At 37.7% G+C, this 279,873-nt stretch overlaps 24 protein-coding genes across 46 annotated transcripts in view; 9 read left to right on the plus strand and 15 right to left on the minus strand.

Annotated features, from left to right (window-relative positions):
- The first annotated feature begins 375 nt into the window (after positions 1-375).
- LOC114134914 (voltage-dependent calcium channel subunit alpha-2/delta-3-like) lies at positions 376-39,280 on the plus strand. The gene is made up of 38 exons (XM_028001780.1): positions 376-613; positions 1,792-1,873; positions 4,519-4,740; positions 6,049-6,165; positions 8,913-8,972; positions 15,434-15,596; positions 16,097-16,228; positions 17,584-17,638; positions 17,763-17,913; positions 18,155-18,229; positions 18,314-18,403; positions 21,478-21,591; positions 22,455-22,533; positions 24,277-24,410; positions 26,175-26,246; positions 26,889-26,969; positions 27,048-27,122; positions 27,935-28,018; positions 28,274-28,345; positions 28,433-28,494; positions 29,065-29,132; positions 29,317-29,362; positions 29,462-29,559; positions 29,624-29,717; positions 32,030-32,113; positions 32,233-32,354; positions 33,846-33,917; positions 33,992-34,053; positions 34,129-34,173; positions 34,257-34,319; positions 35,740-35,810; positions 35,901-35,976; positions 36,170-36,210; positions 36,294-36,349; positions 36,461-36,578; positions 36,660-36,772; positions 36,913-36,995; positions 38,268-39,280. Exons 1-38 carry the CDS (start codon positions 501-503, stop codon positions 38,358-38,360), a joined length of 3,438 nt encoding a protein of 1,145 aa, XP_027857581.1. The 5' UTR covers positions 376-500; the 3' UTR covers positions 38,361-39,280.
- A 5,075-nt stretch (positions 39,281-44,355) lies between these two features.
- Positions 44,356-58,410, minus strand: LOC114136276 (uncharacterized). Of its 4 annotated transcripts, none has more exons than XM_028004174.1 (16): positions 57,418-58,410; positions 57,250-57,276; positions 56,830-57,120; positions 56,407-56,688; positions 56,046-56,330; positions 55,781-55,840; positions 55,609-55,695; positions 55,455-55,520; positions 49,001-49,048; positions 47,951-48,064; positions 46,376-46,394; positions 46,064-46,083; positions 45,931-45,971; positions 45,764-45,830; positions 45,424-45,464; positions 44,356-45,326 (listed from the first exon to the last, which is right to left on the minus strand). In XM_028004174.1, exons 4-16 carry the CDS (start codon positions 56,528-56,530, stop codon positions 45,234-45,236), a joined length of 1,065 nt encoding a protein of 354 aa, XP_027859975.1. In that variant the 5' UTR covers positions 56,531-56,688; positions 56,830-57,120; positions 57,250-57,276; positions 57,418-58,410; the 3' UTR covers positions 44,356-45,233. The 4 variants fall into 4 exon arrangements, with proteins under 4 accessions (XP_027859975.1, XP_027859974.1, XP_027859977.1 ...); XM_028004173.1 differs by having other exon boundaries at positions 47,951-48,067; XM_028004176.1 differs by lacking the exons at positions 55,781-55,840; positions 56,046-56,330 and having other exon boundaries at positions 47,951-48,067.
- A 108-nt stretch (positions 58,411-58,518) lies between these two features.
- On the minus strand, positions 58,519-64,180 carry LOC114136277 (uncharacterized). Its single transcript, XM_028004177.1, has 13 exons — positions 64,112-64,180; positions 63,843-63,872; positions 63,368-63,651; positions 62,901-63,212; positions 62,024-62,104; positions 61,189-61,272; positions 60,686-60,781; positions 60,305-60,323; positions 59,901-59,920; positions 59,765-59,799; positions 59,598-59,658; positions 59,383-59,423; positions 58,519-59,287 (listed from the first exon to the last, which is right to left on the minus strand). Exons 3-13 carry the CDS (start codon positions 63,477-63,479, stop codon positions 59,216-59,218), a joined length of 933 nt encoding a protein of 310 aa, XP_027859978.1. The 5' UTR covers positions 63,480-63,651; positions 63,843-63,872; positions 64,112-64,180; the 3' UTR covers positions 58,519-59,215.
- A 3,305-nt stretch (positions 64,181-67,485) lies between these two features.
- On the minus strand, positions 67,486-85,817 carry LOC114135688 (uncharacterized). Of its 3 annotated transcripts, XM_028003189.1 has the most exons (17): positions 78,126-78,253; positions 77,850-77,876; positions 77,220-77,510; positions 76,768-77,082; positions 75,962-76,054; positions 75,006-75,059; positions 74,425-74,487; positions 74,112-74,150; positions 71,786-71,827; positions 70,599-70,658; positions 70,086-70,184; positions 69,751-69,769; positions 68,754-68,773; positions 68,633-68,673; positions 68,477-68,543; positions 68,070-68,110; positions 67,486-67,974 (listed from the first exon to the last, which is right to left on the minus strand). In XM_028003189.1, the coding sequence occupies exons 1-17, from the start codon at positions 78,157-78,159 to the stop codon at positions 67,882-67,884; spliced, it is 1,398 nt and encodes a 465-aa protein (XP_027858990.1). In that variant the 5' UTR covers positions 78,160-78,253; the 3' UTR covers positions 67,486-67,881. The 3 variants fall into 3 exon arrangements, with proteins under 3 accessions (XP_027858990.1, XP_027858992.1, XP_027858991.1); XM_028003191.1 differs by lacking the exons at positions 74,112-74,150; positions 74,425-74,487; positions 75,006-75,059; ... (3 more) ...; positions 77,850-77,876; positions 78,126-78,253 and adding exons at positions 72,079-72,117; positions 82,495-82,587; positions 83,106-83,159; ... (2 more) ...; positions 84,488-84,802; positions 85,508-85,817; XM_028003190.1 differs by lacking the exons at positions 74,425-74,487; positions 75,006-75,059 and having other exon boundaries at positions 78,126-78,248.
- Positions 85,818-88,712: 2,895 nt separating this feature from the next.
- On the plus strand, positions 88,713-90,035 carry h1m (linker histone H1M). Its single transcript, XM_028003192.1, has 5 exons — positions 88,713-88,927; positions 89,022-89,281; positions 89,358-89,454; positions 89,525-89,571; positions 89,712-90,035. Exons 1-5 carry the CDS (start codon positions 88,843-88,845, stop codon positions 89,961-89,963), a joined length of 741 nt encoding a protein of 246 aa, XP_027858993.1. The 5' UTR covers positions 88,713-88,842; the 3' UTR covers positions 89,964-90,035.
- A 410-nt stretch (positions 90,036-90,445) lies between these two features.
- Positions 90,446-93,410, minus strand: LOC114135691 (transmembrane and coiled-coil domains protein 1-like). Its single transcript, XM_028003194.1, has 4 exons — positions 93,256-93,410; positions 91,442-91,777; positions 91,235-91,370; positions 90,446-90,715 (listed from the first exon to the last, which is right to left on the minus strand). Exons 1-4 carry the CDS (start codon positions 93,285-93,287, stop codon positions 90,545-90,547), a joined length of 675 nt encoding a protein of 224 aa, XP_027858995.1. The 5' UTR covers positions 93,288-93,410; the 3' UTR covers positions 90,446-90,544.
- Positions 93,411-94,166: 756 nt separating this feature from the next.
- Positions 94,167-113,072, minus strand: tmcc1b (transmembrane and coiled-coil domain family 1b). Of its 2 annotated transcripts, none has more exons than XM_028003188.1 (8): positions 112,988-113,072; positions 109,222-109,392; positions 105,545-105,588; positions 102,966-103,228; positions 97,838-98,257; positions 96,573-97,057; positions 95,549-95,684; positions 94,167-95,471 (listed from the first exon to the last, which is right to left on the minus strand). In XM_028003188.1, the coding sequence occupies exons 4-8, from the start codon at positions 103,185-103,187 to the stop codon at positions 95,157-95,159; spliced, it is 1,578 nt and encodes a 525-aa protein (XP_027858989.1). In that variant the 5' UTR covers positions 103,188-103,228; positions 105,545-105,588; positions 109,222-109,392; positions 112,988-113,072; the 3' UTR covers positions 94,167-95,156. The 2 variants fall into 2 exon arrangements, with proteins under 2 accessions (XP_027858989.1, XP_027858988.1); XM_028003187.1 differs by having other exon boundaries at positions 102,966-103,740.
- A 3,080-nt stretch (positions 113,073-116,152) lies between these two features.
- LOC114135036 (uncharacterized) lies at positions 116,153-120,508 on the minus strand. The gene is made up of 6 exons (XM_028001943.1): positions 120,210-120,508; positions 118,867-118,977; positions 118,661-118,779; positions 118,414-118,564; positions 117,409-117,530; positions 116,153-117,332 (listed from the first exon to the last, which is right to left on the minus strand). The coding sequence occupies exons 1-6, from the start codon at positions 120,421-120,423 to the stop codon at positions 116,349-116,351; spliced, it is 1,701 nt and encodes a 566-aa protein (XP_027857744.1). The 5' UTR covers positions 120,424-120,508; the 3' UTR covers positions 116,153-116,348.
- Positions 120,509-122,015: 1,507 nt separating this feature from the next.
- On the minus strand, positions 122,016-126,091 carry LOC114135034 (proline-rich transmembrane protein 3). Its single transcript, XM_028001942.1, has 2 exons — positions 125,623-126,091; positions 122,016-124,131 (listed from the first exon to the last, which is right to left on the minus strand). The coding sequence occupies exons 1-2, from the start codon at positions 126,074-126,076 to the stop codon at positions 122,489-122,491; spliced, it is 2,097 nt and encodes a 698-aa protein (XP_027857743.1). The 5' UTR covers positions 126,077-126,091; the 3' UTR covers positions 122,016-122,488.
- A 2,545-nt stretch (positions 126,092-128,636) lies between these two features.
- Positions 128,637-137,073, plus strand: qrich1 (glutamine-rich 1). Of its 3 annotated transcripts, none has more exons than XM_028002978.1 (12): positions 128,637-128,986; positions 129,671-129,942; positions 131,224-131,298; positions 132,035-132,172; positions 132,257-133,060; positions 133,228-133,387; positions 134,642-134,796; positions 134,874-134,988; positions 135,073-135,181; positions 135,254-135,405; positions 136,041-136,131; positions 136,222-137,073. In XM_028002978.1, the coding sequence occupies exons 2-12, from the start codon at positions 129,682-129,684 to the stop codon at positions 136,409-136,411; spliced, it is 2,250 nt and encodes a 749-aa protein (XP_027858779.1). In that variant the 5' UTR covers positions 128,637-128,986; positions 129,671-129,681; the 3' UTR covers positions 136,412-137,073. The 3 variants fall into 3 exon arrangements, with proteins under 3 accessions (XP_027858779.1, XP_027858781.1, XP_027858782.1); XM_028002980.1 differs by lacking the exon at positions 128,637-128,986 and adding an exon at positions 128,993-129,298; XM_028002981.1 differs by lacking the exons at positions 128,637-128,986; positions 129,671-129,942 and adding an exon at positions 130,474-130,582.
- rpusd4 (RNA pseudouridine synthase D4) lies at positions 136,931-140,857 on the minus strand. Its single transcript, XM_028002982.1, has 6 exons — positions 140,440-140,857; positions 139,434-139,641; positions 139,249-139,342; positions 138,039-138,189; positions 137,852-137,949; positions 136,931-137,565 (listed from the first exon to the last, which is right to left on the minus strand). Exons 1-6 carry the CDS (start codon positions 140,855-140,857, stop codon positions 137,362-137,364), a joined length of 1,173 nt encoding a protein of 390 aa, XP_027858783.1. The 3' UTR covers positions 136,931-137,361.
- Positions 140,858-141,709: 852 nt separating this feature from the next.
- twf2b (twinfilin actin-binding protein 2b) lies at positions 141,710-157,371 on the plus strand. 4 transcript variants are annotated; one of them, XM_028003236.1, is made up of 17 exons: positions 141,710-142,115; positions 142,191-142,291; positions 142,399-142,465; positions 143,152-143,251; positions 143,377-143,493; positions 143,583-143,738; positions 143,817-143,886; positions 144,745-144,887; positions 148,999-149,172; positions 150,014-150,109; positions 150,193-150,297; positions 151,060-151,074; positions 151,163-151,204; positions 151,297-151,422; positions 151,553-151,703; positions 154,064-154,185; positions 154,281-154,948. In XM_028003236.1, exons 1-17 carry the CDS (start codon positions 141,955-141,957, stop codon positions 154,446-154,448), a joined length of 1,914 nt encoding a protein of 637 aa, XP_027859037.1. In that variant the 5' UTR covers positions 141,710-141,954; the 3' UTR covers positions 154,449-154,948. The 4 variants fall into 4 exon arrangements, with proteins under 4 accessions (XP_027859037.1, XP_027859035.1, XP_027859033.1 ...); XM_028003232.1 differs by lacking the exons at positions 141,710-142,115; positions 142,191-142,291; positions 142,399-142,465; ... (3 more) ...; positions 143,817-143,886; positions 144,745-144,887 and adding exons at positions 145,095-148,225; positions 148,826-148,903 and having other exon boundaries at positions 148,994-149,172; positions 154,281-157,371; XM_028003233.1 differs by lacking the exons at positions 141,710-142,115; positions 142,191-142,291; positions 142,399-142,465; ... (4 more) ...; positions 144,745-144,887; positions 151,060-151,074 and adding exons at positions 145,095-148,225; positions 148,826-148,903 and having other exon boundaries at positions 148,994-149,172; positions 154,281-157,371.
- Positions 157,372-159,017: 1,646 nt separating this feature from the next.
- On the plus strand, positions 159,018-163,341 carry cishb (cytokine inducible SH2-containing protein b). Of its 2 annotated transcripts, XM_028003237.1 has the most exons (3): positions 159,018-159,273; positions 160,785-160,935; positions 162,489-163,341. In XM_028003237.1, exons 2-3 carry the CDS (start codon positions 160,797-160,799, stop codon positions 162,989-162,991), a joined length of 642 nt encoding a protein of 213 aa, XP_027859038.1. In that variant the 5' UTR covers positions 159,018-159,273; positions 160,785-160,796; the 3' UTR covers positions 162,992-163,341. The 2 variants fall into 2 exon arrangements, with proteins under 2 accessions (XP_027859038.1, XP_027859039.1); XM_028003238.1 differs by lacking the exon at positions 159,018-159,273 and having other exon boundaries at positions 160,744-160,935.
- A 3,755-nt stretch (positions 163,342-167,096) lies between these two features.
- Positions 167,097-172,968, plus strand: LOC114135208 (transforming protein RhoA). Its single transcript, XM_028002276.1, has 5 exons — positions 167,097-167,230; positions 168,150-168,307; positions 169,659-169,779; positions 170,570-170,700; positions 172,235-172,968. Exons 2-5 carry the CDS (start codon positions 168,152-168,154, stop codon positions 172,406-172,408), a joined length of 582 nt encoding a protein of 193 aa, XP_027858077.1. The 5' UTR covers positions 167,097-167,230; positions 168,150-168,151; the 3' UTR covers positions 172,409-172,968.
- Positions 172,969-173,488: 520 nt separating this feature from the next.
- Positions 173,489-180,974, minus strand: tmem43 (transmembrane protein 43). Its single transcript, XM_028002268.1, has 12 exons — positions 180,819-180,974; positions 179,575-179,721; positions 179,315-179,449; positions 178,382-178,476; positions 178,250-178,299; positions 178,077-178,146; positions 177,937-178,007; positions 177,129-177,256; positions 176,949-177,023; positions 175,937-176,038; positions 175,710-175,827; positions 173,489-174,900 (listed from the first exon to the last, which is right to left on the minus strand). Exons 1-12 carry the CDS (start codon positions 180,834-180,836, stop codon positions 174,698-174,700), a joined length of 1,212 nt encoding a protein of 403 aa, XP_027858069.1. The 5' UTR covers positions 180,837-180,974; the 3' UTR covers positions 173,489-174,697.
- On the plus strand, positions 180,137-191,707 carry LOC114135204 (rab GDP dissociation inhibitor beta). The gene is made up of 12 exons (XM_028002267.1): positions 180,137-180,434; positions 182,815-182,913; positions 183,502-183,609; positions 185,929-186,025; positions 186,108-186,242; positions 186,315-186,513; positions 186,592-186,723; positions 188,625-188,724; positions 188,813-188,984; positions 189,094-189,238; positions 189,318-189,372; positions 191,182-191,707. Exons 2-12 carry the CDS (start codon positions 182,872-182,874, stop codon positions 191,323-191,325), a joined length of 1,329 nt encoding a protein of 442 aa, XP_027858068.1. The 5' UTR covers positions 180,137-180,434; positions 182,815-182,871; the 3' UTR covers positions 191,326-191,707.
- Positions 191,708-192,620: 913 nt separating this feature from the next.
- Positions 192,621-195,319, minus strand: ndufaf3 (NADH:ubiquinone oxidoreductase complex assembly factor). Its single transcript, XM_028002277.1, has 5 exons — positions 195,182-195,319; positions 194,259-194,454; positions 194,099-194,165; positions 193,212-193,312; positions 192,621-193,082 (listed from the first exon to the last, which is right to left on the minus strand). Exons 1-5 carry the CDS (start codon positions 195,256-195,258, stop codon positions 192,957-192,959), a joined length of 567 nt encoding a protein of 188 aa, XP_027858078.1. The 5' UTR covers positions 195,259-195,319; the 3' UTR covers positions 192,621-192,956.
- Positions 195,320-196,296: 977 nt separating this feature from the next.
- On the plus strand, positions 196,297-208,079 carry nckipsd (NCK interacting protein with SH3 domain). The gene is made up of 13 exons (XM_028002266.1): positions 196,297-196,766; positions 198,851-198,963; positions 199,047-199,251; positions 200,930-201,005; positions 201,147-201,709; positions 202,670-202,840; positions 203,359-203,445; positions 203,630-203,768; positions 205,104-205,184; positions 205,273-205,401; positions 205,525-205,614; positions 205,697-205,869; positions 206,687-208,079. Exons 1-13 carry the CDS (start codon positions 196,596-196,598, stop codon positions 206,909-206,911), a joined length of 2,223 nt encoding a protein of 740 aa, XP_027858067.1. The 5' UTR covers positions 196,297-196,595; the 3' UTR covers positions 206,912-208,079.
- A 661-nt stretch (positions 208,080-208,740) lies between these two features.
- Positions 208,741-228,175, plus strand: slc25a20 (solute carrier family 25 member 20). 6 transcript variants are annotated; one of them, XM_028002274.1, is made up of 18 exons: positions 208,741-208,891; positions 209,003-209,121; positions 210,055-210,147; positions 210,740-210,867; positions 210,952-211,042; positions 211,132-211,249; positions 212,652-212,724; positions 220,365-220,367; positions 220,563-220,810; positions 220,897-220,929; positions 222,418-222,557; positions 223,121-223,227; positions 224,231-224,384; positions 224,463-224,564; positions 224,649-224,723; positions 225,172-225,237; positions 225,322-225,460; positions 227,962-228,175. In XM_028002274.1, exons 2-18 carry the CDS (start codon positions 209,017-209,019, stop codon positions 228,084-228,086), a joined length of 1,800 nt encoding a protein of 599 aa, XP_027858075.1. In that variant the 5' UTR covers positions 208,741-208,891; positions 209,003-209,016; the 3' UTR covers positions 228,087-228,175. The 6 variants fall into 6 exon arrangements, with proteins under 6 accessions (XP_027858075.1, XP_027858073.1, XP_027858074.1 ...); XM_028002271.1 differs by lacking the exons at positions 208,741-208,891; positions 209,003-209,121; positions 210,055-210,147; ... (3 more) ...; positions 212,652-212,724; positions 220,365-220,367 and adding an exon at positions 217,233-217,320 and having other exon boundaries at positions 220,519-220,810; XM_028002269.1 differs by lacking the exons at positions 208,741-208,891; positions 209,003-209,121; positions 210,055-210,147; ... (3 more) ...; positions 212,652-212,724; positions 220,365-220,367 and adding an exon at positions 217,267-217,394 and having other exon boundaries at positions 220,519-220,810.
- Positions 228,176-229,350: 1,175 nt separating this feature from the next.
- LOC114135202 (msx2-interacting protein) lies at positions 229,351-248,660 on the minus strand. 4 transcript variants are annotated; one of them, XM_028002263.1, is made up of 15 exons: positions 248,372-248,660; positions 246,984-247,298; positions 243,481-243,954; positions 243,242-243,387; positions 242,273-242,473; positions 241,057-241,208; positions 240,847-240,972; positions 240,633-240,746; positions 240,434-240,547; positions 240,241-240,341; positions 233,067-240,096; positions 232,264-232,332; positions 231,973-232,167; positions 231,278-231,436; positions 229,351-230,398 (listed from the first exon to the last, which is right to left on the minus strand). In XM_028002263.1, the coding sequence occupies exons 1-15, from the start codon at positions 248,452-248,454 to the stop codon at positions 230,267-230,269; spliced, it is 9,411 nt and encodes a 3,136-aa protein (XP_027858064.1). In that variant the 5' UTR covers positions 248,455-248,660; the 3' UTR covers positions 229,351-230,266. The 4 variants fall into 4 exon arrangements, with proteins under 4 accessions (XP_027858064.1, XP_027858063.1, XP_027858066.1 ...); XM_028002262.1 differs by having other exon boundaries at positions 243,481-243,957; XM_028002265.1 differs by lacking the exon at positions 248,372-248,660 and having other exon boundaries at positions 245,409-246,984.
- Positions 248,661-249,209: 549 nt separating this feature from the next.
- On the minus strand, positions 249,210-257,691 carry fblim1 (filamin binding LIM protein 1). The gene is made up of 9 exons (XM_028003066.1): positions 257,600-257,691; positions 257,076-257,344; positions 256,534-256,901; positions 255,058-255,197; positions 253,204-253,297; positions 252,954-253,123; positions 252,004-252,182; positions 251,400-251,520; positions 249,210-251,290 (listed from the first exon to the last, which is right to left on the minus strand). Exons 3-9 carry the CDS (start codon positions 256,871-256,873, stop codon positions 251,180-251,182), a joined length of 1,155 nt encoding a protein of 384 aa, XP_027858867.1. The 5' UTR covers positions 256,874-256,901; positions 257,076-257,344; positions 257,600-257,691; the 3' UTR covers positions 249,210-251,179.
- A 704-nt stretch (positions 257,692-258,395) lies between these two features.
- On the minus strand, positions 258,396-263,569 carry LOC114135625 (transmembrane protein 82-like). Its single transcript, XM_028003067.1, has 6 exons — positions 263,193-263,569; positions 263,054-263,126; positions 262,789-262,981; positions 261,372-261,789; positions 260,568-260,752; positions 258,396-260,483 (listed from the first exon to the last, which is right to left on the minus strand). The coding sequence occupies exons 1-6, from the start codon at positions 263,278-263,280 to the stop codon at positions 260,418-260,420; spliced, it is 1,023 nt and encodes a 340-aa protein (XP_027858868.1). The 5' UTR covers positions 263,281-263,569; the 3' UTR covers positions 258,396-260,417.
- A 1,041-nt stretch (positions 263,570-264,610) lies between these two features.
- Positions 264,611-271,870, minus strand: slc25a34 (solute carrier family 25 member 34). The gene is made up of 6 exons (XM_028003068.1): positions 271,723-271,870; positions 270,480-271,259; positions 267,765-267,830; positions 266,875-267,027; positions 265,523-265,657; positions 264,611-265,423 (listed from the first exon to the last, which is right to left on the minus strand). The coding sequence occupies exons 2-6, from the start codon at positions 270,951-270,953 to the stop codon at positions 265,253-265,255; spliced, it is 999 nt and encodes a 332-aa protein (XP_027858869.1). The 5' UTR covers positions 270,954-271,259; positions 271,723-271,870; the 3' UTR covers positions 264,611-265,252.
- Positions 271,871-274,178: 2,308 nt separating this feature from the next.
- Positions 274,179-279,873, minus strand: part of fbxo42 (F-box protein 42) — an 11,180-nt gene continuing 5,485 nt past the window's right edge. For all 3 annotated transcript variants that reach the window (XM_028002693.1, XM_028002692.1, XM_028002695.1), the window contains exons 5-11: positions 279,155-279,289; positions 278,846-278,999; positions 278,625-278,735; positions 277,477-277,573; positions 277,306-277,362; positions 276,316-276,432; positions 274,179-275,763 (exon numbers count right to left, since the gene is read on the minus strand). In XM_028002693.1, the coding sequence (XP_027858494.1) occupies positions 274,720-275,763; positions 276,316-276,432; positions 277,306-277,362; positions 277,477-277,573; positions 278,625-278,735; positions 278,846-278,999; positions 279,155-279,289 (1,715 nt within the window). In that variant the 3' untranslated portion in view covers positions 274,179-274,719. The remainder of the gene's footprint in view (positions 275,764-276,315; positions 276,433-277,305; positions 277,363-277,476; positions 277,574-278,624; positions 278,736-278,845; positions 279,000-279,154; positions 279,290-279,873) is intronic.

Raw genomic sequence — 279,873 nt, forward strand, 5'->3', positions numbered from 1 at the left:
GTTTTTTTCGCAGTTATGGACATAAATCTAGGAGTGTTAGGGGAATCATATGCATCAACTTTAGGACAGAGATGTTTTGTCTAAGTGAGACTGCAAACATTTAACCAATTATATTTTTCTTCAACTTAGTCCATACATGTTTTTCTGTTTATGTTAGAAAAGGAATAAAGCCACGCATTGTCTCCAAAAAGCGATAATCTGCTTCTCAGAGCTATTGAGCTGCAAACAAAGAGAGGCGCTCTGTAATTCCTGCACCATGAGCCGAGAGGATTTTCAGAGAGGGGGGAGGAAAAGATGGAGAGACACGCTGGAGGAGGATGCTCTCTCTCTCTCCTTCTCTCTCTTTCAAGCCCACTCAGATACAGTAGTGGGGCTGAGGACGTGTTGGCAGTGGAAGCAGAAGGTGAAGAAGTTGCACCGGAGGAGGGGATTGAGCTGCACTGAGGTCGGACTGGATTTTTACTCTGCAGAAATTGTCCAGAGGAAACACAGAGCTTGAAATGGAGGGAATCTGCAGGATCCAAGTCTTGCACACGTTTCTTCTTCTCTGGATCTTCATCGGCTGGAACGTAGCGACGGTGGCAGGATCTCAGCAAGGAATCCCTCTGTCAGTGTGAGTGGATGCTCAGTTTTTTTTCTACTTATCTAATCAGTTTGTTACATTTTGTAAAGACTTTGTAAAATCAGCGCCAAATGTGTTTCACACTCAGAACATTCAAAATTTGCTTTTTGAATCTCTGAAGAACAGAACCTTAGTTAGATTTGAATCAGACCCTGTACCACTTCAGAAAATTTGCAAAGTAAAGAAAATGTGATGTAACAGCTAAGCTTTGAAATGTGACTGAAAGAACAAATTGATTTTTTGTTGTAATGCTTGTAAAGTTACTCAACTAAGTTTTAGGTTTGCTAAAATTTAAGAAGTAATGTGTAAATGTCTCACCTTTAATCCATCTGTATGGATTTGTTTAATAAAGAACAAGCAACAAAAAGTGTAATATTCTATTTAAAAAGAAGTTAGCGTTACCCAAGTTTTATTATCACTTATTATCCAAAACATACAGAAGAAGCATGATTAATATATATTTTTTAAACTCTGATTTTCTGACCATTGTATAACGTTTCACTGATCACTTTGTTTCAGAGTTGCTCTTAATCACCAGCAGATATAATTAAACTGAAGGTTTATTAAAAAACAAACACATCCAGCATTTCTTTAGGGCACTGTGCATCTTTTACAACACTGAACATAGCAAATCAATAAAACTTCAAATATTCCACGTTACATTTCAGTTTTAATTCCTGACAAATGGAAAAAAAAAAGAAATCTAGATGAAACTTTTATTTTTTCTTCGTCTTTTTATGAAAACCAGGTAACTGTTTGCATGATTTAAAGCTTTCAGGAAAACCTTTTGTGTTAATTAAAAGAAAATCTTAATTCTTTAAAGCCATAAATAAACAATGTTTTATAGGTGTTTTTTTACATATTTGTATGTAAAACAACATCTTGGAACATTACAGATTATTGTTCCGCAGAAAAGTGATTTAAATTTAGTGAAAGTTTCTATGAGTGCACAGCAGGTGAATAAGATCAACTTATCAGGAGAAGCTATCAGGTGCCTAAAAGTTAAAGATAGAAGTTCAACAGCTGCAGATGACAGGAGGAAGCCATTGATTAAGTTACCCAAAACATATGTATGTTTGACCTACTTAGCAATCTTTTCTCTCTTCTTTCTCAAGGTAACTCTGTGATTCTTTGTCAATTCATCAGTTTTTCTTTCTTTTCTTTGGCAGTGTAAAGCTTTGGGCCTCTGCATTTGGCGGAGAAATCAAATCAATTTCTGCGAAGTACTCTGGCTCCCAGCTATTACAAAAGGTATGTTTGTAACTTCTCAGTGTTTTCTTTCAGTCCAAGTGACTTCTTTATTTGTCTGATAGTTTTGTGTGGTAACTTTCACTTCTGCTGTAATGCATTTGACCTCTGATGGCTGCAGGAGTATTTGAGTGTCTCAGCTGAATGCTGAGGCCTTGTTTCAGAGGAGACTCAGGTGTGTTTGGAGTGCCATGCGAGTGTGTGTCATTGTGTTTTTGAGTTCATGTGTGTTTGTGCTCGACGCGGCCCATTAACCACAGCTCTGTTTCTCCCACTTATCTCCTCTCTCCTGTGAACTCTCCTGAGTGGAGAGCTTCCAGCCTCGGATGTAAACACAGGGAGCTGAAGGCGTGTGTGTGAGTGGAGGGGATGAAAGGGGTGAATAAGTGAATGGAGTGTGTGGGGAGCACGAGATGCAGATTATCTTTGTGGCCACTTGATGGCAGAGGTGGGTTCGGGTTTAAAAAGGCAATCATAGTGAAGTCAGGTTGATAAATGGAGGCCTGTCCTGTTCACTTCACTGGGATTAGACTGGAGGAGGTGCAGTAAACAGCTGGAGGAGCTTCTCCTTATGAATGCTGAATAACTGCAATGTTGGAGGGTGTGTGGCTACTTTTACACCAAAAACATCAGCCGAAAAGCCCAAGACCATGACAGGCACTGCAGGCACTTCCTCCTAAGCTCATTACCCACCAGAACCTCTGGACAAAGTTTCAGTAGAAATGTGTTGTGGTAAGAAAAGTCCAGTTTTAATTGGTTTTGCTCAATCCAAAAACTGGCAAATGTCTATTAAATGTATTTGCAAACATTCAATGAGAAAAACGTTAATGTCAGTAATGTGTGGCAATGTTCTCATAACAACAAATGTGAACATTTTCCTCTTTGAGTTTTCACTTTGGTGGTTTGTACACTCAAACATATCCTTTTGTAAAGGGAAGAAATTTTTACCTTTCTTTGAGAAATATGTGACTCATTTTTCTCATAGAAAGATTTTAAAAGTCCAAGCTGTGTTTTAATATGTCTAGAAACGGTGTTGAATAATTCAGTCCAGTTGTTGTGGTGGTAATCTCAATCTCAATCTGGACTGATGTAATGAAAAGCACAGGCAATATTCTTATATTAATCAAATAAAAATATGTTTGACCATCAAATTTCCAACCACAGCTGATCAAATATAATTCTGATTATTTATAAGGGGCACTGTGCTTAGTAAAAAGGAGTATATATATATATATTATATATATATATATATATATATATATATATATATATATATATACATTTTTATATATACTCCTTTTTACTAAGCTCAGCTCCCAATCATCATTTCCTGGACATGGCAGTAACTAAAAGAAAATCTATTTTGGGAGGAACAGAAGATTAACTTTTAACTTTTTTGTTTTGTTGTTTTGGCGGGCGGGATGGTTTGTGCCACCCACTGTAATAGTTGTGCCCTGAGCAAAAAGCCTCTATCAAATCCCTCTGCTCTCCACAAACAAAAAATGTTGAGACTTTTGTAAGATTTCAAACTTTCTTGGCCTCAATCCGTTGGGGAACTAAACAAGTATGAATATGCGAATGTTATGTGTTACATGTATGTGAAATACATTTAGTCCTTTACCTTGTTGTTGGTTGTCACATAAACCTTGTGATATTTTAGCTTACACTTTTATCCACTTAGTTACAAAAGCAGTAGCTCATTCTGACACTATTTCCTCTTAAGGAGTGAAAAGTTTTATTTGGTGATATAAAAAAAACAAATGGAGAAGACAGAAGAGTGACAAGGTGAAAAATAGGAAAGCCAGCAGTGGCAGCAATAACATGCACAACGTCGTTATTATGTATGACTTCACAAAAACATGTTTCACATTTGTGTCTCCAACCTTTTCAGCTGACTTATCATTTGAAAAATCTTCAGATTCTGTATTAATTTGCAAATATATTAATACATTCATGCTTGTATAATATATTAATACAAGCAAATAGTGTAACATGTATGTGTTAAACTATATGCTTTAGTGTAACACATAAAACAATAAACTGGCACTTTGGGTTGGAAGGTTTTTCTTCCAGAAGGTAAAGCTTGTGTGTTTTGACTCCAAAATCCAACTGAGATCTTTATATTTATTCACTGATTTTTGGCATCTGACAGCAAGACCATGAAAAAATAGACTTTTCTATAGCACTATGCAGTTTTTACAGTAGTTTCTACTAGTTTGAGTTTGAAGATATACAGACCTGAGAAAGTGATTAAACTAGATGACACAATCACTCTTCAGAAAGAAAGAAACACATAAAAAATATTGCTTGTTGTTTTATGAACACCTTGCTACTTATGTTTCCATAGTTGTTCTGTAGCACCAAGTCTGCAAGGTGAAAGTGTGACGTAATGCAGAGCTTTAGATTTATCACTTGCTTTTGTGAGCAGCTGTATTACAGTTGATTTTGTCTGAATAGCAATCTAAGCAGAGCATGCTGGGGGATGCTCTGTGTTGCACAAGAGTACAATGTATATTTTAATAAAAATACATCAAGAATTAGCTTACATCCTATTAAAAAATTGATGACAAGCCATATTTTTATACAGAATGATTCAGAGACTGCTTCGTTCATTAAATCTCAGCTTTGAACCATTTTGTTGTTTTTAGGAGCTGTGGTCCATTACGGCGCCACGTCCGGGGGCCAACTCCACTTCTGAGGCCAGTCCCCCCATCAGGGCCACCAGCAGGCTGAACCCTAAGATCACAGCTGCCTGTCTTTGGGAAGAAAGTGGAGGGCAGCGAGGAAGTCCTCGAAAATACGGAGAAAGTGTCCAAACGGCGTTTAGGAAGCGTCTCCAAGCCCAAAACCCAGGACTCTCCTGCCCAGAGGTAACCGCTCCTTTACCGGGGCCTGAATGGTGTGAGCTGAAGCATCACGCTGCATGTAAGGGAACATGCATTTCATCTGTGTACAAACACTTTCCTGCCATCTAGCCCGCACATTTGCTTCTTCTCATGTGCCTGTAAGCACCTCACAAATGTTCCTGCGCATGCCGGCGTGACCGGAGCTGAGCCAGTCAGCACCAAGCATTGAGCTGTGAGCCAGCTGACAGGTCGTTAGACAGCTGATCATTACCTGCTTTTTACTCTGATTTCCCTGATTTCATTATGGTTCCTGTGAACCCGAAGACGCTCCTAGCCTCCTCTGCCTCCCGGAGTTCCTCCATCGGTCATTAGTCTAATCAATAATTATGATCAGGGGATTTGATGGATGGATCTTCACCTCCACTTGACGACTGGAGGGCTTGAGAGGAGGTGAGGCTGGGAGTTTCTGTGCAGGGGCTTGAGGTGCTGGGGCGAGGAGGACAGGCGTGAAATGAACTGTTCTGCTCCACTGCAAATTCACACTCTTCTTTTCAGTAGGTAATTTGTCGCCTCATGTACCGGCGTGTGTGTGTGTGTGTGTGTGTGTGTTTTGTCCACACACTCTGTGTTTCTTTTGTATGTGGGAGCCTATTGTGCTCTTTTTAGGATAATGTTATAGGAAGCAGCTGATAGCCTGAAAATGTGGAGTTTTTTTGGTATTATTATTTGGCGTGTGTTACCGTTTTACAAAGTGTATGTGTGTGCCGGTCAGATGTTGGGTTATATAACGCTGGATTCCTCTGAGCTGTTGCAGGCTTTTATTCTATCACAGGAGGTCCTGTACATCCAGCAGAATCAGCATTATTTGAGGTGTAGTTCATTACACGGAGTTGCCCGAGCTTGACGTGTTATTATCTTTCTCCTGTGCTTTGACTCCATTTCAATTACCCTCTTACCATGCATAGCCTTCACTCCCATCCACACACCCTCCTCCTCGTGACCACCCAACATGGCCACCTCCAGCCTATCGCAAAGAGAAAGACATCCTGCACGTGCAGCCAATCACTGAGACCAGATAAAGACAGCGAGGCGTTTGGAGCTGCAGGTTTTATCAGCTCTGTGCATCATGTCAGCAAACACATGAACGTTTATAATCCTTGTTTAACAGCCCGTGAGTGAAGCGGAACAACGCATGAAACATCTCACCCTTTCCCTCATTTCATCACATGATGTGAATAACAGCGTCAACCTTGATGGCTCCTCACCTGTGTTTGAAGATCCCCTCCCTCCACTCGTCCCGGCTGTCACGTTTGTTTATGATTATTTTCTCAGAAATATAAAGAGCCCGAAAAGTCGGTCAGAGTGGAGGAGATTGACGGCGTGAAGCTGGTTAAAGATCTGGCTGTGAAGATGGAGGAGATGTTCCAGAGAAAAGCAGAGGCCACCAGGGTATGTAAAAAAATAAAATGTTGAGGAAAAAACAAATCAGCTTTGGGTGTATTCACTGCAGAGCAGAAAATAGGAGTCTGTGGAACAGCAAAGGTGGAGTCAGGGTGTCTCCAGAAAGCGAGAGGGAGGCTCTGAGGTGTTTGTGCTTTTCAGACAGGAAGTAACTCAATGAGCACAAAATAATCTTGTATTTTGATGAGGCTATTTATCTTCAGGAAACTCCTATTTACACATGTCTCCCTCCATACTTATTTGCATCCCTGGTAATGATTTGTACAAAAGCCAGTGGTTGTTAAGGAGACTTTTATGCTGCACCTTTCCTACAGGGAGCTTTCCTTCCTTTCTCTCTGACATTGCTCACTTTGCGTGGTGCAAGACAGACTTGGGTTGTCAACCAGCCTTGGTTGCTACTGCTTCAAAACTCTTTCTCTGTTGATCTGACTGTAGATATACATGACTGTTTTATCACAGCCATTTATGGACTTGTGAGGTTTAGCATGTAGCATGTTTGATAAATAACCTGCAGCCTTGTCTTTTCCATTTTGTCTTTATATGACGAAAAATGGTTTTGGTCAATTTTTTGTCCGTTATGGCATCATTTTTGGTACTTTCAGTTTTTTATGCATTTTGGGTCAATCTCCCGATTGTCTTACATCCATCAAGCTTTATTTCTAGTAAATATGTATCTGTATTCTGCTGGATTCTCCTGATGTTTCCCATGTTGCTCTGTGTCCGTCTCATGCTCCTTACTTTGAATTTCTTTTCTTACTTATAAGAAGGGGGATCTTCAAAAAGAATATCTTATTCCATTTTCTTATAAGTTTGGACTTTATGTTATGAAATATCTCTTTTTAAATGTTATATTTTGCCTCCTGCATGTGGATGGGTCCTTTATCACCTCTATTTTTACAAACAAACAATATGTGTTTAATTATTGTCAATAATTGTGCAACCAGTAATTTTAACATACATTTTTATTTCTCAATTTGGGAATATTATTTGGGAATATTTAAGCTTGTATTTTCCCCCCATTATTATTATTATTATTATTATTATTATTATTATTATTGGCATTATGTTGCTATTTAAACGCATCTTTATCAGAGGCACCAATACATATTGTGCTGCAGCACTAATCAACTATTATTGACATCTTGAGTTCAGTGGTGTCCTGGGAATCAGTGTTTAAATAATGCGTTCAGTTCTTGGAGAATCTTTAGTTTGAACAAATCTTTTTAAAGTAACGTATTATGAATTGAGAAAGTTTTCTTCTGTGCTCCGACAGAGAAAATAAACTGACAAATTTTCTTTTCTTCCTTTCTTTTTTTGGACGGGTTTATGTTATAAAAATAAACATGCAAGAATATAGTCAGTTTCTCAATTAATCTATTACATTTCATTTTACCGCTGGATTTGCTGTTTGGCACAAATAGCGAAAAGAAAAAGCTCTGAAGCTTTTAAAGCTTTATGATTTGCATTTATTTCGTCCTTCTGTGAGCCGATGTGAGCGATAATAAGGCCAATCAGTTTGTTTAAGTCATTAACTGAAGTAATTACCGAACAGAAAATTGTGCTTTTTGATATTTGATTCTCAGTTTGGAGAACAGATAATACGTTTCAAGGGTTTCGTCATCGCTCGCAGATTTCCTTCTTCATTTTATTTATTTATTTTTTTTGTAGCCGCTAATTTTTACTTTGTTTTTTTCTTTTTTACAAAGCAAACTCTTAGTGAATGTTTAGTTTCATGATATGTTCAGGAGCAGCGTCAGCTTATCTAAGCCTTGGGAGCTCGGAAGCATTTCCTCTGCAGGGGGAATGATGAGGATTTTACGCAGGATCCCCAGAGTGCGATATGTCGTGACAATTAGGGTTTGAATTACGGCCTTAATTTAATAAGAGATTCTGTGAGATAAGATGTTGCATGTTATATACCAGTGTGTGGCTGCAATAAACGTAGATTAAATGCCAGTTAGATTTGACTCATTTTGCCCCCCATCACAGGTTACAAAACATGTTTTGGCTTCAGAAGAAGGACGACAGAGAGCTTTAAACGGGGTACATTTCATTAGCACAAAAATATGCGTTCTCCGTCAAACATTAAATTCAATCCACGATGCTTTTCTCCCCTCTCTCTGCTGACGAAACAAGATTTCACCGTGAGGTCAAATGAATTTGGCTCAGCAGCCTCAGTTGTGTTTATGTTGCAGTTATTTTTGACACATGTGACAGATGTTAATTACCTGCGTGGCTCCTAAGGCAAGAGTGATTTCAGTGCTGGTTTTCCCCCGGAAACACCCCAGCTAAGCACATTTTTATTTTTCATTTATTTTTTTTATTATTTTTTTTACATCTAACCGAGCTGTTACAGCTGTAAGTTATCGCGCTTTTAGTGAGCGCCACGAAAATCGTTCTCCTCCCAGCCTCCATCCATCATCCCGCCTCTATGTGGACCTTAAGGTTCGTGTGGATTGCAATTTATGCATAAATGCCTAAATGCATCTTACTATACATTACAAAAATGAAAAATATCATATAGCGGCATTTTCATCGAGAGGAAGCCTATAACTGAACCGTAAAGACGCAAAACGCATCTCGGAGGGAAAAGCTGTATAAACTCGGGGATTTTGTGCATTATCCGCATTAGAATCGACTGAAATAATTCCTCCAAGTTTTATATCTACTAAATGCTTCATGTTTTCAGCAAGAAACACGTGTGCACGTCTAACGGGCCTCTTTCCTTCCCTCAGCGGCTGGTGGAGGCTGCGGAAGAAGCGCACCATCAGCACGAAGACAACCCAGACCTGCAGGTGAGTTTCTGTCAAGAACAGAAAAAAGTATATATTATATATGAAAAAAGTCAGCTAGCAAAAACTTTAACATGTGAAGTGAAATATGAATGATTATTATTGGACCTGTGAGGAGCACCTGCAAGGGTAGAGAAGGTTAATAGGCCCTTAAAGTTTTAAATAGTGCAGGCGCCATCCTTCTTCTGCTCTGATGTCCTGTCAGCGGGTTGATACATGGCGTTCCTGGGATGAACAATGTCACACAGATCCAAGGCTATAGGACACGCTGAGCTGATGGTTTCACAGAGCAACAACACGTCTATGCATTAAACTCTGATTCAGCTGCAATAACTGTAACCAGAAAACATTGTACAAGAGGTTTGTGCGTTACCAAATGATGTCCTCCCAGATTAACACGTCACGGGGAAAGTTTTGAGAAATGTATGCCTTTTTTACGAACTAAAGTGTTTTATTATTATTATTATTATTATGTTATATTGTTTTGAAGAAAACTATTTGTGTTTGTTTTGAAACCATGTTTTAAACAAACTAGCTATCCAGAGTTATCTTGAAGAAAACAACAAGGGGACCTATAGAGATTTCGTAAAATCTCAAACTGTATTTTCAGGAACCAATATAACATAATTTAGTTCAAGTTTAACCAATATTTTAGATCTTGAACTTGAATTAATTGATGCGCTCCGGATTCCTTAAAAACACAGAAACAAGCCTTTTAATTTAGCCTTTATTAGGAAATAAAATCAGAGGCCAACTTCAGGTCAAGTTGGTATCTGATTAGTCTATAAGTTAATGTTTTATCACAGTTCTGATCCCTTTAGATATTATGTTTCTATTTTATTAGCTGATTAACAGAAGATATGTTCAGGGCGGAATAGACAGTTTCTTTTTTTTAACACTTTTTGCAAACCTCTGACACAATTGGGTCCTGGCTGTGCCATATCAATTTTAGAAAACCGCTCACGCATTTAGCATGTGAACGTCTGCGTCAGTGGGTCAATGACTGCGTGTGGAGCGAGGCGCTTTGGGGTCTTCAGGACTTGATAAAAGCGCTGTGCAAGGACAGGCCGTCTACCATTTACCGTAGGATTTTGCTTGGCCGTATTGAAATACTAAATATCAATGAAAATGTGTTTAAAGGAAAGTACTTTTTCTCTGAGTGTGCAGCACTAGCACTGTTGGGTTCAAGGTGGGATGCCACATTGTTCACATTTTATGAAATAAAAAACTGGGCCTACTGGACATGCAGCGTTATTCTTTTGCCACATCCAAAAACGGACAAAGAGCTACTAAGAAGCGGAATTTTTGTTGAGATATTATTTTTCAGTGTAGTGCCGCACCTGTTCGGGACTTTGTTCCGCGGTTCTCATTGCGGGTTTGCAGGGCGCTGTGTCTGAGCCTCCTCCGTCTCTGCAGTGGAAATGCAGCATTTCTGCGCTCTCCCTCTTCTCTCTCGCCTGTCTCTCTCACTGCACCGCGGACAAAGATAAATGAAACTCTTTTTTCTCTCTCTCTTTCTGCGCGACGCATTGTTTCAGCTCCGTGGCTGTAGATTGGAAAGCGCGCTGGAGCAACAAAACACAGAAATAACGGCATCAGTTTGCGTTTAATAGAAGCATTTACATCGTCTGAATACATTCAGCGCTCTTGTTCCTCCCCGCTTGTTTCCACTGTTTATACCCGCAGAACCAGATGGGAAGATTGGAAATTCAAATAAGAATGCAGTTTGTTTTTTTAAATACTTTAAATATGCCCAACGCTTTTATGATGCTTTTAAAAATATAAAACCCAAAGGTTACATTTTTCCTCCAATACTTCCAAGTCTGAATTAGTTTTCTTAAAGCAGTAATGTCAAAAATATATAAATCAAATTATTTACAATGAGAAAAGAAAATATATTTTTAAAAAAATAGATTTACAGAACTTTATTTTCATTTCGATCAAAGCAAATGCGTCTTGTGACTGTAAGCTACAACACAGGCTTTTTACATGTCATTCCATCTGAATTGCCATATAAAAAATAATGAGGAAAATGCAATATCCACTTGTGGTAGTAATGATCTGATGTCCTGATGTCGCTCCCTCTGGCATCATTTAGTGAACCGCCGCCTCTTCTGACACAACACATTTTTCACGCGTCATTTCACCGACCACAGCGAGATAAGCCGGCTGCTCTTATCTCAGCTGCTTCCCGTCAGGACCGTCACATCTGACCCGAGTCCAGCCTGCGGTGCAGCAGGCAGATCAGGTCGGATCAGGTCTGATGGTGCAGCTCAGACTCATTATTATTCACCATAGATTCAATTGGAACAATTCATTTAGTTCGTTTTGAAATATAAGGTCATGTTCTCTTTTCAGTTTAAGTCACGTGGGTTTTGCAAAATGTAAAAAAAAAAAAAATGAGAGAGAAAGAGAAGGTATAGAATATCGTTTCTCTGATGATAATGTAACTTTATTTCATTTTGTCTTATGAAGTGCACATCAAGAATATTCAGTTTATCGCATTTTGTGTTGCAGCCACAAACTGGCAGGTATTTATTTGTATAGTTTCATTTTTTTACCAAAAATTAAATAAATAAAAAAATCTGAAAAGTGCAATAGTGGTATTCAAACATTTTCTCTGATACTCCTGAAATAAAACTCTTAGAAGTTACCAAGTTAGTAAATGGTGTCCATCTGTGTGTAACTTAATTTTAACATAAATACAGCTGCTGTATGAATGCGTTACAGGTTTATTAGAGAACATTAGTGGACAAACACCATCAGGAAGTTCAATAGACAGATCAGAGATAAAGTTGTGGAGAGGTTTGTCATGTTTTGGTCATAAGTCACCATTCCAAACTTTGAGCACCACATGGAGAAATGTTCAATCTGTCATTCAGTACTGGACAGAAAATGACACCAGAGTTTGGCAGGAAGCAGGTTAATCAGAAAAGCAGCCAAGATGCTGTGGAGGAACTGCAGAGATTTCCATCTCAGGATTCCTGTAAAAAGGTGTGATAAAATAAGCATCCAGAATATAACTTTAAAGGCTACATGCAAAATGTTGTGTGGCAGTTGAAGCTAACATAACTCATAACCCTAAATACCTTTGAGATTTATTTCAAAAGACAGTAACTGGAGTGAAAGTTTTTTGAGTGTTTGTGTTTCGCTCAAGCAGATTGGATACAATACACTCTTGAAGCTTAAATATGCAAAAAAAAAAAAAAAAAAATCTCTCAACAAGTATGCACCACTTTGTGTTGGTTTGTCACATAAAATCCAGATAAGACAATCTGATTCACAGCACAGGAAGGTTTCTGCACAGATTGTAAAGCTGATAGTGGTAAGAAGAGTTGTTCGTGTTACACACAACAAAGCTCAGTGAGCGTCCTGCCCTGTCACCATAAGCCTGGTTGTACAGTGGGGCCCCTGCAGTCTGTAATGGAGGGCACATCTCTGCAGTATGGCCTCCAGCTAACTGTAAGAGTCAGTGGGCCGTCTCGGAGAACTGCAGTGTCCCACGGCCTGCTCTACAGTAATAACCCTGGTGGTTAACGCGCCTCCCTACAGAACTGAATTTCTGCTGAGTGTGCACGTCCCCCCTCTTCCTCCCGCCCCACACTCCTCAGAGGCTCCTCCTCCTCCTCCCCCTGCACTGCCGCAGCTCGTCAGAGAGCTGCTCAGGCGTGGTATGAGCTGTCAGAGGCTGCTTGATGGTGATGCCCGCTCAGTCTCCCCCGAGAGTGATGCCGTGGAGTCCATCAGCCATCTCTCTCTCCCTCCCTTCCTCCGCATATCTCCCATCTTCCTCCTTCCCTCTCGGTGCGTACAATAGAGGCCATGGAGAGGCCGCTCAGACAGGATGAGTTATTCTTTCACTGCAGCAGCAGGCAGCGAAGGACAGGTCATGCAAACTGTAAGCACAGACTTTTTTCACTTTACACAAAGTCCTCCTGCAGCACATTCAGTACATCCTTACATTCAATTACAGATGAATAATCTTTGCATACTTTTTGATAAATACAGAAGCTGATGCAGGTATTTCCTAACGTTTCTTACTGACAAATCCTCCATGTGTAAAAAATGCTTCAGAGCAATTTACTCCTAACTCATTTACTGAGAGAACTGCATTGTTTTTGGACATTTTGTTACCGGACATTATTATTTCAGTGATTTAAATTTGCTTAGCTGAGAGCACAAATATTGATTTTATACCTTTGTTGGACTGAACTGCCTCACATAATCCAGCTCAGAAAGTGGAGTCCCTCAGGGCCAACATGAACACAAGTTTACAAACTTCTATCTTACACAATATGCCTTGCAAAAGTATTCATACCTTCAACGTTTTGATTAATTTACACAATTTGTTATATCACAACCACACATTTTCTTTCAATATTAAATGACTAACATGGAGTAGAGATGCTTGTAAAGTGGAAAGATTTAAACTTTTTTGAAAATGCAAATCTTAGTCAGTTTTTAAAAACAAATTCCTGGAGCATTTCTTTCAAGATGGATTTCCTTTATGTTGTGTCTCTTTATACCATTCAGATTTCTGGATGACTGCTGTCTCTTTTTGAGACATTTTGAAGGTTTGTGTCAGGTTTTGGATTATCTTGTTGGATAAAAGCGTTCCCAGTAAAATAAAGTGCTGTCTACAGGGTTCAGTGTGACAGTCCATAACTTTGTGATAGCTCTCCTTCATCAAGGTGCAACCCACAGTGGCAATTTCCTCCTATAAAAACTCCCTGAGACCAAAACGCACCTGCATTATGCTTGACTGGCAGTGTGGCACTATCAATAGTACTGGCAGTACTATTTTGTTTGTTCTGCCTCTCAAAAATGCTCATCTGACAAAAGTATCTGTTCAGTAGTTATTTTTCTTACAGTTTTCAAAGTCTAAGATGTGTTTTTGTCTGGACAATTCTGACATTCTTGATTATGACACTGTTTTGCAACTTTCTGTGGTGATTTACTGCAGGTGGTAACGTCTCAAGTTTATTCATGCTTTTTTGGTGCATTTATTTAAATTGGCACAAAGATAAATAGGAAAGGTCAGTCAGCTCATAGGTATGAGAATGAAGATCCATCCATTTTCTATGCCTGCCTAATCTGGCTCAGGGTCTTGAGGTTGCTGGTGCCTTTCTCTGGCACTCAATGGATCGCTACGGCGCGGACAGGTCGCCAATCCATCACAAAGACAATAACGCAGAGATAAGAGTCAAGCAACTAGCCATGCATTAATGTCTCAGGGTCATTTGGAAACTCCAGTTTACTAAACATGCCTGTTTGTAGATGGTGGTGGTGAACTGGATTAAGCCGGATTAATTTGCAAGTTCACATTTAATCTTTTAAAAGCTGGCAAAGTATGCAGTTTCATGACTTATTGTAAAATGACTTTTTGTAATTCTACTACGTGACTAAAGCAATTTTATTATGATAAAAATGTGATGAAATCACAGAAACCATGTTATATAATTACTGGTATTACTGCCTATTTTAAAGAAATTACAGTAACACTAATCAAATTAGAGTAAGATAGTAATAAAAATTACAGTAAAACTGCAATAAAATTACAGTAAAACTGTAATAAAATTACAGTAAGACTACTGTAAAAAAAATTACAGTAAAGTTACTGTAATTTCCTTATTGTAAAAATTACAGTAACTGGCTGGCAACCCAGCTACCAGTAAATGACTGTTAATTCTACAGTGACTTTTTTTTACAGTGTATGGGATAAATATATTCAAGTCTTGTCATTCTTTTCACTACTTTTTTCTTTTCTGTTATTTTCTTTTGTGCATTAAAGAGATAAAAAGTAGAAAGATTTGTATCAGGTTCTAAATTCCTGCACAAAGTACACAGATCCGACTGCCTCTAGTCGAGTCTTTATGTCTTAAATATATAAAACTCGAGGCCTGAGGGCCAAATCTGGCCCGCCATCGCTTCTTGTGTGGAACCTCACGACTCCAGATGCCAAATTATGTCAACCAGTCCTCCCAGTTTCCTGTGATTGTGGAAATTCATGGCAAAATCAACAGATTCCCAAATTTTTTCTCACCAATGCATAACTGCAAATTTTCAGCAAAAGTGGTCAAAAACATTGGGTTTAACTGACAATTTGATGTCAAGTTATTGGTCTATGATCGATGTGATCATTAACAAAGTCACAATTCACGTCACACACAGACATAAATAAATATTTATTTTATTGCCTCCCTCTCCCCCCTCCCCACCCCCCACCCCAAAAAAAGAATCACACAATTCAGGAGGGACTGAACGATGTGAAATGATGTTTAATTTTAGGAACTACTTCAACTGCAAAGACAGCTATTTGTTAATATGTTAGAAGTTTAACAGGTTTTATCAATCGTTCTGGCTCGACTGGCCCTTTAAGAACATTCAAGATCTTGATTTGGCCCAAAACGAAAATGAGTTTGACACCCATCTTACATCACGCGTATTCCCTTTTTCTATTTTAGTTTGAGTACTTCAATGCTGTGCTGATCAACGAGGTGGGCGAAGACGAGAAACCCGTGGAGCTGGGGGGAGAGTTCCTCCTGGAGCCCAATGACCATTTCAACAACCTTTCAGTCAACCTGAGCCTCAGTGTGGTGCAGGTGCCCACCAACATGTACAATAAAGGTGAGGACTCCTGGAGCGTGCCACAAATACAGGACTGAGAGTTATTTACCTACAATACAGGAGGCTGATGAAGAGGGAGGAGAGATGGAGCGGGATAAGTGAGTGATGAAAGTGAGGAATGGTAGCCAGAGCTAAATCAGTGTCACAAGCTGTGGGAAGTGAAGTTGGGCGATTGATAACAGCCCAGACATAAAAGGCAGAGTCTGCTGTTAAGATGTTGTTCATACGGATAGCTGCTCGGCTGCTTCTTGTTGTCACATCGCCTGGGTGGCTTTTGTTTTGCTCAAATAGACTCCCAATAACTCTCTGCTCTCCGCACAAAGAGAGGCTCGTCCAGCAGCAGGAGGGGAGGGGATGATTCAGATGCAGCCATTGTGTCGGCTTCAGAGGGAGTCAATAAGGGACAAAGGTCAATCATGCAGGCACTAATGGCGACCAAGATGGCAACCGTTATCTCCATTTAACTCACTTGTCCGTTTCTTTGCCTCTGTCGTTTCCAGATCCAGATATCATGAATGGGGTCTACTGGTCGGAGGCCTTGAACAAGGTGTTTGTAGAAAACTTTGAAAGAGATCCAACACTTATCTGGCAGTACTTTGGAAGTGCCAAAGGTTTCTTCAGACAGTACCCCGGTGAGAGCTGTCACTCCTGTTCTTCTCATTCAAGTTCAGGCTGTGGTTCTGAACCAAGTTTTGTAACAATTGCTACTAGAGTCAATCTTATCAGAACACTTTCAAATTGTGCATCTTTCCTTTTTTTTTTAAAGTTTTAGTAAATCTTTTCATCAAGAAATGATAAATTAATAAAAAAAAGTATTCCTGGGAATACATCTGTCAAATCCTCCGAGGTGTAAAGTGAACTTTTTCTGAACTAAAAGGCTACTTATCAATTTTATTTCTAAGGCATAAAGGGGATTTTATGTTGTGATAATAATCCTTATATGAAGTCTGAACCTAAGAGAGAAAATCTTAATTGTTTGGTTTTTAGTTTGACTTTAAAACTTTGGAGTTACTGATTAAGTAATCCTTTTGTCCAGAATAAACTCTGTGCATAATCCTTATAAAGATTAGCCTTTTGTGTTTGTGTGTGGGATTGAGAAAGAGAATGAAAAGAAAGCTTTGTCTCATGGGAGCTGTCACTGCATTAAAAAGGAAAAAAAACTGATCAGAACAAATGATTTAGGCTTTCTAAAGGGGTAATTTGGCTAATGTTGTAATTTTACACACCATCAGAGAGGATGCATTTAAACAGAATGCCATTAATCAGAATTTGCCAGTGTTAGTCTACAGCCACTGAAGGAACAACCCTCTGTTTCCTAATCCACAAAATGTCTGATGTGATTCCAGAGAAAAAAGATTTAGGCAATGTTAGACATGTGCATTATATAAATAAAAATGAATCAAAGAAAGAAGTCTTTGCTTTGCACTCATTTTTTTTCAAGTATTAAAACAGTTGTCATATTGTTTTCAATTTGAATTAAAAAAAGTTTATTGTGCCACAATTTCTGGAGATCAGTAATCAGTTTCATGCAGGTGAAGACAATAAGTTCAACCAACATTTCTATACGTTTAGGTAAATCTGATACAAAATTTTAATAAGCAACATAAAACACCAAAAGTAGACATGGACTGATCAGAATTATGCAGCTGAATTTTAATCTAACTAATATCAGTGTTGGTCACTTCTGATCTCCCTGGAATATAAAGAAATAACACATTTACCAATCTGTTACAAGCTGTTTGCTTTAAAGTAAACACAGGATGACTATTGTTGTTATGCTCATATTTTCTTAGGTGTTTAGCAAATACAGTCACTTTATGATTTAAAGTTCAAATATAAACCTCATCATGTAATTTGACAACTTGTTAAACCTTAAAGAGATTATTCTCTGATCTCGCAGAGATCTCAGCATTTGTTTTCCTCATTGTAAAACAATATCCACTTTTTTTTAAATTCCTTTAAATTTAATCCATAATTTATCCCCCAGGAGTAAAGTGGAATCCAGACCAGTCAATCAGCTTCGACTGCAGAAATCGGAAGTGGTAAGTGTTCGTGTGTTAAAATGTTCCATTTCCAACTAAATGGGGGAGAAATAATGTAAATTTGACTTGTTCTCTTGTTGCTGTGATGTTGTGTTGAAGTATTTAATTTAACTTTATGCTGCAGGTACATCCAGGCAGCCACGTCTCCTAAGGATGTGGTGATCCTAGTGGATGTTAGCGGGAGCATGAAGGGTCTGAGGCTCACGATCGCCAGACAAACAGTTTCCTCCATTTTAGACACACTGGGAGATAATGACTTCTTCAACATTATTGCTGTATGTTTACTTATTCATACTCTTTTTCTCTATTTGTTTGTAATGGGGAACAAAAGGTTTTTGTACAGATATTCTCACACTTAACTTTTTTACACTGTCAAATTACTATCACATCAAAACTAAGTGAAGTAGTTTATAGTGTGAGGATATAATGGGAGAAAATTGGCAAAAGTTAGATGCTTTTGCAAAAAAGCAAAGTATAACCGTATGTGACTGCTTGTTTGCTCTTTTTCATCCACAGTATAATCAGGAGATCCACTATGTGGAGCCTTGTTTGAATGGTACGTTGGTCCGAGCCGACACAACCAATAAAGACGTGAGTTCCTAAATGATCAAACTCCTTCCATTGGGAAAGTTTTATGGGATTATAATGTTTAAAATGATTTATTTTATCTGTCAGCATTTCCGTGAACATCTGGATAAGCTGTTTGCCAAAGGGATTGGGCTGCTGGGCGAAGCTCTGACTGAGGCCTTCACAATCCTGAATGATGTGAGTTTCGCTGCATTAACCTCTGACCGTCAGTTTAATGCAGATGCTGTTCAAACATTTATCCGTCCTGTTGAAACTGTGCTTACACAGTGCATGACAAACAGATGTATTTGTTTTTGTTGACTGATTTTGTGGGATTATTTTCACACTAATTTGACATAAAAACAAGGACTGAGTGACTGCAACAAATGGATTCAGTTTCTTTTTGATTAAAGGACTCCCATGGCTAAAACGGCTGCAAAACTTTAACATTTGCATTTGTCTCCAGTGACAGAAAGCTTTGACTTCTGAATTATAAATAGCAACACTTCCCAGTGAAATATATTCAAGCATTTGGGAGGTGTGTCTCCCGTTGAAACGCTCCATTTCAATCTCCCGTTCCACTCTGCAAACACGGACACATCTATTCTGAAGAGTGATTAATGGCTCTAATTAATGTCAATGATTAATATTGCAGCTGATTAGAACACGGAGGAGATAAAGCCAGGAGCCAGACTGCATTTCGTTTATCTCCCTGTTTTCAGACGAGCTGTGGCCGGGGCCGCCGGAGCTGAGGGAGCACAGCTTTTACCTCTGCGTTTGTCAGATTAATTAAAGCTCTGCAGTGAATATGGTAATCGGCTACTCTGTAGCTTGCTGCTAAAACTCACAGCTGCACTGATTCCCGTTGTATTAACTCTGAAGAGCTTATCGCAGACTAAATCGAACAAAAATGTGTTGAATGAAGGAGCATTTATATAGTTTGGTGAGAGTATCACAGCAATGCAGATTACAAACTTTCTTTATAGACTGTTCATATCAACAAAAAGTCTCAAGTTCATGATAAAAACCTTTTGCCACCACATTTGGTTATTGGGATTTTTGATAACAAATCAAAAACAGAAGCCTTGTTTTGGGATGATCAGATTTTAATAATAATATCTGATCAATACCAGGAAAATGATGGCCTGCAAAAGTATTCATAGCCCTTAAATTAGTGTGTAAATGTGAAATGTCACACTCCATATCAACAGAATTACTAATTCTTAGTAGATATTTATATATAGATACTGTGGTTTAATCCAGCTGTTTGAGCTTGATTTTATTTAGGCGTATCACTGTCTAAATAAATCAAAGGCCTGCCACACTTCTCAGAATTGAATTTGTTGACAGATGACTTTAAAAAATTACATGTATTCTTGTTAGTCTAGAGTTGACAAATGAACTATAAACTAAATACTCAGATAAAAGACCATAGAGTGTCTTCATTTGAGCAGCTGCTGTCACTTTGTTGTCGGCCAATTATCTCCTGAGCAGCATGAGAGTCATTCAGTCCGTGGTCCCTCATTTTCATCCATCTTTATCTCAGGCACCTAATCATGTCAAATCTTAGAGTAAATCAAATTACTGAGCTGCTTCAGTTCCTTGAGATGCTTAATTTGATCCACTGTCACACTGCTAGGGTTCATTTGTGACACATCCAGAGCATAAAAAAAGCACAATATGAGTCAAATGTGTGTTTACTTTAGTTACTCTTAACTGGACTTGATGTTTCTATAAAGTGCAGATTTCACTTATAATGGTTTAATTTCTCTGCAGAGGAAAATTGATGCTTTCTGCCTTTAAAATGTTTAATATGAAAGCTTTACTTACTGTGGCAGAGGTACAATCTGCTCATATTGTCATGTTCCTTTGCTGGTTTGTCTGAAGTTACAACTTTCAGCTTTTGCTGTTAAGAAGCTTTCAGGGAATTCACAATAAAAAGTCAGAAATCAATGTATTTACACATATATATTAGATTTGCCAGATACACAGAACTATAACAGATATCAAGACACTCAGTTTACAAGAAAAACAATAAGTTGTGTGCATTTAGCTTGTTTTTTTTAAGTTAATAGGTGACATATATAAAAGTTCTTACTGTTTTGTGTTTTTACTTTTTCTGGAAGTCCTAAAGTCTCAGAAAAAGACAATGTCACTCTTTTTATGAGGGTGTAGCCGCCTTCAGACTGGCAATGTGAGAAAGAGACAGGGAAACAATCTGTTGACATGGACTTAGTTAAACAGAGGAAGATTTTATTTCAATCAAGTCCAAATCAAAATTTACGGATCTGTGAAGTGATACAGAGGAATGTTTAGCAAAATTTAGAAGAATTGCCAAATTATCTTGAACATTCATTTTTATAAGCACACACACAGTTTGCCATGTTTGGTTTCATTAACTATAAGCACTGTCAGTGGTTCACATCTTGCCGTTTTGGTCACTTTTAGCATTTGGCTTTGACTTTGAAGTGTGCTCCAATGTGTCATCAGACACTGCGTCGCTTTTTCAGTCTTAAAAATGTGAAAACTATTATTTCTCCTTGTGTTCTTACGTTTCTCTAGACCAGTAAATGAATGCTTCATGTTGACAGACAAGTTCTGTTTAAATGAGTCCCTGATGCTACAGATCAGGAAGTATTCAGTGAAACTGAACCAAAGAAATGTTAATTACAGTTTATTCATGATTTACTCGAGTTACTTTTGTCTGACAGCAAAATCTGTCTGATGAAATGAAGCATTTCAATGTGACAAACAGATCAAAACTGTTTGTGTAAATACTTTGGAGTTGTACAGTAGTTGCACAATCAGGAAATTTTGTAATAGTTGTGACAAGCATTATGTGAAACTGTTATGCCTGTCTGTCCAGGTTAAATATGTAATGGACGACTGTCATGAAAATAACCAGCTGCATTAAGCTGTAAGTGTGCAGATCTTGTATTGCGTGTTTACTTTTCGTTTATGTGCATGAAGGATTTGAATCTGATCTCAAACCTGATTTAGGAGCAGATGAGCTCAGCAGGATTTGCCCTGTGATTGTGTCACTGTGGATCTCTTTGTCTCCATATTCACATCACTGCAGGTCAATAAACCAGTTAATTACGGCACTGCATCTTCTGGGATCAGAATGAAAAACGCCGCATTACTCAGGATTACTTAAACACAAAGTCTCCCCTACTGACTGACATCTGCAGACGTCATAGACATGTTTGTCCATAAGCAAAAATAAATATGTGATATGTCTGTTTCCTGTTTGTTTTTTCCTGCGTCTGCAGTTTAATCAGACTGGACATGGCAGCGTGTGCAGCCAGGCCATCATGCTTGTGACGGACGGAGCTACGAAAATGTATGATGATGTTTTTGAGAAGTACAACTGGCCAGACAGAAAAGTAAGTCCTGACCTCGCTTTTTTTTCTTTCCGTTTGAAACTCTCCTCTCCTCAGATGCTTTTTTCTGACCTTTCTGCTTGTTCTGCAGTTCTCTTGCATCAGTAATAAATGTACATTTTAATACTTTACGCCAGCCCCAGCTCCTGTCTGATGTAGTGAGGAATTGGATTCTTACTTCATTACAACTCAGTAATGTAAAATCCATGTCAGTGTGATTTTTTTTCTTTCCAATATGTTGATTCATTACAACTCATTTTCCCCTCACGAGGAATAAAACATGGCAAATTAACAACTTTCAAGGGCAGTGCGTGCATAAGTGCTCAATCAGGAGCTCTGTACTCCACCACAGAGCTGCTGCTGCACCTCTTCCTGGACTCAGCTCTGGTTTCGAAGTTCTTTGTCCGGTTATGTTTGTATAATCTAGAGGCAATTGAAATTAAATCACAAAACAACAATAGCAACAGCTCGGGGCCTTTGTTCAGGCCTTTCAAGCGTATGTGTGTTGGCAGGGTTTGGCACCCCATCCCCCACCTGGTCCATGCGCCCTCAGGGCTCCTGCATGGCAGCGAGTGTTTTCTATGCTTTATGCTTAGCAAAGCATCTGGAGCCGATGAGCCGTGCAGGCCTGGCAGCGTGTCACACAGTGTTCTCCAAAGGGACGGTCGCTCCTGCCCTCAACCCAAAGACCCCAGCAAAAGGAAAATTAATTGATTTAACTGCAGCAGAGATTGAAAACAAAAGGACAAGAAACACAAAGTGACTTGCAAAAAGAAACTTTAAAAGCAGCTAAATCGCAAAATAAGACCATATATTTTCTATCTTGTAATCTCTGATGTGTTATCGTGTCTGTGTTCTTTGCACAGGTGCGCATATTCCCCTACCTGATTGGGCGAGAGTCTGCATTTGCAGATAACCTGAAATGGATGGCTTGTGCCAACAAAGGTTGGAGACTTTTTGATGAACACTTTTAAAGTGCTGTTTGCTTTGTCTGCATGAATATGATAGCCTGAAGATATGTGGAAAACGGAGCGCTTTAGCGTTTTATATCTATCACGTGTATGTGTGCGCCTGCATGGTCTGGCTCAGATACCGTCTGCCAAGAGGCAATGAAGTGTCACTTGAAGTGGGGGGCGGGGGTCAGAGTTCAATCTGCTCTAATCCCTCTTCCTGTCACTGTCTACCTCTTGGCTGCTCTCTGCTGATGGCTGCCACGTGTCAGCGCTTCGGATGAGTGCTCCCTGAATGGGAGAGTCGCAGGCAGGAAAGCGGATCACTGAGGAATTGTAGAATGACAAGCATCAAACCCCCTCTCCTCTGACGGACCCCCCTCTGTGAAATAACCTCACATGTCCGATGTGAAACATTGTCAGGAGCTGCTGCTCTAATCTGAAATGCTGGGAACCTGCAACAGCTGCAGTGATAGGGGTCTGGACAGCAACAACGTACAAGACGACCCCACAGATCTGAGGAAAACTGCATTTCCATTCAGCTCTCTGCTACAGTGGCAGTTTATGATAAAACCATTATGGCTCTCTACCCAGGGCGCCGTCTGATAGAGGGTGGTAGAAACATTCTTACTTGTAAAAGTTCTCAATAGCTTTCAATGTAACAGGTCTTCTATTGCTTGTTTGCATGAAGAGGGCAAAGGATTCCTGCTAAAAAAAAAAAAAAATGGAGAAAACAGCAGCTGGTTAATTACTATAAAGTTCTGATTTGGAGCAAATCTCCAGGACATTTTCAACATTATTTCCAGGAATCTTGAACTATTTGACCATCTTTAGTTCAAAATCTGAAACTGATTAACTGCATTGTTCTACACACAACACTATTTGAGATTAATGAAGCATTTCTTCTATCTGTATACGCAAAAAATACTTATACTTATATTTTATGTGATAATGGCAAAATACAAACTTATCAACCCTGAACTGAATCATCCCACAGCGATTAAAATCGTGTAAAAGATTTGTCAAATTAAAAAATGGCATTCTTAGGTTCATTAAGGTAGAATTTTGTTTCATCTTTTTCTTGTGAATTCAAAATTGGCTGCATGTAAAAAACTACATTCACATTTTTCAACTTCAGACTCTGAGGGTTCTGCACATCTTTGCGTTTGTTTTGTTTTTTATTTGGCTTGGTCCATCTGTAGTTTATTATAACCATCGCCTGTTCATCAGTGTGCATCAGGAAGTCTTATTAGCTCAGTCATTCTCAACCTCTCCTAATGTTTCCCATCAGACTGATTTAGGGGAACATTTCCATCTCAGATCCTGTTTTATGCAGTAAACCTTGGCTGCCATTCCTGTTATGTCTGATGTGTTAAAAACCATGTTGATGTTGAGCAGTTCCACTTTGTTTTCTGGTATATTGGTATGTCTTTATTCATATGCAAAAAATATTAAGGTTGTCTTACATAATCTTTGAACTAATGCTATGATATGCACCTAATTCCCAATGACTGTTATGCATTTTAAGCTTTGCTCTTTAGCTCTTTGACTCAAGAGAAGGCTGAATCCACTGATCATAAGACAACTTCTCTCTGGAACCAACGTCTGTTAATCTTAGAAATATATATTTTTTATTTTAGACTGGACAGTCTTAGTACATTTTGTGCAGCTGTACCAGAGGAGGTGCTGCTCTCGTCAAAATGAATCTTTTTTTACTTTAGTTTCCGTTTTATTTCAGGGTATTTTAGTCAGATCTCCACTCTAGCCGATGTCCAGGAGAATGTGATGAGGTATCTTCACGTCATGAGCCGTCCAAAGGTTATCGATCATGAACACGATACGGTGTGGACTGAAGCGTACGCGGACAGTGCTGTAAGTATGTCACACTGCATTAACTACCGTCCCATCTGCCTTGTCAGGATATATCTTTTATTTACGTTGGTAATCTAGTGTCACTGCAGGCATGAAAAACGTCCAGGAATTTACATTTTTCCCGATAAGCTTTAGATCATGTTTTGTAGTGATGTTATCTTGGTTGCATGCTATTCTGAGGGGTTGTACAGTGAGGAGAGCCCATGTGTGGATCTGTTCTCTCATCATTATTCATTACGCTTCTGTAATGATTCCTAATTATGAGCTCCATTAATCTGCATGGATTCCCCCTTCCTTTTACGTCTGCATCTACACATTCAATGCACAGACATACTGTATCTACTTTACTTTAACTCACTAACAATTCAGTCTTTGGGTCTTTTTTTCTCCGTCAGCTTTCTCATGCTATAGAGGAAAAGATCTTAATGGCAATTTTAAATTTCTGTTAAAAAACCCTAAACTGACAAATGGATACATGGAGGAGAACAATGTTTTCCTCTCAGCTTCAGCAAATATAACTTTAGAGGTTAAATATAATCTTCTTGCTTTGATATTTCCCACAAAATTTAAAGTGTGGAGATACGCTTTCAGCACAGAGGCATTTATTGTTCTTCCTTCCAGTTAGGAGACAATGTACCCAGTAAAACACACATGAAAAAACCCACACACACACGTGCACACAAATGGTTGGGAGATTGTCCTCTGGAGTGTGTGCTCCTGTATCTCAACCTCAGACACACCATTCATCATTCTGTGGATCATTGCACTTTATCTCCTAAAGCCCATAATAAAACTGACATTGGAGGAGAGACCGAGAGGAGGAAGAGGAGGGGAGGAAGGGAGGGATGGTGTGCAGATTGTTTGGCATCCATAGGTTTATCCGTGAGCATGTTTGTGTGGACACAGTTTAGGGAGACTAAGCAGCTGGGATTTGTCCACCATTGTCTGCAGTGATGAGTTTAAGGACCCTCCATTCTTCATTTTGTCAACTTGTAGCAGCTTGCAGAGGTTTTGTTTCATGTTTATGCACATACAGTCTGCAGCGCACACACACACACACACACACACACACATATATATATATAAACATGAAGCTACTTGTCTTGACTAACACGGGGGCAGACACAACAGACCTCCTCCAACTGTGAACATTTGCTTAATTATTTTAATCTTCATGTAGGTTGACGATTTGAAGGTGCAATGATTTGATGCTAGAAATAAATTAACATTTTTTTTTTTATTTATTGCTGGTTTTGCTACCAAACGAAGTCTAGTTTTAAAGCCAGTGTTTGGCTTTTCAAATTTGAGTTTACAATGTTGCAGTGAATGACATTTTCTGAATTTTGACACTTGTTTGTATTAAAATATGTTGCTCTAGCATTCTGAATTTATTTTTAAAAATATGTTTGTTTTTTTGAGCAAATTTACGCAAAGTAAAAAGAATAGAAACTCTGTTGTACCACTTGTACAAAAGAGTAAGCATCACTTTTGCACAGGTGATCTGCACTTTGAGTTCCTCTTTGTGTTTATATTTATTTATTAATTAACTTACTTGGATTGATTGTGCTTATTGTAAATGTATCATACGTTTGCTTAAGATTAACAAGTCAGACAACACATTTAAACCAGCTTTTCATTGTTAAATGGCTGAATAAATAATTACCCTTAATTGAACAGGTACATTTTTAAAAATGATTTAATTTCTAACACATTTTATTTATTAAAATTACTAGCTAATTAATTTTTGCTCGTTATTTGTTTCAGCTTCGCGGTAAATCAGGTCCAGCTCTGACGACGACAGTAGCAATGCCAGTGTTCAGCACAAAGAATGAAACGGTGAGTAAATATTTCTCATAGAGGTTCAAACCAGAGGTCAGATGAATAGACTTAACCACATGGGATGTTCTCCAAGCTCAGTATTTCCCTACATAAAAAAGGCTTTATTCAGACTTTGTTGCTTTCTCAGATGCCAGACCATTCATATTTACTCTTGAAATTGACTGAAAAACTTATTATTGTGACAAAGTATTTTTTCTATTGTTCTTTGCTTAAATGTGAAGCTCCAGTAAAGTATCTCACAACAGAAAAGAAGTAAAAAAGAAGACCACTCTGAAGAAAAGTTTAAACTGACTCATGCCTATGTAGAATAATTTTACTCTACCTACTTAATAAACAATGATATTGGTGAATTTTTTTTTACACTTTTTATTTATCGTTTTTGCGCTTCAAGTAATGCCCATTTTTATTGACGAAAAAAAATCGATTTATGTTGAAGCTTTTGGTTTTGTTGTGCCACTTAGCATAATAAGTGGTCCCCATCCGACTACTACTAAAAAAATAATTTTAGAACCTCATAAAAACATAATCACTGATACGTCGGAGAAAGCAATAGAAGGTCTGCCTTCATTTTACTCTGACGTGTTTCCCAGTTTTTGTTGTGTGACACACCTTAATGGTGTGTTGCAACTTCTCATGCAGAAGAACCAGGGTATTCTGCTGGGAGTCGCTGGCACAGACATCCCTCTGCAGGAGCTGATGAAGCTCATCCCAAAACATATGGTACAATCAGTTTCCTCTGCTAGATCACTGTTTTTATGTCTTCTTTTACCCTGTCTGACACTCCTCTTCTCCCTGCAGTTAGGGATCCATGGATATGCTTTTGCAATCACAAATAATGGCTACATCCTGACGCATCCGGACCTCAGGCCTTTGGTAACTGAGTTTCTCTGCGTTTTGACTGCCTCAGTCTTGCAGCATTCCTTTACTTTACCCTCTCTTTTCCTTTGGTTTTGTGCACATCATCAAAATTATCCTTAAGGGCACACAGAGTCTAATGTGATATCTGGCTGTGAGGCTACATTAGCTTGTATAGTCTGTAATCCCACCTTTTCCTTTGATGTATGCATGCAGGGATAAAGGCCACTCATAAGGCTGGCTGGCCTGAGATTTCCCAGAGGTAACTTAACACTTGCTGGCAGAAACCACGGCCCCTCGCTCTGGGACCTCTGGTTCCTCAAGGAGCTTTGGCTGTGCTGGTGGATCTGTGTACGCCAGTGTTAGTGCTACAGCTCTCTGTGCAACTGTGTGTGTCAGTCTGTGCCGGTTCTTTGTGTCTCTTTGTGGCTGTCGTTGTAGTCGTTGACGTTTCGTGTGAATCGGGGCGGTGGCAGAGCTTGACGTGTTCTTGTTTGAGCGTGGAGTTTCTATCAATCATATTAATTAATTTTAATTCACCTGACAGTGTTAATTTCACAGATGATTTGTTAAATTATTACTCTGCAAAAGCGCCTTATCAGTGCTTGATAAATAAGGATGAGGATGAGGATTCATTACATGACAAAAAGACAGACTTAAGTGAAAAAGCTTTGAATTTATGTTTTCTACATCCGTGATATGTATTATGAAAACATGGAGCAGATTATTTCAGACTAGATTAGCTTCTGTGTGTGAGCTTTGTCAGTAAAATAAAGCAGGATTGCAGAGATGAGATTATTAATCTGTGCTTCTTGTTTTACTTTGTGCAGTATCAGGAGGGACAGAGGAGGAGGAAGCCTTATTACAGCAGCGTGGATCTCTCTGAGGTGGAGTGGGAAGACAAGGACGACATCGTACGTACAAAACCTTATTACAAAAGGAGCAAAGTTGACTTTCTCCTAACCAAACGCAATTCAGACTAAATCTATTCGGATGTGCAACATTACTTTTCAATATTTTTTCTCCCAATCTTACGAGAACTTCCATCAGACTAAATGATCCTGAGAACAGTCTGGTTATTTCCAAGCACAGTTTTCACAGCAAATTTGCACAGAAATCTTGAGCAGACAAAATGCCAGATCACTGACCGAGCTTGTCTTCTCGCTCAGCTACGTAACGCCATGGTAAACAGGAGGACGGGGACTTTCTCTATGGACGTGAAGAGGACCGTGGACCGAGGGGTGAGGCTGCAGATAGAACTGTTTAGTGTAAATCAGAAGACGGCCGTCGTCTTTAATCTCTTAGGAATAAACGAACTTTATTTTCAGAGGCGTGTTCTCAAGATGCACAACGACTATTACTACACCGATATCAAAGGAACTCCATTCAGGTAATTTAAAACCTTTAATTCACTCTAGAGATCAAACCTCAGAATTTATAATTAAAAAAAATAATTCTTAATTTTGATTAATTTAACAAATTAGAAATAAAAATTCTGTTTTTCTTTGCATTTAGCTTGTAGATTAGGGTGATAGTTACATCTTGTTTGCTACATTCAAAAATAAATTGACTTTTGTTGCACAAAAAGACACATGTCTTTTTTTCCTCACCTTTCTGACAAAAACTCTGATTAAACATTTCCTGTTTTAGGTCCATTGGTATCAGAAAAAATGTTTGTATTTGCTAAATGTCAGAAGAAATGGAGAGATTTGTTGTTTTAGATGACTGTCTTTTTTTAAATGCTTGAAGTGGCTCAAATATTTTGGGTGACCTTCCACTTCTTGTAAATAGTGATAATTATGGCAATTCTAACTGACCCACAACAGGAAAAGTTACTTTTATTTAATTCCAGAAGCTGAGAAAAAAATATTTCTGTACCTTTATACCCTCTTCTTTAAAGTCTGCAGTCCACTAAAGGAATAACTTAACTTTTTACACTCCTTTGCGTTTGTGCTTCCAGTGTCGGAGTTGCTCTCTCAAGAGGCCACGGAAAGTATTTCTTCAGAGGAAATGTATCGATGGATGCAGGTACTTTAATCCAAGTTCATCTCACACAATATGACGTCAACAAAGACGGACGAGCAATATGCTTACATGGCGCAGAACTCAGATTTCTGTGTCACCGGAAAACCTTTTGCTCATGTAAACTCAATCAGTGCCTGAGTCAATGTGGAGCGGCATTGCTGGAGCGTTACTGACTGTCGTTTTTCAGGGCTCCGTGATCTGGAACAGCCAGATGTCGCCCTGGCAGATGAATGGTGAGGCAAGGCTTGTAAAGGTGGTCGTTCATGCGTTATTTAGGTTACATCATTTGGCATTATGTGGACTGGGTTCTGATTTGTTTGGGCTGGACACAGGACCTACTGCAACACGGAGGAGAAGCACGAGCACCGCCACCTGACCCAGATTCAAGCCATAAAGCTCTTCATGACTGGCCGCAGAACACACCTCAAATGTAAGAGAGTTGCACCTAAACTGGTTGTTGTGGTTGGTAAGGTAACTTGTGTTGCATCATTCAGGTGACAGAGAGTTGATACAGGAAGTGTTGTTCGACGCTGTCGTCACGGCTCCACTGAAGAGCTACTGGAACAGCCTGGCTCTCAACAAATCAGAGTAAGAACATTAGAAAACATTTATACTTCTCCCCCAACTGCAGTCAGAATATGTCAAGTTTTGTTTCTTGTGTTTCTCATTTCATTAACAGCTCATTCAACATGATCAGAGTTCAAATCGTATCTGACTCTGACTTTTTGTGTTCGTTTTAACAATTTTAACCCCTTCATACATTAATTATGATCCTTTATGTCAGGATTATTTTCCAAAATGTTTTTGATTTTCTTAAGGCATAAAAAAAAGGTAGGGAAAAAAATGTAAAAAAAAAAAAAAGGATTTTTTCCAGGTGATCAATTGTAATTTTCTCCAAATGCAAAGTTATTTGGAAAATACATTAGTAATATTGTTCTTTAGGGGTTACTTGATGTCACAATATATTTTTTACCTGCAAGAATCCTCAGTAGCAGAAGGAAGGACTGGGTTGGTCAGCATGCTTTTTCATTTGTCATATTGAATTCAACAAAAATTTTCTTCCACTTGCAGTGCAAGTAGTTTGTAGTGTACTGTATGAAGCACTAGTGCCCACTTCAGTGGTCTGTGTGCATTGATAACATAGAAATATACAAGAAACACAAGAAAATGGCTTTTAAATGGCTTCCGCTGAAGTACGGACCCTCCACAAGGGTTAATTTTCCTTGTGGAGTCCTGCAGGGCTCAATACTTGAATTCCTGCTATTTTCTCTGTAAACCTGCTGCCTCTCAGTTTGTCAGAAAGTACAAACTTGGGGGCGGGGGGTTTTGTTGTTGTTGTTACAAAAATGATCAGTTTTATGTTTCCCTGAAATGGAGATGGGGTCTTCCATACAAACACTAAAAGGTTGTTATGATCAGATGTGACACTATTTGAACTTTTTGGCCTTCATTGTGCCAAAAAGTGATAATAAATTAACACTGCAGATCACCCTTACATCTTATTCTCATGGTGAAACCATGGCGATGCAGCATCGTGCTGAGGGAATAGTTTCCATCAGCTTCAAACAGGGAAGCAGGTGACTAAAAACATAAAATTCTAGATAAATGCACCACTTGAAGTTTTTACTGATACAGGTATAAGTGTAAAATTTTTATTTTATATAGGTTAAAGTAGTTTATCAATTCAAGTGTCATAATTATCCTGCAAAGGATTTTGTCTTATTTTCTGAACATTTAACATTGATGAAAAACAAAGATATTTTTACAAGATGTTGTATAAAGATTTCTTACAATATAACAGAAAGAAAATCAGTCCCGGCTTAATTTTCTGTTCATTAGCACATAACATACAAAAAATGCACAATTTTATCTAAACTTCTATGCATGCGTTGTTTATTTGGACATGAGGGTCCAGGAGGATATGAGAAAAATAATCACTCAAGCACATTTTAGAAGGATACAAATTTCCATCAGTAAAATTATATATTTCCAGTTGGAGAGATGAAAGAAGAAAACAGATTAATAACACAAAAGTGTTTCAAGATATTTTAATAATAAGTTGATATCTTAAAACCTTTAATGCAGAAGTTTTTCTTCTTTTCCCTCCAATTTCCTTTGTGAGCTCTGTATTTTATAGTTTTATGTATTATATAGATTGTATAGTCTTTTGTTAGGCTGCTCTTCAAAATGAGACATCAAAATATGTGAGATTTATCTTTATAAATAAGGTGAAATTTAAAAATGGCCCTTTGTGTCCTCACTGCATTGTTTTTAATAGCTTGACACTTTCTTTTAACTGTGTGTTTTTCTGTGCTGTATTTGTTGCTCCATTTTGGCCAAAAACTTTCTTGAAAAAGAGGTTTTCAAACTCAGTGAGTTTAAATAATAATGAATAAATAAAATAATGCAACATTTTCTCTACCAGTAAAAGTGTAAACTTAACGTACAGTTATTGTTTTTGCTCATCATATGTGTGACTGATTATGTTGAATTTTCTGGTCTTTTTTATGATGAAACAGATTATTCTTTTTGGGAAAAAAAAGAACAATCTTAAAGACCTAATCAAAGTCTTCAGTATTTATTCAATTTTGCCCAATAATCTGGGTGCGATATTTATAATTATATTTCAAAACTCTGCTCCAACTCAGCTGCATTGGGAAACTTCGGTAATGACATGACGTCTGTCTCAAAGAAATTTGACGTGCATAATTTTCTTTCTCCTTCCCAATTAAATGCCACTTTGTATTGGTCTTTTAAATTAATTTCCAATGAAATATATCCATCTTTCTGGCTGTAAAGTCCAACGGGTACGAATACTTTTGCAAGCCTCTGTGTGTGTTGCATAGCTGAAACAAAGAGAAGTTTATTTGGTTATCATCTCCTTTGCATCCCCCCTACAGGAACCCAGACAAAGGGGTGGAGATTGCATTCCTGGGCACACGGACTGGTCTGTCCAGAACAAACCTGTTTGTACCAACTGCTCAGTGAGTGCTGCAGCTCAACATCTCTCTAATCATTACTTACAGCATGAAGCGAGGAGGTGAATCTAATCATTGTCTTCTCACCTCTGTTTCTTTCTTTGTGTGTCTCTGTGGCTGCACAGAAATTTCCTGACAGCGGAGGACGAGGAGGGTGTGTTTAATGCTGATCACTTCCCCCTGTGGTACAGGAGAGCGGCAGAGCAGGTCCCAGGCACATTTGTCTACTCCATCCCCTTCAGCACAGGTACTCTGCACTGACGCTGTGATTACAGAAGTCACTGTGAGCTCTAAGAAAAGTCAATTGTCAGCTCTCCGAGTCCCTGGAAAACTACACCTAATATGAGCTTTATTTTCTATATTATTTTTATTTTGCTGCTGAATTTTCAGGTGTATCTCAGCAGATTGGAATGCCACCATTTTTTTCAGTAAATTTTCAAATAGTTTGGAAATGAAGGCCCCAGTGTCTGCTGCTTGTCTTCCAGTCTCCAAAGTCAGTACTGATATGTGTTTCTGTTGGTCCACTGCACTTTTAAGTCTTCCTTAACTCTGTTGGAAAGCTTTATTGAGAAACTGATTTAAATTTTTACCAGAACTTGGCACCAGGTAACACCGACAAAAGTTAAAGCAATTTCAGCAGAGCCACAGGCTGACCTCCTCAGTCCTGCGCTAAATAGATTGTTTTTTGTATTATAACATAGCTTCATTTGATAAATTTGGTGTTTTATCAGCATGGCCATTGTCTTCATATGCAATTTTGCTCAACTATCATCTCCCTTCACTGCTCTGTTTGGGATTTCTCCCATTGAGTTTGATTGCCCAAGATGAATTTCATCCTGGCCAGTCAGTGAACAGAAGGAGAATTTGTGAACAATAACTTATATTTTCTGCGCTGATTTTGGAATCGTCATTCAGTCTGTGTTGTTTGCAAGAGGAAAGCTTCAGACATTTTAATGCTGGCAAACATGTCATTCAGTTTGGCACTTTGCATTGGGGGATTGTTGTTTACGGCAGACACAATTTCTGGTCATTTTCATAGCAGAGCTTTGTTCACAATTTAGTTGGCGCATTACATACGTCATGACCAAACGTTAGCAATTGGGTAAACTTCAACAGAGTCCACACTTCCAGCAAGCAATTGCTTCTCAACAGCCACTTGTCCAGTCCTCTGTATGAAGCAAAGCATAAAACAAAAGTCCTATTTTTGTGCTGTGCATGGGACAAGGCGGCATCAGCAGAGAACTCACACATGCATGTGGAAAACACACCAACTCCATGCAGAAAGAGCCCAGGCTGAGTCTAAATTATGCATCAATTTTTCTCTTTGAATTACTGAGTAAAGCAACTTTCCACTTGTGTTCTAACTCATTGAGATACAAAAAATGAATCAGAGTTTTAATAGGAAAATCCTTATTTAGACTGTCAGTTTTACTAGCAAGATGTGCAGCTCATCTTATCTGCCTCATAACCTATGAGCCATTTTAATGGACCTGGATCGGTCCACAGTTCGGGGAATATGAAGGACTTTCTGTGCAAAACTTTTACATCCTCCATCCTATTTTAAATGACTGAATGCATAACCTGAAATCTTCAGTCACGACGCTCATTTCAGGAACAGTAAAGTTGGATCCGAGGAAACTCCAACTGGACTTCACCGTCACCCAGCAGCTGCTGGGCAAAGGGTGCCACCTAGTGAGCATAAAAGGTAACATGAATAAATTTCACTGCTCTTTTCTAGCTTCTGAGAGTGTGGTGTTGGCCAGCACAGCAATTCAGCTCCTCGATGACAGAAAATCTCCCATTGTTGCTGGTAATAGTTGTCCGCATCACATTTACCTCCAGCTCTGTTTATCAAGTCAGAGCTCAGTGTTATGCTGTTTTCAGCCGTGGGGATCCAAATGAAGCTCGAGTATTTTCAGAGAAAGTTCTGGACTGCCTGCAGACAGGTAATCCGAAACCTCTGTGAAATAATAAAATTTCTAATCATGAATGAAAATAAACTCTTATTGTGTTTTACTCAGTGCACAGCTCTGGATGGAAATTGTATCATTAGCTGTGATAGTGAGGTAAGAAAACGTCCACATCACTGGTTTTATTCCTGTTTGAGGGTTTATTTTTTATTTAACCTTCTTGTTTTCTGTCCTTACAGGACATTAACTGCTACCTCATTGACAACAACGGCTTCATTCTTGTTACAGAGGAAAAATCTCAGGTAAAGTCCATATTTCTGCATTCAGACATTGACAGTCAAGTTACTGAACAATTTAGATGACTAAAATCCTAAGCAGTGTTTATCTAGATACAATGAACTTTTCTGGAGATTTCTGATAGATAAATCTGAAAAGATGGTGTTAGAATGTTTTATGGGATCAGATTTCCGTGTTTAGAAAGTAATTAAAGACGTGCAGCTGCATGAGTCCCAAAATCTAAAAAATATGTATATATCTGTAATAAAATCCTGAGAGATAAATCCAAATGAGCGTTTAGCTGCAAGGTTACTCTGTTCTTCAGGGATTAAAACTTTTATCTCTTTAACAATTCAATTCAATTGAATTCAGTTTATTTAATATCACCAATTCACAACGAAAGTAATCTCAAGGCAATTTACAAAAACATTTCAATTCAATCAAAAGTTAATTCCAATTAATCCTATTGTCAAACAGTACAGTATGCTCACTTAGTTATACAAAGTAGTTTCAACAAGATGTTAAATTTTACATTTTGAAAAATCTCTCACTGGAATATTTTCAAACTTTGCCAGGTTACAATCTTAAGCACCAATCTACTACTTTGGGATTTAATTACATAAGTCAAAGAAGAATTATTTATTTAAAGTCAAAATAAATTTTTTTTTATTAAGAATTTGCACCATTTTTATTTGACATCCCCAAATAAAATAAACTAATTGGTAGATGGAGTCCATCTGTGTGTCATTTAATCTCACTGTAAACCCAGATGTTGTGTGAAGGCCTCAGAGGTTTGTTAGTCAGGATTAATCAACAAACAGCATCATGAAGACCAACAAATGCTGCAGAGATAATGGAGATGTTTATAGGATCATCTTTTATATCAATATTCAGAGTTCTGAAAACTGTCAAAAACAAGATCAGTATTTTATAACTGCAAATCTAGCAAGACTTTACCTCCTACCCAAACTTCAGGTAGGAAAAAGGAGCATGAATCAAAGAATCACCTTTGTTAAAGTAACTCTGGATGAGCTGCAAAGATCCACAGCTCAGGTGGGAGAATCTGTTGAAAACGTTTAGTCCTGCATCCAAAAATCTGGACTTTATGCAAGAGTAGCAAATAAAAAGCCATTGTTGAAAGAAAGTTATAAGAAGCCATGTGGGAGCTGCAGCAAAGTGACCAATATTCAATCGCAGATCTATTAAGGGCTTAAAAATGGCAATTTTTACATTTCTCATCTATTTAAGGGCTTAACAATGGCAATTTTTACATTTCTCACCCAAGTTAACTGAGCCTGAGCTGAAGAATCAGCAAAAGATTTTAGTGTCTGAATATGCTAAGTTAGTAGAAAGATAATTATTACACAGGCACTATTTAGGATATTATTTTTTTAATCTATTCCTGTAAGATTTCCAGTAATGTAAGTAACCGTTTTCCTCTCTCAGACAGGGCTTTTCTTTGGAGAGGTGGAGGGCGCTGTCATGAGCAAACTTCTCCAAATGGGCTCCTTTAAAAGGTCAAACACACCAATTGATTTCTGTCTCTGTTTTCACTCCAGGTCTTAATTAAGTGCATTACAACCTCTGCTGTTGTGCTTGTGTTGCAGAATCAACCTCTATGATTACCAAGCGCTTTGCAGAGAGTACGCCGGGAGCAGCGACAGCGCACGCACTTTATCAGATGTGAGTGTTTGAGACACACCAGTCTGTAAATAGAAGAAGACCAGAACTCTGCAGACTGTTGCAGTAATATTCTCTATGGTTAAAATATTCAGAAATACCAGAGATGTTTGTATGTTAGAGGTTATTACTGTCTGTGCACCGTTGAACTGTGACAAGTATGAAATATTTTCTTCCTCCTTTTCTTTTCTTTCAGCCTTTCTCAATGGTTAAGTGGCTCCTGACAGAACTTGTCATGTAATAACTTTTAAATATATAGTAGTTTACTTTTTATAATTGTCACAAAGGACGCAAGTTTACATTTTCTGTTGTTTTCTTAGTTTCCTGCTAGAATTCAACCTGTACAGCTGGTGGAACGTCGACCTCTCAGTCAAAGGTAACCATCTTATCGTTGTCTGTAAAGATGAGCCACAGCGTGAGACAGAAAAACCTCCTTTCTTTTTGTGCAAACTTTGTGGTGGACCTAAATGTGTGTTTTCCTGAACAGCTCAGAGGCCTCAGGGTAAAACCATGACGGTGCCTTGCGACACAGAATACCCAGCCTTCGTCTCCGAACGCACCATTAAGGAGACAACAGGCAACGTTGACTGCGGTGGTTGTGTTAGGTACCGATCGTCACTGAATCTTCAAATGATTTTAAATTTTCACTGTAACAATTTTAATTCTAGTTTGTGTGTTGGATGCAGTTCTTTTGTCATACAGCAGATTCCCAGCAGCAACCTGTTCATGGTTGTAGTTGACAACAAGTGCGACTGCGGCACCGTTGATCCTGTAACAATGGATCCCATCGAGATCAAATATATCCTTTATAGATCTGCTGCTTTAAGCATTGTTAGATGCTGGTTATAGGATTTGTATTGGAGTTAATAAATTATTTGAAGCTTTTAATGTGAGCTTTAATGAACTGTTCAGTCATTTCTATCCTTGACTCCTTTGAACACAACGAGTCACTAAAATGTGACAGACTAAAGCTGCAGAAGGACAGGAAAAAGCCTGAGTCATGTCATCCTTTCCACCCTGAGGTAGGAGAAATGTTCCTGTCCACAAAGTCAACATGATGAACAAACAAAGCAAAATGTTTACTTGACTCATATTCAAAGTAATTTGGCAGCAAACGACCATTAAATGACCATCATAGTAAATTAGGAAAACTCAAAACACTGGTCAACAGCCAAAAATTTGTTTTCCAACATGACGTTGGTTTTGCTCAATCAGGTCAACTTTTTGAACTATGGATGCAACATGAGCATCAAATGCATGACTTGTTTTCACATCTGGATCGATTTCCTGAGAATCTGGGATCAATGAGTGATGATCAGGAGGAGAGAATCCATCAGGACAGAAAAGAGATGGAGAATTTGGCACAATGAAGACGTAATGTTCAATTTACATGTACTTGCTCCTATAGGTGTTTACTATTCAATTTACAGAAATACAAGTTTGTAGCACTTATTTTATACACTATATTAGAAAACTTTTTTTTTCTAAAACGTTTTTTTGGATGAAAAATATTAACGGGAATGAACTGATAACGTCACAAAAAGTCACAAGATCAAATTTCTCTAAATCAAATTAGAATAACAACCTGATCTGAAAAAATTAGCATTTTTGGATTTAGTGGTGCAAAATAATCCTAATCCAGTTGAAGAACATAGACAAAAGATATTCTGCTTGTAACCCAGTGATAAGTGTTTTTAGCCATTTGCAGTGGGTCACTTGTGAAGAACAACATCTTGAAGGTCATTTCTCTGATGAAAATATCATTTAACTGTTTGGTCCAGATGTAAACACTTCATGGTAGAAGCTTATCATCTAAACACATTTTCCTTCATGGTAAACCATGGTGGTGGCAGCATAATGTGGTGGCAAACAGAATCAGAGTTGATGAAAAGAGAGACTAAATTGTCTGTGAAGAACAATTTAGTGCAACCTAAATTGTTCTTCACAGATTTGTTCCATCCACTCTGAATGAGAATTACCTTTTAAGCAATGACAGATTTCAGCTTCGAGAAAGTAAGACAAATACTCTCAAAAGACCTGCGGCTGTAACTGCAGCAAAAAGGGTGGGATCCTCCCAGTTTTATTTTTATTTAAATTAGACATCCACATACGATTTCTTTCTTCCATTAAAAAAATTACAAAAAAATCCAATGAAATGTTGTTTATCTTGTTCTGACTTACTTTATTTCAGACTGTTTGCATCATTGAAACCTCTGAAACTAGATACAACACATCAAACTGTTTAACATTATGTTAACACACTCAGGTGTAACAGCAGGGTGTGTCTTCTGCAGGAAAATGCCATGGAGTGCGGCTCAGCCAGTCGCCTCTCCAGCTGCCTGGCTGTAAATCTGCTGACTCTGATTGCAGCGACCGTCAGCAGGTGACCATGAGCTGCAGGTCTGAAGCTAACTCCATCAGAAGACGCTTAGAAACACTTAGAGAACATGACTGATCAGAAACGACTTCGCTCACCTCTGCAGCAGACATTACTCTACTAAGACTCTATTAGGTCTTTATCAATAGCTCTGAGGCTCACATCCATTACTGCAGAAAACACAACATAATGTGAACAATAAGAGTGTGTGCTTGGCGAGTTTGCTCTCCTCATTGCATATCACTGCACTGAACGTTTGTCTTGTTCTGAATGTGTGCTGAATTAATGGGAGGGGAAAACGCCAAATGGGAACAAGACTTTTTTTTTTTTTTTTTGTCAAAGTCTGAACAAGTCCACTGTGCAAAAGAAGATATTATGTGTGTTTCATTGTCGTGAGGAAAAAAATAAAGGAATGTAAAATGCACTTTTGTGAGCTATGGAAAGAATAAGTTTTTGGCTATAAATCAGAGAAAATAATTTAATGTGCAATTGTTTTATTTCCCTGAATATTTGAGTTGCTTTTCTAACAAAATATCTACTGTAAAAAAAAAAAAAAATTATTTATAAAAGACAGTAAATAAAAATGTTATTTGAACGGTTCTGCCAGTTTCTCTTCAATTAAAGTGAGAGGAGTTAATATGCATGATGAAGATGCAGTGTGTTGAAGAATGTTACATTTATATATTCAGCCATAATTTGTTGTAACGTCCATGTAATCTTAACCATGTGTCTAAGAAAAGAGATTAATAAACCTAAAGAAATATTTTCCTTCTTTACACATTGTGCTGCTTCCTCTTTGTGCATGTCATCAAGTTTACATGTAATTTTTAAAAGGCAAAAATAAACTGAATTATAACAGATTCAACAGAGAAAGGAAAACAAACATGGTGGTGCACATATAAAAACTAAACAAGACATTACAGTTGAACAAGAATTACAAGATGGAGGACAATTTAACTTCAATTAATTTAGCATAAATGCATCAACTATAATCTAATCCCAAAAAAAGAAAATAAATGCAAGCTTGGAGGATGAAATACCAGCTCTAAATTATACACTTTAAAAATATGACCTTTGTTAGTTTGTTCTCTTATAATAGATAGAAAAAAACCCTTTTGTTTCAACAAATCGTCATGGGACATCTAGTTTGGACCCGCAGGCTAACCAGGGATGGTGGAGTAAATGTGGTAAAGGTTGTCAGGCTGCAAGGAGAAAATAAAAGCATCAGCTTGAAGATGACCTGCAGATAATCTGCTGAGTCAGACTTACATCATCATTTTTGGTTCCTTGCATGATTTGCATTTCCAGGTCTGTAACAAAAATAAATATTTTTAAGAAAGTTTTTTAAATATCGACTATTTGCAAAAGAAAAATATTGCATTTGATTTAATTAAGTTGCATTTTTTTAGCAAAACCAATAAAATAAAAATGATAATCACCCCCTACAATGGCTCCCCTGGTTATGTAGGATGTTTAAAAAGTCTTAAAACATTATTGCAGTAATCATATTTGTAATGTGATTACAAATATTATAACCAAATAAAGCCATCTATTTACCCGTGTGGGATTTTTTGTACTCTTATTAAAACTGGGCTTTTTTAGATATTTACCAGAAGTGCCAATAACTACTGAGGGTGATGCAGAAAAACACGCTTTACATCCCACTTTTGGAAAAACAAAGTAAAAAAACATCTCACCATCACAAGAAGAATCCGCTATGTGGGTTATCAGGTAAGGTTCAAAATTACGTGAAGGTACCTTTTTATTAATTGAAAGAAAATAGAATTGTTAATAATAAATATATGAAGAGGAAACTGCACACACAAGAAGTGTCTGGTTCTGTATTAATGGAAAAGGGAAATTATGGTGAGCTAGCATACAGGTTAACTCAGCTGATAGGAATGCAGCTGCTGAATAACCATGAGGTGAAATATTTTAACTAACAGATGAGAATACACTCATTTGGGAAAAAAATACTATATGCTGCTGTAGGCTGTGTGTTTTTCAACAATTTTAGCTCTCAGGTGTTTTAAATAGAAATTTACACAATACTTTAAAATTAAATCTGGATTAAATCAAACAAAAAATATGGAAATGTTTTTTTTTTTTTATCAACAGGTAAGAAAAAAATATAACTTCTGTTGTGTAATCCATTAGGTGACCCCCACATTTATTCTGACTTAAATTGGCTAAAATCACATGTGTTTTTTGTAACAGGTGCACTTGATGAATACATGATTACTCAGCACTTTAAGAAGCTTTGCCATGTTTACAGCTAATATATTTAGTTTTTAGAGGCTTTTATTGAGTTCCCTGAGGAAACATTTGAAACATGGAAGTCCAGAACAAAAACCAGACAGTCCTGATTGATGCTCTTTGAACAGCTGAGTCTAAAACTGAATTATTTGGACACCAGAACAGAGGATATTTTTGTTGTGACCATTTTCTGATACTCTCAAGTATATATACATATATTTCATTTGGATAATATAACGTTATTTAATTACCACTTTTCCTGGTTCTCTTGTGTCCTTTTGGTCATCTACAAAGCATAAAACAAGAACACAAATATTAAAACTTACTCATTATCTGCAAACATAACATGTTGAGTCAGAGATATAAAATGCTTATTTTTTCCCTATGAAAAGAGATTGTAATTTACTTGTTCTTAAATTATAGCAAAAAAGGACATGGAAAATGGTGTATTGTGTATATCCAAGCAAACCTGTCGGTATGATGTAAAAGAAATATTTTCTCACCAGCTCTCTGGCGGATCACAAATGTAAAAACCAGCAAAATAATGCCGAGGACTGATCCTAAACCAGTCAAAGCCACAAACGATATTTTCAGAATCCACATCCAATCTGTTGAAGAGATACACAGTCAAAATAAGTCAAACTAGACAAAATACATACAGCATGTACAGCATGTGCTCACTTCCGTCTATGAGTTGTTGCTAAGTGCTAGAAGCAGCATAACGTCCAATTTTCCGTGTTTCTATAATTTTTTGGGGACCAATAAAAATTCTTGAATTGACTGGCGCCATGCTTGGAGTACGACAGACTTTCTCCTGAACTGGTGGGCAGTTCGAAGCAAAAGACTCCAATTTTTACGATTACTCGATTAATCGTAGCAATAATCGATAGAGTACTCGATCACTAGAATATTCTATTACAACAGTCTTAATTACAATGTTTATGCAAAAAGATAACATAACAGTAAAAAGGGAAGAAAATTGACTGCCATTAAAATTTAATTCAAACCCAATTTAATAAACTGGTAAAGTTTCAGTTCATGTTCTGAAGTTTATGCGAACACATATTTACCCAGCAATGGTGCAGATGAACTTGTTTTGTCAGAGACTTTATCTACAGTAAAGCGATCAGTCGAATTATTGTTTGGTTCTAAAAGGAGATAACAAAAACATCACATGAACGAGGATATTATTTACTTTTATTATATTTCTAGATTTAATGCAATAAAGTAATTAAAAAAATAAAATCTATCATTATTCATAAGAGCATGAAAGGAGAGGAGAAGTGAAAGTGGGACACCTGATCTGCTTGTGGGTCCAGCTGAAGTTTTGCTGGGAATGAAGGTTGTAAAATATTTTTTTTTCTCTGGTTTATCTGAAACAATAATTACAGCAGAATATATTTTTGTAGTATCATTATGTTGGGATACAATAATCAATGATCAGCAGATGGTGACTTACCTTGAATGAGGATGGATGATGGATTCCCATATTGAGAAAGCACCTGTCCGGGTTCAGCCATGTACCGACAGTTCACTGTAACCTCAGCAGGAAGTCTTCGATTTGCCATGTTTACCATTTCCAGCAGTTCAGTTCCTCTAAGCGTCTGATGACAGGAACTGTTTCTCTGAAATCCTCTTGATTTAACCAGAATGTATAAATAACACGTAGAGACGGAAACAGAGGAAGGAGCCACACAGGTCAGTGAGACAGTGTCCGTTTCTGTGATCACTGCTGGATTCACGGTAAATTCAGGTGCAGGAAGAGCTGCAAATTAAAAAAGGAAACATCTCTAAAATGTCTCTAAACTCTGGCATCCATCTTGGTTCACTGCAGTCAAGTGTTTGCATTGAAATTGGTAATGTGAGGCTTGAGTGCAGCTGTGACTTTGTTATAATCTAAGTAACAGTGAAGTCAGATTACACAAATAACACTGGACTTGTTTCACAGGTGGCTTCCTATCAATGCAGCAGAAGTAATCTGCAGGGGCCGTAGCTTTTACAGCCATAAAAGTGGTAAATCACAATAAAATAAATACATATGAAAGTTTGTGGTTCTAAAATGGCAAACTGTAAATTATTATGATAATAGAAAATGAATCTGGAAAATCAATACCAGACATATTTTGTCAAAATGGCCTGAACATTAAATCTGGCATTGTTTGCTAATTTTAATTATATCAAGTAACTTGACTTAGCACAGCAAAAGTCACCCCTGGTCAGAAAATTGAAAGGTAAAGTTACTCACTTTGGATGTTGACGGACAGCAAGTCACTGTAATGAGAACATGATTCAGACCGATCAGGGATGCAGCAACTCAATCCAACGTTAGCGGGTGGAGAACATTTTGCCATCTGCAGCAGCTCAGTTCCAGTAAACGTCTGGTTACATGAGAAGTCCTGATGCGTTCTTCCACTTGTAGCGTATAAAAAACAGCGTGAACTACGCTGACCCTCACAGGTCAGAGTAACTGAGGCTGTCTCTATGATCTCTGACCGACTCGCTGTTAGCTTAAGTGGAGGAAAACCTGAAAGATGAAACATTAGATCAAATATAAAAAGAGAATAATGTCATGTGACTTTGATCATTTATGGGGGGTTTTATCTCTGACCTTCAGTCCAGAACCCATGAATGGAACCTACTGGGAAGATTAAAATAAAAGTTCAGCAAAATGTTTAAGTGTAAAGAAATTCAGAATATATACTTTTTCCAAATCTAGACTGATAACAGAATATAAACGACAACTTACAGATAAGGATGATGAAAAACTCGCTTTTTGCCATGATGGAGAAAAGTCCTTCAAACAACAGTGAGCAGAGATGAGACTGAGGGTCACATGTTTGTTTCACACACTTCATTGCTCTAAACAGGAAAACCACATCAAACGTCAAAATATGTTAACAGCATTTGAGAACCCACATAAAACTGAGAGTTTATTCTATAAAAGTCTCCCACATTCAGGTGCTGCTGACCTCAGCGGAAACTAACTGTGCAAACATGAGCAGATGAGACTCTGTTGTCTTATTTAATGTTGTTCAAGTTACGATTCATAACCAGACTTTGTAACAGAGGAGGAAAACATTCTGAACAGCAAACAACTAAAACAGGCTCAATAAATTGCTATTTCAAACAATTCCCATAATATCTGTGCATTGCATCAAAAATAATGTAAAATACTAATGGCAAACTTAAACAAGCAGCAATCAATGGATGGATGGATAACTTTTCAGATCAATTTAAAAAGAAGCTCTCTCTCTCTTTTTTCCTCTTCAGGTTGTTTATCTCAGTTGATATGATTCTCTCTTTTCCTTCTTCAAGTGAATTAAAACAATAAATCACCAACACTGCCACCCTCTGGCAAAACTGTGTAATTCAGTTTAGTCAGTATATTTGTGGTGGGTTAAGTTTTCATTTCGGCTTTTCTGATTCTGAATATGATAATTTCAGATATTTGTCATGATAAAGAGCAAAATGTCATTTGTTGATGGTTATCTCACATTGTATTCAATCAAAATTAGGATCTTGTAAGGGTAAAAATATTGTTTAGTACATTCAATTATGTAAAATATTAAAATTTAAAGGCACCATAGATTATTTTAGTGTAAGAATACATCATGTTTGACTGAAATTATCTCCACATGGCGAGTCAAATATCAAAAAAAAAAAAGAAAAAAAAAGGAAAAGTTCAAAACAAAATAAAAACGTCTCCCTGAACTTCAACAGATTGAAGTGGAGAGAAAATTAACATCCAGTGTCAAAAACATTTAGCAATTTATTTTAGTATATCAAGAAAATGACAATAAGTCAACAAAGATGTTGACCTTTAGTCTGACAGGATAAAAACTAAAATTAAGGAAACAAAAGAAGCATTTCAGAAGTAAAACATTGTGTGTGGTATTATTGGCACAAATCTGTTTCCATAGATTTCGACCATAACAAAGTGGCTCAAAATTGCAAAATGAAAGGACAACGATACAAACGTTCACAGTTAACAAAACACCTGAAGAGACCCCTAAATAATTTCACAGAAAACAAACATTGCACATGACCCAGAAAACCAACTAACTGACACATGGAAGAAGCAGCATCAGGCTGTGAGGATGGTTTTATTCAGAAGAGGGAAGCTGCTTTTTATGGAGGCAAATACAAAACAACACTGGCAGAAAACCTGCTAAAGGTTATGAGGCTTAATACTGGGCAACCAGAACCACACAAGCAGAACTGCAATGGAGCTGCTGTTTAAAATGTCCTAGTTAAAGTTTAGACTTAAATTTAAATGAGATTCTTTGGAATCATTTTAAGTTTCCAGATGTTCTTAATTTAATCTTGAGAAAAACCTTTAGTCTCCAGATGTGCAAGACTGACATAGACATACTCCCCCAAAACAAAAATTTAAAAAATACATAAAATTGTAACATTTTTAAACATTTAATTTTGTCACAAAAGGAAAACAGCTGAAGAACGGATAAAACGCTTTTTCACAACACTGCGTAATGAAAAGTAAATATAATCCAGAAAGGAGAGGACAGAAAATAATGAAATGATAATAATAAAAATATCTATAAAAACATAATCTATAGCTGTACATTTAGTGGATATTTTTAACGCATCTTTAAACAGAAGCTGTTTTTCAGTGAGCTTGTAGGGTGTAGTACAGCTGCTTGGCTACGGTAGCTTCTTCTGGTTCATCAGGGATGGTGGCGTAAACGTGGTAAACATCATGCTGGATAAAGAAGAAAATAAACATAATTTATTTTTTTACATGCTTTGTTTTTAGAGTAAACATGTTCACTTCTGGAAAACTGTTGCATCTTACTTACATTTTCATTTTGAGAGTTCTGTGTGTTTATCGCAACGGATTCTGGGAAAACATGACAAATTAAGTACATAGTAGTTATGTTGCCTTATGTATTCACGTCATTTCTCAGTTTTAAAACACGTCTCACTTCTGCTTTTTAGGTACTTTGATTATTAGTGTGCCTGATACTGAAAATGTGCAAAATAATTAAATAAACAATGTAATCTCACAATCAACTTTTGCATGTTAAATCCCAATTTTGCAACTACAAACTCATCAAATAACGTTAACATTTATGAGGTTTTTCTTCCAAAAGCTAATAACAAACTGAACATCAACTAATAGATTAACAAGCAGCTCACCGGTTGCAGAGTCGTCTGCAGGAACGAAGGTGACTGTGTGGTACCCATCTTCATTCCCAACAGGTAACTTTTATATAAGTGAATGAAAAGAAAGAACATGGAGTTAAAATAAATGAGCTTCTCTTTTCCTTTAGACTGCATGATGTACACATTTTACAAAAAGTTACCAGTCCTCCATTAGTAACATTCCTCATTCCTATAAAGTTATCTGGAACAAAAATGAAAAAAAAGCATGTAAACTATAAATGCAGAATATGTAAACACATGTTGTAAATCCAGATTAATGGATATTTACATTACCATTATTTCTGACTCGTGATCTGGAATAAAAATCAAGATGATGCAATAAAACAAATGAATATTTTGTGCAACTTATAACATGTTGCAATTGTGTAATCACACTTTTTAAATGTATAAATAGTTTACATATTAGATAGTTTTCATCCTGAGCAAAATCCACAGTGGAAATATTACAGCACTAATTTATTTCATGGTTAAATAGAGCAATAAAGCTCCCTGTAGTGAACTGCTAAATCTTAATCAAATAAGATAAACCTTTTAATCTAACAGATCAACCTGATTCCAGTTAAAATGAGAAGAAAAACACCTTACCTCGGGTAAGTTTTTTTATCTGACAAGAAAAGTGAAGGTGAAAAGAAGAATTGAAAACACAGTCAACACATGATGTGTGTGAAAAGAAGTACTTTTATGATGTGTCTTTACTCTAGACGGAAAATAAAAGATCTTAATAAATTGACATGACCTGAACTATTACTTTATTAAAATGTTACAGCGCTGTTTTAAAGCACATGAAAATGTAATATTGGAAAGAATTAAACAAAAAAATGTAAAATCTGACACTGATCTCAATCACCTGGATGCTATAACCAGAGATTTATACCATCATGGGCATAGATGTCATATTTTGTAAGGATTTTTACTTTTTTAACTGCTTTTTTCCAGGTTAGAGTGAAAATTAAACAAGTTCAGTGAATTATAAAATCAGGAATGATGTGCAAACATCATTCCTGATGGGTTTTTTTTACCTCAACTAGAGGTAAAAAAAAAAATTTACGTAGCAGTTTAAATATAAACATGAACATAAACTGATATTTTTGTTCCACACAGTTTGTAGCATTGAACAAGCTTCTCAAATAATTCTGTCTGATTTATGTCTCTCTTTTTTATCAGAAATAGTGGAGTTAATTTATACTTGTCAAACGTAGCCAAAATATCTTTAGTAGGATGAAGGTCAAGGCTTAGCAGGACTATCCTTAAACCTTCAAAAACAGTTTTAGACTGAATCATTGCCTTATTAAAACACCAACATGTGTTTATGTTTCTGGACCAAATTTTTCCTCTCCAATGAAAGCAAATGTGAGGAACAATTAAAAACCAGTAAGGGAGAATCCTATCCTTAGCTAAAAACTTGTGACCATTAAGGTCTCACGATAAAGACAGTTTTTAAGAACCAACCAAGAAACATGCCTCTGCTACAAAACTCAAAGCTCAACTGAGACGTGCAGCTGTGACAAACCAAATACCTTCTGGGAAAAAAAAGTTTCTGATTAGAGGAGTAGTGGGCTTTGTGTCCATAATGACAAGAAGTACGTATATTAGGAGACGTTGAGCTTAGGCTTCCAGTCCTGAGCTTTCAACTGTAATATGATAGAGGCGTTATCGTGCTAAAGTGGATGCATAACTTAGATGGAGAAAAAAAGCTACAAACTCATAAACTTCCCCTTTAATCAACACATCAAAACTGCTGTCGGGGTAACATTAGGCTTTAGGTAAGCTTGATCGCTCTAGAAATGGGTGGACTGTGTTTAAATGCGCCACAAAAATCAATCAATTTCAATTACATCTACTATTTTTTATAAAAAAGAATCAAACATGCATCAAGAAACAATCTAACATCTTGGTCAGGCCTTCACAAAGGAAAGTGTTACAGTATGTATAGTTTTGACTTTGTGAGGATTAGATAAAATCCACAAAATAATAAAGCTTGAACAGTCAAATTTGTTGTTTGACATATAATTCTTTATAAGCACCTTGAACTAATATGACATTTATGTCCATGATGGGTAGAAACTGTCAAATATGTAACTGAATGATGTAAGGTACTGAAATGGGTGGGAAGTTTAAAGCTACAGAAACACTTTCATGTTCTCAGGCGACTCTACTCACCACTTCTCCATCTGGAACAGAGAAGTCCCACAAGTAAAACTACTCCCACAACTACTCCAGAACCAGGTACAGCTACAAACATCCATTTAGTTTTGACAGAAAGTTTCTGATCTGCTGCTGGGGAAACAAAAACCACAGTGAATCAGTTTCACTTCCTTAATGGTCAAAACAAAACAGACATGACATTTTAGTACACCAAGCTTCATCTGGAAGCACAACGTAAAATATGTTATGTCAACCTGAGGTAGTTCAAAATACGGAAAGCATAATTTGTAGAAAGAAGTTATTGTTAGCAACATACTAATCTTATTCGTAGTTGTTGTTGCTCTGCATGTGGCATTAAGCGAATACAAAATTTCCTTTGTTAAAAGCAGCCCTGATGTCAAACTGAAAACAGAAGGAATCGTGCATGACTGTATCATAAAGGAGAAAGAAAAACAATACACATTTAACATTTCATTGTATTTAGTGGCCAGGAATCAAGTAATCTGAAACTAATCTAACTCGACAGCAATTCTCTGCCATTTCCTTGAGCTAAAAATCATATTAAAAAATTATTTCACTCATTTAACTTGTATGTAATTGCTTTTGCAAAGAGATTAGATACAGTAGTTAGGAGTAATAGGCCAAAAATACAACAAACTGTTGCAGGAAGTTTGTGGAAGGAAACCAATAATGTTTCACAAAATTAATTTAGTGTAAGTTCAGTTCTATCAAGTACTAATGCAAGAAAACCTCTGACTTCCTACTGTCTCATCCTTCTGGCAAAATAATTTGAAAATCTTAACATACATAAGGCAGGTAAAGATCAGCATGATTGAATACCAGACAGTGAGGAGAAAAATGTCTTTTCATAATGTATGCAAACATCTGGTTTCAGTAACTGCTGTGTGATAGAAAAAACTTTCTTTCATGATCTCAATTAGGAGTGACAGAAAACCAAAAACAGAATAAACCTTGAAGATAGAGCTTTTCCAGATCATAACATATGCAAAAACCAAAAAGTAAAGCTCCCATTGAAAAAAACTGTTGTTCAGAGACAGATCGTACCAGTGGTTGCAGGGAAAGCTGTGACGGTCCAATCCTTATGCTCAACAACTGCAATGAAAAATGAAACATTTAGATCTGACAAAGCCTTGATTAATCATTTAAGCAATACAGTTTAAAAAGTAATTTTGTCAAATACTAAATTATGTTCGCAAGCTGCTCTGGAAAAAGAAATGAAACATTTTTATAGTATTGCAGTTTTTATTTTTTTAGCATCTAGCACTTGGAAGTATTTCAGAAAATCCTACTTCACAATAAGAAGTTAATCTAATGTAATATAGTTTTGTTATTTAAAAGTCCACATAAAAATCTGGTTTCAAATATCTATATATGATATTAAAATTTGTATGATGATCTAAACACTTTTATGTGACAGAAAAGCATAAAACAAAAAATCTACAAGGGAAAAAAATACTTTTTCTCTGCTATATTTCTGTGAAGGCTGTAGCAAGTGTTTGCATACAGCAGTTTTTACATGTTAATGTTTTCAAAAGAAAAAAGTATCAAAATCATGAAACATTTTTATAAAATGATCCAAGTGTATAAAATGACCTGTTGCCTCTGATGGTGACGTTGACAAAAGACAAACTGTGTTGACTGTGGTCCTTCCACTTGGATCTGAAGAAAACAAAGAAAAACAAAAAAATTGTTCATGAATTTCATGTTCAAAGGTTGAAGCTGACGATGTTTCTGCAGTTTTTACTGACCTGTTGCAGCAAATAATGTAGGATTCACTGATGATGGGGGAGAAGAAAATGGACTTTCTGTTTCTATTGTCCTAAATGTTTGAACTGATGGATAAAGTCAAAGTACATAGTAAATATAATTAAATGTGTTTAATAATGTCTTGTATTGGTGTTAGAAAGCAGATATTACCAGCAGTCACACTGACAGTCGTTACTCTCTGAGATGTGGTTGAATCTGTTTCCTGAACTTCTGCAATGGCAAAGGAAACATTTAGACCTTTCACACGTATGTGACAAATAAAATGTATGATGCCAAACTTATATGACCTTTGTTTTCTGTCAAGGATCAGAAAACAAAACTTTATAAAGCCAAAATTACATTAAGAACATATGATTGACAGTCTAACAAGTATTTTATATTTAGAGGTTATTGATCATAGAGAGAGTTAACTTACTGTGGACGGAGACTGTAGACGTGTTACTATATGGAGACTGATGCATTCCTCCACGCGTCACCATGTAATAACATTTTAGTTCAACCTCAGCAGGTGAAGTTTGATGTGTCAGGAGCTCACTTCCTGTCAGTGTTTGCTCACAGGAAATGCTTTTGGACATCTTTGAGTTTATGAAATATAAAAAACAATTCTCCACAGAAACAAATGAAGAAGTCGAACAGTTCACTGTGACTGAGTCTGTCTCTGTGATCTGCTGTGGATTCACAGTCAGTTCAGGTGGAGGAACTAAAAACATAAACAGGATCAAATAGTTTAATATCACAGTAATCTGTAATAGTTCATCACAGCTGTATTTACTCACGCTGTATGATGATGGAGAGCAGGTTACTGTTTGGAGATGGATGTGATTTCAGGTAATAACATGTTACATCAATGTTAGCTGGTGAACTTTGTTTGGTTAAAGACAGGAGATCAGCTGCTGTCATCGTCTTCAGACAAGAAAATCTTTGTGGTATTTTTTCTCTCCCAATGTAGAAATAACAATCAGACACAGGAACAGAAGATGGAGGCTGACAGTTTAAAGTGACTGAGTCTGACTCTGTGATCACCAGAGGATTCGCTGTCAGTGTGGCTGGAAGAAGATCTGAAAATATGAACAAAAAGCAAATAAAGGAGGAATTATGTTTATAATCAATGTTGCTACCATCTTTGATAACCAGATGACTCACTGTTTATGGTGATGGTTGTTGATTCACTGTCTGATGATGGGGCATCGAGAGCATCATTCTTTTTAACGTAGAAACATTTAACTTTGACATCAGATGGTGATCTTCTGCTTAACATCTTCAGCATCTCAGATCCTGTCAGTGTTTCCACACAGGAGGAGTCTGAAAACATTTCTTTGTTTTCAATGTAGAAATCACACCGAGCCACAGAAACATGTGGTGGAGCCGAACAGCTTAATGTGACTGAATCAGTTTCTGTCATCACAAGTCGATCCACAGTTAGCTTCGGTTGAGGAAGAGCTGAAAGTTCAAAAGGTGTTTTTAATATCAACTTTAATTAATAAATCAGGAAAGAAACATTTTATTTACAACAAAGATATTTAACTGAATCTAACCTTCAGCTTTGGCTTCATGAGTCAAATCTGTAGAAAATGAGACAAAGAAACAACATTTGTGTCTTTTCTGACTGGAAAGTACAATTTATTACCATTGTAGCAAAAAATAAAAACTCAAAGTTTATATTAAAGAGCAGAACATAAAATCAATGACAATAAACTAAACTTACAGAGGAGGATGAAGATTAGCAGCTGTAAAGCCATGATGAAGCAGTGAATGTCTTCCTACTGTCACTATCACCTACATTTGGTTTCAAAAGTTGTCGCTAAAACAAACCACATGATCAGTAGAGGATCCTCCTACTGACCACAGGAACACACAACCACAGAATAAAACGTTCATCAGTATTTTTACATCAGCTAAACCCACAACATGAACAGACCATTTCACTATCATCATCATTTTACTGACACTTCATATGTTTAGTTAAAGTCCAAAGCTTCGGTTCTGGATCGCCTGCATGGAGTCACTTTAGAAGTTCAGTACATAAAGTTTTGTGGCTTAAATCGTCATTTTCATTTCCTATTAAAAGTCCTCAGAGACAGGTTTCTGATCACAAATCTAAAAATATCAAAAACTATTCAGTCTTATATGAACCAGCCTCCATGTGAACTGGGTAAAGACAGATGGTCTCAGTAACATGTTGATATTTTATTATATATTGCCCTCCTCACAATAGCATATTGTCTGCTTGCTTCATATGAGCCTCAAACATGCAGAGGTGGTGTTCAATTTCCAGCTCCAGATTAAATTCAAATAAAACATATTTCCTAAATCTTTTCCAAACACTTTGGTTGTTCTGCAGTTGCTCACTTGATTGCATGTAAAGACTAGATGAGGTAATCAAAGGTTCAGTTCCTCTATAAACCAAACGCTGATGTTCCTGTAAAAAGGCCTAACATGAATAAAACACAGCAGAATAAAAACAAACGTAAAATTTATTTATATAGAACAATATTTGAAACTGATAACATGATTCACAAGGATTAAACTCAACAAAGTAAGTAATCATTTAAAAAACTAAAATATACCTTAGAATAATGGAGCAAAAACAAATACAGATAAAATAAAATACATAATATATAATGGTGAGTTACTCTTTCAAGTCAAAAAACTAAAATGAAAATGATTTATTTTTTGGTTATTTATGTATTATCAACATATCCAGCAGTAGAAATGGGTCATAAATGTAATTATAAAATACATTCATAAAATAAAGACGTAACACACTAAATTTGAAGTCGTTCTCCTCTTTGTGTTGGTTTGTACATCTTTTAATTATTATTTTTGAGCAAATTACATTTTATTCAACATGGCATTTTTAACAGATATTTAAACATATTTTGAATTAAAACATATAAAATCATGGTTTATGCTATGGAGTAAATTCAACCAGCTTTGTTATTAAAATGCTGTTGTGGTATTCTCAAAGGGACATTCATTTAAAAACACAGATTTGCAAATTACACAAGATAAAACAATAACTACGGTTTAGTTGGACGAGGCTCTTCTGTTCAGTCGTCACTCTGTGAAAACAAAGAAACATTTAGCAAAACTCTTGTTCAGTTTTGTTTTTACAGTGCGCGACATATTAAGCTGATATTGTTCAACTTTAAGATTTTTACATTTATACTTAAGAAAACATGTGATTCTTTGTACCTTTGCAAATATGTCAGTTTCTACAGAAACATGTTTCAACCTTATTCAACAGAACAGCGCCATCAAGTGGCCAAACCACCAATCAGTAATCATTACATTTCATTCACAGAGACAAACTCAGAGTTACAGCTGCAGGTAGCAGCGCTGCAGGATCATCACTTCCTGCCTGTAAATGTTTTAATAAGATGATTGAAAGAAGCAGCAGGACAGTCTCCACTGAGACAGAATAACTCTGAGATTCATCATTTTAGCAGAAGCAGATATTTAACAAACCATCTCTGTTGTTCAAACTAGACATCTGGATCTGCTCCACTGGAAAATGACCAAAAGGAAAAATCACACATTAATAGTGCTGCTGTCTGGTAAAGACATCAAAACACAATTTATTGTTGATGAGCAACAAACTTTTAGTTTTCTTTACCTGAAACTTCAGCTTTTGATCTGTGGCAACAGACAAGAATTAATTTGTTGTGTTTTTAATGAAATGGACAAAAAAATGTCTGAAAAATATTTGAATCTAACGTGAAATCTACAAAAACAAACAACAGAACAAACCCAAACATTATTTCTCCACAACCAGGCTTGACACTTGTTATGAGGTTTTATGCTAATAATAACCTGAATTTAGTTTTTTTTTTAAAACACGCCACATTGGCAATAAGCTCAAGCATTTTTACTTCGGTTCAGTCAGATGTAGCTTAGCTGTGCATCCATATTTATTTTCAACAGAGGAAGTTTTCTTCTCACAACTATTGCACACCAAACCATATTTGTTCAGTGTTTTCTTGCACAGGGTCGTCTGTAAAAATCAACTTTTGATAGTCCAAGATTTTTCTTTAACAACTAAAATATCAGAAGGTGAAAGAATTGCACTAAGAAGCTCTAACCTTTCTGTAGGGAGCCATTATTAACTATTTAAAGTAGAAGCAGAGGCACACAGAAAACCTTTGACTGATATTTTAATAGTGTGATTGTTGATTTTTAACCTTCTTCAGTTATGCAGTTAACATTGATTATGCTGCTGGACATAAACAGGACTTCTTGTGTCCATATCCAAGACAATGTATACCATAACAATTACTGAGATCTTAAAAAAGCAGCCAACATTTATGCAACAATATTTAGAAAATTACATTTTCTTACCTTTTCGAAAAACATTTCTCTAGAAGAAAAAGACAAATAATAAATATTATCTTTTGGTGAACTTTCTCTGTAAAAGAACTATGCCAAAGAATTTGTTAAATGTAGTTAATATTTAAGTAGATGTAGATGAAACTTGTATTTAAAATGATATTTAAATTGAACAACAGTTAGTGCTCTATAGAGCTATATTTCCATTCTTACCCATCCTGCTTATACAACATTTTAGAGTCAATCCAAACAGGATTAAAGATGTAATTCCTACTGCAATGAACCTCCAGATCATCATCACTGCATGAAGAGATGAAACACGTTCAGCACTTACTGTATAAATAATCACATCTTTATAATCAAGTAACATTTAAATATTACTGGACACAAAAGCGGGGGCTGCACAGTGGCGCAGTTGGTAGCACTGTTGCCTTGCAGCAAGAAGGTCCTGGGTTCGATTCCCGGCCGGGGTCTTTCTGCATGGAGTTTGCATGTTCTTCCTGTGCATGCGTGGGTTCTCTCCGGGTTCTCCGGCTTCCTCCCACAGTCCAAAAACATGACTGTCAGGTCAATTGGTTTCTCTAAATTCTCCCTAGGTGTGAGTGTGTGTGTGTGTGCATGGTTGTTTGTCCTGTATGTCTCTGTGTTGCCCTGCGACAGACTGGCGACCTGTCCAGGGTGTACCCCGCCTCTCGCCCGGAACGTAGCTGGAGATGGGCACCAGCAACCCTCCCGACCCCATTAGGGACAAGGGTGAACAGAAAATGGTTGGATGGTTGGATGGACACAAAAGCTGTTCTGTATGTTTTAATATGCATTGTTTCTTTTAGGACGTGAACGGTTTATTTTTATAGTAAAGCTCAAATAATTGATTTCTTTCCAACTATTGATAAAAAGATGACTTTTAAATTTATACAAATATAGTTGTTACATCCTGATGTAATAAGTTTTAAAGTCATTGTTCAGAAGCAGATCCTACCAGTGGACACTGGGAAAGCTGGGACGATGGTCTGGGATGTTGTCAAGTCTTTCAGGGTGGGGGTCAAAGGGCGTGTGAGTAAATCTGACTCACTTATGCCAGTTCTGTCTGGAGGAATGAAAACCCAAACCATTCAACTCAAGTAATATAGTTTAAAAGGCATATATATTAAATAATAAATTATGTATGTTAACTTCTCCAGAGAAAGTAATAAAATATTTTCATAATAATTCAGTGTTTAATATTTCAGGTTTTAGCACTGGGAAGAATTTTAGAAAATCTTAACTCACAAAGAGAAGCTAAATCTAATGTAAAATCAGGTAAAGTGTTTGCATACAGCAGTTTTTACATGTTAATGTTTTCAAAAGAAAAAAGTATCAAAATCCTTAAACATTTTCATAAAATGATCCAAATGTATAAAATGACCTGTTGCCTCTGATGGTGACGTTGACAAAGTAGAAACTGTGTTGACTGTGGTCCTTCCACTTGGATCTGAAGAAAACAAAGAAAAACAAAAAATTGTTCATGAATTTCATGTTCAAAGGTTGAAGCTGACGATGTTTCTGCGGTTTTGACTGACCTGTTGTAGCAAATAATGTAGGATTCACTGATGATGGGGGAGGAGAAAATGGACTTTCTGTTTCTATTGTTGTCCTAAATGTTTGACCTGATGGATAAAGTCAAAGTACATAGTAAATATAATTAAATGTGTTTAATAATGTCTTGTATTGGTGTTAGAAAGCAGATATTACCAGCAGTCACACTGACAGTCGTTACTCTCTGAGATGTGGTTGAATCTGTTTCCTGAACTTCTGCAATGGCAAAGGAAACATTTAGACCTTTCACACGTATGTGACAAATAAAATGTATGATGCCAAACTTATATGACCTTTGTTTTCTGTCAAGGATCAGAAAACAAAACTTTATAAAGCCAAAATTATATTAAGAACATATGATTGACAGTCTAACAAGTATTTTATATTTAGAGGTTATTGATCATAGAGAGAGTTAACTTACTGTGGACGGAGACTGTAGACGTGTTACTATATGGAGACTGATGCATTCCTCCACGCGTCACCATGTAATAACATTTTAGTTCAACCTCAGCAGGTGAAGTTTGATGTGTCAGGAGCTCACTTCCTGTCAGTGTTTGCTCACAGGAAATGCTTCTGGACATCTTTGAGTTTATGAAATATAAAAAACAATTCTCCACAGAAACAAATGAAGAAGTCCCACAGTTCACTGTGACTGAGTCTGTCTCTGTGATCTGCTGTGGATTCACAGTCAGTTCAGGTGGAGGAACTAAAAACATAAACAGGATCAAATAGTTTAATATCACAGTAATCTGTAATAGTTCATCACAGCTGTATTTACTCACGCTGTATGATGATGGAGAGCAGGTTACTGTTTGGAGATGGATGTGATTTCAGGTAATAACATGTTACATCAATGTTAGCTGGTGAACTTTGTTTGGTTAAAGACAGGAGATCAGCTGCTGTCATCGTCTTCAGACAAGAAAATCTTTGTGGTATTTTTTCTCTCCCAATGTAGAAATAACAATCAGACACAGGAACAGAAGATGGAGGCTGACAGTTTAAAGTGACTGAGTCTGACTCTGTGATCACCAGAGGATTCGCTGTCAGTGTGGCTGGAAGAAGATCTGAAAATATGAACACAGTAAAGTTATACACATGGTGGGTATCCAGCATAGCTATAATCATTATTGCGACAATCTTCATCAACAAAACACAGATCAGAATAAGATCCGCTATTAAATTAAGCTGAATCTCTTTCTACTCACTGTTTATGGTGATTAATGTTGATGCACTGTCTTATGTTTGTAGAGCTCCATCCTTTACAGTGTATAAACATTTGACTTTGACGTTAGCTGGTGATCTTCTGCTTGACATCCTCAGCATCTCAGATCCTGTCAGTGTTTCCACACAGGAGGAGTCTGAAAACATTTCTTTGTTTTCAATGTAGAAATCACACCGAGCCACAGAAACATGTGGTGGAGCCGAACAGCTTAATGTGACTGAATCAGTTTCTGTCATCACAAGTCGATCCACAGTTAGCTTCGGTTGAGGAAGAGCTGAAAGTTCAAAAGGTGTTTTTAATATCAGGTATTACCACCAACAAACAAAGAAAGTTGATTTTCAATTCAAAATAGTTGATTAAACAATAATCTCTTCACAACAGTAAAATTTATATTAACACTGACCTTCAGCTTTGGTCCCAAAGAGGGAATCTGATAAATAAAATGTTGAAAATGAGACAAAGAAGCAACAAGATTTAAACGTGAGAATATCTATCTTGTTTGATGACAAAGTGATATGGATCATTTTAATAATAAAGTAATTTACTGCAGGATAAGGAAACCTATACTCACTGAAGAGGATAAAGAACAGCAGCTGTGCAGTCATGATGATGCCACTGATGCACTGGCACAGACAGGTTCCTGTTTTAACTTCACCCACATTAGGTTTCAAAAGTTGTTTTGGGAAAAATAATCCGCATTATCTGAAGTGGACACACCTACTGACCAGAATCCAGACACCAATCCAATTGTGGTTTGGCCTGAAGAACTGAAAGTTTAGAGATATTCATGAACCACTTGGCCACATGTGCATGTGTATGAGTCATTGGACGTGGAGCAACAATGTTTGTTTAATTTCTATTTCTTTTGGCAACGTTTCAACTAGATTTAACTGTTTTACCCTGCCGCAGTTTTATCACGACGCACAGGAAGAGGGCAGCAGATGTCACGGTCGACCATCTGCTCTTCAGAAACCACAAAAAACAATAACCTTTTACACAATTTGCAGATGTACTATGCTTTTCTCAGTTTTCTTTTCTCCTAATAACCCAAATTATTGCTGTTAATGATTGACAGTATAGCTTTACAAAGGGCGTAGCAGGCTAATACACAGGGAACAAATTCCCCCAACAAAAGTTTAGAAGCAACTGATTACTTGTTCAGGAAATAAATGAAGGATAAATAAAGGATGTTCATATTAAGACTCAAAACTCACCTGTTAAAATAACATACTCTCTGTAACTGCATTGTCACAATTAATATTGGTATTTATAATTATTGTTGCCATTGGCAGCCATGTTGAACATTGTCACTGTCTGTGTGCTCAATCAATCAATCCTTTATTTAGGAACATTTCCATATTCTAAGGTCAAATATAAAATATTAAGAGGCTTGTATATTGGTTTTCAAATTACCTTTAAAGTTCTTTAAATTCATGGTGTAGATTAAATTGTATTATAAAAATATTCCATCTGGACTGCCGGTCATCTTCTACATGACCAGGATTCATCTGAACCTTTTAGTTCATCACTGTGTTATGTGATTCATCCATAAAACAAGAGAGGATCAAACTGCAATGAACAATAAAGTCTGCAGAGCACAGCCAATTTCTCATCAGACCTAAGGACACAAAGTGTTTAATCAAGACTAACTAAATAAGAAAAACTCAGCAAGAAACAAATAGAACAAGATTTAATGATAGCCTAAATTTCCAGTTAAAAAATCTGCCTAGTATAGTACAGGAAAGTTAAAATATTCTAAATAGACAGACGGCAAGAGTCTATTTGCTCATAAAACCCCTCAGACAGAGGTCAAAACTAAATAAAATGCATTTATCAAGCACATTAAAAACAACTTATCCTGACCAAGGTGCTCTACAAAGAGACAGAAAGGCAAGTTTCCCTCATGAACTGTGAGCATGAGAAGTCTCTGAAATAAATAGGTTGGGCAATTTCTGATATGGACGACATGGGCAACTGCCCAGGGCGGCATCTTGTGGGGAGCAGCATGGTCCTTTTTCTCAAAAATCCTTTCACAGAATGACACCTCAGAGCTAACTACGACACACGTTAAGTGGTGTGGTACAGTACAGCTAATTATCTTCAAACTTTATTGTTTCTTCTTCACAAAACATCTGTATTTCATTGCTTCTGCAGGGGTTTCTACATGAGTGGACTTAAGGGCCAGATAACCTTTAGATGTGTCCTCTGTCCGACACGTTTGAATTAAAAGGCAAAACTTCCTCACTAACATGCAGTCAAGCTCCACAGAGCTCTGCTGATGAGCTAATATTGGAGCCAGGTGTAACGAAGCAGAGAGATACGTCTAAAAGTTGCATAACTCCGGCCCTTTGGGGCTGGAGCCCACCGCTCTACACCCTGTCACCCGTAGATGATGGAGGAGGTAAATCAGGGATGGTGTAGTACAGGCTGTCGACGTCAGACTGGAAAACAAAGACAGCAGGATTTTTTACATTTCTAACATTTACACACAAGTTAAGTTCACAAACATCTTTTTTTTGTGATCATTTTTTCGTACGTCTTCAGCTGAAGAATCTTCAACGGCGGATTTTCCAGAATCTGAAAAAGTAGAAAACACAATTAACAGTATCAGGTTTGACAGTTCACTTTCTCTGTGAACAAATCTATGATTTCTGTAAATATAAAAACTGTATAAATTATTTTTAGGAAATACTTTATTGCAAATGTATTTTTAGATCAACTTCAAGTGGGTATCAAATTAAGGAAACTCACCTGTAGATGAGTCAGCAGCAGGTACAGATGTGATAATGCTGTAGACGGCATCACTATGTAACTTGAAACAACGGAAAAGATCATGTCAATGGAAAATGAATAAAAAATGCAAACAAGATAATGCAATGTGAATGACTCAAAAAATTGTTTACACAATTGTTCACAGCCATCTCTGTGTCATCAATCATCTGTACAGACTGATCTACAACAGACATTAACATGATTCATAAACAGAAATATAGAGACTAAATATAAGTTAATAGGAAAAGCAGTAGATATTTCAAGATCCTAGATGTGTACTACCTGTAATGTTGGTTTGTTTTCTATGCAAAAATAAAAAAAGAAACAGATTTATTTAGTCAGTTATTACACTGAGCAGCAAAGCAAAATCAGATTTGGACAAATTAAGAGTTTATTCCCTGTCATGCGACATTTCAGAGGAAACTAAGTACAAAACCTTCTGATTTCTGAGGTAAAATTTTTAAAAAACCCATTAAAACATGAATTAATTTTAAAGATAAAAGAGATCTGACCATTAAGAAAGCTTTTAAATATCCATAAATTAAAGCAATATTATGAAGGCCCACAGATCCACAAAGTAAGATAAACCAGTAACTTTATATTTCTCTCTGAACATACCGTTAACAGATTTATGTTTATTTATCAGGACCTGAATTTGATAAAAGAACAATAATAGAAAGCCTTACCTCTTGTGTGATCCCTTTTCTGAACAAATAAAAAGTAGACTGAATCAGATGACTTAGTTGTTCTTAACCATTCACACTCCACAACTCAAGACTTCAGATTCTGTTTTTATGCTGCTAATCATCACTAATTTAATATTTATTTAAAAAGCTTGTGTTCAGCAACACAGTCTAAGTGTCTTTGCTCTAAATGTTATTTCTTAACTTACAAACATCCTACTATATTTAAACTTTTATCAAACATATTATATCTGCAGTATGTCGCTGTAGCTGTAAGAGGTTTGATTTTATAATGGATTTTATTTGTAAAAAATTCTCAGCAGAGTCAAAGACAAACTTTTTAATGGATCTCCTTTATTAAATAAAAGTTTAAATGTTTCTCACCAGTCCTCCTTTTGGCTCTGAAACACGCTGCTGCCATCAAGATGAAGATCACAATCACTCCAGCCACAGCTGTCGTGATAATTAAAGTCTTCATGTCTGTTTTAAAGGTCATAAAGTTTCACTTTGACTTTCAAACCACAATCGCTTTGAGTTGCTGCAACATCATCCGACTTCAAATCTAAAAAATCTGTCAGCTAAGATTTTACTATTAAGGTTTACATAAATGTCAAAAACTAAAATACTACATGCATATTAATTAATGTTTCAAGTTGAAAATAACTAAACTACAGAAGAATATAATTCATATTGTAATGCAGAGCGATGCATACAGCAGAAACCATTCGGAAAACGTGAGCTTCTATAGATTCAAGAGGTTATAAACCTTGAAATAGTCTAAATATCTTACTGAAGGATGCACAATATTAAACAGCTGTATTTAAAAAAAACAAGGATAAAACAGAAACAGAAACATCTTAATACTGACAGTAAAACAAGAATCTCACCTATATTTTTGCCCTTAGGTTTGTGACTTCCTGCTTTTTCTGTAATGTCTGCCACTTTATAATTAGAAGTGACACTTGAAGACACTAAAACAGAGATGAGATCAAATTAATATTTTAATCAGATGTAAACCAGATGACATCTGCTTTTTACAGACATCTTAAAAAACATGTTTCTTTCCCATTTTAAAAAAATAAACAATGTTCTTTGGTTGATAAAATGTCCTTTTAAAAACAGATTTGTGTTTAATACAGATCAAATAATTCATGGTTTTTCCAATTAAATACAAAATATAAAGATCTATAAAGCTTGACATGGTGTTATATTCAGAATTGTGGCTCTGTTCACTAACTGGAGGATTTCTGAAGACAACTGGTTACACAGCCATATATTTACAGGTATTAATGAGTCAGGGGATAAAAGCAAATGCATAGCACTTATTGGATTCTGTCTGTAAATAATATTATAGCCCATGGTAATAAAAATGATACAATGTCTTATACTTATATATGTCTTATATATATGTCTTTGTTTAATCTAAACAAGACACTAGACACCACATTCATCCATTCATGCATTGATGGTGGGAAGCTACATTTTCTCTGGACAGTCTGACAGAAGTGAAACTGCCTTAAAACGTGTAAATTATTCAGTAATATTTTGTGCTACGGTAATTTCTCTCATTCCGACTACAACATTGAGCTGATTAAAGGGAAAATTACTTTTACTAAACTGTTTACTCCTGCAATCTGCTGAAAACCAAAATGTTGGGATGTTGACATTGTGCTCTCAGGAAGCAAGACAATAACATTTTTCGAAAATATATTTTATTGTTACCATTGGTGGGAAACACTGAGTCCACTGAGCCTGCGGTCCTTGTGGATCTTGTTGGTATTGTCCTGATCTCTGTTACTTTTCCTTCCACAACATCTACGAATAGAAAACAGGTTTTCAGTTTTAAGTGTAACTAAATAAAGAATCTCTAATTTTTTTGTAAAACTGACTTCGGAATATTTCCTATCAGCTTTCTGCACTAAGAAATGTAATTTTACTAAAATAGAATGTACTTTCATATACATAAACCTGTTTTCTGCAAAAAACAAAAAGGTGTACAGCTTTGGGTTGGAAAAATGTCAACAGACTTAGCACCACCAAGTGGTTAAACAGATATCTTTTAATTTGCCTCTGAAAAGAATAGCATATATTAGGAAATCCTAATAATGTTTTTGAGATATCAGGGCTTTTCAACCCTTGATTTGCTGGGACCTGCAGTGTGACACGCTGAATATACATGTACAACTGCATCCAATCTGTTTCCCCAGCTGTTTTGAGAAGCTGTGTGTTTTTTGTTTTTGTTTTGGTTTATTCAACGTTTCATTTTGTTTTCCATTTCTCCGACTTACTGTAGGATGTCTATAAGACGCTTGCTTAGACTTGTGCATGACTCTATTTTCAAAGTGGAAAATCTCAATAAAAATATTTTGGTAAAAAAAACAATTACATTATGTTCATAATTATAATAATGTTTAAGACTTGTCTGTACATGTGGGACATGCTGATTGATCCTGGAGGCTCCACCTCGTAACTCATGGGACTTAAACGATCTACATATTGGTGCCAGATCCGCACACTGCACCTTGAGGGTCCATGGCTTTATTAAAAATAAAAACATATTTTTACAGCATTTACTGTATTCATGTCATGTTTGACTCACCACTGAAGCTGTATGGATCACTACGAGGTGACAAAGTTTTCCTGTCACCTTTCAAACTATAATCACAGCTGACTTCCTTCTGCTGAACCAAACGTAGACGCCAAAGTAATTCATTTTCTTCAATCACAGTCCGACAGAACCGCTGACTGGTTTCTGAGCTCTTCGTCTTCCACGTTGTTGTTGTTGCAGTTGGATGACTTGATTCTCCAAAGTACAGGTTACATGTAGCGTTTTTCACGGATTCAGGCAGAGAACAAAGGAAGAGAGCGTACATACCTTTAACATAGTGCACATTCAGCTGTGGTTTTAGACCTACAGAAAAAGTAATTTGTGTAAAAAGGGAAAGTAACATAGTTTATATGTTGTGGCAGAAAACCAGAGTTGATAACTTTTCCCGTTAAACTTTGACAAGTTTTCATAAATAAAACTCAGTCGTTAACTTTTTCAAAAATGAGGCAGTCACTTACGTATAGTAATACGGGCCATATCGCTGTCAGGAGATGGAGAATTTCTATCCCCATAATTTACAATATAAAAACATCTCACTTCAGCCACTGAGGATGAACTTTGCTTTGCCATCAACAGCAGCTCAGTTCCCGTAAACGTCAGGAGAAAGGTGTCAGAGTTCCTCCATTCACATAGAAATAACACTGATGCACAGAAAAATTAGCTGGAGCCTGACAGCTTAATGTGACTGAATCTGTTTCTGTGATTATTGATGAATCCACTGTTAGTTTAGCCTGAGGAAGAGCTGAAATATAAAAACAGAAGATCAAGTATTGATACATCAAGATTAACACATTTCCAACAGTAAATTATTCTTTGATCTGAAATGAAAAGAAAAGCTTTGTGCTAAGCCTTTAAGATATTAGGTAACTTTACTAGCAGTAATAAATTGCACAGTTATAACACATCTGGACAAAAGAAACATCAGAAACTGACCTTGTTTGACTTGCACCTCACGAAAAGAACCTGTTTGAAAGAAAAATTTAACACAATACGTATCTATACTGAAAAGCTTCATCTATAAACAGGATTAACTGGCACATTATAAAGTCACAATCACATACTGTGACTTTCAAACAGCACATTATTCTCAGAATAAACTGCACAACAAAGCCAGTGAGAAAAAACAAAGTTATATTTGTGTGTATTTATATTTATCAGTGAAAATTCACTGATGTTGAGAGAAAGTAAGAAAATTAACTTACCCAAAAGAATGATAAAAACCAGGCATCCCGTCATGGTGAAGGCAGACTTAAGCTGTTCATAACCTTTGAGAGAAGATAAGCATCTGACAGCATGAAGATCAGAAGAACTCAAAGATACAACCCACAAACATGACTGACAGGCGACTCAGAGGGGAAACAGCTTCACTCCAAAAGCAACATCAAAGCAGATTTTAGTGCAAATGGACTCAAGGACAAATACTTTAATTTTTGCTGATATCCCCTGTTTGATTATCATGACCATTGGTTACATTTCAATGGTAATGCTCATGAAGGTATTGACCATTAGGTGTTTTTATTAATTGTTATATTATGAATGAGCAACAAACTATTAGCCCTGCGACAGACTGGCGACCTGTCCAGGGTGAACCTGCCTCTCGCCCAGAACGTTAGCTGGAGATAGGAACCAGCGCCTCCCGACCCAACTGTGTTCAGAAAATGGATGGATGGATGAACAAACTATTATTCTTCACTGGTTATGTGTCCAAACTCATCTCTTTAGATTTGATAAAATGCAAAGTAGTTGGCTTTACACACTGCACAATGTTTTTTGTTTCACAAAACATTTTTAGCTTTTGAAACAGAAAGCTAATAAAAATAAAAATGGTTTTATAAATAGAATTTTATTGCACTATGGATAAGCAAACTAGTGCTTTAAGAAACAAAAAATATATGATTTTAACTGGATGTAGTTACATTTTTCTGTCGTTCTGGTGACGTACTGATTACAACGTCTCTGAAACCAAAGGGATAGCCTAGAAAAATATAAAAAATAGGAAATACGTTTTTACTGGACATGCAAATAAAACATAAAATGAATTTTACAAACTGTTTCAGTGAACTGATAGCAACAGCACAGAAACAGAAACAGAGACGAAATGCACGTTCTAACCTGGAAAGTTACAGCCAGCTTTTATGTTGTGCTGTGAAAAAGAATCTTCAGAAAATTGATAAAATAAAGACATTAACATAGAAGCAGCATGACACAAAGTTTGATACAACCATTTGCTGTTTCTCTAAGGTGAAGATTACATCTCATGCTGTGCAGCTGCAAGTGTACAGTGTTTGGTTTTTGCACACATCAAAGGACCTTCAGTGTAAGCGCCCATGCATGCACATAGATTTACACAATGCTCTCAGTGAGAGAAAATCTTGGTGTCTTTTCTGGAAGAAATATCCACAACCTGCCTCTGAAAAGCAAAGTGTGTATTTTTCATTCATCCCCAAATAAACCACTATTTACTGGTGTCGGGGTGAGCGTCGCTCACTTCAAGTTTCCACTCAAGAACATCAGAGTTCATCTAAAGCACAGGTGTCAAACTCCAGTCCTCAAAGGCCACTGTCCTGCAGTCTGACAAACTAGTTGCACAGGTTAAGTAAAGTTGGTAAATACAATATAAATGTATATTTGGATTCTAGCTGCGATTTTCAGCCACTTTGTGCAAATTACCTTTCTTTTATGTTCTGTATAAATGTAGAGCAACATAAACGTTTAATGTCAATAATCATCAGTGTAACTGCAAATAATACCTTTTACTAAATAAAGCACCAAAAGACATTATGAACACAACTTACCAGTGAAGAAGTACATCGTAGACAACAAATAAATCACAACAAAGAGTGAATCAAATGGCCTTTTCCATGTCCTCCCAATTCTGTTTTAAAGACTCATAACTGTAAATATATATATATATATATACATATATATATATTTATTTATTTTTTCACTGAGAATACTCATATTTAATTACTATAATTTATTTTCTAGGTGCTGCACAGACTAGAGTTACTTTTTGGCGCCATCAAGTGGATGATCACGTTGACTTTTTTAATCACAAATTTTAATATAAGATACATTCAACAGCCTCAGTAAAGTATTTAAACCACAGCAAAAAAAACAAAATGCAGTCCAAGTTGTTCAGTATGAAAACCATTAACTTTTCAACGGCTGCAAATCTGTCTGCTCTGTTTCACATCTAGAAATGTGATTGTATTTTTATCTGTGTTTAGAAATTTAAGTATGACAAACTCAGTTTTTTTAGATCAAAAAATGTAATAGAAAAATTAAACACAAATCCTCAGTTTTTATCTCACACTAAGAGAAAAACCACTCCAGCTTCCCACACACAGGGATCTGTATGGTTCTCACAGGAAAGGCACTCTGACCGTTTCTGCCACCCACCTGCCGATTGAAATGGAAAAAATTATCTACAGTCCTGCATTGGATGAAATGCAGTGCAGTTCTGTAAAAAGCATGTGACATGGGCTCCATATTTACAGCAATAAGGAACAGAGGCAGGGATTAATTTGAGTCAGTTTCTGTAGCATCAGGATCCAGGAACTCTTATTTGTGCGTTCCAGTAACAACTTTCCAGTAAGTCTGAAGCCAACTAATAATAAAGTCATGAACATGGGATGTGTAGTCTCCAAATAATTGCTCAAAATATATTTTTTAAACTTAACGGCCACTTAAGGGCTTCTTAATATCACATAAGAGCCGACCCTTCAAGGAAATTATCAGTCTGCAAACTGAGAAAAATTCACAAATTCATACAAAAATATGTATTAAAATGTTTAATACAACTTTTTTTCTTTCATTATTGAGCGTCTTTATGCAATATGGTTGGCCTTTTTTTCCTTTACAGTGTTTTAACTTCTGTTAAATGTAACAATTTCTGTTCAGATAAAATCCAACACATAAAAAAAGTAAAACATCGATTTGAGTTATGATGCACTTAATTGTGAAGCTTAAAATAAGAATAAAACATTGTGAAATAAAAGATGAACAGCAGCTACGCAGCTAATGAAGATGAACAATGTGAATTTTCTGAAACAGTTTTTTCCATTTCACTTCTTTGACTTTTTCACCAGTCTGAAGTTTCAGAAAAGCTCTCAGGAAAACCGCCCGCTATGCAGCGACTCGAACGCCGGCCACAGCATCACAAGATAAAAGTGTGTGAAAGTTTGTTAGACTCACAGCAAAGCTTTGGGTTTAAACTTAAAATCACCTCTGCCCTTTGTGCTGACTGTCAAGTTCGGAATATATACAGTACAAGGTTATTCTTTGTTTTTCAAAAACATTTGTATCCTAAACACTTTGGCTGAAATCACATTTTTTTGGTGTTTTTCATATGTTTTTGCAAATTTCTGCAAACGTAATCAATTACAAATTTATTGATGGAACTTGACTTAATGTTGTGTTTTGATTGTTGATTCTATGTTGCATTGTGTTTCTGTGTTTGATATGATGAAAAGCACTTTGAAATGCCTTGCTGCTGAAATGTGCTATACAAATAAAATTTGATTGATTGATTGATTCTCTTAAATGTAAAGAAACAGCTCAACAGACCAGTTTATGAAGCTCCTGAAGTTTAACAATAACACAACATTTTAACTAGAGCCAAACACACCTGATGTGCGCAGCATCCACAGAAACACACAAGTACAAAGGAGTTCTGAGTAAAACAGTTTTCACAAATTATTTAGATAAAAAACAAATTTTGATATTGAGCTGACATAAATCACAGAATTAAATCTACTTGTTAAGTTTGAGATGAGAAAGTAAAATAAAATGTTTTTCTTTGATCTGCTGGGATGAATATCCAAATCTTTAACATGTTCTGTTTCTTCATTGGGTTTCTGTAACAAAAGCCTTTTGCATAACATCATCTCTGCACAAAATAGTGCAGCGTTATACAGTATAACTAATGATTATCTTCAGCGAATTAGTTTTTTCTCCATGAAAATGTGTTTCAGTGATTCTGCAGGAGGCAGTACACCCCGTCATCCCTGGTTGATGGAGGAGGTAAATCAGGGATGGTGCAGTATATGTGGTAGACGTCAGACTGGAAAATAAAAACAGCAGCAATGAGAACTATTTACATTCATAACATTTCCTGCCAAGATCAACAAACATCTTTTCTGGAGAAATGTCTCGTACATCTTCAGTTTGTGGTTTTCCGGTGGCAGGTTTCCCAGGACCTGAAAAATAAGGAAATGTAACTAACATGAGTCAATATCCGGTTTGACTGTTTATTTATTGTGTGAATCCATTATTTCTTCAAATTAAGACCGTATAAATTACATATATTCACTTCGAGATCAGTCGTTGGATGAATGTATTAAATATTTTTTAAATATCACTAAGCAGTAATAATAATAATCACGTATTTAGTGTATGTTTAAGCCTCTCAAAAGGCTTAAAAGAAAAGTCACAAATATTTCTGGTTAACATTTACATAAACTTTAAAAAACCAATCATAGAGTTTATTTTCCATTTAGGAATCGTTTTATTGCTGATGTATTTTCAGATCATTTTCAAGTGGGCATAAAAGCTAATAAACTCACCTGTAGGACGATCAGCAGCAGGTGCAGATGTGATGACGCTATAGACGCCATCTTTATCTAGTGGTAACTTTAAATATGAGGAAAAGGAAAAATGAAGAGAGAAAAATCCAAGCGAGATAATGAGATAATACTCATCATAAAATATATTTTATTTACCATCTCTGTGTTATCAGTCACTTTCATCCACACACTCTGATCTGCAACATAAATTAAACATAATTTATTATATAAGAATAACAAACATTGGTATTTCAGTACCCTACAAATATATTATTACCTTTAAGGTTGGCTTGTTTTCTGTGGAAAGATGAACAAAAACAGATATATTTAGTCAGTGTGTGCAGCAAAACAAAATATGATGTAGACTAAAAAAAGTATATTCTTAGTAAGCAAGCATTTCAGCATAAACAAAGTATAAAACCTTCTGATTTCTGAGATTAAATTTGAATTAAAAGTAAAATATTTTAGAATTTAAAGAAAAGAAAAATGACAGTCATAAATAAAACCGAGTAAATCTTCTTGACTGGAAGCAATATTGTGAAGGCCCAAAGGCAAATTAACTAATAACTTTATTTTTTCTCTGAACTATCATTAAATGATATTATAATCCCCATCAGGGTAAACAATTTGTATTAATAGAAATGATTACTACTGTGATTTTCATAGAAATAATAGGATCTCCTGCTTAATAAAACATAATTTTACCTATAATATATGTTACTAAATTACATCATAGGTAAAAATAAAACAAACAGAAAACAAAGCTGGTAGATTTGTCAGAGTAGACTGACGTTTAGCTCTGTAACCTCTAAGGATTATATAGTGCAAATAATATGTTGAGAAAAATGACAGAACAATGTAGTCAAGACAAACACATGGTGTTCAGTCAGGAAAAAGAGTAACGCAAGTTTCATATTTGACTCAAAGTTCAATTTCAGGCTGAATCTTGTGTTGAGTTGATTCTTTTCCCAGGCTGACATTAACATCAGACACCAGATGGCTGCTGGTTTGAAATCTGTGTGTGGAAATCTTTATATAGACAGGATGTTGAATTAATTTCACACTACTAAAGCAGCTGGTGGTCCCATGAGTTACAGAAAGGACCTTTATTCCCACGGCCCCCCAAAATGTCTGTATGTTAATCATTTAAATGTTTCATTTAAAGTTTAATTTAATCAACATGCATGAAACTTTTTTCACCATTTAACACATTCATGCCCAGCTGTCAGTGAGCGTTCATTTATAAGAACCTGATGAGAACAAGAAAGTCTTACCTGTTGTGCAAACCTTTTCCTGAGAAACAAGAAGCAGATTGACTCAGATTATTTTGTTCCACTAGTAAAACAAGGATAACTAGCAATTTACACTCTATGACTCATGGCTTATACTTATGTTTTTATGCTGCCATGCATCTCTAAATTAATATCTAAAACCTTTGTATTCGCTGCATAAAACCAGAAACCTAACATTGCTATAAATAGTTAGTTGACATTTAAAAATAACTTCTGCACACTATCCATATCCTCCTTTCACGGTAGTCATGGTAGCTGTAAGTGGTCAGATTTTTTTGAAAATTATTTAGAAACTCAGCTGGGTGTTAGTTTCTCACCAGTTCTTCTTTTGGCTATGAGACACGCTGCCACCACCAGAATGGAAACCACAATCACTCCACCCACCACCGCTGCTGCAATTGCCAATATCCTCGTATCTGTTTAAAGGTCATCAACAAGTTTCACTTCGGCTTTCTCACAAGAATCACTGCGTTGCTGCAACACTCAACTAGATGCATTCATCCTTCATATCTCAAAAATCTGTCTTCAAAAATTTAAGTATTAGGATTTTTATCAATTTCACGAGCAAAAATACTGTATGGATTTTAATTAATGGTATAATTTGAAAAACACAGTGTTGTTTGGACTTTAATGCACAGTGATGCATTCAGCGGAAACATTTAGAAACTTCAAGATTCGTCTTTAGAATCTAGTGGTTAGTGTTTCGGTAAACACTAACCACTTTAGTTTAAACATCTTGCTGCAGGATGGACAATATGAAACAGCTGTACTTTAAAATATAAAAAAGTTAAATGACAATTAAAACACCGATAGTGAAATTGGAGTCTCACCTTTGAATATAAAATTCACATTTGTCGTTCTTTGAGATGTGGAAGTAACAGTTGAAGAAGCTAAAACAAACACGAAATGAAATAAATGTTTTAGTGAAATATACATAAAGTTTGTTTTGTGCAAACATTTTATGAATAGATATTTCTTCCTATTTTGTAACTTTATGGGGAAAAACAGTTATTTGGTCCATCAAAAGTCCTATTTAAAATAATTAAAGTACTAAAGAATATAAACAGTTTTTACTTTCTTACATTAAATAAAGCTATACTTTTTCTGTTTTTGTTGAGAACATCAGATTTATTTCTGGTAAGTTAATATTTATATTGTTCTGACTAAATCTCAGAATAAAATAAAATGTTTTTAGTTACCTTTATCAAATTCAAAGGTTTCATACAAAGAGAACCGTGGACCGCTACAAATCTTATTCATTCTTTATTGCAATTTCCAGAGCTGAAAGTGCCGCATTAATTTGTTCAAGAAACAATAAACAACTCATGAATATTCAGGCATCATGGAGTCCAGGAACAAGACAAGTTTTGTGTTTTAGTGCAAAATGTGTGAGGTCTTGAGCCTTTCCATCTTTCAGTTACAGCTTCGAGACTTTTGGCGTGTCTTTCTACCAACTTTGCACGTTTGAAAACTGAAATTTTCATTTATTCTTCATTGTTAAACAGCTCAAATCCAAACAGATTGAATGGAGAGCATCTGTGAAAAGATTATGTGAAGTAAAACTGAATGAAAGTAAATTTGTCCAAGGGACCAGTTAGTTCTGGTTTTGTCCAGAGCTAACTAGAAAACAATATGGCCCCTGACCATAGCACCTTCCTCCACACTGTGTCATATTCCCTACTTGGTTTGTAGTGAACTGCAAACAGTAAACTGTGGCATCTAGTTAGTGTAGCCAAGGCCATTGGTCACACCATATTTTATTTAGGGGTATTAGTGTATTGGGGACTAAATAGAAATGCACAGTCATGTATTGTTTTCCTGCCTCTCCACAGTTCTGGACCATTTTGTGTTGATATTATTTACTTTGTAGAGGGAGAGAAAGCGGTTCAGACCTTTTTGTCAGAGTAAAACGCAACAGAGAAAAAAATCTAATTACACAAATAGCATGTTTTTATGCATATTTTCAGAATATAATCTGAATTTTATTTCTGATTAATGCAATAATAGATTTTCCTACCTGGTGTAGAAGTGGTCTTACTCTTTGTCAGCTCTGTGGCACCTAAACATTAAAAAAAACATGAAACTATCACAATGTTCTGGGTCACTGCTGTTATTCTGGTATATTAGATTAGATTAGAATAGAATAGAATAGAATAGAATAGAATAGAATTCAACTTTATTGTCATTGCACTGTCACAAGTACTAGCAACGAGATGTAGTTTGCATCTATCCAGAAGTGCTCTACGAGATATAAATATTTATTTACAGATGTACAAGACTATGTATGTATGGACTATATTCACTTCACACCTGTGGTGAAAACTGTGACAATTGTTGAAGGGATTGATTCTATTGGGGAAATAAAAGGAAGTTGATTTGTGAAACCAGATCTAAACTTATCTCAACTAATTTTCAAGAAACATGAAAAGTGCTAAAGGTGATTGAAAATAAGTTTTATAGGTAGAATAATTTTCAAAAATCGAGCTAACCTGAGAAGTAAGAACAAAATAAGAGTAAATCTTGAGCTGCTCAAATGACACAATTGCAAATTGTAAAACCAACACATTGAGATGTTGACATTATTTCAGAGAGACCAAGGCAATAACTTTTTTGTATTTCATTTTTACCCTGGACGGGCAAAGCAGCGTCTGATGAACCTTTGGTCTTCATTAATTCTCCTTCCACATGACCTAAAATTAGAAAACAGATTTTCAGTCAGTCAAATAAATAAATGAAAGTTACACTTAACAGACAAAGCTTTTTTAACACAAACAAGAAAAGGGAACAAAAAATTATTTCTTAATTTCTGCACCTGTTAGTCAACGGGATATTTTAGACAGAAAGGAAACATTTGTTATGTTTATTTCAATACGCCTGAAGCTAAAAGTGCAACCCATTAAATGTTTATTTATTGTTAATCTAATGAATAATTTCTGGACTGTACTTATTCGCACAACTATTTTTTTAGATATATTCTGTGTTTTTTAATGTTATTTTACACAAGTTTACATTAAATTGTAAATCAAAAGATGCTTCTCTGTCATTTTATAAATTATGTAGTCTTAAAGTAAAAACTAGTGTTTATTCTGCTGTCATCCAAACTACAACATTTACTGTTAAATAACTAATATTAGATCGTCATTCAATGTCCGGAGTAAATAATCTGGCAAATTTTTAAAAAATTTTTAGCAGTTTATAACAGAGGTATAAATGGCATTTGATGCAATAAAAAAGGTTTAACAAACAAAGATAGTTTTAATTTCAACAATTGCTATAAATTCTAAAGCTTTATTTAATTATTGCTGCTTTTTTGGTGACTTTTTTTTCCCACATTGCCTCTGATCTTTGATTAAGCTGTTTAAAAGTTGCTTTACTATACTGTTTACTCCTGCTGAAAACTAAAACATTGGGATGCTGATACTATGACCTCAGTAGAGAAAGAAAGACAACAACATTTTTCTAAAGTATATTTCATCTTTACCCTGGATGGGAAAAACAGCATTCGATGAGCTTGTGGTCTTCATAAATCTTGTTGGTGTTTTCCTGATCTCAGTTAAATCTCCTTCCACAATACCTACAATTAGAAAACAGATTTTCATTCAGTTTCCAGTGCAGCTAAATGATGAATCTTTATGCTATTTTCATGAAACTGATTAAAATGTACTGATGCTTACTTCAGGATTTTTCACAGTTCATTGAAAGGTTATTTGTATTTGTCATGTAGTTTATAAATAAATGGTAAATATTACTGGATTCACCAATCAGGAACAACATTATTAGCATCAAGGAGAAATACAAACAAAACATTTTTATTTTTTACATTATTGTAGTTGCTGGTGTTATGCAAGAAGTGAACATTTTATTAAAACGATTTATTAAAATCAGGTAAAATGGGCAGACAAATTGTTATGACCAAACAGATGAGTTACTGTAGCTCAGATTATTTTTTAAATTAATGCTGGTTCTGACAGGAAGCTGTGACAAAATCACAATAGTTTGTTGTGAGGGTACACTATTTTAGTGTACCTGAAACTTGATTTATTAAAATCAGGTAAAATGGGCTGACAGATTGTTATGACCAAACAGATGAAGAGAAATGTTGCTGCACACAAGATGCCACCCAGAGCCAGTCCTGATCCAATGCTCCATAAAAGCATCTCAGCAGAGGGAGACGGGGCTGCTGTCCAGTTTCTACCTGCTGCTACAGAGAAGTTTGGTATAATTATCATAATGTTAAGAGAAACACTTATGATACTCTTTGTCAGCTCTGCTATACTTAAACAAAAAATATGCATCACAATGTTCTGGGTTACTGCTAATGTTCTTGGAATATTTCACCGTACCTGTGGTGAAAACTGTCACTGTTGTTTGGGTGAATGATTCTGACAATGAGAAAGATTAAATAAGGAAAAAAATTTTACAAGATACACTTTTTATTTCAATGATCTCTATAAACTCTTAACTAATATTTTGTTCTATGGTTATTTCTCTTATTCCCACTATGGCATTGACCTTAAAGTGAACTCCATCGAGAGGAAATTGCTTTACTAGACTGGTTACTCCTGCAGCCAAGATATTGGGATGTTGAGATTATGATCACAATAAGACAGTTTTCTAAACAAATAACAGTTTTCTTTAAACACATGTCATCATTACCCTGGATGGGCAAAGCAGCGTCTGATGAACCTTCGGTCTTCGTTAATTCTCCTTCCACATGACCTAAAATTAGAAAACAGATTTTCAGTCAGTCAAATAAATAAATAAAAGTTACACCAGACAGACAAGACTTTTTTAGCACAGACAAAAAGGGAACAAAAGATTATTTCTTAATTTCTGCACCTGTTGGTCAACGGGATATTTTAGACAGAAAGGAAACATTTATTAATTTCATTTCAATACCACTGAAGCTAAAAGGGCAACCCATTAAATGTTTATTTGTTGTTAATCTAATGAATAATTTCTGGACTGGATTTATTCGAACTATTTTTTTAGATATATTTTGTGTTTTGTTTTTTAATGTTATTTTACACAAGTTTACATTAAATTGCAAAGCAAAAGATGCTTCTCTGTCATTTACGTTTTTTTATTAAGCAAAATCTAAAACATCACATTTGCATACTTTGCATTTTTCAGATTAAAACACAATAAATCCCGTTAAAATAGGTTTGTTTATACACATTTTCACAACATAGTCTCAGTGTTATGGCTGATTATTACACATTAGTACATTTTCCTACCTGACTTAGTAGAAGTGGAAATACTGGAGATACTTGTTGTCAGCTTTGTCGTACCTAAAAATAATATAAAAAATTCACAATGTTCTGGGTCACTGCTGTTATTCTTGTCATTTTTTACCATACCTGTGGTCAAAACTGTGACAGTGTCATAAGTTGGTGGTGTGAGGTGGTGAGGCAGACGCGATGGAACCAAGTATAGCAGGAAAATTATATTTTAATGATGAAAATAGTCCAACATAATCCACAAAACCAGGCAGCACGACTGAGCGGAAGCCAGGGCTCAACGACGGTGGCAACAGATTAAACGAATGGACAACACGAAGGACTGAGCGCACATTAGACAAGGACCCGAGGACGAACAAGGAACACAGGTGGAGTTAAATACACACAGGGTAATCAAGGAAACGAGACACACCAGGGAACAATCAAGGGGAGGACAGGACAGCACGGCGATTCAGAGACAGAAAACTCTAAATAAATACACAGAAAAACTCGGAACATGACAGACAGTTCTTTGGGTGACTGATTTTGTTGAGGAAATAAACAGAAGTTGACATTATACATAAGCCAGCAATCGTTCTGCTTTCATCCAAACTACATTTAGCATTAAACAACCAGAGTAACCAGACTAGTCCAGAGTAAATAATGTGGTGGATTTTCATAATATTTTTATTAGTCCATAACACAGGTATAAAGTGCATTTGATGCCATAGAAAAGGTTTGACAAATGGAGAGAATTTTTATTTCAATGATTCCTATAACTTCTGGAACACTACGTAGTTTTTGGTGACTTTTCTTTTTCCCACTTTGCCACTGATCTTTGATTAAGCTGTTTAAAAGTTGCTTTACTATATTGTTTACTCCTGCTGAAAACTAAAACATTGGGATGCTGATACTATGACCTCAGTAGAGAAAGAAAGACAACAACATTTTTCTAAAGTATATTTCATCTTTACCCTGGATGGGAAAAACAGCATTCGATGAGCTTGTGGTCTTCATAAATCTTGTTGGTGTTTTCCTGATCTCAGTTAAATCTCCTTCCACAATACCTACAATTAGAAAACAGATTTTCATTCAGTTTCCAGTGCAGCTAAATGATGAATCTTTATGCTATTTTCATAAAACTGATTAAAATGTACTTATGCTTACTTCAGGATTTTTTCACAGTTCATTGAAAGGTTATTTGTATTTGTCATGTAAATAAATGGTAAATATTACTGGATTCACCAATCAGGAACAACATTATTATCATCAACGAGAAATACGAACAAAACATTTTTATTTTTTCATTATTGTAGTTGCTGGTGTTATGCAAGAAGTGAACATTTTATTAAAACGATTTATTAAAATCAGGTAAAATGGGCAGACAAATTGTTATGACCAAACAGATGAGTTACTGTAGCTCAGATTATTTTAGAAATTAATCCTGGTTCTGACAGGAAGCTGTGACAAAATCACATTACTTTGTTGTGAGGGTACACTATTTTAGCACTCTGATAAAAATCTAAAAAGACAAAAGAAGGTTACAGGAGAAACCCAACAAGATTGAGGTGATGACTCAAAATTCAGCAGATCATTTAATCCATTGTTCTGGAGAAAGAAGTTTGATCCTGGAGGCTCAACTTCATGTCTTAAAGGACTTAAATGATCTTCTGCCTACATCTTTCTGCCAGATATCACACCAAACATTTGAGGGTCCATGGCTTATTTAAAAACAAAAGGGACGAATGAACCAAAAAATATGTGTTTTTGTTTGACTCACCGGTTAATCTGTATGGATCACTACGAGGTGACAAAGATTTCCCATCTCTTTCCAATCTATAATCACAACTGACCTCCTTCTGTTCAACCAAACCTAGATGTCTCAATAATTCATTTTCTTGAATCTCAGTCCAGCAGAACCACTGGTTGGTACTTGATCTGGTTTTTGATATTATTATTGTTGTTGTTGCTGGATGACTTGATTCTCCAAAGTACAGATTACATGTTGTATCTTGTTTCACAGATCCAGGCAGAGAGCAGGTGAAGAAAGCAGACTGGCCCTTACGATAGTTTACACTCAGTTGTGGCTTAAGACCTAAAGAGGAAGTAATGAGCGTCAAAAAGCAAAGTAAATTATGTTATATGTTGTGTCATTGAAACAGAGTTAATGATTAGATTACAGCTATGAAATCACAGAGCTAAACTTAAATGTGAAGTTGAAGCAGCACTTACTTATAGTAATATGGGACACATCACTGTGGGGAGATGGAGAATTTACAGCTTCATATTTTACAGTATAGAAACATCTCACTTCAGCCACAGAGGGTAAACTTTGTTTTCTCATCCACAGCAGCTCAGTTCCTGTAAACGTCTTTATGCAGGGAAAAGGTGCCTCAGTTCCTCTATTCACATAGAAATAACACTGATGCACAGAAACATGAGCTGGAGCCCGACAGCTTAATGTGACTGAATCTGTGTCTTTGATTAATGATGAATCCACTGTTAGTTTAGCCTGAGGAAGAGCTGAAATAAAAACAAAGGATCAAATGTTTAGCTACTATATGGATAATATGAAATTTTCTTATGAGAAATTTTTCTTTAATCTGTAATAAAATGAAACATGTTGGATTGGATTTAACCGTTGACGAGAACTGAAACAAGCATAAGAATAGATAAATAAATCAATGAACAGTAACAATTAAAACAGTGAAACAACGACAGAGTAAAGTCAACATAACATGTCTGAAAAGGAGCATGGACATTTCAAAAGGAGGTTGTTTTATTAAACCTTGTTTAAGATATTTAATCATTTTTTAAAAAAAGCAATAACACAACTGGACATAAGAAACATCAGAAACTGACCTTGTACTTGCAACTCTTGAAAGGAACCTGTTTGAAAGAAAGTTTAATAAAATACTTACTTGCATAAATTGAAAGACTGTAAAGTTACACTGAAGTGGGGCATTTTAATAAAAAAAGAACAATTTGTACAAATATTTTCATTTGCAAACTGCAGCATAATCTACACAACTAAAGCACTCAGCCCATATGACCCAATCAAATTAAGTGTTGTGAATGTCTATATTTATCAGTAAAAACTCACATCCATGTGGAGAGAATGTAGGAAAATTAACTTACCCAAAAGAACAATAAAAACTAGACATCCTGTCATGGTGAAACCAACATAAACTGATCACAACCCTGCAGAGAAGATGAGTGTCTGACTGCATGAAGTCAGAGACTTATTCTGTTCACTACTTGCAGGAAAACCACAGAGAGCATCAACATGACTCAGTGGTACAACTCACAATCACCCACAACTTGTTCAACCTTTAAGAAACTTCCAGCGTGTTTGATTAAGTCTAAATGTTCAGAGTCACTTATGTTTCCTTACGTCTGTACAAAGTATCTTCACTTTTACTTTCTTAATGTATTTCTCAGCTATGCAGTTTCTCTGTTTCATCTTCTTCAAAGTTAGCATTGTTCCTGAGTTTAACCACCTCCCACGTTGCCATGGTGATCATGCATGTTCACAGTCTGCTATAATTAACCCCACTGTGACCCCAAACACAACTAAGCCGGTGGAGAAAGAAGGTTGGCTTTTGTTTATTATTTTTATTAAGGCTGACTTGATTATTAATACACATTTCTTACTCAATTAAGGGCAAAATTATTCATACACCAAACCTGGGTTGAATGTAGCATTTTAATTTTAGTAATAAATGTTTTTATGCATAAAGTAATATTAAGGTCAGAGTCCTGCCTCAAATATGAGAGAGGATCAGTAGAGGGACCTAAAGATTAGGGTGATGGCAAAGAGGCGTTCTAGTCACAAAGACTAATCATTAATAGACCGGTGGAAACAATCAGGGAGATCAATAATTATTCCAGTAACAAAAAGTTTTCTGTTGATTCATGAGTATGAAAGAAATTATTTTAACACAACATTTTTAACAAGTAACTAAAAACCGATTTTTACTTGTTCAAAGTTTCTGCTCATTTTATTTTACTTTATAATAATTTTAGGAATGTCTGACTCTTCAGAAATAATGTTTTAATTTAGTAAGATTCATTTTAAATCGGGCAGTATGAATAATGTGAGGGTATTAATGTAGCTTTCAACCTGCTTCTTTCAGAAATCAACCAGAGTCCATAATATGATCTGAGTATAAATTCAGCTTTTCCATGAATATCTGAGGTTTATTATAAATCATTAGTAAACAAACGGCATAATGGAGACCAAGGAACCCGGCCGATAGGTGAAGGAGAATCTGTAATGTCTGGAAATGGAAAGAGTACAGCACGGGTACCAAGACACAGCGGTCCAAAACTGACATGCTGGAAAAGAAGCACATTACTCAGAAAAGGCTCATAATGACTCTGGATGAGCTGCAAAGACCAACAGCTCAGTTAGAGAAACATTACGACACGATAACTATGAATTGTTCACTCCACAAGTCAGACTTTCACAGAACAGCAGCAAGAAGAAAACCTGAAATATTTTCTCTTCAATTTTACCACAATAAAGCCAGGAAACGCAGCAAGATGTAGAAAAAAGCTCCAATTTGGCCTTTTTTTAGCCAACATGCAACATTGTTTTGTGTGAAAGGAAACCACTGAACAGCACCTTGCCACTCCTTTTTGTGGTGGCAGCAGCATCATTATGTGGGGATGTTTTTTTCTCAGCAGAGATATGGAAACCGGTCAGAGTTGATGAAAAGTTAAGTGATGTTAAATCAAGAGCAAGAAAACAAACCCAGTAGAGGCGTCAAAAGATCTATTTGAGATTAATTTGGAGGTTCATCTTCTACCTAAACATACAACCAGAACTGCAACGGAAAGTTTTACAATGAATCAAGTTAATGTGTTAAAACAGCCTAGTTAAAGTCTGGACTTAAATCCAGCTAAGAATTTGTGGCAAGACTTAAAACAAACCAGAAGTTCAGAAGAAGCAATAAAAATGTTGTTTTGTTCTTCAGACAATCCCCCCAAAAACATGTCAAATTAAAACTGTCTATATTTTTATTTCAGATTTTTATTTACAAAACATTTTGAGAGTCATGTATCATTTTCATTATGTGCTACTGTGTTCTCCATTATTACAGAAAATACACTGACATTTGTGGTGGTAAAATGACACAATGTGAAAAACATTTAAGGGATATAAATATTTTAGCAAGGCACTGGAACTAGATTGTTTCATGATCTTGGAAAGTTAACCTGCCACAAAGCAGAAAAGGTTTAAATAGAGAGAAATCCAGTTAACAGTTAATACAAAGTTCTGTAAAATTACTTTGTTTTGTCTCTATATCAGCCTAATAAAATGCTTAAGAGACTCATGAAGATCATTTTTGAGCTAAAACGTTGGCATATTTAAAGCTGAAAGAAATTAGCAGATGGCTGTAAATTAAACAGAGTGAAAATAATTGAAATGTAAGATTCAATAAAAAAAAAAAAAGAACAGTTGTTTTTGAAATGCTGCATTCATGGTGTCTCACAGCTGATGTATCATCACTCTGTAAAAAATAAAACACAGTTAGCATTAGCATTATAAAAAATCACATTTATTGCCTTACTAGTTAGAGTTACTAGTTAGAGAAAGCTTTTTAATTCATCAAATAAAGGCTGATTGTGTTTGATCTGCTCAGTTGTTCACATTTCATGTTTACTTTCATAAGATGTGCACACGTTGTCATGGTGACACTTTCTAACCTGCTCAGTTTGAAAATGATGTAAATGGATCTAATTTCCTTTGCAGTAACATAACAAATCCTGAATGTCAAATCATGATTCAGTTAAAATAAATACAGTTTTAGAAAAAACTCACCAAGTATCAGTTTTGTAATCATAATAGATGACAGTGTTGTAGGTTTCATCACAATCAGCCTGCAGATGGTCAAACATTATGTTAAACAAAATAGTCAGAATAGTTTTAATCCGATACAGAACAATCACACTAGTTCAGTGATATAAACACAGATAATCAGTAACTCACCGTAATTATCCCAGCCGCTGCAAGGAAACTGAAACCCAATTTAAAGTTAGGAGAGTTTGTTTTTGTTAGATAAGGAAAATCTCAACAAGAAAATATATTTATGAAATAATATTCTATTTGTTCTTATGGTGATACATCTGATATTTTATTTATATTTTAATCCTGATCTTTGCTAATAAATGAAACCAACTTAATCCTTTAGGACTTATTGCCGTGACAAGATTCTGACTAATTCTGCTAATTCTTTGCAAAGTTTTATTTGACACATTTGTATTCTGCTAAATCTTTGATTGTTCACTACTGCTCAAATTTATGAAAAACTTTAAGCTTTTCAACTTCTCCTGTTTTCAGATTGTATGGATTTTATTATAACCTCCAACTAACTTGAAACGTCAGCAAATGTATATTTACCATTTGTCAAAGCAGGTAAACAACATTTTCTAACATTTTTTACAGTAATATTTCTCGTCACTCATTTTAAACATTTGTATAATACAAAAAGAAAAAACATCTCCCTGCAATAATGACACACAGCACACTAAGTAGCAATATAAGAATATTTAAGTAAAAAAGTCTTTATCATAATAATTTTTTTAATGAAATGTATATTTGAACAATGTGAGACAATATTAAGAAATCTGATATTTTTATTACAACAAAATAAATACTGAAAAGAGTGAAAGCAAAGCAAAAATCTTCCTTGTACTAACAAAAACCCATATAGCATAGTTAAATTTGAATAAATCTAGTTTTCTTACCTCCTGGTTTTCTGTTTCTCTGTAAGCAAGGAAAAGAAACAAAGTGAACCTGCTTGTATTAAGATGGTATAATTAGTTAATGACTTCTGAAATGTTTTCTACAATCATGGCAAGATTATAGTCAAAGGTACATAAAAAATCAATACAGCTAAATAGTAATTTGATTCTCACCAGTTTTGCAGAGACTGAAGAGAAATGTTGCTGCACACAAGATGCCACCCAGAGCCAGTCCTGATCCAATGCTCCATAAAAGCATCTCAGCAGAGGGAGACGGGGCTGCTGTCCAGTTTCTACCTGCTGCTACAGGGAAGTTTGGTATAATTACCATAATGTTAAGAGAAACACTTATGATACTCTTTGTCAGCTCTGCTATACTTAAACAAAAAATATGCATCACAATGTTCTGGGTTACTGCTAATGTTCTTGGAATATTTCACCGTACCTGTGGTGAAAACTGTCACTGTTGTTTGGGTGAATGATTCTGACAATGAAAAAGATTAAATAAGTAAAAAATTTTACAAGATACACTTTTTATTTCAATGATCTCTATAAACTCTTAACTAATATTTTGTTCTATGGTTATTTCTCTTATTCCCACTATGGCATTGACCATAAAGTGAACTCCATCGAGAGGAAATTGCTTTACTAGACTGGTTACTCCTGCAGCCAAGATATTGGGATGTTGAGATTATGATCACAATAAGACAGTTTTCTAAACAAATAACAGTTTTCTTTAAACACATGTCATCATTACCCTGGATGGGCAAAGCAGCGTCTGATGAACCTTCGGTCTTTGTAGATCTTGTTGGTATTTTGCTGATCTCAGTTAATTCTCCTTCCACGTGACCTAAAAATAGAAAACAGATTTTCAGTCAGTCAAATAAATAAATAAAAGTAACACCAGACAGACAAGGCTTGCTTAGCACAGACAAGAAAAGGGAACAAAAGATTATTTCTTAATTTCTGCACCTGTTGGTCAACCGGATATTTTAGACAGAAAGGAAACATTTGTTAATTTTATTTCACTACGACTGAAGCGAAAAGTGCAACCCCTTAAATGTTTATTTGTTGTTAACCTAATGAATAATTTCTGGACTGTACTTATTCAAACAACTATTTTTGTAGATATATTCTGTGTTATGTTTTTTATTGTTATTTTACACCAGTTTACATTCAATTGCAGATAAAAAAATGCTTCTCTGTCATTTTATAAATTATATAATCCTTAAAGTTAAATCTAAAACATCACATTTACATACTTTGCATTTTTCAGATTAAACACAATAAATAGGTTTGTTTATGAATATTTTCACAATATAGTCTCAGTGTTATGGCTGATTATTACACATTAGTACATTTTCCTACCTGATTTAGTAGAAGTGGAAATACTGGAGATACTCGTTGTCAGCTTTGTTGTACCTAAAAATAATATAAAAAATTCACAATGTTCTGGGTCACTGCTGTTATTCTTGTCATTTTTCACCATACCTGTGGTCAAAACTGTGACAGTTCTTTGGGTGACTGATTTTGTTGAGGAAATAAACAGAAGTTGATATCATACATAAGCCAGCAATCGTTCTGCTTTCATCCAAATTACATTTAGCATTAAACAACCAGAGTAACCAGACTAGTCCAGAGTAAATAATGTGGTGGATTTTCATAATATTTTTATTAGTCTATAACAGAGGTATTAAGCACATTTGATGCCATAGAAAAGGTTTGAAAAATGGAGAGAATTTATATTTCAATGATTCCTATAACTTCTGGAACACTATGTAGTTTTGGTGACTTTTCTTTTTCCCACTTTGCCACTGATCTTTGATTAAGCCGTTTAAAAGTTGCTTTACTAGACTGTTTACTAATTTTGAAAACTAAAACATTGGGATGCTGATACTATGACCTCAGTAGAGAAAGAAAGACAACAACATTTTTCTAAAGTATATTTCATCTTTACCCTGGATGGGAAAAACAGCATTCGATGAGCTTGTGGTCTTCATAAATCTTGTTGGTGTTTTCCTGATCTCAGTTAAATCTCCTTCCACAATACCTACAATTAGAAAACAGATTTTCATTCAGTTTCCAGTGCAGCTAAATGATGAATCTTTATGCTATTTTCATAAAACTGATTAAAATGTACTTATGCTTACTTCAGGATTTTTTCACAGTTCATTGAAAGGTTATTTGTATTTGTCATGTAGTTTATAAATAAATGGTAAATATTACTGGATTGACCAATCAGGAACAACATTATTAGCATCAACGAGAAATACAAACAAAACATTTTTATTTTTTACATTATTGTAGTTGCTGGTGTTATGCAAGAAGTGAACATTTTATCCCTGAAACTTGATTGACAGATTGTTATTACCAAACAGATGAGTTACTGTAGCTCAGATTATTTTAGAAATTAATCCTGGTTCTGACAGGAAGCTGTGACAAAATCACATTACTTTGTTGTGAGGGTACACTGTTTTAGCACCCTGATAAAAATCTAAAAAGACAAAAGAAGGTTACAGGAGAAACCCAACAAGATTGAGGTGATGACTCAAAATTCAGCAGATCATTTAATCCATTGTTCTGGAGAAAGAAGTTTGATCCTGGAGGCTCAACTTCACTTCTTAAATTACTTAAATGATCTTCTGCCTACATCTTTCTCCCAGATATCACACCAAACATTTGAGGGTCCATGGCTTATTTAAAAACTAAAGGGACATAGGAACCAAAGAATTAGTTTTTGTTTGACTCACCGGTTAATCTGTATGGATCACTACGAGGTGACAAAGATTTCCCATCTCTTTCCAATCTATAATCACAGCTGACCTCCTTCTGTTCAACCAAACCTAGATGTCTCAATAATTCATTTTCTTGAATCTCAGTCCAGCAGAACCACTGGTTGGTACTTGATCTGGTTTTTGATATTATTATTGTTGCTGCTGCTGGATGACTTGATTCTCCAAAGTACAGATTACATGTTGTATCTTGTTTCACAGATCCAGGCAGAGAGCAGGTGAAGAAAGCAGACTGGCCCTTACGATAGTTTACAGTTATTTGTGGTTTCAGACCTAAAGAGGAAGTAATTAGTGTCAACAGGCAAAATAAAATATGTTATATGTTGTGTCATAGAAATAGAGCTAATAATTCGATTCCAGCTGTCAGGTCTAAATACCTATTAAACAAACACAGGAAAGACAAGAGAGTTAAATTCTTTTTGTACTCGCGAGGAGAGCAGACAGAGAGGTGCTTTCAGTTACAAATCTCCGACTGCTCTGAAAACACATCTCTCGCTCCTCTGTTTTATTACTTTCAGAATCCCTATCACAGAGAGCACTGCAACTCTAAGGGATGGGGTCAAAGCATTTTAGTTGCAGTGCTAAATGACAATCACTAACTAAACACATGTTATCTATAATCTAATTCCTTCTTGCTCCGGTAGAGTAACAGACAAGCCGGCGTCGAGTAAGACAAGTTGTATATCACACAGAAGAGCAAAGTTTATTGCCGGCCATAAACTCTGCCAAAAGAGTTGTCTCCGCTGTCTCCGCTATCTCCGCTATCTCCCAGGAAGGAATCATAATTATTCAACACACAGAGACATTACTTAGAATAGAAGAAAAAGAGAAAAAGCATATAATTAAACATTATCTAAGTGTTACTACAAGGCTACATGATACAACGAATATTTGATAATTACTAAAAATACAATTTATCCAACACCAGCCATGAAGTCACAGAGCTAAACTTAAATGTGAAGTTGAAGCCGCACTTACTTATAGTAATATGGGACACATCACTGTGGGGAGATGGAGAATTTACAGCTTCATATTTTACAGTATAGAAACATCTCACTTCAGCCACAGAGGGTAAACTTTGCTTTGACATCCACAGCAGCTCAGTTCCTGTAAACGTCTTTATGCAGGGAAAAGGTGCCTCAGTTCCTCTATTCACATAGAAATAACACTGATGCACAGAAACATGAGCTGGAGCCCGACAGCTTAATGTGACTGAATCTGTGTCTTTGATTAATGATGAATCCACTGTTAGTTTAGCCTGAGGAAGAGCTGAAATAAAAACAAAGGATCAAATGTTTAGTTGTTATATGGATAATATGAAATTTTCTTATGAGAAATTTGTCTTTAATCTGTAATAAAATGAAACATGTTGGATTGGACGTAACCATTCACTTTGGACATGAAACAAACAATAGTTGCTAAATAAATGTTATAACAATATTAAAGGAAAATTACATGAATGTAAATGTGTTTTTACCAAACTATGCTTAAGCTTCTCAGTTAGTCCAATTTTACATTGTGCTAAATATCAGGCAGTAACATAGCATATAATAAATCTTAGGTGACAGAAATCAGTAACTTACCTTGTACTTGCAACTCATCAAAAGCACCTGTAGGCAACATGTTGTTTTTTAAAATCATTTATATAAACTGAATTATAATTGAATGTAAAATTTTAGTCAGAAAAAGTTATAATTCATGTAAATAGTTTTGATTCAAAATTGTACTTCCTTCTCAGATTAAGCTACTCAACTGAGCCTTACAGTGACAAAACAAATAATTGTTTTAAAATATTAAATTGTTTCATCAGTAGTAATTTGCAATCATGTTGAATGAATAACAATTAACTTACCCAACAGGATGAGAAAAACCAGGAGTCCCGTCATAATGCAGAGAGTCACCGTTCATAACCTGAGAGAAGCTAAAGAGCGTCGGCATACAGATGGGTGTAAGCGTTTCCTCGCTACTTGCAGGAAAACCACAGAGACTATCAGAATGAGTCTGATGGGTAAAAAAAAATAATTGTTGACCAAGATAAATACATTTCGCAACACTATTTTCTACACTACTGTCAAACTCATTTTCCTTCGGTCGGTTGTGCCAAAATGCATTGATAAAATCCATTAACAAAAGATTTATTGATAAAATCAATTTTAAAAAAATTTATTGATAAAATCCAATAACAAACTATTAAAATATTAACAAATACATTTCTCTGCATTCAGTAAGTACTTCTAAGAAAATAAATCTTAACTGATCGTTATCGTTTCACATTATTCAGTCCATCCGGAATTTCGGGATTTTTTTTGTGATACTTTTCCAGTCAAAATTACAGAATTTGTGGTGCTGATTTAGAAGAAATTTTGCAATATTTGCAATTATGTATGACTTTAAATGTGACTTTTTCTTACTCGCCATATCATTCACGACATAAACATCAAGTAAGGCAGAGGCAGCAGTCTTGTAAAAGTAAGAAATACTGCCATGTGCAGGTGGAGACAGCAATCATTAAGCCCAATGGTTTTGACCACACTTTCTACAAATTCACCTCTACAGTTTCCAAGTAAATGTAAACCTCAACAGACACAAAGCATTAATAAAAAGTGCATTTTATTCAAGTGTGACCAAGTGACAATATTAAAACTAGAACTGCTCTGTCAAAAAGAAACCATTTTATTTACACTTAAATAAAACAAGACAAACTAAAATAACAAAACAATTCAAACAATTTTAAGAGAAAAATACAGCGACGAGACACAATTATGGCAAGCAAAACACATTTTGAATCTCTGACTATAAATGTTATTGAACCTTGGTTTCATTTCACAGAAGGTGTTAATAGAAAAACAATTTCCTGTTACAATTTCCTGTTAACATAGACATAAATATCTCTCATAATAAGTACACCCAAAGCACACTTTAGACCACTTTGTTTAAGCCTTTCAAAAATAGTACATCTAATATACAGTGAAAATATATCTACAGAAAGAAAACAAAAATTATGCCAGCTGCAATATCAGTATGCTATGAATACAACTCTAAAAGACAGTAGTTTAGTCTGAGCATGTTCTACATAAAGGCTGTTTAATTTGGTTTGTACATTGTTATGGCCCGAGGCCTTGTGAGCTGTGTTAGGTGTCCTGGGGTGTGCCTGACATTTTAGCTCCTTCTCTGTGCAGGTCATGGTGCCGTGGATCCAGAGAACAGAGGAATCATATCTCTGTCTGTTCTCTCCTTCCTGTCTCTTTTTCCTCTCCTCCTGACACCTAACTCTGTGCTGCTCTCCTGCTGGGCCTCGTCTCATCGTGTGCGCTGGAGTTTATTTTTATTTTCACATCTCATCACTTATACACACATACACAAAACACACCCAACCATTAGCGTTACGACTCTGAATCCAATGGTTACATTCCCTTTTGTCAACCGTATACTTTATCCTTAATAAATGATCCTTGTCTGCATTTTTACTTGTGGTATGGCCTCCAGTTTTTGTTATGGCCCTGATCCAGTCATAACATATATTCAGACTTTTATTCTATTAACTTTACACAGAAATTAGTTGTTTGAGATTCATTCAATCACATAAAAATGTCCCCTGCTGTTTGCTGTTTTTACTTTGGTTTCAAATGCTCATTTATAACCCTGGGACAGTTAGTACGTAACAGCATAAGTGCTGTTATGTAATGTATCAGCATTTACAACGTGGTCGGATTGTCAGAACTCATCAAAAACTATTCAGAGTGCTATGAGCTGGAAATCAGGAGGGATTAAATTCAAAATTTCCTGAAATGGTTAAATTACCAACAGAAATGGAGTAGAGCCAAGAAGTGCGCACCATTTTACACCCAGCGTGAAAACCGGCTCCTAAACGGCTCGTCATGCGAGCATACCGACATAACCTGTTCTGATTCAGATAAATTTACAGCGGCGCTCGACCACATCCAGCATGCGACTGAAAGATACTCTACTTGTTTTAGTGCTTATAGTTTATCTGCTAAACTTAATGCTGCTAAACAGATGAGCTCTGATCTGACAACTCGTCTTTTAGTCTTGTCTAGTTACAAAGTTTTTGTCCTCTACTACTGAAAAGAAAAACTCCTCTCACTCCGGTTCCTTCCTTTCGGCTCCTCCTCCGGCTGACTCATAAGGAGTAGACCAATGGCCTGCTTTAATCTGCAGACCCCAATCAGTGTGATGAGAATCACCTGGTCTACCTGCATAAAAATGAAGTCAAACTTTTAGTTTACAACGTGCGTGTTTATTTTTTTTTATTATTGTCTCTTGTTTACTTTTACTTTACAAAAAAAAAAGCGATGCCTCCCAAAAAACAAGCAGCGGATCCTCAACCTAGTTCAAAACCCGTTCCTGCTGAAAAGCCCGATGAGAAGAAAACATCTGGTTTGTATACGAACGGGGAAAGTTTAAGGACACCAATAATTGTTAGATTTATTTATATATTTTTTTAAGCGATTTCACACATTTCTCTCCGCAGCACGCGCCGTGGCGGTGCGAAAACCCGCAACTCATCCGTCCACATTCGTCATGGTGAAAGAGGCGCTGAAAGCCCTGGACTCACGCAAAGGGGTTTCCTCCCAGGCCATACAGAACTACATCAAACAGAAGTACCCCACTGTGGATCCGGCCAGGCTGAAGCACTTGGTCCGCAGACTGTTGAAGAACGGATTATTGAACGGGACGCTGGTGAGGCCCGTCAACGCCACCGTCACCACGGGCGCATTGGGGAAGTTCAGGGTAGGAAACTAAAGAGAAACGGACACGCCTCCACACTGAATCTGCTTGATTTGAGTCTTTATCCTTGTTTTAAAAGCTTGCGCCAAAAGTTCAAGAGGTGAAGCAGAAAACTGAGAACACTAATCCAAATGTGCAGAAGCCCAAAGCTGGAGCCAAGAAGACCCAGACAGAAGGTATTAACTCGCAAAATGCACATCTCTGACCTCACGGTGGAGTCCCTCACCAACATTTGTTTTGTTTAAGACGCCAAGAAGAAGAAGCCAACAAATGAAAAGGCAAAATCTACAAAGGTAAGGCGAAACGAAACTGTGACCAGATCATCGGTCTCCCTAATCCGCACAAAAATATCGAGTCATTTGCTGCTGCTTACACCTTTTGACTTCTCTGTTCTGACTTTGGCTCTTTGTTCTTTTTTTTTTTTTTGTCACAGAACCCAAAGCCTCCAAAAACCACAAAGGATGAGGCAGGTGCTCCTTCAAAGGTTCCTCCAGCAAAGAAGCCAAAAGCTAAAAAAGTGGAGGCGAAGGAAAGCGGTGCTGGAAGCTCTGAGCCAACCAAAAATAAGACTGCAAAGGCCAAAGGGGCAAAAACGGAGAAGAAAACCCAAAGTAAGGCTGTGAAGTCGGGCAGTGATGCCCCTGCATCTAAAACTGCTGGCAAACGAGTGAAGAAGACAGTGTAAAATAAGGAAACTTAATTAATTATTTTTTTAGATATTTGTTTACAATAAATGTATGGTTTTGGCTTTTCTATTTCCCAGTTGCAAATTCATGAATTTTAACAAACGGATCAAATATCTGTGAAAGGACTACTGGTAGGTTTAAAAGCAAATCCCTGGCTTATTGGTTTAACTTGAGACTTGGCTTATTTCACCTTAACTAAGCAGAAACTTTGGAGATTTTTGGCTCTAATGTAAAAATTACTCACCTTTGTAATCCATAAACTTGGCAATGATGGGTTTCAGCTAATTGAAATCCTTCTTGCATGTCTAGTCCAAAAAAAGTTGACTTTCTTTACATTAGTTGCTGGCATGTAACCAGCCATGACTGCAAACGGCAGAACGGTCGTACTATAAGACCTGTTCAATGATCAAATACAAACCTTAACTTTCGAATTACCTCTTAAAGATTTACTTTAGGGCTGGTGTGGTATACCACAGACCTGTTAATCACATGGCTTGAAACTTTTATTACTGGTATCTCAGAACTCAAGCTACAAAGTCAGAATATTCAAGAAAAAATCCTCTGTCAAAACAGAGGAGCCTTATGCTCTAAGGGTCACGACTAAGTAGCCCAGTACGGACAGAAGTACTAGAAGGACCGACCAAATGACAAGTGGGCTATTTAGAATTTTTTCAAAGATTATAGGCTTCTGTTGTTGCCGTTGCTGCTCTTCAAGCTGCTCCAAACGGTACTGAAGAGCCCCCAGCACCTCCTACAGACCAAGAAAAGATTTTACAAGTTAAGAATTTGCATCTTTGACTTTTAAAAGCAGTTTCAACCATTTCTGAATAATGCATGAATGATCATTTCAAATGTTATTGTCTGCTTTTTCACAATCTACTGCTTCAGTTTATGTGGTATAAATTTGAATTCTAGGTTTTTGTATATTTCTTTAATGTGGTTAGTTTTAATGTAACATTTGGCTTTACCATGTGGCAAAGATGGCTACTATTAAGATTGCTCTTATATCAAACATAAAGTTCAGAACTTTACAGAGAGAGGTTCAACTGTGACAAAAAAATAATTCATAGGCTCAAGCAAGTAACAGATTCAACCAAACAATCCAGTGACACCAGTGCAGAACTTTGTCTGCACTTGGCACATAATTCATATTCCTGCCTTTTGACTTTCAGTGCATTTCTCAAAACATTGCACAAAAACAGTAATGCAGTAAAACTGTAGAAAGCACCAACACTTCTGGCTACCGGTGTGTACTACAATGAAAACCTACATGAATATCTGTCGTAGCTTTTAAAACCAGATGCTTGATCATCTCCTGTGTACTGGTCAGCTCCTCTTTCAAGTTCTGCGTTTCATTCTTATAAAGTTCAGTGATGTCAGCAAGTTCCTTTGTTAAAACATCTTTGCTGCAAAATCATTACAGAGTTTACAAACCAAATGAGGACATTTTTAATGTACAGCAGTGAGCATAAATTACCTTGATTTTTCTTCTTCAAGTGCCTGTTTTATCATAGCGAAATCTCTGTGGTACTTGGCTCGGAGGGTTTGCAGGCACATCTCTTGTTGGATTTGGGTTTCTCTAAACTCTTGGAGCTCGAGGATTGCGCCATCAGGACCAGACGCTTCTTTGTCATTGTGATGATCCTTTGTGATGGCAGATTTCTCCGTAGAGCCGTGATTATTACTGCTACACATTTCGGTTGACAGACCATCTTCCAAATTAAGCGACAAACAATCCTGGTTTTCGAAAGCATCATTAGATATATCCAGTGATACATCACTGGATGCAAGGGTACTAGATCCGCTGTACCGTCTGTGAGCAAAGAAATACATTTTCTCTAAGAATCGACACCCCCAGAAAACATTTAAGAGCATCCCCCATCACATAGATATATTTTAATAAAAACAATATTAAAAATTCAAAAGCAAAATTTCTATTTAAAAACATGTGTATCTTGCAAAGGGATAAAATTATGTTCAAAATCTAAGTTCTCAAGATGAAACTCTCACACCTCTACAGAGTTGATGTTTGAGATCTTGTCATTTTAGTCTAGATTTTAAAGCATTTATTTTAAAGCAATTATTCTGCTTTAAAAAAAATATATATTTTAACCCACAAATTATACCCCTAAGCTCAAAAAATGAACAAAGGTTCTGATCAGAGTTCTTTTAAGTTACATCTTTAGGCATCTTGTTACCAGCATCGTGACACAAAAACACAATTTGTTCACATTTCTTCAATTGGAGCTATAAAAACACCAAACAGCAGTTTGATAGGTGGAAAATATTTCTTTCTGCACTAACAAGGTTATTCAGAATGTACTAATACAATTTATACCTTTATAACAAATAGTTTAATTGCTGTTACATGCAAAGTTGTGAAGTGGAACAAAAATAATTCATCGTGGCTTTCAAAATGTACATATATAAATAGAAAAAGTCTCAAGTGTTTTGCAGCCACTAACAGGTTTTCTTGAACAGCTTTTGCTGAAGAAACGTACCCTCACAGATTTGAGATGTTCAAAGCTTGGAATATTGTTTTATATCTTTACTCTCCTTTAAACTTCTCCAAAACTTCATCCTTGACCTTTCTGCTGTGATTATTAGTCTTCATTACTCCCTCTGGGAGATTTCTACTCAACAGCAGGACTTCAGTAAAGGGTTCCAAAGTAATGGGAACCTAAACACCTTCCACTTCAGGAATATGCCTTTTCATTTACTGCTCATCAGGTGGTTTTAAAGGCCAAATACTTTTATTCTTTGCTTTGTATTTTTGTACTTTTAAAGCACAAAAATACATAATGATTCTATGGTCCACCATAAGGATTGGACAGAAATTACTGTGAACAGGTGCAGAACTATGGCCATTTTTGATTATTTTCATTTATTAGTATAATAGTAGTAATATAGTCTTTGTAAATGCCATATTTATAGAGTTCATTGAGCATTTCACAAAAGTGTTTATGGAATAAAAATTATATTTACATAAAAATAAGCTATAAGCTTTAAAAGTAGCCTATACTGGAAAAACAAATTGAAAAAAAAATTACTATAGCATATGACGAGTTTTGAAGGCAACTTCAAGAGTTTCAGTAGACTGAATAAGTAAAACACAGTATAATCTCAATATTTCTTGTGGGGTAACATATTTCAACTTGAGGATTCTCGTACAGTTTGTCCAGTGCGGCAGCTACACATTTACACGACAGAAAACATTTTCTTTCCCACATGGACAACACGCGTAAAAGAAAAAGTTGTAGCTGGTATGACTGAATTAAAATTTTTACCTACCTGGTTTTAAAGAAACTCAACTTGCGAGGCATCGATGGGAGTTTGGTTAATTGTCGTTGATAAAAGAACTTGTTTCAAGAGTTAAGCTAACGGTTAACCGTAGCTGTTGCGGCTGCGAGACGTTAAGAATCGGAATTGATTCCGAACGAATAGGTTGTTACGTTGCTAGGCAACGATTCTGTCGACCTTTGGTTTTAAATTAAGGTATTTCCGACATTTTTCATGCAGAATAGACGTTTTTTGTTGTTTTTTTTAAAGGCGGCTTATACTACAGGCGGTTTAAATGTGATGAGTGTATTTTTCTTCTACCTCTGATCACTCTGGAAAAAGGGAAAATCCTGGACTCAACAGAACACATATTTGACCTTTGAACTTTACTACATCAGGGTCAGATGTTTATGCTCCTAGCAAACTCAAACCTTTTTTTTTTTTTTTACAAATCACCTCACTAGAGGTTTTTATAAGGCTAAGTTATCTCCACAGCCTTGAGTTCTGCTGTTTTTCTTGTGATGTGATTTTAACCAAAGAAAATTTGATCACTGATGTTGATCATGAAACATGTTTTTGACTCAATTTCTTTTGCGAGGATAGCTCCTGATGTCATAGTTTTTAATATGTTAAACGGTTCTTAACCCAATTTTAGCAGTTTCAATTACCAAACTTCATAAAGGCCTTCAAATCCCACTACTAACACCAAATGCTACCTCAGAAACAGAATGATTCACTTGTACAGTTTTCCATGCAATAAACCCCGCCCTTGTTCGTTTCAGACAAAAAATGATCTAGATGCATTTATCCAATAAAAAAATAGAAGGAACAAAAAGAGAAGATTTTTTTGTTTTGTTTTTGGTAATGTATTGTGCGACTGAGTTTTTGACAATTGCACACAAATACAAGTTAGACCTTAAACGGAGCCTTTCAAAACAGCAATTTAAAAAAAAAAAAATTAACTAAAATGTGTTACTATTTCATCATCACTAATAGAAAGAGTACGGAAGCACTAAGTCTTTGAGCAATTTAGCCGCTCTTCAAGTATGTTAATTCAGTCTGTAGATTATTCTTTCTGCAGTGAAAGAGTCACCAGGAAAAGTGTAGTCCAGTTGGAGGAGAGGGTCACATCCCGTTTGTGGCAGAACCAGTGTGATCGACTCCACGCGTCTAAAGGAAACAATTCAACGACCCACAGCTATTTAATTCAGTAACAAATGTGATCTCAGAGCACTGATGCAGATTTGCAGGCACCCGATCTTAAGTGATCTGGAAGGAGGACTTGGTTACATAAGCTGCAATGCAGAGATGAGAGAGGGGAGGAAACATAAAAAAAAACAATCACAAAACCGAAAAGAAAAATTTCTTACAAAAAAATAAAACAAAACAAAAAAAACCTGGAGACACTAAAACCGCAGAACGACGTCAGCTCATAACTGTTTAAAAAGAGAACTGAGCAAGCTGGATTAAAAATAGCAGTGACTTCAAAACAATACCATTTGAATAACCTACAGATATAAACTAAGGTGAAAAACAATGTAAGGTTTTCCACTTGTAAACAAATTCACTCAGAAGAGAGAAATCCAGTGTGCAGTTCTCTCAGCTCCTCCTTCAAATACGCCCCCGTCACTCTCACAGCGTGTGCTTGTGCCTCCATTGCACCTGTGATTTAAAGTCGATGCCCAACTTCCAGGCTTTTTTTTTTATTTCCTCGTTCTTGAGTTTATTCTCCTGGATACAAAGTTCACAAAGTGGTAAAGTGACAAACCTCTGCTACACTCCTGAGTGCTTTTAGAGAAATATGATCAACTGGACGATTAAGACACAACCTTCAGTATATGCGTCTTCCCTTTAACCGTTGATCTTCAAGCCCCCAGTCCTTTTCATCGCTTTGATTAGTTTCTCCCAGCAAGTCATCTGGGGTTTAGCAGGAAATGATGCAGATACTCTGACATAGCCTCCCAGTGCCTCCAGAGGAAGGCGAGCAGGATCACAAGGAGCAGCGTGGAAAGCGTGCGGCTGCGTGTTTTCATCAAGGGGACAACACAGTTGGCCACAGTGGACACGAACACCAGAAGGACAGCCATGACGGCCAGGAGTACGTTGATTAGCTTTCCGAGGAGAGTCCGTGCCGTGGCGTTCTCCAGGCCCTCCAGCTGCACCACCTGCTGCTGCTGCTGCTGCAGCTCCATCTTGGATATGCGAGTCTGACAAGCCTCCAGCGACTCCTGGAAGAGGAGATCAGAGGTGTCAGATATGCATGATGGCAAAGCATCAGCGTGAGGTTCGTTCAGTCGAAGCTTGCCTGTATGTCTCGGGCCCTTTCGTAAGACTGGTAGGCAATCTTCTCCTCCATGCTGGCTAGTTCCTGCTTCAGGTTCAGGATTTCATTCTGGTGCAATTCTGTCAAGTCATTGAGTTGTTCTTCTAATCGTTCACACCTGAAAAAAAAAATTTAAAAAATCAGGAACAAAACATGTCAGAAAATCAAAAAACATTCATTTTAATTCAAAAAGACTAATATAAAAAATATTTTTATATAAAAATGTACTATTGTGGTAATCAAGAGAACACTGCTGAGTTGCCTAACTCGATATTGAAGCATATTAGTAGAAAGTTTGGTGGAAGAAAAAAACATTGTACAAACATGTGCACAAGTAAAAGGAATAACTTCAATCTTTAGATGATTGTTAAGCTCTTCTAGAGTTTGGTGTGGATAAAATGTGGCCAGCAGGTGGAGTCAGAGCTTCAAGTTCAAGCCGTGTTCATAACATGAACTGAAGTAGTTGCACCCTTTGTGCGAAACTATTCCAGAACCAGAGACAATATCCGAAGCGTCTTACCTTGACTAAGGAGAAAAACAACTGGGCTGTTGTTTAGTGGAAAAAAGTTCTCTTTCAGATGGATGCGCACTTTTAAATTTAATCAGCAAAATCACACATGAAGCCAAACCTCACTGCATTTAATGTTGCATAACTTTGCTTTTTGACACAGTTGTCCTTAATTTAGGTGAGAGATAGTTTTAGTCTTGGTTTTGGCTGCTGTGTTTAAACAGGATGAAGACATAAAGAGGAACATCGACCTGGCAGTGCATTGAAAATGGCTGCAATTCCAACTATAGCAAGTAAGGATTATTTTTTCTTCCTGGCAACTAAAGAAGGAAAAAGCAACAAGATTAAAACAGTTTACATGAGCAAAGAGATCAAGAGAAAACTTAAGATGCAACGCCATGATGAGTTCTAAATGCTGCGAGTTTGTGTGGCAAACTGTAAACATTAACCTTTCAGTTCTAACCTCACTAAAACTGAATTTGTTAGGTGAAAACATACCTGTATCGTTCTTCCTGCAGAGCCTCCATGATCATGGTGTAATCCCGCTGATAGTGGGATTTTAAATTTTCAAATGACTCTTCCAGTCGACCCTGGTTGTCCCGGAGCTCATGGATCTCATGGAGTAAAGCATCAAACCCCGAGCCTTGTGCATTATCGAGAGTATTCCCCCTGGAGCTGGGGGGGCCACCTGGGGCCCCGGGCGTGCTGTTAGCTCCGGCAGACCCAGACGTCGCGCTCGAGCAGTCGTCCTCGCTGCCGTATCTGGGGCTGGACTGTAAATGTCCTGTTCCCAGAGGTCGTGACCCCCCCGGATAGCTGCCCTCTTCTCCTGGCGTTTCTTCCAGCGAGTCTTTCAGAGCGGCGATGTTGTCGGCGCTCCCAAACTTGTTCCGGAGGAGCGAAGCGATTTCTCTGGGCTTGGACGCCACAGCTCCAGCTGCAGAATGAGTAGCTTGAGAAAAGCTGGACAGCCCTCCTGTTACCTGAGGAAAGCAGTGATCAAGTCAGTGTCTCGTTTACCCAGTTTATCACTCATAAACACAGACTGGATTAAACAAATAGCAGCTTCAAAATTGTTTCTTTGAATTCAGACGTTTGGTTTGATGATACCAAATGAATGCGGCAATCACTGTAGTGCTTTGGAAAAGTGCACTTTTGCAATTTATTTTCATATGACAGGCCAAAAGTTTTAGTTTTGTTTTGAATTTATTTATTAAACCCAAAAAAAAGCATGATTGTGAGGTGAAAGGAAAAAATACATGGTTTCAAATTAGTTTTTCCAAACAAAAATCTGAAATGTGTGGTGAAATGTACAGTATGACATGATGTGGCAGGCAAAAACAAAGTTTCTAGTATTTTTATATTAATTTTCATAGTACTAGCAGATTAAATTGCAAATTTAAGAGGCTGTTTACTGTCTGCAGCCTTCATTAAGACAGTAAAGTTACTCTCATTTGTGGCAAAGACTTTAACTTCTTATCTTTAAATATCTGTAAGCAGAAACACGTTTGGGGCTCTTATTGTAAAGAGCTATAAAGGAAATATCTCATTTCTTTGGCTGTTTAAACACTAGGAACAAACTAAAGAGGCGTGCAGTACCTTGTTTTTGTTATATCAGCTGTTCCCATTTGACTCTATAGTATTACATGCAGAGTCAAAGTAAAGTCAATCAAATCATTGGTACCATTTATCAACCAACATAAAAAAATAAAACAGAGTAATTAGGTGTTTCCCTTGTTGAGGAAGAAGCATGACGGTCTGACCTTGGCTCCAACACCTTTCAGACCCAGGTGCATGTCTCGGAGAACGTCTTTGGGCTGCCGAGGGATGCCGTTGTGCTCCACCTCTCTGAGTTTCCGGTGGTAGTGCTCCAGCTTCCTCTGCAGCTGCTGGATGGTCTGAGCAGACTTTTGGTTCTTCTTCTCAAACACCTGCTTGATGCGCGCACTCTGCTGTTTGTCTGCGTTGTTGGCCAGTTTCAGGTACTCGGCCACGTTGTCGTCGCGAGCCGTTTGTTCGATCTTGATTTGTTCTGTGAGCTTCAGGATCTTCTGCTGCAGCTGGGCAATGGCCTGCTTGGTGCGCTGGGGGTCCGGCGTGCTGTCAACCACGTCGTACCCCTCGGCGCCGTAAGGCAGGGCGTTGGGTGACACAGCAGGGCCTGATCCATCGTACCGATCCAACTATTGAAAAATAACAAGCATACATAAAATAAATAAACTCTCCTTTTCAGAAAACGTCTAAATTAAACATTAAGCTCACTAACAAAAGACTAAATTTCCTCTAATAAGGAAGGAAAGAAAGAAGAAACTGACAAGAGAGAGTGGAAGGACACAAATAGGGAAGGATAAAAGAAAAAAAAGAGAGGACACAAGAACGAGAAGACAAACTAGCAAAAAGGAAGGGAGGGCATGTGAAAAGAGACAGGCATGAAGGATGCATACAGAGAGAAAGTAGGACAAGTAAGGCAAATAGGAAGGAAGGACAAGACTGAAAATAAGACAAGAAAGAAGAAGGAAGGAAGGATTATAAAAGATGGAAAAACTGACATGAGAAAGCAAGGGAAGAAACAAATGAAGAAGGGAGGACTAAAGGAAGGAGAAAAAAAGCAACAAAAAGGACAGAAATACGTACATGACTTTAAAAAAAGACGATTGAGATTTTTCCCATCCTTTTTACTTTCTGACCAAACCCATTTAGAGCTGAAATACTGAAATCAAATCCCAGACTGCGTAAAAAAAAAAAACTGTGTAAAGCAACTCGTCAAGCTCAAAATGATTTCCAATATAAAAATAATGCAGCACCATCACTGACACTAAACGGCAAAACTGAGAAAAATCTCAAACAAAGTGACAAGTTAAAAAGATTGTTCAGACAATTGAATAATCGTCTGGAGTTAAAAAAGAAGATGTATTATTTGTTGGGCACATTCCTGCAGCAGAACTAACTTTATACATTTTGGAAATTGTCAGCAAAGCTTAATGTGTCTGCATGTTTTTGTTAACTTTACAAAAGACTGCATGTTGATGTCTGCAATAAATGTGTAAATACTCATTTACAATAGCAGATGGCGCCTGTAAAATGAAAACAACTGCAAACCTAATTTTCAATCATTACGACTAATGACAAAATATATTAACAAGCAGTCAAAGAAAGTGATGCAGGAGGAAAAATAACGATGCAAAAAAGAACATTTCTGGCTCATTTTCAGAACATAAACTCCCACAAATCTACTCAACGGTATTAATTAAACCATTAATTAAATCAGTTCCTGATTCATTCTGAATTTAACTGACTGAGTCGTCTATAAAAGCTTCTCAAAGACAAATATTAAAAATTGCTGATCATTAGTTTTGATGAAGAAATGTTAAAAAGACTGAAAACCGAGTAAAAAGCAGCTTCCAATGATTCCTCAAGAAATCTAACACTTTTAATATTATACAAACTTTTCAGTCTGTATATAGAAACTTTTTTTTCACTCTGTAACTCTACTGACATTAGAAATAGTCAATGAGGCAAAAAGTCACAACCACAATTTTAATCATAATTTTCCTCTATAAAACTGTCCCTTTAAGAGAAAACTGCATAGCAAAGCATTTAGGTTTTAATCAATTTGAGCATTTCTGTTCATCATAAGTGGGTTTAATCTAAAAGGTAAACAACATTATGTAAAATGGACTTTTGGCTCTGGGTCAACTCACCTTTTTGCCAATCTGTGCCTCGGCATTATGGATGGCCAATATGAACTTTTATATTTTGTGGCATTTTATGGGATAATGATATAATAAATAAGAAAATGTAGTTTTTGATCACAACATAAATGTCACTGCAAACAGACAGAACCCCACAAACACTAAACTCCTCTAAAAATATAATATACACATTATTAAATAAACAATTTCAGCTCCAGCTATATTAAATTGTGTAGCTGCAATGCTAAAAAGCACACAGTGGGTGCATTTATATGTTGAAATATATTAATATTATGCCACAGCAGTCTAAAAACTGTTAAAAACACAAAAGTAACATTTCCCAAACATGGTTATAGTTTATGACTCACATTAAATCCCAATTTTCATCATGATGAACGTTTCCCCCAAAACTATGAACAATTTGATAATTGCAATTTCATGTCCTTCTACCTGCATTAAAGCCATTAGTCTTTTTATGCAGGTGCTGAAACCATCAAACAAATATTTTCTTGAATTATTACTGCAAGTAATTACAAATATGTTTTAATCTATTATGTCATTTAATTGAATGTTGTTTCTGAATACCTAATAAATCCTATTTGCTTTTATTTTGGTTCTAGTATCAACTGGGAAAACTGACTCTTGGAAAATAATACAGATTGTTTCCCCCTGATAAAAAACAATAAACAAAATAAGCAACCTCTGGCTGGCAGATAAAATTAATTGGACTCATTTTATCTCCTGACCATTAAGTAAACTATGAAGAAATTATGAAAATATATTTCAAGCTATCAGTCTTGTGGCACCCAATGGCTGAAACTACAAAGGTATCAAATGTTCAAGAGAAAATCAGCAGCAGTTCTGACTCATTTGCTGTATAATAAATAGTTAATTAGACAGCAGGAAAATAAAACTAATGCAGCTAGAAAAGCCCTGGACTGGTTGGTCTGCATTGACGATACTGTAGCTTCTTCTGGTTAATTTTAAATTGTCCATTTTTGACAATTTCCTAGCAAAGCTGTAATTTCAAAGCAAAATGTTTAGAGAATCTCCCTTAAGAAAATCTTTTTATCTGCTGTGTTGTAATGACTTAAATTAACTCTGTGGTATTCTGGGAGTGGGACCTTGCTGCTGCAGGTTTTTAATCGATCTTTTTGTTATGAATAATACTGTAGCTTAAAGAAAAACAAAACAAAGACACTGTCTAGAAGCCGGTGCATATACTGTAAGTAATTAATGATGTACTTCTTAGGCCTCAAACACTGAGCATGCTTCAAATCTCTGAACTCTTTTCTAGCTGTAAACAGCTATCTTTGAGGAGTTTTGTCTCAGTAGGTAACTAAACAGAGATCGGTGAAGTTCTCCTGGGCTTCGGTCCAGCTGCACAACGGCGCGGTCTGGTACCACACAACGTGAAAACGCCCGGCTGCTGCCGCCGAGATCAGAACTTCCCAGATCAATAACTTATCAGTTAAATATTATTCCAATGCTAACAAAGACTCTTCACATTTGCACAAACGAGATACGGCCAAAATCTGATCAAAACACTTCCTCCAGGTTTGATAAATAATGTCTCTGTACAGCTGAATCAAGAGCGCATCCTGTAGTCCAAAGCGTTTTGTGGAAATAACAGTAATTAACATTTTTATGTAAGCTGTCAGTTAAATCCAAGTCAGTTTCTCTCTGGTATTATTTCCCCGTTCAGCGAGGCCAGAAGCGAAACGTTAGTTTGTTTACCCCGGCGAGCTTTCTCTGACCTGAAGTACACCGAGAGACGGCAAAAGCTAAATTTAGCGCGGCTTAAAGCACATAGTGACAAACCAGTCAAAGGCAATCTCTGACCTTCCAACACTGACAACTCATCTCCCCACTCAGCACAGCATCCAGGACACAACGGGAGACTTTTAACATGATTTCCCAGTTCGCTTGCTTTGCGAGTTTGAGCATGAGTCACCTCTAACCTTTCATTTTTATAATAATAACAAATAAAAGCTGAATACAATCCATTTGCTGTCTCTCAGTAAACACATTCCTTCAAAGCCAATCTGATTGTTTTATACCCAGAGGGCAAATCTTCTAGGAACGCTTTAGGCTTTAAATCATAAGCACACTTCACCACAGTGCTTGTTTATTTTATTTTCCATCACACCTTAATGTTTATATGGAGTGCACACATAAAGGTCAAAATTATATGTTGACCTTAAATCAATACCAATATTTTATTGTTATTGAGTTCATCTCTTCTTTTGACTTGCCTGTACAAGTGTTGCTGATTATTTTTCACACTTTTGTAAATAAAAACCCACGTTTGAATTAAACATCTGCTTGGTCCCTGGCAACAGCTGTATTGTGCTTTTTTTCAAAGAAAGCAAAATAATTTTAAATTATTTTTTGCATTCATTTCTTAATCACATTTAGTGCCTTGGAAAAGTATTCACACTCCTTGAAATATTTTCACAGTTACAGCAACAAACCTCAACGTATTTTACTGAGGATTTAAGTGGAAGAAAAATGACAACATGTGGCTGTTTGGGACAAAAATGTACAAATACTTCATGGGGTATGGATACTTTTTCAAGGCACTGTATTTGAATATATTTGGCATTTGAAGAAAGTAATCATTGCTATTGATCCTCTGAAGTTTTGGGCCACATCTGAACATCTGCAGCTGAGTGGGACAGATTGATGCATTTCAAACAACTTCATTCCTGCAACTGTTACTGAAATAAACAAACTGAAGCCAAACCGGTGCTCTCAGAGATTCAAATATTTCAGTGACTAACGATTCAATTCTGATTTTTAAGATCACAATTGCCAGTCTTGGCCAGGAATCTCTTACAAAAGATATTTTTAATCTAAGCTGGATTTTCCCGGTGGAGTAAAGGTTAAATAAAATAAAACAAAATAGAATTGATTTTTCTGCACCTTTAGTGGTTCTTAATGAATTTTGTATGATGGATTTCAATCATATTTTTATTTCAACATGTTATTTATATTCTCAGGATGCTCTTCTGTGTCCTGCTTTGATTTGAATTTGACCTGTGGAGCTTTGATCTCGACTACATGTGAGTGGTTCTGGTTCTGTTGATGTGTTCTTACTTTTTGTATATGTATCCTTTGTGCCACTACAAAATAAACCTTCCTCTGGGTATAAACAAAGTAACCTAACTGGACCCGCTGAAGGGAGTGAGTCACCCACCTTGTCGGGTTCTTCAGTGGAGTGGTACCCAGAGGTCAGCAGCACGTCCACCAGCGCGGGACTGCTGGGCGTGTCCGTGGTGGAGGAGGAGCGTGGGCGTCCTGCCTGCAGCAGGGCCTCATGGGTGCTCCGCCGATGGATCTGCGGGCTTCCTTTCTGAGGGGCCTCCCCAGAGCTCCCCGCTTTGCTGCGGCGGCTCTGCAGGCTGGTGCCTCGTTTCATGATGGGCGGACCTCGGATCTGCTGCAGAACCCGGCTCAGAGCTGCGGGAGGGGCGGAAGCGGCAGGATTGTCAGAATCCACGGAGGGGGCCAAGGAGCCCGGAACGTCCCCTACTTCTGACCCTAGGTCGAAGGGCTCGGAGGGAGGGGCGCTCGCGCAGGCTGAGGCGGAGTCATGTGGGGAAACGGAGGAGCGTCGGCGCTGAGGCTGGAAGAGCTGCTTCAGGCCATGCCCCAACGCTCCCATGTTCTCCAGGGCATTATGGGTGATTTTGGACAAGCCGTGCTCTGACTCCGACGCCCTCCTGCCGGCCTCCGGCTCCGCTCGGCCTCCTGCGTCCGGCTCCTCTGGACTCTGCTCACTACTACCCTGATCCATCAGACCCCTCCAGTTTCACAGCGAGGCGCTATGCAGGGGCTGCAAGGGACTAGCTACGCCCCGTCCACACCCCCCTCTGAGAGGCCGGGTGCAAGCCAGGAAGCAGAGGGGACGCCGCTCAGCTGGTGCTTTAGAGTGGGCATGCATCTGTGGCTCGGCTCAATGTCATGCTTGTCTACCACAAAAAGGAAAATGAAACGCATTATGACATGCGGCTGTGAGGAACATAAAAAGCAGAAGCACAATGTGAAGAGAAAAAAAAAAAACAACCAATATAAACTGGGTTGACATGGTCATGACCACATGTATGCACTTTCGTTTAACGTGTTTATTTCAAATTTGATCCAGAATTATTATTTATCATGTCAGGAAAAAAATGAGGAATGTTCAGAACAATGGATTTGAAAAATGTGTTTAACTCTGTTAAAATGCCAGGCTTTTTGGATGGAAAAAATGAGGCCATAATAAATAGTTTTAGAGCCAATTAACTGAAAGACAAACTATTGTCAAACTGTTAAAAAAAAATCAAAGGCTTACATAATGTGGTTTTGAGAATTTGGTCTTCTTTGGTCAGATTTACTGACTTTCACGTACTAGAGCTTGAAAATAAATTCAGGAGTGGTAACTTTCTCGTTTTAACGAGAACCAAACTCATTAAAACTACAAAGCCTTCTAGTTTTAACGAGATTTTGTAAACTTGTAACGACGAGATTTATATCTCATTAAAACCAAAATATCTTCTATTCTAAGTAAGAAGGGTCGTAACAGTAAAACAACAACATCTCTTGGGATTTTTAGAAGTTGCCTAGCAGAAACAGTGTGAGGAGAATCAAAGCGAGTCCCATCATGCCTTTTTAACAAGTCACAATCTGTCGGAAGATCTCACCTTTCTATCTAGTTAAAATTAGAAACTTTCTTGTTAACGAGAAAGATTCTTGTTTTAACGATATCCTGCTTTTTACGTTTCTGTAAAAATGTTACTGTTAATGTGTAACAGCTGTCAAAATACTCTAAACGGGATCCTGAAATCACTTCTAGACTCTGGCTAGGCCGACCAAAAACTTTAATATGCTTCTCTTAAAGTCATTCTTCCGTTGAAAAAAACTCACTAATGCAAAAAAAAAAAAGACATAAAACCACAACATGATGCTGCCACCACCATGTTTCACTGTTGGTTTGGTGTTCTTTTGGTGATTTTTCAATGGGTTTCAATTCAATAAGACTGAAATTCAACAAAAGTTAAACCAAATATCAGTATAAGGGTTTGCACCAGGATTGCTGCAGCTTTTTTCTTTTTATTTTGTTTGATTTTCATTTAAATTGCACCAGCTAATTGTCATATTGAAATATGATAAAGGTTTTGAAATTAATAACTGAGGTCTTATAGCACATAAAGCTGTCATTTTAACCAAAGTTTGCACAATTTTGAGAGCCAGTCCCGACTTTTGTTAAAAACATCATGGCATGTCTTAAAAGTGTCAACCCAGAAATGCATAAAATTCAAATTCTAGATAGTAAAAAATCTCGTAAATATTTTCTGAAATGTTTACCATAGTTTTCTATTTGTGTCTTCTCTTTTCTACTAATTCTACAAACGTCAAGCCAAATTATGTTAGAGAATAAATGGACACATTTCAGAAAGTATTCAATGAATAAATTAACTAATAACTAATGAGTAAATAAGTAATTGCTTAGATGATAAGAGACAACAGAGTGTAAAATAAAAACTAAATAATAAAAACTGTGCTCTAAATGAAATACAAAATGGAAAATGACTGTGATCCAGTTCTCCTCCATCCACAGTGGCCTTCTCTCTGCATCGCCTACCTAACATGTCTAAAACCTGTAATATGAAGGTTCAATCCAAGCATTTTGATTCTTTGTGTCAGTTTCAATTAATAACAATTTGCTTCTCTTTATCAAGATTTAACGACACGCTCAGAAAGGATTCAAGAAGGAGAGAGTGTGGCAGAGCTTACCATCAGCCCAGCCTCTTCTCTTCTGACTCACAACTCACGACGAGCTAAATGAAGCACAAACAGACAAAAATAGATCCTTCATGCAACAGACAGGTAAAAACTGACTTATGAAAGCCTCCACTCTTTAATGAATGGCAGCAACGGATACATGAGAGAGTGTCGGAGAAAAGAAAGTCAAAGCAGCTGGCCACCTGACAGCACCAACGACCCCGGCAGACCTTATGCTTAAAATGTTAAGAGTTTATTCCTGTTTAATGAGCCTCATTCTGTTACAATCGCTGTTATAGACGACATGATGTTCACATAAAATGACATGAAAACATTAACAACTCATCAGTGCGGCACTTACAACAAACATCAAAACATGGCGGATGCAGCTTTGAGGAGCTCAGGACACACAGGGTGACGATGCTGGGCCTGGAATAATTATTGATTCACGACTGAGTTATGAGCCATTCACCTTAAAAACAACTCACTCACGTATTTATTCATTTATTCATTGTGAAACTAAAAACTCAAAGAACACGGCGAGTTATTTAAGCTCAAGACTTTAAGTACTGGTCAGAAATGTATGTAGATTAATTTTAGATCCTTTTTTTTTTACAAGGTTTATAATTATATAACATACTCCATCACTGCTATTAACAAGAGGAATATGTATTTATCTTTTAATCTATTACAGGGCTGCAAACTAACAATTATTGTAGATTCATCAATTAATAGAATAAAATAAATTGGTATTTTCTGCAAATTTTCAATTTAACCAATTAAGTGTATTTTATATAATATTAGAAAAACTAGAAAAGCATACAAAATAGAAATAAACTATTCAATTCCTGTTTTAAATTTTAAAAAATGAGCATTGTATTGCCTAAAATGCAGAAGTATAGCATCCCTTTAGTGTGTGCTTGATCATTTGTTGCAAAGGATGCATCTCTGGCTAAAAAATATTTCTAACATCGACATGTGAAAAGCTCAGGCCTTTCTGCTTTGATTAACATCAATACCAGCAGGAGCTGAAACTAACTACGCTCAAACTACTGATTTTGTTTTACCTGAGGGTGACAGTTTGGGTCAAACGGCTGAAGCAGTCGGGTTTTCCAACAAAATCTGATCCCAAACATCTAAAAATGACTTTGCGACGGATAACTTCAAACTTCTTAGATACTTGGAGATTACACCTCAAGGCTAGACACAAAAAAAACATTTTTTAAGAAATATTGGTGAATATCAGTGGGGTGTCTAATTTATTATTGTTGAAAATATGAATAACTCTGACTAAAGCTGCACATTATATTGATTCAGATGGGGAGATTTTGAAATATCGGCCTGTTAGACGTGTTTTCAGTGACTTGATGTGACACTTAATGTGTGTTTATTGTGGCTGTGATGAGAAAGCTCCTAGCAGATGGTGAGGACATAATGATGCAGAAGATAGACAGAAAACCAGTCAGGAAAACGTGACTTAATTGTAGTCAATATCATTTTAATTACATATTTTCCTAATATCATGCAGCTCTGATTTTGACTTGGTGTAGATTAGAGAAAATCCACCATAAATTCAAACAATAGTTGCCATTTTTTTTTTGTTTTTAGGAATCCCTGAAGTTGCCTCTCTAAAACCTCAAAGTTAATATAAAATTTATGAGTGTACAAAAACATAACAGGAACTCTAATCACATTTGTAATGTGGTATTTGGGAATCTAATTTTGCACCAAATTGACTTCCTAATGGACACTGCAGTCATGATGAACACTGTGCTACTAATCATGTTGTGCCTCTGCAAGCTTGTATTAAAGCAAATTGAAACCAAAGACAGTCGTCTTGTGGATGCTAACCTAGCAGTGAACATAAAAGGATGCTTTGTGTGCACAGAACGCCTCCTTAATCACATAATTGCAGCGTTAGCCTCATTTGTAGGCATGATCTTGAATCACCCTGAAAGGGTATGTTAGAAGATAATTTACACTGCATGCTTCACTTAGTCTGAAAGAAGGCACGGCAAACTTTACGTGATAGGTTCTCTCTACCTAGGACACAGACTGCTTTCCAGAAAACCAGAAAAACAATCCTGTGAGTCAGCACAACAATGAAGTATCACTTAACAAGCCAAGAGAGCAATTGCTCTTCCAGAAACAAAAAGAAACTGTCCACTATTGTTGAGCTGTGACTCATTTGATGCTGGTCCTGCTGATAGATCTGCAGTTTGATCCCACTGCACTGAAGTGTGTGTGTGTATTTATGCACTCTCTCTCACTGAACCATACATCCAAAGGTTGCTTCACATTGTTATTGGTGTTCTCACTACTAATGCGTAATTCAACAACACCTGAGAGCGAATTAAAACTCCAACAGAGCCAAGCTGTCGGCATAAACGAATTCAAATAATTCAACCACGTTCTCTTAAACTTGAGTTTATGTTTGGGAGCAATAAAGCAAACCAGCATTCAGTTATGATATGCTGCTTGTGTTGAACAGCATGGAGCCCCTGATAGCTGCATGCAGGTTGTTATGGCGACGCATCACACTGACTTATATAACAGGGCTTCTAGTTACTATATAAATCCCACAGGAAAAAATGCTTCGTCTGCAGGTGCATTATCACAAAAAGCTGAATAATTTCAGAAATTAAATTTAAAAAGTGAAATTTGTGTATTGTATAAGTACTGGATAAAATATTTCAATCTTTTATTTCTGGAAATTTTTACTTAATTATGGACAACAGTTAATAAAAACCCAGCTTTCAAATTCTCTGACAATTAGATTATTACATCAGAAGAATAATTATTTTCATCAAAAAAATGAAGCTTCATGCTAAGCTATGCTATAATCATTGACTTCCTCCACCAGTAGGAAGGTAATTGCAATAGAAGCTGACTGAGTACATTGGTGTAAAGTTGAGTGGAAGGAAAACCTACTTGAAAAATCTGTTTAACCCTGTTGCTTGTGCACCCTTTCCTACAACGGTTTTTCCATCAACTTAACTTTCAACTAATATGCTAGCATGCAGCACTATGAAAGCCAGTTTCTGACCTTTTGTAGCTTAATCATCCATCTGGAGGATATCAGTGACTGACTGCTAAAACACTGTAAGGACAGCGGCCGTCACCTTGACTGTCTTGGCCAAAACATTAAAAATATTTGTTTAATTTTCTGAGAGGTTTAGCTATGATATGCAGTAACTTTCATCAAGTTCATTAAGACACACCTACCCTTGTGAGTGCATACAGTACTTAATGTAACAACACTGAACACAAAATTGTAAGCTCCAAATTAAAGACAAACGATAATAAACGCTCCACACAGATGTGGAACTATATCCTGCATCTGCAGAGAGAACACAATGACATCTGACTCCTTCAGGCTGAAGTCTAAAGTAGGTCAACCAGTATTCACCTGTCACTCTGCGGACGCAGCGCTCCGATGTCAAACCGGCTGCACCGTCCTGTGCAAGTGAGCTAACATTTTACTTGTGTCAGACTTTCAACACAGGCTGCTTTCCATGTCAAATCCTTACTATTAACACCATCATTTAGGGATTATTTTAACTTCTATTGTCCAGCGTTTGATTGCAAGTGAAGATTACTCAATAATAAGTCAAATATACATATTCTTCTAAGTATAAATATGATCATAATGTACAAGTTGAATAAAGACAGCCATAAGAGCAACTTACCTTCACATGTGGTCATTTGCAGCAGATCTGTGCTTTTATGAACACAGGGGAATAAAATGCTTAGCAATCCAAGCCGATTTCCGGCCAGGCTTCCTCCGGGTGACTTTTCCAAATAAAATAGCTCTTGAACTTTAACCCACAGCTTCCGTGGAAATTTAGAAAAATTACATGCTGCAAAACAAGAGAGAGAAAAAAAAAGAAGCAGAGTGCATTCAGTAAATAGTTTACGTGAGAAATGTGATTGTGTGTGCTTTAAGTATATGTTCGTTTTGAATTTACACTACTGCTCTCAGTTTTTATTCTGTATTAATTTTATTATTTATAGAACATTTCAAAGCTTTTTTTGTTTAAATGCGCTAAACACTTAATACATTTAACATTTAAATCAGGAACTTCTGAAAACACACTCTTAGTCTGAAATCAAAAGAACAGTCAACAACTTTGTTTATCACCATTACATTAAAGTGATGGACATAATCTGACCTCATTGCCTGGAACAAAGGAAGTTAAGGTTTAATTTTAAATCCCCGCAGGGTAACGCTAACCTCACACTAAAGAACCTAATCCGTTTCATTCTGTTTCATTTTGTACAGCGCAGGCCTCAGAGGACTTTTAGAGTAATTAACTGTGAAATGTTAATTAATAGTGCATAAATGACCCATGAGGACGCTCACAAGACATTAACTATTTGTTGGTCTTATGGAAATCAAACTGGAGTAAAGTTTTGCTGTGGTGATGTGATGTTATAAACTATACTGTGCTGAAGCTGAGGTTAAAGAAACCATCCAGCCGTGGATTTTATGTGTACTAACAAAGACAGGCGAGACAATACATAAACAGTTAATGATGTATAGATTTCCACTGCAAGAGTTCTTAAAATACAAAAATTTTATTAATAAAAAGCTTCCAATTGAGTCTATTTCTGTTGATGACATCACAAGAGGCACAAGAACTGAGACGATCTGGACGTATTAGCAGATACAATGTGATTTATGTACATTTTTTCTCCCTGATTTAACATCTCAAAACCTTTATATGCAACTACATGGTTTCTGGCGTTCCTCAGTCTTTACCAGGATGTTTATCTGATTTCACTCCCTGACTCAGACCGGGTTCCCATCTGACTGAGGAGCGGCTCAGGTCTGAGGACACACAGCTCTGGTAACCACGGCAGCATAGCCCAGAATGCAAATAAAACAGTGAAATCTGACTCAGACTGCATTAAACTCAGATTGTTTCGTAGCTGTTATGCTTTAAAATGCACAAACTATGTGACAATGTGTAGATAGAATAGACTTTAAGTGAACTGTCACCATCTTGTAACTCGCATCTACACACACAGAGCCTCTGCAGCAGCTCCAATCAAATGGGTGAATGATTTGCAATCCTGTGCCGTTGTGATTGCTTTAATCTGCATCTCGGAACATAAACCCTGAAAATTATTCTACATTTACTGAATAAAATCTCTGAAATAAAGCTTTGACAAGAGCATTACATCATCTATGAGGGGATGCAGAAAGCAGAGGACTGCCTTTCCTTTAATTAAGTGTTTCCACTGACCATATTGAAAGATATAATTAACCAAACTCAAAAAACTGCAGCTGTCTTTTAACCTGTGCGCTTACAAGCTTGTTTTTGGGTTGGAAGATTTTATATTTATATGTTTAATGTATATTAAAGGAGTTTTATGCAAACTGATACACAATTACTTATTATTAACTACCACGTGTGCATATTCTTTAATTTACACTGATTAAAAACACAGCCAAGCAATAAAGCATGATTTTCAGCAGCAGAATTTCACAAAATGCAATCACACTGAAAGAGAAAGAAAAGCTAATTCTGCTTTGTGTGAATTCCGGCCAACAACCTCATATGTGCCAGAACAATCAAGCTAATCCGCTGGTAATAGCACAGATTATTTTTTTATGGATTTTGACTTTGATTCAGAAACAATTCTGATGAAAACACCAACAAATACCAAGAAACAAAAGCGAAACAAACTGATAAGTTGTTTCTTGTGATGACACAGGAAGGGTGAGATTTTAAAGCTAGCAATTAATGTTTTACTACTAATCTAAATGATTTAAAGCCAGTTTGATTGATTATAAAAGAAAGTAGAGTGATATGCAAAACCATAGCTGTAACAGTTTAGAGAGCTGGCTGTGTGTCACGCTGGTTAGTTCAATAATAGCCAAGCAGGTTACAGGTGCATCTGGCGTCTTCACATGCGTCCTGTTTTTATAACCATAAAACATTTTTATCTAGTAACTACCTTACTGTGATGTAAGGCAGGTTTTGCAAGTGTAGCTGTTAAATTACAGTAAGTACTCTGAGTTCTGCTGTTAGCTAAAGGTAAGAACTGAGTGACATTAGCACCTTGCTAGCCAGTGGTCGCAGGCCGGGCTCTTTAAAAACACAAAATTGTGAACAATTTTCGCAGAATAATTGTATCATTTGTAAGCGTCTTATATTGTTTTTCTAACCTTTATTTTATTTCAAATCAAGACGTCGTTGTTTCAACTTATACGGCTTGACTGTGCAGCTGATATGTAGCATTAGAAGCTAACGTGGTGCGCCGGAGGGCGTTTATTTTATGTGAGAGCGCACACCGGTGCTGCTGTGCGGGGCGAGGAGGTAAAACCTTCAAGTGAGCAGCAGAACCAGGATAAAGGATTTACAACAGCTGCCTTTTTCATCCAGGAGACTAAACGCACGGCTTTATGAATTACTAATCACTTATTGTAAAAACAAAAAGCACAAATAAAGATGAGAACATATAGTTTCTATGCCAACAGTCCTGCAGCTCATACCTTACAGGTGTTGCTGTGTAAATATGTAAAGCTGGTTTCTTAGTTTCACTCTCGTATTCGGTTTCACTGAGTACCTTGACATGATTTGAATGCAGAAATTTAATTATCCTCACATTGTAACGTGATCCTCCTAAAGTAAAGTTGCTTTCCTTTGCAAGGCAGTGTTACATATCTGCATAAGTGCAGCAGCTCCATTACAACATCTACGTCTGACCATTTTTAACATATCATAATAATGATTTGAATCAAAAAATATAGCTACTGAGTAATAAATATGGAGTTAGACACACATTGTAATGTAAAATAACTTATTATATATTATTATTTTTCAGGAACGCTGCAAACCGAGGCAGTGGCCAAAAAATCGGTCCTCGCAGGTGTTAAAATTTCGAAACCCCGTTTAGATGGGAGGTATCGAGATGCCATCTGTCACATACTCCCACAACCGTTCACACTTTCCCCTTTGCCATTTCATGGTTTTTAACTCAACACTTTGGGAGCCTCAACTTAATCAAAACACACAAAAAACAAAATGAGGAACTGTTTTTAAAAGAATCCTAACTGAATGTGGCCTGGGTGTGCTCCTGAAAGTTAAATCTTCTCAAGTTGTCACCGTAAGCATTAATTCCGCCTCCCTTAATCACATTTAAACGCACTTAACATCGCCCATCTTGGATCTCCTGGGTGGCAGATCGGGCGCTTTATTCGCCGCCTGTCCACTCAGCCTGTCAGGCTAAAAAAAAACACACATCGCCTCGGCTTCAGCCATGGTTAGCTACAGGCAAAAAAAAAAAAAAAATGGCACACCGCCAGGCGGCAGCGACAGCGGGGTGAACACCGCAAATCCACTTCTACCCTACCCGCCCGGGGAGGGCAACAGCATATGGAAATACATTTCATTCATAAAGCAGTTCGTTACACAACAAAAGTCAATTTTAAAGGCTTCAACTTACATGGGCGCTGAGACGGCTGTGTAGATGACCGTTCATTTCTCCCGATGGCCGACACTCCCACGGTGACGTCAAATAGCGTGCTCGGCGTCAGGGTACGGCAAGCAGTTGTAGCACATAATCAACTCAGCTGTAATTGCTTTTTTTTTTTTTTTTTTTTCCCTGCATCAATACGCCCGTTGCATCGTGACGTCACGCAGTACCGCTACACTGTTTCCGTAATTTTTTTTATTTATTTATTTATTTATTTATTTATTTATTTATTGCCAAAAGTTGCACAAAAAAAAAAAAAAAAGAAAATGACATAGACTATTATTTCAGGAAGGTGACAATGTTGAGGCAAGGCAGGAAATCCGCTGACAATCTGTGGAAATATTGTGAAATGCTTACAAGCTGGATGCACAGCAAGAAGTCTTTAAAACAGAATAGAGGAAAGGTGAAGTAGCATCAAGTCAAAGTTACATATTCGCATGCATACTTAAACAGTGATAAATAAATTCAAAAATAAACTATACAATATGGGCGAAGTTACAACATAAGAAAAATAATACTGTATAGTTATTAAAAATAGCATATTCTGGTAAAAATAAAAACAGTGCAGTCATTTTAATAAATGTACAAAATCCTGTATATTTTTGGATACAGGATTTTTACAATGCAAAAATACAAAAAATAATAGTGATGTTATTTGAAATAAAGAAAAACTGTGCAAATGTAAACATGGGCCTTTGTTCACATGATGTAGTGATCTGTCCCTGAAGGAATTATCTAGCTTTATGCATGGGGTCTGAGATATTCTCCAACAGTGATGCTGTTTTTTCCAAATGTTTTTTGGGTGGCAAGCCAATACGTGTATTAGCTAAAGAAAAATGCAACATCTTGGTTGGTACTGACCCAACTACATATGCTCTCAATCTATTTGTTGATTGTTTATTTAAATGCTACATACATTTATTTAAAAAACTTATTGTCTATGTAGTCAGAAGTGAAAATTTGAGAAGTTATTTCCTTTATTGAAAATTTTTTAAAAAGTATGTAAATTAGAGGTAGTACAGAGATATAAAATTCTAAAATTTTATACTAAGATATATTAAATGCCCAATAAATTTTAATGGGAAAGTAACATTTCTCTTACACAGAACATCCTTGACGTAACTAAAACATTGATTGTATACTTGTATTCTGGGAAAGCCCATCTATTATATGAGTAAATGGCTTGCCGTATAATCCCAAATGAATCACCAAGGTGAGCAACTCGGCGAGCAGGTTCACAGGATGTGCTTTCATCAATATGGTCACAATCCAGTTTCTTTTCTTCAACATTCTTACCGTGTTAAAAAGTAAATCATACATTTAGATGACCGATACCGAAAGTAGTTAATAAGTTGCATAAAAAGTGTAATAAATTGTCACAATAAATACCAGTAAATAGATACAAAAAAGGGAAATAGAAACATTACATACAAATGAGGGTAATGAATAGAGATTGCTCTGGAATATGCAGTACCAGATTTTCCTAATAACAGATTAAATATCAGGTATTGCACTTTTTCAAGTTGCCATTCTATTTCAAGAGTTTTAAAACATGATGTGAAACTTTTTGTCAGCAAAAATGATTTTTTTACAGATTTATATTGTTCAATGAAGACTAAATAGAGCATATCCCTAAAGTAATCTTAAAATGAAAACTTTTTGGCATCTGTGTAAGTACATTAAAAGTGTAAATACAGTTTGGAGGTCATATATCCAACAATAACTTTATGAGAAAGCTCACAAGATGTATTGCTGCTTTGTGATGATAAATATTAAATACTTCAGGTTATTTTCTGGGATTACGAATTTGTGTAAACGTCTGGAGAAAAGACATTCCACTTAATTAGCATAAAAATGTTGGAGTAACATTTGTATGCTACTGGAATTTGATCTTCCCCGTGGAAGATCAAATTCCACCTGGTGAGACAAAAAATTATCAGAGAGAAAATCATGGTGGCTCAGAGGTAAAAAAAAAAAAAAAACATTAAACACACAAAGAGAAACGGTTACTTTTAAAATGTATCCCTTCAAGTGAGCAATTAAACGAAAGCAAGGGCTTGACTTTAGAGCATTATTTCATTCTGCCTTTTGAACAATCTTATATTTTCTGTCCAGTTTGCTTAATTAGATTTTAAAGTTACAACCCCAATCAGCAACACAGAAGTACAAAGGGTTAAATAAATGGAGCAGTACTCAGTCCAGGTCAGAATTTGTTCCCTTTAGCTTTGATAATTGAGTAAATTTGCAAAAAAAAATTAGAAAGTCAAAAAGTTCAGCAAACCAGAAACTTGTGAAAATGATATAAACCTTAAATTTAATTACAGCTAAAACCCAAAAGTATGTCACCTTAGTGAGTACAGCATCATGTATTTGGGTCCATTTTGCATGACTTACAGTATCAACATTATGAGAATGAAAGCCTGCAATGTCCAGGATGCCTACTGGTTTAGTATTGACCTTTTGTAGCTTCCCCTTGAAAGTGTCGATGACCATCTGCTGGCCAACGCTCAGCAGTCTGAGTGTTGGCTGATGACATCAGTTAGGTCATTGAGATGACATTTGTTGTGCACTGGTGCCAATATAGATAAACTTTATTCAAATTTGACTTTGGATTGAGTTCCTGAGACTTTTTCCCCCAGTACAATTATATACAGTACAGAACAAAAGTTTGGACACACCATTATTTTCCTGACTATTGACATTGTAGATTCACACTGAAGGCATCAAAACTATGAACACATGTGGAAATATGCACTAAACAAAAAAGTGTAAAATTGAAAATACCCCTTACTGTATATTCTAGTTTCTTCAAAGTAGCAACCATTTGCTGTGATTACTGCTTTGCACACACTCTGCATTTTCTTGATGAGCTTCAAGAGGTAGTCACCTGAAATGGTTTTCACTTCATAGGTGTGCCCTGTCAGGTTAATAAGTGGGATTTCTTGCCTTTTAAATAGTCATGAAAATAAAGAAAACCCATTGAATTAGAAGGTGTGTCCAAACATTTGGTCTGTACTGTATGTGTAAAAGCATTTTGGGATATCTTGCCAATTCAATAAAGCAAGCAAAACTACACATTAGAAAATACAAAGATTTCTATTTAAAAAGGAGGAAAAAAAACCCAGACCAAAGTAAGTTAGTAGAAAATGCATCTTCAGCCTTTATTTTCCAGATGAAAGTAAATTTTGTTTTTAAATTTCTTGCAAGTTGTCTGACCTCAAACACTTTTATTCAGTAGTTTAGTAATCAGCAGAGGATACCGCAGCAGAAATCAGTGACAGTAAACCAATCCACGATGGTCTGAGATGTTCTGGAGCTCAGCAGAACCCGGTCAGATGTTTGTTGGTGCAGTTTGACTTTGATCAGAGAGGAAGGGGTAAAATGGCTGCATGGCATGGTAGAAGGGTTGATGCTCCTGCTGACTTGATGGAACTAGGTGTGAAGAAGTAATCGCTGGAGGATTAAGAAATCCTCCAGCGATGACTGGAGGATTTCTTAATCCAATCCCAGCGATTGGGAGGATTGGGTTGGGCACAACATAAACGGGTATAAAACGGTGTTGTTGGTATAAAGGCTTTTCTAAAGGAGGCGGGTCAGTGAAGGCCACTGGAGCAGGAGCATTTTGCAACTGGGATAGATGATTGAAAGGATAGAACATGGGGATCGGGAAGACCTGAGGATGGAGGTACTGTGGTTTGAAATCTGCATCGTCTGTAGTTTGTTCCTGTGGAGATTGTGGGTATTTAGAAAACGATGGGAAGGGATACTGAAACAGCGCTGGAAACTCTGGCTGCAGAGAAGGCTTCTCCCTCCCTGTTGGAGCAGGTGTGGTCACAACAGCCTCTGCGCTTGTTGCAGGAAGTGGTAAGGGGGTTGTTGTTGGCAGAAAAACTCCAGACATCATGGGGAATTCTTGGAAAAGTGGAACTGGATACTGAGACAGTGGTGTCTGAGGTAACTGGTGCCGACTTGTGTGTGCATTTCCATCTCTAGTAGGGTGCGCTGGTGATTCAGATCCAGGAAACAAAAAGAAGTTGGGCAGTAAAGGAGAGTTCTGATTTTCAGGCATCTTTTGGTTTTCAGAGAAGTCTGCAGCAACAAAGGAAAACGGCAACGGAGCCACAAACCCAGGACTTTGTGTTGATTCCAAGAACTGCGAAAATATTGGCAATTGAGGGAACTGAAGTTGCAGAGCTTTGTTGCCGTCAATAGAGGGCGCAGCTCTTCCTGTGGTGAGGTCAGGGTTTGGTACTGGAGGACAAGATGCTGCCAGTTCAAAATCTGCCCACTGCAGAGAGAGCAAGTACTCCCCATCCTGCAACACAAGACACAATCAGAAGCAAATCTATAGTTCAGTTTCCATGTTTGACCACAAGAGGGCCTCATCATACCTTGAACTCCACACACAAGTCTTTGTTGTAAGGTGCGATGAGCGTCAGTTCACCAAAGGACTCATTAAAAGTCAACCTGCAGCTGATGCATGCTGATGACGAAGGTTGCCATGTCCCAGACACTGCAACAGTTTTAGCAAGAAATTTAACCAAATGTGTTTTAATAGCTAGAGAAAGTTTTAAAAGGAATCATCTAAATGCACAGAACTAATGTCCATTACTGGTAACTTTTAACCTCCATCCTGAAAAATCAAAATTGGTAAAATAAAGGCTGCAGAGTGCTTTGCAAAATACCGTAAACTTTTCACATTGCAACCAGAGTGGAAGACATTATGATTTAATACGACAAATCGATAAACCTCTGATTTCACTCACTCTGAATTGGATAAATATCAGTATTAAACATTTGCAAGTCTCCCCATAAAGACTTGAAAAACTTATTTGCCGTTTGTATTGATTGTATTTGAGCAAATTTGTGAAAAGTCCTTTTAACCTCGTTTGTAACTTTTGTTTTTAGAAAAACTAATTATCCAGAGACGACAGATGGGAGGGGAGGTTGATAATGATGGCGCATTTACAAAAATATAAATGTGTATTTTCAGGATTGCACCGTCTTCATCTCCTTGCATCCTCCCACCAACTCTAACCAGATTCCCTGTCCCTGCTGAAATTAGGGATCCCACAGAATGATGCTGCTGCTACCATGTTACTGTGGGGGATATATTTGGTGTGATGTGGAGTGTTATACATGTTAGTTGTGTGACATAAATCTGTTATCACAAACAGATTTTCCCACCTGAGCAACACATCTCTGCAGTTCCTCCACAGTTACTATGAAATCCTCTTAAACAGATAAAATGCTCCAATATCAGTTTTAATACAGTCAATTGTTCTCATGTGGTAATATATTATTACATAAAGTACACTGAAGTTTGTGGTTGCAACCTGAAAATATTCAAAAAGTTACAACCATTTTTGCAAACCACTACCATAAACACAACATACCTTTTACTTTGAGTTCATTTGCTGGAACGCCACGAATCGTCACCACCATCTTGCCTGGAAAGCAGAAAATGGAGGGCAGTGGCAACATACCAGGGCAAGACATGGTCATCGGTTCCCCCCATAATCGCAGCGGTAAGGAATATTCATCCTCCTGTAGAAAGGAAGCCCAAGGCAAGGTTGGTCTTTTTTATTTATTTTTTATAAATGTTTAAACAAAATCTGGCCCAGCATAGAAGAAAACTTATACCTGCTTGTTAACATGACAGCCCTGATAGGAGACCGCATACTGCACATCTCTGCGGGATCGCTTCACAAAAAAGCCACATGTAGAGGGCACCTGGGACAGAGGAGTAAGAGGCTCCTCACCTGTTTGAAATTCAAAGATGATATTAATCTTCTCTTTGCATACTGAACAGCAGTTCTGACTCTGTACAAAATAAAAAATTGACCAACCGCTGTCGATGAGAAAATGATGAGTTCCTCTCCGTTTGACAGAGAGGGTCATCTGGTTGCTGCCACAATTCACCGATGGATCCAGGCGCTTAAGCTTTGCAGAGTGCAACGCTAAAACACAAGTAGAGATTAAACCGAAAAAATCTGCCCAAAATACACGCAAGTGTCATTATTCATTTAAATAAAAATCAGGGAAGTAGTCGAATAGATAAAAGGCAAACTGTTCCAAAAAAAAAAGAAAAAAGGACGGAGTACAAAATATTTCCACGTTGCTATTAGTCCTGCTAAATTCTTTAAATGCAGGCCTATCAATCTAGAAAACATCTATATTAACTTTTTAATAGACTAAGTGATATTCTTGCAGATATGCTAAACAAATGAAAAAAAACACAGGATGCACTGATTGTGAAATTCTATGCAGCTCGTTATTAGCAACCATTTCCATGGCGTTTCCAAAGTTACAGCAGATCAGTAACACTAACAGGGTCAAATAAATGTTTCACTTTAAGAAAAATAATTAAATAACAGAGTCTGTAACAAGTAAGGGACTGTAACAAGTCAGTACACAATAAATGTCATAAAGCAATCTAAATAAATTAGTTGGTAAGGAACAGCGTTGGGGTCTTACTAGAGGATTTCCCCTTAAAACTTTTTTGCAGAATATAAACATTTACCTAACATTTTATCCAGTTCATGGTACAAACTGTGGCTGAAGGCTTCTGTCTGGTCATTTATTCACAAGGTTTCAATACATAACCTGAAGCTTTTGAGGCATTTGACCGACATCAAGGCATGTTGGTTTAGCATAAACGTTTTACATGAATGCTGTATAAAAATGTGTGGCAGACTGTAGCGTCAGCTCAGAGACCAAAAGCGCTGTATTTAATATCCCAGTAACAGAGACATTATTTTGTAAAATGTCCTGGTTTTATTACAATAGACACATGAGGCTTTTGAGGTACAACATGCATTATTTTTAAAAAAGCTATGACAGACAAAAAAAATATACATTTAGTGGTACTTTAGTCCATAAAATTGCTTTTGAGGAAAGGGTAACTCAATTAAAAAGATGCTTGTATCAAAAACGAGACATTTGGCATCATAAGGTTAGAAATATTTTGTTTTGTATTTTAGGAGATAAATTTGCTATGCCAGGGTTAATTTACATGATATTCTCAGCATTAATTTATTATACCCCCATGTAAAAGATTAAAAAACGCTTTTTTCATAATAAACAAATCGTCATCACATAAAATCTCTACACTCCTGAAAGCATTCCATGTTAAGTACCAACACAATTGCTTAAATATGCAGGAAAATATTTATATGCTAATAAAACTCACCATTGGTGGAATTGAAGTCTCCCTTTTGGTCATATGAAAAGCGAAGTGAACCAGGTTCACCTTTCCGACCAGATCCCACCCGGCTGAGGTGGTGACTGCCTGGGACTGCTGCAGGTCTTTCCTCCTCCGCTTCACCAGAGAGTCCATCACACACAACGCAGGACCTCAGGACGATGGTCAATGCGAAATACGACAAAATACTCCTCAAAGGCATCACACCTCTTCAGACTGTACAGGTAGTTTGCTTGTAAAAACTTCAGCGAATCGCCAGGACCTTTGGGGCGTCCGACGACCGAACATATACGGTGAAATTAATTAACCAATCAGGCAGCGGTACGTCACAAAGCGCACCTGTGTATTGCAGTGCTGTGATGATGATGATCACGACTAAGATGTTGTGTTTGAGTGAAAAAAGGAAATATAAAATCTGGTTGAATTTTAAGAAAAAAACATTTAAAAAGGAGAGTTGTTTAAGATTCAACCTAAATATGATGCATGTTTCTGATTTTTGCAGTTTAGTTTTTTATGTTATGAAGATATTTTGAATTGATATACAGTTACTAATATTATATTATTATTGGTAGTTTGACTAACTTTAAATGAAATCAATCAATCAAATGAATTTATCATCAATTTATTTAAACATTAGATGGTGTTTGTCTGGGATCTTTAACAGACAAGCATGCAAAAACAGAGACACACAAAAGATTAAACATATAAAATAAAAACAATTGTGTTTCATAATAATATCCAACAGATTTAAACAGACCCTTTTACAGAGGGAGTGGCCTTCCCTGTTTCTCACAGTTTCCTCTGCATGGTTTCTTTTGCTGTCGTACTGCAGCTGAGTTACCACTTCAATGTCCGCAGGTCACAGCCTGAGCACAACACTCTTTAGCAGCAGCGACCAAGTATTTAAGAGAACTAACAGCATTAATAAATCGTTGTAGTATCTCAGAGAAAACTCCAACAAACATTGCTTCCTATACTAGCATTCTCACCACATGAGCTGTGGTTGAATGATCCTCTCCTTCATTCTGTTCATGAAAAAGCAGCTCAGGCCTTTATTTGTTTGACATCTTCCCTACACTTTTGTTCAATATTCCTATGAATATTTCAGGTAGCATCTGCAAATTTAAATGATCAGGTTTAACTCATCTGTTGTACACAGTTGGGTTTCCACAGTGTTGACATCAAAAACCTGATTACACAACCTTGAGAGAGTCCAGTGGGATGAAGGTGAAAATGTTTTTTTCCAAGGTCGACTGACTTTGTGTCAGAGCTGTCAATGTTAATTTAAAGCATAATTTACTTTTGTTTCTTTTGTACATTTTAAAATCAATCAACCAAATAACATTTTTAAAATGTACAGTTTATCAAAAAATCTAGCTTATGAAAATTACAGATGAATCCTATTTTTCATTACATAGTTTTTAATACAAACTTTTGTGAAATAATGAATACATTTTGCTTGATGAAGACTCGTTGTATTAGTCCTAACATTTTCTCCTCTGCACCAACTTTTCCATGATTTTTATTGGTTAACGAGCCAGGTCAATGAAACGTCTCCTTTGTCCCATGGAGTGGTGAAACAAACGAGTCAGTGTGCAAACCATAAACCATAAAATGTTTAAAAACTATAAATAACTTGTTTAAAGAAATGCTTGAGGAGAAAAATCAAAGGCCAAATGCTTTGAAATGTTAGATGTGAGTCAGAGTCCCTGACATTGGGGCATCCTTTTTTCTCAGAATAACAAACAGATATCAAGAGCTTAATACATATAAAACTGATAGCCAGTGAGCGGGTTTGACATTATATATTATTTAATTCATTTTCTTTGTTTACAAATGCAACATAAAATCCTTCAAGCATTTATAACTAAACAAATCTGATACAAAAAGTGTAGAAATATGGTGGACCTTAATAAAAAAACTCATCTGTTCTACATAACATCAACTAAAACTGTTTTACTAACCGTCATATTAATGCAAAAAACCCAGTAGGTCCATTTGTACTTTGTTCTTCTTTCAGATTGTGTCCTAAAATAAATACACACCAGAAAAGATTTAAGAGAATAAATCAAAAATCTATAGAAATATTGACATTATAATTACAACCAAACTGGCCTTTCCTAAAAATGAGCAAGGTTTTAATTCAAAGTTGAATAGTTACACTTATAGGAAACCATCTTTTGCAACAGTTTTATACTTCATGCAGCATAACATTGTGGGTTTAAAAAAAATTATTTAGCATTTTTAAAGACTCTACCCTAATGAGCCTAGAGATCGGTAACGTCGTCATCAGACCAGTCATTTTGGAGCATCACTCCAGTAAATTGTTCTCCCGTTGGTTCAGCAGCTGGAGATCCAATCCTGCTATTAAAATCTGGTGTGGCATTTACTGACTGTGCTGGCTCCTTGGCCTGGAAATGGTCTAAAGATGCAGAAATGGACTCCGTATCCATCATCCACCCATATCTGACATAGGCTGGAGGAAATGTGGTTGGTCCCCTCTCTCCATCTGTGCCCAAACTTTGAGTCCAAGAGGGAGGGGGAGGCGTGAAGACAGCCCCAGCTATGAGCTGCCCGTGACAAAGGGCGTTGTCAATGCTGAGCCTGAGGTTGATGGGAGACGGGGGTCGCATGTCGAACTCTATAAGTGAGAGGACACATTCTCGTTCACCAACTTTCTGCCACAGCAGCGCAGTCTGAGAGTCAGAGCAGCTGATGCTAACAGGATCAGAACTATAGTCCAGTTTAGAGGGAGCCTGCTTATCACCATGCAGTGCATTGTTGCTGACACCAGATCTAGACATGTTATGCTTTGCAATGTTGTTTGGCATCAAATCTTCCAAGGACTTCTCTGATTTTCCCCTCAGGCCTCTTTGCATGCAAACCAAAACTCTTTGCCACAAGCTTTTCTTTACTTCCTTTTTAGAGATATTATCTCTACCCTGTAAATCAACGCCTCTTGCTTGGCCTTTAGATGGCGTCCAGAAGACCCAGGATCCAAGAAAAAGGACAGAGAATCCCCATGCTAACTCAAAAATCCTGGCCCAGAACTGACTGAGCCACCAACCCCAGCTAAAGCGCCTCCAGTTCCCCAGGAGCCCATAGAGCCAAAGAACACTGTATATCTGAATGCTGCAACAGAGAACACCAAGGAAGGCGCACACAGCCGTTACTCGCTTTCCGAGCCTCTTTGTCCTCTGAGAGGGAACCCACTCTGGGACAGCAGATCTGGAGAAAGGTTGTGAATGGGAGAGGGACTTGGTGAGGATTCCCAGGCAGAAAGGGATACCCCAGCAAAGGGAGATGGTCTGCAACAAAAGAGGAAAAGCTGGGGGCAAAGTTGAAGAGTACAGATCGGCTAAAAGTAAGAAAGTGCAGTGCGATACACCAAGGACTCCAACCACCCACGGGGACTGCAGCTTTGAAGGGAGAGATGTTACTTTTATCCCTCGGAGCGTGACAAGAGCAAGGACAACCTGCGTCCACAGAAGAAGCAGCAGAGGAATATTATGTAGAGCTGCCAGAGTAGCATGAGGCAGGATCTGACGGGTACCGTAAGGATCGACGAGGAGGAGGGTTGTGCGCAGAGCACCTGCTACAGCAAGGAAACTATTAGAAAGCGTGAGGGCATCACAAAGGGTATGAGGAAGAGTGCACGCTCCAGCAATTCCCAAAGCCGCCAGAGCTGTTATCAACACGAAAAGGCTTGCAGATCCAAAGACATGCAGCTCCCAAGCAAATGCCAGGGTACGGCTCATGTCATCCCACAGCAGGCTGGTGCCATTGAAGCTGTTAAAGATCGTGCAATGCAAGGCGCCAAGTACGCAGGGGCTTCCTGGTCTCGACAGGCTGGGATCATTCATGAAGGTAAACACACTGGTTTGGACTGGGATTCTGGAGTGGTCTTCACCTGAAAGAGAGAAATGTCTTATTTTTTCGTATACACAAGAATTAAATAAAGAATCATTTCAGGTAGTGGCCTTTACACAACCATGAACTTGATTTGCATTCCAACCAGGGCTGCATCGATTACAGTTTTCTGGACGATCGCCGATTACCGATTTTCAAAAAGTCTGACCTATTGATTCAAATTCTGGCTGATTCGTCTGAAACGTTGCTAAATATAGCAACAAAGTTGCTGAGTTGGTAACAGTAGGGTGACTATTGTTAACTGTGAACGTGCAGACGTGACCTGGTGGGCCGGTCTGTCAGTCAAACCTCTCTGACAGGAGAGCAGAAGAGGACAGTGGTTGATTTTTAGACCTTTGCTGAGGAAGATATAAGCGGATAAGATCAGCTTCACATGTAAGTATCAGCCGATCACAGATCTCCCAAAATTAAGGAAATCGACGCTGATAAAACGATGCACCCCTAATGCCAACAAAGCCTCACTCACTCAAATTCACCAGTGAGAATAATATTATATTTAAGCCTTACACTTCAAAAGTGTATGAAGACGAGCAGCTTTAAGTAAACGGTGCTCCAGCATTGACTTTCTACACGTCTGATACAGTTGTGTACATAATTTGATCTCCAGGTAACTTATATCAACACAGATATTTTTTTTTGAAGCATGCCAAAGCAAAAAATTCACTTTATCATTTCTTGCCTGCTTTACAAAGTTTTGCATCGTGACCATTGCAACTTGGAGCCGCCATGTTTATTGGATATAGGTAACTTTGCCACAAAATTTGGGTAAATGTTATTGAAATTGCACCAATGAGGCAGTAATGAAGTTCAAATGAATAGAGATTAGGTTTCTCTGATTTCCACTTTAAACATTAAACCACGTTGGAATTAATTTGGCAGTTTTTGCTTTGTTGTCTATGAGGTGAACCACATGGTTTACACTGTATGTAAACTTTTGGATTCAAACACAGTAAAAAATAAAGCTGTGTTAAGAACATGTAATTATTCTGCCATTTAGCAAATTCTAATAATTTTGGTAATCTTAAGGAATATAAAAAACAAATTCAACTTGAGTCCAAGTCAGATGGTGATGAAAAAGGTTATAACTTTCAATATACAGTTATTTACTAAATTAGAAAATCCATTCCAATTTGTTGGGGAAAAAAGTACCTCACATTTCAATATCAAAATGTTTTTTTATTGGTCTGATATAATATTTGAATCTTAAATCTCATGCTTTCATTGACTCGGCAGAAAATACTTAAAATTGGATTCATCAATCGGTGTGTAATTAATCTATATAATGTGTTTTACTTGGTGACTTGAGTTACTGAAATAAATCAAATCTTCAGTAATATTTTAATTTACTGAATATGACTGTAGTGTATGTAAGTATCTGGTTTTAACTGTATATTATACCAGCCAATCATACTCTAATAATCTGAAGGAATAAAATGAGATTACAATGTGTTTGAGTTTAAATCAAGTTTACCTTTCTGCAAGTCATCATCACCATCAAAAGAGGCGTCCTCAGAGAACACAGTGGAGCGTTCAGATCCTGTAACTGAACCTTTAGTTTTGTCTGCTCCTTGGTTGTGAGCTCCTGAGCTGTAAACACTTAGTGCTGGTCTTGTGGTTAATGTGATTCCAGTCCCTGAGTGGTTTGCATTCCTCAATCGCTCAGACTCCTTTCGGACTGCAGTCTCCTCGTTGCTGAGCTCCAGTAAAGTCAGGATGTCAGCAGTCTGTCCGCTGCCCTCCACAAGGCTCTCTGAACCAAATGTGTCTCTGCCGGCTACATTTTTCAGCCTGTCAGTGTTTCCACCTGCACTTTGAGGTATCTCGACAGTATCAGAGGGAGCCACTGAATCCAACGTCTGAGTGAGACTTCCAAGTGAACAGAGAGATGCAGTTAGAGCGACGAAAAGAAAAGCTGAGAGACCCATTTTTGTTGATTTACAGCCACGGTCTGTGGAGACAAGGCAAAAAAGAATTGGGGATTAGTCATCACATCTTTAAGAAAATCTATTTTTGAAAACATCCTTAATTAAAAGCATTTTGTTTTACGAGAAAGAAGTGTTTTATGGTATACTATTTAGGATAATTGCCAATGTGTTCACAGTAGAAAGATTTCAAAGGTTAAGACTCTTAAGAGTCACAGAGATATCCAAGATGATCATGTGTTTTAATCCTGTAATTCCCTGAGTAATCCAAAGGGTTTACAAACCGCACAGCATCTGCAGACGGTTTGACCCAGCAAAAACAAATATGTAGAAAAAAAAATAGAAAAAGGAGTAAGCATGGAGGCTCACAATGAGTCAGAACTATTTATGCTGTTTGGAGTATAAATGTTGTGATGACACTTGCATCACTTGTGAAAAATGTATAATAAAAGCAACAATGACTATGTCTGTTTTCACAACTTATGTCTTCTTACTGTAACATAATCAAGTACTTTGAATTTTAGGTCCAACAGTGCTTGAGATTGCAATATAAACTTCAACACTTACAGTTTAGGTAGAATAAGATTAAATATTGAGTATCCAAAAAAAAATACTGAGATTTTTGTCCATTCAATTCAACATTTAATTATTTACAAAATAATGTTTTGAAAGCAGAATGTGAAGCAAGATATTTATTATTTACACATTTCAATATTCGGCTGCAAGAACAAAATAAACTAAAAACGAAAACTGCTTATAAATAGGCCCACATGATAACTGGAGAGGTACCTGTTGCTCCTGACAATCCTCTGCCTTCCTCTTCAGGGTTTCAGTGGTTGTGCTCCATCTTTATTGCTGCAGGGCTTCTCATTGATTTCTAACGTGGAACATAAACATCTCACTGAATACAGCTACTGAACAGAGGGTTTGGAGGCACGCTCACACACGTCTAACCTTTCAAGCTGACGTCTTAGTCCTCTTACTGCACCAGCTGCTTCCTTGGCCTTTTCCCATCCAGGATGACCTGAATAACTACAGCTGCTTGTGAAGTGTAAAAAAAAGTCTATGAAAATCAGCTGAAAAAGTTGCCTTTCATTTTGCAAAATACAACTTATAGCTTTTTTTCTTTCTTTTTGATTAATGAAAGCCTGCAAAAGCCTCACCTGACTTTTTGCAACATTTGTTTGAAGGTAAATCCCTTCGCAAAGGGATTACTTTAAGATCCTTACAGTGGCACCGAGTCACATGAGGCAATGATGTGAAGCCAAGAAGACACGAGCACATGCTCAATTTATGACAACTATTATTTTACATATATACACATTGTACCATATTTCACACCTGGAATTAACTATGGACAGAAGGTGGTCTGTGTGTTGTGTGATAAAACATAATTATTAATTAATTGAATATCCTCCATCATTGATATGAAAGCAATGTAATTGTTTTATGTCCCAGCCACAAACTTTAGTGTATTTTATCCGGACTGTATTTGATAAACCAACACAAAGAAGCACGTTTTGAAAGCCAATAATGCAAAGTTTTCAACATTTTTTGCAAATAAAAATATGAAACATGTGGCATGCATTTTCATTCAACCCCGGTCAATCGTTTGTAGAACCCCGTTTTGCAGCAATTTATTCTCAAAAGTTGCTATTTTGAAATTCATTTGTATTGCTTTATGTTCAATTTTGGTCTTTAAAACACTGGAATCTCCATATCACTTTACTTTTTCTCTTTTTTTTAACTTTATCTTTAGTAAAAATGTATTGAAGCAATGCTTGGTTATACTCTACCAACTTCTGCAATATTATATCCTACTATTACTTCAACAGAGACTTTGCAGTATCACAGACAATCTGCTGATTTTAACTCTTACCTGTCCAGGGAGTGACTGACTCTGCCCATTCAGAGGGCGCATCTATGTCGGTCCACCTTAAGAGCAGCACGGGGCAGTTTGTTGTGGAGCGAGCAGGGGGACGCCCTCAGTGGCACATGCCTGGCGCTTTAAGGCAGACTGGGGAAGTTAGATTTTGTTAAAGGTATACACATTCAAATATTTTCCAGGCTTCACATTGGCTATGGAGGGCAGCACTTTAACAATAACGCATTTTAAATGCGTCTGCAAATCAGTTTTCATTGGATTTTGATCTATCTTTGTCACACGTGACAGTTTAATAAGCTTTACTAAACGAGGAGATTTGTAGATTTTGTAATGCAATTCTTTTCATATGTTATGTTATAGTATGTATATGTGGATATGTTGCACTTTTTCCACTTTCAATTTATCTCTATGTGGTGATACAAACAGGTATAATTGTTTAATACTCTGCATAATATTTGTGCATTATTATTATTTTCTCAAACTTGGCAGGATCGTGTATTAAACCATAAAAAGCCAAGGTATTTGTATCATGCTATATAATATGACCATCACGAAATTCTGGTTTCAGATTTAGATGGACACACAGCTGGTTTGGGTCCCAGGATGGGAGCCTCAGTTTAGGTTTGATTCTTGTTGTTTTGAGGGCCCGACATTTTTTACTGCTTTCTGGACAGCATACGGAGGCGGGTTTTCTTAATAAGCGAAGTGTGCATCTCAGAAATATTTCCTGGGATTTCCATCAGCGCTGGAGGAAACTGACAGAGCAGAGCAGAGCAGAGCAGCGGCAGCCCCCGGAGCCCAGCCTGTAAAATAAGCAGACGTCAGAGACTCTTCGCCCCGCTTCGCCGCTGCAGTTACATTTTTATCGCGGTGTAATCACAGCCTTATTTGCGGGATTTCACGGCTGCTTACAAGGCGCTATGTAGCGCAGCGAATGGCATGCTGGTGGTAGCTGTTAGACGTTTATCGGCTTTTTAATTTTAAACACCGTGCCTTGGCGGAAAGAAGAGGATTTCGTTTTATTTAAGGTAGCATGACAGGATCCTTCAGGGTGTCGAGCTAGCTGGCTAGCATTAGCTCAGTGGCTAGCTTAGCGTCCTGTTGTTGTAATAAATGGGGGTGGCTTTGATGCTCGTTCTGGGGCAAACTTTGCAACTTAATTGTATATTTTGTGATGATATTTGTATTTTGATAAAGCCATATCAATTACGCCAAACATTTGCAAGTCGGAATGCTCTCCATATGGTTTGGGACTTAGCAGGGTTTTGCTAACACATAGCTAGCATGCTAATAGCTACCTCAACCATTAAAACATTTGATCTTCAAACAATTAAAACCACGTAAGCATATTTGTAGTTAATTGGGTTATTATTTTATAAATATGTAATCGAAAATCACCTAATGTAAACATGTAGTCGTGTTCAGGAGATCGGAAAGTCTCCAGAAAAAAGTTGAATTTAGCGCATTAGCCTCAGTTATTTGTTTTCCATAATAACGTTCCTAAGCAGGAGTTTAGCAGATATTCTTTCTGTCTAAGATGTTTTTTGTTTTTTTCACAAAAATAGAATCATTATTAAATAGCTTTACATTTAAATTGTCCTCTAAATACTAATGATTGCAAACATAATGTACGCTGGCATGTTTGTTTGATTGTTTATCGCTGTTTTTTGTTGTTGTTGCTTTTGTTTTGTTTTTTTACTTTATTACTTCAGGTCAAGTGACGATGAACGAGCAGGAGGGCGGGGTGGTCTCATTTGACGAATATGTGCGGCAGAAGGCCCGCACTGTGCCTCAGCATAGGATGAAGGAGTTTCTGGAGTCCCTTGCTAAGGGCCCAGAGGTGCTGCAGGAGTTCAACCAGCAGGGGGGAGGAGGAGGAGCAGTGGCCACCACCACAACCATGGTGTACCAGCAGCAGGAGGCCAACTGTATCTACACAGACAGCACTGAGGTGGCTGGATCCCTCCTGGAGCTGGCCTGCCCAGTAAGACTTTGCTGCAGTCGCTGTTAAAGGAAATACACTTGTAGTTATTGTCTATAGCTTTCAGTCAGGTTTGAGAAGGTCGGGACTGATGGTAAAACAATGAGTTTTACCATCACTCAAGGTAGCATGACAGAATCTCCAAGGATTAAAGCCATCCTTGTATGTCATCAACCACTGTAAGAGCTAAACAAGAGAAATAAAGATTGCAATCGTTTTCACCGTTCCTTGTTACATTGATACAATTCCTTTCATTAATCATTAATTAAGCAATCACATAATTAAAATACTTAAATAAGCTTCATTCGCCCCTTATTGACTGAAACTAAATTTAAGTTGCCTTTTATGCGTTTTTCCCGTAAGCCTTTTCCCGTAGCTCTGTTGTTACCATAGATACCTTATACAGAACGTTGCCAAAATCAAAGCATAGTAACAAGAAACAAAGTAAATAGATTCAGTTGGCCTTTATGTTGTTTTTTAAATAGAAAAAAAGTAGGTGCATAAGCTGCATTTCAATAGACAAATTTATTCTTCCTAACTAGCTTTGGGCATTTTGTTGGAGTCATTGTAGCTTAATGCTTATGAATTGTTTATTGTTTTAACCTGGAGAAGCCAAAACTTGTTCTCAAAATTCGTGTACAAGGTAAAGGATCAAAGTACAGCTAAAATATGTCTCTCTTTCAATCTTTTGCAGCATGCCTGAAATTGATCCAAGATGGACTGTTAATCTATTTTCACAACATAATTTCACTTTTTAGATAAAACTGAGTAATAGCTATGCAAGTAAAAACACTCTTTGCTGTTCATTTTGTCATTCACACTATAAAAGTAGACTTAGTGAGATTACAAGCTGTGCATGCTTTCAGGAAATGTATACATGATCTCAGACTGATAGAGGCAACTTATTTATAACTTTGTCTGATATGAGAATAAGTGTGCTGTAAATGTGAGGCATTCTGGTTTGATACTTATTTATTGACACGTTCCTTAAATTTGTCAAACTCTTTTAACCAAACCAGCAAAGAGCCACAGATTTTGTGAGCTGGCAAAAGATGTCAGATGTCTAAACAGGAAAAACAATGAACATACAGTGGTACTGTTTCATAGTTTCCTGCCTCTAATTGTCTCCTGGGTAATGAAAATGAAAACACAGGGTCACCTTTGTATATTTTTTTTATATTTTGCAAATGTTTTTTTTTAAAATCTTGAATAATATAAGATATTTGTCACGTTAGAGATAGAGGGAAAAAAGTTTATATAAATGTTTTTTTTGTTTTTTCACAGGTCCAGGTGACCTCAGCTGAGATTTCCCCCCAAATGTCTGTACATCCAGGCTCTGAACAGCAACTCCAAGTGCAGGTGGGTTTATATATTTTGATTTTTAAAATGCAATTAATAAGGCAAAAGGCAGCAAAAAAAGATCTGCTGAAGACGAGTACATGGACATATTAAACAGTCGGTGTATTTGAGCCACTTAGTAATAATTGGACATTTTCAGTGCCAATTCATAAACTAAATAAGCAGCACAGTTAAGTTGCAGTTCTTTTTTTATTAGTTGCCACTCACAGTTGTGCAAACGAAGCTTTATGGTTGCTGTTGAACTGCAGTGTCTTCACAAAACATAGTATTTTTTTTCAGCTTTATCTATAGGTTTTTAATTTTAACACACAAGGACACAAGAGACTACTACATGAGCCATCATGAAAGGAAAGGTATTAAATAAAAAAATGCATTAAGAAAGTAATACGATAACTGATGCTTATAGTGCAATTATGGCTAGATAGAAGTATGGATATTTTGTAGATCTATTGTCTTAAAAAACAGTATTATAATAGTAATAAAAGATATGACTACATAAGCCAACAAAGGGCAAAATAAATACACCAAGTGTAGTGTGCATAAAACGATCAAAATATTGTTTTTGTTTCTCTTTGTAGAAATTGTTTTTGTTTGGCCATTTATATTCAACTTTCATCAAACATGCAGCAGTAAAAACAGTTTAAATCATTTAAATTTTCCCTGTTTTACCCCTTGATCATGTTGGATTACATTTCTTTGCCTCTGATTAGTGTAATTACTGGTGGGTTTCTGGCAGGTCCAGATTCAGGAACAGCCGGGCCAAGCGATGGGCCAAGTTCTGCAGGTGTCCTCTCCGTCCCAGCAGGAGCTGCAGGGAATCTCCACGGCTCAGCTGGTGCAGCAGGCCGAACTCACAGAGGAGCAGCAGCAGCAGGTACAGGAGTCCTGTTGGTGCTCAAAGATCCTCAGTAAACGTGACCCGTTGGCGTTTTCTGAGCGCGCTCACCGTGTTTTACAGATTCAGGCTCAGCTGATTGCAGCTGTTGCTGGAGGTCAGCAGATCCAGCTGTCAAGCGGCGAACAAATCCAGCTGCAAGGAACGCAGCACATCCAGCTGCCTGGCGGGCAGCAGATTCAGCTCCAGGCAGGCCAGCAGATCCAGCTACAAAGCGGCCAGCACATCCAGATCCAGACCATAGAGGCCATGTCTCCGTCCCAGCAGCAGGATTCTCCAAGGGAGGGCGAGAGGCGGCCGGGCGCCATTGCAACCGTTCTCCAGCCAGCAAAGAAGCGCAAGGTGGACGTTCCCCTCGCCGTCTCCTACGCTGTGCCGCAGGGGCAGCAGCTGGCCACCGTTCTGACCATCCCTCAGGGGCAGCAGCAGAGCTACGTCTCCCTGCGACCCGACCTGCTGACCGTCGACAGCGCTCAGCTGTACAGCACCACAGGAACCATCACAGGTCCCACAGGCGAGACTTGGACCATCCCTGTCTACTCCACTCCACAGCAGCAGGGCGTGACACACATCGCCATACCACAGGATGCATACAGCACCGTGCAGGTCACCACGACTACCAACGGCAAGGACAAAGTGGCGACCAGCTCCGCGTCGAGGTCCGCAGACGGTCAGGTAGCCTCCACCCAGGAGGAGATAGTGCAGACGCTGCTGCCTGCGCAGTTTATGAACGGGAACATCCACATCCCGGTGGCAGTGCAGACTGTAGGAGGAACTTACAACACCACACAGTCAGTCCACATCTGGGACCCCAGTCAGCAGCAGAGCCACGGCGACGAGGGCACAGAGCAGCAGCTCCATCTGCAGGTTGGAAACGCATTCCTCTTATGTAGCTGCAGCCACACATAAACAGTCCTGACATTAACTGTTAGTTAAAATAAGAATACTATAGTCTGTGGATTATTATATTCTCTGTTAATCCAGCTTGTATTCCCAGGAAGCATCTGTAAAGTTTTCCTCCTGGTTCTGCACAGGGTCAAGTAGAGACGGGCGCCGACGTAGAACCGCCTGCAGAGATTCTGGTTCCCGTGTCTCTGAAACCAGAGGAGGGTCTGGAAGTGTGGCGCTTCTGGGCAAAGAAGAAAAACGCTGAGCTTAGCAAGCAGGAACAAACAAAACTCGCACCCATAGGACGTAAGTAGACCTGGGCTTTGAGTTTGAGATTCTAGTCTGGCTATAAAAACAGCACTGTTTCACTTTATTATGGCATTAACACAAATATTTACAACAATAATCTGTAACATGATGCAACAGCTTTCATTAAAGCTGCTATCCAGACTGTTTAGTAATATGAATCAAAGAAATCTCAGATATAGTCGCCTATAGGCAGGGTCCATACAGTACAATTCAAGCACTTTTCAAAAAATGTTCAAGGTAAGTTTTCAAACTTTTCCAGCACCATAGTTTGGAGATTAAATCAATACAAATGAACTAAAGAAAACAGTTTCAAATCACTGATATATGGCATCATTTATAACTGGTACCTTGTAATTATATTCTACATCAGAGGGACAAAGTAAACTAAAATATAACAAATTGTTATGTTTTGAAAATTTACCTGGCCGAAGACAACCTTTCAATTACACAGATCAATAAATATTCATGATATTAAACAGATCAGTTTCTTAAGGAACATATTAAATGCTTACAAACAGTATAAATACTCACTTCACGTTTTGTAAAAAAACATTTTCTCTTAAGTTTATTACAAAGCTGTGCAGTTTAAACATTAAGCACTTTCAAGGACTTTATACAGAAACCAAATTCTTTCCAAACCTTGAAAACACCTAAATGAAATTCAAGCTTTATCAAGGATTTAAAGCACCTGCATGAATCCTGGGTAGATCATCCTGTCATAGTCAGTTTTTCCATTTGTTTTGATATTTATCATAATTTCCCAAAACAAGCTTCTGTGTCTTGTTTTGGTGACATAACGTGAGTTTTTCCTCTTTACTTGCTCGTTTTAATTGACACTCCTTTTAAAACGTGAGCCATCATGCAGCATTTATTCGTTTTATGAACAAATACATACACAGAAAGCAGTCAGATGCACTGGAACTAAATTCAAGCAGGAATCTGGACACAGGCTATCCTTCTTTCAGCCAGCTGGCTGGCAGTTTGCAGCCACAAGTGGAGGAGAGACACACCTGGTGAAAACTGCAATCAATCCAACCATTCTACCTATGCAGACAGTTCAAAGATCTAATTTTAGCGACTTTGAAACAATTATATACCGATCCATGACTAGAATTAAGCTGGCAGCATAATTGTTTTTACTTAATTTGCAATTCTGATGTTTTACATCACACTTTGAGAAAAACTAGGAGCAAACCTTGTCCTACAAATTCAAAATCCAGTTTTTCCCCTCCGTTGTGCCGATGTGCTCAGGTCGCCAGCCTCTGCGTTTCCAGGAAGACTTGGTGTCCAGCGCTGTTGCTGAGTTGAACCTGGGACTTTCCTTGATGACTAAAGAAGCTCGGGGCTCAGAGGAAGAAGAGCTGGCGCCTGATGTTCTGTATTATGTGTTCTTGTGTATTCAGAAGGTCAGCATCTCCACTCTTAAGCAAAAAGATACCAGCATGGCATCTGAACTTCTTTAATATTTGGGGGTTTTTTGTAGTATCTGTATGAAAACGGACGTGTGGATGATATCTTCTCCGATCCGTACTACACACGCTTTTGTGAGAGTTTACACAAACTTTTACAGGACTGGAAACCCAGCATCCATCCTTTAGGTAAGGATGAGTCTTTGTTTAGCTTTTATTTAATACTTTGAAAGAAAACGTGTCACTTTCTTTATTTTTGTTTGTTTTCCTTAGGTTATATCATTCCAAGTCATGTGACCGAGGAGATGCTGTGGGAGTGTAAACAGCTTGGTGCTCATTCTCCTGCCACGTTGCTTACAACACTAATGTATTTCAACACTAAGTGAGTAATCACTAATAGATTACATGAATGAATCACTGGGTAACAGATTTTAAGAACTCAGTTATTTTGCAGGTATTTCCGTCTGATAACGCCTGAGCACCACATGAAAGTGGCTTTTTCAAAGGTGTTGAGACACTCGAGGAAGAATCCCACCAACGCCAAGGACAAGGCAACCAGTATCCGCCTTCTGAAAGTGCAGAGCCAACACACCTCCGGACAAAAAGGTGATGCACACAGCAGGTTCAGGGTTCCTACAGTCTTAAAAAAAAGTCAAATAAATTACTGTTAACAGTAGTAGATATTTCAATGATGAATATCAGATACTTTTTTGTCTATTTGAGCTGTTAAAGAATCAAAAAAGTGCAATTTTAACTCTTTCATTGGCTTTCAGGTCCTATAACTTCTGGGATATAAACTGGACCTGATGTTCTTGAAGTTGGTTTGGTTATTTTGCCAAAGAAATCATCAAATTTCTTCGTTTTGGGGGGGAATTTTGTGACAAAAGAGAATTAACCACAAGCTGTCAAAATCCAACTTGAGCATTATGTTGTTTCATGATGTGTGGAAGCACAATCTGTTTACTGGAACTGGAAGACAAACAAACAGATAAACAAAAAACAACAATAAATACACTGAATTATGAAGTCTGTAAACAAAACTGTCCTTCAAAAACAGGGCTTGTTGAGACCAAAGTACCAGACATTTCCATCCAGTTTTTAGTAGAAAGAGAAAAACAACAAGTCGTGCAAATGTAAATTCAGCTTGTTTCAATTGATCATGCGATTGATTTATTGTGACAGGTCTACAGCTGCCTGACTCATTAGCAGGTTTTTAACCTGCTGTGTGACGATTCTTACAGGAACCGACGACATGTATGAAGAACAGATTGAAGATCCTGAAAACCCTCTGCGCTGCCCCATAAAACTTTACGACTTTTACCTCTTCAAATGGTGAGCGCCTCCTCATTCCCAGCTTTCCACTAAGGTGAAACATCCTGTTGGCGTCTCAAAACGAATTCACTTCCCTGCTTTATTTTCCAGTCCCCAAAGCGTCAAAGGTCGCAGCGACGCCTACTACATGACGCCCGAGCCCGTTGTGGCGCCGAACAGCCCGATGTGGTACTCGTCCCAGCCGCTGTCGAATCGGCAGGTGGAGCAAATGTTGGCCCGCATCATCGTAGTGAGAGAGATCCAGGAGATGATGGGCACCTCTCCTGAGAGCGTGAGCTAAGCTGGGCGGACTGGCTGGACTTGACTATGCAGCACCATCCAGACTACACGCCACCTCTGAGGTCATCAAATAAAGCGGGGCATCTTCTAAAACAATCATTTTCTTCTGAGCAGAGCATTATGATTGCATTTGCTAGTTCCTGAGATATTTCTCATCTGACCGGGTTGGAGAGTTATTCCTGCAGCTCTATAACCTTTGAACTTTGAGTGAGCTGTGGGTGGTTGTATTTTACAGCAGAGGTGGATGTTTTGTTCTTTTCTTCCTGTAGACGTCTTATTGACACGATATGAAATTATTCAGTACTGAACATCTTACTCTCACGTCTTACTTCTCTCCAAGCTCTCGCTATGATAGGTTGCAACTCATGATTACAGGGATGATTGCTCCGGTTTTGTATTCTCACTGCAATTTAAACAATGTATTGATATGTTTAAATCTGAGGAATGTGTGCCTTTTGTTTGTTTTTTTTTCTTTCTTTTTTTACTTGTTTTTGAGGCTTGTCAATTTTCAACAGGATCCAGGATTTTATTGTAATTATTCAGTAGACTTGATTTCCTCCCCGGTCAAAACTAGCAATTGGAGAACTACCAAAAATCTTGCCATCTTTAGCCCTTCATGTATGTGTGTATAGTAGGACATTAAAGAGGAGAAACGGTTGGAAATATTCTTGTATTTTGAATTGTGTTAAATAATGCAGGGAAGAAAAAAGTTACTTTTCTGTTCCTTAGCATATCCACTTTAATATGAAGACATTATATAGCTCTGTACAGTAACAAGGCTGCAATGCAACCATTTTCTACAAAACAAACTCCTTTTGTGCTTTATCAAATTCTTATTAACACAAACTCAGGTCAGTATTGATGTAAAAGTCCCCATTTAATTTAAATGGTTATTTCTCCTTTATTCAGCGGCCTCTCAGTACAATCCAGCTTTCTGCAGACGCAGAGGGGTTATTCGTCATTTTTGTCCTCTGGGAACATCAGCTGCAGTCTGTTCAGTGTTTTTATGAAGTACTTGGGCATGGGGCAGGACACGGCGACATCGGACTGGCTGCGACCCGGCAGCACCAGCCGGCGCGCATGCAGATGAAGAGGAAGGTACCGGCTCTTGGTCTGCTCCAGTCCGAGCTTTTTCAGCACACGCTCCGGTAATTTCTGAAAAACAAAAAACTAAGCTTGGCCTTCATAGAAGCTTTGTCAACCATTTGATTTGTTCTAATACCAAGTAATTACATTTCTACAGGAATATTCAAAGGACAATAGAATATCACCAAAAAGTTAATTTCAATAATATAAAAAAAAAGACATACATTCACTACACTGAATATTGTCACCTTCCTAAAATAATGGCATGGGACATGATGACGTCCTTGGTAAAAATAGCCTAACTTATTTTTTGCCAAAAGACATATACTGTATATATATATTTTACATGTTTCACCTGTGGTGCCAGTTTGCTCCAGTGGGAATATTTGTGATCTCCAAGAATGGGACACGCCAGAGCGTACGCCATGTGTACCCGCATCTGGTGCTTCACCCCTGTGCATGCAAGAAAACAGGGGAAGTGGTACCAAAACTGGTGGGGAAAAAAAAAACATGCAACGTCAGCTGAAGTAATGTGGTCTAACCGGTGAGAGGCTGGAGCTCAACGAGGCTGCAGCCGTAGCTGCTGTCCAGGACTCGGTACTTGGTGGCTGCAGCATGGGCCTGCCGGTGGCTTCGCACTTTGGTTACGCCGTCACCGGCCTCATTCATTCGGAAAAGCGGACTCAGCGTCATCTGAAACGAAATGTTATGAAACTAAAGAACCCGTGTACGTCAGCAAGATTACCTCCATTTCAATATTTCTCTTTAATTTAATCATCATTAAACCACAATAAACTGGTGGTAAAGTACTTAACCCCAAGCTAATCAGGTCTGTTCTACGAGGCTAAATCTGAGCAGCTTAACACGCCATGTTGAGATAAACACAGGAGTATTCGGTGTCAGGACGGTTTATCTAACCAAACCCGTCGCCATGGCAACACAGGATAAACACCTAAGCTCTTCCATATCAGGTCATCAGCTCAGCTGAAATAATAGTCTTAGATTAAAAAAAATAAAGATAGAATTCAAAATGTTTTAAAAACTGGCTCAACAGTAAAGAAATACTAAAAACTCATAACCAACACAAAAATAAAAAATGTGATTTTCTCAAAAACTTGCCTGTTTACCTCATTTAGATTATGATCAAAATGTTCAATACAATCTAAATTTGATCACAATCCAGTGTTAACTTGGGGATATCTTTATATCACTTTATTAAACTGTTGCTTTACATGTCCTACCATTTTACTGTGTACAAATGTTCAACTGCTTGTTAACACAAATAGGTCGTTCCAGGCAGCCGCTATAAGACATTCTCATTATTTAAAGTGTTTTCCAACCATCTTAGTTTTAATTCCACACATTTTTTTATTGTGTTTTGTTGTAATTCACCTTCTGGGATTAATAAATTATAAACTATCCAATCCGTCTGTACTGAAGACAATCTTGTGGCACCAATGAATTTAAGCATCCAGGCATAGCGAAGACTCCTGGATGCTTAAAATTGAAGATGAAATTTAAAGGTGAACCTGTAGTTTTATCTTTTTGCACCGAAACTTACAGAGTGACATTTAAAAATGTGGTTATTTGTTTTTATAAGTGGTGTGCACTTCATTATCGGAGAGAAACAAGTAATGTTTTTAGGTGTACAGCTAAGGTTACCAGCATAGTCCCTGCTTTTAAGTGCAGCTTTGACTAATCTTTATTACATTCTCATCGAACAAATAATCAAAAATGGAGAATAAGAAACACCTTGAAATGTGGCGTAGGACCTGTAACTTCTCTTTCGATGATGGGAATATCGATCAGCCCTTCAGAGGGAACAGGAACACCAACCGTAATCACCCTGAGGAAACGCAGAGACCTTGGTAACTAACACAGCAGCTTTATTTAAAATGAAACCATGCGGCTACCAATAATGACATCCATCATTTTACCAATACTTCCTCTCCACTTGATTATTTCTACTCAGGGAGAGGATGTCTTCCAGTACTGCTTCGCTCCGGGCCAGCAGGAGCGCGCCAGATGAGTCCTTCTCCAGACCCAGACAGGGCAGCAGCTCGGTGTCCGTCTTCGTCTTCAGCCCGTCCAGCATTTTACAGAGAACAGGAAGCACAGAGGTGATGGTCGTGACACCAGACTCTTCTAAAAGACAGAAAGGGTTTTGTACAAATTTTAAATGTCATTCCAGTACTTAGCTGCTCAACAAGGAGCCCTGGTATCGCTTCATTAAGATCCAAATGCCAGATTAATGGAAACGTTTTAAATCTCACCACTGGGAGAACACAGTATTCACGTTACCAAATCAGAGGATGGTTAACCCTCTTTACCTTATACATATGCCTCCCACCCCAAGCATGACTCAAAAAAGGCCACTTGCTGGGACAACACAGTCAGCGCAATAAATAAGCAAAAAAATTTACAAAAAAATAAATACATTTTGCATTTAGATGCAAATATGTGAAAAAAAAACATTGCAATAGGCATAGTTCTAGCTATTTTCATTTATTTTTTTATGTGCAGATGCATCCTTTGCTACAATTGATCAAGCATACACCGTAGGTTATTGCATTTTAGGCCATATTTATTTTCTTATTTAAAAATGGAATTGAAATATTTGGTTTTTTGCATCTTTTGATGTATTTATAATATTCAATAAAAATGTTTAAGTGAAAAATCTGCAGAATGTGCCCATTTTTAAAATCCATTCAACAGTAATAAAATATAGATAGATAGATAGATAGATAGATAGATAGATAGATAGATAGATAGATAGATAGATAGATAGATTACATTTTTCTCATGGTGACCGATGGGATACCTACTTTAACCAAACTGTTCAATTTAGGAATATTTTTCACACAAAATATATTTGATTTTTATTCACAGAAGATCCTGTGAAGCTCTTCCGCTCTTCCTGAACCCAACAGGAACCCGGTTTACCTCTGACAGGGACGCCGTAGGGCTTGTTGAGGATGACCACGTCTTTGTCCCGGTGCAGCACGGTTCGGTGCAGATGTTTGGCCAGCACGTTCGGATGGACGTTTTGCAGCTGCGTAGTGAACCTTTTCAGCTCGGTCACTCTCTGCTGTGAGCCGGACACCGGAGGATCCGTCTCCTGAGTCCGAGTTTCACTCTGAGTCTTCGCCTTCTCCTGTCGGATCTTTCTGGCCAGGTCGATGGCTCTTAGCCGGGGTTTCTCGGCGGTGTCTGGGCCGCCCGGCGAGGGCTCAGCCTCGGTGCTCTGGCTCCGGCAGAGGACCGGTGCTGTGCCCCGGAGCCGGCGGCAGATAGTACGCGATTTAACCCAAGAGAAAACCATTTGGTCGCCCAGAACGGCTACTGCTTTACAGCAGTTCATTATGATTCAAGGTGAAGAAAGCGGTAACACATGAGCCATTGAAAACAACCTTGCAGGAAACACTATGAGTTTATATCCGGGTCGCACTTTTCAAAGTAAAAGGACTCAAGCGTTTAGTTCGGTGGTATCAAAACTTTTTGCAGGTAAAAATTTTTAATTTTTCTCTATTAAAAAACTGCAATAATAATATTATTTAGAATTCTTTCTACTTTACCTGCACAACATTAAATCAGGCAAGATTTTTTTTATTGTTATTTTTACCAAAAGTAACTTTAATGTGGCATTTGCCTTAAACGTTTATGTAACTTTTGGGGCCAATTGTTTTTCTACTCTGTTCTGTGCAACAAGAAATAAAAAGGGCGCATCAACTAACTCCACACATCAACACATTATTGTGTTAATGTGCAGAGTTTGGTCATTTTATTTGTTAGACATATGAATGATCTAAGATGTTTTTAGTTCATTTCCAGCAACAAAAAATCTAATTTTAAATTAAAACCTATAATGTGTTTAACCTAAAGACGCTTCTGACTACAAAGTTACAGGATGTTTGAGGCATAACTTTCCACGAAATAAAAATAAGAGAAAGAATAAAAAGGCTAATAAAAATGTGTTGTTTGTTGGGGGCGGGGGTTATAGGAAAACAATAAGATTACAATTTTTTTATTGAAATAATATATTTGTTTACCAATACAAAGAAAGAAACGAGGAACAAAACACAACTAGGCTTCTACAAAAAAAAAACACAAATTGGAAGAATTTATATATATATATATATATATATCATATATATTTATGATAATATGAATGAAATAAGATATTTTTTAGCCATACTCCATTCCAGTAGGTGGCGGTAACGCATATCATACGTTTCCTGCTAATCAACTAAAGAAACCTAGAAGAATCAGAAGAGGAAGAAAAACATAATTTAAGGCATTAATAACGAAAATATAACCAATTATACGTGTCTGTCAGCGGTAATTTGATATAATGCAAAGCTTTTCTAAGCAGAAATGATTTTAAAACGCAGTTAAGTTGAGCAGAGGAAAAACGACGCGCTTGCTCTGTTTTTATGTTTTTAATGGGCTGCTGGAGCAATGAAGATCACGGACAGCCTGCTGAGGAGTTTTAAAGTTGCCAGGACGTATCGACTGAATTCAGAGAAAGTTAACTGTGTGGACTACAGCTCAAATGGAGAACATGCCGTTTCAAGCAGCGACGACGACTCTATTGTTTTATATGACATCCAGGAGGGAAAGTAAGTGGGCAGGTCAATGTTTATAAACCAGAGTCGTGTGAATATGAGTTAAGTTCTGATTATTTTCTGCTCCAGACCGTTCAGTACCCTGTACAGCAAGAAGTACGGAGTAGATCTGATCCGCTTCACGCAGAGGGAGGTCCAGACTGTGGTCTTCAGCTCCAACAAGCTGGACGGTAGGAACCTGCAGGTTACAGCCTATTGTTGTCACCACACGGCATGAGGTCTAATGAGTAGCATAAACTTCATTTTTATTAATCAGAGCTTGTTTTCTGTCTTCCAGATACAATTAGATATCTGTCGCTCACTGACAACAAGTTTATCCGGTATTTCCCTGGTCACACTGCAAGGTGAGTAATACGCAGAAGAGTCAACATTCAGCCTTGAGAAAGTATTCGTATTCCTTCAGGGGTTTTTTATTTCACATTTTGTCAAGCTACATCCACAAACTTCTAATTCCTATTTCAATTTAAGTCTGGACTTTGACTAGACCTTCCATCCATTCAGCTGTAGTTGTGGCTGTATCTTCCTAACAACTCCGACCAGCTTCCCCTTTTCATGCTGAAAAAAATAATCCCGCAGCATAATACTGCCATCACCATTGTTCCTCATGGAGATGGTGTGTTGATGTGCAGACAGAGTTAGTTTTGATCTGTGTGTTTGTTTATCACAGACATTCCCATAAAAATAACTGAGTCACTAATAATCCACAAACACTTTCTATCTCCACAATATCAAGTTATTGACACATGTAACGAAGTTAAGAAATATGTTTCTCTTAAATTTTGAACCTTTATTGGTAGGATGAAGTTCTAGATTTAATTAAAGAAAATCTATATTCAAATGGGTTTGTCAGTAAAAACTCTGTCTGTCAGGTGCCATTATTTCACTTTTGTTGCATTTTCTGAAAACTTTTCAACGTTTTCTATGACAGTAGTTTGGATGGTGGAGCATTACCAGACTAAGTTGTTTTTGCTTTATATGAACTGGCAGCTCCTTCCTGAACGATCAAAGTGAATTTTATTTTTCCAATCAGGGTAACGGCACTCTCCATGTCTCCGGTGGACGAGACGTTCATTTCCAGTTCGTTGGATAAGACGATCCGCATCTGGGATCTGCGTTCTCCCAACTGTCAAGTGAGAGTTTAGTTCAAGCTCCACTTTCCTTTACTAATAAAAACAAAGAAAATTCAAAAGATATGTAGGATGGTGGCGTTTCATTAAATCCTGTTGTCTTGCCTCTGTGTTTATTTGTGTCTCAGGGTTTGACCGATCCTTTGGGGAAACCTGTCTGTTCATTTGACCCGGATGGGCTGGTTTTTGCAGCTGGAGTGGAGTCACAGGCCATCAAACTGTACGACATTCGTGCTTTTGACAAGGTACAAATCACTGTCGGATGTGTGACCTGACCTTCATGAAGAAATGAAGGTCTGACTAGTGACATCTACGGTCTTCCCGTTTGTGTTAGGGTCCCTTTGCGTGCTTTGAGGCCAGATTAAATCGCGTCTGTGACTGGACTGGACTGAAATTCAGTGACGATGGGAAGCTCATTCTCATTTGCACCAATGGAGGCGCCGTTCGCATCCTGAATGCCTTCAGTGGTTCGGTGCTGCACACTTTTTCAGTAAGACTCATTAACATGTAATAAAGAGACGGGACTGGTAAATAGCTGGATGTGTCACAGTGTTTCACCTGATTTCAGGGTTACAACAATAACAAAGGCATCGCCCTGGAGGCCTGCTTCACCCCAGACTCACAATTTGTCATGATTGGTAAGAAACAGAACTTCTTCACTTGTTTAGGTCCCTTCCTGTCAGATGGGGGGGCAACACAAGGCCTCACACAAGTATTCAAGCATCTTGCATTTTTATTAATTTTGTCATTTTACAACTACGAACTTCCTAGGAGGACATTTGTGAGGATCAAATTTTAAGTCTTGTTTAGGCCTGTCATGATAACAAATTTTACTGGACAATAAATTGTCTCGGAAATTATTGCGATAAATGATAATATTGTTGTTTTGAGACAGTTTTCAAGTAATATGAAGGTAGTGGCATAATGGCGTGGCATAATTGTCAAAGATCATTAAACTGGAAGACATTTAAAATATCCAAAAATAAAAACAAAACAACAGAAACAACAAATAAAATGAATTATGAAGTCTCTGTAAACAAAATTGTCCTTCAAAAAAGGACTAATTGAGATCAAAGCACCATTTTTTGGTAGAAGGAGAGAGAAAAAAGGAAAACAATAAATTATGCAAATGGAAATTATTGAGCTTATTTTAATTGATCAGGCTTAGTCTTGTTACACAAATTTAGGTTGAATCTGTTAAATCTTAAACAGATTTAGGTCTCAGCCAGTTGTTGTCCTGCTGGAAGTCGAACCTCCGCCCACAGTAGACCTTTTGGTTTGTAGGCTTCACAGGATGACGAAAATAATTTTTCTCTGAGATTTTCAAAGCTCGGGTTGCTGTTTTCTAACCCAACCATTTTCTCCTCAACCTGGCATTGCCTGGTCTTCATCACAAACTGCACTGAAGCCTGTGGTCGTAACGAAGCAGTACGTGAAAAGGATAAAGGAGTTTGACCATTTGGGCCGGCGGTGTACACAGACTCTGTCTCGTGCAGGTTCAGAGGACGGAAGAGTTCACGTTTGGAGCACTGAAAGTGGGATGAAGGTGGCCGTGTTGGACGGCAAACATCCAGGCCCTATCAACACTCTGCAGTTTAACCCCAGATATATGACGTTTGCCAGCGCCTGCACAAACACGGTGAGAGCAAACACATTATATGACGCTCTCAGAGTTGCACTGCTGGACAAAGTGCTTCTGACTTTGCTGCTCATGTTTACTGTTTTCATGTGTTTTCCAGTCTCTTTGGCTCCCGTGCATTGATGACTTATAGAGGGCTGAAACAGCTTCCCACCCAGCAGTGAAGTTGGATATCTTAATGTGTTGCACTCCACTTTGGCACAGTTGCAACTTCTTAACCAAGAAATTCAGAAGTACTTTTAAATGTCGTTAATTTTGCATTTTAAGTTATTGTTCCTTCTGCGTCAGTATTATGTGAAAAGCTAAAAGATGCTGTCAGTTCTGGGTTAAAAAAAAAAACGTTTTTAAGACAGTTTAGGTGCTCATTTTTTATAATTTTATACCATGTCTTTTATACTACCTGTTCAATGGACAGTTTTTACTTAGGTTTTTAATAATAAACTGTTATGTTGTAAAGAGAAACTTTCTTTTTTCTCTTTTGCCATTTTTGTTTTTAGCATCCATCCATCTATTTCAGTCATAACATTTTACAAACTCCAAAACCTGAAACAAAATTTTAAAAAAAGCAAAACAAGTTTTTTTGAAAAGCACTAAAATGCAAATGTATCAATGAGACTCATTGTGTCCATATGTGATAAAGACTGAAAACTGTTATTTTTTTATGTCTGTTGTTCACAGCTTTGACAAAGATGGAAGTAGTAATGTTGAAACATGCCACTTATATATTTCAGCAATGTGAGAGTTAAAAAATAAAATAAACTTTAGTCTAAAGTGCAAAGTTTGGATGCTGTTTTGGGAGACTTTTGCTTTTAACATTGTTAATTTTCTATAGATTAAAATGTATGATGCTTAACCACAAAGTTTTCCAGTTGCATAAATTCACATTTAGTCAAACACATAGTCCTCATTTCCATGTAGTTGATTGTTTTTTTGTAGTATAGCTCAACGTAAATTGGCTCGTTGAGATGGTGCTATTCTCAGTACGTTTTCCATAATTATGTCACATAGTCGGAGTGAACGTTTGGATAATTTGGAGTATTGGAGATTGACCTGAAAACTGTCAGGTCAGTCTCCCAACACTGAGGATCAGAGACGGTGATGTGTCTTCGTGCATCTAAAACTTTGTCTTCCTGAAGCAGAGGAGAGGGGTGGGAGCCACGCTGAATAATGTATTCATGCTTGGGTAGTGTACTCACCACAGAGTGAATAATGGATGATCCCATCACAGGTAACCTCACAGGCACACACTTATCTTTCTCTTACCGACACCTGTGTGTGAGCGTGTATGTGTGTGAGCAAATCATGTGTGAATAAATGAAAGAAATCAAGTACAGCAGTTTAAATTTGTACCAATTTATTCTTCTTCTCTTTAAACTTTTAATAGTTCTGGTGTCTTTTTTCCGCGTTAGCTCGTTTTTGTGTCTGGTGATTGTGATACCGACGTCTATCCAGATATTTTACATCACTATGAAGCTCCTCTTACATAAAAGTCGGTGTGGTGTTTCATGCCAAACCGTGCCTTACTAAAGTACCGTTTCCCCTTCAATCTTTTCACCTGTTCATTCACTACAACCACAAACTTGAAGAACTTTATTAGGATTTCATGTAAAAGACCAAAACAAGATTGTGAATAACTATAACGGGGATCTGAAACAATTTTTCTTCTTCTTACTTTTTGTTTTACAAGTAGAAATTTGAGTTGCAGCTTCTGATGTGTTTTCCTTGCAGGATCGCCTTGCATGTTTATCCATCCGTTTCCCCATGAACTCTTACCAGCATCCCTGTCTCTACCTCCAAGTTTCAAGGTCGCCAATGTTTGCTCAGTTTGTTGTGTTTCTGCCACACTGCGTTTTTCACGCAGGCCACATGTTTGCCACTGTTGTAAATTTTTTTAGTGCTCAATAAAAAGTCGTCCAATCGACAGATAATCTACCTGAGCTGTGGATCTCTGCACCTCCTCCAAAGCTTCCTCTGAGCTGCACTGTTTTCATTTTGTGAAGCTGAATTGGATAAATTGGTAAAATGCTCAACACAGGGTTTGTACGGATGTTTGAAATCTTTGAAGCTACTTGAATTTCAATTAGATGTTTTCAAGGTTTGGAAAGTGATTGGTTTTAGTTTAAAGTCCTTGAAAGTTCTTAATATTCAAACAGCACAGCTTTGTAACAAAGTACAATCTAACATTTTATTAAAAGCCCAAATTTGCAGTTGAAACCAGATATTTGTATTTAATTTTTTTCCTCACCGTCTGAAGTTAAATCAGACTAAACTTCCCCTGTTTTAGATCAGTTAGAATTACCGAAATTATTTAATGTGACACATTTTTATTATTATATTTCAGTTTACCTTGTTCCTGCTATAACATGTAGAATACTATTACGAGACATTGTTAATAACATAATGTCATATATTAAATGATATATAATAATGAATTGGAACTGTTTTCTTTAATTTGTTTGTGTTATTTTAATCTCCAAAGTATGGTGCTGGAAAAGTAAAAAAAAAAAACAAACTTCAAAATGTTTGAATTTTGCTGTGGGAAAAGTGTCGAAGGTTGACATGTTTAATTACATTTTATTTATGGGTAAAATAGTATAAGTTACTGAATACTGTTTTTAGATTTGTATAATAATTCACTGAAGTTTGTGGTTTTTGCATGACAAAAATGTTGTGAAGACTTTATGCTAAAATGCCACTTGGTGAGTTTTCTGAGGTTGTACCTGTAGCTTTCCTGCTCTTCATTCATCTGCTCTCTGGTCACAGGCACAAGATGTACTGACTGCAGGTTCGTGGGAAGGGGGAACTATGTTCACATGTAGCGATCAGATTCTGGCCTGGTGTCACATTTCTGTGAATTTGAGATCACGCTGTTGCGTCTGCCTGATTGTCCATTCTTTGTGAAGGAGTGCTAAAATGTCATTACACGCAACACAGAAGCAGCTTCTGGAAACACAGTTTTGATCTCTGGCCTGAACATCTCTGGATCTCCAGACGGGACAGGAAGCGACCCATTTAAGACCATTACCGCAGCTGCCATCGATATGCAAAGTGTTTTAGGTCGCCCATTGGGGAGGCATATCCACTGACAGGGACATTATTACTCATTGGCCACACTTCCGGAGATTGTGTTTCAGGCGTTAGGGAGCTCCCGAGTCATCCTCCAGGCGTTTATGTCACTTGTGCGTGCTTCTGTGTCTGTCTGCCATCGGAGGAGAGGCCGCTCACCTGCAGGGAGAGAGAGGACACTGAGGACCTGGAAGGGGTCTCTGCTGCATGAGAAGAACGGGAAACCGTGCACATCGACTGCCAAAAGATGTCCCACCAAACTGGGATTATCGGTAAGTCGGTAAATCTAATTAGATTGGGGCTTTTTGGGGGGGTGATAATTTGCAGCAGTTTTGAGCAACAACTCTACAAACGTTTGTGTAGAACATTAGCAACTTCATCCAGTTATATTAAAATGACAAAGAGTCACACAAAATGCTGAATTGAAATGTCTGCTTGTTTGATAATGAACTCATTTATTCAGCAGCAGTGTGTGTGTAATAGAGTTCACTTACTGGAGCACTGGGAGGACTGGTTAACGGAAGTGTTCCTCTTTCTCACCTGATCTTACATCATTCATGAGGTCGCAGGGTTTGGTAACCACACTGACACCAGATCAGGAACTACAGCGAATAAAGATTTTCTGTGTTTAAAATATTTTTTCAATTTCTGAACTTAAGTCGGTTTTGTCGGGTCAGAGGCTGGCCGGCGTGTTGAGTCAGTTCTGAGTCAGTTTAGGTGACGGTGTGATGAATACCTGGCGGTGGATCAAATTTTCACTCCTCGGTGGAGCCACAGCTTCTTGCTTACCAAACTCTGTCTCAGTTGCTTTCACCTGCAGAACCACTGTTTGTTTCTTTAACTTTGTTTTGCCTTATATCTGATTACTGCAGCTACAGCCGAGCTCAAACAGTTCTTGGCTCAAGCGAGAAGAGGTTCCATCAGAATAATGAAGATCATAATCAGCAATGGTAAACATGTCCTCTGCTCACAAGCCTCTTGATTGAGTTAGGTGTAATTTATTTCTTGATTATTTTTTTTAAAATTATTTTCTTCTGCAGAGGAGCTGGTGTTGGATTCGTTCAGAGAGCCGGTGCAGAGCTGGGACCAAGACTACGATCAGTTTGTGCTTCCTCTTCTCACGCCTCAGGAGCCCTGCTACATTCTTTACCGCCTGGATTCCCAGAATGCACAGGGATACGAGTGGACATTCATCGCATGGTCACCTGACCAGTCACCAGTATGTCTGGATATAAGATATTCAGTTCTGCACAAGAGTAATTTGAACTTACAGAGAATCTGAGAGAAAATAAGCTGATTTGCTCCAAAACATTTTTATTTCTTTCAAATCTATGTAGCCAGATTCTCTTCTAATCTTTTTATGTTTTTCTTTGGATTTTTTCTGCTTTTTCTCTAATTTTTATTTCTGCCTGTTTGTTTTTTAAGTCATTTACTTTAATAACTTAAGTCATTAAGTAAATGACTTAATACCTTAATGACTTAAGTCATTTTCTTTTAAGTCATTTGACTTTTAAGAGAAATGACTTAAGAGTCTTAAATGATGTTTGAGTCATTTACTTAAATCCATTATTAGGCACAAACAGATTCTTAAATCCAATTGATGATCAATTATTTTTTCAGTGAATGACTTTAACAATATCCTGTAAAAACAAACTTGTTTTCTTTCTTTGATTTAGTCAAACGCAAAACATAAAAAACATTTTTTGTAGAAATTAGGTGAAGCCCTAATGTGACTTTAATAATAATATTAGGATTTGTAAGTGTTGCAGCCATGAATTGCTGTGTAATCTAAGCAAAGAAAGTGTACATCAAAACCAGTAAAGTATAATTAGTGTTTGTGAGCATAACATTTTATGTCTTTCCAAGGATTTTGAACTCAATGATCTCAACTTTGACTAGGCCATTCTAACAGATGGATATGCTTCAATCTAGAACGCTGTGTTGCAGCTCTGGTTGTGTTTTTAGGATTGTTTTTTTGGATGGATTAATGAAGTAAGAATACTTTAGTGAAAAGGATTTTACTTAAAAGCTACAAAAAATCCCTCCTGTGTGTTTTGTAGGTGAGGCAGAAGATGATGTACGCTGCGACCCGTGCCACACTGAAGAAAGAGTTTGGAGGAGGTCACATCAGAGACGAAATGTTTGGCACAGTCGAGGTGAGGAAAAAAAATATACTGAGGTCCACTGGCTGTCTCCTGAGTGTTATTAATCGGCAGCTTTTTGTTGACTCTGTCTGCAGGACGATCTGTGCTTTCAGGGATACATGCGCCACCGTTCCTCCTGCTCCTCTCCAGCTCCTCTAACATCGGCCGAGCAGGAACTACAACGAATCAAAATCACAGAGGTGCTCAAGAAATCACATGAGCTGTCTGGAGGTTTTACTGACACGTTTAAAAGTGACATTTTAATGAGAAGTTCATGTGACGAGCACAAACGTTTATGTTTTCTCGCTGATGTTTCAGGAGTAAAGTAACACAAAGTAGTCATTGTGAAGTGGAAGGAAAAAATATGCATTTTTTTGTAAAATATTTTACAATTACAAAATCTACAGCAGGGGTAGGTTATAAAGAAACACAAAAGCAAACTATGAACCTCTGACGGAGCACTAATTTAGTCCATTATACAAAAATAGAAAGACAATGGCAAGTAGAGCATCCAGGCAGAGAGAGGATTGATAAGTTCCTCTGGAGGAGCTGCAGAGATTCATAGTTCCAGTAGGAGTAGCAGAATGTGGCAAGAAAAAAAAAACTATTGTTGAAAGAAAACCGTAAACACAACATTAAACATGGTGGTGGAAGCATCATGCTCTGGGGAGGCTTCCATCTAGCAGAGACAGCGATAATAGGAAGATATTAAGCTACATATTTTTGTCATAATGTTCTCTACTGAATTTATCAGAGTGGAAAACAAAAATAAATGTTGAAGTCTGCAAGATTGATTATTATCTTTCACACAAAATAACAATAAAATACTTTGAAATCTGTCTTGTAAAAGTAAAACGAATCCAAACAAGTTAAAGCGCTCTAAATGTCTTTCCAAGGTGCTGCATGTAGAACGTGTTCATTGTTAGTGCTTGATGTAGTCTTTTTCCTTCCTTTTGCTTCAGGATAAAGTTGTCTGGGTAGGTTGATATTTCTTACACAAGAACTCGAGTCTGTTCATTTCAATTAACAAAAGTCAAAGAAAGCAACTGCTCTTTATTTTTGCAGGATGAACGGAGAAGAATTGGAACCCCAACGGCGCGAGCGAGGGTCTGTCAGCTCTGATCATCGGCTACTTCACTCATTTTACACGCTGCAGTAAGAGAGCTGGTTTCATAACGCTCTGTGTTTTTTCTCTCCAGGTCACAATGGAGTTTGGTTTAGACAAGAGAGCACAGACTCTTCAGGGTCTTGCGTTCCCTTTACAGGAAGATGCCAAACGAGCTCTGCAGCAGCTCAAGCACAAACGCATCAACTACATCCAGCTGGTGAGCACGGAAACAAAGCCACTGTGCAATCAGTGGGCAGTCTTTGTTTCACGCTGCCGTTTTTAATATAATGAGTTATATTTAAAGTGATTTAGTCCCTCAAAGTTTGCTTGGATATGTTGTGCTCCAGAGGCTGGATGTAGAAAGAGAGACGATCGAGCTGGTTCACACCAAACCCACAGAAACCCACGAGCTTCCCTTCAGGATCCCCACAGACTCCCCACGATATCACTTCTTCGTCTTCAAACATTCCCATCAAGACCAGCTGCATGAGGCGCTGGGTCAGTATACACTCAGCTTTCATGAGACGAGATGAAAACATGCAGAAAGATAAATGATGTTTCACCACAAATACGATTTTGTACTGGACTAGTTTTGAATATTTCCTCTGGTACTTTTGGCAAATTATCTCCTAAAATTTGTTTGATGTAACAATTTTTTAAAATCAAATTTAAGTTGACTGGACAACTCAAAAACCTTAAAGGAGATTTTATTGTGCAAAATGCACATTTTTTACATTTTATTACTCCTTTTAAATACAGTCTAAGCGTTTTGGGTTTTTTTTTAAAAACACCTAGTCGGTTTTTGGCAATAAATTAATGTTTCTTGGTGTCTGAAAAATGTGCTGTTTCAAAAACTTCCAGAATGTAACGTCACAAATCAGCAGGCATTGCCCATCGCCTAGCAACCCCAGCAAAGCCCAGCCCATTACCTAGCAACCACAGCAGAGCCCAGCCCGTCACCTAGCAACCCAAGCTGAGTTCTAAGACTCCAGGAGGCTGCTGGAAAAGACAAGAGTTTTGTTGTTGACTAACAATATACAAGCTGCTGTTGTTTTCTTGTTGGTTGTTCTAAAGAAGCTACATCTGCTTCACAAAGATCTACGGTTGTATAATTACGCATCTGTTTGCAGCAATTTTTACAGATTTAAAGTGACAGCGGCCCAAAAACAGCTCATTCTGGAAGGAGCTCAAAACAGGCAGAAATGACCAGACTAAAATTTAATTGTCTAAGAAGGATTTTGTTCAAAAAAATGTAATGAACATGTTTTGCATAGACCATAGATCTATCCTAACCTGTTCACGTAGCATAATAAGTCACCTTTAATATTACTTCCAGTAAGAATAGACAATGGTGGCATAATTGGGTTCTCTTAAACTCTTTGTGGTATGAATAATTTGGGGTTTAACTCTTTTATTGTGAATGCCTTTTTGAGTGATGTTTAAATTGAGCTGGTTTGACTTTCTTTATCTCTTTCAGTTACATTTAGAAGTATAAAAATACGGTATTTTAGCATTTCAGTGAAAATGGCATTTCACCACAGCGACTACCAAATCTTAGTGACTCATTGGACAGATTAGAGTCGAGTTAACCACGACCTTTCTAAGCGCGTCAGCTTCAGTGTTTCCCCACAGCTCACAGTAAACCAACCACATGCTCAAAGCATTACAAATCAGTTCTGTGGCTTCCTCTGACAGTGAATTAAATGATTGCGTAATACAAAAGGATGTCTTCCTCTGACGCACCCAGTGAGTGTTATTACTCATCGCAGATGTTCCTGCCAGCTGTACGAAGGTTTTGGTGTTTTCATTTCCTGCTTCAGTCTTTAGTTTTGAAGGAAGCTTAAACTGATGGAGCAGTATCAAAACCAAGTGTGAATAATTCTTTACAAAAAACTTTCTCAACCAAATATGGGATACAAAAGATGTTTTCCTTTATCTTAATTACATTTTAATCCTAATTAGTTGCTTTTGGAAAGCCAATTTACACTTCATAATGGGTAACAGGGAAGTATTCAGGTAGTTTATTAAATGGTACTCAGACTAGACTGAGCAACATGTTGTAAAAACGACTGAAGACTCTGTTGCCCTGCAACCTGCCTTAACTTAACTGGATTGCAGTGAAGAAAACTTGCAACTAGAAAGTTTTGAGTTTGGGTTTTGTTCTTTTCAAACATCCATGTTATGACATCAGAGGCAAATGAACTTCTGCTTGAATTAAATATCAATTTGTATGAATTATTCATCATGTGGCTGTTGTGTTTACTCTATATTATTAATAACTCGGTTAGGATTTACCTTGTAAGTATCTTTGTTGCTGGATGTCATATTGGTTATTAAAGTTGCAGTATGTAACTTTTATTAAAACATTTTTTTTTAATATTTGTTGAAACTGTCAACATGTTGTTCTCCCATTGCTCCAAATGCTATCTAGAAACAACCAATCAGAGCCAGGAGGAACGCGATAGTGCTGTCAATCACCCTTGCTGTGGCGCTGCTCATCTTACCACCTTCTTACTACTCCCCTTTCTTTCTGCTATGCTGTAGCCAGCATACCCTGTCACAATAAGTTGTTTCTCTCCCTTTAGCACATTGAGTAGCGAGTACATGAGGATGATTGACAGCGCCAAGACCCGCCTCCTGACTCTGATTGGTGCATTTCATCAGACGGCTTAGGAAGGAGGTGAAGGAAATCAATCTTTTCACAGTTTATCTGTCTCATAACAAAGTGCCACAACACAGAGACACTTTGAACAAATATGTAAAATAAATATATATATTTTTATATAAACTACATACTGCAGCTTTAAAGTAAGATATAACTCCTGTGCCCTTTCTGATCACCTTCATGCCTCCTCCAGTGTTCATATACTCGATGCCTGGCTACACCTGTAGTATCAAGGAGCGGATGCTGTACTCCAGCTGTAAGAACCGGTTACTGGACGAGGTGGAGCGAGACTACCAGCTGGAAGTCACCAAGAAGGTAAAAGTTAGTCCACATAACCAGCAGATTGATATTCAGTATTGACGACCACTGAGTCAGTCATTATGCCCTGGTTTGTTTGTTTGTTTGTTTAGATGGAAATAGATAGCGGCGACAGTCTGACAGAAGACTTCCTGTACGAGGAGGTGCACCCAATGGAGCACACCCTGAAGCAGGCCTTCGCTAAGCCCCGAGGCCCAGGAGGGAAGAGGGGCAACAAGCGCCTCATCAAGGAGACAGGAGAGAACGGGGAGGAAAATTAGACATTGCACCCATTAATCATATCCACAGAAATTTAGAAATGTTGAAGAAATGATCTCCTGTTTCACTACTAACCTTCAGGCCACTGATTCTCCATTTTTATTTCACTACAAAGTTTTTAAAGTGAAACTGAATGAAATGTAGCTCTCAGATACATTTCCCTCCCCATCTGAATCTTCTGCTGTCAACACACAGCCAAGGTTTTTACACAGCAAACATCTGAAACTGAATATTACTGCTAACTATATATTTAACCCCAATTTGGCCTGTTGTTAGTGTTGGTGCAGCATATTTGTGGAAATTTGAAGGCCTTTAAAGATGTACAGTACACTCAACAGTTATTGTTAACCGTGCAGGAAACCTTGCAGCAAATTAATCTTTTATCTCAGTAGTATGAGAAAACAAACAAACTTTAATTTTATTACATTTATTCAGTGGAGAAACACAGCTGGATATAACTAACCCCACACTGCTTGTGTAAAATAAATGTTATGGAAGCATATTTTCTACTCAATGTTTCAAGTTTATTAGACATGTAGGAACCTTTAATCAGCAATCAATAACATCCTGTATTCCTTTGGTATAAATATATTGTAACACAGAAGTAAATTTTTCCTTAGCCTCTCTTCAAAACTACAAAGACACTAAAGTGTTTTTTTCTTATCCTCCAAGTCAAAATGTCGCCATAATTGTAGATCTAATTGGTTTTTATAATGTGCACCTGATGTGATCCCACTGTGACTGATTTTTCATTATCTCTCCAAAAACAAAACACATAAATAAAAATGTACAAAAGTTTAAAACAACTGCAAATGGCTGAAAGATGATCTAGGCTTATCTCGTCATCATGCACAGAGAGCAGGAAATTAAGGAAGGAAAAAATAAATCTCTTAAGCTCTTGCAGTCACCAAATCTCCGTGGCAACCATTAGATGCTATCTGCATGCCAACCGGTGGTTTGGGAGACATGCTGAGAAAAAAAGCCTTTCCTCTCCTCACGTCCTAATTGTAAATCGGTGGAGTTTGCTAAACGCCGCCTGAGCTTTGACTGGTAAGATGAGACAATATTGAGCTTTTCAAGAATAAATACTTTTGTCTGATGTAAAACAAAGGAAGAAAACGTGGGAAAGTCCCTCACTGCTAAGCACGGTGTAGCCTTGTGATGCTGCGGGATTGTCTATCTTCAAAAGGCCTGGAGAATCTTGTCAGAATGCACAACAAGATGAACTCTTTGAAGAGTTTAAATAAGAGCCACACATTTAAATTAGTTGTCATTACATCTTTCAGTAGCGTAAGGAGCCAAATCAACACAGAAATTGTTTGTAAGACGCTAAACAACCTGCCTTTCCTTGGTAATCTACATTCCTAGATGGATGATCTACGTCATGAAGATTGTGCAAAGAGGAACGGTCAAAGATTAACAACAGGGTTGGCAGTTAGTGAGGACTGGCGACTGAAAAATAAGAAAAAATATCAAAAACATTGAGTTTTTCCTCCTTCCTGGAATAGCTGTAGTTCCAAAGGCTTGTCCTACTTTCTGCGTTTTCTGTAAAATATTTATTTCTCTGGGTCTGCATCACCATGAGACAGATTTTTGTAAAACATGACAATTGCTAGTTTAATTAATAATTAATTTATCTTGGTAGCAGACTGTGCAGACACCGTGACAAGAAATGTTGCAGTGATTTCCAAAATCCAGAAACGTCTGTCTGCAGCTTATGAATTAAATTGTTAGTATTAAAATAATAAAACAAATCTACATTTTAATTTCAGGGACACATAAAAAAGATGGCAAACTGTTGCAGATTCTGGTTGAAAGATTTCAGCACTGTTAATGGCTAATATTCACTTTTAAACCACAGAACTCGTGATTTCAACACACACTTGTCAGGTTGTTCTCAATTAATGGAACCACACTGGTGTGGGTCAGGTCCAGTGGGATTTTTCCAGTTGGAAAAACTGCTGAAGTCCTGGAAAACATGCAGCAAAAGCAGCAAAGAAGAGAACCTGGTCACAGTGACATGGTGATGTTTCACAAGATGGCGCTTTGCTCTTTAAAATCTCGGACTAAAAAATTCTTTGGAGATTTTTTTAAACTAATCAGAGGCGCTATTATGAAAATTTGGGATAAACAATCTGATTCAAATGAAAACCTTGCCTGGGGGTTTCTTTATTTTTCCCGAAACTTTCTATTGCTTTGCTGAAATAATTGATTCCCTTCTCTTATTTTAAGCGCCAGAAAACCAACCTAAAGCACAGATTTTTAACATCTTTTTGCAAACAATTTTAAATTATCGGAGCATTTTTCCTGTGATGTAAATGTGTTTTGATCGAAAAAGGCCTACAATGCAAAAACACAATCTCATGCCAAGTAATTTTGGTCTAGTTTGTAGTGCAAATATCTTGGAACATTTAAAATACTCAGATATAAGTAACTTTTCAGCAAGAAATAGGAGCTTGTTTTAAGTAAAAAATTCCTTAATATTGAGGAAAAAGTATTAGATTTACTGGCAGATAAGAAGTTATTGACTTAAAACTAGCTCCTATTATTTGCTAAAAAGTTATTAATTAATCTGCTTTGTCTTATTTCAATTGTACTAAGATATTTACACTAGTCCAAAAATAATTGATGAGACTGTGTGTTTTTCAGTGTACTGCATTTAATGGATTCAAAACGTCTTAAAACTTATTTTTACAGCTTAATTTTAATTTTATCGAGGTCATAAAGAGCAGCGGGAAATTGCTGTGAAATCTCTGTTTTAAAATGGATTTTCTGTCATGATTTCTGTGCTATTCTGACACTGCGGTGTAGCCTATCTGCATTAAATTTGGACAAACTACATTATCTCCTCCTCCAATCTATATTTAACAACATTTAAATGAAACTTGTTGTTTTACATGGTCATAAAATAAAATATTTTCTGTATTTCCCAGTGTTTGTTTGTGTGTGTGTGTGTGTGTTTTCGCTGACTTCCTCCTAACTGCGTGTGTGTAAGTGATATCCCACAGTCACTCGGAGAGCAGCAGCAGCAGGGGTCACAGGGTAGCCTGTGTTTTCCAAGAAGCCACTCTACCCAGAAGCCATGCGCTGTGCTGCTTTCATGCCTCACGGGAAACACGCCTGATGTGAACATTTCTTCTTGGAAACAGGGTTTCCAAGCTGAACAGCAGCTTTTCAAGTGGTCATTATCTCAATACATGGGAACTACGGGCCGGGTTAAGATGAATCTTAGAAAACGGGCTGACTCGAGATAAGAAGTTGATTTCCAAGAAAACAGGAGCTTCACCTCAAGCAGGACTTTCAAGTAACAAACAACCACTGACTGAAAGATGGTAGTGAAATAATTACGAAATCTGATAAGGCACCAAAGCATTTTTATTTTTACAGAAACAACTAACATTAAATAAATTCAACTGAGTTTCTAAATATATATATATATATATATCAGCTAAAAGCTTTAAAACTCAAGATAAGAATGTCATGATATAATTAAAACTGCCAATGTTTGTGTTTCTGTTTTCACTGAACTGGATAACAGCATGCCACATTTCATCCAGATCAAGTCACAAATATTACAGGAAGTAGTACTGGCAGATTTCAAAGTAAAAACAGAAAGCAGTCCTGGTTAAATCTGCATGAACCTTTATTCAGGCAAATTCTGAGAAACAGAAACAGTTTCAAACTCCAGATGTAATATAATCTTTGATTATATTATCAAAGCTACAGCATAAATAAAAAATACATTAATACATATTTATTATTTATTAATATGTTATTACATACTAATTACAATAACACTGGATTACTAATTTTAAAAATCTACAATACTGAGCTGAAAGTAAAGTTTTTCCTGATGCAATAGAGATGCAATAGAGACTCAGATCTAAGATGATCGCCTTCTATGGAGGTCTGAAAGTGTCATAAATTAAATCTGTTGCTATTTTTCAGCTGTATAAAAATGTACACGTATAATCTATAATTAAGGAAGATTTCTCTAAAAATGTTTATGCTTTTTCAAAAACATTTCATGGTTGTGTGCATAAAACTATGTATTTTATTTATGTATTTATTTCTTAGATAAGAGCCTAAGGTTGCTGATTCTTTATAGTAAAATGCCTAAGATGTTGTCTAAAAAAACCACACAATCATGCATGCAGAGCTTGTTGATGGTGATTCATCAAAATTGCATATTATTATATAAATACACCCAGGACAAAATAACCATGCAATCATAACTAACAACAATTTAGAGAAAGCAATTAACCAAAATGTGAAGTACCTGGAAAGCACATGGGGAAAATGCAAACTCCATGAAGAAAGACCCAAGCCTGGGCCACCGTGCAGCCCTTAAATGTATTAACATACATAAATCATTATTTAATGACGTATTACTTTAGTAAATAGGGGCACCCTCGGTATTCTATACCCTCCTCTCTGTATGGAATACCGATAGTACCCCATACAGAGAGTATCAGTGTTTTCCCTAGTCGTGAGTTTTTGACATAAAGCTTTCTGATCGTGTCTGTATCTTATGTTGACATTTGTGCGGAAAGCGGTATGTGTGTGTTTGTGTTTGCTTGACGGACCGCCGCGATCTGTGACTGCGGGCGCTGAAATGCTAAACCTTTCCTGGAATCGGATTCCCGGGAACCTCCAGCTGAACCGACTCTGCAGCAGCACTTTCCACAGAGCTCACTCTGCAGCTGTGCTCTCATTTAAGCAGAGGAGCTTCTCCTGTCCAGACTTCTGGAACCACTAAGACGTTTATTCACTGGATTTAGGTTATTTTTTAGTGGTGGAAATTATTTTCTTTCGCCTTGATTTCAGGTAAGTTTATGTCAAACATATCTTCAGTATTTGTGGACGTTTGAATGTAATGCATGTGCTGTAGTGGCTGTTATTTGTTTTTTATTCATGCATTGTTTCCCTCTTTCCCGTGGACTCCCAAAAAATAAAAACTCGTTTTGAATGAAAATATTATCAAGCTATTTGACATTATTATTGTGCTTTCTGATGGAAACATACAATAACATGCACTATGGATGATTTCAGCACTTTATTTAGTTGTTTTTAATTTAATTTAGTGGCAATCAGAAATTTACATAATCTCATTATGGGAGGGAATGCCTTGAACATTTCAAGCTTTAATAATTTAATTGAATCCTTTAGATAAAGCTCCAGTTATTTTAGGAAATAAGAACTGACTGAACAAGTTTGAACTTATGGGGGATTTTCCAACAACAATTTTACATACAGTCCTAGTATTTATATTATATTATTTGAATAATTTTCCCTTGGCAAAATAAACTGCATGCCTTTGTAACCACCAACAAGCTTTTTAGATTTTGTTTTTCTTGATATTTGAGCAGTTTTCTTAACCGAGATGGAAACATTTATTTAAATTGCCTGGTTTGCTAAGCATAGACAAAACTTTTTAGCAGTCTGTAAATGTTCATTAGTTTTCAGCTTTATTAAGAGCAGCTATAATGTGTTTGCCCTGTTGGATCACCTAATTGTGTCAATTTCATAACAATCTAGCGATGAACTTGAAGCTTTTGCATCCTTTTTTTTCATTTCCCTGTCTGTTTTGTGAAATCCAACATTAGCAACGACTGCAAACAAACCCTCAGCATAATGCTACCACTACCATGTGCTCACATGTTGCTAACTTCATCCATCTACTTTTGTGGATCGCAAGTTTGTGTATGACTTGATGGGTTAAAAGCTTTAGGGAGCCCCAGGACTGAAGCAGCGTCTGCAACCTGCAGTTCTGAGCTGCAAGCAGCTTTTTCCAATTTGGCTGACAATAATAAATAATCAATTAACTCTTTTAAATATAGACATAATTACCAATGCAGGTTATTTCACAGAATAATTGCACTGAAATCCAGGATAGAACTAAAATTAACATCAATATTTTTAGATCTAGTTTTTTTTCCTTTTGCCATTAGGTTGGAAACTGTGTGTGCTAAACATAAATATTCTGAAATAATAAAAGAGAATGCTAACTTTTTTTAAACCTAAATATAGAAATAAAATTGTGTTCCTTTAAAACATCACAACAAATTCCTCATTGTAGATTTTTATCAAAAATTATAGTTGCTCTATTTCCTGAAGTTGGTGTAACATTTGTGGCTCTAAAGTAGTTTTATTTATCGGAACTGAGGGAATAAAGGTTGCAGACCCCTGAACCCGGAGCAATCATAGCATGATTCAGCAGATTCAGCTTTATCTCTTAGCATTAGGGATAGCAAAGTCTTGGATGATTGAAAATAAACCTGCAGAACAATAACTCACCTGTGAAAGTCAATTCTGTTATATTTCCGGCCCTGATCCAGTGTCAGGCCGCAATGGTTGCCCGTGCAGCGACCATCTTGCATCACGAGGAGCCGCAAAGTTCCTGCTACTCACAACCCTTACCTCCAGCCTGGCACCCAGCACAGGACCTCCAATGCATCACCACCAATTTCCAGTATCTGCAGACCACAGGTAAACCAACACCTGGATCAGAAAGACACCAACTCACATCACTTATGTTACTCAAGATGAAGGTCACATCTTGGTGTATTTCAATGACTATATTACATCGCCACATACAGATGGTAACGCAACTACCGTAACTAGTCTTTTGGGTATGCAATACAGAAAATTGTACCGCATTTTAGGTATTTGTGAACTTAAAATGGATGGTTTCATTCTACTCTGTATCCTTAGAATCAGAACCAAACATAGAGAAACAACATTCAGCTTAGAGAATGTTTCAGTTCTACTAATCTGGAACAAACTTCCAGAAAACCTCAAAACTGCCGAAACACAGAAATCCTTTAAATCAGGGGTCTCAAACTCCAGTCCTCCAGGGCCGCTGTCCAGCAGTTTTTAGATGTGCCACAGGTACAAAACGCTGGAATGAAATGGCTTAATTACCTCCTCCTTGTGTAGATCAGTTCTCCACAGCTTCACTAATGACCTAATTATTCTATTCAGGTGTGGAGCAGCAGAGGACTGGAGTTTGACACCTGTGCTTTAAATCAAGGCTAAAACCGGTTTAGAGCTTCATTTGATTCATAATAACTGGAACATTGATCACCATATTTGATGTATGTTGGCTTGATCATTTTGATGATCGCATTCAGAAAGTGCAACATTTATTGCTGTTTCATAATTAGTTACTGTATTGTGTTTTCATGATATAAAGGACGAAAACATTTTTGAACTGCCTTGTTGCTGAAATGTGCTGTGAAAATAAACTTCACTTGACAGATGAAAACATTTCTTACAATGAACATTTAGGAAAATTGTAATTTCCTAAAACCTTACGGGTTTACCAGAGACCCAAGCTTTCTTAAATCCAGCCTTGCATGATGCCAAATGTAAAATCCCTTATGGGACCCAAGCACTACTTTTACAAATAAAACTAAGAAAGTATTTGGTATGAACAGTTACTCAAGTACTGAGTAACTGATCAAAACAAACAAACCAATATTTAAAAATTACATAATCAGACAGACCAAAATACAAAGCTGTTTGGAAATGTTCATATCTTAAGGACTAAAATCAAAATAATTTGTATAAATAACATTGTTACAACATAACAAAGTCAGAATTTTTTTTTTTTAATGAAACTTTAACAAAAACTGCAGTTGTGTTTCTGTCTGCTGAATTTTTATGAGTAACTTCATTCAGTGAAGTTAGTCACAGTGGGTAGAGTATCAAATATTTTACTCAAGTGGGAGTAATGATACTTCATAATGAAGTTACTTAAATAAAAGAAAATCTACAATGTTGTAAAAATACTCCTAAAAGTATTTTTTTCCAAAAGGTGTCTAAAAGTTAATGTAACTGAGTAAATGCAATGAATTATTACTCGACACTGCTCATATGTAAATGGTGTGGAGGGGTCTTGTTCTTAGTGCTGCCTCTGTAAAACAGACTAAAACACATTTAGCATTTGTATCAGTTGAAGTAACACAATTAGTGTTGATACGAACTAGTCTTGTCTTAAAAGACAGAGCCTGACATTTAAACTATTTTCTATTCTCCAGGTTGGTACTGGGGTTCTATCTCAGCGAGCCAAGCTCGGGAAGTTCTCCAGTCCAAGTCTGAAGGGACATTCCTGGTGCGGGACAGCAGCCACCCTCAGTACATGCTGGCCCTTTCAGTAAAGACCCGCTGTGGGCCCACCAGCGTGCGCATCGAGTACAACAGAGGCAGCTTCTGGCTGGACTCCACGTCGCCTCAGTTGCCTCACCTACAAGCGTTCCCAGACGTTCCGAGCCTCGTCCAGCACTACACCGCCTCAGGCCAGACGGCGCAGGACCTGGAGTCCGTCCGGCCCCAAACCAAGCCGGACCCAGTGCAGCGCGCGGCTAAAGACAGCGGCGTTCCTCTTAAGCTCCTGCGTCCGTTGCACAACGTGCAGCAGGGTTTTCCTTCTCTGCAGCACCTGGCACGCCTCGCCATCAACAAACACACAAACTGCACCGACCAGCTGCCCCTCCCAAAGCCGCTGCTGCGCTTCCTGCAGAACTACCCTTTCTTCATATGAGCCCGGTGGACGCAGAGGGACAAAGATACAGGAACATGGTTGGGATTCCTGTCCATGACTATGGATGTGGAGCTGTGTTAGATCCTGCATCAGATTCACTGGAGCACAGGGAGAGAAGACAGAGATGGCCCAAGTACAAGAAACCTCAACGTTACTTCACATAAATGAGTAGGGCTAACTCCAGAACAGCAGCTTTTCCTAAAACCGATTTCTATGTTTACCTTAGCGACTGTGAAATCTGCAGTGATTGCCAACATGTTTTATTCTGAGCTGCAAAAGAAAACCTGTGGATTTTAGATGGTTGGCAATGAGGCAGAGATAACTTTACAGAATAAACCAAATTATCTGAGCTTTTGAGTTTGAAGAACTTTAATCCCTTTAACACTGGAGAAGAAGGTTAAAAATGAGTGGTGGTCATGTTTATGTCAGTCTTAACACAGTGCAGTGTGTGGTAAATATATGCTGCAAAACTGAACCAAATCAGAACTGAGGATAATTTACGTCTTGTTTCTGTTGGACATGCAGTTCTTTTGCAAAAATATTTCTACCCCTGAACTTTTTCACATTACCTAATTTAATGTATTTTATTAGGATTTTAAGTTAAGACCAGCATAAAGTAGCACATAATTATGAAGTGGAATGAAAATGATGTTTAAATTTTAAAAAATAAATAAATTACAAATAAAAAGCTTTAAAACCAGGACATGCACATGTGCTCTGATATTCCAATAAAAATCTATTGTAGCCAGTTGTACAAGTCACCTACTTAGTTAATAGAATAATCCATCTGTGTGTAATCTAATTTCAGTGTAGCTTCAGCTGTTCTGTGAAGGCCTCGGAGATTTATTAGAGAGCATTAGTGAACAAAGAGGGCAGGGAGAAAGTTGTAGAGAAGCATAAAGCGGAGTTAGGTTATAAAAACAATATTTCAACCTTTAAACATCACACAGGGAGCTGTCATCAAGAAAAGAGTATGGCAAAACTGAAACCCCCTATAAATGCTAAACAGATCCACAGGTCAGGTGGGATAATCTGCCATGCGTTCTGAAAATCTGGAAGAGTTGCAAGAATAAAGTTTTATTGAGAGAAAACTGAGAGATATCCCTTCAGCAGTTTACCACAAACTATATGAGGGACACAGCTAACATGGAAGAATGTGTCCTGGTAAACTGGGATTTAGAAATGTCTTTTTGGCAATTTGTGGTGGAAAACTAACATTACACATTACCCTGAACACATCACACCTCTGGTACGGTGATGGCAACATTAGGCCAGGACGGTATGGCTGAAAAACGTATCTTAATACAAAACTTTTCATATCAGTCAATATCGCTAATTATTGAATTTGTTTTGTTTTAAATATCTGAAATACTGCCAAACTGGTGGTGTGACCGTTCCTGTTTTATCCACAACTCCTTCTCAGGCTGTTGTACTTATTTTATTCCTTCACTCCACCCCGTTGTTTATTGTTTTTTAACAGTTATGAGGCACAGTGCCAAAATTTTGTCGGTTACTCAGCAGGCTGTTGCTAGGTAACCAAAGAGTGAGTGAGTTGCTAGGTAACCAAAGAGTGAGTGCGTTAGTTGATTTCAGCAACTTTGCTAGCTATGGTTAAGCGACTAAAGCCTTTCCTCTGCCTACATCCCCCAGAATGCTGTGCGGTTCTGAATTATGGAAAATTCTATTGGATGTATAATCTATTGATGTTGACCACATGTCTATTGTAATATTTTTTTTGTTATTTGATTGGCAGTGTCATGAAGTGAGGTTGATTTTCCTCATCAGAAGCTGGAACAAGGAAAGATTGATGGGGAAAAAAATAAAGGAAACATTTTGTGATTAGAAGCTGCGAAACACTTGAGACCAGGCTGGTGGTTCGCCTTCCAGTCAAACAACAGACAACCCTATTTATGTAACCAGTAATGCGTCAAAATGACTCACAGTCAAAGTGGTTCATGCAATCTACATTGAACTGGAGCTGCTTTACTACAAAGAAAGAGAGAAAATATTAAACTCTAGATGTGCAAAGCTAATAGGACAAAATACAACAATTACATTGAAAGCTGACTTTACGGTGCGTTGACACAGAGGGGGCTGAATATTTCTGCACATTAACACACATTTGAGATTTCGTTTTGTAAAAGAAATGAATAAATTGCATTATTCCCCTTCCATTTCATAATTATACAGCACTTTCTGTTGTAGACAGTGACGTTTATGTACAAGAAAACACTTGGAATTATTCATATTTGCAAAGGACTGTAAGTAAAGTTATGTTGCTACTAAAATTATGTGTTTTCCAGCAGTAATTTATATTTTTACAAACCAAATAAAGGACATAATATAAGTAGCATGTATTCTTAATATGTTCCTTTTTAGATGGGAAACAAAATTTCCTTTCATTTTCATCTAACCAAGGCCACTTTAACGAAGAACTGCAGATGATAAAAAATGTCTGTGAAGAGACTGTTTTTTTTTTTTTTGCTAATTCTCAGAAGGGCATCATCATTTGGATTTCAGAGAAGAAAAAAATGTTCTTCCTTTTTAATGGCTGACCACTTCACTGCCCAGATGAATGAGAGGTTTTCATGGAAACACATCTGAGTTGGTTTCCACGAGTTGCAGCTGAACAACACCGAGAAAGCCTCTTATCAGGATTACAATAAGAGCTGCAGCTATTAGTGCGCTGCTGCACCGGCTGAGAATTGAAAAATAATTATTTCTACTTCAATATCTTTTCCTCTTTTTTTTAAACAATTATGGGATCTGAAAAGACTGAGTACAGCTTATAAAAAAGATCACATTTCCTGTTGCTGTTCTTTTTTTTTATACTAATTCTTCAACACAAATGTTCTTAAATCCACGTGTTTTATTTGGTTTATGGTAAAAGACAAGATCAGATGTAAGAGTAAAAACGTCAAGATATAAATGTTAACCTTTATTATTAGAACCGATTTCAATAAATTAATATTTTAGTACAGTAGTAAAAGCTCACAACAAAAAATATTTGAAAGATCTGTCTTTGTAGTTTATTATATTTCTTCACTATACAAATTAGTTCTATTTTTACAAGCTCACCAGTGTTAATTTCTATAACACCACAGACAGTCCTTTATCTCCTTTCTATATTTCTGTTTTGAATTGGAAAAAAACCCCAATGATGATTCATTTCTAGTTTTCTGGAAAAGGCCACCAGATTTGTATTTAACATTTCCTGGTATTTTTAAAAGGTTTGATCACAGATCCTCCACCATACTTCACAGGGGACATGTCATGCTTTTCCACAATTGCATCACTTTGCTTCGTGATTAATCCCAGGTTAATCTTTTACAAGATTAATCTTATAAAAGGTTGATCTTATTCTCAAAGTCCCAATAAAGTTAAGCACATTTTGAGGTTGTTTTTTTTTTTGAACACCTTCAAACGTAGCCCAAGAGGGCCAGGGTCCTGAGATCTTTAGATGTGTCTCTGCTTCAACACATGGAAGTCAAATAAGAAGGTCATTAGCAGGACTCTGGAGAACTTGACGGCATCCTGAGGATATAATTCAGCCATTTGATTTAGGCGTGTTGAACCAGGGACACGTCTAAAAATTGCAGAACACTGGACCTCGAGGCCTGGAGTTGAAGACCTCTGGGTTAGCTCAACGTCTAATGATTGCTATGGAGACTTGTTGACCCAAAGATGGTCCTTTTTGCTGAGCTTTGGAGATTTAAATTTTAACCTTCCTTACTGTCTTCTGCACTGTGCTTGGGTCCTCATCCAGACTTATTTGTCACAGCTACCATTGTATGAATAAACAATTCAACATTTATCTGAATAACATGTTCTCTTATGTTTCCTACTCTTGAAGATTGATTAAACAAAATTAGTATCCAGTTTGAATTATTTCTATCTATCTATCTATCTATCTATCTATCTATCTCGTTCATCGATAGTTGTTTTCTCATGTCCTCTTGCAGTAATCCTGTTTGATTATCTATTTCCAAAGTTAAAACGCACACACAAAACATCCGTATTAACTACATAAAATGTAGATAATCAACCCGGATATGTATTGACACGTTATAATATTGATGCATATAGATACATCACCGTGCATGTAGTCAGTTTTGAACTGTTTAGTTGTCCCCACCCCCTCACTTCCCTCCTGTTAATCCTCTAGCATCAGCAGCAGACACCGAGGCTAACAAAGCGCTACTTTGACTTCAGTTCAACAATCTTCTAACCAATCACTACGTAAGTTCATCATTCCTACAAACAAAATATACCTATATTTTTTTTCATTGGGTTTACTATGTACAGTTTAATGTAGTAGGTCTATATTTTAAAGTAGATTTTCTACCGACTCTTTGCCAATGTTAGCCACCTAGCTAATGGTACGATAAAACTCGTCTTGACTTCCGTTATGCCAAGCTAATCCTTGTTAGCCAGCTAGCCGTGCCAGTATGCGACTTTAGAGCAAATTGTGTTTAATTTAACTCATAGAACAAGCCTACTAATAGAGTGTTGTTTCAGAATTGGTTTTATAAACCCCAAAGTCCTTCGGAATTGTAAACATAATATAAAAACTTAGCTTCTAAGCTACATCCTGTCGTATCTAGTTAGCCTCCACAGCTAACATTAAGTCTTTTGTAAACAGAAAACAACGTTAGCCTGGTTTTATCCAGGTCACAAAGCTCTGCAGCGATTCGCGAAAAGGTGTGCCAGTAATTTATGACAAAGTAGGTCAGAAGGAATAATTAACCGAGCCAGATGCCGGGGTGGCTAACACAATCGCAGCGGAAATGTATAATCGGAAAACAATATATCTCTAATTTGACTAAAAAGTAATAAATCCGACATTAATCAGATAGATGTAGACAGTCACTGTTATGCCTGTCATTCTTATTTATTGCATTTGATGCAGTCTATTTTCAGCCGTAATGATGCTGTGACAGAAAGTAGGATGCTAGCCCCGGGTGTTGGTTTTAGTCGGGGTTTGGGTTTGTGTCAACACAGCTGAACCTGCGATGTGCTCACAGTTCATCACAGGCGCAGCGGGGCTAGAAAGTTGCATAATAAAATGACCCGCCCTGTTAAAGACAGATGACAACCTCTGGTACTGTGACTGACATCCGTTGCTTTTTGTTTTGTTTTCATGCCCTCTTTTCTCTAGCGATGGCAGCAATTAGGAAAAAGCTGGTTATAGTGGGAGATGGAGCCTGTGGGAAGACCTGCCTGCTCATTGTATTCAGCAAGGACCAGTTTCCTGAAGTCTATGTGCCCACAGTGTTTGAGAACTACGTCGCTGACATTGAAGTTGACGGAAAACAGGTAGGGATTGTTTTCCTCTTCCACATTTCAGTCAGACAGCATTTTATTAGGTTTCAGCAGCTGATGACTGGTCAGATCTCTTCTACTTCTCCCATTCACAAATAATAGAAATGTCATTATACGCTATAAACAACCACAAAATAGTAAAATAAAACAATTCCTTAAAACTGGCCAATGTTTCAGACCTCTCTCATTCTGCATAGATGAAAGTCTGCAAATATGGTCAAATGTTATTTTAGGTATTTGTAAATAAAACCTTCCTATAGGAAAAAATAACCTATCTCATTATTTTTTGCACACTTAAAAGTTTAGAGGGCACCATATCATAAGATATTCACTTTTTCAAATAAGTGTCATCCAATTAAATGTTTGAGAGGACATGTTAATGAATTTTCTATCAATTTAAATGAGTCTTAGGCATTCTTTCTATTATAATCAAATGTGTATTATTTATACCAGGACAGAAGCAAAGTAACACTGTGTGTTAGGCAGCTCTAAAGATGAACAGGAATCTACTATTACTACAAAGCATTAACAAAATGACTAGAGTTGCCATTTCTAAGCTGTCTTTAGCGTCCTAGCATGTCTTTAGCAGGGTCATTGTGGCCAGCATTTCAAATAGCACCCTGTTTATATTCCCTCTAGATTTAGTAGATACTAACCTTAACTGTGAGATTTACAAAAGACATTTCCTACTCCTGCGTGTTTCCCTACAGACAGAATTGGACTCTTGAAAAAGGATAAAACGGAGTAACTTAACTGTAATACTTCCAGCTGATGCCTCGTTTGCCTGAAGCAAAAGTCGGCTTTAGTCCTTATTCTTGTTTTTAACACCTCGCTGATACTTAGAGCCGTTGTGTCATCTTTCAGCAGCTGTTTTAACTTCAACAGTGAAGATTGTCAGTGACCTGGTAGTGCTTACGTACATGTATGAAGCATTCACCGACTGGAAAAAGATGAGGATTTTTTGTTTTGCCCAGTAGATTATCGATTAGGACCAGTTGAGTATAAAATCATCTGGTTTTGATGCATCTCTCGATATAATCTGAAGTCAAGCATAATATATCCATTTTAACCACTTATGGGCCTGATGTAATTTAGAAACTGTATGACACCTGGGCTCTTTGCTAACAGAAGTTTGTTTTTAAGCCGTACATATTTATATCTGTTTTTCTACACTTGTCAATCAAGAGCTAGAAAAATTTAGAGACCACAGGGGTTTGAGTAAAGGAATGAGAGATGCATAATGCTCAGAGTAAAATAGCATACCTTTATAACCATTATGAGCTTGTAAAAACATGCATAGCTTCAGTGCTATCGGGGTCGGTCGATAACGTTAAACTCCCTGCAGGTTGAATTAGCGCTCTGGGACACAGCAGGTCAAGAGGACTATGACCGACTCCGTCCACTCTCTTATCCAGACACTGATGTCATACTCATGTGCTTCTCCATCGACAGCCCAGACAGTCTTGGTGAGTTAAAACCGGGATTCTGTGAATGTTGTGGTTCATATTTATGATCTACTTTTCCAGCAATAGATTTTTATAATTGTTGTCAGTGCATAGGAAATCTTTATCAATTGACATTTATTATTCTTTGTCCAAAATTGTTATGGTTAAGTACAAATGTCTTGAAAGGTTATTATGTGTATAAATAAAAATATTCTGACCTTTACTGGGGTAAAAAATTAGCAACATAAAGAGTATAAAGACAGCTATTAGATGCGTTTATATTATTAATCTTTTCAGGAGTGAACAGAGAAATTACCAAAATTTCTCTGATCACTAACTCCAAATTTCTCAGTTTTCATGTGAAATGTTAACGACGGTATAATCAGAAATAAACTCAACTAATATGGCCTGTCAAGAAAAGCTTTCTCTAAAAAATATACAGTAGCTCTGAATAAACCTGAAATTGTGCAGAATTAGGACATGCGACAGGAAAATTACCTCAAACAGGAAAAGCCATGCAGAAAACACCTTTGTGCTACTAAAAATGATTCTGCAACCTGTTGAATCAGGTTTAATGTTTCCACACATATTTTTAATAAATGACAGTGAGAAGTTGAGTGTTCTTGTCCAGAAGAGGTTACACTTAAACAACCTTAAACATGTGAATTAATTACATTGTGCCCTCATGAGTAAAACCCCAGAGTTGAAAGGGTTTTTATTTCTTTTCAGTGCACTCTTTTTGTGTGATGATGCTTCTTGCTCCAGCTGTGTCTTTGATGTGACTGCTGGTGTCTTCTGTCCCTTTGCTCAGAGAACATCCCTGAGAAGTGGACCCCTGAGGTGAAACACTTCTGCCCCAACGTTCCCATCATACTGGTGGGAAATAAAAAGGATTTGCGTAACGATGATCACACTCGGAGGGAGCTAGCTAAAATGAAGCAGGTAAACTAGAAAGATCTACTGATTTACAGCTTTGACCCACCAATATCGATTTCTGCTGATTCCAATTTCTTTTTAACTATAGTATAAAAATATACATTGAAAACATTGTTGAGAACATTGAAAATATGGTTTTCCTGCTTTCCTGCTGTCATTGTGATTAGCAATGGCTGCAAAATACTGAGTAGCTGTAAAAAATCCACCCTCTGTTCATGTCATCTGTCAGGTTTTGCAGCCCGACTCCAACCGGTTGAATGTATTATTGGGATCCAAAGCATGAATTGATCATTCTTAGACTACGATAGCCAACATATAGTCCATCCCAGAGGTCTTTGGGGATGCGATTCTATACACACTGATATTGCAGTAAGATAGTATATTGTCTGGTCCTATGCATAGTATTACAAAACGGTCTCCAAATGCCAAGAGAATGTCGATTTTTACCTTAACAGGGATCGATTATGCTTCCTTGAAGAGGTTAGGATAGGTTTATGAGCTATGCAAAACATTTTCATTACATTTTTGCACAAAATTATTCTTAGATAATGAGATTTTAATCTGCTCAGTTGTACCTGTTTTGACCTGTTTTATGGTGTCTTATCACTTTAAATCCTAATAAGCTGCTGCTGGCCAGGCCCCCTAACTCAAAGCTTACACTCACACGGAAAATGGCTGCAAACAGATGTGCCATTATACAACCATACATCTTTGAAAAGCAGAAATAGACCCTCCTGAAAAACCAACAAGAGTGCAGCAAGTGGTTTCAACAACAAAACACTTCTAGCAGCCATTGTACAGCACACACAGCTGTAAAACCAGCAGACCAAACATCCTGGATCTCTGCTTGGTTTGCTAGGCGACGAGCTGGGCTCGGCTGGGGTTACTAGGCAACGACGCATTGTGTTTTAACAATCACGAGGCTTTTGAGACAGCTCTTTTTTCATACACCAAAAAACATGAACTTAGTCCCAGAACACGCTGGCCGGGTGTGTCTTTTAAAGCACTGGGTTGTTTTTAGAAGCAGTTGAGACCCAAACAGAAGCATAAAAAAAATGTGAATTTTGCATAATAGGTCTCCTTTAACGCTGAGATTTCAATTCCCAAATCCAGGATGTTCCATGACAGACAGGAAGTAGAAGCAAATGAAGATAAAAGAACAACTTTGTTGTACTCTGTTCAGCCTTATTTGACGTTATCAAAAATACATTTAACAGCCTCTTAGATCATTGTTTAACACTTTAAATTGCTGACTTTCAGTCTCCTTCAGTCAGTAACAGCATTATTACTGAAGAGGTTTTTCTGTGCAGCCTCAGTGGTTAGTATGGTGCGTTTTTTTTTTTTATTTGAATAAGATTGGATTTTCACGTTTCTGACCAGCAGGTCACTGATCAGGGCTTATTAGACTGAATATCAGCCGTTTCAGTCATCAATCAATCAATCAATTTCTTGGTGCCTGTTAATTTTTTACATCCTTTTTTTCCCCCTCATATCAGCTGTTGGTTTTCCTAAAAGCCGCTCTGTTCTCCCCTTTCTGCAGGAACCCGTGAAACCAGAAGATGGCCGGGATATGGCCAACAGGATCGGTGCCTTCGGATACATGGAGTGCTCTGCAAAAACAAAGGATGGCGTGAGGGAAGTGTTCGAGATGGCCACCAGGGCTGCACTACAGGCCAGGCGGGGAAAGAAGAGCAATAAATGCGTCCTACTGTAAACTGGGGCATGAGGACTGCTTCCTGCAGGGGGTAGAAGGAGAATTAGGTCAACCCTACCCCCAGATAAACACACACAAAGACTGCTCTCCCCTGTTTTTACTAAAGGTGTAATGCTTCTACTGTTTTGTCTTAAGCAAAAGTAGTCAGGTCATCAGTATTCAACTTTAAGGTTATGGAAAATACTTTTTTGTACTTTTAACATGAGTCAAATTTGCCATAATGAAAGCTCCTTAAACATGTTGTATGTAATTGTAAAGGTCACCCCAGGGTGCTGTTGTGTCATACTTGCCAACTACAGTTAAGTGCTTAAGCCCTGCCTGCTGATCTGAGGAATGTGTCCACAGCCAACTAGGGTGAAGAACCTGCACACTGTGACCTGTAGTCCTTTAACTATTCCAACAAACTGAGGCACGCAGCGAGTCTAAACCCGGCAGCGTGCCTCCTAATATTAAAAACAATCCTCTGTGCATTGTGATCCAATGCACACTATTATACTGGAAACTGGTTTTGCTAAAAACACAAGTGTTTTGTGTAATAAATTACTTTGTAAGAATCTTGATAATTTGCTTGACTTGACTGAGACACACTGATTGAGGACCAGAACTTAAATGTAACGCCGGCGTCAGGTGGACTTATGTTTTCTTGGGTTAAAACTTTCACTGATGGCCAGTTTGGGGTGTTTTTTTCCGTTTCAATGTTGGTCAGGGTTTCTGGTTCAGCCATAGTGCAAGAAGTGCACATAGGAGATACGCTGGGCATTAGACATTTATACAAGCCACTCCTTTAGCTTTTTGTCTCGTCTGTGGAGCCTGACTAGGGACTAATTTTTGTGGAAGCAACTTTTGATAAACAATGGAACTACTTAGTAAGATATAAATTATATGTATCAATCAGGATGTTAACAGTTTGAAATAATAAACTTGTCAGTGCTCCCTGGTGGACAAAATTACCGCCTGCTTTTTGTTTTTGTTTGTTTATCCTCCTTGCAGCCAGTATTGGTACGTTACAGTGATAATCTGTTCAGACTTTTATCAAATATCCAAAAGGATTTATTCAACATGCAACATTTACAAGTGAACTGAATTGTGCCAGTCGTTTACTTCAAGTTGCTTTTTTTCCCCCCCATTACGTTTTTGCAGTTTATAAATTAGGCATACAGTAAACAAGCACACAAAGTAACACTTCACATGTTGGTACATAGATGCAAATGGAGAAGCCTACTTTTGTAGACCAATTTCTTCCCTGATTATCAGACCTGCACCAGAGAAACAAAAAAAATCTGGTAAAGCTTTTGATTTAAAGAACCTTCTGGTTTATGTGAGCTAGGAAAATTGTACCATCTATGTTTTATGGTTCAAGAAAAACTCTGCATCTTTAAAATACACCCAAACTTAATTATAAGACCAACTTCCATAAATACAGACATGAACTAGTCTAATCCCATCCCTGAAAACAATTCAACAACTTATAAATGTGGCATCTGACTGTAAACTTTTAGTTTATCTTGCCCCCATTTTTTCACACATATTCTGCATGTGATCCAGTTGAAAAGCAACACAAAGTAAATCCTCTAAACAAGCCGTAACATTATGTCTCATCAGTATGTCTGGAGAAAACGTTAATATAATTTCCATACACCTCATATCAGGAGTAAAAAATATTTAATGCTTCCAGCTTTTCCCATCCATGTCCCATCCACCACTCCAATCAATTCCAAAATTCACATTTTCATCCATCCATCAATTTGTCTGTTTATCCTTTTATTTTTATCCATTCAATCAATCCATCCACTTATGCATTCATTCATCCATTCTTACAGTTTAGGTTTTTTGCAGACTGTCATATTTAGAGAAATATCAGCAGAAATTTCAAATTAAACTTTAGTGGTTGTACTGCTGGAAAAAAAATATATTTGGCCGTAGAATAATGTGTATGAAACCCGTTCAATTTAAAGTTTGTTGTTGTTGCAAGTGTCCATGAGTGACTGAAATACAAAGCCACATCCACCACCAAGTGAGATAACAAGACACCTGCCTGCTGAGTTATGTTGACACTCAAAATAAAGTAGGGTCCGTCTTATTTGGCAGAGTGAGGCATTGTTATGCTTCATGTCGCATATTAATGATCGGTGAAGGCAACAAAGTCCTCCGTCTGCTTCTGTGAGACTCATTTTGTGCAGAAATATTCTAAAGTTTTGGAGTTCAAAAAGTAGCTGTGTAACATCGTCTGAGTTTTCTGCTGCACAGCTACAGTCAAGCTGAACCCAAGTCGAATCCTCACTGCGATAGTCATTCGTTCTTCTTCTGGGGAAGGCCTGAACGAGCCAGAAACACTGGAAGCAGAGCAAGGGCTCCCAGAGCGGCCGCCACAAACGGTCTGTAGAAAAGCCAACCGACTCCGATGACGAGGAGAGACAGCGAGCAGGAGAGGCACAGGGCGAAGATCTTCAGGCCAAAAGACACCAGATCTCTGAGGAGAGGAACCCAATCCACTGCAAGTGAAACGGAGCAACAAAAACATACATGGGATGAGCTCCTGTTTGACACACCCAGGCTACGTTCACACAGCAGACAAACCAGGCTGAAAATACGCCGTTTCTGTCCAATTCTCATCTTTTCACCCCCAAAATTCTGATCTATGCCACTTCCATATTTGGTTGTGATTTGGATACATAGTCAATTGTTTTCAAAGCATTTGCAGTCTGAATGATCATGTCGCAGTTTATTAGGCTTTATGTCATTGATGTGAGACATGATTCATAATTTTTCACCAGAAGAAGTCAGATGCGGTAAGTCCGGATGTAAACAGATGCAGAAAGTTGTGATCACGTAAGTCATTTTGCGGTACGTAAACCTTTAACGCAGAAATCTGACTGCGGTCAAGTTAATTTATGGAGTATTAGTAAACAGAAAAAAAGGAGTAAATTTTCACCAGAAAAACTCAGGAAATTTGGGATTAATCTCAAACATTTTCTAGAACAAACAAAATAAATTTCAGAGCTTGGAAAGTTGAAAATTTGCTAGAAAAAAAAAATCTAAAATTTTGAGATTAATCTCAGCAATTTTTAAGAAAGAAAAACAAGGAAATTTCATGAAGTTTCAAAAATTGAAAATTTTTAATTTTTGAAATTTCCTCCTTATCTAAAAAACTTCTGCAATTATAAGGCAATGGTGATAATACGCCATTGTAGGTTTAATAATAATGCTAATATGAACAACCACTCAAAAAAAAGAAAAAAAATTATAACAAATAAAAAATCCGAATTGAACATCGAGGCCTGCAGTGTCAGCATTGATTTACCCAGAGTGAAGAGGATGCGTGTGGTCAGCTGAATACTAACGAACATGAGGAACCAGCCTGCAGCCCTCAGGCCCCACGTCTTCATTCTGTTGTACTGATGCTCCTTGGCGAACACTTCCTGCACATTAAAACACAGCTGCATTAGTTAGGAAACATTTAACATTAGAAAAAAGGAGGGAAATATAAAGATTTTAAACCAAAAGAAACAAATGTAAATCCACACCGACCTCTGCAGTGAGCTCCTCCAGGTAGATGATTTCCAGAAAGTCTCCAGACTTTGTCTTAAAGGGCAGCAATTTCTCTCCTTTCTGCTTAGCTATGATACTCACCTGGAAAAAGTTTAAACGCCATCAATACTCACCATCCAAACAAGCCCAAACACAATCACATTCATGGCTTCTTATCGAATTTGTTGTTTCAACTAAACATTTTCTCTACGCTCTACACTTTCTCCAGGGAATCAAAAAATGAGTCAAAATCTTAAATTAATATATAAAAATTATAGGGATACTAATTTGTTTCTGCAACTAATGAATAAGAACTCTCCATGTAATTTAATAAAAACACATTTCTAACATTCATCACATGTTTTGACACTGCAGGTAAAGATGTTTGAAAACAGCTTTAAAATAAAATAATCTACTATTGGAGAAGAATAACCTTTAATTAATTTTTAATTCAATCTTCAGTTGAAGTATATTTAGTCAGAGAGGAAAAAAGATAAGAAAATATGGATTTTGATTATATTTTCTGACTGTAAAAATAGAAAAACTGAAAGATGACAATGTTTGAGTTTCTTATTTATTTTCTTTTTTGTGTAGAATTATTATATATTTATATGTAATTTATTTATGGATGGATGAAGATCTTTATTTTTGATAGATAAACTCCTTCAAGAATTAAAAAAGGTGTTATTTCGCCCCTTTTTGAGCTTTTCCCTTTAGCTCCTTCTCTGTCAGTATGTTACCATGGTAACAAATAAAAATTTGTTCAGAGTTTGGTGTGTTACCACAGTAACACACCAAATAAAAAAAGACCAACCGTTAAAAGTCTCGCCTGATCCCAGACGTATTTCTTTATGAAATATTTCAACATTAGGAAATATAAGTAGATACAGATGCTTGTTTTTTTTTTTATTTATTTAATCAGTCACATGTGCTAGTGCAAAATGATAATTATTATTCTCTTTTACACTTACTGATAATACATTATTAATATTATTATTATTGGACCACCTACAGTTAGCGGCGGGCCAAGGTGACTGTTCTCACCACTCAGTCCAGCAAAGGAGAACCTCACCCGGACGTCCCCGACCTGATCAAATAAAAAGATATTATTAATAATAATAAAAAAAAACCTCATGTCTGATTAAAATTAATAAGTGGAACCTGGATACTGTGAGAAGCTGTCGATGCTGACCTGTGGCCGGAGCGGGAACTGAGTGTGATAGAAGTAATCATCGTGGATGGAGAGGAAAGGATCCAGATTAAAGACTGCGAGATCCTTCAGACTCAGAGTCTGGAAGTTATTGATCTGCTCCACAAGGCCTGAGGAGGAACCATCAAAATCAAAATTAACAGCAATTAAATTTGAGGTTAGCATCTTTAGCTGCATTTTCATTAAAGATGAAATTGCACAATTTGAAATGACGAAAATAAATTTGTTTAGTGGAAACCTGCCAATTTCAAAAAACTACTCATGTTTTTTTATAAACAGTTTTTGTGCTTTGATGAAGTGGCTGTTCGACTGTATCAAAATGAAAACTTTTTTTTTTTTTTGCATCATATGAGTCACGTGATCAACAGTCACACAGTTCATAAAAAGTTGAGTGTCTTTCGAATGTGTTGAATCCAAAGCTCTTCTATAAAATCACTGACGACACTTTTCCCAAAATGCTGCATAAGTAGCCGCTCCCAAGAATGAGGGATGTGTCACTCCAGGAGCTGAATAAGACGCCAACGTCTCCTCTGATGACTGACAGATGATGAGCGTCATGGCTGAATTATGAATATATCTCATGTAACTGTTTACATTTGTCACTGCCATGATGTTAAATGACTAACCATGTAAACAAGCTGATTCACCTGTGATTTTAATTTCTTATTTAATGGAAAAACAGCAATTGCAAAATGTTAATTTTTTTCAGCATTAGCGAATTACAGACCAATATTTGAGCATATTTGTAATGGAAACAAAGCTACCGACAGAGTTTCAGAGATTCAAATACCTTTGGACAGAATCAAAGGTCCCACTCGGACGTCCTGAGCCACCACTGTCACACTCTCCACCGGCATGGCGCTGTGAACCAGCAGCTGAGTTAAAACCGTGCAGCACAAAAACGAGTCATCTTCCAAACATTTTCAGTACCTCGGGTTCTGGTGGCCGATTTCCTTATCGAAGTTACGACTGTTAACCACCTCTGATTTCCACTCAGTGTCTAAGGAAATAAACCAAGGTTTCTCACCACAAGCTGGTTGAGTTGATGCAAAAACCACAACAGGTGAGCGCTAAAATAATATCAATAATAAAATCAAACTCACTGTAGGTGTAGGTCGTCTCAGTTTTGGTTTCTCCATTCTCTTGGTAATCCCTGAAATGATTTCAGGGTCAAGGTTTTGCTGCTTTCTAAAACTTTTTCTCAGTCTGTGCTGACATGCAGGGAGCGGACATACCTGCTCTCACGATGCTCCACCCACTGGTACATCTCCACCTGCCGCTGCAGCTTCACGGCCTGGACCACCACCCTGTAGCTGGGGTCATGGAGGGGCTGGGCAGAAATAAATCAGATTCAGCCCATCAAAATCACATGGCATGAAGAAAAGCTAAGAACATGTTATCTACACAAAAAAAATGTCCATTTACATTAAAGATACATTTCTGTGACAGCTTTTGTGCATCTTTCCCTCAATGCTTTTATATATTCTTTGATTACTGCACATCTATTTGTTGAATTCTATGCAGCTTCACAGGCAAAATTAGTTGCTTTCCTTATTAAATGAAATAATTAGCATACAATAGCCATTAATGGAATAGGTTTTTATTTATACTTTTCTCTGCTTGGTTTCTATAATTGTAAAATGTGACCAAAATTAGAAGTAAGAATGCTAATACAAGTAAACGTTGAATAACTGACTATTTTTTCTCACTTTCTTCTTTACTACTCTCCAGTTTGCATTACTTGTTGTAATTTCAACTGTTAACTTCATGTTTTCTCTCAATTATTTTACTCTCCATAGAAGCTACACCTTGTCTGGCATTTGCTTTTGTCTGCAGAACCTTCCTAGATTACGGCATCGGTTGGCATAATGCTGCCATCAAATCATAGTTCTCCCTCTTCTGCTATAAACCTTTTACTTTCATGGAGATGATTGAAAATAACCCCACATCAGTTCTTCTGTTTCTTCTTGTGCATTCTGCTTTGTCTTCTCAAACCCCCATTCGGTCGTGGCAGATGATCGCCCAGCATCCAAACCTCCGTTTTCATTGACAATTTGCTGCATACTAATTACCACAGATTTCTGTTTTAACCATTTCTCTGGTCCAGCTATGAGTTTGGATCACAATAATCAAAAGGAAGCTACTGAGTTTAAACAACGACAGCTTACCTTCAGGGTTTGCAGCTCTGCAGATAGATGAACTAAGCGGTCGTTGTTCTGCAGGTCGAGGATTGGATAAGAGCCCAGCGACTTCACCTGAGAGAGACCTTCATCCAGAGAAGAGGCAGTTTGCAAAGCTCGACCCTAAGGAGATAAACGAGAGAAACCTCTTCTTAATTCTGTCCCGGTGTCTTCATTTGACATAGGCAGCAGCAGCGATGTGAGACACTTCAAAACAACTGTTTTCTCGCTCAGAGACTGTTTCTCACCTCATTAGTGAAGAGAACGTAGATGGAGAGGAAGAACAGACCAACGCCGACGACTGTCCCTCCTGCCGTTTCACTCAGACGCTCCAGAAATCCAGGATTTGATTTAACAGATACGCGTCTGTGTTGGTCAGGCTCTGGTCCTGAAAACTAAAAAAAAGTATAAAAAGACACAGCTGAAAGTTTAATAAAACTATAGGACATAAACATACAAAGTAAAAACTGAATTTGGCAGTAGCAAATATTTATGAAACAGAATTAATTGTGAAATGATTTAAGAATGTCATATTTTTAGTTCTTCTGTTACTTGATTACTTCATAGCACCAACTCTATTATGGACAATTAGAAACTCACATCAACCAATCAAACCTTAGAATCCATTTAGTAAAGTCTAGTTTATTTATACAACACATTTTAACAAGGCAAAGTGCTTTACAGTCATCAATTATGAAACTAAGCAACAAACATTACGTTTTTAATCAAATGTCTTCAAAATGATCAACAAGACACTTCAAATATGTTGATCAATGTTTCACTTACTACTAATCAAAGGTAACTCTAAACAGGTGGGTTTTAAGCCTTAATTTAACGGATTATCTCCTTGTTTCAGCAGTTTTGCAGTTTTCTATAAGTTTGTTACAAATTTGAGGTGTAATGAAGCTTAATGCTTCTTTGAACCACGGAATGTTTTATATGTTAAAGCATCAATATAATTAGATGCAGCTACGTCTACGCTTTTATCTAATGTATAACAGTTTTATTTAAATTATCGCACATTATTTAAATATTAGCATGTGTATATTTTAAAACAAATGCACCAAACGAAGTTGAAGGGATTCGCAAATTGAGTCAAATTAAGTGGGTAAGTTACAACTTTGATATTATACAGACAATTTGGAGTTGATAGAAGAAGTAAGTGAACGTATCCGACTGTGTCTAAACTTGTTGTTTGGGCGTCAATAGCTGACACACCTACATAATGTAGGTTTACATAATGTCTCCGTTTTTTCCATAACATATACCATAATGTTCTACCATGTTACTAGCACACACACAGTTACAACCCTACTCGCTGTGAGATCAATGATAAAATATAACTTCGAGTTAAATGCTTAACTCCAGGGACAGGAAGCATAACTGCTAAAACTGTATAAAGTAGTCTGTACTTTGTTAAAAAAAAAAACAACAATAAAAAAAAATACTCTCTATGAAGTGAAACTAAAGTCGTGTAAATTATATCACTCACTGTCTGCTCTGAAGACATTTCATTGATTTTGGTTAACTCTGCAGGCAGGAATCACAAAGATGCTAGCAAACTAACTTACAGGCAAACGAACGGCTCGCCTGCAAGGGTTCGCTTACACGTTGTCACGGAATGTCCCGCCTTCAGCCCAGGAAAGGCGGAGTCACATAGAAACGTTTAATCTCAGCTCCCGCCCAGGCGTGCGGGCCGTTTAGTAAAAACCGCGAGCGTAACTGCACCGATGGCGTGACGTCGAGAATCATGGGTAATGTAGTCTTTGTTTCACGTTCGGTTAAAAAAAAACTGTCAACTAGCTAGTTAAATATAAAGATAAACAGAAAATTTTTAATTAATTTGACATGTTTGATTAAAAAGATGGTAGAATACCATTTAGTATTCTACCTCCAACAAACATGACTTTCTACTTTTACAATTTAAGACTCAAAATTAAATATACACCGACGCTGACAGAAACGACGCTTTTTCTTGCCATCATCAAACTTCTGGCATAAATGGATGTTTGACCACTCTTCTTATCAAAACAGGTATTTGAATTGTTCTGTATAGTAAGGTCACGGATTATTATGGCCATCAAAATCTGTGACCGGTGTCAATTTGGTTAAATATAATATAAAAAATAAAAATAAAATATAATAACATATTATTTATTATACATTATATTTTTTATATATATAAAATATTTTTAAAAATTGGCAGAACTACCTCTTAGCACAAATCATTTTACGCACACACAAATCTTTCTGACACTATTTTCACTCCATAGTGTATCAACAAGAAAGTTGTATTGTCGTTGCGGGACCTAAATAAGATTCCCCCACCCCCCATGAACTGACGCTGTTGTCATGGTTGCTTAGAGACGGTTGCTACGCAGCCGCTGTGCGCTGCTATCAACCCGCGTCTTTTTAAAATGTCCACCCGATACCACACCGTCCTTAGAAGTAAAACCTCTGGCAAAAATACAGACGTGAGCGGGAAGACACACATTCCAGGCTAAACAATCACAGTGAAGTTTAATAGGGGCATTAAAAAAATGTGTCGGCGATATTCAGTGGCGCACAGCGGGTTGTTTGATACCAGACAACCCGCTGTGTCTGATAGTGAACCTAAAGAACCAGACATCTTGTTGAAGGATTTAATAAACATTGAAAATTGAAAAAAAAGAACCAGACATCAGTCTCTTCATTCCTCAATCATTTCCTGAGACCGAAAAATAATATAAATGGCAATTTAAAGAACAAATCATACAAATAGATTAATAAATTAATATTGTGAAGAGAAACCGTTTATTTTTCAACATTATAAACGTTTGTTAGGATTGTGTAGGAAAAATGTTTATCTTTTATAAACAGTGTATTGTGGTCAATATTATTTCGCCATTTTATTAATGTGGGTTGCCAGTTTGGATCAGGCTTCCTATCAAGCTTTAAGAATGATAGAAAACATGCTAACGAAATGCCTCAGACCTGCAGCCCATAGACGGTTCTATTCACAGGCTAGCAGGTAAATGTTTTTTGTTCCATTCTTTTTTAATTGCCATGTAGGCAGCAATTTATTCACATATATGTGCATTTATTATTATTGATATTTTAATTAAAGATGAGTTGTACAAGTTTAAGTCATTGGGGGAAAGACGGGGGTGATGACATGTTTGCATACACCTCAGAAAGTATGTAGTTGCGCCCCTGGTACCAACTGATAAGCATTTTACTGAAAACATTAAGTTTTAAAATATAATATAAGAGAATACTAAATAACATACTTAAATACACTGAAACTATTCAAATGTATCATGAATTGTTTCATTAAAACTAATTAAATTTAATGCCCTAATCTGCAGTGTGTGAGTGTGACCTCTTAGGTTCAGTCTTATTCACTCATACACCCAGACACACAGTATGCATATATGTGCCCATCATAAGAGGATTATTGCAAAGCAATTACTCTCACAGACCGCCGTGTCACCTGTTTCTCTGCACAGGCATTGTAAACTGCATTCAGGGGAAGCAGCTGGGATTGAATCAGAGACAAAATCAGGATGCAGGATTATGATGTGATAGTGCTGGGAACTGGAATTAAGGTAAGAAAAGACATTATGTTTTTTCTCATAAAATAATCAGCATGCAGTGTAGGGGAATGAACATTTTTCTGTCTTAAACTTACGGTCTTGATTCATGAGAACTTCAGTAATTTGCAGAAGTTATTGAACCTTTACAAAACTTGAAAGGTTCAGGCAAAGCAATATTATCTGTTAAAAAGGCCATTGCAAGATTATTTTCTGAAAACAGAAGCATCACAATGACTTCCACTCCTAGAAAGAGTGCTGTCTGTAGAGTTGTTTATTTTCTCTATGACAGCAATCACTTCAAGGTCAAATCAAAACTGAGTTGTAGATATTTGCATCCAACACCTTAAAACACACTGAAGGATTTGTTGTCTTAACTTCAACTTTTACCAGTAGAATTAAAAGTTAATGTGTTGCTAGAAATGCTTGGACATTTTTCAGTTTCCTGGACCGTCATCCTGCTGAGCTCCTTCTGGCTATCGAAGGGGATTTATTGAGTGACATCATGGCATTAAAGCTGATCTGCCTTCACACAAACTGATAACTGCTGATTCCAACAGCATTTGACCCACTTCCCATCCTGTCCCCTCTTCTTTCTTTCAGGAATGTGTCCTATCTGGCCTAATGTCTCTGAGTGGGAAAAAGGTCCTTCACATCGACAAGAACTCTTACCATGGAGGAGAAAGTGCTTCCATTTCTCCCCTCGAGGAGGTCCGTTCAATCCAAAACACTCCAAGGTTTTAAAAAGTTATGGTTTCAAAAATGCAACAAAAAACAACAACCATGTGGCATTGAGAGATCAGGTTTCTTCTACATTGTAAAACATTTGAACCACATTTAGTTGTATCTACTATCTTCTGCTCTTTAATCAAATAAATTTAGCCAGTTTTAGATTTTGAACTAAATGTGTGAGTTTGTGAAAGATAAACTTACTGTAGTGAATTGTGTTAACTTTTTATTAATTTTGTAAAACCCCAAAAATTTGGATAAACTAGAGTTTTTAGGTTAGCGCTAAAAAAAACTGAAAGAAGAAAAAGAAAAGAGTGGGAACTGTTTCCCAGAATGCTTAGCGGCTTGTTTTTGTATCCTGAGACGGAAGTGCGTTACATTGATCTGACTCTTGTGTTTTATTAAGGCAAATGTTTGTTTTAATGCAAAGCTTGGGGATAATGTTTTGTTCACACTAAATGTTTTTGAGTAAAAATCAGTTTGATGTTTAATAAAATTCATGACCAGATCAAAAATTGTGTTCATGCAATTTGAAACAAGAATTTAAATTATTCTAAAGTAAAATAAATAGTTATTGTAACTTGATATTATGAGTGAAAATAATAGAGAAATGTGGCTCTTTTACTACGTGAGGGCAGATTTTTTGTTGCATATTGTGAAATAATTATTTGGTTTAAAATTCAACATTTAAGTTAAAACTCACAATTCAAAATTAATGAACTTAAAAACAAAGTTTAGACAACTTTCTTCTTGTTGTTAAATCAACTTCATGAACTTCAATTTCTGAGTTAAAACCAAAACAATTTTCTGGTTGATTTAAATTGTATTTCAAGGCAGCAGATGGACTTTCATTTTCAAGTTAAACCACCCTCATATGTTTTACAGTGTGCTGTTTGGAGTATTTTCTGTCTCTGAGCACTACCAGTCAGCTGGCTTAAAGGAGTTTAATATATTTTCTCATTGTTTGCAGCTGTTTGAAAATATGTGCACGTGCGAAACAGATGTTGCCGTTGTCTCTTGACATATTTTTTATTCTTTTTACAGGAAAGCGCACAGAACACACCTAATTTGACATTGGAATCACTTTAGCTCCTTCTCACCAGAAAGTAAATGTGACAGTCCACAGATTTAGTGAGAGCAACTCCTCATCCCACGCTGATTGTGTTCTGGAATAAATATGCTGATAAAATCTCAAAAGACCAGAAAATAGTGTTGTTTGAATGTTGGTCTGTAGCGGTTTGAGTTTCTTTTTGATGAGAATCTGATTAAAGAAATTCTACAAACTCAGTTAACCATGAGTAGTTAACTTTAATTATTAAATAATGAGTAAACCGTTGTGAGCTTACATTTTTATTTATGAAAACAATTACATGTTAGAGACAAAATTTCTCCAGGAATTACAACAGAATCTATTTTCCTTATTGATTAGCGTGACACGGCTTTCACATCTGCTTTTGATTGGTTGATCAACGCCTCACCGACCTCCTTCCCTGGAAGGCAACCGAGACAACTAGGTTCTGGCCTTCAGACTGAGACGTAGAAAGAACCAGAACCAGCAAAATGTGATGGAGATGGTGCATGACCTTTGATCCTACCAGCCGAATGAGTTAAAAACTGCATTTCGCAGTAAGGTGCTCGATTCTTTATTTAGTGCTGGTTCTGGTGCTGCTTCTGGCCCCAAAACAGTTTGGAAATTATTAATCCCTTATTTATTTCAAGATTATTTTACATATTATAAATCAAAATTAGGCCATAAACCTCTTTCCTAAAATTGATGAAACTTTTAAAAAAAGTATTATTTTATGCCAGTTTTGGAACGTTAAATGTTTAGTTTATGAGATCCACATTGCTTACCAAACCAACACTGTTTTAAAACTAGCATGGCATGAACATCTGTTAGCTGGCTACTTGAGCAGATAACCCAACTAACTAGCCAACTCAGTTGTATTAATCCACAAAGACCAAACTTGGAGTGAATTTCTGCAAAAGTGCTTGAAAATCCAAGTATTCACTGTATATTTTTGCTTAGTTTGAAGCGCAAAAATAATAATTTAAAAAAAACAATTAACGAATGTTAAAAATACTGGTATAACTTTAATACTGAAAACGTTATAATATTTTAGTAGCGGTGGGAATAATTGTTGCGTTTTGGTTTTTCACAACATTTTTGTGTATCATCTCCATTCTGAGACGTTTTTGTGAAGGTTTTGTCATGCCACCATGAATCCACCCTGGCCTGGCAGACTTTCATCTTTATCATTACACTTTGTTGCTGGTATTAAAAGTTCATTTTGTTCACAGCTGTACAGGCGGTTTAAGGTTCCAGGCCCTCCTAAATCGATCCGACGAGGGAAAGAGTGGAACGTGGATCTCATCCCCAAGTTTTTTCTTGCCACTGGTGAGTTTTGTGTAGCTCATCTTATTAGTGAGCTTATTGTTTTAGGTTTATCTTACAATCAGTTGATGTGTGTTTACTTCAGGCCAGCTGGTAAAGATATTGGTGCACACTGAGGTGACTCGCTATCTGGACTTTAAAGTTGTTGAAGGGAGTTATGTGTTCAAAGCAGGCAAAGTGCACAAAGTCCCTGCCACAGAGGAGGATGCACAGAGCTCAGGTGACATAGATTAGCATTTTTAATCTACTTCTACAGGCAGAAATGTATTTCAGGATTTTGCAATATTTTCAGATCTGATGGGCATGTTTGACAAGAGGAGGTTCAAGAAGCTGCTGCACTTTGTCCTGAACTTTGACACGAGAAACCCTCGCACTCACCAGGACGTGGATCCTGAAAAAACGACCACGCGAGAGCTGTTCAGCCGCTTTGACCTGGGACAGGACGTCATAGAGGTCACAGGTCACGCCATAGCCTTACACTCCAGCGAGAGGTCAGTTAAGATCTGAATCAGTGATCCTAGATGTTTCAAATGCCTCAGTCTGCCTCCATGTGGTTTCCTGCTCTGCAGCTACCTGGATCAGCCCTGTTTGGAGACCATCAACCGGATCAGGCAGTACTGTGAGTCTTTGTCCCGCCACAACAGCAGTCCGTACCTGTACCCGCTGTATGGCCTCAGCGAGCTTCCGCAGGGATACGCCAGGTGAGATGCAGACAGTCTCTATTTGTTTTATTTAAATTAAAATAACAACTGAAATTTATCTCTGATCGACTTCTGAAAAACATTTCAGTTTCAATTCCGTCATGCAGAACTGACAGGTTTTCTTGAACGTTCACAAATTCACAAGACGGAGCTAAAAGGCAAAGTCTAACTGGACTAATGAAAGCAAAACAAAATTTGAAAAAAGAACAAAGTTTGATCAAACTAAAAATCACAACATTTCAGAAATAAATCACTGCCTGGCTGCACAGGGCAGTTGTTAACACTGTTGCCTCAAGCGAGTAAGTCATTTGTTTGAATCTCACCGTGTCTCAATCGGAACGTTAAGGTGGTGTTTTAAGAAACATTATTTGTTACTTTGAGCTTTCCTAAATCGGTTTTCTGGAACGTGGTATTTTCTGAAATTCTTGATTAAGATTTTAGTCTTGAATTTTCTGCTACGTTGCAGGGAAAAAAAGAAGCTTGAAACAAGCCAAATGTTTTTATTGTAGATTTATTTCTACTGAAACTTTCTCCAGATGTTTGTATCAAACTCAAGTTTGTAAGAACATGTAAGAAATCAAAACAAAGAAGGTCAGAAGTTAAACGTGTAATAAAGTTGAATGACACAAAAAAAGTACTACGGAAACTTACTAAAATGTATTTAGTACTTCATAGAAAAGTCTTTGTTGGTAATGAAGATTTGTCATATGTGAAGAAATTAGTATCAAACATTGATCAGGTATTGAATTTGCTCAGCTTTCTGTTTGGAATCCTTGTGTTGCTGAGAAATCCCAAATAGTTAATTCTTCAAACTCTAATCTGCATCAACTTTCCCCTTTATTGAAAGGAGTCTGTCTGTACCATATTCTGGAAAAGCAGCTCTATACCATGATGTTCCCACCTCCAAACGTTCCTGTTGGTACGGTGCTACTGGGACTAAGTGCAGCACCATTTAATCTCCCAACATTGTTTTGCAGCATCATAGAGTTCAGTTTTGTTCTCATCTGAACAGACTTTATTCTCCTACTATTTTATTGGCTTGTTCAAATCTCAGCAGCAAACCCTAAACCAGCTTCAACAAGTTTTTTCTTCATCTGTTGGTGTCATTACTTATTATTTTCATGAAAATATTATTTATACTCATTTCAGATCTTTCTGAATTTCTCCATGACTAATCCGTGACTCTTTGACAACTCTTCAGGTTGTTCTTTAGTTCCTCTGATCTTATGAGGCGGATTTGGCTGCAGCTAATTTACTTTAGTTCACACATCCACTGGGGCTCACTTGAGCATCCAGTAGTTTAATAACATGCCTGTTACATGTTACATGTTTTTTTCACAAGCTTTCACAAGCTTTAAGTTTGTGAAAGTTAAAGCTTTCACTTAACTTTCACAAAGTTAAGTGAAAGCTTTGCTGTTAAGCTTTCACTTAACGGCAAAGTGAAAGCTGTCAAATTATTATTTATTGAATAAATTCAATAAATTTATTGAATTCAATTTTTCAATATTAAAGTGTAAAAGTCTTTAAAGAGCCCTCTGCTTTTGCCTGTTATGGGATACTTCCTGTATAACATCTTAGTAAACATTTTATTGGCCAAAACCAAGGACTACCCTATTGATATTAGTTTGAAATGATGTATCATTAAATTGTGCTTCAAGTACTTTGACACCTTTTTTAAAATCTTGTGTTTAATACTTATTCTTTGTTCCATTTCACTTTATTACACATAACTTAATTTATGGACTGATATGTAATGGTTTTGTTGTGTGTGTGTGTGTGGATTTCTTAGGTTGTTATAGATATTTGGTGTGAATTTCTGCTGTAGGATGTTATATTCCGCCTGACATGTATTTGCTGGATTAAAGTGAGTTTCATTTTTTCTATCTTTGTGTGTTTCTCAGACTGAGTGCAGAGTATGGAGGAACCTTCCTGCTGAACAAACCAGTGGATGAAATTGTCATGGACAACGGCAAAGTGAAAGCTGTCAAATCGGATGGGAAGGTGGAGCAGACGTTGGACTGTGGGGGAAACGTTAGTTGAAAAGTTCAGCAAACTAAATGATATAAGCTTTTCTTTTTGTTTATCACAGGTTTTCCACTGCAAGCAGTTAATCTGTGATCCCAGCTACGTTCCTAACCGGGTCAGGAAAATGGGACGTGTCATAAGGGTTATCTGCTTATTAAATCATCCAGTTAAAAACACCCGTGAGGCCAGTTCCTGTCAGATCATCATCCCTCAGGCAGAGCTGAACAGAAAGTCAGGTAAAAAAACGATAAAATTTCTCTCTCATCCATACTGACTGTGAGCTTCCAGACTTTTCCTGATAAACCCTCACCACTCTGAATGAATGTTTCTGTTTCGTCCTCGCAGATGTTTACATATGTGTAGTGTCCTACAGTCACAGCTTGGCCTCGGACGGGATGTACATCGCCACGGTGAGCACGACTGTAGAGACCAGCAATCCAGAGAAAGAAGTGGAGCCGGCCCTGGAGCTCCTGGAACCCATCATGCAGAAGTTAGTGACGAGTCTTTCTGTGCTCAGGTCTGTTTTAGTACATTATTGTAATTTTTTTGCATGACTTTAATAATTCTAGATTTGTCTCCGTCACCAACGTGCTGGTTCCAAATGAGGACGGAAGAAAGAGTCAGGTAAAGAGAGGAGCCACCAGAGGCAGTCACAATTTTACATACACCAATCATCAGCATGAATGTCTAATTCATTTTGGGCTCTCAGTGACTTATATTATATCTTGAACAACAAACAACTGAAATAACTTATGAAAAACACAAATTTCTTCCACACATTGGAATTCTTTGTATAATCGATTTCCAGAATGACCCTGACCATCGTCAGGGCTAATAATAAATTCTACAAACTTATTATTAGCCTGTTGTGTCCACTGATGTGTGACTGGGATCGTTGTCCTGCTGGGACTTGACTGTGTCAACCAGCAACCATCAAACTGCTGATTTCAGGCCAAGTTGAAGAACCAAGACATAGCCTAAAATATTGTATGTATTTGTTATATATTTCAACCTTTTTCATTATTTCACCTAATTTTTAAATGCAACAATAACCATGGGAGCAAAAAAAAAAAAAAGACCCTCAGCATGATGCCACCACCACCACCGTGCTTGACAGATGGTCATCATTCAAACATACCTTGACTGTGGCCAAATAGTTCAGACCTGGTCTAACTGACCATAGAGCTTTTCCTAGAAATATCTTGTCTATGTGGGCAGCTGCACATTTCAGTCATCCGTCATTGTGTGGGTTTTGTTTCAGGTTCTCGTGCATTGGTTGGCACAAGTCCCTTAACTGCAGACAATTCAAGCAACTTCCTGTTTATGATAAACTTGATAGGCTCCATTTGAAGGTAGCAGCTCACATGGTTAAAGCTAGAGCAGAATTGAGTGTTGTAGCAGATTAATAATCCCAGTTGTACATTAAATGGGCAGTATTGTGCAAAATTGACTTTTTTAAAGCTTTATGTTAAAGCTCAATAAATGTTATTCCCTCATCTAAAACATACCTGGAATGAAGGCTTTATTTTTTCATGCATGTTTGAGAAATCCTTTCTTCTCTATGGCAACCACTCAGTGGTGCAAAAAACACTTACAGGCGCAGCTTCTCCTCAGAGCTGCAGTTTCCAAGGTTCTGCCTCACAGAGCAGTCCTCCCACTCAGCTCCTATAGACTAGCCAGCAGCAATTAGCAAACACCTGGTGGAACTGTGCATCTACTGAGATCATTATACGGCTACTGCTCAGTGTTAAAAACATTCCTAAAGGGTTAATAGAGGAACAATGTTGTGGTGACTTCCTGAAGGCGGAGTTTCAGGAGTTTTTAAAGAGACAGAGGCCAAATTTCACAGTGTTAAATTATGTAGTCAATGTTCTTTTAAATTATATTTGATATATATAGCGTTTTTATAGCAACTAAAGGTAACCTAGTTACTTAATAATGATAGAAGATGGCACCATGTGCCTGTAAAACACATAATACTGACTCTTTAAAACTGATGGATACAGCACTAACATTCACATGGACTAACCTTAATCCTATTGAATATGTACATACAGTCTGTGTTTAAAAGCCAAGTTAATACCAGAAATTAAATTAACTTCTGGTAAAGGAAGAGGTCAAAGGTTAATCCAAAACCTAATTCATAGCTACAAAAGTTTGTGGTTTCTCCGCAACATTTAATCAAATATTAGTGGGGATCTATTTATGTATTTCAGCCTGTATGTATTCAACATCCACAAGAAATTATAACTTGTGCAGCTATGTATATTTATTCTGTAAAAAGAATGTCTGAAAAAAAATACATTAAAGGCCCAAATTTATTCAAAGATTCATGCTAATGGATGTATGTAAACTGCTCTGAACTCTACAAAAAAAAAATTTTTTTTACATCTGTTTTTATCCCTTCCCTCCAACCTCTCTCTGCTGCGTTAGATATTTGTGTCCCGGTCTTATGATGCAACAAACCACTTTGACTCGGAGTGTGAGGACATCAAAGATATGTACCAGCGGATCACCGGAGCAGAGCTCTGCTTTGGAAGACCTCGCAATCCGTCCCACAACTCCGACAACGACTAAGAGAGCCATCCGCATCAGGAACGCCCGGTTGAACAGACAAGATGGCTACCACGCACAGCTGTGAAGCAGTTCTGTAGTTATAGAGTGAAGCGTGACTGATAATGTAAATGTTGAAAATCCCCTTTTCTCCTTTTGATTGTTATAATTGGTTCTGTTTGAAAAGGCCTGCATGAAACGATGTAATTTCTGAGCCCTGTACCTCCCCTGCGTGATTTTTTTGTGTTATTTTGTGTAGTTATATTTATAATTTTGATACATACAGTATATTAGGGCCATTATAGATGGGGGTTAATAGCAGTAAATTTTTGCCAAAAAACTCAGAAGTTTTTATATTAATCTAAGAACTGTTCTAGAAAAACAAAGAAATTATTTAATTTGAAAAGTCAAAAGTTTGCTAGAAAAAACTCAAGAGATTTTGAGATTAATCTCAGAAGCTTTTGAGGAAAAAAAAACTTGGAAATTTGAGTTTCAAAAGTTTAGCATTTTCAACTTTTGCAAATTTTACAAATTTTTTCTAGAAAATTTCAGATTTTTTCTAGCTAATTTGCAACTTTTAAAACTCAGAAATTTTTGTCTCTCAAAAATTTCAGAATTTTTTTCCCAGAAAACTGAGTTTTCAAACCAAAAGATTTGCTTGTTTTTTCTAAAAAAAATTCTTAACATTTTCTGGCTTAAATGTACTCCTCCTTCTACAGTGACCCTAATATGAGGTGATACACATTTCATTGTTCATTGTTTCATTGCTAAATCCCTGGAGAGAGGTGTGAATATTATTTAGAACACCAATAAAATAGTTCTCTGTGTTATTAACTGAAGCTCACTCTGAAAATACCCAGTGATGTGGGCATTGTGTTTCAGGTAAAAGTAGCTCAGCTGCAGACTGCATCTGAATGACATGGGTTTAATCGCTGAGACTGACTTTGGACATGTTGCGTCGCAGCAGTTGATTAGAGATGAATCGAACATGCAGGGGATTTGTGGATCCTCCTCTCTGCTGGGGGCTTATGAGTGAGAAGGACAAAGGCAGTGAATTATATCATATGCTGCACAGGCAACTTGTCTGCTGCAGAGCTGCTGGACGCACAGAGCAAAGAGGCTTATCCAGAAGGAGGACAGCCGCCACAAACAAGCACCTCGCCTCGGCACAGCCTGCGACACGTCACACACTTTAGATCCTTCGTTTGTTAGTTCGTTTTACTTTGTACATGCTGCTGTGCAGACTGAAACTGACAAATGATGAAATGTTTTCTTACACAAATAATGGAAACACTAAATATAATAAATAAATCAAACCGTGGTATTTAACAAATGTATTTGTAATCAGTCTATACAACGACTTTATACAGCAGAATACAGATTTACTCAACTTGTTCATTTATGACTGACAGTTGCATTTACTTTTAAACCACAATGTGACAATGAAAAATTGCCACAACTTTGTTTCAAATTTTCTCAAAGTGGCTCAAAGCTTTGATAAAAATGCCTGAGACTGAGCCTGCTTCAAACTGATTTACCCCGATGTTTGCAGAAACACAATAGCTGGATCAGTTTGCTATTTTACTCTGAAGCCTCTTTGCAGAAGAAGGGCGATCCTCCCACTTGAATGTGAACCTCATCTTTAAAGGACCATCTCACTTTGAGTCCCCACTTTCATCCTGTTTCACTTCTAGAGCTCTGCTGTAAGAGGGAGGAATCAGACCAGCGGCCACCAGCCGCCGCTCGCTGTTCAGAAAGTTAAATGTTGCACAGGCATTAGGCTGCAAAAGAGCAATAAAATTATTAAAATTTAGAAATAGGCATTTTAGAAAAATATATTTTAACACATTTATTGAAGTAAAATCTTTTTTCTTTTTTAATCTATCATAGAAAGATTGAGTGATCTTTACCGTGTCCTGCACCTCCAAAGCGATGCGTTTCCGCTTCAAGAGTGCGAGGACTGAAGGGTTAAGTCGTTCGACCCTTGACCCTGTGCCCAGCACAAGAATCTCTGAAGCAGCACAGAAAAAAAATACAAAAAATAAAAAGTAAATAATTTTAAATACTATATGCCTTAGAAAAAAAGATAAATGGACACTAACATGAAAGAAATATGCATTGATCTTCACAAATTACGTCACATCTACAGATGCCTTACAATTGATTCCAGTACTGATACTCAAATTATGCAGTACCAAAAAAATATATACAAATACCCAAAAACAGAAAACTTCCAATTGTGGAAATGCCAAAATTATTCACACCTGCAACCACTCCTTTAAAGTATTAAATGTAGAATAAAACTACTTAACTGTAGCAGAAGTGAAACATTAAACTGCTGCTGCACAACTCAGCAGGTTGTTGCTAGGTAACCAAAAGCTACTCAATGGGTTGTTGCTAGGTAACCACAGAGTGAGTGAGTTAGTTGATTCCAACAACCCTGCTAGCTGGTCGTGAGAGGTTTGAGGACCTAAAACCTTTCCTCTGCCTACATTTCCCAGAATGCTGTACGGTTCTATAGCAAAGATCAGTGAATATTCTGTATAACGGTATTAAATATTCTATTAGATGATACTGATCAGATGTCTACCACAATATTTATTTATTGTCCATCCCTACTACCCATGATGAATAATTTTTTTCAAATTATATGACTTCTGCTAGAGGAACCACATCATAAACACAAAACCAAAGAGTGCTAAAGTTTAGATATTTTACACTCAGTAAATCAAAACGCTTAAGGTATTTGGAAAAACCTCTTGTTTTTCTTACGTGATGTTGTGGTTCTAAGTCGTACCTATAGGTGGTTCAAGCATGTGGAAGAGAGAGATGCTTTCCTCTGTGATGTCTTCAGAACTTCCAACCTGCAGAAAGACACATTTTTTCCAACTTAGAACACACTCGCCTGTAAGGAAACACAATAAGACGCGTAGAGACTGTTTGGATTGTGATCTTACGCTCCACTGAAGGATGGCAGGAGGTATCAGAGCGCAGGGCCCAAACACCCGGTTTCCATCGATGTTGAATCCCATAGGACTGTAGCTGTGTATCATGATCCCGTTGTTGGCCTCCCTCTTCATGATGGACACGGTGGTCCGCTGGTACGTCTCATCGTCACTTGGCCCTAAACTGTGAGCTCGGCAGAGAAATGGGCTGCAATCAAAGACACGAGAATTGAAATTAGGGTTCTATTTTGCAACGCTGTTTTCTTTTAAATTCTTATATAGGCCAGAGAAATACCTAATCAAATTATATATTATTCCAGGTTGAATGTGAACACTACAAATAAAGTAAAACCATACTTTCAGTAACGCAATGCAAGAATTGCTAAAAAAAACCCTGAGATGCTATGAATTAGTCTTTATACTTTCCTCCATCATGTTAATTATTAAATAACAGAATGCACTGCAAGTCTGACAAATGGCCTCATCCAAGAGGCAAAGAGCCAACAGCAATCCACTGACAGCCAAATGTTGTAGGCCAGTTTTTGTGCAAGACATACACAGGCATAAATACATTTGCCAAATACTATTATTCTTTATAATCAATTATAAGAGGCAGTTTTTTTGTTAGCCTGTTTATTTGCTAAGCTACAGAGAAAGTTTTGTTTTGTTTTACAATTGCATACTGTGATTTTGTCATTTAAACTAGGCATAGTATAGTATTAAATCTAGGCTGAAAGTCTTAGTAAAAATAAAAGCGAATCAGTTACTTTAAAAACAGAACTATATAAAAAAAACGACTGGGACTCTTTTGTAACTGTAACCATGGCATTAAAATGGCCTTCCTTCTTAGAGAAATTAGACAATAAAGAGCCAATATATTCATTCGTAATTTGTTGTTTATGGGTTAAATATTCAGGGATTTTAATGAAACATACCTGGAGAAAGCGGGTACAGATCTGGAGGAGAACAGAAGTCTCTGTGTTGATCTCTGAAGGAGGAACCTGGCGGCCATGTTTGAGCCGGTGACACGCAGGGGGACGGAATGCGCTGTAACACCACATTCTCACTGAACAGTCGTGCGTCGAAAAGTCGAACAACATTTTGTCCCACGTTGGCTGAGGAGGTTTGAACTAATTTTACGCCAATCCACCGACACAGAAGGCAACAGGTTTACAATACTGGGGCAACTGGGGCAACTAAATGATAAGTTTAAGCCAAAGGTGACCAGAGTAGCTAAAAACTGTACTCAAGTATAGGTAAACGTAAAGTGAGTACCTGGTTATTTACATATCATTTAATATTTCAAAACTATTTCCACAGACAGACGAAAATGTAAGGTTATGTCTACATTTTGGTATTTTAAAGACTAAGATGAAGTAACATAATCAAAAATAGAAAAACATAGAAAAAAAGAAATATTTTTCCAGTTAAATATTTTAGACTCTGCTTACCGAAGAAGGTTAGAATAACAAACCTAAAAAATTAAGTTTTTGTAATTAAATAGTAAATAGTATTTTATTTAGAATTTGTTGTTAGGGCGCATTCAGAGGTTTAATGTATGGTATCACTTTTAACAATGTTATTTATTTAAAATGTTGGAATTTGAAATAAAGGATCCATTCCTTACTTCTTCTTGCAATGGCTACTATAATTTTCTATGAAATCTAATACTATTCAATGCAAAACATGGTTTCATTACGAACACCTTTTTATTATTCCTCTTGCTGCATTTATTTGATAAATTATCGTTGACACATCATTTAGCATTAAACATCACATCCAACATTATACACCACGATTCACATATTTTATATTATTTTGTGTGAATATTATTATACGGAACCAAATAACTCTATATTTATACTTACATTTCTAACTGTAGGTAAATTAGCTACATCTAACTAAAAGTTAGTAAGAATATATATTTTTGCAAATATAAAAATCTAAAAAAATTTGTTGAGATTTCGTTTTTTAAGTCTTAATAATAATTTTAATAGCAACATATTATTTTTGTATTTTTATTTAATAGTATAGTTGTTTATGTAAATCAATTATGTAATAATTTCATAATATTATTGGTTATCGAGTAAAATCCTCTGATATCGATTAAAATGCCTGGTGGGTGCGTTCAGGATGTAACAGCGCCCCTCGTGGGCATTTAGTAGTATGACAGGGGTCAGATGATCTTAGCTGCTTTGTAAATAGACATCAGCCATTCACTGTAACCATGCCTTCATAGGCTCTTTAAATCCCCCAGCTGAGCAGATCCTTCCGCTTGGACTCTACACTTTTTACTCGGCTTTTTTCCCCCCCCGGGCCGTTTTCGGTTTGTCAAAGTATTTCTGAAACATGTACCGGTCTCTGTACGCCTTCCGATCGTCCGAGCCCAACTCGCTGCACTTCGCGGCCGGGGAGAGCTTTCTAATCCTGGAGAGGAGCAACAAACACTGGTGGCTGGGGTCCCGCTGCAGCTCGGGGGAAACCGGCTACATCCCGGCCTCTTACATCGAAAAACTGCAGGTACACCAGACTGATGTAAAACGTTTGCTTCCACTTTTCTCCCCCTCTGTCTGAACACTGAGTTCTCAGCCTCTTGATGCGCTTGGCTATAAAAAGGGCTGAATCAATGGAATCGAGAGAGACACATTCAGTGGTGTATGCCTGCTGAATAAATCATAAATTATAGGAAATGTTGCATCATGCAGAGACTTTCCTTCATCTTTCTGCACTGCAGCGGAAGAGAGGAGACTCGGGGTGGCACAGAAGTGTTGGAGTTGAATACTGATGGGATGGCAAAAAGGGATAATTACACAATAAAGACATGCTCAGCTGCAGGAAACTCTTTTCTGCTAACTTCTAGATAATCCATGATTCATGTATTTCTCTGTTTCTCCCAGCCACGCCCACACGAGTCCAGTAATGAAGAGTTTGCTCTTGGATGCAGACTAACTAGTCGGAGCTTGCGTGCTGTTTTGGATGCATGAGCTGGCAGGAGACGCATGCCGTCCCTGAACTTAATAAGCCTGAATCTGAGGTTTTCTGAGCATGACTGTAATTATAGAGCCCTGCAATTCAGTCAGGATACAAACGCAAACCTTATTGTACCTCAGAGTGGTTTTATCTGATAAAACACCACAGTGTATTGTATGGTAGTGAACTTGAGGGGAAATTATGATAAAAAAAAGTGTGGTTTGCATTTTTATTCAACCCTTTGTACTCTGATTCTGCTAATTAACATTCAGTGTTGTCAGACCAAAATTAAACTTTTTGTGGTTGAAAACTAACGTCATATTACTATGAACACACCTTTAACTGTGAAACATGGTAGTGGCAGCATCATGCTGTTGCCAAGGGGGGAACTGATCAGAGTTGCAAAGATGTTTGGAATTAAATGGTCGCTTTTCCAGTCATTTTGACCACTCAAAGCTTTACACTAGAGTCACATTCACCCAAACACACACATTTATACACCGATTCGCAGATTGTTAGGCAATTTGGGGTTAAGTGCCTTGCCCAGAGGCACATCGACATGTGGCGGGAGGAAGCTGGAATTGAACCTACAACCTTCTGATCACAAGACGACTACTCTACCAAAGAGCCACAGTCGCCCATAAAATATAGAATTTTATGGACGGCTAATTGCAGGATTTGTGACAAGAATGAAGCCAAGTTATTTTCCAAGGAAGAGTGGGCAACATTTCAGTTTCTAGATTTGCAAAACTGGTAAAAATTGTACTTAAGTATTTCAACATATTTCTATTCAAATTAAAGTAAAAAAAATTACTCAACAATAAAAAACCAAAAATTGGTAAAAAGGCTACTTAAGTACTGAGTAACTGTACATCAATCATTTGATTTTTAGGAATTGCATCAACAGACGGACCATCATATTAAGGCATGAGGAAGTTTTGGTATTTTAAGGACTAAAACAAAAACATTTTATATAAACAACATACCTACCAAATAACAAATTAGTGTCTTTCAATATAAAACTTAGGAAACTTTAACAAAAGCTGCAAGTGTGTGTCTGTGTCTGGTGATTTTTTTTTAGTAAAAACAAGTTTGTTCTTCATTCAGTGAAGTTACTCACAGTGGGTAGAGAGTCCAGAAATTGTACTCAAGTAACAGTAGAAATACTTTGTAATAAAATTACACAAGTAAAAGTACAGCTTAGTAAAAATAGTCCTAAAAGTAAATTTTTTTCCAAAAGGTTATTTAAATGCATGTGACTAGAAACTACCCAACTCTGGCTGTGGGTCCTAAATCCTGTGAGTGCCGCAGGTCCACTGTGTCTAAATAAAGAGGCTGAATACAAATGCCTGCCACACATTTCAGATTTTTGTTTGCATAAATATTTTTTCTTCCCTTTCATACAGACAACGCTACGTTTGCCCATCATGTGAAATGAAGAATTTCTAAGGAATGTGTTTGTAAAGCGTGAAAAGGCTGTTGTTACATAATTGGCCCCGTTTGTTTCCGCCTACAATCACATACAGTATGTCCCCAGGCCGTGTCCTGTTGAGCTTAAAGTTTAATAGCTATGAATGCTGCCATATTAATGAATATTTCACCTCTCTGTTATTGTTTGGGTTTTTTTCTACCAGGCTCCGGAGCAAGATGAGGTTCTGCAGTCCATTGACCGAGCAATCGAAGGCATCCACAATGTGGCCCTAAAGAACGGAGGCAAATACAATCTGGAACAGCGAGATGTTCTACAGTAAGACAGAGAGAAAGGGAAACATTTGGCAGTAGTTCTGCGTTATGTTCTGTTAATTAAATAGTTGTTTTGCTGTGATGCAGAAAGCTGATCCATCACAGAAAGGAGACTCTGGCTCGGCGAAGTTCTTCCTCCGCCGGACACAGACTTCCTGCTTCCAACAGTGAAATATCCCTGAGCCAAACGCCTCCTCCTCCCAACGGCATGAACCAGAACTACGGCAGACAGGGAAGCGTGCCGCTGTCAGGGAGCATGGACAGCATGCAGGCGGAGCCGGGCTTCTACCAGGTAACACGCTGTCTACACACACGGCTGCACGGCTCAAAATGACCTGCTCTGCTATTTATGCATTCATCTGTTTTTGGAGGTTTATTCAAAACAGGAAACTGTTTTATAATTATTTGCATTACAAGGTTTCCCCCAAAAAACCTGCTAAGCCGGGTGGTTGGGCGCTAGATTAGTCATTCATCCAGCGGCTCGTTGTGTTTTTGAGTTAAAAGTTTTTTAAAGTTGACAGGAAATTTGAAAATATCACTTGATAATTATTTTTAATGAAAGATTGGAAGATTAATACCTGGACACCAACAATAAAGTCATAAAAGATGCAAACATTTTAAAAACATTTAAATAAATAAGCAATGCTTAGCCTGGTGGGAACATAACAAAAGCCTGGTGGCCCGCCAGGCTTATAATACACTGGGGAGAAACCCTGCATTAAAATAATTGCATTTTTTGGAACAAATGTTACATTTTGTGTTTGTCTCATTCATTTTTAATAAAAGATCTCAGCTCTGTGCTTCAGCCAGTTTCTGTTTCGCTGGATTTAGAAAAGTTTGCATTTCAGCATCATTATCTTGTTAGGTACAAGGTGATGTATGTCAATAATATTGACATTTGTATATAACCTGTACTAATACAGGCTATATACAAACTATTTAAGGTGTATACCAAATCCAGAATATAGGTATAATATTTCAGTTCTCAGGTATTCCTACTAGACCTGTCACAAAAACAGATTGTCCCAGAAGTTATTGTGATAAACAATAATATTGTCAGTTTGAAGCTATTTTCAAATGCTATAATGGTAATGGCATAATAATGCAAGAACACATTCTCAAAGATCAATAAACTTTCATTTCTGATGAATATTTAACACTGGTACTGGAAGACCTTTTAAATATAAAAGATAAATAAACAAAACAACAGAAACGGCAAATAAGTCTGTAGATAAAATTGTCATTCAAAACAAAAAAGCACCAGACTGAAGACTTTTGTCATCCAATTTTTGGTAGAAAAAGAAAAACGATAAATCATGCAAATGAAAATTATTGAGCTTGTTTTAATTTATCATGTGATTAATGGTTAATTAATCACATGATTAATGTAATTAATGTTTAATTATTTATCTTAATTAAATATTAATTAATTAGTTAATTAATTAATTAAATACTCTACACTTGGTAGAGTGTTTACCAAACCACTCTACCAAACTTTACTGTAAAAAGGTCATTCTGATGGTTGAAGAGGCTCGTCTCCAACCTATTTAAGTAAAAGATGTTTTAATATTTTATTTCAGGAGTGTAGAAAAAACTGTTTATCTTAATCCACAAATGTTAAACTATTTCCAATTGATTATGTTTTGTGTTTTGTCTTTGTTTTGAATGTATCCGTTTTAATTTAACCTCTTTTGTTTGGTTATTTCATTTTTATTTTATTTGTCCTTTTATCCAGTTATTTATTTTGTAGATTTATGCCCCTTTTTGCTTTTTGTTTGTCTGTAATGTTTGTGGTAGGTACACTAGCTTATGAATTTTTTAAAAAATGTAGGAAGTAATTTAGAGGTATGTTGAAAATGAAACAATTTTAATCCTGCTCTCTTATAAAAGTCCCCCTAAATCATGTTTGTTTCTGTAATGAGGCGTCGGGGGTTCTGCTAACTTGGCCCGGTTTGTTTTCCTCTGTGCAGGTGCCGCCTCAGCCCCGGCGCGCCGCTCCGATTACTCCCCCTCCCCCTGAGAAGCAGAGAAACAACCGGCGTCCAGGTTAGGCCCTCAGTTCCTCCACCTGTTGGCTGCAAACTGTGGCGGCGTGTTTTTGCTGATGTGTCCTGCGCCGCGCTCTATTCTTAGTCAGGTCAGCGCCGCTCAGCTCCTCTGTAACCGGATTCCTGTCCCTCTCTGCAGAGCCGGAGGTCCCCTCCAGAGTGTCGTCCCTTCCCGCGTCCCCAGCTCCCTCCCTCACCATCAGCACCACCTCCACAGAGTCCGCCTCCCGCTCCTCTCTGGCCACCTCTGACATCAGTCTGCCCAGCACAACCAGCACCCCTCCTCCTCCTGTGCCGTCTCGCGTCAAGCCCCCCGTCTCACCCGCCGACGTCCAGCCGTCTGACTCTCCTCCCATGCCAGCTCCCGTGAAGAAAAGCCCGGCGCCGCAGCCTCCACAGCTCTCTGAGCCCGCCCACCCCAACGCCGCCCCCACCCAGCTCTCCTTGGCGGACCCACCGGGGCCCGAATGGCCCGTGGCCCCGCCGTCTGTGGCCGGAAGTCCTCCTGGCAGCCCCTCGGCCTCCGAGCCGGTTCCCATGACGACCGGCGCCGAACTGATCGAGCTGGTGCGGAAGAACACTGGGCTGAGCTTCGAGCTGTCGCGGGTGGCGGTGGGGGTGGTGGTGGGCCACCTGCAGACCGCCCTGCCGCAGGCGGCCGCCGCTCTGGAGCGGGTTCTCCTGTCGCTGGTGGAGAGCAAGGTCAGGCTTGTTTTCACTGCGTCATGCGGATCCAGCATTCCTGAAGCCTGTTCAGAGTTTAGAGTTACGGACAGAGGCGGAGATAGACTTTTAAAGTCAGGGGGCCGAGGGGGGCCCAGATGGGAATGACCAATAGCAAACACATTATACACACACACAGCGGATATGAAAAGTCTACACAGCCCTGCCCAAGTGACAGCAAGGCAAATAATTTCACCTTTATGGTGACCTATGACCTGTTCAATTCAACTGAAAAACAAACTGAAGCATAAAATAAAAAGCTTAAAATAACCTGGTTACATAAATATGTACACCTTTAAACTAATACTTTGTTGCAGCACCTTTGGTTTTTTTACACGTCATTTATTTTTTATATAGCACTTTTAAAAACAGGTTTAAAACTGTTCCACAGCGATAACATCACCTCCCTTCAGTGTGTTAAAATTATTTTAGTTTTTAGAGCTTCAGTTCTCATTTTTCACCAGCTGCAGGTTAGAATAAAGCCTCTAAAAATAAGTGCTTTAAACTGGTTGCAGAGGCACAAAAAGAGAAGTGAAATACCACATCCTGTAAGGTTCAACATTTACATCAGTGATCATTTTTAATTAAATTTGTTTAACTTACAAGTTGGCTGGAAACACAAGTCTTTATGACAGAGGCTTAAGAAGAATAACAACAGTAGGTAAATTAAATTAATCCAGATTTAATATCTCAGTGATGTGTAACAGCTGCTTATATTTCCCTCTGGTGGCCAAATGGTTCACTAAAACAAGTGTGAATAAAACAAAAAACTTGTTTATTTGAACTACATGTATACATTTTACCTATTGCTGAATTTCTATTAATGTTTTAAGGTGCTAACTGGAGCTAATTTATCTGTCAGGACTGATGGTTTTTAGCATCAGTAACATATTTTTGAACTGAACTGAACTGAACTGAACTGAACTGAACTGTCTGCAGGACTTGAGTGCAGCGCTGCCGCAGGGTCAGGTGTGTCACGACGAACAGCGTCTGGAGGTGATCTTCAGTGACCTCGCCCGTCACCGTGACGACTCTCAGCAGCGCAGCTGGGCTCTTCATGAGGACCACGCCCTCATCGCCTGCTACCTGGAGGAGCTGCTAAAGATACTGGTAACCATGACAATGACAACACAGCAGCTTCATTGGAGCAAGAATCCATCCATCCATCCATCCATTAATCCATCCATCTGTCCATCCATCCATCCATCCATCCATCCATCCATCTATTCATCCATCCATCCATCCATCCATCCATCTGTCCATCCATCCATCCATCCATCCATCCATCCTGTCTTGTCTCTCTTCCTTACAGTTCACTGTTTTTTTCCAGTTGTGTATGTAAATCCTGAAATCCTCCCATAAATTCAGTGAACTTCTGTTTTCCAGTCACACACTGACTAATGAATCTGGAAATCTTTGGTCTGAATGAATCTGGATTGTAGAAATCACAAACAGCCTGCTGGACTGGAAATGACCTCACAAGAAGCAGCAAAGCCAGATGAGCTGCTGCTGAACAGTTTGAGTCTCTGTGAGCTCAGTTTGGGTCATTAGCGGACTCTTCTGTGCTCAGCAGTAATAAGTTATTCTCTGTTTCAGTGTTGCTTCATTCACACTGTTTGTGTTTCCAGACTGATGCAGATCCAGAAGTGTGTAAGAGGATGTGCAAGTCCAACCACTACGAGAATGTTCTGTCGCTGGTTTCATATTATCAGATGGTAATGTGTAGCTTACTGCTATTGTTTTATATAGTAGACAACCGTTTCAGCATCACACTTGTTCACCAATGATCTTCATATTGTAAATGTGTCATACTGAGGTGTTTAGTTTGTCTCCTGGCTGACCTTTGACTTGTGTTGCTACGTGCAGCTTGATTCTCTCTCTCTGTTGGGCTTCATGCAGGAGCACCGCGTGTCTCTGCGGCTGCTGCTGCTTAAAGTGTTTGGAGCGATGTGCAGCCTGGATGCGGCGCTCATCTCCACTCTGCTGAACTCCATCCTGCCCATGGAGCTGGCCAGAGACCTACAGACGGACACACAGGGTGAGGAACATTACGAATATTAACGTGCGTCGCCTCATATTTGGAAAACTTCCACATCGGGAGGTCTGCCACTGGAATACATTTTGCTGGACGATAAATTGTCCCAGAAATAATTGTGATAAACAATAATATTGTCGTTTTGACGCCATTTTCAACTAATATGGAAGAGATGGAACTGGAAGACATTTTGAATATCTGAAATAAACACAACCAAGAACAATGAATAAAAAGAAAATAGAAACCATGCAAACCAAAACCATAAATAAAATGGATCCATAAACAAAACTGCTCTTTGAAATATATTAATTATCAAAATGGAAATGATCAAACAAATTTTAATTTATCACGCAATTGACTGATCAATTGTTTATCTTGACAGGCTTGATTGCAATAAACTGTAATATTGTCATTTTGAGACTATTTTGAACAATAATTGTACAGAATACACCACACTGGAACTGGAAGACATTTTAAATACCCCAAATAAAACACAACAATAAACAAAAAACATACAAAACCAAAGTAAATAAATTAATAACTTAAATGGATTATGATGTCTCCGTAAATAAAATTGCCCTTCCAAATATATTAATCATCAGAAGGGAAATTATCAATCTCATTTTAATTTATCATGTGATTAATTGCTTATTGTGACAAGCTTAATTGTTATAAATATTGTTGTTTTGAGACCATTTTCAACTAATATAATAACAATGTAATAATGCAAGTTGTCTTTTCAAAGACTAGTAAACGTTTGTACAGAACACTCCACACAGGAACTAGAAGATATTTCAAATACCCAAAATAAAACACAATAGTCAGAAACAATTAATAAAAAGAAAATAAAAACTGCACAAAACTAAAATCATAAATAAAATACACTATGAAGTCTCTAAAGCAAAATTGCCCTTCAAAAAATATTAATCACAACACAGGAATTTATCAAACTCATTTTAATTTATTGTGTGGTTAATTGCTTCTTCTTGTTAACTGGCTTCCACATTTATTTTCCGAAAGTAGATTTGTCTGACCACATTAAGGGTTTTCCACTTCCACTCTGTTATATTTAAATGATTTTTATTGTTTCATTTGTATTTGTAGATTTGCAATAGAGCGCTGCTCTTTGTTTAATAAAATAATAAACCAGTTTAACTGATGATTTATTTATTTATTTATTGGTTTTGTTCCACCACTCCAGAACATTTTGCTGAAAATAAGTAGAAAATTTGAACAAACCAATTGTTCCAGTTTGTTTAGAACAAGAATAATTGTTTGACATTATCTTTAACATGATTTTGTTATTTTTGTTGTGCGTTTGCTTTGCTTTTCCTCCAGAACACCAGAAGATGTGCTACACAGCTTTGGTATTAACTATGATATTCTCAATGGGAGAGCAGGTGCCGTATCACCACTACGGTATGATATGTCTCTTTGTATTGAGACGTTTTAACATGATGCTCGTTATGAGGACGATCTGAAGCTACAGGAACATCTGTGTCTGCAGAGCATCTTAGCGCTGAATTTGTTTGTTTCCTGTTGGGTGTGTTGGAGGACGGGCTTCCCTCTGACCCCACTGAGCAGCTGCCGGACATCTTCCTCAACCTCCTGCTGGCCTTCAACCTGCACCACACGGGTCAGAAAAGATTATTCACATATTAAACAACTTTTTTACTGATCTCTACTTTTGAGAAATGTTTTAGCTGTTCTGTTCTCTGTTCAGAAATACCTTTTTGAACTCCATATTTGTGTCAACCAGTGCCGAGCAACAATGCAATAATGCAGGAGCTGAAGCAGAAAAACGTCAAGGTCCTGACAGAAAAGGTGCTGCTGCTTCTGAACAGAGGAGGTAAAATCCCACAGACTAATGATTCCCACTATTCAATGGGCTCTGATGTGTTTTTCTAAATGAAATCTGCTGTTTTCTGCAGAGGATCCAGTGTGTATGTTCAAACACACGCCACCTGCACCTCACTCTGTGCTCAAGTTCCTGCAGGATGTCTTTGCTTGCCGAGAGACCGCCGACATCTTCTATCGCACCGACATGATGGTGATGATAGACATCGCCGTCCGACAAATTTCCGATCTGTCTCCCGGAGACAAGGTGAGACTCTCAGCAGCTGACGCAGCACCGAGATGCAGGCAGGAGGGTTTTGTTGGATATTTATAGTTCTGTATAGTTCTGATGGAAACAGTAGAGGAAGCTGGAAAATAAGCTTTTTATTTCAGCTTTTTTGATGTTTAATTTGTGTCACATGAAACCAAACTAAAAACAATTTTATCAACAAAAACTTAAGTGAGAAATTTCTTCAATTCTAGTATCATCAAGGTTCCAATACCACAAAGAGCCACTAGAGGGAGCTATTTTCACCTTGGTCAAAGGAGCCAATGACAAATGTATTTAAAGAAGCTACATATTTTCCATTTTAACTGTTTTATTCATTAAAATATAAGAAAAATAAGACTTGATCAATAGGAAAAGGAAAGTGTGGAAGGTTTTCTTCACAGTTTTAGTTTGTCTATGCAGAAATATTAATCAGCATCTTAAGGACTCACAGAAATGACTCTTGTTTGTAAAAGTTCAGTATGTTATGCTGAACATAGCTTTTTCTCAATTTTGAATATTTGAACAAAAGAGTTTTGAGTAAAAATATGTTCAAAGTAATTTATATTTGGTGGTAAAATAGTTGATTCCTGAAAGTCACACAGCCACAAAGTCTTTAATTGAAATCTTTTTGCATACTATATGAAGTAGTGTTGAGTATATTCCATTTTATCACTTACATGGTAACATTTGTTTTCAAATCAATTAAAAAATACTTTATTGATCCCAGTGGGAATTAAAATGGATGTTTATTAACGTGCATGTCTCCTTAAAATAAACAAATTCAACTGAATCGTCTCTTTTCTTCCTCCTGAAGCTGCGGATGGAGTACCTCTCCCTCATGCACTCCATAATGCGCTCCACGGACTACCTGGAGCACCAGCACCGCCTCTCTGACCTGCAGGGGTCGCTCAAGAGGATTCTCAGGGAGGAGGAAGATCCTGGAGAGGACGAAGGGAGCGCCACGGCGAAACAGATGGATAAGCTAATTGTGCAGCAGATCTTCAAGGAGTTCCCACAGATCCACGACAACCAGAACTGACCATATCAGTGTGGTGCACATTCACACGCTGTAGTTTCACTCCCGTCTGCTGAAGGTGGGGTTTGCTGGAAGACTGATGGTTTCTGCACCAGCTGAGGAAAAAACAACAGGCTCTCCAGGGATGCACTGTGCATGTTTCCACATTTCTCGAGTTAGTTAGTTTAAATAATAGACAATTCTTTAGCGTTTTAAAGGATGTTGAGAATATTAAAAACTCATATTACAGTTAGCCAAAAGTAATTGCCAAGCAGCTCTTGAAGTGAATTTAAAAGCAATAAGAGTCTCATATGGACTAACTGCATGTGCTTTGTCAGATAAAATCTACTGCAATCACAGCTGAGTCTTATTCGAACCAAACTAACTTAAACCAAATAGTTTTCAGAGAAAATATCAAGAGACAAATCTGTAGTTTGTTTCAGTGCCAGAGAGAAAACTTTTGCGAGCTTCCCTTCGTAGAGGGACCAAACTACTGTGTGCTACGGAGAGTATTATTTTCTTAAATAGTTACTGCACTTCTACCCCTGACTTTTTGTGCCATACAACCTCTCAATATTTACACTTAAAGCAAATTTGCTTCCTGACTTAGAAAGGCAAAGCACACTCATCTCTACAGACCTCATGGCTGAGTTAGCTGCTTCTGCTTCTCTGAACTCTGCTGCATTTGTCTCCTTCTGCTACATTTGGCTTTTGTATCTCTTACAATAATTATTCTGTTTTCCTAAAATGCAAAGCCTTGGAAGACTTAAGAAATCACCCCTTCACATATTTAGATAAAGTGTTTCGAATAGAGGCTGCATGTGAGGTGTGATGCACTTGTTCAGTTATAATCTTGTGTTCCTGCTGAAAAAATGTCTTACTTAAAGACAAATCCGAGGCGTTTTTATGATCTCACTGTGGTTTTTATGTTATTTACCTTGTTTCTTGCATCAATGTTGTGACTGATGTCCTTGTTTTTCACATATTGTTGTTGCTGGTCCTCCTCCAATAGAAACGCTACTTCACTTTCTCTAAAATCCATATCTGAGTATTAATTTCTTTGACTAATGGTGTATTTGTTTACAATATGTGTAAAGTTTATGTTTGAGTGATAAACATCCTTATGATTGGCAATGTCTGCAAAAATGCTGCAACTGTGTAATGAAACTAATAAAGCTATATTTTAACAGTGCTATTGTCTGTTGTGATGGTTAGGAGCAAATAATTCAAACAATAGGACAATAACAATGAAGATGATTTAATAATAAACTGTCAGAATAACTTCAGTATCAAATAAGGTAATCATCTTCCATTTTATTATCTGATGCCTCACACTCAGGCCCACTGAATTTATTGTATACATTAAATAAAATATAATAAATATATCTAAAATACATGTCAAATACAGTATAATAATTGTAAAGAAAACACACAGCTGTTCTGATCCTAAGACACACCACAGTTACAGATAACTGAAAAACTTTTAGTGGTTACTATAGTAACTATAGTAACTATTAGTGGTTACTATAGTAACCACCAACCGTCAGGAAGAGGAAGAAAACACAACGAATGGCAGTAAAAAGTCAGGAGAAAATAACTTGTTGACTAAACAAAATACATTAGAAGAATAAATAACCCGGTTTTGATCGATTTTACCGTTATGATAATGTAATAAATACAAACAAAAAATACGTATTTGTATATTCTGTATGTTTACTGCTGCTATGATTATTGGTTAAGTTCTTTGTTTTTTTTACTTTTTACGCTATTGATAATAAACAATATATTATAAATATATAATGAGAAGTAATACTAAATATTAAAAAAAAATACATTTATTTAGATTGTAAGACAGCTGAAAGTTTCCACCCGGACAATACAGATGTTCGTACCAAATGGTTGTGTCGCAGTTAAAGCATTCCGGCTAAAGTGGGTTAAAGGTCCTTTAGACCGCAGTGACAGCAGGAGCCCTTCATCGGTTCTCTCAGAGAGAAAGTAGCGCAGGTGAGGTGTTGTCTGGACTTTATAATTGTCTCTCATCGTGCCCCTGTGTCTCATCTAAGCCTCCAGCAGCGACATTTTGTCGTGTTTTTGTCTCACTCTCTCTCTCCGCAGAGCGGGAAGTAAAAATGGCCAAACAGCCGCAGCCGATCAGCCCGATGAAGAACTTCTTCGCTGGAGGTTTCGGAGGCGTTTGCCTGGTTTTCGCCGGGCATCCGCTGGACACCATCAAAGTAAACACTGCTAAATGTTGTGTCTGGGTTTGTCACCGCTTTACCTGGGGAAACGATCAACAAAGAGCATCCGGGTTCAGCAGAGGCTGACTATAAACACAAAACGGGCTGCAGCGTTCAGTGTGTTGGTGTCACTGCAGCGTCTCAGTCCTGCAAACCTTTGACCCAGATTCAAGATGCCGCATGATTTCTGCTGCTCAGATAGAAAGGTCACATGAAAAGTGGGATGTGTCCAGATCAACACCTTGAGCTGGCCAAGCCTGAAACCTCATTCAGTCTCATACATTAATTATGTGGGAGTTTGGCTGAATTTAACAAAAGGCAGATTAATTCAGATTCCTTGAAGTGGATTTGATCAGAATTTCGCGACTGAATAAGTGCTCACTAAGTTCATCACTTAAAGTTTTTAATGTCGGTGGAATAGGGTACAAAAAACAGTGTTTGTAGCTGATGAAGATTGTCTAAAGGTCACACATTTACAAAATTAAAAAAGACTTGAGATGCATCGTTCAGTTGATAATCTGAACATTTCTGCTGATAGGTGCTACAATACTATACACACATAAAATCTCCTTCATCTCCAAGTACAATAAACTCTCACCAGATACTTATTTAGGGACACCTTAACAAGGTGCATGTATAAAGTTTCCTAAGCTTAGCCGTTATTAAACTCTTCGAACTGCAGAAACTAAGAGATTTTTTTTGCAATGATACTTTTCTTGTATGATAGAAAAATATGTATTTCTCATCTAACAAAGGGCCGCAGCCTCAGGCACCCGTTTACCAATGCCTTATGTTGTTTACTTGTTTGTCTTTTGTTGTTGTTCTTTGGACAGACACTGAAATGTCAATTTTCCCCCCAGGATTAATAAAGTTCGTTCGTTCGTTCAATTATTCATTCATTCATTCATTCATGTTCTTCTTTCCTCTCAGGTGCGCCTACAAACTCAACCTAAACCAAAACCCGGAGAGAGCCTCTTATATGCTGGAACCTTGGATTGTTTTAAAAAGACCTTAGCCAAAGAGGTTAGCATGCAGACTTATTTTCATTTACCCTTCAAAGCCCAATACAAATATTTTTTTTTAAATCTGATTTTTGTAATTAAACTGTTACCTAAATGCTTTTACATAACAAAAAACCCCCCAAAATTTTGAAACATCAATAAGATTTTCCAATTTGTTTGTATTGTAATTGATACATTAGGTTTTTGGAGTAATATATAGTAAGACAAAAAAAAAATTCCCCATGGGTTTACATTTTAATTAAAAAAAAAAGTCAAATACACTGAGCAACATATGCGCTCTCCAGTTACTCTACTCTGTGGAGTTTTTTTAATTCTTCAGATGTATTTTGTTAAACAAGTGTCACAATTTGGGATAAATAAATGATACATTTGATGTCATAGAGTTAATCATTTAGAGCCAGAGTTTGAATGTTATATCATATCTGATATAAGAGAGCAAACCAACAAAATAAAAAAAAAACTCTGATACATTGGGTAATTGAGTAATGTTAAAAAAACAGACATTAAAATTTTTTTTAGAATTTGACATTGTAGTGTTAATAAATTATAATAAATTAGGTGTCCTTACTCCTCATGCTGATGTTTCCTCACAGGGTGTGAAAGGACTCTATAAAGGAATGGCAGCCCCAATAATCGGCGTCACGCCCATGTTTGCCGTCTGTTTCTTTGGGTTCGGACTGGGCAAGAAGCTACAACAGAGGACGCCTGACGATATCCTTACGTAGGTGACTGATTCACCTGAGCTGGTTGTGTTCACTCCACAGCTAGCAGCTCTTCCTCATCTTCTTCTTCTGCTCTCCTCCAGGTATCCACAGCTGTTTGCTGCTGGGATGTTATCGGGCGTTTTCACCACAGCCATCATGACTCCTGGAGAGCGCATCAAATGTCTCCTACAGGTCCGTTCCTGTTCCTAAGACCTGGATTCAAACCTCGAACATGATGTTTAGTGATGTGGGCTAAAGTAAGGTTTTGTGTGAGTTTCCAGATTCAGGCATCGTCAGGAAAGGTGAAGTATGCAGGGCCGATGGACTGTGTTAAGCAGCTGTACAAAGAGTCTGGGATCCGAGGAATTTACAAAGGCACAGCTCTGACCCTCATGAGAGGTTCGTCCTCACTTGGATTACGCTCTGATTTTATTTCCACATTTATAATATGAAAAGATTTAAAAGATTATAAAAAACCCAGGTTAATTGGGAATTGGGTCGAGCATGGCTGGGATCTGAAACGGGAGTGTCGAGTTTCCGCGGGCGAGGTTCTGAAACGTATCTTTACTTATCTGCAAACTTAGGCTCAACCGGCTTGTTTCATTACAGCAGAGTTTCAACTTGTTTGGTTGGAGTGATGGGAGAAACACTCATCTGTCAAGAAGAAATGACAGCTCTGTTTCAGTTTACAGCTTAATCATTTAAACACAACACATCTCTGCAGCTCCTGCTCTGGATTTGAGGCTGAATTAGCAACTTATGGACAATGTAGTCCAGCAAAAACTCATCTAAGCAGCTCAGTCCTCAGAAACTGTGACATTGTGTCAGAGTAACAATCCTCAGAGTGCAGTTTGGACTTTGGATCTTTGGAGGCCTCTTATCTTTATCGCATGCTTTGAATAACACCAGCCACCACTGTTAAATCAGCTATTTGTCCCGTAGAGTTGCATTAGCAACTTAACGAGTTGTTGGTAGGTCTGTCACAATAACTAGTTTTGCTGGATGATAAATTGTAAAGATTGTTGTTTTGAGACAATTTCCGAGTTGTATATTGATAACAGCTTAATAATACATGTTCATCCTCTCAAAAACCAATAAACTTTAATTTTGTAAAGAAAGCTTAACACTGGAACTGGAGGATATTTAAAAATTAAAAATAAAATGCAACAATAAAAAACAATAAGTAAAACAAAACTAGAAAAAAAACACACACAAAGTTGAAACTATAAATAAAGTGGATTAAAAGTCTCTGTAAACAAAATTTTCCTTCAAATTATTGGAAGTTATTGAGCTCATTTTAATTTATCATGAGATCAATTTGTTCATTGATTATTGCGACAGGCTTGATTGTTTGCATGTATTCCAGCCGTTTGATTTAATACAGATTCATGCAGATAAACTGAGGATTCAGTTATTTTATTGAAAAAGTGAAAATTCACTCAGCGATAAATTTTGAGACTTAGTTATCTTAGTTGAAAATTACAACATCACATAAGACCAAAGACCAATAAAGAAGATTTTTAAAATATAAATTGTATGTTTTGGGGGAAGACTGCAGCCTTAATGAAATAAATGCTTAAAATACATTTCTGAGCGTAAAGAATTTAACTCTTTGAACTGATTTACTCAAACTGCCTTTTTGAGGATATTCAGATTTATTGAAATGCACTTATGTCACTATTAAATTATGTCATAAATAACTTGCTTTTAAAATAGTGATTTGACTGTAAGGTGATTGGAAAATCATATCAGAGAATTTTAGGGTTATGTTACTCTCTTCTTTTTCTTTTTTTTCCCCCAGATGTCCCAGCGAGCGGCATGTACTTCATGTCTTACGAGTGGCTGAAGAACCTCCTCACACCTGCAGGGAAAAGGTGAGGACTTCCTCTTCCTCTTCCTCACAGGAAGTTCTCCGGGCAGAAAGACGAGCTGTCTTCTCTCCGCAGCCACAACGAGCTCAGCATCCCCAGCGTTCTGTTCGCCGGAGGGATGGCCGGGATCTTTAACTGGGCCGTTGCGATCCCCCCCGACGTCCTCAAGTCTCGCTTCCAAACAGGTTTTCTTCTTCAAACGTAACATTCAGACGTTCTTCCCTTTCAGAATATGAATGTTATCCGTTCAGATGGTTGTCCTCTGTGCTCATGTCCACATCAAACTTCAGTATGACATATAATATAACATTGAATTTTCTATTACATCTTTTTTCTTAAGAAATCATGCAAAATGTGAATTTTGCATGTTTTTATTCTTCCATTTGGGTCTCAACTGCTTCTAAAAACAGGCCAAGTGCTCAAAAAAAACATCTAGCTGTTTTCTAGTTGATGTTTTTTGGTGTCTGCTGTTTCAAAAACCTTCCCGATTGAGAAGTAATAATCGATGGACACTGCTCTGTTACCTGGCAACCCCAGCCCAGCCAGCCTGGGCCCAGCCCGGGACGCTCCATGTTTGATTTACTGGGAAATCTCGTTTTATTGTTGATCGGACAGCATTCCTACTCTCTGGAAAACTAGAGAATTAGATTATGGAAAATATGGAAGAAGAAAACGGAGTGAGGGAATTTGTTTTCTCAGAATATTCAAGTATCCAGATTATCCAGGTGCTTAATGTTGCTTCTATTCATCCACTTAGACTCAGTTTATTTTTGTTTTAGGTTGGATACAATTATCAAAATTATTTCTATTTTCTTTCAAAACATAAACATTTGTCATATTTTAGTTTACCTCATCCCTGTTATAGAATTAGAGTATTATCACAGGAGATTATTAATAACAGTAGTAAATTATATAAAAGTGAAATCAAATTGTCTTTTTCTTTTTTTTAAATAAATTTATATTGTTTTTATCTCCAAAATGTGGTGCTGGAAAAGTTTGAAAGCATACCTTGAAAATGCTTGAATTTTATTTATTGAGGGGAAAAGCTGCCTCTATAATAAAAACCCAGGTGTTTATTTCAGAGGAATCTCACGCCGCATCACGGCGAACCTCAAATCTCTCCCCCTCTCTCCCTCCATCAGCTCCTGAAGGAAAGTATCCCAACGGTTTCAGAGACGTTCTGCGGGAACTGGTCCGAGAGGAAGGCATCGGCTCTCTGTACAAAGGCTTCAACGCTGTCATGCTCAGAGCTTTCCCTGCAAACGCAGTGAGTCTCCATGCTTTGATCTTCAGCTTAATAAAGCTGTAAAAAGGCTTCAAGCAGCTGGATGAACATCTGGAGATGTAGAAGGTCATGAAAAGACAAAGTCGTGGACATGTAGGCAGTCGCTTGTTGGATAATTCAAATGTTAGTGATGAATTTAGGTTGAAGTTTGGTTTTCAGATTAGTCCAGTGAAGCACAGAGAGGCTTTGAACGTCTTTATTAATATTTGTTTGGTTGTAAAACAGCTGCTGTACGGAAGAACATTAGAGCTGATAATTTCCTCAGGAATTAATATTATTACAGCTAAACCTGTAAAAATATGTATCACTAGCAGGTGCTATTTGCCCAAGTCGTCCTTTAAAGTAATTTTCTTTGCTCTATCAGTAGTCTGCAGTAAGGAAATATTGTCTTATCATAATAATCTACGTTTCTTAAAATTATCCACCAGTACAAAGTCACTAAATTTTATTGTGATTTAATCAAGGGTCATAATCTGTCATGTCTTTTTTAAGTTTGCTCATATTTTTACCTACAAAAATGATTATAAAGTTTAAAAAAAATCTTTATAATCAAGGCTGCAGAAGTGTTTTAATCCCAGAGCTCGGAAATACATTCAGGAGTGGTATGTCGTAAAAAAAAAACTTGTTATAGTGAGAAACTTTCTTGTTTTAATAAGTTTTCTAGTTTTAACAAGATAAAGCTTCTGAATTTGAGGCTTTGCCTCTGCAATAAAAATGAGTTTATTTTTAAAGATTTGTTTTTGTAGAAGTCTCTGTTTGAGCCACATTGATCCAGTGATTATATTGAACCATCTTGGTTTAATCAACATAAGCAACAAAGTTATTGATTAATCTAATAAATATGTCACAAATCGGAGTTTTTAGGAATATTTCCCCATTTTTAATTACACACTTTCATAGTTTGATGTCTAAAGCTGTGAACATAAATTACTTTTGTCAACATTTAAACGTTTTCAGAAAAACGTGTTTTCTACTTGAGACGTAAAAACAAGTTTAATACAAATTTTAGGGTCATCCTAGGACAGAGCTAGCCTTTTAATGAGCTTATTTAAGATCTATATAGAAATGCTTAGCACACTAAGCTGTTAGTATAACCACTCTGAATAATAAAAAAAAATAAAAAAAAGAAGAAAAAGTCTTTAAAAAAGTAACTGGAACAACAGAGTGCAAGTCGAGGTCTAAAAAACTCAGAAAAATGCTTCAGTGTTTGAGACATAAAAACATATAAATTCCTGCATTTAACCACATTTATGCCCATTTTATCGAGCATTACTGACATGTTGGTTGATGTTTTTTGTCATTGCTCTGAACAAACTGTCTTTCTTCCTTCTCCTTAGGCCTGCTTCCTGGGATTCGAGTTGGCGATGAAGTTTCTGAACTGGTTAGCTCCGAACCTGTGATGTCGCCCCCCGAGGGGTTTCCTCTGGGAACACCAGGAATAATCTCTCTCTCACACAGAGAGAATCATGTGAAACGAAGAGATTTTTATCAGATTTCCAGTAAATTACTTGATTGTTGTTGTTGGTGCTGCAGAGGAACGGTTCAGACCTGCTGAGGCGACGGCTCGACTCCAACGGTGCCGCTTCACACGCATAAACAGAGACAGTTCGAATGTTCTCGCTCCTTTCAGTCTCTGTTGTTTTATTGTTTTGTTTGTTTTTTAACTAGAAATGGAGTGAAACGAACATGTGGTGCCTTACCTCTTCTTAGCTGCAGGTAGCAGGGGAACGTTTCAGGTGTGTCTTGGTGTCTGCCAGCGCCTTCAGTCTGCCACACGTCTCCTTCACTCTGTCAACACTTCACGCCGTCTGTCTAATGTGAAAATGTGATGGCAACTATAATAAGAATGAATGAGTGAATGAAAATAACATGTCAGCATGTAAAGAAGCTATAAAACAGATCCATCTTTAAGAAAATCCATAGTGCTGCTGCTTCTTTCTTCACATTTGTCTCCTTGTTTGAAGCCAGAGTAAAAAAAATCTCATCACACAAGCTTCCTAAACAGTCTTTTAAAAATGTTTGGATCTGCTGTGATGCGAATAAGACAAATAAAATTTCTTTATTAGTTTTCTGAAAGGTAAAAAAAAAAAAAATAGTGTAAATGCTTAAATTTGGGGGTAATATTTAGAAAAAAATATAAAAAATTAAAATTTGCATCACATATTCTGCAGGTTTTAAAAATCTTCAATGGATTTATTTTATTTTAGACTCCCAACCTTCAGCTCTTAATAACTAGAGTTAAAATGCTATAAAAAAATAAAAAAAGTGATCTTTATGGAATTATTTTATTGAATTTTTACAATAGGATGACAAATATATTTTTTAGATTTTCTTTTCTGTTTATTAGTTTAGGAACTGTTATATTTTTTTGTATAATTTTCCTAAAATATCAACATAGGAGAAAACATTCTAATCCTACTCTTTCTTTACTTTATTTTAAAATCTAAAAACAGAAATTGTAGCTTTTAAAAAAAATCACACTACCTACAGAAGATATTTATATAAAAAACATTTTTTTCAAAAGGTTATGTAATATTTGCAGCTTTAAATGACTTTAATTCTGCAGAACTGGGAGACAAAAATCAAAAATGGCCTTTTGATTGTAAAGGTTGCAGACTTTTGCCTTAAAGCTGTCGTATGTAACTTTTATAAAAGCATATTTTTTTACATTTTTGTTCAAACAATATGTTGAAAAAGTAAGAAATGAAACATAATCTGTGAAAATATCAAGCTCTTCTGCCTCCTCACAGTCTGCAACAATGCACCGCTCAAAAACAACCAATCAGAGGAGTCATAGTGCTGTCAATCAACCATGGGTATGCACTGCTTAAAGTGCTAATGGCAGAGAAACAACTGACTCTATCAGGAAAACTGTTTATCCGTTGTCATCAGTGGTGATGCTAACTAGCTTTAGTGTTCACAACAGGCTAGGTTGAGGTGAACCCGCCGTAGCGCAGCAGAGAAAATGTGGAAGGGTCCGAGTAACGCACACATGAGGATGATTGAGAGCGCTAAAATCCTCCTACTGGCTCTGATTGTTGTTGACCGAGTTGCAGGTTTTTGGAGCAGGCAGAGGAGCTTGATTATTTTACTCACGTTCTGCTGTCACAACTTAATGACAGTTTTAACAAATGCGTAAATAAAAAATAAAAAAACAACGTTTTTATAAACTTAGGTACTGCCGCTTTAAATGATGGCTGTCCTCAGCGTTGGTCTCCTGCCAGCTTCAGATGCTCCAACCCGGCAGATTAAAACGGTTCAACTATCTGCTCAGCGGGTCAAAGTTCTGCAGAGGCCCGATAAGGAGCCACCAGGTGAGTTGAACCAGGAAATGAACTAAATCATGCTGGACACCGACCGACTGACTCTGGACAGTCTAATTTTGAAGGTTTGGTCTTAAATCTCTTATTTTACTGGCATTTTTGTCTCTGAAGGAAATAGGTTTAAAGTTTGTAAAAATGATGTGAAACATCTTGAATTTAATTTCACTCTTTTAGCTTTCGTTTTCGATTGCTTCGTGTGATAATTTAGCACAAAAACTTAAGTGTTTCAATTATTTTTATTTTATTTGAAAAGAAAAACATAAAATACAGAGAGAGAAGCAGCTTTAGGAAGAAATAGTTTTTCTGAGTTCCTCTTAAAATAATTTTGCATTTCTTTCTTAAAATCTTGATGAGCTATATATCTGTGTGAAAGTGGCATTCATTATCTTTTGTGTATTTTAATAATTTGTTAACCATTTCTGCCAGGCTGGAATAATTATGAAGCTTAAAACTTCATTTTTAAAATCAAGGATTAGCTGCACAAGTTTGAGTTTATCCGTGATTCTTTCTTTTATCCACTCAGTGTCAAAATATGCATAAAGACTCAAATATACACAAATATTCACAAAAATATTCTAGGATGTTTTGCAACTTGTGGGTACTGTAGACTTGACCAAAAAGCTACAAGTATTTATATTTCAGCTGCTGGATTATAATCTGAACAAATAAAACTAGTGGCCAGTTTATTGAAAGCAGCATTTTCACATTTAGGAAGATTAGTCAAATTAAAATGTTTGTGTGAATGTTTCCAGCCTGCTGGTGGAAAAGTTGCTTCAGCTGCTTTATTTTCTCTCCAGTCTGACATTAAAGTTTGTCTTCATTAATTCATAGCAGTTTAAGGGATTTCAGAGGAGCAGTAGCGACGTTAAAGTATGCGATTAATCTAAAAAGTGTAATGCGTTAATATTACATAATGCAGATTAATCGCATTACTAATTCACACTATCTATTTTGACACTCTCTTCTGTGGAGGGTCACCTTGGTCTTGTACAAAACAAAATGCGAGTGAAAAGATGAGAGAGGAGAGTCGGACTGCTGTAATCAAATTTCGCTTTAAAATCGTCGCGATGAACATTTGGATAAAATCAAGGTAGGATGCAGCATAGTTTTTGTAACGATAAATTAGTCTTCCACCAAAGTACAACCAGTTTATAGTCCACATTCCTAAATTATGTTTCAAACAACATTCTTCCTTTCCTGAATATGAAAACCTGGAAAACTAATATATTTGTTTTTTTATTTTCATCTTTTGAAAACATGTAAATTTCTACATTTCTAGCTTCCAAAGTTAAGCACAGCAACTAATCACAACGCTAGAGTCTGATTAATCAGATTTTTTTTAAATCATTTGACAGCACTAATATATATATTTTACATTTACGTCTTGATTGAAGTGATGCCTCTGTATGAACTGAACATGAGTCTCTGGGCCCCCGTGGCCCCCCGTGGCCCTCTTTGGGACCGCCACTGATCAAATTACAGATCCAATCACTTCAGGAAGTTTCTATCAAAAACAGGCTGACGATTCAGAACAACCAGAATGAAAAGGTTCCCCGATCATGATGCTGTCTCCTGATCAGAACTTCTCATTATCATGCTAGTGAAAGTTGAAAGTTGTCGGGTCAAATAAATCTGTCTTCCATCTTTGGAGCTAATTTCCAAAATCCCAAAACGGAAAGTTTGGCTTTTGGTTCATCTGTACAGATATTCTGTTTTCAAATCTCTTTCCGATGTCATTTTATAGTTACTGGGCCGCCATCAGAACCAGAACAAACCTTCACTGGGGTCAAGGAGGGGTCTGTGTTTCCACCCAGTTTTCGGACGTTTTTGATATTTTTAGAAATCTTAGAATGGCTGCTCTCTTCTGCATCCAGCCTGGGTGGAGATAAACTGATGTGAAAGCTCCAGATTTTCAACAATCCTGCTGTGTTCAAAGACAGTTTTTTTTTTTTTTTTTTTGCCTTCGCAGTCAGGAGGTTAGAAAGAGTCTTGTGATTCCTTCATTATTTATTTAGCCATTCCCTCCCAAACCCCACATGGTGGATGTCAGGGCTGAAAGCTGGATTTTACAACTTTATTTTTAAAAATTATATAACAACGTAGAGGTAAGAAAGTGGCTTTTTTTTAATTTTTTTTTTAACCAAAGATAAATTTTTAAATATTTCAGCTAGAATAATAGGACCAATGCCAGATGAAAATGTAGCTTTCCAAGCTAATTTAAAAGCATAATGCTACACTGTTAGTTTAACAATGGCTGACAGGTCAACCACTTTGCTACGTCAAACCACTTAGGTGTTTAAAGATGCAGAAACTATTTTACTTTTCATTTTATTAATTTCTAAAACATGACATTGGTGATCTATTGACCTCCATCTGTAACTGCAGGTCATTATTACTGCAGTTCTCTAAAATCTCTTTAAAAGCATTTGACCCAAAGACTTCATCAACAAACACAACATATCCACAGTAATTATTTACTTAAAGCAAGATTTACATCGGGCTGAAAAGTTACTTGCAAATTAGTTTTGTTTTATTTCAAGTGGGCAAAGATTTTTGCACTAGAAACTAGATCAAAAATAATCTTAAGATTTTGTGCTTTTGCAGTGAAACAAAGGACATCTGATTTACTTACGAGGTTTTCATTCAGCATCGTTTGTGGTGAACACATGAGGGTATTTTAAATAATAATTTGAGAACTCCACAAATTAAGGATTTAGATATGCTGAAGCATAATGTGTGATCTCTTTAGGAAATGTTCATACTTGCACTTAAAAAACAACTTCATATCTAGAAATCTTAGTCTGCAAAAAACGCAAATGTGTTGATTTTTTTTGTGTGACTGCTGCTGACATCTTTAAAGTTTTGAGGCGTAGTCATTTTCTGTTCGATTTTATTTACTTTTATAAATCACTTGGTGTCATTTAAGCAGTTAAAAGCGCACCTCTTTTCCAAATCATGAAGTTCTGACACATACTCCATTGAACAGCCTTTAATTACAGATGATGCGGGCAGCGCTGGTCGATATTTGCCGGCAGGCTGTGCTAAATAAAGGAATCGATAAAGTGCAGAGATTTAGAGGAGGAGTCACTGGTTTCTGTGCTGATGGTTCAAACCTGCTGACATATTTCAGCAGGTTGAGCTCTGAGGAGATTAACTTCTGCTAGAAGTTTTTATTTGTTATTTTCCCAGGTGTCGAACCAGCGCAGCCTCTGACCCGCCGCTGCAATCATGAGTAACGTGGAGATCCCGGCCGGCCTGAAGGAGCTGCTGCAGGGCTACACGGTGGAGGTGCTGCGCCGCAGGCCTCCCAACCTGGTGGAGTTCGCCGTGCAGCATTTCACACGAATCCTGGAGAAACAAAAGAACGAGCAGCAAGCCAGGAAGAACAGCAGCAAGCCCGCCGCCAAGGAGGTCACGCTTGAGACGGCGTCAAACAAATCTAACGAAAACGACGAAGATGAGGAGGTGAAGGAGGCTCCCAGTGAGTGTCCCACCATCACTTAACAGACGCTGTGGTTGTGTGGAATAGTCAAAGTTTGCTACATTAACCTTTTGCCCTCTCTTCAGAGGCCAGGACTGGGAGAAGTCGCAGAGTCGCAGGTCAGTGAACAGCAGCACTGTTCATCAACTTTTCCAGGCCTGTCACCATGGCAACTTTGCCTGGACGATAAATTGTCCCGGAACTTATTGCGATAAACGATAATATTGTTTTGAGACCATTTTCAAGTAATGTACTAGTAATAATGGCATAAAAATACAAGAAGACATTCTCGATGATCAATAAACTTTAAATTCTAATGGACATTTAAACACTGGAACAGATAAACAACAAATATAATGAATCATGAAGTCATGTAAACAACATTTTCTATCAAAAACAGCTTTAGTTGAGACCAAAACACCAGACTGATGACTTTTATCAATCAGTTGTCAGAGAGAAAGGAGAAAAACGATAAATCAAGCAAATGAAACTTTTCTTTTCATTTATTATGCGATTAATTGGTTTATTGTTTATTACGACTGACCTAACTATTCCTGGATTCATGTTTGTGATTTTTGAATTCCTTTTTTTTACTCTGTTGATGCAAGTGCAGTTTCCAGGTTTTGTGTTTTGAAGCAAATTTTAATTTTTCATGCATTTTTTCTATTCCTTTTAAACTGAACAGAGCGATCTGAGCCATTCAGCAGTTTCTGTGATATTGACTCTCATTCAAATTGCATTTTTTTAATACATTATAATTTGACTTTAGATGTTTTATGTTCTCTGATGTGGAATCCCCTTAAAATGGTTTATTGCTTTGTGTTAGTAGGGATAATGTGCAACAACAAAAAAAGAAAAGATGATTTGCACCAGATTTAGCCTATTCTTATTTCCATTTCATCTTCTACTAAATTACAACTTTATGTTCTGTAAATGTACCAGTTTGCATATATGGGATAGAAAAATAGACATTTTAATAACTTTGTATGACTTATTAAAGTTAAATTGCCAAAACTGAAGAATAAGGGGTCTAAAACTAATAAAAATGATCAAACAGCTGATTTGTATCTTGCGGACTGAAGATGGAAAATGTATTTATTTTAAGAAATAGGTTTGTAAATATTGACTCTTTGAGAAATCTTTAAAGAATATTTCTTGTATATTTTCAACCCTGATGGAAAAATTTAGTTGTAAATGACAAAAAATAAAAATTAATCTCAATCAATGTCACTGCCAATTCCTTACACCCTCAGACATAAATTATATTCTCCACATTAAATTTGCACATGTGGGTGAATGAAAATCATCTTTTTGTGGTGATGGGGACTAAAACAGGAGCATTTAAAGGGTTAGAAATTAAATTTCTTAGTCTGGCAGTCGTTGTTTTACTCTTACAGCATTTTAGGGTCACAATATGAGGAAACTGGTTCTCCAGAGTTTCTCCTAATTGTTTGATTGACGCCAGTGATCAGTAGACAGGCTGTATTAATACAATACGTGTTTATTTTCTCTGACAGTCTTAAAAAAAAAAAAAAAAACAATTTTGTGAATCCGGGACTTATGAGGAGGACAAAACGTCAAAAACAAGCATGTCTGTTCCTTTGCAGTTTGTGCAGAAGCTTATGACCCTGATGACGATGCGGACGACAACACCGAGCCTCAGGTCGTGCATCCCAAGACAGAAGAGCAGCGCCAACGGCTTCAGGACGCGTGCAAGGACATTCTGCTGTTCAAGACTCTGGAGAAGGTAAACATAAAAATAAACTGAGATCAGCGTTCACATCTGTATCGCAAATGGCTCAGAGAGGATTTGATTAAAGGTTAAACAAGCTGAGGCAACACCCATGTGAGGTAAACGTGACATTTTCTCCTAAACATGTCAGAGCCAGGTGTTACTAAATCTCATTTCATATGGCTGGGAAAGAGTGAAGAGGATTGTGAAGATCTATTCAAACAGCAGCAGCAACAAACATTTTGAAGATCTCCGGCTGTTCAGAAGAGATTTGGTTCATTTTTAAACCACAGGGTGTAAATGTGGCTTACTGTATGATCTGGACTTACTGTAAAACACAGTGATGGAGAAAACAAAGTTTTTCCTTCCTCTGAACTCAGTCGCTGTTATTATTAATATATTAAAACACTTTAAAAGTTACCATCAGTCTTTATCCTGCTTGTGTGTTTATTTTTGAGACCTTGTGTTGTCGAAGACTCCTCGCATTTTAGCATTTAAGAGAGACACACCATCTTAGATAAGGCTTGGCAGTAAAAATTGCTAAAAAATATTTTTACATTTTGCTTATTGTCCGTCAGGAACAATTCTCTGAAGTTCTGGACGCCATGTTTGAGGTTTTGGTCAAACCTCAGGACCACATCATCGACCAGGGAGACGACGGGGATAATTTCTACGTCATAGACAAGTGAGTAAGAAGTTTTAAAATATATATATTTGACATGCATAAATTTGAATGCTTGGATATTAATGTTGACATAAATTTTCAAAAATTCAGACTTTAATCTCAGAATTGTAATTTTTTTTCTCCCAGAATCAGAATTTTTTAAAGTAGTTTATGCACTATTAGGCAAATTTAGTCTTAAAACTCAAATTTACCAATCACTGCACCTTTACAAATCCTACAACAAGGAAGAAACAGTTATGTGATTATTTTCAAAATAATACTAACACCATAATTGACGTACACCTAAGAATGCTTGGATATTAATGTTGACATGGATGGAAACAGAATTAGAAGTCAGAACTCTGAGGAAAAAAAATTGATTTCTGAGCAAAACGTCAACATTTTGGAGAAAAAAAAAATCAGAATTCTGAGGGTAAAAAAGTCTGAATTCTGAATAGAAATATTTTCAGAATTCTGAGAAAAAAGTCAGAATTTTGAAAAAAAAAATCTAAATTCTGAGGGGAAAAAAACTGAATTCCGAGAATAAAAGATCAGATTTTTGAGAATTCTGAGAGAAAAAAAACATTTGAGAAAAAAATCTAAATTCTGAGAAAAAAATATCAGATTTCTGAGAAAAAGGGTCCAAATTCTGAGCAAAAAGTCAAAATAATAATAGTAATTTAAAAAAATCAGAATTCTGAGGTTAAAAAAATCTGAATTCTGAAAAAAAAATTAAAAATTCTGAGAAAATGTCAGAATTCTGAAAAAAATTAAAAATTCTGAGAAAAAGTCAGAATTCTTAGTAAAAATTAGAATTCTGAGCAAAAAGTCAAAATCAAAAAAAAGAAAATCAAAATTCTGAGAAAAAAAATGTATTCCGAAAATAAAATATCTGATTTCTGAGGGGAAAAAAAATCTAAATTCTGAGAAAAAATATCAGAATTCTGAGAAAAGAAGCCAGAATTTTGTTGAAGATTTTTTGGTGGCACTAATCCTCTTCCGTACCGCTTTCTTCTCATCCCAGAGGTGTGTACGACATCTTCGTGGCGAAGGACGGTGTGAACGTGTGTGTGGGAAAGTACAACAACAAGGGCAGCTTTGGGGAGCTGGCCCTCATGTACAACACGCCGCGAGCCGCCACCATCGTAGCGACAGAGGAGGGCGCTCTGTGGGGCCTGGTGAGTGAACCGCGCCGCCTCGGTCTGACGGAGGCACCTGATGCTCCGTTACACACGAGGCTGTTTCTGACCCGACAGGATCGAGCCACGTTTCACAGGCTGATTGTGAAAAACAACGCCAAGAAGAGGAGGACGTACGAGGCCTTCATCGAGTGTGTGCCTCTCCTGAACTGTCTCGAGGTTTGTCGCTAGCAAACAATCTTCCCATAAAGATGCATCAACAAATTTATCAGGCATAAATGATGTCCTCCTCCTTCACCTCAGCTCTCTGAGAGGATGAAGATTGTTGATGTTTTAGGAGCGCGAACGTTCAGCAATGGAGATCGCATCATAGCACAGGTACAACAAACATTTTACCAAGTACTCTGGTCTGGTTTTGTATCGCAAATATTACACCTGAAATAAGACAAAACTAACTTACAAGTAATATTTCTGCAAGATCTGGGAGCTTGTTTTAACTCAATAATTCCTTAATATTGATGAGAAAGTTCTAGATCCACTAGCAGATTATTTCACTGATAACAAGGGAAAAATCTCTTATCAGTGAAATAATCTGTCAGTGAAACTAACACTTTTTCATCACTACTAAGGAATTATTGACTTAAAACAAGCTCCTCTATCTTGCTGAAAAGTTACCTGTAAGGTAGTTTTGTCTTTTTTCAAGTGTAGTAATATATTTGCAAAACAAAACTAGAATTTTGAACAAGAATTTTGGCGAGATTTTGTGTTTTAAATCAGTTTCAATATTTTAAATACCTTTATGACAGATTGTCCTCCTTTACTGCAGGGCGACAAAGCTGACTGTTTCTACATTGTGGAATCAGGGGAGGTGAAGATACTGATCAAAACCAAAGTAACTACATTTTCCATATTTATCTTCAGTCTGCTTTGAGGACAAGCAGTCCTGCAGCCTGACGTGTTTCTGTGTTTCCTGCAGACGAAGGCGGGGAAGCAGGACAACACAGAGGTGGAAGTGGCTCGTTGCTCCAGGGGGCAATACTTTGGAGAGCTGGCGCTGGTCACCAACAAACCCCGCGCAGCGTCCGTCTACGCTGTGGGAGAAACCAAATGTTTAGGTTTGTTAAACGCCAAACATCTATTTTATCATAATAGGTAGGATGCTTGTAAACCTGGATTATTTCTAGAGATTTTAGTTTCTGATTGAAAATCCAGTCCAATAAATTCATTTTTAGGAGGAAATTGGGAGATTGTACCTCTAATCTTCTATGCAAAACAAAAACTGAGGAGGCAAATTATTGTGCTTTAGAATATATATGTAAATATTTAAGATTCATCATTAGTGAAAGTTTTTAATTTGTAAACCAAAATGAAAGCAGATGCTCCACAAAAGAAACTGGTAGATATCTGCATCTTTTCTTTAGATGGTAGAGGTTTAACTGAATCTCTAAATGAAACGTTGAGCTTTCATTTCTGAATTAAACTGTTTTTAGTGAAATCTCAAAACGGTCATTTCTTTTTATTGAACCTTCTAATTCTACGTACTGACATTTCTATTACTCTTTTATTGCTTCATTTCAATCACATACTTATATATTTACCTTGCTGTGCACAAACATGCATACTTCTTGAACTTTATATTTTAACTTTAGTCACATTTTGACCACTTTTCAGAGTATTTTAGTGGGATGTTATGGGATGTACCAACACAAAGTGCCACGTAATTGTGAAGTTTTCCACATTTTGGAACAAAAAATTAAAATTAAAACAAAGTTTGACATACCCCACACATAAATACATTGAGTGTAGATCTGTGTGATTTAACCTCAGTATGAATTCACTTTTCTTTGCTGAGGAATGCAGCAAACAGGTCAAGGATTAAGTTGGAGGGACGTCAAGTTATAAAACATTATCCTAGTCTTTAAACATCTTAGTCAGTTTTTAAATTATGTACTGTTACTCTGAAATCTGGATTTATTTTTTATTTATTCGCTGCACTGCTTGAATTTTCCTGGAAAGCACTTTGATTATTTTTAGCTGTGAATGGTGCCATATAGATAAATCTTATTAAGCACCTGGTTGTTGCCACAGCGAACACATGAAATCGGTTCCCTGGTCACATGAACCAAAATGAAACCTTTAGGCGAGGAAAACGTTTGATGAAATCAGATTGTCTCCATGGTGAAGCAGGCAGGTCGGATTCGTTTTCCTCTGCAGAAACAGGAGAGCTGGTCTTAGTGGATAGAAAACTGAGCAACTCTGGAAGAAAACCTGCAAAAAAAAGATGCTTGAGATTTTAGATGGCATGTTAGAATGGTCCAGTCAAAGTCCAGACCCAAATCTAATTACAGAATCTAAGCCAAGACTCCAAAATTCATCTTTACAGACTCTCATCATTCAATCTGTTCAGAAATGCTCTAGTAGAGACAAAACCAAAAGAAAAAAATATGAGTTTTATCTGTAAAATATTTTTGTACTACTTTGTGTTGGTTTATCACATATAATCCCATTAATGTGAACGTTTTGGGGTTATTTTTGTGTTTGCATTTGATTTTATACAGCTACCCTTTCAGTTTGTCACAGAGCAAACATTGTAGGCTGAATGTCATCCATAAAACTGGGAGGGGGAAAAACGTCCGACAAATCAAAATCAATCTGTTTCATCAAGGTCAAAATCTGTTCTAGATTTTGACCTTCCATCCGGACCGAACGCTCTCACCGCCGCAAATCCAGGCGCAGTCGTGTCACAACGCGTGTCAAAAAATAAAACATCTCAATCACAGAAACACAAAAACAGAGAAATGTTTTCACCTGGATTCTCCCGTTTTCACTAAATAACACCAGACTACTCCTTATAATCATGTTTTTCTGTTGCTTGTTTTATAATTTTCCAATAAATATCACATAAGCATATTCAGAGTTGGGTAGTAACCAGGTACATTTACTCAATTACATTTACTTGAGTGACTTTTTGGTAAAAAATGTACTTTTATAAGTATTTGTACTACGCTGTATTTTGTTATTTTACTTGAGTAATTTTATTATGAAGTATCTACTCTTACTTGAGTAAATGTTCTACCCACTGAATGAAGAACAAACATCTTTAAACCAAAGTCAACAGATAAAAACACACACCTGCAGTTCAAATTTTATAATTATTTTATTGAAAGAAACTACTGTTATTTGGAAACATTTTCTTTTTCCTGATTTTGTCATTTTGTGTTACTTATATGAATTATTGTCATTAAAATACCAAAATTTCCACTTAACTTTATATTTCTGTTAAGTGTTGTGTAATTTTTAATTATTAAATTATTGATAATTTCATCAGTTACTCAGTACTCCAATAGACTTTTTACCAAATACTGTTTTTTAGTAATTTCTTGGATGGCTACTTTTTACTTTTACTTTATTAAAATATGTTAAAGTAGTGGTGCTTTTACTGAAGTATAATCTTTGGCTACTCTGCCCGCCTGTGAACATATCCAGAGTTGGGTTCAATTACATTTACGTGAGTAACTTTTCTGTAAAAATGTACTTTTAGGAGTATTTCTACTACACTGTACTTTTCACCTGTACTTGAGTGATTTCGGTCGTTAAAACTGAAATTGTCTTTCAGTAATTGACATCCAGGCCTTTGAGCGCCTGCTGGGTCCCTGCATGGACATCATGAAGCGGAACATCTCCCAGTACGAGGACCAGCTGGTGGCGCTGTTCGGCTCCAGTGACGATTTGAAACACTAGGACTGGACCCGAACCAGCGAGTGAACGCTTGTATGACGTAGCCGCTTTCTGGCCCCTCTGAGGCGCATTTAGTGCACAAACTGTTCCCCCTTTTTAACTTTACACCGACATACAAAGCAAAACGTTTTCTCTCTTTGTGTGTGAATCTATTAAGATAATGTTTTACCGTCGAAATAAAACAGAATGAAAACCACGGCTATGAGGCTGAGCTTTATTTAAAATATTTACACTTGAATTCGTCAATTTCTTATGCTAGATCAGCCTTTGAAACAAATATTTAAGCAAGTTATTTGGGATATTCTTCATGGCACTTTCCATAAAAATATAGTCATCTCGCTTATTTAGTTAAAGTTTTTTTGTTTTTTTTTTACCAATCTTACACAAAGTAATGTTTAATATCTAAACTGTCCTTTGTAAATCAGTTCCAACATGTAGGACTGTATGCTACGTTTTTTTAATGTTTATATTTAATCAAATCAAAACAAGGTGAAAATGTTAGATTGTGATGAGCAATTTAACATTTGATGACTTTAAAAACTTTTAGAAAATTCATGCCTTGAAACATTACAAAAGCAAATAACTTATCACTAGGAAACCCTTTACACCAGTGTTTGTCAAAATGGGGGGCAGCGGCCCGCTGGGGGCCGCCAGGAGGCTCTGTGAGGGCCTCAGGATGTTGGATGAGAGGAAAAAAAGCAAGAATTAAAAAATATAATCTCATAATTTTTGCTTCCTGTTTTTTTAAATGTTTTTAAAAATAAAGTTAAAATTTATTTAAATGTTATTTTTGATTCTCATTTTCTGATTGGCTGCCAGTCAAACTGATGAAGCTGCTTTGCTCCTTAAGATTGTTTAGCAAGCAAGAAATGGAAAAGTTTCTGACAAGACAAAAAAAAACAACCATAAGAACTGTGGGAATAAAATAAACTTTGATATGATTAATATAAAATATTGTATTTTTCTATATAATCAAGAGGGGATTGTGATGAAGAAATTATATTACCATGGTAATAGTCATAATATACTGTCTGATAAAAAATTTCCACCACAAATCTCATGGCCAACTAAAATCCAAAGCTACGAGGCAGAATTGATGCTGAATAAATGTAATAATTATTGAATAGTGAATAAAAAATATTGAAAAAGTTTGTTCCTTTACATATTTTGTAGCATTGTTTGCTGGTTTGCACAGACAATAAAATATAAAATAAACGCATAAAAAGATGGAAAAGTGACAAGTACAGAACTAAAGCCTCATCTGAAATCATGTTTTCTGTTGTTTTATTTGAGTTACAAAATATGAAGTGCCGTCAGCAGACTCTGCAGAGTTTGCCAACTTTCTTTGTGTTACAAGTATTTACATCAAAAAAAGTAAAGATCCATCTAAATGTCCACACTCTGCGTTCTCGTATGTCCTGGAGGTAAAGTCTCTGTTAAGTCGCCATTTTTCCACTGACGTTTAAATATTTAAAATATGTACAAAGTTCTGTACGGAAAGACCCCTCAGAATGAAGCTTGCTCGACGTGGAGGCCCATGGCAGATGTGTGACCTCTTCAGTAGTGAGGAAAAATGAGCAGAGTTGATGGAAATGAAGTAGCTGTTGAATGAACATGGTCCTCATCAGGGTCTCCAAAGATTTACAAGTTCATCCTTCCTCCGATAAAAGGCCGAGAAGAAGTCTGTACATAATTCATTTTAAAATTACACGATGAAATGTCCCGTTAACCGTTGCAGCACAACAGCTGTAATGATCCTCCTGTGAAGAAATGAGTCAAAAAAAACTAAACACCAATGAAAGATGCCACCCAGATAGTCACCAGTTTTTATGTTAATGTTCTTTTTTTTCTTCCTTCTTCATCTCCAACACACTAGAATAAAACTTCAATAAATATAAATACAGCAGAAAAATGGTCAAGTAAGACTCATTCTGGTTTGATCCATCCCTGAGTTTTTTTTGTGTCTTTTTTTCATTTTTTTTTCTGAGAAGGACAAATATACCAGACAGGAGTGACAAACAAAAGACGAAAAAAAATCAGATGTAAAAAATCAAATGTTTAAGTTTCATCCAAAAATGTTTTTTTTCTTTTATTTCCCCTCCACTGGATCCAGGAACAGAAACTGGGACAAACACCTCTGAGGCTCGCGGGCGGGAGCGTCCAGTGACCGGAGGGGTCACAGGTCACACAGAGGTGATGACGATCATGAGGTGTGGCGAGATGCTGGAGATCCTGTTCAAAAGGTCGGGGGCCAGCTGAGACAAGTGGCTCTCGGAAAACTCACAGGGCGGGAAAATCTGGAGCACGTAGGCGGGCTGGAAGAAAGAGAAACATCAAGACGTTTCCTGTGAATTCAGGAGATCAGTGCTGAGCCACACCAATAAATAAAAACACCGATGAACACAAACATTCTCCCTATAAAGTATATTTACAAACCCATGATTTTCGAGTCATTTTTTTTTTAAAGCTGACCTATTATGCTTCCTTGAATTGGTTAGTAGAGGTTTACAAGCTTCAGAAAAAGAACCACTTCATGAACAAAATCAATCTTAGATGATCAGATTTCAGTCTGCTCAGTTTAAGATGAGATCGAGCCGTTTTAGGGCGTCTTGTCAATTTAAATCCTAATAAGGTGCTGTTGGACACGCCCCCAACTCAACGTTTACACTCGTACATGAAAATGGCTGCAAACAGATATGCAATCATCCAACTGTATATATTTGAAAAGCAGAAGTGGAGCCTCCTGCACAACCAACAAGAATGCAGCAAGTGGTTTCTGGATGGTAAGTCAACAACGAAACACTTGTCTTTTCCAGCATCCATTGTACAGTGGTAATACCAGCTGACCAAAGGTGCTGGAGTTCCACTTGGGTTGCTAGGTAACAGTGCAGTGCTCGTCAAATGCAACTTAACAATTGGGCGATTTTTGAAACGGCTCGTTTCCAGACACCAAAAAACATTAATCTGGTGCCAAAAAATGACAAAGTGTGTTTTTTAATGTGCTTTGTTTTTAGAAGCAGCCGAGACCAAATAGAAGTATAAAGACAGGCAAAATGTAAATTTGACATAATAGGTCCTCTTTAAATAAGTTGTAAATGGCTGTAAAGCACTTTATCAAGTCCATGCAACCCCAAGGCACAGCACATTACACTACAATAAGCATTGAAGTCCTTCACAAATGTGTCATGTCTCACCTGATTGGAACCTGGATTGGGGATATTGATGATACCAGCTGCCAGTTTTGCCTGCAGGTAGTTGATGAATGCAGCTTTAAGAGCTTGAGTTTGGTTTATGACATCGTCTTGATCTCGTCCACAAGGCAAAGCGAGGAGAAGACAGAAATCACTGTCACCCTGCAGAGAGACGTCAACATTTAGTCTCAACGTATATTGCTGTGCCACAAACTACTTCTGTTTTTGCTTTTTTGTCACATAACAGATAAGAAACAATGTAAGTGAAATTGATCAGTCTACCAGTCAGGGGTACAAAGCTGATTCTATGGCATTGGATTCCACGATCAGCAAGAGAACAAAAAATTAAATCAATGTTCTGTAAGATGCCTATTCAAAGCCCAAGTTTAAATTTATTTGAGATGTTTGGCATGAGTTGAAAGTCTTTAATTGGAGCTGAATTAAAATGAGTTGATTAAGCAACCAGTTATTAGGTCCAAGTTTGGTTAGTATGGCTAAATAAAATTAGCATTTTATAACTACATCTTGTATTTACTCATTTTGACCAAGTATCTGAGAAGGTTTGTTTGATGATCTGACACTTTTAAGTGACAAAAAAGCAGAAACAAGAAGTCTCTAAGGATTTTAATACCTCTTTTTATTGAACTGGAATCAAAAATACAAGAAATTAAGCAGGAGTAAGACGAAACACAACATACCGTCATTCTTCTGGCTACACTCTCCAACTGAGAGGCCTCCAGTCTCATCCTCTGAACAATCCTGAGCAGAGCGCCTCCTTCTTGCAAAGGCAGCGATCGATGAGCCAGAGCTTTGTTTCCACAGACGAAATGCAGCTGGACAGCAGCTGTGTCGTTCTTCAGTGCTAGAAGGCCCTGCCACACTATAGGGTACTTCTGTTTCAATTACACAGAAATAGGAAAGGGTGTCAGACGAACACTATTTTAGCTTTGACCAACGACTCCACCAACTAATGCAAACATCTGTCTTACCGTAAGCAACTGCACCATATTAACAGTCTGGGTCATCTTTCCATCTGGTTTAGCCTGGAGTTCTGCACCCTTTAGATTAAAAACAAAATCATTAGAAGAGACATAAAATGAGGGAAAATTACTCCTTCCCCTTTGCTACCTATATGTTCATTTTGAAATGTAAACATAAATGCAGTAAAGCTGAAACAATTAACCGATTATTGAAACAACTAATTTAGTACTTGATTCATCTTTAACTGACGTATTCACTCTAAAAAAAAGAGCATTTGATTAAAAAAAACATCTACATTGCATTTAAGCATATGAAAAACAACCTTTTTTTGACTGTAAATATGTTCTAACCAAAACTCAAGCGGCATAGTTTTAGATTCACTCTGTCAAAACCATAATCTGCTATTTAGCACCTTTTGATACTGAATTATTAATCAAAGATACTCATGAGATGAGCCTGTATTGGCGCTGCGTTAACTTTTCAGATACATTATAGATTTATAAACAGATAAATATAACTACAGAAGACAAAATATTACAAGGAATTTTTTAGGTGCAGATAAATCCTATGCTACAAGTCATCAAGCGTTCACTAAAGGAATGCAGTTATTGCATTTTAGGAAATAAAATGTTCATTTTCTTATTTAACAAAGAAATGCTTTGCATCTTATGCATTTTAAATATTGTATAAAATAAGTTTAAATGGTTAAATAAGAAATATGGATAATGGGCCAATTTATTAAAATTTAATTATAGAATAATTAACTACTGTAGTAATGTTTAGCTGCAGCCCTGAAGCGCAGTGAACTTACCATAGACGGAGTGACGTTCAACGGCGGCTGGTTGTGCCCAACAGGGGCATCCGGGATCTGAGAATGCATGCGGTTTGGGTACATTCCTGAGTACTCGGAGAACGACCCGCTGGGTCCCGGTGGCATCAGGGAAACCCGTTGAGGTGACGCAATAGCACCGCCAGACTGCCGGATCGCCATTATTCCATCCTTTTGAATTACAGGAGAGTGCGGCCTCTTTGCTTCCAGCGACTTTATGTCCTTCTCAGACACGCCTTTGGGCAACATGTGAGCTCTCGGAGATAAAGAAGGCGGCAGAGTTTCTTGAATGTGTCCAGAATGGGGGTCCAGTGTCAGACGCTCCCCCTGCTGGTGCAGGTGCACTCGCATATCTCTCTTAGCGATAAACGTTTCCATGTTAGTCCTCAAAGCTCCCCGAGTATCTGTCGGCAGGGTGGCGGATGGTCTCCCAGCTTGGTGGAAGTGTCTGGATTCGTCCTGTTCGCCCTCATGGCCCCGCAAAGAACCGTGGTTGACCTTGAGGACTTTGTCCCTGCTGACAGCCTGGGGAGAGGACGACCGCGGCTGCAGGGAACCAGACCACGGAGAGGCAAGCTTCTCGCTATGGACGTAGTTCATCACAGACAGAGGTGGTGTGTTGACCCGGACCTCCCCCTGAACCAGATGACCCACTGTAATGGACTGGGAGACGCAGTGAGGAGACATTCGTCCCACACCTCCAGGCACATTGTGAGGTGGCATGATGACAGATTGCTCTGGGTGGTGGACACCAGTGATATACTGCTGCATAGGGTTGAGAGCAGAGGATATCATTACAGGGATCCCCTTGGGTGAGGAGGAGCCAAGAGGTGAAGACACCTTGGTGAAAGGAGGATGAGAATGTCCTGACTTTCTCGGGGATCGTGGTTCCTGTTTGATGCTACCAAGATGCGACGGACCTCTGTCACCAGTGGATGTGACGAAGCCCACATGGTTCCCAGGGGGAGATGGTAAATGTGGGCTTATAGCAGGGCTTACAGTGGAGGTCCAAGATGGCTTAGCTCCATCTGTACCATGAGGATCAACATTTTCCATCTTCTTTTGGTGTTTTAATTGCAGGTAGTCTTGGTGGTAACCCATTACCTGCTGGTTACCTTGCGGGAGACGCTTCACGACTCCTTGGGGCCCCGCCTGGTAAGCTGAATCCATCTTTTCTAAACTGCAGCTGCCGCTTTCCTGCTTAATTGAAGACAGAGCTGATTGGAGTTTACCAGGATGCCCATGATCAGTTTGTGAAGACCCCTTCTGATGTCCCGACTGAGAATGGCTGTAAACATCTTGTTTAATCTGGGGAATCGGCACCAATTGCTGAGATTCAATGTCACCGGCTGTTGCTTGTGGGATTTGACTAATCTTGGCACTGATCCTCAGGGGTCCTTCTGTTTTCTGGCCCGAGTGGCTTAGCACCACCACTCCTTCAGACGTGTTTACTCGCAGACCAGAGCAAGACCCAGAACTGAACGTGGCACCGTGGTAAGGTCCGCCATCGTCTTTGCTGGGCCTGTAGGCCGTTTTGGGCAGAGTCACATCCATGGAGGGATTTCCAATAATTAGATTAGGTTTTTCCTCAGTCTCAGGGGGGTTGCAAACGCGACTAATAACAGAAGTTGCCGTAGATGCAATTACGGAGATCACAGATTTAGTTTCTCCAGGTAACGTGGAGGGTGTTCGGACAATAGGTGGAACTGAATGAGTCGGCGTTTTACTCTCAGGGAGCGGGGATCTGTTGTGAAGAGCAGCTGTGATGGCAGGATTGCTTTCAGATGGATTCTGATCTCGGAGGCTGGGCAGATTGGTTGGAGCAGAACTTCCTCCTCCTGGGAGAGTAATTGTTTTAGGTTTCATGAGAATCTGCCTCAAGTCACTTGTGCCTTGATCTAGCTCTTTGCTGTTGGAGTCAGAAGTGGTCAGCTGGCCTTCCTTGGCTGCTACTGACATTATATGTGCAGAGGTAACACATGGATCCTTAGACTGGTGTCGCCAGTCGGGTGGAGAAACAGGCGCTCGGCTGGTTTGAATGGATCTGATGTTGGGCCTGTTGGAGGCCAGAGAGAGAGAAACACACTCAGCTGGTAACTGTTGAGGGTATATGGGGCTCTTAGCCTGGGGGTGTGTAGGTTTCACAGCTTGTGTTTGCTCTTCAACAGGCGACGGCAACTCCGATTCTGCTGCCTTCACAGCTGGAAGTTCAGCTTCCGATTTCCAGGTCGTAGGAGTGATAACTGCAGCAGCTGCAGCAGATGGAGGCTTCTCAGCCACAATCTTTACATCAGAAACTGTACTCTCAGCTAAAGGCACCGTCAACTCCTCACTTAATTCTTCTTTCACATCTTTTCGTGCATGCTTTGGGGCTTTAGGGCGTTTAGGTGTTTTGGGCCTTCCCTTGTAACTCTTTTTGGGAGTATTTGAGAAGACGGCTTCCTCTTGCAGTGCGGTTTCAGGTTCTTCAACCTTGACCGGTGGGACAAACTCCTGGACCTCAGGTTCTGAACAAACTTCTGTGCTAACTGGAGCGGCTGGGGTGAGAGGTACACTTACATCTTCGCCTGTTATTGAGTCAATGGCAGCCATCAGCTCTGTCTCACTGGCAGGATTACAAGGCTTTTCCTCCTCAGGATCACTTTTTACCTCTGCAGGAGGGACAGGAGTTGGTAGTTCTGTTGGCAAAGCCGGTTCGGTAAGTTTGGCGATGTTCTCAACTGCCTGCTCCAATTCACGCTCCTGTAGGGAAGAGCTCTTTGAGGAGTCTACATCCTTCTTCTCTTTTTCTTCATTAGGGCACTCTTTGTTGGCAGTAGTGCACCTGGAAACGTGATCTTTGACCTCTTTGACATCCAGTATGACTTGGAGGTCCCTAAAAACATGAGGCTTTGCAGCCTTGACTTTTCCTTTTATGATCTTCTCTTTCTCTGGGGCAGGTTTCTCCTCACCCAGCAGTGAATCTGTTTCTTTTCCATTCGATTTCTCCTCACATAATTTTTCATGAACGTCTTTATCCAGTTCTGAGCCTTTCTTTACATCTGATTTTACAGAAGAGTCTTTGCCTGAAGATGACGAATGTTGTGAAGACAAATCTTCTGCTTCTGTGAAATGTATTACTTGATTCTCATCAGCTGTTTCAGTTTTGTCCCCTTTCTTAGAGCCTGGGACTGAGGGTATTGGATTTGAGGAACCCTTTGTGAGATAAGGGGACATTTTCCCCTTAGCAACTCTTGAAACCCGTTCGCCGTTCTCCGACTCATTTGAATCTGCATCCTTATCCATTTTTATTTTCTCTGTTTTTGCAGCTGAAACCTCTTCAATCGGTTTGCGGTTTTTGGGAGGACGCCCACGTTGTTTTGCTGGCGCTGGAGTCGGTGGTTCCGACTCGGTGCTGTGCTGCAGAGCTTCTTTCTCTGTACCCCGCTTTCGTGCAGAGCGAGGTGACTCAGTTTCCTTGCCACGAGTTGGTGCATCGTCTTCCACTGGGGTTGCATAAACAGATTTTACATTTCTTCGAGTTCTTGCTCTACTTATCGGGATGCTCTGCTCCGAATGATCATGATCTGATCCGGGAGTTGGAGACTTGGCTGAAGACTTTGTTTCAGCTCTTGGGGATGAGCCACGCTTCAGCTTATCTTTGTCGATGCGCTCACTCTTGCGTGTAGCTTGTTTCTCAGAGACAGATGTTAAAGGAACTTGAGCAGGAGATTGCCTGCCTTTTTTAGTTTTAATTTCTTTTGTTTTATTTTCTTTTTGAAAGGAGACTGGCTCTTCAATTGCATCACTATCAACAGAAATCTCTTCTTTACTCACTTCTTCAAGTTTCTTCTCTCCTTCTGACTCTACTGTTTTTTGACATGTGGAAAGAGGATCTTCTTTGATTAAATCTGCTTCTTCAGCAACACTGAGTTGTACTGGACTACTAGCTGTAGGCACTTCTGGTTGTGACATCTCAGGACTTGGCTCTGGCTCTGATCTGCTAACCAACTCTTCATGAGAACCAGGGTCATTTGTTTGTTCGTCAATTAAAGGCTTTGCATCCTCTTCAAGAAATTCCAGGTTCTCCTCAGAAATGTTAGTTTCAGGAACAGTTTCAGGTGCAGGTTCAGATTTTAAGGTCTCAGTTGGTGAACAGTGCATTGGTACAACATCTTCACTTTCTTTTACTTCTTCCTTTGTCTCCTCTTTTATAAAAGACATAGGTGGGCACACATCAGCGGGTGGAGTTGGTAGCACACATTTCTGGTGTGAAGAAGGTGTGTCTTTGCTTGCAGACTGAATAACAAGATTGGGAGTCAGTTTTGGTTCAGGAGCAACTTGTTCAACAGGACTGATGGGTTTGATTTCAGCTGCCACACTAGATTCTGGCATGTCATTAGACCGTAAATCTTGTTGTTCCTGCTCAGATGGTTTTTCCTCTTTATTTTCACTTGTACAAACTGTGTTTCCTTTATCCTCCTGCAGCTGCTGACTCTTGTTTTTTTGTTGTTGTAGTTGTGTGAGCTCCAGAAAACGGCTGTGAAAGAGGACAACTGGGCCGGTCTCAAGTTCTCCCTCTGCTCCTTGCTGACTAGCTTGTTGGTTCAGCATGTGCTCCAACTCTTCGTATTTGCGCTCAAGGTGTTGAAGTCGTCTAGAGTCCAGCTCAAACACAGCGCTATGAAGGAAACGTGAAGCGAAAAGCTCTCTGCGTTCCTGTTCCTCCGGCTTGGGCTCTTCTTTCCTGTCATCCAGTTTGTCCTCGGATCCACTTCGTATCTTTTTCTTTTTCATGTACCAGGAAGGAGTAGGTCTTGGTGCTGATTCTACTTTCTCTGTGTCTTTCTGGCTTCGGAAATTCACAAAGTGGGAATCGTAATCTAAAAATGACCAGTTATCCTCACGAGAAGAGGACAAAGACTTTGCTCGTTCCAGTAGAGCTTTAGTATCGGGGGTGATAGTCTGGTCAAGTGCGAACGAATAGAATTTGTTTCTTTCAAGGTGAGCCAGCTTTGGGTCTGAAAACCGATCAGGTCTCGGCCTCTCAGAAAAAGGCATAGAGGTGGAGGGAGCAGGAGAGAGGGGTTTGTTCTCTCTATCCTCTTCAGAGTCTGATCTCACTTCCCCAGGCTCCAAATCATGCCAGAGGCCGTATTCTGAGGGCTTGCGGTTGTGAAGGTTTTTGCCCAAGCCTCTAGAAAAGTTCAGGTTGGGTAGCAGGTCCTGCTTACCTCTGCTCTCCCACCTCTTTTGTTGATCTTCTTCCCCAATATTAATGGGGGTGTTTGTCTTGTTCACCTGTGTGTTGTGGGTCCTTTTGACCAAAAGTTCAAGTTCTGGGTGAATCTTCTGATTGTTTCGACTTAACTCCTTCAGAGAGGCATCCATGAAGTCCTCATCAGCATGCTGAGAGAAAACTTGGTGTCCTGGAGAAGGGGTACTACTCCAGTCAGGGTCTTCACTTTTTTGTCTCCTATAGAAACGCTCTCTCTTTATCCCGGGCTCGGCTTCAAACTGGTCAGACAGCTTGTGAGACGGAAAATTATCTGTGACATCCTCAGGTGGTTTACCAACTTCATGCACAAGGCTACGATGTTCCAGGTCTTCAGTTTCGTTTTTTAGCAGACTTTCTGCTTTTTTCAGTTTGTCAGACTCGCGCTGTTGCTGCTGCTGCATGTGTAAACGTCTGTTTTGCTCCATCTGCTTGCGGTAACTCTGAGAGAGATCAATGTCAACATGGTCTTCTTTAGTCTTGGCGTTTTTATTAGTTTCAGCATTCTGACTAGGCTTGAATGCAGCAGTTTGTTCTTGCTCTCTTAAAATGCTTTGATCTGAATTCCCCTCTAGTGAGACCCTTCTGGAGGAAGTGCTTCCTTGTTGTCGTTTTGACTCTGGCAGATCTGCAGAACCTTCGGATTTTTCTCTTTGTCCCCTGAGATCCTCTAGTCCATCCTTTTGAGTGACACTTTTTTCTGTTTTGAGTCGTGCATCTCGTCGCTGAGGATCTTTGTGTTTGTCTGCGTCTGGTTCTTTCACATATGTGGTACTGGAGCCAAAGTCTGATGACTGACTGCCATCCTCCTCCTCATGCCTGCTTCTTTTCTGACGAACAGTCTTGCCACCTAAATCCCCAAAGCGCCTTTTTCTTGCAGCGAGGCGATCTGAATCCACTGCTGAATCCTTTCCATCGTTTCCAATATCAGACTTCGGTTGTTTTTTAAGTTTGGGTTTTCCGTCTAGCTCTGCAATATCCCCTTTAGTCGTTTCAGTTTTTACAGAGTCTTGAGAAGCTGTTAACTGGTTTCCAGACAGAGCGTCTCCATCCACCTTAGATTTCGGTTTCTCATGAACATCTTGGTCTGATCCCCTTCCTCTTCCTCCATCAAAAGCAGCATCTGGCTCTGTTTCTGGTATCTGGCTAGCCGGGGACTGACCCTTTCCTTTCCTTGATTTATTCTTTTCAGTCTTTTCTTTGTCAGTTTTATCTTTTCTTTTTGGACGTTTGATTTTCTCTGCCCCTGCCATGCGATCGGGCTGAGCGCTCTTCTCACTCTTTGCTGCGTGATCTAGCAAGGTCTTTTCAGATTTGTCCAAATGTGGAGGTGACATGGAGCTCACGCTGCCGCTCCTCTCTGAAGACTGGCTGTAAACACGCCGTTCTGAGTCTCTGGCAGCACGTTCGGATGGAGAAGGGGAAATTGTGGGAGTGACAGCTCTTCTTTGCGATGGGCTCCACCTGCTGCGATCAGCCTCGAAACGCTCCCGCTCTCTTTCTCGCTCTCTTTGAATGTAGGTATATTTTCTGATGTCCTGCTCAAAGGGGTCTCGGTAATCCCTGTAGTCTCTTGGATCCTCATGATAACGTGGGTCAAAGTGTTCTCCCTGATAATGCTCCAGTTCAGAAAAACGCTCTCTGCTACGTGCGGCGTACTCTCTGCGAGCTTCCTCTGGATAAAGGCCAGTGGTTCTTATATTCTCATAGTAAGCTCTCTCTGCTGTAAACTCATGATAAGGAGGTCTGCGATCCTCTCTGTGAAATGAATAGAAGAAATTGGTAATCACTTTAGAAATGTCAAAATTACACACGTTTGTTTTTCTACATATTTACAAAAGGTTCATTTAAATTCCTTAAAATGCCAATGGAGCAATTAAATGAGAAAGGAAATAAACTTACCGTCGTTCTGGTGGAACTTCATAAAAGTCTCTAATGTCTTGTCCAGAGGCTTGCATTGAGCGGTAAAATGCATTCTGGCTCTCCTGACTTGCAAAATCCACCTATAGATGAACAAATATGCCAATTAAATACAGAAATAAGTGACAGAAGGAGATTTTTTAAAAATAAAGACATTTATGTATCTTTTTTTTACCTTAATTTTATTACCACCGATCTTCCAGCCTTTGGTCTCCCGCACAGCTGCCTGAGCAAAATCCGTGTTGTTGTACAAGATGAGCGCCATCTCCTTTATTCTGTCAAATACGACCTATGAAATTTACAAGCACACAGTTACAACCAGAAGAACTCAAAGTCCAGAAATTCATAGAGAAGTTAAAAAAAAAGAGGCTTACTTTAACTACGTGCCCGTAACGCATGAAATGCCGTGTGAGGTATTGCTCTGTGATGTTGGGGGTCAACCCATCAAGCCAAACACATGTAGTAGGTATACTCTTCCCAAAACCAAGCTGCAAAGAAATGTAGAGCAACAATTTTATAGACATAAACTGTAAATAATTCAACACAGAAAAGAAATGGTTCTTTCTTTATAGGGGATAAAATTACTACCTTAAGCCTATTGTTCCCCAAATATTCTGCATCCATTTTCTTTATGGCCTTGCAAACGCTGCCAATATCAGAGTACTGGACAAAAGCATACTGAGGAATCCCATTTACTTTCTTGATGTCGATGTCCTTGAGAGGAAGAGACAAGAATTACAATTACAATGTAAAGTGGGAAATGTTAGTTTCACAGCATGAATCTGTGTGGGAACTTACAACAATTTCTCCAAAGCGCTGAAAAATGTCCAGGAGTTGCTGATAACTGGTGGTCTTTTCAAGGTTGCCTATAAACAGCGTCCTTGTAGCCTTGGGGTGGAACTCGTCTAGCCGTCCATCTAACGGTCTGTAGTCATTTTCATTCTCTGTTTCTGAGGGGAAGAAACAGATTTCAGTCATACCAGCTACATTTAATCCAACTATCTTTGCATCCACTCAAGTTTTGGAAGTTCAGTCATGTTAAATAATCTCCATCTCACAGCAACGTATTAGAGCCAGACTAAGATTTTTGTTTTGAAATTGCGAGAATGAAGTCATAAGCAGAATAGAGACGATATTACCAGGAAAAAGTCGTAAAATTACCAGGAAAAAAGCTAAAAAGTTAATGAGATCAAAGCTTCGACAGAGTTGTCAAGGTCTGACATGTCCAGCTTGATTCTTTCAAAATAGACATTAGTTTATACAAAAATTGAAAAATCCTGCAACTGATAATAATTTGATGCTGATGTGATAAAGATTAAGTATGTCCTTATTGGTAAAACAGATACCATAGTATAACCTGACAAGGGTTACAAAATTATTATTTATTCTATTAATATTATGACTTTATTCTGGTAATATTACAAGTTTATTCTTGTATTATTTCAACTTTTATTTTTTCTTCTATCACTAACTTTTTTCTGATAATATTAAATTTTTTCATACACTTTTATTCTCGTAGTTTTAAAACTTTATTCTCGTAATAATTTTTATTATTGTAATTTTTTCGACTATTCTCGTAATATTACGATTTTCTTCTGGTAATATGTTTTTTTGTATTATTTCAACTCACTGTTGTGTGACTGTTCTTGTAATATTGAATTTTTCTTGAAAGACGACTATTCTCAAATTACAAATTTTTTCAATATTACAATGTTATTCTCGTAACATTGAGTTTATTCTTGTATTATTAAGTCTTTTTTTCCGTATTATTATTACTATTCTCATTTCAATTTACTATTGTCAAAATGACTAGTCTTCTATTACAACTTTTTCTTCTCGTACTACAATTTCATTCTCCTAATATGAGGTCATTATCCTATTATTACAACTTTATTGACTTACTGTCAAATGACAAACCTTGTAATATGATTTTTTCTTGTATCATGACTATTTATTCTCATAACTACATTTTTCTTAGCCTGGTCCGAATGATTTGTCATCTGTCACCACTTACCTGGACCATTCCAGGCTGTAACCTCAATAAGCATGCCAAAGAACAGCTTTCCCTTGGAGACGCTGAGGGCTTTCTCTTGGTCCTCTTGCTGTCTGAAGAACACTAATCCATAGCGGTCCTCTGATGCGCCATGAATCTGCACTGAATTTACTTTCCCATATTTCTTGAATTCATGGAAGAGTCCATCTTTTAAACTTGTATCTGCAGAAGGAAAGGCAAACTGTCAGTCAAATCTGCAACAGAAATGAAAACACAGATTTTTCGAATGTGGTGCTAAATTACAAATTAATTTTTTTATAGGTCATTTTAGCCTGTGTTTAAGTCAAACTGGAACAGCCACCATATTTAGTGGCAGTTTTCTCTAATCTAATAAAAAATGGATGGAAAAAAGTGTTTAAGAGGCTGCTCTTCTCTTTCCAGGTATGTTAACAAAGCTCTGGTATTTTGACCGGCTCAGACAAACATTCTTAGTCTGTATTGAGTGTTGTCATTTAGTGGCTGGACCTTAAATGTTGTGTTTTGAAATGAAAATACAGATTACTGCAGTTATACTATTCAACATTAACAGAAAATATAACTGTAGGGGAGTTAAAACTGAGAAAGAACATGGAAACATGGAGCACCCAACCAAAATGAACTCCTTAACACTTTAGTCTTTCCAAAAAGTACTGCTCTCCTATCTGGGACAGACTTCTACCCTGATTATTTGTTTTGGACCAACTTCCAGCAGTGAAAACAACAAGGGTAAAAGAATGGCCACAGACAAAAAGATCCTGGAAAAGGAGAAGGTCCCTGCAGTGGAAACACATTTTAAAATGATAATGGCACAATCCAAGTGTATTGTGCATGAATCCGACAATGCGCTAATAATACAAGCCACTGGTATTTTAATCAATTAGAAAACTAGATTTTCCCCCAAACAAACTGGAATCCAGCTGAACATTTGAGAAGATTTCTAACAAAACTAACCTGTGGAGCGCACTGGTAAGTTTTGCACTTTAATCCCAAAGCTTCTTCGAGGCTCTTCAGAGTCCATCACTAAACATGTCTGGGGAGCAGCCGACGACTGAACGGAGCGGGCCCGGGAACCATCGCTGGAGCTGCTGTTTGAGTCGCTGCCAAACAGAGACAGAAAAGACACAAAAATCAGTTGGACAAACAAATAAAGTCAATTAATAGGTAAAACATTCAGATTTTAAGATGCATACCTGCCACTGCCTGTGCTGCTGGTGCTGCTGACAGAGTCGGAGCTTGAAGATCTGCTTTGAGATCTCGACCTTGGGCCTCTTCCGGGGGACAAAGGGGTTCTTTTAGGAGAATGAGGGGTTTTTGAGGTTTGCCCTGCGGTCCGCTGAGGAGACGGATGCCTCGACTGGGAGGAATGAGATGATCTGCTTCGACGGTGGTGATAAGATCGATCAACACGTCTCCCCCTATCATCTCTGTAGAGGTCTCGCCGTGTTGAATTGGTAAGGGTAAATGGGTCTCGTATTCTAGAGTCAAAATGTGGGTCTGCTGCCTCAAAACTCCCTCCAATGGCACTGCTGCCGGGGCCGGCGGGTGCAAACACTGGGCGATCGCGGTAATAATCAGCGTTGTAGTGACGTTGTCTGTCAAAAGTCCCACTGCGCTCATGGTGGCCATATGGGCTGTGATCATAAGCACGTTCACGGCTTTCTGAGCTACTGTGAATTAAGAACAAGGTAGAGAGATTTACAAAAGAAAAGAAGAATTAGTAAACTCTTGAATTAAAAATAGTCTATTAATTACTTATACAGCACAGATGCAACAAAGCAACTTGTTAGAAAACAACCAAGTATGCCACAACTACACAAAGAAAGAAAAGGCTCACTACTCATTATGTTTTCAGAACCAGCTTGGCATACAAGGCAGCAATCTGAAAATCTGGGCTGAAAAAATACATAAAAGCTACAACGCCTTGTAATAGTATTCATATCAGCTGAACTTCTCCACATTTGTCATGTTAAAACAACCCTTTTTAGTGCAGTTTTGTGCAGTTGTACGTGGTAGACTAACAAAATATTGGAAGAAAAATTACAAACCTAAGTGTGACTTGAACTTGTTTTCAGATCCCTTATTATAACAAATTGCAGCCAAATATTTTAAGTAGTTACTTAAATTAGTAAACTGAGTCCAGCTGTGTATATAACCACACCTTATTTATAATAAGGTGTGGTTATTAAAGTCTTTTAGGAGACAGTAAACATGTGGAAGAAGGTGCTCTTGTCAGAGGCGACAAAAATTGGCCGAAAGCTGCTTTTGGTTGAAAACTAGAAATGAACATCCCCCCTTAACTTACCATGCACTCAGTGAAACATGGTGTTGGCAGCATTATGTTGTGGATAGACAGGGAAGCTGGCCAAGTTTGATCAGAAATATGAGAAGATAACATGCAAAAGGCCAGACTTAAAGCTTTTGAAAAATTATTAAAATTGGTGGGACTGAAAAGAAATGCACTCCACACTTTTCAGATTTTGATTTGCAAAAACATTTTTGATAAACCTTGTTGTAAACCAAAGTCTATATCAAGATAAATCCCCAGGGGAAAAAAACACTATGTTGAAGTTTGTGTTTGTAACATGAGTTATGCGAAAAAGACCAAAGGGAATGAATACTTTTGCAAGGCGTTGTTTTTCTTGCCAAATTTATTTGTTGTTTAAGCAACAACAGGTGTTAGGATATGGGTTTTTTTCAATGGTGTAACAGCGACAAATTACTCCAGGGAGGGGGCAAGGTTGTCTTGAAAGAGAACATTAGTCACATTCAATCTGCTTCAGCTTCTTTCATCTGTATTTCTATGTTCAGATTTCAGAGGCTGATAAAAATGTTTCACATAAAAGAAACAAAATAACATTTTGTTCGATTTTCAAGTTTAAAATCCTATAAAGAATCTAAGTAGAATGGATTTATACATGTTATGCATGCTGTTTAAAATGTAAATTATACATTGTACTACTTTTGTAACTCAGTGAAAGGAAACATATTCATGGGCTGAAAAAAATTATTCACCTCTTGCATTAAATTATGCAACTTCCTCTAAAAGCAGCAGTAAACTAAACTTTCACAAAGCACTAGGGAAGCAGAAAGATAAAAATATGGCCAGAGAAATACCAACCTTTTGGGAAAGAAGTTACCAAAATTAATCCAAATAAAATCTAGGTGGTCAGAATGTGAATGCCCCAATGAAAAATTGGAGAAAAAAAAAAACATCAATTGATCCAATTAGGGGAAAAATGTTTCTCCTGAATTGTACTTTGAGTTATCTTCAAGGACCAGGTGAGGATTCCTGTATATTCCACAGTTTGGTATTTAGTTACTTAATTCTCTCCATTGGATGAGGACAAAAAAGGAAAAGCAAACAATTTTAGAAATATGCTCCTTGACAAATCTGAATAAATGGAGTGGGGAAAAAAATAACTTGATAACATGTCAAAAAAATATGATTATGAACTTAATCTGCATATCCAGGTCAACTAGCTAATAATATGTTTGAAGGCAGTATAGCAAATATATCCAAATGGATCATCAATCTTGGTGGCAATAAGGAAGGAGTATGTCCCAAGGCTGAGCGATTCCATCGAAGAAAAAAACACTAAACATACCAGTAAAAAAAACAAAAACCCAGTGGATTACATCCTGCTTCTTAGCTTCTGGAAGAATAAGACACATCACAGAGTAATAAATCCTTTTCGAGTCTTGGTATCACATAATTCCAAAGTCCAAAGATCCCATTAGGCGTGTTGGTAGAAATGTATGGCATTTTTTTTGTTTACAGTCATCCTGGGCTCTTGGAGGTCGCACGCACAGGTACAGTACATCCACACCTTAGTATTCCAGATAAATGGCAACAATAAACCTAGCCACTGTATGATCCACATCACTCTGTCCATGATGAACTGCATCCATGACGTTCCAACCTTCTTCGTGCTTCCTCAGATGAATAATTACGCCAAAAACTTTGGAAGACGGCCATTTGGATCCGGGAGCGTTCTCTCTCTGCCTTCTGAATATAACTTCCACATTCGGGGCATGGCATCAGTAAAATAGTTACACTTTACTCTAAAGTAACTTGGAAAACTTGGGATATATGCATTTGTTCAGTCTTTCTTGTGATGTGTATTCTCTAAGTTCTTCCATCCAGTTGCTTAAAACTTAAAATCCAGAACAGGGTATATCCACATATTGGGAACGGAAGTAGTCCAATAATCAAGTCTTGGGTCAAAAATGATAGGCCAGTGACGGGACATTGATATACCTCAATAAATCCTTCAGGCAAAAAGTAAATCCTTCATTTTTGGAATTTATCTCCAGCTTCAGGCAAATCCATGTATAAATCAGGGTTACATTCCATGTTGATTAAAAAACATATCCAAAATCTCCCCAAGGTAGTATCCCACATAATAAATCCACAGCTCACCAGGATATTCCTCTTGGATGTAAAATCCAAACCAGATGTAAAAAACCTTGAAATATAGTTACCTTTGCAAATGATAGTGAAATTAATTTACTTAAATCCCATGGGAAAGGCGAGTCAGGTGTGATGAAGAGTGGAGTGATCCCTAGATTACCTTTGTGTGACCCCTGGAGGTACCGTTCCCTGATGAATAACCCCACTACGTGTACAGGTTTTACACTTAAATGAAACCTAGAGCACTCTGGATTTTTTTTGAGGGACACTGTGTCCACTTACCCATCTATTCTCCGTTCAAAACGTCCCTCTCGGGTGTGTAGGGACACAGGTGGGCCAAACACTGGGCCAACTGTTCCCCTAGGGAATCCTGCAACGTCTCGACTGCCGGAGGGGGAGCTGTCTTCGAGGCCCCGCACAGCACTGGGGACTGACCCCGGCTCATTGTAGTCAGTCCGAAGGTCTCTGTCTCCCATCTTATTGACAGCATTGTGAGCCTTCTGTGCACTTTTGATATCCACAAAATCCACAAAGGCTGCAACACCGCCCTCTGACCCTCGCTTTCGCAGAACCTTGACGCTCTCCACGCGGCCATACCTGACAGGAAATTACAGACACAACAAAGAAGGAGTTACATTCAGAGTATCCAAAAATAGCCTACTGTCTTTCTGTATGGAACAAACTTGATATTCAAGAGCAGAGAAGGCAACAGGATAGTGTCCACCACAGAGAGATCATCTGAAAAAGAATTAACTACATTTTCTTTTTGTCTTTAATAAGTTTTAGATTACAAACAACCTACGTAGCAGCCAGGACGATGGCACTTTGTGTTGTAAATACAGTTCAAACGCACTGAACTAATCAAAACAAAAGCACAATAGTAATCAAGTTGACTCTAATGATATAACAAATTGATGCGCTTGTTAACGTTAGATTAGTTTGTTGATGAGAATGGCCTCTAAATTACGATGCAAACAAAGACGATAAAAGATCTGTAAAGCTGTAAATACTGACGTCTATCAACCTTAGTAATGACAAGTGAGGAAAACACAATGATTCTCGGTCTGTGGAGTTAATCCTACAGCACCACAATTTAAAGTAGTTTCAGTGACAGCAACCGACTTGAACGCTGTGCAGCTCAACAACTTGCTAACATTTGGTCCAGAGTCCTGAAAGCTCATTAAAATGATTTAGAGTTGGGCTTTTAAAAATACTTCTCTGCGATATTAGACTGGCATCGAACGGAAAAGTCGCATTTGAGTGATCAAAATAACAAAAGTCCTCCACATCATAACGGTGGACCCTGGCTGTCTTTTGGCTTGCACAGATCACGAAAACCTGTCGACTTCCCACAAAATGGTTGGCTGGGTGGAAGCTCGCTGGCTAGCAGCTAACTGCCTTCTTGCGTTAGCAAAAGTTAGCGGAAGACTCTAAAATATCAACATGTACGCCTGGGCGAGTCGCTTTCGTTAAATATTCTTAAACAAATGCAAATGCGATGTAATAAAGCACACGCACCACCCAGAAAACCTCTCGAGGAGTATTAGTTAATAATGCTAACGTTAGCGGTGCTAGCATTGCTAGCAGCGTAGCCTCGCATCGAGAAAAGGTTAGTGCTGCAGCCAGCGCGCGCAGCTCCGCAAACACGGTGCCCCGCTTGCGTAACGTACCTTTTAAAATGCTCCATGATTTTCTCCTCGCGAACATGTTCGGGTAAATTTCCCACCCAGAGGTGTCTGGTTTCCCGAACCATCTTGCGATCTTCTTTCCCCTTTCAAACACATATGATCTCGCACGTTTTTAATCCCCTGCCGGTCGGAGGTCCGCCTGAACAAAATGACCGACGGTTGATTCCGTGAACGATGTGGGCCCGACCGACCGCCTGCTTCCCCGTGTAGCTTTAGCTGCTGCTGCTGCTGCCTGCTGCTTCTGCTGCTGCGTCCTCGATCAGAGCGCGTGCTCGCGCGCCGGCCTCGCTCCCGATTGGTGGTTGCTAGCGAGCCAGCTGCGTGCGTGAGTGACCCAGGCGCATGCGTGAGCAGCGAGCACGCGGTTTCATGACGAAAACAAATCAACACAAGATTTTCGTCTAGACAAATGTCTGTATAAAGAAAGCTACATTACCGACACGTAGAAGAAAATAAGAAAATATATACACAACATAAACAATTAACATGTATATATATTTTTATTTAGACATATACTTAATTTCTGCATGATTTAATCATTGTTATTAGAGGTGGTTAGAGTATAATTAGCACTTCTACTCAAGTAAAAGTAAAATGTGTCCGTCCAATAAATTACTCAAATAAAACTAAAAGAATATTTTGTAAAAAGGCTACTAAAGTAAGCTCCCAGTAACTCATCGAAATATCAGTCATTTAATGTTTAAAAATTACATCAACCAAAAATTTAAGTTATGTGAAAATTCTAGTATTTTAAAGACCAAAACGACAATAATTTATATGAATAATATAATTACAAAACAACAAACTTAGGCAAAAGAAAAAAAATTCCAAATAAATTTATTCAAAGATTAAAATCTTGTGGTACCTTAACTAAAACTGTAGGTGTGTGTCTATGTCTGGTGAATAGACATTACCAATTTTTGGTTAAAGCAAGCTTATTCTTCATTCAGTGAAGTGACTAGAGTATCCAGAAATTTTATTCAATATAATAAAATTACTCAAGTAAAAGTCAAAAGTACAGTATTGTAAATATACTTCTAAATTTTTCCAGTAAGTTACTCAAGTTAATGTAACTGAGTAAATGCAACTAGTTACTACCCAGTTTTGATTATTATTAATCAGAAGTGGCCAGAGTTCCCCAAAAATTGTCCTCAAATATTTTTACCCAAGTAAAAGTACAACATGTTCTGTAAAGGCTTTTAAAGACACTTATCATAACATCTAATTAAATATTTAACAATATAATTAGACAAACAACAACTATAAAGCTATGTGCAAATTATGGTATATTAAAGATTAAAATAATAATAATAAAAAAAACATAATTATAAAATTTGAAGCAGAAGAACCACTTTTCCCCCAAAAAATGTTCCTCTTGCGTCCTGGAGTGTTTTTGTAATTGCTTTAAGTCGTATTAAAATCTCAGTAAGATCCTGGTTTCTATTTATAAATCTTAGTTATTGTTTACTCTTATAATCTTAGCTAATCTGGCTTCCCCTGCCTGTCTTTGTGAATCTCAGTTCCTGTTTTATTTTGGTAGGCTGTGTTCCCTTTACTTCCTGTTTTCCTGTTAACACTCTTTCTTGTCAAATTTTGGCTTGGTACTTTGAGTGATTCTCATGCTGGGTTGTGCTCCGTTTTGGGTTTGTTTGCTTTGCTTTGTTAGTTTTTCTATAATTTTAAGTATTCATTGTCACATTACCAACACAGCTGTACATTCAGATTTTGGACTCACCTTATTTCCATGCCACTAATCACTTCCTAACAATTAATCCTCATGTTTTCCGTCATTCCTTGTCAGAGCCTTTCTGTTCTCTGCCCATCCCTCGTTGCTTCCTCCTGTGTTCATTGCCAGTATTCTCCACTTCCCTTTCCTGTCTCCTTCAGTGCCTGTAAGTCTGTCTTTCTCAATAAATACTCTAAAGATGAAGAAAATATACATGTAACATCTTTAAAAACTGATTATCGGCCAGAACAGCAATATAAATATCAGCTATTGAAGCTGGCCAGTCTATCCATATTTGAAAGCTTAAATAAAACCTAACAAAAATCATGCATTTATGAAAATACCATAATGGAAAGGTTTTGTCTACAACTGGTCATAGTTTGTTGTTTTTTTTTAAATCAAAACAGCAAAACCGTTTTTCTTAGAAAAAGATTTTTTTTAATTTTTTTTGTGACATATTTCAAAAGATCTGTAATTCCAGAAGCCATTTTGAGATATAGACTGTAAAAATAAAATCCATTTATTGAAAAAGCTGAAATAGATTTGACAAACCAGGATGAATAATGCAGGCTCTGACTTGTTTACTTAGGAATCTTTCTTTCTCTTTATCTGCTGTTTTGATCTGTGATTTGTCTTAACCTGTTATATGATTATGAACTAAATACATTTATATACTGAGTGTGCAACATTTCCAATTCATGCATGTATCTTAGAACCTAATTTAACAGGCTATATATTATGTTACTTTAGATTTTCTATAAATGCTTAAAATATATATTTTTTTGTTGTACGAAGCTAAAAAATCCAGATTCTACTAGTTTGTTACAAATAGTTTTTGCAAAGCCAGTTGCATAAATATGTTCAACGCATTTTTATCTCGAGTGCAAAATGATCAAGTATTAAAGAAAAGTTGATTCGTATTTCTCTGAAAGCCTGACATATTGGAAAGTAATTAAATGCGATATCAAAGAAAGCATTGTGACGCATGCTTTCCTGTGAAGGCACATGTGAATCGTTGGGCTGAACACTCAGTCTTCTCTTGCTTGCAGCGAGCACAGGTGATGTTACTGTTGCCCAGAAACCAGGCTGACATGGCAGGCTTTGCACAACATTTTCCCTTCCAAAGGATAGCAGCCGCGCTCGTTTGGTTCAGGGGAGAGCTGGATGCCACAGTCCTGCAGAGAAGAAGAAAGACATGCCGGCTTCAGAATAACGTGCATCTGCCTTATTTACATGTTTGTCAGTAAGTCCGTTCAGGAGACTGTCTGCAGAGTAAATATGTACCTCACATCTGTAGCAGTTCTCATGGTAGGAGCGCCCCAGACACTCAACAGTGTAGCTATCAGTACCATCTTCTTTAGGAATGATGAGCTGGTCACAGGCACTACACATCGGAGCATATTTCCTGTATACAAATAGTTTTAAATTAGAACATAAAAGTGGCGTAAATGAGAGAAAACATCATATTTTATACACTGAAATAATTAAATGGTAGTAAGTTAAAACATCCATCACAAAGTAATGTGTAATTGTGATCCTTTTTCAGAACTCGCATACGTTTCTTTTCAGACCTTCTGAGCTGGAAACGAAAAATAAAACCTCGATTTTCTCCCTCATGATAATTAAACTGAAGGTCAGTCAGATTGAAGGTAAAAAGTTTTTGAACGACATTTTTTCAAGTCTTCACTCCTCCTGATTCAATACATTATGTAAACACCTTGGCAGACGTTTGGGTTGGTCTCTTCCAGCTTTTAACATTCAAAGACTGAAACGTTTCACTACCTTTAAAATGCTTTTACAAGGTACAAGGATTTTAAACAAAAGGCCACAGGGCCTGCAACACATTCTTGTTGCTAATAACACTTGACGTAATTGGTTTTTTTTTTACCTGTAGTAGTCCTGCAGGCAGTAAACTTCACCAACGTCCCCCTGAGCAAAAGCTTGCGCTCCAATTTGCTGGTTGCATGTTGTGCAGGTGAAACAGGAGGGATGGTACGTTCGCTCTATTGCACGGATTATCTGGTCGGTGATAATCTCCCCGCACGTCCAGCACAGCTCCAAACTGGCCTAAAACACAGAAAAAGATGCAGCACTGACTAATCATCAAGACCTAATAAATCTTTATAACTTATTAGGTCTATTAATAACCTAATAAGTTGTAATTAAATGCAAGTTAGCCATAACTTGCATTTATTTGTTTGTTTATTACTTTTACTATAAAGGACTGGTAAAGCAAATAGCAAAGATGGAGAATACAAGGTAAAGTTTTTAAACAGAAAAGTACGACTTTCTATCCTAATTGTATAGTAACGTACAAAGGTTTTATTAGCTTATTAACCTCATACTTTCTTTTTAGGGGAAGAAATTTTCTTTTAAATTTTTAAAATCTGGATCAATAGTTCTCCAAAATGTAATAAATGTCTTTCAAAGTTTTTTTAGACCTCGACGGCTTTTTCAGAAATAAAAATTAAATTCCTTGTCTCTGACCAGCAGAGTGTTTGATACAACGTCTGCTTGAAAAAGTGTTGGAATTGAAACACCATCGACTCCTGTTCTTGCTGTTGTGACTTTTTAATATTGATGAAAAATATTTACTACTGCCGCCGGGAGATTATCTCACTAATAAGACATTTTTCCCACGTTAAAATAAGACAGTATTGACTGAAACCAGGCTCCAAAATCTCTCTGAAAAGTTACTTGTAAGCTAGATATTTGCCCAGAAACTAGACCAAATTCTTGGTGTGATTTTGTGTTTTTGCGAGTAGAAATGGATTCCTTCATCCTCATCCCTAATTAACCTTGATCTATTTTCTTGGAGGTAAATGAGCGCTGACCCACCTGATAGCAGCCTTCACACAGAGGGATTCCTGCCTTGTTGTAGTACTGCTTCCCAGCCAGGGGAACGTGGCAGGATCTGCACTGGAAGCAGCCCTCGTGGTAAATCCTGTTCAGGGCTTCTATCGCAGGTTCAGAGAGGGTCATGGGTTTCCGACAGAAGCCACACAAATCTGCACAGTTGCAAATATTAAAAGTTAAGATCAGACGATGGTTCATGTTAAACTGAAGGTGTAAATAGAAATCTTGCTACCTTTGCTCTCTGTGGTCGCGTCGTGGCTGTTTCTGTGAATCCCGTTAGTTTCTTCATTATGTTTTGAGCCTCTGGTTGGTGAAAATGCTTTCACCTGAAAAATGTAATAAATAATTAACGCAAAGGAAACTAAGACTGAAAACAACAGTTGAAAAACACAATTTATTAACAACATAGAGACTCAAATATCTGTCCTGGTCCAGTTTTTTTTGATTTTCCTCTTAAGACTCTCCATCCATCCATCCATCCATCTTCTTCCGCTTATCCGAGGTCGGGTCGTGGGGGTAGCAGCTTCAGAAGGGAGGCCCAGACTTCCCTCTCCCCAGCCACTTCTTCCAGCTCCTCCGGGGGAATCCCGAGGCGTTCCCAGGCCAGCCGAGAGACATAGTCTCTCCAGCGTGTCCTGGGTCTTCCCCGGGGCCTCCTCCCGGTGGGACGTGCCCGGAACACCTCACCAGGGAGGCGTCCAGGAGGCATCCTGACCAGATGCCCAAGCCACCTCAACTGGCTCCTCTCGATGTGAAGGAGCAGCGGCTCTACTCTGAGTCCCTCCCGGATGACTGAGCTTTTCACCCTATCTCTAAGGGAGAGCCCAGCCACCCTACGGAGAAAACCCATTTCGGCCGCTTGTATCCGCGATCTCGTTCTTTCGGTCATGACCCAAAGCTCATGACCATAGATGAGGGTGGGAACGTAGATCGACCGGTAAATCGAGAGCTTCGCTTTTTGGCTCAGCTCTCTCTTCACCACGACGGACCGGTACAGCGCCCGCTTGACAGCAGACGCTGCGCCAATCCGCCTGTCGATCTCCCGCTCCCTTCTTCCCCCATTCGTGAACAAGATCCCGAGATACTTAAACTCCTCCACTTGGGGCAGGACACCCCCCCTGACCCGGAGAAGGCACTCTACCCTTTTCCGGCTCAAGACCATGGCCTCGGATTTGGAGGCACTGATCCCCATCCCGGCCGCTTCACACTCGGCTGCGAACCGCTCCAGCGAGAGCTGCAGATCACGATCTGATGAAGCCAAAAGGACCACATCGTCCGCAAAAAGTAGAGATGAGATCCTAAGGCCACCAAATCGGATCCTCTCAACACCTTGGCTGCGCCTAGAAATTCTGTCCATGAAAGTGATGAACAGAATCGGTGACAAAGGGCACAAAGGGCTCTTAAGACTCTCCAAGTTGTCAAATTATGTCCTACGTCATTTTTTTTTTTTTGCCAAAAGTGATTTTTTTTTTTTTTTTTGGCCTGAAATATCTTTTGGAAAGAAAGTGGTGAATTTGTTTATTTATTATAATTTTTTTAATTATTATTTATTTATTTCGTTTATTGGGGGGGTTTTTTATCACTTCTGGCAAAATAAAAAAAATTAGGTAAGCCATTATTTTAGGAAGGTGACAACATATAAATGTCAACAAACTGTAAACTCTTCCGTTGTTCTAAATCTGTAAAATGTGTAAAATTCTCCGCAGCTGTAGACGAGGTAACTGTAAATCTTGTGCATCTGAAAGCGTGCAGGAAAAATCTGGACAATGAAGAAAATTGCAGGAAGACTTTCAAAGAAAAACACACTGACCAGTAAAACAATGGATCTTCTGTTGCGATCCCTTCCCTTTTCCTTATCTTTTGTTACATTTTATTTAGTCCAGACAATAATAGAACAAAATGTTTTGAAGTACGCTATTGTGAGGAATTTAATTCACTTTTTACTTTCTTCTCAGTTTGCTGTTTCTACAAGACATGAGTTTCTTAGACTTTGCAAGTTGTTTAATGTATTCTTTAAAAAAAAAACCACCAGTGTCTGAATGGTAAATTATGATGTAAAAATCAAGGTTTTAATGGGATGCGATACCTCTTTGTTGGAAACTGGGAGCTGGTCGGGACTCTGTGGACGGAGGGGAGAGATCAGGGACGGAGGAGGAGGAGGAGGAGGAGCTGCATCTTTAGAGAACGATGAAGGTAGAACGTCAGGAGGAGGAGGAGGGAAAAGCTCTGTTTGGGAGAGAAATCAACATATTCAGATTTACTTTATGGGAGAAATGGTTTTATTTAACATGACACTGTCATGAACATGAAGGAGTCTTTATGAACGTTTATGAATGTCGTCATAAAAAGTCACTCGATAAATAATAACACTTTTGATGGAAAGTTGATGCTTATAATGGACTTTTAATGAAATTTTGTATTAAAAATGTAATTATTTACTGAATGACACTTCATGACAACATTCATAAACATTAAGGAAGAATCCTTTATGTTTATGACACGTTGTTATAAACATGACACTTTAAATAAAGTGTTACAGATAAAACCACCCAAAAATATTTCTTTAACTATTTGTTTGTTTGTTTTTTGAACATTTGTAAATTTAAATATTCATCATATTTTTATTGATGCTGTTGTTTTATTTATGTCTCTGCCTTTAGAGCACAATTCTTTTTATTTATTTTATGTGGAAACAAAATAATACTAATACAATTTTAAGTCTTAAATTTTGAAGTTTGATTTTTGAACTTTACAGTTATTTAAAGATTAGAGAGCATTGAGACTTCCTGAAACTCAGAATTACATAACCTCGGCTAAATTTTGTTTCATAACAGAATAAATTTATTCAACAGAGATGAAAAGAATTTGAAAAGCAAAAGTCAAATAAAGTGTTGGATCTATGATAAATAACATCCCTTTTCTACAAAAAAAGAAAAATAAATAAGTCTACATTATTTGCTTCACTGCAAAACACAAAATCTTACCAAATATTTTTGGTTGAGTTTATTTGCAAATATCTTAGTTCGCTTGAAATAAGACAAACCTAACTTAAAAGTAACGTTTCAGTTTGTTTTAAGTGAATAATTGCTTAATTTTGATAAAACTGTACCAATTTCACTGGCTGACTACTTAATTAAAGACATAGGAAAAATGTCTTGCTATAAGTCATCAATATTTAAGAGTTATATACTTAAAACAAGCTGCTACATCTTGCAGAAAAGTTACCAGTAAGTTAGTTTTGTCTTTTTTCAAGTGTACAAGAATATTTGCAATTGAAACTAGACCAAAAATATTTGGTAATATTTGTGTTTTTGTAATGCAGATTATAGTTTTGTTGTTTTTCTTGTACTTTTGAAGATTTTGGCTGAAAGCTTGGACAGCCCTGCTCTGATTAATGTCTGAAATGTTTTCCACCATTGACTCTTTTCTGTGTAGAACACCAGAGGAGGTTTGGATTAGAAATCTCTGCAATTACAAAGCAGCTTTCTGAGTGAAACCACGGGATCCAATAAAGGCCGAAAACGAGGAACAAACACTTTAAAACAAGCTCGGTCATGAATACCTGAAGAGTTCCTGTTTTTCTCCTGCACCTCGGCTTTGGTGGGTCCTGTTGAGGCAGGCTGGGGTTGACTGTGAGGGCCGGACGCTTTGGCCCGGGGCCCCACACCGGTCCAGTTTCTGTCAGTGCTAGTGGGTGACGTCTCCGCTGCTCTCTGCCTGAGGGAGGAGAGGTCATCACCTGCAGCGCTGTGCTGCCTGTCTGGGCCGCTGTGGCTGTGGAGGGCCGGCTGCTGCTGCTGCTGCTGCTGCTGCTGCTGCTGTGTCACGGTGGCTCGGTGAGGGGACGACAGCGTGATGAAGACAGACGAGACCATCCTTTTCTGGGGAGCTGCTGATGCCATGGTTGAGTGAAACCCTCATACAGCCTGACTGCAGCACAGAGCAGAGGTCATTACCCAGAGAGAGAGACACGTTAACGCCCTCAGTCAGCATTAAGAGGCTGTTCACTTTCCTCCTGAGAGGAATAATCACACACCTTCAGCTTTTATCAGACACAATGAATGGTTCAGAGGAAGGAATCTCAATCATTTGGCTCCAACTTACCTGGTACAAAAGGAGGCGTGAAGTCAAGTCTTTATCTTCTTCTTTGGTTTGGATATCAGAGTTTCTGTTTTATTTCCACTCCCATGAGCTGCCTGTGAGAGAAGACTTTACTCCGGTGGAGAGGGGCGCCTATCTGTAGAAAGCCACTCCTTTTTCCTCCTCTATCTCCCTCCCCTCCCCAGCTCTGCCGTCTGCCGACCCCTCCTCCTTTCTCTGGCTGAATGACAATCCAGCCTCCCTTCTGACCATAAAAAGTGAACAGCTAATCTCTGGCAAAGTGCAGTAAAAAAAGGAGAGAGAGAAGAAAAAAAACATGACACATTCATCCACTATGAAAACTTGGCAAACACTGGAACAGTCATACACTCACTCAGATGCATGTACACCCCCACAGAGTTGTGCAACATGCAGTTGTACCAACAGCACTGTTTTTACAGTGTCATAAAGGGTTTTTCACCCTGACGTGGACGAGCAGACACACACAGCCAACTCCCATTTTGTTATCTATCTGGATTGGACCGTACCTGGTGTTCAGAGCAGCTTTGCACCTCTGACTGTCCTCTGTTTCGTCTCTCCTGTACAGCTCTGCCTTATTGTCCTCTTAACCTTATTTTCACTACCTCCCTCATTGGGTCTGCCTCCTTTTTTTCTTCTTCCCCCTCTTTCCTTCTTCCCTTCCCCCACATTATATCACTTTTGGTCTTGACTCACTATCAGTATCTTGTGGCATTAGCAGCCTTTGGCCCCTGCAGAGCTCCAATTTGGGACACACCATTTGACACACTTAAACTTTTCCTGGTTGTCAGCATCTCGGCGCTTTGTGGCATGTTAGTAGAGGCAATGATGTGTGGAGCAATCAAAACGCCGGACTGAATCCGTCATATCAGGGCTGCTGATCAGCAAATATTATGGCTACTTTCAGAAGTCTGTGACGTCCACTACGCTCCTTCAAAGCTAAAAAAGGGATGTTGGAAGCCGAGCAGATCTGGGGGCGTGCAGAGAGGGTTAACAGGAGATGGCGATGAGGAGAGTGATGGGGGTCTCTGTTGTTCCAGCTCTGTGGAAAGGAATGCTGCGGTGATGTCACGGCTGCAGGAGGGAGCATGCCCACGGATGATACAATCCCGGGACCCGCAGGCTCCGCCCCCTTCCAGCCCAAATCCTCATTAAACCCTGTGAACCTCCTTCTGCACCCTGACTTTTCATTTCTGACCTGCCGTCAGAGCAGAGTAGCTTTTCACCGCTTTTTGTTCCCTCACCTCGCAGGAAAGACTCAAATGAACAAAAGGGAGAAAAACAAACAAGATTCACAGGAAACAGTAAAAGAGGATTTAGGACTTTATTTGTTGGAAGCAAAAGTGTATGATTATGAAATTATTCTCACTAATTGTAAATGGTCTGACAGTGACATGCACATTTTTTAATCAACCAACTCCATTGCACACTGTTTTTTCATAACTACACAGTATTTATGTTACAATTTTGCCCTTTATTCTGTTTTTATTCTATATTTTATATTCTGTCTTTTTGTGATTTTCTATCACTTTGCTGTGTTGCGCCGAAATAAAGGATATTTCTATTTCTAAAATCCTAAAAAATTACAAAGGATTTGTGGAGCAAAATCTTCTGGTATAGGGGAAACATTTCCTTCTAAACAAATCTGTTGCTCGTCTACTATCCTTTATACAGTTTCTTTTCTTAAACGAACATTTTCTCTAAAGTCCGTTCAGTTTATTTATTTAAAACAAATGCGATCGGTACAAAACGTAGCAAACAGAAATGAAACTGAAATTTCAGACTGGTTGATGGAGAGCATCAATTTTTAAGTTGTGCCCCTAAATTCTCAGTTGGATTTTGGTGTGGACTTTGACTAGGCCATGTTTTTTTTATTCTGTTGTAGCTATGGATACGTGGTTAGGGTCAGTGACCTGATAAAAGGTGAACCTCTGTTCCAGTCTCCAGTCTTTTGCGACCTGTTCCTGCTGAAGTAAAGGATCCACGCAGCATGAAGCTGCCACTACCCAATGAAAATGGTGCCGTACTTTATTATTATTTTTATTATTATCAGTCTTTACATTTTCTCCTCATTGCTACTTACACATATTTCTTTTAAGTAGGAACATACAGTTGTTTAATCAGAAACAGATTTACACTTTGCTGAAATGCGATGAATTGATTATTGAAATAATTAACTAATTTAGTCATTGATTAATCATCAACTGGAGGATACAGACTTTTAAAAAAACAATTTCTGAAAGAGCGACATTCTCAGAGCAGTAATTAAACCAAAAAAGGTACAAAAATTATATACATTTTGCATTTAAGTAAAAAATATACCTGTCTGTAATTATTTTCTACCCAAAGTGGCATAGCTTTAGCTTCACCTGGTTCTCTTGTTGTACTTATAGTTTTATACAAAAAAGGCTTTAATAAAATATCTGCAGAATGTGAAGTTATTTTAAACCTGATTAATTGATTGCTACAATAATCATGACTTGCAGCCTTAGATTGCATTAGCTTCTTAATGATTCTCATCTCTGAGTGAAAATAAATTATAAAAGGAGCCCCACATCTGTTTGTACGTATGATAATGATTGTTCCCTGGGAAGGTGAAGAATTTGCCTCAGATCGATGATGACAGATTAATTGACCGACTGAATGTACAGTAGCATAATTCAGAGCTGCGGTAATATCCGCTACTCCTGGAAAGACAGAACAGTCCTTTGTCCCAGGTTATTTTATTGCTAAAAAACTTGGAAATTGTTATTTTATGAGAAAGTTTCTCATGAAAGCTTCTGGACCTGCAAGATGCTGGGCAAGAAATAAGATTAAAAGGTTTTCCTGTGAGCTCATGTAGTAGAGAAAAGGTTGATAACATGTGGGAGCAATCAGGGAACCATGGAGATAGAGCGAGACTTCAATGAATGTATGCTTAAAAATGTTCTTTTTCTGCAGAAATATTCAAAGGTGAATTGTGTAAAAAAGTCACGACTTCTACAAAAATAAATCTGGGCATCATTGACATTTTTCTGAAAGGTATTATTACAGGTTGAGCTTCACGAGCCAATGGTTCATGCATTCAGAACGTTTTTAGTATTTTATAAGTTTTTGCATCTCCATAAGAAGTTTGACTAAGATATAAGAAATAAGAGATTTTCAATCTTTCTTTCAGCTTGAAAGAAAACAGAAATGTTTTCCTTTTGGCTACCAACTATCCCCTTCTCCTTCTTGTCCAAACTGCATTTCAAATACCATTCACCAATTCAAAACTAAATTCAGAGCCTTTCTAGAAACATTCAGCCCGTTCCTCTGACTCACAATGGTGTGTTTGCTAACCACCTTCTACTGTATTCTCATCCTTGATCTGTGGCAGGTCCTCTGTTTGTCCTGGCAGCGTTCTCGTTCTTCCTAAAAAACAAACAAGACGAGTTTGAGCTGTCATTTTTAGGTTCCTCATAATGGAGCTGTTTAACAATCCAAGACAGGAAGGACCTTTAATGCAGCCTGCAGCAGATCCTCAGAAGGCAGCAGACAGACTCCTTCTCCCAGAAAAGCGACGAGGATGTGGAGAACGTCTGTCCAGTTTCCCACTGCCAGCATGAGAACCAGCAGGCCTCCCAGTCGCAGCACCACGGTCCGCAGCAGGGCCTCTGTGATGCTCAGCCGATGTTGCTCCTCTGTAAATTAAAAGAAAAATTCATGCAGCTTCTGTGCACCACAAATCTGGAACAAACGTCCAGAAAACTGCAAAACAGCCAAAACACTGATTTCCTTTAAACCAAGACTAAAAACTGATTTTTAGAGTTGCTTTTAAAACATAATGAATTCAAAACTGACGTACATCTTTGATGTATATGACTTTTTAAATCAAAGTGTAATGTTTGTTCAGTTGCTGATTGCATTGTGTTTTCTTCAGGACTTTGTAATTTTGTCTACAAGAACGTGTTAAAAAAATACTCATCAGAATTGACTAAATGTTTATTTTGTATTTAACCTAAATTTTATTCCAAATATGAACGTTTAGAAGGAAGAAAACATGAGAATATGTTCATTTCCTTGACTGAAAAATTTCTATTTTTCTGCTGTGGAAATTTTATGCAGATTTTGGATGAAAACACTTTAAATAATGGCAAAAACTACCCTTTTTAGTTATCTTTATATTTAAAAACACTACTCAGTTCTAAACTATTTTGGCTAAAGTTATTGAGAGACAATGTGAGGAGCCACGTGTGGCAGCATATCGCAGACACCGATTAGAAAATCATGGCTTTAATCAGCTGCTCTGAGCAGCTTCACCTTGGTTGTAGGCCACCAACATGGTGTAGCAGAGAGTGAGTGGAGTCCAGAACTTCATCGCGTCCTTCTGGGATAAGAAGTGCTCGTAAACCGTGGTGGTGGAAGCCACAGCTGCTGTACCAAAGGCCAAGATAACCACTCTTTGCAGCGAGGCCAGCATGGTGTGTCCAGAGGTTAGGAGATTGATGCACTTCCCACAGTAACCATCGGTCCTGTGCAGCGGGAACAGCCTGGCCACATGGCGCCACAGACCGCTGCTGTAGCTCGCAAATGCCCAGCTGAGCGCAGCGGCCAGGAGCAAGCCGAAGGAGCTGTGTAGCGCCCCCTGATGGATGAAGGCCAGAGTGCAGGTGAGGCTGCAGCCCAGAGAGAACTGGCTCTGGACCAGGAGCAGCTCCAGACCTCTGGACCCGTCGTCCTGGATTCAGACAGAAACATGACCGGAAACGAGTCCAACCAGAAACAGCATGGAAAATGTTTTTACTTTTTAAAAACATCATTTTATTTGAATTTTTAATAGGAGCCATTCATACATTTGTTATTTTTGGTGCTTTAAAAACTTTTCTGATTAAATGTAAATGTTGTTGTTTTGTAGGTTCTGTTATAATCTGGGTTTGTTTGAGTTGGTTTTGGGTTTTGTTCACTTCTGTGTTCCTTTATTCCTTTCCTTTGATTAGATCAGACATGTTTCTGCTTTTTTTTGGTTTTTCTATTGATTATAGTTTATTATATTCATTTCTTGTCTAGTTATTCTTTGTTATCTGTCTCTGTGTCTCTCTTTCTCTCTCTAAGCAACTATTTTATTTAATCTTATTTATCAGGGTCACACAAATCTTGTATTTAATTTTCCTCACCTACAAGATTAGCCTCTTTGATAAATAAATGAAATTAAATCCAAACCTCCTCAAATTTCTCTGTATGTTTGTTATGCTACCAACTTTCCAGGGGGAAATGTCTAATCTCTTCTTTTCCAAAACAGTGCAATAGATTTATTTTTGGCCTGCAAGAGTGACATATCTATCAAAATACAGTCTATATTTATGACTACAGGGATATAGTCACAAGATAAATAGAGCAGAATCCATTAAAATGCTTTTTGAAATAATTGTTGCTGTTATTTTTCTAACTTACTCCCAAAAAGCCATCATTTTATTACATTTCAATAATCAGTGTAATGTTCCTTTTTTTCTTCATGCATTTTCTACACAAATGTAGAAAATTAGGATTAAATTTATTCAGTTTTACAGGAATAATGTGTATTCTCATAGTATATTCATACTGTACTAACCTACTGCGTTGAGTCTGAGCTTTGGTGAAAGTTTAATTCAACTTTAAGGGGTAATTTTCCCTCCTACCTCCTCACTCCATGTCTGAACAGTTTTCTAGTTTGTGCTTTTGGTGAATTTTGTGAACTCACCTGTCCGGCGGAGGCCAATGCAGAAACGGCTCTGAGGGAAAACTCCAGCACGATGAGAGAGGAAACCCTGCGGCCCACCAGAGAGAGGACGCCGGCCAGCAACCAGAACTGGACCGCCGCTCTCCATTTCCTCCTCAGAGGATTTCTAGAGGAAGACGACCTCCGTCTGTCTCCACCTTCGGTGTCAGGATCACTGAGCGCAAAGGAAATTCAAAATAACTAAATGAAACTTTAAATGTTTTCCTTGCTTCTACAATAAACTCACCTGCATGCTTGAATGAAATTGTAAACTCTCATCAGATTATAGAGGACTGAAACTCCACAGGCTCCTACCAGACCTACAATAAAAACAGGAAAAATACATCAGAGTAAAAAGTGTTAAAATGAAATAGTTTCAGCCTCACCTTTAAAAAAACAATCAACTGGATTTGAATCGAAAGGAGTCCATTGAAAAATGTCCAGGATCCAAACGAACAGATAAAAGATGTTCATGTTTCTCCTAATTACTCTTAAACTCAGAAGAGGATTTTCCACTCATGCCGTCAGAACGCTCTCCAGCAAAACCTTTCTCTGATTGAGTTTCTCCTGCTGAGGAGCCGAGCTTCTGGCCGGTCAAAGGTCAAACAGCTTGACTCCTGTTGTCACTCTAAAAAATTTCAATGAAAAAGGTTGAAAGTCCCCTGAAAAGATAAGATTGTTTGAAGCAAATAAACACTCTTCAACGAGAACAATGGGGTCTGAGTTTTACATCTGATTTTATTGTTTTAATAAAGTATCTTTTTACTGATTTTGACTATTTGTACAATGTCTTTAATATTTAAACACCTATCATTAAAATGTTTAATTATTGTCATATGTCTTATAAAAATCTTTTAACACTGCGAGGTAAGTTTTCATTCAATCAGTTTCCTGATTTATTTTTAGCAGCAACTTCTCATGTATTTCCACTTAAGGAACATTTTTCTGGATATAATTATTAATCTCTGTTGTTTAATTACATCTACCAGATAAAAACTAATTCCACAAATCAACATTTATCCCAGAAATCCTCCCCTGTCAGATGCATTGTTGATATTTCCCTGAGCTTTCTGAACTTTTCAGAGCATTCTCATCATTTTTCATCCCAGTTTAAACTAAAGTATTCATACCTATTTAAGTAAAACAAAGCATCTCATCACAACCACAATAACTATATTTTAAATTATAAAACTGAAAGCAGAAGGATTTAAAATGATTTAAAAATATTGTTTCTGTTTCTAAACAAAAAATATATTTAATCCTCTGAGTTCCATCAGTTTTTTCAGCTGTAACAATCACAAGTCTTAAAAATACTGTAGGCTGAAATTAGCACATCTTTGATGTTTGGACAATTATTTTCACATCTTGTAAATTGTTTTTTGTGTTTTTATACACAGATAAACATGCAGACTTTGAACATTTTTAAATTATCCTACCTATCCCTATCAGAATGCTATTTACATTAACTGCAGAGTATTTTCTTTAATAATTTTGTCCTTGTTGTGCAATATGTTGTTAATTTTTATCTTTTTGTGAATCAACATGTTTTGATTGCCTGTCACTTCACTGTTGGTGCACCTGAACATTAAAGGCTATTTCTATTCTATTCTGGCTTTTTATTTTTGGCTCCTTTTGGCTCACATTGGACAGCGCTGTCAGTGTTAGCAGACTTTATGTAATAATCAAGATTGGCGATCAAAATATAAATAGTGAAGAGATTGAAGGTTCTGGGTAATTACATCTGAAAGGAACAATAATGAAACTGTTTTTGCTCCCAGGTGTATTCAAAAGACAAAACTCAATATCATTTTTGGTAATATTTACAAAACAATATGTTTATTATGATTACTTACAACAGTTAAAGGGCCTGGAGTTCCCAGTGTTAAAAACTTTGAAGGAAATTAGATCCTCTGCTTTGCAGGATCTTTCTTCTTGCAGGAATAAACAAACAATAAACAATAAGGCAAGAGGAAAACACATGAAAATCTGACAAACACAGGAGTGCATGTGATGAAAAACAGTTTGAGTTTTAGCGAGCCTTTTTCCTTCCACTCAACCTTCTCTGTGAGCAAGAAGCCATTCTTTGTAAAACCTGATCAATGGGTTTATATTCATCATTAAACTCTTAATTAAGTGTTTGATCGTCTTCCACATCAGATGTGCAGCTAATGTTAAAAGATGCTAGTCTGAGAACATAGAGGAACAAATAATGATGGACATTCTGCTACTGGCTTTGTTTGATCATCAGTATTTGTGCAAATATCCTGAGCTTCTCTCCTTGCAGCCGATGAGCCATCATCCCCTCATGAATGAATTCATCTTTCGTTGGTTAAAAACAATCAGAAAGCAGCAGAAATGTCAAGTTTCGGATGAAATTCAGAGTCACTTGGTGACACAGTCCCTCTCAGGTCCCAGAGGCTCCTGTCCTTCAGCTCAGAGTTTTTCTCTATTTGTCTTTGACGGCTTGTTGCCTCATCAGGTCCCAGAACAGCATGCTGAGCACCGTGTGCGGGGCCAGCCGCAGGAACACGGGGCCCATGCCTTTATACAGCCCCAGGAGGCCCTCAGCTTGGCACACTTTGAGCAAACAGTCGGTGAAGCCGTGGTACAGGCGGCCCTGCGGAGCAGATCGCAACCCGGTAAGTTCCCCTTTGACCTTTGGAAGAGTTCACCCTAAAAACACACAGACATCTTCGGAGAGATCGTCCAAACTCACTTTGCAAAACTCGTCAACTGGCTGGTTGTAGAGGCGCGTGCTGATCACGTCGAACGGAGTCATGGTGATCGCCACGGCAACGCCACTGATGGAAGCAGCGATCAGCGCCGTCAGCCAAGCGTTGGCACGAAACCACTGCAACGAGAGGAGGAAACTGGTGAGAAGAATGCAACTAAGGCCTGATTCAGTTATTGATATCAATCAATCAATCAATTCGCTTATTTAGATCCAAAAAGGGAAATTTATTTACAACAAGTAATGATGACGGCCAACACTTGCACATTATTAGATAAACTCTTATCTAGTAAAACAAAGATAAGAGGATTCGTCTGAGATAAATGTCAAAAAATAAAATTAGATGCATTAAAACATGAGCTAAAAAATTAATTGGACCACAGGAATTCAACAACAAGCTTCAGTCAGGGATTAAATCTTAAATCAGTGAAACAGATCAAATAAATTGGCACATTCTGCAAATTTTGCATTTAAACCTTTTTATGTAATATTAAAAATACATTAGAAGATGGCAAGTAACAAATAATTCTTTAAAAAAATAAAAATATTAAGAGTCCTCTCCACTGAACCCCATTAAAAACCTCCTGGTTTTTCCACCAAATATTGATTTCTGAACTCCTCCTGAGTTAAAACATTAGTATTGCTGTTTCTAAATGAAAATGAACTTGTTTTCTTTGCATTATTTCAGGTATGAAAGCATTGCATCTTTTTTGTTATTTTGACATTTTCTCATGTTCAGCAAATGAAAACTAATTTTTTGCTTGTAACATCAGAGACATGTTGTCAGTAGTTCATAGAACAAAATAAAAAAATTTTATTTTACCAAAACATATAGCTATAAAAAGTAAAATCAGAGAAACTGATCATTTTAAGTTTTATTTTTTCCAGAGCTGTATTTATATATATTTATATATCAGTTGATTTGTAGCAAAGGATGAATCTGCAGCTAAAAAAAAATATTCCAGCCCTTTTTGCTTAATCTGAATGCAGAGTTGATCAGTTCATTGTTATTTTTGGATTAACCAATTAATAAATGGATAACACAGATTTCTTAAATTATTATTTTTTTTTACAGAATTTGAAGCAGGTGAAACTAAAACAGCCACTTGAAAAGTTCTGGATAGAAAATATTTAAATACAATGTTTGTTTGTTTTTATCTTAAATGCAAAATGTATGTAAATATTTTTTAGAATATGATTTTCTTTTTTGGCCTTTTTTGAACCTGTATATGCCAGTTAATGACTAATCAAACACAAATTTAGTTGATTAATTTTGATTAATTCGCTAAATTGTTTAGATGTACGGGGAGAAATGTCAGGTAATTTACTTTATGTACCTGAGAATGTGACACCCAGTCCTTGGTGGAGGTGAAGGTCGCCAGCTGAACTGCTGACCCCACCATGACCCGAGGAACTGCCCCGTTTACCCCCCTCCACAGCCCAGTCAGACCGTCTCTTCTATAGATGGTAACAAAGGCATCAGACACACCCTGAAGAAAAAGAAATGGTTAGAAATATGACGTTCTTAGCTTGTATTTAAATCAATCTCTACACTCTTATAGAGGTTTGGTCTTTATTTTGTTCTAATTAAAATGTTGAAACACAATTTTCTTTTGTTTTAACTTCACTGAAAATTACAGAATGACTTAGAGAGACAATGTAAATAAAAACATACTAAATGAAGCAGTAATGATTTTAAGGTATTTGAGTTTTATGCTAAATTACAAGTACATGAAAATTAAGTAGGATATCATGAAAAAGTTCAATATATTTGGTCATTTATTTCAGAAACTCTGTTATATAGATTCATTCAGAATAAAATGTTAAATTCAACAACAACACTACACTGTAAAAAAAGAAAATAAAAAAAATGTCTCTAATTTACGGTAAAATACCGGCCGCTGTGATTGCCAGAATTTTACAGATTTGATCATATTTACATATTTATACGGTAAAATTTGTATTAATAGAAAATTCTGGCAAACACAGCTGCTGGTATTTTACCATCAATTACCATACTTTTTTACAGTGCAGTCATGTAAAGGCACTTTAAACAATAAAATAATTTTAATCCAAACATGCATATACTCCAGTTTAAGTTCAGTTTATTATTCAAATTAGTTTAAAATTAGTTCTGTTATATTCAAAGCTTGTACCTCTATCAAAAACCTAATGAAGTTTTTTATGACAAACATTTATAAACACAATGCTCTGATATTTTTCTTACCAGATGGTTATGTTGATGACCAACAGCGATTGCATCCACAGTCTGAGCTTGCAGGTGAGTCTTCACCTGTGGAGAAACACGCAGTGCAAATCAATCAATCAATCAATCAATCTTTATTTCAGACACAAAAGAGGTCCATAGTAAAACAAAAGAAAAAGAAAACAAAAAGAAACATGACAGTCACTGAGCCACAAATAAATGATGACGCCAATGTTTCCACAATCTTGAGAAAAATCTCGCTGTACTAAAAAGTCTTAAACTTTTTTATTTCTCTGACAATTACTGAAGTGCAGACAGAATAAAGGCCTGTATGTTACACACACCTTTACAGGAACAAAACAAACACATCTGACAGTGACAAATGAGCCGCAGGCCACAAAACATTAAAATAGTCTCTTAAATACAGAGTGTAGACGACTGTAAAACTCCTCACTTTGTGTGTTTACAGTAGGACCCAGATGGGGCTGCGGCACGCATGTCTTTTGTGGCAGAAAAAGAAGAGATGTACAATTTAGTGAGCTGGACACAAACGGTATCGTCTTTCCATGACGGTGCAAAATGTTTGGTGGCTCAGAATGCATGAAGTAAAAGCTGAAGCAGAGGAACAGCAAACCGATCAGGAAAATACTCGTAACACAAACGGAGCAGATGAAAGAGGAAAGGTTGGGTTATATTAAATACTCCCTTACAGTAAATGTAATTTAAGACTCATCAAACAAACACATCCAGACAGAGCTGCTCTACGGGGACACAAATAGAACAAAGACATCTGAGAAGACCTGAGCGGACAACTCTTGTTTTGGTTTTCTCGGTCAAAAGGAGAGACCAACACCAATATATATTATATAAGTTGTATTCTGTCTTTTTTTTCTGCTAAAATATGCAGCTAAACAATTGGTGTGTATTGTGTCAAGCCTGTTAAGAACAAAAGTAGCAACAAGCCGGTCCAGGCAGAGTCATTCCTCAACTGCACATCCAGTTTTCAAAGAATCATTTCTAGCATCACAAAACCTTTTTTAGCGGTTTTTCTACTTATCCTGCAGCTAACCCAACATGTAAAAACAAGCCACACAACACTGGAGAAGATCATATTAGCCAACAGGATCGGGTTTCAGCTGTAGAGCTTTATTTTCAGCGTCACAGCTGAAAAATAAAAAAGTAAGAAAATTTAGTTATTTGTTATCATAATTAGACCCAAAAGAAGCAGATTGCTACATGCTAAGGTGTCCAAAGGTGACATCCTGCTTTGACATTAAAGTCCTAGAATATTCACAGACAGAAATGTGGTTTTCTACAGTAAGTTTGTATTTTTCCTGCTTTGAAATGGACCAAAATATGATGTCATACTTTGGTCTCAGTCAAGGCCGACAGGCTTTGATCTCCATAACTGAGGAAATATCTGCAAGAAAGTATCCACTGGACTGAACCGGGCCCTGTCTACCGTCGGAGCAACAATTAAAACATTTAAAGCAACTAAAAGTTTAGAAAACAAACTTCTGCACATGTTTTTACCATTAATGTCCATATTTATGGAGGCTGTCGTCTATTCCTGTCAGAGAATAGATACTTACCAATGTCTTTCTTAGCGCTCTGTTTTTTTCAGCTGCGTCTGCAATGTTAGTTGTTCATTAACTAATTTGGTTTTCTTTACCACATGTACATGCGTGTTGATTCTGTCTGCCTTGCACATGAGTTTTAACTTTCCATTACACACATGAGAAACATAAAAAGAGCAAGAAGAAACCGGCAACTACTCAACAAATAATTCATCAAATTAATATCTATTGTATTGATTAGATACAAGAAATCATTTTGAAACTGTATCAACATTTTTAGAAGTGCCTATGATTTCTCAAACATGTAGTAACGATTATTATTATTATTATTATTATTATTATTATTATTATTATTATATACATAGCGATATTATCTAAGTGCATGTTAAAGAGTAAAAATATTTTAATTAAATTTTCTGGTCCAAATTTATTGAAGTATTTAAAATTGTAGCTAAATTATAGATGAATAATAAAAAGTCACATTTAACGTCACTTGAGCACAAATACAGAAAGTTTTTTTGCAAATATTTCTGAATTAGCATCACTAAATCAGTGATTCCCAAAAACAATCCCAAAATCCTGGATGTTCAATGTTATTTAATTTTAATTAGCACTTAATGGATACAAAGAAATCTATTTATTAATATTTTAGTGGTTTGGTAATCAGTTTTATCAATACATTCTGGCACAACCAACGCTTTAGGCCATTCATGAAACTGATGTGGCCCAAAGTGAACATTTATTTGACACCCCTCTCTTAGAATATCTCCAAATATTTGGGATGACCAAATAAAAAAATAAAGATTATAAAACAAAACCAGAACAATCCAATTGTTTTACATTTTCTCTCATGTTGGCTGATTTTCCTTTAAGGTTTTAACCCTGCAAAACCTCACTCTGTCGACCCATGAAAGGCTGCAGAGAAGCACAGCAGTTTGAATCTTTATATAGGATGAAGTTCACTGTCTTAGAGAAAGTGCTTTTAGTCAGAGGCTTCTTCAAATTTGCTGTAATACAGACTGCTACAGGAGATCCTTCCTGCTCACAGCCATCGCCATCTACAACAAATCTTTGAAGAATTTTGAATTAATATGAGTGACAACAACATTTAATTTCCCTTTAGGATCAATAAAGTATTTTTGAACCTGGATCTACTAACCAGATAGGCGGGAGAGGCGATGAGGGCCCCCAGGGCCCCGGCCCCGGCCCCTGACAGCAGGCTGCCTCCATGAAACGCGGTGATGCCCAGAGAGTCACAGCAGGAGTAAGAGCCCAGCCTCACTCCGTTCATCACGGCCTGGTAGATGAGCCCCGCCGAGAGCCCTTTCTGGAGGCCCCGGAACCCATCTGTGCGGCCCACCACCCAGAGGGCCTGCAGGACGCCTCTGTAGTGGATCTGGTAGGACCCCCGAGCGCGGAGCTCACCCTGAAGCTGCAGACGCGTCTTCACGACCTCCAACGGATTGGTGAACACGCAGGCCGCACAGCAGGCCAGAGCACCCAGCGCAAAGTCCAGAGGGGGCCAGACGGCCGGAGGGGGCCCCAAAACACTGCGGGGGACGGCAGGAGAAGCCATCCAATGGGAGAATGCCGACTCTTTGGGGGAAGTTTCCAGCAGCTGGGCGCTGGTCATCCCTGAGTGGTCTATTCAGTGCAGAGGAAGAGGAGGGTGCAGTTTATCAGCTGCAGGGATGAATTATTGTCCGCTTTGCATGTTTGTGTCTGTTACAGAACGATACTGCGCCACTCTGCTGCCCTCTCTGTCTCACTCTTCTTCACTTCCTGGTCTGGGAGTGCACACTCAGGAGCCACCACCTCCAATCGAAAGTATTCATTATTAAGTGAACACTTCTCATGTCTGAGTTTTGGCTGGTTTACAAAAAGCCCAAGGTCGAAGCTTCACTTTTTCCCACCACATCGAGGATGACGGAAAATCCTCCTGAAATGACAAATATTCACACTGAAAAAACACAAAAATCTGAGGATTTGTGGTCTAGTTTCTAGTAAACTTGAAATAGGACCAAACTGACTTGCAAGTAACTTTTCACCAAGATATAAAAGTTTGTTTTACTAGAAAAACTATTAGTTTCACTGGAAGATTATTTAACTTATAACATGGGGAAAATATCTTACTGTAAGTGAAATAATCTGCCAGTGGAACTAGTAATTATTTATCTATATTATGGACATATTTACTCAAAACAAGCTTCTGCATCTTGCTGAAAAGTTACTAGCAGTATATAGTGTCCTATTCCAAGTGTACCAAAATATTTAAACTAGAACACTTGGTAAGATTTCTGCTCAGATCAAAACGCTTTCATCTGTTTGTCTTTCTGAACAGTAGTTCAACAGAATGCTCAAACATCTTCAACAACAGTAAAACTGGCCGGAAGTAGATTTACCTGCCGGTATGAGATACCACTTATCTCCTGTGTGTGCTGACTTTCCTCTGAGCCCCACAGACTTTAGTCTGCAGCTCCATTCTTCCTCGTCTCATTGTAAACATGTGTCCTCAGCACATTCATTGTTACAGGCTCCTCCCTCTGCCCCCCACGCCACAGCCAATGCAGGCCCAGAGCAGCCTGCCACATCACCGCTGGCCCCGGCCTGCACGAATCAGGGGCCGGAGCGGCGCTCGGCCCCAGCGCTGCTCCTATCGGAGCTCTCTGGGTAAAAGGTTAGCGTGTGGGTGAGGAGAAAGCAGGGCAGAGTCGGTCAGGTCAGTGTCAATACCAGGAGAAACCCGCTCCCAACAGTGTAATCTGGATAATCCCACCAGCAAAACAAACAAATTAACTCGTTTTATTTAGCTGCGTTTTATGAACTTCCTTCCCTGAATTGGCTTCTTTCTATTCTAATCTAGTTATTTGCGGATTTCTTTTTACGTGATTCCTTTTCTAATTTTGAAACATGTTTTCAAAGCTTGAAAGCATTTGTGATGAAACTTGATCTGAATGCTTGAAGTTTAGATGACTCGTCTTTCTCCATACTTCCTGTGGCGTGTAAAGCAGCCGCTAGATGTCGCTACTTCCCTCAGCGCAAGCAGGAGACCAGAGGCGTCCAGACTTTTTGTCATGAGAAATAAAATGGTCAAGTTGAAAACACTTGGAGCCTGAGCCAGACTTTAGAAAGGGCTTTCAGAGGCACAAGCCCAGGGCGCCAATTTTTTGAGGGACGCCACCAGATTTATTTTTTTAGTTTTAAATAGTTTTTTCTTTTTTTTAATGAATGTGTGTTTTGCAAACATTGTACTTTATGTCTTAGATCCACCCTTATAAGGTGAGTTGTAATAATATATTGGAATTTAGAAGTTTTTACAAATAAAAACAATACTCAAGTATTAAAAACTGTTCTTGAATATCATGAAGTTATTGCGTTTGATGGGGTTTTTTTTTCTTCAAGTTTAAAGCATGGGGGATCAGCCAGACTTTAGAAACAGCTGACAAGGGAAGGAGCCAAATTCTGGGGGCAGGGTTGAAGATGAGGGTACAGATGGGTTTTTTTCAAAAATTTTATAATTTCTTCTTAATGAGTGCATATTTCACAAAGATTGTACTTTATACAAGCATCATAGGCCCATATAAGGTGAGCTGTAATAATATTTCTGAAATTTTTCTGACTATAAACAATACTCAAGTACAGTATTTTATGTTTTGCAGAAAGAACATGGAGCTACTGGCCAAAGAATGTTTTAAACTTACCATCATCAGTTGGTATAATAATTCAGTTATGTTTAGGATTACCTATTAATGTATTAGAAAAATAATTTCTCTTTAGTGAACAGGGCACCAAAATGTTTTCTAGCCCAGGGCCCACATCCATGAAAATACAGCCCTGCTTGTGCTTCTCAATGAACTATGCAAAAGGTTACTGAAGAGAATAGACTAGTCATATTTTTGTAGAAAAGTGATGTATAAATCATTTTAGATCTAAAATATTATTTTTTTTAATAAAAGGAAAAACGTTGCTAATTTTTGGGTGCTAGAAGATTTTCCTCTTAGGTTCAGCAACAAGAACAAGACATCTGTATTGATCACTTTCTGTATTGATCAATTGGTAAAATAAGATAAATGCAGAAGACTGGTTAACAAATGAGAAACTATTTTTATTGAACCTAACATGTTTTATTTAAGATTTTGTCTGTGGAAATGGCGCTCTATAAAAAAAGCCTCAACTGAATTTCTTTATAAGATCAGATTTGCTCTATTCTGGCATTATGTCAGAAAATCCTCCATTTGATCTGCAATGTTATCTGTAGTTTGATTTTTTTTAAAATCATCTTGTTAAGAAATAATTCCTTTTTTTATTAACAAAAAAGAAAGTTTGCACTGTTAGTGACCTTCAGGCACAGCTTTACATGAAGAAAGGAAGAAGTTCAGTAAACAGGGAGCAGCTGCATCAACGAGGCCTTCTCGGCTTCTGATAAATATATGTAATACAATCTTTTTTGTGAATTCATACCTTACTTTTTTAAGTTAATCAGTGTCTGAAAAGTATTTAAATCCAAGACAGCGGTAGGAAGTTGTGGATCTAAATGAACTTTTTCTGTCCTTTCAGCTGTCTGCCATGTTAATTGGTTTTCTTTTCCACAAACATTTTTGTGCAGAGACAGTAATCTAATGATTCTGGTCCACCTTGCATCTGGGTTTTAACCTCCCTTCAGGTTTAAGTTTTGACCTGCTAGATTGATTTGAACCAAAGTTGTGAGCTGGAGCAGAGAAGAGCAGCAGACAGATGATGCCACCATCTCCCTGCTTTGGCAGAACATCTAATATTGTCATTACACCCAACAAAGAGACGCTTTGTTTAGTGGAAAAGCAGCTGCGTTTTCTCCACACCAGACAAGAACAAACTCTGGCACAGAGCAGACATGGAGGCCTTTATTGTTCAACTATATTTATAGTACAGTGCCACATCGCTCAGCCGCCGTCGACTCTCCGACACACAGTCAACAACTTTTAACCACCATCATGCATACAAACACACACACGCTGTTTCTATGTAAACATTGCAGACTTTGAGAGAGATAGAAAAAGCAAGGTTTTCATCAACTGGTTTCTCTCTTTTCAAGACTTCAGAAAGGGAGACACACACACTTACACACACATAAATGTTTTGCTTGGTTGTTTACCATCGGGGGGAGGGGCGATAAAAACGTCTGGTCCTCTCTAAACAAACTCGCACACAGACAATTCTCATTCAAGCAAATATTTTGTCAAAGTGTAGTTAAAGTTTTTCCTTATGGATGCGTTCGGTAGGCAGAAGGAACAATAGTGAAATTCAAGTGAAACATCTAGCACTGATAAAGTTCTTTCTTACAATCCTTCCTACGGGTAAAAGGCCTTGTGTGTTAGTTCCCTTATGTTGTTGCAGAATGTAACGTCCCATCTGGAGCTGCATTACCTTTTAGCACGTACAAAGTACAAAGCATTGGTTTTAGGGTAGTACTTAGCATTTTGTTTCTTGTCCATGAGGCCTCCGAAAATGATGAGCTCCCCCCTGCCCTGCACCACGGTGTGAAGGCTGGTCTCCGGAGGCCCCGTGACGGCCGCGGGCGTCCCGTTACCGTAAACTTTCCAGGACACGACCCCCGCAGACTTGGCCCGGGAAATGTCCAACACATACATCTGCATGGGTTTGCAGTTCAGCGACTGGTACAGCGGTTTGCCAACATTCAGGCTCTGAGGCGGGTGATGGCCGAGGCGCCGCGCTATGGGCGGGATGGCGTGTCCATCGGCTACTGCGGCTTGTGGGGGGCTGGACGAGGAGGACGGAGGGGTTCCTGAGGGGCCGGTCCCTCCTCCACCACCGCTCATGGGAGAAGCCCCCTGTGTTTGAAGGGAAGACGAAGGTGAAGATGAGGAAGATTTGTTTTTCACTGCCTCCAGGCCTCGCCGTAGGGCGGCGGGGGACACGGCTCCAGGCGGCGTGAGCGGGGAGCCAGAGGGCGGCGTGTGCAGGCCGTTAGTATTTGGGACGTCGTGGTGCAGAGCGGCGGAGGGAGGCGACTCCCAGTCGTAGTCTGTGGAGCCCGGCAGGTGAGGACGGGAGGGGGGGGAGCAGCCCTGGGCCGGGCTGGTTCGGGGCGACGGAGACGACCCGTTTATTAGGGAGGGGAGCGGAGGGAGGGGGGGGCTGTCGGGGCCTTGAGATGGAGACGGCTGCTGGGACGAGGAGGGGCTCCCGTCTCTGGCATTTCCTCTGGCTGAGGGTCGCGGTCTGAGCGTGCCCCATCGACCGTTCACACACGGAGCCTCCTCAGCGGCTCCCAGGACGACGCCGGCGGCGCCGCTTCGAACCGGGGACTGAGACCGCAGGGAAGGGGGCTCCGGGCCCAGAGGGGCGGGCGTGGCACTTATGGGGGAAGGTCGCGAGTTAAGACTTGGACTGAGGGGGGCACGGCCGGATGGAGCCTGGGAGAAAACCACGACACACTGGCCCACCTAGCAGAAACACACGAGGAAAATCACAAGTTGGAGACAAACATGAAGGAAGCTTCACGCCATCGCATATCCCACTGTTGCAGGTAAAAAATAGAGACTGTTGCCACAGGGTGTTTTGTACTGACAGTACAAATAGTTTATATCCATTAAAGCAACCAAAAATAAGAATAGTCAATAATCTACTCATGTAATTTTCAGTTTATCATTCAGGTCTGGACCGACACCGAAGTTTATGACAATGATCAACGTCATTTTACCGATGTTGTTATTTTCAGTGCTTTTATTTGATTGTGAATCAGAATTTATCAAATGCAAAAACACTTAGCTGTCTCAAAAGGCAATCGAAACCATAATCAAAAGAAATATTGTTTAATTAAAAGAATAATGTAAGATTGATTCACATTGTTGGTGACATTTAGTATTATTAGCCCTATTTTGGGGTCATTCAATGGACTGTTGACGCGTACAAAGTGGAAGTAGGAAAGCATAAAACAGCAACACGTCGGTATGAAATTAGGAGTGACTTGGTAATGAATAGGGTCGAAGACTCACTTTACAAGCTGGGTGGCACCATAACTCTGGGGCGCCATGGTCCTCGTTCTCCACCTGCAGCTGCTGCCACTTCCATGCAGGACCCTCCATGTGGAGGAGCCAGGCGTCTTTCAGAAGCTGAGAACCACAACAGGAAAGAATTTACTAAAATATGAATGTTGAGGTTCTCCAAGCTCTCCCCTCCAGGCAAGATCTTAAAATGTTACTTAAAGAAACATTAACATTCAAGTATTTTTGTGTCCTCATAATGGTATTTTGTAATGTTTTAAAAGTTTTTATTCTGAACAGCACTTTGGTCCCTTTAGGCTTTATAAGTAAAGCTATCCTTTTTTTAAAGGTCTAAAAAAATGTCTAACCAAGGACCGTTTGCAAATTAGCTTCTGGCTAGAAAACCTTCAAATAAAAAAAAAAATTTAAAAAAAGTTGCTTGTTTTTACCATGAAACATTGTTTACTGTTCTGTCCTTGATTAAATAAACTTGAGTAAAACAAAAATTAAGATTAAATTATTCATATTAAATTGATATTCATCATTTGTATTCTGAAGAGCTGCATAAAAACCTGTAGGCCAAACATGTGATAATTTCAGACAAAATTTGTCAACAGTAAAATCACATAGAGGCGGCTTCACAACGGAAACTACAGCAGATGAATGAAATGTCTCCAGCTTCTTGATCACCAGATGTAGAGGCTAAAGTCGTAGTTATGCTCCGGTTACATATGTAAATACGTCTCATGCCTTCAAAGCATTTAACGTGTTGGCGCAGCTGTTAGGCACCCCAACCACTAGAAGGCAGTTCTGAGTTAGAAATGGGAAATGTGGAAGAAGATCCACAACTTCGGTCACCATCTTTTTTTCTGTTCCTCTAGTGTTTGTGATTTTTCAAACTGCATGTTTTGTAAAATCCCCCAGTGGAAACCCATAATTGTTCTTTTGTCGTCAGTGTAAATTTGTTAGTTGGGGGAAAAAATGGATAATAAAGAAACTTACTGCATTAGGACCGCCGCAGCCTCCCAATATAAGCAAGGTCTTCTCGTCAATAACAATCTGAGAGGAAAAACAATTTGTATAGTCAATTTTCAAAATGTACACAAAATACAAAAAAGAAGTTAAATAGAAAATAAATCTATTTGATTTAAGTAAGAAAACAACCCTTCTTACTTGTGACTGGCCTCCTCGTGGGTGAGGTGATGGACCCGATGTGGGCGGTTTGGACCAGGACCACTGCTCCAGATCTAGAACCCAGACCTCATTGCTCCTGATCAGAACCAGTCAATAAATAAACAATATTAAAACAGTTGACTGCAAATGGTTTAATTTTCACTCATGAACATTATCCTTGATATTTCCAACACGATTTTGTGTAAAATTAATGAACTGATGAAATGAGAACCCATCTATAAAGAGCAAAATGTTAAATATATTTTTTATTTCCCCCAGTGAGAGACAACAAATGACATGTCTATTTTTCGACTATTTATTTCCTGTTTTACACTTGGCTGCTATTCTATATGAAGCTCGATGTGCTTCTATTTACAGTGTGAACACAACCAATTTTATTTTTTTATATAAAAATACAGATGAAAAAGATGAGTTTCATGCTAAGTTGTTAAATCTGCATTGTTTACATTACAATGTAAACAATGCAATTAGATTGCATTGATTGTAATGTAAAACATTACAATCTAAGTGCAAAAACTAGATTTACCAGGACTCTGACTTTTAGTAGTTCATTAATATTAAAGGTCTGCAACCTGTGGCTTTTGATTAGCTAAACAATAAGAAATTGTCATATTCTGAGTTTAGCTAAACAATAAGAAATTGTCATATTCTGAGTTTTTTTGTAAGTTCTTAGGAAAAATCTGCATTTAATTGCTACAATGGGCTTTTAAAAGTAACTAGTTTCAAAGATCCTTTCCCACATTTATAGAAAAGGTTCACCTCAATGTACAAGATTGTTTTTCTACATTTTGTAATAGAGGATTCATTTTGTTCTGATAACTAAAAATAGAAATCAATGTAAATTTAATTTGTTGGGTTTCATAAACCATTTTAAGAAGCAAATATTTAGAAAATATTTTTTTGCGGCTCATAGCAAGTTTTATTTGTAGCAGCGGGGGCAAGAGTCTCTATAAATGGAAAGAGTTGCCGACCCCTGAACTCCAGCTGTGAACTCCTAATGTTACTCTGATGAGATACAATATTTCTCCCCACCTACATCCTTTCACAATCAATCATAAACATTTAAATGTACATGCATACTGCTGACGTTACAGTGTATAATAGTGTAATTTATAAAATAATCATACATCTGACGTGCTCCTAACGATCCCCCGAACACTATCATGGAGTTTCCTATTACAGATGATGAGTGGCCTGCCATGGGTGGAGGTCCATGTGTCGTTACTATGCAGTTCCACCTGAAGAAATAGAAGAAAAACACAAGAGATGATAAGCAGCTTAACTAAGACATCAACTTTCCAAGGCTTTGTCTAAACCACACCCTCTGGATGACTGGACTTCCTCTTACCAGTTTTTTGAAGGTGAGTAGGTGTGGATTTCATCAAAGAACCTCTCTGGTTGGTGAAGTGGGTAAGGGCTGGGGCGCGTCCAGCCTCCAAACAGCACCAAGAGATCTTTGTGCATCACGAGAGTTGCTCCAGCTTTTGGAGACGGATAGGAGCCTGTGGGAAATAAGACGCAAATGAAACTAACATTTTGCTGAAGACGATGCTTGGCTGTTAAAAGAAAATGGGACAACAAATAAAAACATAAAAGAAAGTCTTTAAACTGAGCAACTGGTTTATAGTTTGCAATTCCTGTTCTGCTTGGTTGTTACCTGAAGCTAACGGGCGGATCCACTCTTTACTGTTTAGGTCAAGTCTCCATAGGTCATTAAAGGCAGCGTTGCAGCTACTCTGAGTGCAGCCTCCGAAAACGTACATGGATTGATTTGAGTCATAATAGCAAGCACCTGAAAAACATAAAAAAACCAAACAAGATTACTGGCACAATGTTTAAAAATAATTAGGGAACCATTGCATATAGCTCCTTGCAAAAGTATTCATCTCGCTTTTTCATATTTTGTAACATTATAAACATAAACCTATATGTGACAGACCAACAAAACGTGGTGCAGAACAGGGAAGGGAAAAAAAGTCTGAAGATTGCACTTTATACACAGCCAACTAGACTCTGATACCCACAAATAAAAAAGAAAGGAAGAAATACATAGTAACTCTGGAGGAGCTGCAGAGATCTGTCAGCTACCAGCTGAGCACGCAAAACATCGGGCCTGGAGGAAAACGTGGCAAGAAAAAGCCAAACTACTGTTTGCCACAAGCCATGTAGGAGACTCAGCAAATAACTAGATGAATCTCTGGAAAGTCCAAAAATTAACTTTCACATTCCATACTCCATGGTGCAACGTTAACACACCATGTGGTACTGATGCTTTTCTTCCAACAGGAACAAGAAAGCTGTTCCGAGTTGAATGGAAGATGGATGGAAATAGAACTGGGCGATCCAGAAAGAAAACATGTTACAGTCTCCAAAAGA

Source organism: Xiphophorus couchianus, chromosome 20, assembly GCF_001444195.1.
Source record: "Xiphophorus couchianus chromosome 20, X_couchianus-1.0, whole genome shotgun sequence".
In the NCBI taxonomy this organism is placed as follows: Eukaryota; Metazoa; Chordata; class Actinopteri; order Cyprinodontiformes; family Poeciliidae; genus Xiphophorus; species Xiphophorus couchianus.

What these genes read in the sequence shown, in the direction of transcription:
- cishb (XM_028003237.1), top strand. Translation starts at nt 160,797, where the DNA reads ATGGTTGCCCGTGCAGCGACCATCTTGCATCACGAGGAGCCGCAAAGT. An exon ending in CCAGTATCTGCAGACCACAG is followed by an intron (nt 160,936 to 162,488) that starts GTAAACCAACAC and finishes TCTATTCTCCAG; the next exon opens with GTTGGTACTGGGGTTCTATC.
- LOC114135208 (XM_028002276.1), top strand. Translation starts at nt 168,152, where the DNA reads ATGGCAGCAATTAGGAAAAAGCTGGTTATAGTGGGAGATGGAGCCTGT. An exon ending in TTGAAGTTGACGGAAAACAG is followed by an intron (nt 168,308 to 169,658) that starts GTAGGGATTGTT and finishes AACTCCCTGCAG; the next exon opens with GTTGAATTAGCGCTCTGGGA. An exon ending in AGCTAGCTAAAATGAAGCAG is followed by an intron (nt 170,701 to 172,234) that starts GTAAACTAGAAA and finishes CCCTTTCTGCAG; the next exon opens with GAACCCGTGAAACCAGAAGA.
- twf2b (XM_028003236.1), top strand. Translation starts at nt 141,955, where the DNA reads ATGAAGATCACGGACAGCCTGCTGAGGAGTTTTAAAGTTGCCAGGACG. An exon ending in TATGACATCCAGGAGGGAAA is followed by an intron (nt 142,116 to 142,190) that starts GTAAGTGGGCAG and finishes TTTCTGCTCCAG; the next exon opens with ACCGTTCAGTACCCTGTACA. An exon ending in GGTCACCTGACCAGTCACCA is followed by an intron (nt 149,173 to 150,013) that starts GTATGTCTGGAT and finishes TGTGTTTTGTAG; the next exon opens with GTGAGGCAGAAGATGATGTA.
- slc25a20 (XM_028002274.1), top strand. Translation starts at nt 209,017, where the DNA reads ATGGCCAAACAGCCGCAGCCGATCAGCCCGATGAAGAACTTCTTCGCT. An exon ending in GGAGGTGAAGGAGGCTCCCA is followed by an intron (nt 220,811 to 220,896) that starts GTGAGTGTCCCA and finishes CCCTCTCTTCAG; the next exon opens with AGGCCAGGACTGGGAGAAGT. An exon ending in AATTTCTACGTCATAGACAA is followed by an intron (nt 223,228 to 224,230) that starts GTGAGTAAGAAG and finishes TTCTCATCCCAG; the next exon opens with AGGTGTGTACGACATCTTCG.
- LOC114135036 (XM_028001943.1), bottom strand. Translation starts at nt 120,423, where the DNA reads ATGCCTTTGAGGAGTATTTTGTCGTATTTCGCATTGACCATCGTCCTG. An exon ending in AGACTTCAATTCCACCAATG is followed by an intron (nt 118,978 to 120,209) that starts GTGAGTTTTATT and finishes CTTGTGTTTTAG; the next exon opens with CGTTGCACTCTGCAAAGCTT. An exon ending in AAATGAACTCAAAGTAAAAG is followed by an intron (nt 117,531 to 118,413) that starts GTATGTTGTGTT and finishes AAACTGTTGCAG; the next exon opens with TGTCTGGGACATGGCAACCT.
- LOC114135625 (XM_028003067.1), bottom strand. Translation starts at nt 263,280, where the DNA reads ATGAACATCTTTTATCTGTTCGTTTGGATCCTGGACATTTTTCAATGG. An exon ending in AGTTGATTGTTTTTTTAAAG is followed by an intron (nt 263,127 to 263,192) that starts GTGAGGCTGAAA and finishes TTTTTATTGTAG; the next exon opens with GTCTGGTAGGAGCCTGTGGA. An exon ending in GTTGGTGGCCTACAACCAAG is followed by an intron (nt 260,753 to 261,371) that starts GTGAAGCTGCTC and finishes TTTAATTTACAG; the next exon opens with AGGAGCAACATCGGCTGAGC.
- slc25a34 (XM_028003068.1), bottom strand. Translation starts at nt 270,953, where the DNA reads ATGACCAGCGCCCAGCTGCTGGAAACTTCCCCCAAAGAGTCGGCATTC. An exon ending in TCGCCTCTCCCGCCTATCTG is followed by an intron (nt 267,831 to 270,479) that starts GTTAGTAGATCC and finishes GTTTCTCCACAG; the next exon opens with GTGAAGACTCACCTGCAAGC. An exon ending in CAGTTGACGAGTTTTGCAAA is followed by an intron (nt 265,424 to 265,522) that starts GTGAGTTTGGAC and finishes TCTGCTCCGCAG; the next exon opens with GGCCGCCTGTACCACGGCTT.
- LOC114136277 (XM_028004177.1), bottom strand. Translation starts at nt 63,479, where the DNA reads ATGGCAAAGCAAAGTTCATCCTCAGTGGCTGAAGTGAGATGTTTTTAT. An exon ending in CTCAGTGTTTCCCACCAATG is followed by an intron (nt 61,273 to 62,023) that starts GTAACAATAAAA and finishes TCTCTGTTTTAG; the next exon opens with TGTCTTCAAGTGTCACTTCT. An exon ending in AAAACAAACCAACATTACAG is followed by an intron (nt 59,800 to 59,900) that starts GTAGTACACATC and finishes TGTCTGTTGTAG; the next exon opens with ATCAGTCTGTACAGATGATT.
- LOC114136276 (XM_028004173.1), bottom strand. Translation starts at nt 56,530, where the DNA reads ATGACAGCAGCTGATCTCCTGTCTTTAACCAAACAAAGTTCACCAGCT. An exon ending in GTCTACAGTCTCCGTCCACA is followed by an intron (nt 55,841 to 56,045) that starts GTAAGTTAACTC and finishes TTGCCATTGCAG; the next exon opens with AAGTTCAGGAAACAGATTCA. An exon ending in TGCAGACGACTCTGCAACCG is followed by an intron (nt 45,465 to 45,763) that starts GTGAGCTGCTTG and finishes ATGTTTTCCCAG; the next exon opens with AATCCGTTGCGATAAACACA.
- LOC114135688 (XM_028003189.1), bottom strand. Translation starts at nt 78,159, where the DNA reads ATGACAGGATGTCTAGTTTTTATTGTTCTTTTGG. An exon ending in TTCCACTTCTACTAAGTCAG is followed by an intron (nt 74,488 to 75,005) that starts GTAGGAAAATGT and finishes TTCTAATTTTAG; the next exon opens with GTCATGTGGAAGGAGAATTA. An exon ending in AGTGACAGTTTTCACCACAG is followed by an intron (nt 71,828 to 74,111) that starts GTACGGTGAAAT and finishes TTTAATGTTTAG; the next exon opens with GTGCCACAGAGCTGACAAAG.
- LOC114134914 (XM_028001780.1), top strand. Translation starts at nt 501, where the DNA reads ATGGAGGGAATCTGCAGGATCCAAGTCTTGCACACGTTTCTTCTTCTC. An exon ending in GCGCACGCACTTTATCAGAT is followed by an intron (nt 35,977 to 36,169) that starts GTGAGTGTTTGA and finishes CTTTTCTTTCAG; the next exon opens with CCTTTCTCAATGGTTAAGTG. An exon ending in CGTCGACCTCTCAGTCAAAG is followed by an intron (nt 36,350 to 36,460) that starts GTAACCATCTTA and finishes TTTCCTGAACAG; the next exon opens with CTCAGAGGCCTCAGGGTAAA.
- ndufaf3 (XM_028002277.1), bottom strand. Translation starts at nt 195,258, where the DNA reads ATGGCCGCCAGGTTCCTCCTTCAGAGATCAACACAGAGACTTCTGTTC. An exon ending in TCTGTACCCGCTTTCTCCAG is followed by an intron (nt 194,455 to 195,181) that starts GTATGTTTCATT and finishes CTTTGATTGCAG; the next exon opens with CCCATTTCTCTGCCGAGCTC. An exon ending in CTTTGGAGGTGCAGGACACG is followed by an intron (nt 193,083 to 193,211) that starts GTAAAGATCACT and finishes GCTCTTTTGCAG; the next exon opens with CCTAATGCCTGTGCAACATT.
- rpusd4 (XM_028002982.1), bottom strand. Translation starts at nt 140,857, where the DNA reads ATGAACTGCTGTAAAGCAGTAGCCGTTCTGGGCGACCAAATGGTTTTC. An exon ending in CTACGGCGTCCCTGTCAGAG is followed by an intron (nt 139,642 to 140,439) that starts GTAAACCGGGTT and finishes TCTGTCTTTTAG; the next exon opens with AAGAGTCTGGTGTCACGACC. An exon ending in CAAGTGGAGAGGAAGTATTG is followed by an intron (nt 139,343 to 139,433) that starts GTAAAATGATGG and finishes GCGTTTCCTCAG; the next exon opens with GGTGATTACGGTTGGTGTTC.
- LOC114135204 (XM_028002267.1), top strand. Translation starts at nt 182,872, where the DNA reads ATGCAGGATTATGATGTGATAGTGCTGGGAACTGGAATTAAG. An exon ending in CTTCCGCAGGGATACGCCAG is followed by an intron (nt 186,724 to 188,624) that starts GTGAGATGCAGA and finishes TGTGTTTCTCAG; the next exon opens with ACTGAGTGCAGAGTATGGAG. An exon ending in CTGTCAAATCGGATGGGAAG is followed by an intron (nt 188,725 to 188,812) that starts GTGGAGCAGACG and finishes TGTTTATCACAG; the next exon opens with GTTTTCCACTGCAAGCAGTT.
- nckipsd (XM_028002266.1), top strand. Translation starts at nt 196,596, where the DNA reads ATGTACCGGTCTCTGTACGCCTTCCGATCGTCCGAGCCCAACTCGCTG. An exon ending in GAGAAACAACCGGCGTCCAG is followed by an intron (nt 201,006 to 201,146) that starts GTTAGGCCCTCA and finishes CCCTCTCTGCAG; the next exon opens with AGCCGGAGGTCCCCTCCAGA. An exon ending in TGGTTTCATATTATCAGATG is followed by an intron (nt 203,446 to 203,629) that starts GTAATGTGTAGC and finishes GGCTTCATGCAG; the next exon opens with GAGCACCGCGTGTCTCTGCG.
- qrich1 (XM_028002978.1), top strand. Translation starts at nt 129,682, where the DNA reads ATGAACGAGCAGGAGGGCGGGGTGGTCTCATTTGACGAATATGTGCGG. An exon ending in TGTTCTTGTGTATTCAGAAG is followed by an intron (nt 134,797 to 134,873) that starts GTCAGCATCTCC and finishes GGTTTTTTGTAG; the next exon opens with TATCTGTATGAAAACGGACG. An exon ending in CTAATGTATTTCAACACTAA is followed by an intron (nt 135,182 to 135,253) that starts GTGAGTAATCAC and finishes GTTATTTTGCAG; the next exon opens with GTATTTCCGTCTGATAACGC.
- LOC114135034 (XM_028001942.1), bottom strand. Translation starts at nt 126,076, where the DNA reads ATGGGTCTCTCAGCTTTTCTTTTCGTCGCTCTAACTGCATCTCTCTGT. An exon ending in TGATGATGACTTGCAGAAAG is followed by an intron (nt 124,132 to 125,622) that starts GTAAACTTGATT and finishes TCTCTCTTTCAG; the next exon opens with GTGAAGACCACTCCAGAATC.
- fblim1 (XM_028003066.1), bottom strand. Translation starts at nt 256,873, where the DNA reads ATGGCATCAGCAGCTCCCCAGAAAAGGATGGTCTCGTCTGTCTTCATC. An exon ending in TCCCAGTTTCCAACAAAGAG is followed by an intron (nt 253,298 to 255,057) that starts GTATCGCATCCC and finishes TACATTTTTCAG; the next exon opens with GTGAAAGCATTTTCACCAAC. An exon ending in TGTGTGAAGGCTGCTATCAG is followed by an intron (nt 252,183 to 252,953) that starts GTGGGTCAGCGC and finishes TCTGTGTTTTAG; the next exon opens with GCCAGTTTGGAGCTGTGCTG.
- LOC114135202 (XM_028002262.1), bottom strand. Translation starts at nt 248,454, where the DNA reads ATGGTTCGGGAAACCAGACACCTCTGGGTGGGAAATTTACCCGAACAT. An exon ending in TACAGCCTGGAATGGTCCAG is followed by an intron (nt 241,209 to 242,272) that starts GTAAGTGGTGAC and finishes TCTTCCCCTCAG; the next exon opens with AAACAGAGAATGAAAATGAC. An exon ending in GTTACGGGCACGTAGTTAAA is followed by an intron (nt 240,548 to 240,632) that starts GTAAGCCTCTTT and finishes TAAATTTCATAG; the next exon opens with GTCGTATTTGACAGAATAAA.
- h1m (XM_028003192.1), top strand. Translation starts at nt 88,843, where the DNA reads ATGCCTCCCAAAAAACAAGCAGCGGATCCTCAACCTAGTTCAAAACCC. An exon ending in GCGCATTGGGGAAGTTCAGG is followed by an intron (nt 89,282 to 89,357) that starts GTAGGAAACTAA and finishes TTGTTTTAAAAG; the next exon opens with CTTGCGCCAAAAGTTCAAGA. An exon ending in CAAGAAGACCCAGACAGAAG is followed by an intron (nt 89,455 to 89,524) that starts GTATTAACTCGC and finishes GTTTTGTTTAAG; the next exon opens with ACGCCAAGAAGAAGAAGCCA.
- tmem43 (XM_028002268.1), bottom strand. An exon ending in ACCTTTGATTCTGTCCAAAG is followed by an intron (nt 177,257 to 177,936) that starts GTATTTGAATCT and finishes GTTCCTCCTCAG; the next exon opens with GCCTTGTGGAGCAGATCAAT. An exon ending in TGGAGGAGCTCACTGCAGAG is followed by an intron (nt 175,828 to 175,936) that starts GTCGGTGTGGAT and finishes TTTAATGTGCAG; the next exon opens with GAAGTGTTCGCCAAGGAGCA.
- tmcc1b (XM_028003187.1), bottom strand. Translation starts at nt 103,565, where the DNA reads ATGGATCAGGGTAGTAGTGAGCAGAGTCCAGAGGAGCCGGACGCAGGA. An exon ending in CCACTGAAGAACCCGACAAG is followed by an intron (nt 98,258 to 102,965) that starts GTGGGTGACTCA and finishes ATTTTTCAATAG; the next exon opens with TTGGATCGGTACGATGGATC. An exon ending in AAAGGGCCCGAGACATACAG is followed by an intron (nt 95,472 to 95,548) that starts GCAAGCTTCGAC and finishes CTCCTCTTCCAG; the next exon opens with GAGTCGCTGGAGGCTTGTCA.
- LOC114135691 (XM_028003194.1), bottom strand. Translation starts at nt 93,287, where the DNA reads ATGCCTCGCAAGTTGAGTTTCTTTAAAACCAG. An exon ending in CTTGAAGAAGAAAAATCAAG is followed by an intron (nt 91,371 to 91,441) that starts GTAATTTATGCT and finishes ATGATTTTGCAG; the next exon opens with CAAAGATGTTTTAACAAAGG. An exon ending in AAGCTACGACAGATATTCAT is followed by an intron (nt 90,716 to 91,234) that starts GTAGGTTTTCAT and finishes CTTGGTCTGTAG; the next exon opens with GAGGTGCTGGGGGCTCTTCA.